Source organism: Scatophagus argus, chromosome 13, assembly GCF_020382885.2.
Source record: "Scatophagus argus isolate fScaArg1 chromosome 13, fScaArg1.pri, whole genome shotgun sequence".
Classification (NCBI taxonomy): Eukaryota; Metazoa; Chordata; class Actinopteri; family Scatophagidae; genus Scatophagus; species Scatophagus argus.
The window spans coordinates 10,681,617-10,911,141 of NC_058505.1; the positions used below are offsets into that span (position 1 = coordinate 10,681,617).

The 229,525-nt window shown below is 41.0% G+C and overlaps 8 protein-coding genes, 1 long non-coding RNA gene and 1 pseudogene across 30 annotated transcripts; 5 read left to right on the plus strand and 5 right to left on the minus strand.

The window, feature by feature from the left end:
• The first annotated feature begins 507 nt into the window (after positions 1 to 507).
• On the plus strand, positions 508 to 18,131 carry LOC124069811 (oxysterol-binding protein-related protein 1-like). Of its 5 annotated transcripts, none has more exons than XM_046409268.1 (28): positions 509 to 679; positions 1,005 to 1,180; positions 1,271 to 1,356; positions 1,434 to 1,508; positions 1,735 to 1,846; positions 1,929 to 2,014; positions 2,121 to 2,265; positions 2,463 to 2,530; positions 3,368 to 3,412; positions 3,708 to 3,781; positions 4,028 to 4,091; positions 4,471 to 4,572; positions 4,677 to 4,802; positions 4,932 to 5,010; positions 5,602 to 5,708; positions 10,930 to 11,098; positions 12,145 to 12,328; positions 14,277 to 14,352; positions 15,129 to 15,263; positions 15,394 to 15,491; positions 15,648 to 15,830; positions 15,910 to 16,017; positions 16,301 to 16,390; positions 16,602 to 16,728; positions 16,820 to 16,936; positions 17,131 to 17,254; positions 17,359 to 17,449; positions 17,856 to 18,131. In XM_046409268.1, the coding sequence occupies exons 2-28, from the start codon at positions 1,057 to 1,059 to the stop codon at positions 17,956 to 17,958; spliced, it is 2,898 nt and encodes a 965-aa protein (XP_046265224.1). In that variant the 5' UTR covers positions 509 to 679; positions 1,005 to 1,056; the 3' UTR covers positions 17,959 to 18,131. The 5 variants fall into 5 exon arrangements, with proteins under 5 accessions (XP_046265227.1, XP_046265224.1, XP_046265225.1 ...); XM_046409269.1 differs by having other exon boundaries at positions 5,629 to 5,708; XM_046409270.1 differs by lacking the exon at positions 1,005 to 1,180.
• Positions 18,132 to 19,593: 1,462 nt separating this feature from the next.
• Positions 19,594 to 27,837, minus strand: LOC124068927 (tetratricopeptide repeat protein 39C-like). Its single transcript, XM_046407510.1, has 15 exons — positions 27,632 to 27,837; positions 27,345 to 27,518; positions 26,100 to 26,148; positions 24,249 to 24,377; positions 24,034 to 24,148; positions 23,477 to 23,882; positions 22,910 to 23,078; positions 22,731 to 22,824; positions 22,544 to 22,651; positions 22,352 to 22,461; positions 22,135 to 22,258; positions 21,925 to 22,022; positions 21,627 to 21,731; positions 21,497 to 21,535; positions 19,594 to 20,426 (listed from the first exon to the last, which is right to left on the minus strand). Exons 2-15 carry the CDS (start codon positions 27,488 to 27,490, stop codon positions 20,337 to 20,339), a joined length of 1,782 nt encoding a protein of 593 aa, XP_046263466.1. The 5' UTR covers positions 27,491 to 27,518; positions 27,632 to 27,837; the 3' UTR covers positions 19,594 to 20,336.
• Positions 27,406 to 33,607, plus strand: LOC124068932. Its single transcript, XR_006844998.1, has 3 exons — positions 27,406 to 27,541; positions 29,879 to 30,113; positions 33,311 to 33,607. It is a non-coding gene; the product is annotated as an uncharacterized LOC124068932 (long non-coding RNA).
• Positions 28,660 to 79,685, minus strand: LOC124068926 (laminin subunit alpha-3-like). Of its 4 annotated transcripts, none has more exons than XM_046407506.1 (77): positions 78,922 to 79,685; positions 78,129 to 78,281; positions 69,189 to 69,306; positions 67,637 to 67,755; positions 67,389 to 67,559; positions 66,653 to 66,753; positions 65,619 to 65,734; positions 64,771 to 64,889; positions 64,241 to 64,331; positions 62,636 to 62,767; positions 60,993 to 61,043; positions 60,842 to 60,889; positions 59,583 to 59,717; positions 58,874 to 59,008; positions 58,321 to 58,455; positions 57,991 to 58,043; positions 57,420 to 57,519; positions 56,761 to 56,813; positions 56,502 to 56,607; positions 56,010 to 56,109; positions 55,755 to 55,911; positions 55,036 to 55,174; positions 54,665 to 54,807; positions 54,479 to 54,582; positions 54,141 to 54,303; positions 53,530 to 53,693; positions 53,290 to 53,398; positions 53,103 to 53,200; positions 51,818 to 52,016; positions 51,606 to 51,732; positions 51,169 to 51,317; positions 50,562 to 50,677; positions 50,076 to 50,287; positions 49,755 to 49,959; positions 49,409 to 49,553; positions 49,142 to 49,282; positions 48,689 to 48,850; positions 48,384 to 48,485; positions 48,207 to 48,290; positions 47,468 to 47,698; positions 44,672 to 44,785; positions 43,894 to 44,012; positions 43,718 to 43,798; positions 43,487 to 43,587; positions 43,318 to 43,371; positions 43,085 to 43,236; positions 42,410 to 42,520; positions 42,195 to 42,306; positions 41,815 to 41,982; positions 41,465 to 41,661; positions 41,075 to 41,191; positions 40,685 to 40,839; positions 40,375 to 40,516; positions 40,158 to 40,257; positions 39,957 to 40,073; positions 39,698 to 39,868; positions 39,432 to 39,583; positions 39,123 to 39,317; positions 38,887 to 39,035; positions 38,533 to 38,695; positions 38,318 to 38,445; positions 38,007 to 38,151; positions 37,801 to 37,893; positions 37,515 to 37,666; positions 37,283 to 37,400; positions 37,020 to 37,160; positions 36,763 to 36,893; positions 36,330 to 36,464; positions 36,054 to 36,174; positions 33,602 to 33,735; positions 33,249 to 33,429; positions 32,989 to 33,147; positions 32,738 to 32,903; positions 31,042 to 31,196; positions 30,659 to 30,752; positions 30,443 to 30,562; positions 28,660 to 30,082 (listed from the first exon to the last, which is right to left on the minus strand). In XM_046407506.1, the coding sequence occupies exons 1-77, from the start codon at positions 79,192 to 79,194 to the stop codon at positions 29,940 to 29,942; spliced, it is 10,245 nt and encodes a 3,414-aa protein (XP_046263462.1). In that variant the 5' UTR covers positions 79,195 to 79,685; the 3' UTR covers positions 28,660 to 29,939. The 4 variants fall into 4 exon arrangements, with proteins under 4 accessions (XP_046263462.1, XP_046263461.1, XP_046263464.1 ...); XM_046407505.1 differs by having other exon boundaries at positions 54,665 to 54,810; XM_046407508.1 differs by lacking the exons at positions 78,129 to 78,281; positions 78,922 to 79,685 and adding an exon at positions 72,765 to 73,890 and having other exon boundaries at positions 54,665 to 54,810.
• Positions 79,686 to 80,366: 681 nt separating this feature from the next.
• vps4b (vacuolar protein sorting 4 homolog B) lies at positions 80,367 to 89,145 on the plus strand. 2 transcript variants are annotated; one of them, XM_046407519.1, is made up of 13 exons: positions 80,367 to 80,521; positions 82,226 to 82,337; positions 82,768 to 82,868; positions 84,331 to 84,442; positions 84,768 to 84,918; positions 85,094 to 85,152; positions 85,512 to 85,631; positions 85,789 to 85,945; positions 86,045 to 86,193; positions 86,933 to 87,014; positions 87,104 to 87,323; positions 87,437 to 87,577; positions 87,674 to 89,145. In XM_046407519.1, exons 1-13 carry the CDS (start codon positions 80,501 to 80,503, stop codon positions 87,773 to 87,775), a joined length of 1,527 nt encoding a protein of 508 aa, XP_046263475.1. In that variant the 5' UTR covers positions 80,367 to 80,500; the 3' UTR covers positions 87,776 to 89,145. The 2 variants fall into 2 exon arrangements, with proteins under 2 accessions (XP_046263475.1, XP_046263476.1); XM_046407520.1 differs by lacking the exons at positions 80,367 to 80,521; positions 82,226 to 82,337; positions 82,768 to 82,868 and adding an exon at positions 83,185 to 83,420.
• Positions 89,146 to 89,285: 140 nt separating this feature from the next.
• On the plus strand, positions 89,286 to 95,728 carry kdsr (3-ketodihydrosphingosine reductase). The gene is made up of 10 exons (XM_046407521.1): positions 89,286 to 89,919; positions 90,718 to 90,807; positions 91,010 to 91,066; positions 91,191 to 91,256; positions 91,345 to 91,440; positions 92,067 to 92,258; positions 92,459 to 92,542; positions 92,637 to 92,720; positions 92,856 to 92,957; positions 93,045 to 95,728. Exons 1-10 carry the CDS (start codon positions 89,731 to 89,733, stop codon positions 93,162 to 93,164), a joined length of 1,080 nt encoding a protein of 359 aa, XP_046263477.1. The 5' UTR covers positions 89,286 to 89,730; the 3' UTR covers positions 93,165 to 95,728.
• A 538-nt stretch (positions 95,729 to 96,266) lies between these two features.
• On the plus strand, positions 96,267 to 120,037 carry bcl2b (BCL2 apoptosis regulator b). Its single transcript, XM_046407522.1, has 2 exons — positions 96,267 to 97,450; positions 117,321 to 120,037. Exons 1-2 carry the CDS (start codon positions 96,902 to 96,904, stop codon positions 117,456 to 117,458), a joined length of 687 nt encoding a protein of 228 aa, XP_046263478.1. The 5' UTR covers positions 96,267 to 96,901; the 3' UTR covers positions 117,459 to 120,037.
• Positions 120,038 to 122,469: 2,432 nt separating this feature from the next.
• Positions 122,470 to 145,900, minus strand: LOC124068928 (5'-AMP-activated protein kinase subunit gamma-2-like). 7 transcript variants are annotated; one of them, XM_046407512.1, is made up of 17 exons: positions 145,765 to 145,900; positions 145,554 to 145,644; positions 143,810 to 143,875; positions 141,774 to 142,029; positions 132,989 to 133,215; positions 130,561 to 130,612; positions 129,634 to 129,740; positions 128,568 to 128,649; positions 127,673 to 127,731; positions 127,523 to 127,568; positions 127,365 to 127,419; positions 127,131 to 127,257; positions 126,717 to 126,882; positions 126,583 to 126,620; positions 126,323 to 126,469; positions 126,146 to 126,239; positions 122,470 to 123,931 (listed from the first exon to the last, which is right to left on the minus strand). In XM_046407512.1, exons 2-17 carry the CDS (start codon positions 145,635 to 145,637, stop codon positions 123,900 to 123,902), a joined length of 1,638 nt encoding a protein of 545 aa, XP_046263468.1. In that variant the 5' UTR covers positions 145,638 to 145,644; positions 145,765 to 145,900; the 3' UTR covers positions 122,470 to 123,899. The 7 variants fall into 7 exon arrangements, with proteins under 7 accessions (XP_046263468.1, XP_046263467.1, XP_046263469.1 ...); XM_046407511.1 differs by having other exon boundaries at positions 145,787 to 145,806; XM_046407513.1 differs by lacking the exons at positions 141,774 to 142,029; positions 143,810 to 143,875; positions 145,554 to 145,644; positions 145,765 to 145,900 and adding an exon at positions 138,422 to 139,205.
• Positions 145,901 to 147,638: 1,738 nt separating this feature from the next.
• On the minus strand, positions 147,639 to 211,058 carry kmt2cb (lysine (K)-specific methyltransferase 2Cb). 8 transcript variants are annotated; one of them, XM_046409623.1, is made up of 62 exons: positions 210,128 to 211,058; positions 205,312 to 205,500; positions 199,547 to 199,635; positions 198,022 to 198,169; positions 196,921 to 197,127; positions 194,968 to 195,077; positions 194,706 to 194,815; positions 193,935 to 194,097; positions 193,614 to 193,785; positions 191,850 to 191,964; positions 189,622 to 189,797; positions 189,078 to 189,421; positions 185,885 to 185,962; positions 184,808 to 185,535; positions 183,152 to 183,274; positions 181,984 to 182,100; positions 180,995 to 181,099; positions 179,933 to 180,037; positions 179,661 to 179,842; positions 178,669 to 178,833; positions 178,441 to 178,547; positions 178,190 to 178,261; positions 177,847 to 178,059; positions 176,812 to 176,931; positions 176,382 to 176,507; positions 176,155 to 176,285; positions 174,467 to 174,659; positions 172,648 to 172,740; positions 172,320 to 172,367; positions 171,119 to 171,259; positions 170,969 to 171,001; positions 170,367 to 170,516; positions 170,135 to 170,276; positions 169,788 to 170,023; positions 169,550 to 169,623; positions 168,483 to 168,680; positions 166,293 to 168,254; positions 164,639 to 164,952; positions 162,945 to 164,512; positions 162,722 to 162,833; positions 162,424 to 162,490; positions 162,261 to 162,321; positions 161,896 to 162,128; positions 160,159 to 161,083; positions 159,440 to 160,056; positions 159,032 to 159,223; positions 157,578 to 157,742; positions 157,344 to 157,473; positions 157,025 to 157,172; positions 156,669 to 156,853; positions 156,431 to 156,567; positions 155,155 to 155,434; positions 154,456 to 154,595; positions 153,632 to 153,745; positions 152,393 to 153,509; positions 152,101 to 152,237; positions 151,839 to 151,981; positions 151,514 to 151,688; positions 151,290 to 151,406; positions 151,128 to 151,201; positions 149,773 to 149,881; positions 147,639 to 149,669 (listed from the first exon to the last, which is right to left on the minus strand). In XM_046409623.1, exons 2-62 carry the CDS (start codon positions 205,497 to 205,499, stop codon positions 149,577 to 149,579), a joined length of 14,817 nt encoding a protein of 4,938 aa, XP_046265579.1. In that variant the 5' UTR covers position 205,500; positions 210,128 to 211,058; the 3' UTR covers positions 147,639 to 149,576. The 8 variants fall into 8 exon arrangements, with proteins under 8 accessions (XP_046265579.1, XP_046265576.1, XP_046265578.1 ...); XM_046409620.1 differs by having other exon boundaries at positions 159,440 to 161,083; positions 185,885 to 185,959; XM_046409622.1 differs by having other exon boundaries at positions 159,440 to 161,083; positions 168,582 to 168,680; positions 210,128 to 211,057.
• Positions 157,927 to 158,025, minus strand: LOC124070108 (annotated as a pseudogene).
• Positions 211,059 to 229,525: the final 18,467 nt, after the last annotated feature.

Consider the following 229,525-nt stretch of genomic DNA (forward strand, 5'->3'; position numbering starts at 1 on the left):
GGACAGCCGACAGAGTAAAAATGTGACTGTGTCTTTAACATTTTCTCACTTTTGGGGAGTCTATACTCAAATATTGACTTGCGTAATGTGTTTAATTTTGCCACATGCAAGTCAATTCATTATGCATGATTAGCTGGCATTTTTTTAGCATTCATTTAGAATAACCCAAACCCTATCATTAAGTCACTTCAATTTGGTAACACATTGCTCCCTTGCCTGTGTGAAATGGTGCAAGAAATTAGCAGAAATTATCACGACATTGACTTAAAAATACATAGAAAAAAAGGTTACAATAATGATAATTCTTCATCCAAAAATGAAGAGTGCTAAAATACTATTACTACTACTACTACTACCATTATTATTATTATTATTATTATTATTATTATTATTATTATTATTATCATTATTATTATTATTGATGTTGTTGTTGTTATTGTTATTATCATCACCATTTCTTCATTTCAGGGGGGCCCTGAAATGGGCCCCTTTTATAGTTAGTCACGTCCCTGCATGCACCTGTTAAGCAGCTGCCTGGTCACATGATGGACACCAACGGCTGTCAGCTGATTGACGTGATCACATTTCGGCTCTGAAGTGTGTTGTGTTTCTAAACTCTTGCTCAACCGGCCCAAAGTCTGTGAAAGTTGGGCGAATAAGCGGTTGAAATTTCTTACCTGTGAGTCTGAGTTTTTTTTGTGATCTGTATGTGGCTAACGTTAGCTAGTGTGCTAATTAATGTAACGTTAACTGCTTAGCTAGTGTCCAAGTAAAGTAGCCACATATCCTCTTGAAATGCTAAGCTTTAAAGTCAGTTTCCCCTTCACGCTCAAGCTAAAAGAAAGTTAGTAGGACAGCTAAATAAACTGACAGACCGTCTAGACGAATGAAGAGTTACTAAATATGTAAATTTATTCCTAAAGACTTGTTTGTCTTATTCGCCTTTACTGATTGTGTTTGCCTCTGACAAATAATTAGCATTTTCTCCCTAATATCTTGGCCAGGGATTTGGTTGTTAATTGCCTTCATTACTGGGACAAAGGAAGTCAAGTGGTGATGGAGACAGACACACTTGAGGACCAGCTTCTCTTCTATGCCAAAGCGGGCAGTTGTTGTGATATTCAGAGGCTCCTTCAGTCGAGAATAGACCAAAGCAGCCCTCTCAATATCAATTGCAAATGTAAGCTGAAAGAAGATGCTATTACCAGGCTAGCATGACCTCAGGTGGCTAACGTAGGTGAGTAGTGTTTTTTTTTTTCTGTCGCTTTAGCTACCTCTAATGCCAGTACTGGATGGACACCCCTGCATCTGGCCTGTTACTTTGGACACAGGGAGGTTGTGGAAGAGTTACTCAAGGTAAGAGCCGATATTACTTTCTATATGAATTACATACATATCTGCAGCCAGTGACTTTTACTATTGCACATTTGCAGGCAGGGGCTGATGTAAATCTGCAGAACAACATGGGTGACACACCTCTGCACAAAGCAGCCTACACTGGGAGAAAGGTAAAGCAGTAAATGAAAAAATAAAATAAAATCTTGTCAACTCATATATCATAATAAGAAGTCCAGTTTGCATTTTAAATTTTCATATACCCTTTTTCTCAACCAACCTAAAGTCAGCCAGAATCACTGTCACCCACTCTTCCCGCAATCCCCCACTGAATCTTTGGAGTGATGAATGACAATGATCAGACTTGTCTTTTCTTTTTCTTTTCTTGGGACACTCAAGGAGATTGTTCTGTTGCTGCTGCGGTACGATGCCTGTTCCAACATAATCAATGGAACAGCTCAGATCCCTAAAGATGTAACAGAAGATGATGAAATTATTACAATGCTGGAGGGTATGAAATGATGGGAGTATTTTTTTTTTTCAATACTGTAGATCAGTTGCACTTGTTCTCAATTGGTATTTGGTTTGTGCAGCTGCAGAGAGACGAGAGACAAGGCGGCGGGAGGAGAAGCTACTGGAAGCAGCCAGAGAGGGGGACGTCTCCGTTCTGTCTAAGATGGTCAGCATCTGATTTTTCTGATTTTTATAGATCTGTAAAGGAGGTAAATGCTTTGTTTTGCTTGGTTAATTTGATTTCTGTCGTACAACTGTCTTCTGATCTTCAGCTCAGTGGAAAATGGGCTCCAGATATTCACTGCAGGGACTCGGTTGGGAATACGCCTTTACATTGTGCAGCCTACAGAGGGCAGAAGCAGTGCATTATAAAGCTGCTCAAGTCTGGAGCCAGCCCCACTATTAAAAACAGCAATGGTATATCACTTTAAACATCACCTCTCATTACTCTGATTAATGTATTATTAATGCAGTTATCTTTACAATGGTTATTTTAAAGTCCAACACAAATTGTTTTCAAAGCACACACATTTTTGTAAATACCACACTTTGTTCTGCTAGTTTATTCTCTGGGTATTGCATGATCATTTCTTGTATGGCTGGTTGTATTGCAGGCCAGACAGCATTAGACCTGGTCCGCAGTGATGAACTGAGACTGATCCTTGCAGCCTATCAGGACAAGGTAAGAGCAGATGAGTAGTTTTTAGTCAGCCTATTATGAGATTTTCCTCTTTCCATCTGTGCAAGCAATGTTAAAAATGGAGTGCACTGTGAGTCAACTTCACTCACATCCAACTTGAGCTAGCAACCCCAGACTACATATTAAATTTGGTATTTGATTCATGGCCCACTATGAATGATTTTTGTGTACTTCTAGCCTCACTTATTACCACCACTGGGCCAGAATCTAGCCAAGACAATTAAAATCTAATAAACAGATTTCTGTGAATTTTACTAAGCTCATTCCTGTTCCCCAGAGGCTTCCATTTCAGTGTTAAATAATGAACAAATAACTAAAGTTTTTGTAGCTAAAGTCAACACTGGGTATGCCTGGCACCTTAACCACAGATTAGATGTTAGCATTTTCTCTTTTAGGAGAGAAAGTGAACTTTGCTCTTCTACGCCTGACCTAAATATAAGTGTCCATAACTATTGTTATATGCTTCTTCTTTTCTCACATAGCTATACATTTTCACTCAAAGGTCTGGTGACCGTGGAAAATAAGCCTTGGCAGTCAGCACTCCTTGCTCTTGCTTGGATGTCTGATGAGCCTGGCACAGCTTCAGTGTAGATCATTGCAGAGTCATGGTGGAAATAAAAGTGGACAAAGCTCTAAGCTGTTAAGGAAATTGAAAAAAAAAAACATATATATGCATATATATATATATGTGTGTGTGTGTGTGTGTGTGTATGTAAAAAAATAATACTGAGCTTATTGTTTCTGGCCTCACCAAAAACTCCTCAAAGCTGTCAGGCTCTGTCTGTACACAAGTCTGAGAATTTTTTTGTTCCAACAAAGGATGTGAGGAGTGGAGTGCAGAAGATTGAAGGCCCTCTTTGGAAGGTACCCAGATGCTGAAGTGTATTTCTTTTTATATTTAATATGTCAGGCAATGTTTTTGTTCAGACTCCTTCACATTTGGTGATATAGACTTATTATTATAGACTGTTACTCACATACAGTATTATCATCCTTATTATTATTATTATTGCATACCAAAAGCTGCTTTAGGCCTCAGAGTTTTGTCTTAATGTGTTGTCTGTAAATTCTAAAATAGTATTGTGTTCTATTCATGCATTTATATGGTTTACTTTTGCTATGTGGTGTATTTGTTGTTGACTTCATGTTTCTCTGACAGAGTTCACGCTTTCTTGGATGGCGATCCCACTGGGTGGTAATTGAAGATGGAACTCTCTCCTGGTACCCCAGACAGTGAGATAACTTTATATGTATGCAGTTTTCTTAACCTAAAAAGTACAGTATGGATTGAATTCTGTAGCTGTTGTTGCCAGTATAGGTCACAGTGTTCTGTTGCTGCTCATCTTCCTTGATTCACTGCATGTAAAAAGCCACATTTAACCAGCTACTGTTAAAAATGGTACATCTGTACATGTGTACCAGGGTTCTGATGCCACGTCAAAATGTCTTTGTTTGCTTCTCATCTGCTTCTTTTGATAGGGCTGATGCACTGGCTGGTGTCAGAAAACAGGGCTGCACATCTCTAACACAATCCTACTGCATGGTAGGTAATAGAAGATCAAGGCTCATTACAATCATTTAGCCTTCATGACGACAAAGGGTGCTCAGTCCTTAAAGTCCCCCTCCAGTTAAAAATGTGTTTCTTCCTGTTCTTACAGTTGCAAGCTTGAGTTTTACAGTGTAGAATGATGATGATGAGTCTGACGGCATGAGGCTGTTTTCATGTTTGTTGCTCAGAATGAAGGTTTTCTCTGTGCTCATCAAACATCTGTTTTGTAGCCTATTTATAATGATTTGTGATATCACAGATAACTTAGATGCCAATCCTGGTCCAATAATCAGATTACCGTACATAAGTGTGCATGTGCACTGTTTGACATCAAGGGCAGCGAGCATGACTGTATTTCATTTTGTCGTTTTAGATCAAACCGTGGGATCATTGCTTCTTCATGCTCAGGTGCTTTGATGACACTGTCCATTACTTTAAGGTCCCGTCAAAGACAGATTCAATGGCAACAAGAAAAGTGAGATGAGGTTCACCTTCTCTGTGCTCTTGCTATACCCCCACCTTCTGACTTACCAGAAGGCTGGACAACATTATAAATATTACTGATATCTGTTCACTTAGAGATGGTTGGATGCCTTTGAGGCGCATTCATCCTATAGCACTCGCCAGTGCACCCAAAAAAACACTGTTGAAGATGGAGATGGTGATGGTGGCATTACACTGAGGAATTTTTCACATGCCCTTCAGGTAGAGTTATGTTCAGGCCTTTTTAATGAGATGTATTATTAGTTGACACTGGGATAGAAGTGATATTGAGGGAGGAGGATGTGAGTGAGTTCAATGTGTAAGTGTCTCTCTTGTCCTGTGCCCTTGCAGGCAGCCAGTGCTATCCAGCAGAAACTGGAGAGTGAAGTGTCAATATTTTTATCAATGCTGAAGAATGAGGAGAATTGCGGTAGGAGTCCTGAAATTGGTCACATATCCACATGGTTAAACCAGTGTCTTCCTTGACTTAATAAATCATTTTTTTATTGTAAAATACTGGGGTTCTTTACATCTGTAGACCTCTTAAAATTCTCATGTGAGAACGAAACATCATACATTATTTATACACAACAACATCGGTAATTTACTACACTAGTTAGAGCTGAAATAGATTCGTTGTTGGGGTTACATAAATGGAATTTATGGTACTGTTAGATTACTGCTAGACCATCCATTAATACAGGTGTGTGCCTTTTCTGTCACAAAAATGGATTGAAGAAGATAAAAAGTCTGTGCAGTATTCAAATATAGATTTAAATTCCCATCTTTCTGAACTCTACCTTGTCACAATTCAGATTGATTGACGCCAGTGGCCTAACCTGTTTTACCAGTTTAATTTACATTACAAATCTTTGGGATGATGTCTTTTGTTTACAATATGACTAATTTATGAATCATAAAAAATAGTCAACAGTTTCAGTAATATAAAAAATAAGCATTAGTTAGCCAAATCTATACATCTGCACTATATGTATGTGTGTGTGTTAATTGTTTTTTAAAGCACTGGCTGTCCCTCTTTTGCTGAAAGCCAAAGAGACCAGTGAGCTCTCCAGTGAAACCTGTGCTGCTCTCCATCTTTGCCTTGACATGCTCTCAAAACAAGAGGAGGTAGGTAGATGTCTTTATCCTAATCAAGCCTGTATCATACAACACAGTTGACTTTGGGATTTTGAATTTATTCACTTCAGTTGGATCCTGATCACTTTCTTTTTTGTCCCTGGGGGGCAATTACAGAGGTCCATAGCCACATGAGCAGTGACCCTGAACCAGAAAGCCCACACCATTATACCATTCTACCACTAATTAAAAGCAGCCAGGATCATAAAAGCTTAATCGTGCATTATCTAATATATTGTATAATATATTGTATTATTATAAAGTTTGTTATGGGTGTGAAACAGCATTGGCCTTGTGATGCAGGATGCTCTCTAATATTGTACTTAATATATTGGAAGCTAGTTTTCTTTTTACATCAGTTGCAGCCCACTGAGCACATATGAATTTTCCTCTCATTGACTCCGGTACCCTCACCCACGTGCTGTGCTCCTATAGGCTGAATAACTTAAATTGAGTGATTACAGAATCCAGAAGCCCCTCCTGCTTTACGTTCACTACCTCATACCAATCACATTTGAAGTTCGTGTGTGCGAGTGTGTGTCCCTGTCCACCTGTCCCGGTGGCTGCGCTGTGCCCTTGGGTGAGCAACAGGACCGTGTGGTAATCACTGGCATGTCTGTAGGAAGGACACAGGCAAGATCCGCTTTTATGCTTAGGTCTGCGTTCAGCTTGCAGATCAGAGTAGGTGCGTGCATGTGCACAATACACACACACTTACACACACAGGCTCCCTCGGACTTGGCTCCACACACTCCTGCTCTAGGGAAAGGCAGTGCATTGAGTGAGGGAACTGAAGCGCATGCATATTCACAGGCTCAGCTGGAGATACATGCATTCACGCTCACGCAGTGAAAATACACGCTTGCAGGCAGACTCACACATGCCAGAGCATCCGAGCACAGGAGGGAGAAGAGACAGTGACAGGACACTCATCCAGTATCTTCACAGGTACAAACCAAACACTCGTTCTCATCATTTTTTTATAACCTGCTAAAATACATGGCTGTGTTTGCAGTGCTCTGTCCCCTGATGACTTCTCATGATGTGTTTTGAAGTTTGGCATGGATTAGATTTAGTCTGATGTTTTCATTGTGTTGTAGGCATGGGACATCTGAAGCATTAGGCATAGGCACAAGGTGTTTATCAATATGCACAGGTCATCCCTATGGATTTGATCATCTGAATTTAGAGTGTAAAACTGAGCATGTTTGAAGTGCGACTGAAAGCTGCACTGTTCTCTGCATCTTTTTTAATGAGATCAATTTCGATACAACGAATTCTCTCAAAGTAAGAGCGTGAGGAAAGCTACTTTTTAAAGAAAAGGCTGTGAGTTCAACTGTTTCTACACAGTTTTCTTTCGATTCACTGCGGTATAGCACCTAATTTAAGATCTGAGATATGATACATTTTTCTGACACTTTGGTGTCTCATTACTAATCAGTTTTAAATTGGCACTATTGAAATACCACACTAAAATGCTGAGAGTGTCTGCTGATTGCTGGCTATATTGTGTTTTGTAATGTAGTAAAACTGTCAGCAAAGTGGGATTTAAGATTATATTAAGACCGAAATAAGGACTCTTGTGTACATGTGTGTATGTGTGGTTTTGTATAATAGGAAGATAACTGAATTAATTGCTCATCAGATACAACAGAGCTTTGCCTTGGAAGTCAGCTGGATATAATACTGCACAACAATGCCCAAATGCAGCATGTTTACACAACGATGTGTGCATTGCCAACCCACATTATCCGAGTGTGAATTGGCCACAGCTGCTGTCCTGTCAAATGCAATAACCTGGCATTTTTATCACAGGGAGGCTGAGAACTTTCACTGCGGTCTCATCACCCAAGAAGCATTGAAAGTGTCATGACAGTGAATACTGAATTAAATTTTAACCACCAGATAGTATAATAAGGGGAAAAAAATGACTGAACAAGCATGGTACATCTATTGGTCTCATGCTGAGCTTGTGCTACTACATGCACTAATTGGATTATATTTCCTACATTGCTGAGATTGGCTGTATTAAGCAGTATTAAGTCTAATCCCACGTTTGCACTGTCCCACCCCAGATGCCTCTTTTTGTGGCCAGATACACGCATTTGTTTGCCACAGTACTTAATATACAGTAGTCTCATGCTGCTGTAATTGTGTCTGGGTAGATGTGCTGTAGTTTTGCAGCAATTACAGTGTTGCCCTTCAGCCAGAGTGTATGTGCTGTGACCCATTTCAGCAGCTGCAGCACATCTGAAGCGTGCTAGTGAGATTGCCACATTTATACAGTACATGCAGGGCACAGTGTGATTGGTTGGTTACTACAGCATTTAAAGTGGAGGTATTTGTGCTCCTGATTTTGTTTTTCCGTAAAAACATTGTTAAACAAAAAAAGATTGAGCCCCAGATAGATACAGTCCTCGGCAGAAACTCTCTTGGGGGTTGTGACACACACAGATTTATAAGCCCAACGTTGGCAGCAGGCTTCCACACCTGTCAAGAAAACAAATGGAGGCTTACAGCATGAAACCACTTAGTGGTGACATGCAGATTAGCAGATCTGTCTGTCTGTATTCCTCTGAATGCAAGAGAATGGCAGCATAGTATCGTTTTTTTTCTCATTTTTTTGTCTACCGACTGTAAGAAAGCAGATTGCCCTTCAAACCCTTGGGGATTGGAAGGAGCACAAAGTACCGTTTGACCTTTATTTCAGCCTTCGCCACATGGGTAACTGACCTACTGACTGTCATCACACACATCACTTCAATAGGCATAGCTAAATGTTCTCGAAGGTCCCTGCTCTGACTTCCTTCCTTGTTGGGTCACACGAGATCTGTATAAGATGAAGTGTATATTCAGCCTTATCTTTTTGGATTCTGACCTTTTAGTCAAGGCTATGTTCATTTTGTACATTTTCTGTGCCAGTACTCCTGTCACATGAAATAATCTTAGCTTCTGGCCATCATAGAGTCATGCACATATAGTTGATATAGTTACAGTTAAAGAGTACCACGTAGAGCTACAGTAAATTTCCCTATGAGATTTGCGTCCACTTCAGCAGAGAAAACAAATTTCCGAACCAAGTAAAAGTGCTACCCTTTGGGATGTTGGCCAGGGAGAAGCTTCCCTCCCAGGCTTCAGCAGCAGCTACTGCACTCAGTCTCAGCAGGGCTTAAAATAGCGCTGTTTGTGCTCATTCGAGAGGATGCAGTGAGAGTGAAAGAGCTGGCTGGGATAGTTACACAATAAAAGTGTTTTGTCCCTGGATGGGCTCTTGAGCCAAGTGCCTGGGACAGACATGGCAAGCTCCTTTACTTTACATCATACATTTAAAAAAAGAAGTCTGCAAGAGCAATCTTTTTTTGGACACACATATGATATGTCAAGTGGGTCTTATTATTGAGTGTCCCAGTGTGTTTTTGCTATGGCTGATTGGAAGCATGTTGGAGGTCTTGTTTTGACAAATTGGCAGATAGTAACATTATAAATATTCTAGAACAGTGGCATGATGATGTGTGACCATTAGATTTATTGTAAATTGTCTTTCCTCAGCATTAAACTGTTAACCTAACCTCAGTTTATTTTCTCAGCCACATGTCTTTTTCTGTATTTTTATGGAATAAACAGAATGTATGTACTGTATTTCTATTTATACACAAAACTTGACAGGACAGAACGGAACATACAGTACAGCAAGTGTGATAACGGCAAGAGCATAAGTGTGAAATTTGTCCTTGACTGTAGGTGCAAGACAAACCTTGTGTCAAAGAAATTGTTGCAGTTTCATGTGTATGTACAGTATTCTGTCTGTTTTATAGTATACAAGGATATGGGTATATATATATAATGTGATGGTGGATAACTTTTGTGTCATTGTAGGTTTGTGGATATGTCAGATGTGTGTTTTTGTAGATACGAGGTGATGGGGTCATGATGAATACTTCAGTTCAGATCATCTTAACGTAGCTTGAAATGTTCTGATCGCAGTCAGGATCCGCATATTGCAGCCTTGACATTTGCTGATCAGAAAACAGGTCAATATGTCACCACGTTTTTTCACAACCTCGTCCATCACGCATGATTCATCGCCCTGGATGATCAGGCTTCAGAAATCTGATAAATTATTTCAGAATTCATAAGCATACTGTAAAACAATGTAATTAACGTAAAGTGATTGTTAAGTTTAATTTCTTTTATCATGAAAGTAAAATTTTGCATTGGGGAAAAGTTGATTTTTGTTTGTATATGCAGTCAGTTACAGTGCAGTTGGTTTAATCTCGATGGGGATCACAGGAACATTGGCCTCATGATGGTTAGAGCCACAAATCTGAAGGAGAAACTGGTCGGCCACAGAAAGACTTGGTAATAGGCATGAATTATAATCCTCCTCGAGCACATCAGCAGATGCAATCACAGGTGTTTCTGTGCACACAACTAATATTACTTCAGGCAGAGAAGAAGATGAGGATGAACTTCTCGTCTTTAATAGAACACATTGGCCCTGCTTTGCAGTCTCAGATTTACAGTGTGATTTACAAGCTCCCGTTTCTCTCACGATCTGCTGCCTTCCTCAAGGTGACTCCAGCAGGTTTTCCAAACTGAAGAGGCTAAGCTCCATTTTATGATCAGTGCATTTTCTTTACTTCTTAATGATTTTTATTTTTGTCTGTTTATAATACTTGGAAAATGCACTGATTTCATAAATGTATTTATAAAGTTTTCATTTTTAAATAAACAAGTATCTTATTATCTTATTTATATAATTTTGGGTAGCATAAGTGAATTTTTTTGTTTACTTGCCTGTCTTTTGTTTAGTTGTTAAAGGATGTACAGCAGCATTAGACAATAGGAAACACTGATCTGGTCTGTCTCACAGAGGCCTGGCTCAGGTTGCTCTGAAGGGACACTCAATCCTGGTCTACAGAGCTCTCTGAGACTGGGGTGTTTGGTTCCGACTGGACGAAACTCGATCTGTGGGCAGGTTTAGAACGATGACCTGCCTTTAAAGCCGCGAAGACACACACACACACACACTCTGGAAGCAAAAGAATTAAATAAATACTTTCATATCAATTAATCCCATCAGTCAAATAATCCCATCAATCAAAATTTACCACTAGTGCTGTCTTTATTTTATGCATTTTGAATCAAAATAAATGAGCATATTCTCTGAATTTACTTTACTCTGTGTGTGTGTGTGTGTGTGTGTTTGCAGGTGTGGAGTCTGAGGTTAGAGCAGGAGGTGGAGAAGAACAAAGCTCTGACAGAGGCTCTGCAGACATTGGCAACTGAGCACCACGAACTCAAGCAGTCCCTGTGTAAGAGCAGGAGGTCGTCTACCCTCAGTACTCTCACTGAAGATGACTTCTATGATGCTGTGTCAGGTCAGCAGCCCCTCTTTGTGCAGTTAGTGTAGTAACCAAGACAGTAACATCTTTCTGGGTTTAGACGAGTACAGTTTGTTCGTACAGTGTCTTAGCCAGGTTAGAAATTTTTACAAACATTTCAAGCATCTTCTCTATGAATTTTCTACTTTGACTAATGTCGCACTTCAAGTAATACAGAGCTGAATAGATAGATTGTACATGTGGTCCCTGTTTTGGTTTTGTTTTGCATGTGTGCAAGCACAGCAATGCACCAACAAAGGCAGGGAAGAGGAGGGGTGCTAGCTAAACAAGCAAACATGGAAATACAGCTTTTGTGTGTGTGTGTGTTTGTGTGTGCACACCACACGGATGTGGTGGCAGTTCATCGATAGATAAAAGAAATTATTTGACAGTGTTTACTGCACTGTAAGTTTTTTTTTTTTACCATATTGTCTGTGGAGAAATGGATTGTGCAAAGTTTGCTTCATTGTCCACCCAAAAGCCTCACCGTGGTGTTTATGTACAGCAGGCTTCCTTCTGTAATTTGTGCACTGTGGGCCAATCATTCTCAGGAATTATTGCATTATTCATAGATACTAGCAACTAGCTACTAGCAATAGACACTCTTCCTGTGAACTGCACATAAAAAACAAATCACATGTTTTTGTTTTGCATCTATTGTCACTTTGAACACAGCACACACGCAGCCATGACTTTTTTTATCAGTACATTATTTAGTTTACAAATGCATGTACATACAATAAGCATTCATAACTCAGATTGGGGGTGGGGGTGGGGGAAGTTGCATCCAGCAAGTACAAAGGCAAACAGCGTTGGAGGAAATGAAGCCTCTGCATGTCCTCTCATTGGAACACAATCCTCAGGTGGGGTTTGGCTGCCAGCAGGGAGGGGGAAGGTTGGAGAGGAACTCGAGCTCACTTGTGCTTATTTGCCGACAGTGTACTGTTCAGGCAGCGGTGTTTCTGAGCCGGGCATGTGTGTGTGAGTGTTGACCTGGCACATTTGGCATGACCTGGCATCTGCCCCCTGTCATCGTCCCACAGAGTCCGAGTCGGAGCTCTCTGTGAGCGGCTTCCTGTCTGTGGCCAGTCACTCCTGTGAAGAGGACGAGGGGAGAGACACCCCCCTTCTCCGCCAACCCAGCACAGTCAGGGGACCTACCGGAATGTCAGGGGAAGGTGACCATGGCAACCAACCAGGCCAGTACAATGGAGTCAAGAGGCACAGGTGGGACATGCTCCAGTTAGGATGCCGTGCTTGTTTACTGGCTTAAATGATGGGGAAGAAACGAACCGAAATGTAATGCTGAACTCTCTCCAGATAACATATTTGCTGTTTAACACAGGATTGTTGAAGATTGTGGGTAAAAGCAATTAGTAGAATCTAACTTTACACTGTGAGATGGTTAAATATCTTACATGTTGCTTTTTAGTTTGAGATGTGCAACCTGTCATCAGACACACAGTCAGGAAGACGATAGGGAATGTAATGTGATACCACCTTTCCACTCCGGTCTGTTTTTGTCATCAGGTGTTTTTGTTTGAGCACCCAATCCACAGAGAATAGCCTGTTTTGTTTTGCCTGACAGATCCAACTCTCCAAGCGAACAATCAGCGTAGCGCGTGGCATTTGTAGGTACAGGGTAGGGGTTGTGAAGATTTGACAATCTCTTTCATTTCTGTGGGTGCTGATTTTTTTTTTTTTTTCTTTTTTGCTTGGCCTCTCTTGCTTAATCCAACAAGTGATCCATGAATAATTTAGCATGTGCTGGCTCAGAGTAGGAGCTGGAAGAAAGGGTACTGGCTGGCTGGCTGGCTGGCTAGCTAGCTAACTAGCTGTGTGTGTGTGTGTGGTACATTAAAGATTTATGAGAAGCCTGTTTATTTGGAATTACTCCCGTCATTCAAAGATACATCTGTCCCTGGTTGCCTGTAGATATGTTGGTTGTTGTTAAACATTTCTCTTAATCTTTGCCTTTCAACACCAATACCAGAAATCCTCCAACAGTGTCCAAATAAGGTCTTTGACTGAAGACCACAAATATATAGCACAGTGTAGATGTATTTTTTCATGGATGTGAGTCTAAGGATTTGAGGAGTGATACAGCTGAACCACAGGCAGCATTGGATGTATGAAATGTATGCTTCAAATTGATTATGCACTTTCACATGTATGGGAAAATCCCACCTCACTTCCAGGTTGGCTTGTGTTTCAGTAGCCTCTGCCAAACAATATAGTTTTGTTTAAAATTCGATGATGATGATGATTGCTGAGCATCTCATCTAAATAAACAACAGATGTCAATTTTTAGACATTTAACATTGCAGAGGTAGAGGGCATTTACTTTCAGAAGTAGAAAACCGTTATCATGTGTCAGTTTTTGAAAAAGTCCAAGGAAAGAAATCCTCTATATAAAATCCATTTGGGGCTGAGGCTGATGGAACACAAACTAGTCCACAAGTGTAGTCTGCTTGCATCACTGCTCTGCTCATCCTACAGATGGAGTAAACCCCCCCCCTCCCTCCGCCCCCCTCTCTGTTTATTTAGCTGAAGTCATGGCTTTTATCTGTGCCTCAGCACTCAATTTTAAACAAGGACACCATCTGCCTCCAGCCAGCATACCTGTGAAACAATCCACACTACACTTTTCAGCAAGACTGCAAGATAAGTTCAGGCCAGCCCAGAGTAGTATTGTGCCAAGCTCCATATGCAAAAAGTCCAATTTAATGACTCTTATAACCTGTGATAAGAGATAACCAAAACATACACATGCAGTTGCACCTCCATTCATGGGTAGTGCATGAGACTTGACTGGACCAGAAAGCTCATTAGCTTACAGGTGTCAGATGACATTGTTTCCAAAGGGTGTGTCAAGCTATGTTGTTTGCTTTGCAGCTTTTAAATAGTACCAACTCTCCGCATGCAGTAGACATAATAATGGTGGTTTAACCAATACTTAAAGTATTTGATTTGTGCTCAGTTCCTTACTAGAGCAGCAAAATTTTGATTGATCAAAATCATTTTGAGTATGGAAGAGATCGCATCCTCAGGTGTCAATATCTGCCTGCTAGAAATTAAATCCACATCTAACATGGCTTAAAAATGATTCTTCGTTAATGTAAGTCTCTCCCAGAGTTGATGTCTTTCTTCCTCTCTTCATGCTGCTGTCCCACAGGACATGTCTCCCAGCTCCTATGTTCTCCAGGAATGACGTCAGCATCTGGAGTATCCTGAAAAAATGCATTGGCATGGTGAGGAGAGGCGCTTCTCCTCTAACAGATTTACTCCTAATTTGTTGTGCATTATTTTTTTGGGGAGGGGAGGGTTGGAGAAATTTGTCATTGACTTGAGAGATTCTTTTTAAGCAGACTAGATTAAAAATTTAAATAATTTGTCACATGTAATCATATAAGGAAACAATCAGAGTGAAATCAGTGCCTTAGAGTCCTAAGGGATCGCAGACTAGCCCAGATTCAGTATCTGTCTGGATTTAATTACATTTAATAATGTCTATTAATGTTTCACTCCCCAATTAAATGTGGCTAATGATCCATACACAATTCAGTGGACAGACCGATACAGATACACACAAACACAGCGTATGCATAAAGTGTGTTGAAGAGGCTTGCGGTTGTTTTTGCCCTATCTTTATTTTTGTTGCATTGTAAACCACTGCCTCACACTAAACCTTAGATATTGCAGTTGAATGTTAGAATAGGTTGAATATTGTCAGTCTGCAACATCACCATGACAATGAACTGAACAATTACACCTTAAATGTGTATATGAAGCCATATCTTATACACCCAAGGAAAATTTAAGTTTGAGACTTGTAATAATATTGCCATTAACTGTAGACACATGTGAAACTAAACTGATCCGTTGACCATATGTATGCTTTGGAAAAGTGCCATTCTGCTCAGATGATTTAAAATGAATTAGATTTGAGGGCTGCACCTGATGATATGGTAGCCTATACAACAGTCCGTGTCCTCACGATCTTTATCTTCTCCAACATCTTTTTCAGGAGTTGTCAAAGATTGCCATGCCTGTGATATTTAATGAGCCTCTGAGTTTCCTCCAGCGGTTAGCAGAATACATGGAGCACACCCATCTAATCCACCAGGCTAATGCCACAACAGACTCTATTGAAAGAATGAAGGTAACACAATGCACACGTTTTTAAAAATCAAACAAACACATGAAAAAACTAAACAGACTCAATAGTTAAATCATTATCAAATTTTGAAGTAGGTACCTGTGATTTGGTGTCATAAGTCAGTGCTCTGTAGTGTGTTGCAGCATTTGCTGTGTCAGCTGTAGCATCGCAGTGGGAGAGGACTGGGAAACCATTCAACCCACTACTGGGGGAGACCTATGAGCTCATCAGGTGAGACGCTGGACTTGTCAGTACCTTAAAAGCATGTGTTCCATGAGTACAGCTATACACAAACAGTCAGTGAGAATTTATGTATTGATTTTTTTTTGTTTGTTTTTTTTTTGTGGAATTTCCTGCAATGCCAAACATGTCCCTGTTCTCCATCAGAGAAGATTTGGGCTTCAGGTGGGTGTCAGAGCAAGTAAGCCATCACCCTCCAGTCAGTGCCTTTCAAGCTGAGGGCCTCAAGCATGATTTCGTCTTCCATGGCTCCATCTACCCCAAACTCAAGTTTTGGGGGAAGAGCATAGAAGCTGAGCCCAAGGGACTCATCACACTGGAGCTCCCCAAGTAGGTGCACAGTTTTGAAACTGTTTTGTAATTCTGATTTGATTCCTATTCATTTTATGTTGTTTCTTTGTCTCTGCAGATATAATGAAGCCTACACTTGGACAAACCCCACCTGTTGTGTCCACAATATCATTGTTGGTCAGCTTTGGATCGAGCAATACGGCAGCGTGGAAGTGGTCAATCACAAGTAATAGAAATCCCCTTCTCTTTGTGCTGTGATGTTTGTCTGCAGATGCCTTCTCGTCTGGTGCATTTGCATGCACAGAGGAGTGTGCGCATGAATATCTTTGTTTCTGCACTCCGCAGTGGAGTGCTGATCTACTTTCAGATTCAGCTTATTGATCATGGGAGCAGAACTGGGACAGTCGCTGTTAGAATAGAAGAGCAGGATAATTAATGTTTGAAAGCCTCAGCTGGCAGAAGGAGAATAGTGAAAGAGAATTGGTAAACAATCTGTCGTTCTGTGGCAGGACTGGAGAGAGATGCAGCATGACGTTCAAACCCTGTGGCCTCTTTGGAAAAGAGCTCCATAAAGTGGAGGGATACATCCTAGATAAAAGGTATCTTTTTCCTGTAATCATTAAAAATTTCACTGTCTAACTGATGTATAATGTTGCCCAAAAATAATGTAAATTTGTCCTCATCACTAAAACATTAATTATCTTGTTATATGTAAATAACACATTTTGTATCATATTCCTCACAGCATTAACGATGAGTGATCCTCTTTCTAAAGCTGTGTTTTATTAACATTTGTTTCCATGGTTGCAGCAAAAAGAAGCTCTGTGCAATCTATGGCAAGTGGACTGAATGTCTATACACAGTCGACTCGGCTACCTTTGATGCCCACAAAAAGACTGACAAAAAGAATTCAGATGAAAAAAAGGGGAACAAACAGGTAATCAGTTTTTACTGACTTCAGAGTCACCTGTGTTTTGTCTTCATTTGATTCAATTTAAATGTGTACATATGGATTTCTGTGGCCCCAGAGCAGTGTGGATGAGGAGCCAGAAGAGGTGCCTCTGCCTGATGCTGAGACGGTCCAGGTCATCCCAGGCAGCGAGCTCATCTGGAAGATAACGCCTCGGCCGGATAATTCAGCCAAGGTCTGACAAGGAAGGGAGAGGGTAAAAGGAGAGCAATTTGGAAATCTGATTAAGAAAGATTAGACATAATGGGTGGTTGTGAGGTATTTTGGTTATTTTGTTCCTGTGACCTCCTTAATCCCTCTTATGGCAGTTGAAATTTTGTTGCAATTTCATCATCTTTTTCTCTCTCGCTCTCTTTCTCTCTCTGGCAGTTCTACGCCTTCTCCACATTCGCCATGCATCTAAATGAGCTGGAGAAGAGCATGGAGGGTGTTATTCCCCCAACAGATAGCCGCCTCAGACCTGACATTCGTGCAATGGAGAATGGAGATACAGGTGTAGTGTATGACCTCAATTTGAGTCCCTGTTATGTCATGCCAGATTAAATACCATCTTCGGTAGTATTCAAGCTTCTCTATTCTCCATGCCCTCGTTTATAGATTTGGCGAGTGCAGAGAAGAAGAGACTTGAGGAAAAACAGAGAATGGCCCAGAAGAATCGCACCAAATCAACAGAAGAATGGAAAACAAGGTTAGTCACAGAGTAATACGATGTAATGCCATTGCCCCATTTCTGATTTGTTTTAGTAATTGCCTCCCTATTGTCTTGTGTTACCAACTATGCCATCCGCTTTTTAACACTTGAGAAGGAATGCTGCACTTGGCCCAAGGTTTGGTTCAAAACTTTGCTTTGTTGCCATTGTTGTTTTCTGGAGTGAAGTGTTGCACTACACTGCCCCCCTCAGGACAAAATGCATAATGCAGTTGCGTGTTACTGAATGCATTTGTCATTTGGCACTCAGAAGATTCTAGTGTTTTGTTGCAAGGAAAGACTACTGTAATATTATTATTATGTGTGTTGTGTGTATGTCTTTTATCTCTCTCTGCTATCCTCAAGAGTTCTAGTAATTTTAAATAAATCATCTCATTGTCTGTAGGTGGTTCCAGCAAGGACCCAACCCTCACAACAAAGTTCAGGACTGGCTCTACTTGAAAGGCTACTGGGACAGGAACTACTCTCACCTGCCTGACATCTATTAACAAGTATAAGTACACACAAATACCATACACTTGGAAAGCTACTTCTACCACATTTGTACTTAATCTGCTGTACTGGGGTCTGTGCTCCGCCCCCCTAGGACATGCAGTGGAAAAAAAAAACTGGCAGTGAAACACTGAATGAACCCAGTGACATATACTCATCAATAGATGTTTGATCGATGAAGCACAAAAAACGATTGCTTATTTATTGTGGTCCTTAACCACTTAAGTATGGTATAGGCATGTATTGAAAAAAATAGAATGTATTTTATTAAGTATTTATATATATAATATATATATGTGTGTGTGCACCATATAGACAAAAGTATTGGGACTCTTTATTACTGAATTTAGCATGGGGCTCTTTCTCAGATTTGGGTTAGGCCCCTTACCTCCAGTGAAAGGAAATCTGAATGCCTCAGCATATGAGGACATTTTGGACAATGCTATGCTTCCAACTTTGTGGGGGAGGCCCCTTTCTATTCCAGCATGACTGTGCCCCAGTACACAAAGACGTGGCTGGATGAGTTTGGTGTGGAAGAACTTGATTGGCCCACACAGAGCCTTGACCTCAACCCCATCCAACACCTTTGGGGTGAACTGGAACGGAGATCGTGAGCCAGGCCTTTTCATCCAACATCAGTGCCTGACCTCACAAATGCTCTAATGCATGAATGGGCCAAACATCCCACAGAAACACTGTGTGTGTATTTAGAATGCAGTGTCATTAAAGTCCCTGTTGGTGCAATGGTCAGCTGTCCCAATACTTTTTTTCTATATAGTGTATGTTAAATAGCTTGAGTCTGAAACAACAAACTTGTTTTTGTTGTTGGTAGTTGTCCATAATTCCTGCTGGTCATGAAAACATTTTGGTCATCATCTTCAGTGCATAACCAAGTGAATAGACTTTTATTTAACTCCTACCTGTGCATGCATACTTTAATGCAATGCAAAGTATTGAAATAGATAGTTTGGGGACACTTGCCTTTAATTTCATTTTCCTAGTACAATGAGTGGTTCAGATAATTGATGTTTAACCGGAAGCTTGTTTGAAATTGATTGCATTGATTGATTCCTCTGCAAAGATGATGATGACGGCAAGTAAAATGTTACCACATCCGACAAGAGTTGTGGCCACTTCCACAACAATAAGACTCAGCTTTTCACAGTAAAATAAAAGTTTAAAAATAAAAATCATTAAGCCCTGAACTATGTACTGTATAGAGACTAACAGCATTACACATAAATCTACTTGACTCTGTAGATACAGTAGCACTTTTTCCTAACTATTCTGAGGCAGGGACACTGGCTCTGCACTTTTGTGGGTGTGCGTGTGTGTAAAGGTCTTGCAGTAGTGTAATCAGTTATATTCTAGTGCTGTTGATCTAATGGAAGTGTAACCATTACAATAATGCATGTGCATCACTATAACTATGCAAGCCTTACCTCCATCACCATCAAGCACTGAATATTTTCTCATGTTGTGGATAACTGCTAGAAGTTTGTTTCTTTTTCTCTCATCACTCTTTTGGGTATCAAAACAGAGTTTCTACTGTTGCTAAATAAAAGCTTAATGTTTATTGAACTTTTCTGCAGTTTGATTTGACTGTAAGAAATCGTGTAAAGCAATACTTCATTTTACAATATTCATTTTATTATCCTAAACAATATAAAGGAGAACAAGTTTACAGTGAGAGCAGCACTGTGCGCATAGACCACCCAATGGTGGTAGATGTTGGCACATCTACGTGCAAGACATTTATGCTGATAAAAAATACTGTGCTTAAAAAAGACTATGCAACAAATAAAATAAATAGTCAGTTTAGTACTCATGCCAATGGATTAGCAAAGTCTCAACAGCACAAGTCAAAATCAGCAACCAACACAGAGATGGTAAAAATCTCAGCTTCTGAAAGTCATAGGCTGAGTCATTCATTAGAATTGCTTTGTCATTTAATGCTTGATATGTGCCATTTCTCTACTTAACCTGATTCTCTCCATACCAGAGGTGAAACTGTCCCTCTGTGGATGCAATATGATTGATGCTAAAATGAATCTTTAAGTTTCCATCTGATTTAACTGCCATCTAGAAATTGAAATTGAAATTAAGCATGTAAACAATAAAACCCAAATGTGCCGATTCTTTGTAAAATACAGTAACAAGTAGTTAATACCCCTCTTGTAACCGTTCTCACATAAAACATTTATAATATAGTTCACACATTTTAAAATGATACATTGGCTCAGAATATGAAAATTAAAAAAAAAAAAAATTAAACAAATAAAAGACTAACTTAACATTAGTGCCCAGACTGCAAAATGGTGTTGTGGCTGTCTTAAAGATATTCTTTCCAGTTTTTTGAGGTGCAGATAAAATGTCAAGGCTGGCCTTCAGCCCTCAAAGAGGCGAGAGCTGAATGAATACGAACGTGGAGCCTGTTCTCGAAGTCATAGCCGGCATAGTCCTCCTACATAAACCATGAAAAACAAAAAAAAAAAAGTAGTGAATAAAATAAAGTTTCACTTTGCACTCTGCTCTCTTCTAACAAGCTCTGCAGTCAGCACACTCGCTGCCCAGCTCCTCCTGTGCTCCTGTCAGACACTGCTGCATCCGCTCAGGCATGCAGAGCTGGCCTTACACCAGCATCGGGGAGCGTGAGATCCGTGCTCCATCAATGTCAGTTGTTCGTCCACTAACAAAGTCAGTGCTGCTGCATCAGATATCTAGCGTATTTCCAGGGCATTTAAAATGAGGTGGGTGAGGGTTCACCCGGTGCACTTCAGGAAATGCAGACAGGATTTTCTGTACTTGTGTAAGTACTTGTGTAATCTTTTGGAATCACCTTCACCACATCTGGAACAAGGTGTATCCAGGCAATTTTTGTTATTAAAAAGGTGTTCAGCCCAGTGCAGGTGAGGTGTGGGAGGTGTGGCCCACTTTGCTGTGTCATGACTTCTTGCTGAGGTCAGACAATGCAAGTACAGCTATATACTTACCCACATTAACAGGGTACAGAACATCTCAGGTTTCCTTAACGTGAGGCAGCAAACCGACTGGCCGACAGAAACCTGGCATAGCTTCAGCCTGCCACTCACTGTGAATGTTGCCTGTGCTTGTCCCTGCAAATAAGTGCTGCCTCTTGTTGAGATGGAGTGGGTTTTTTTGTTTTGTTTTTTCAGTGCCATCAACCCTCTGTACTCATTTCATAAGATCAAGGTGAGCCACTCCTTTATTGGGTGTGCTATCACCTGATCAGACAGTGAGTGTCTTGAACTGTGCACATCCTAAGAACTTCTACAAATAATAAGACAAAATTCAAATACTAATAATTCAAAATAAATTAAATAGATGTTTTGATCCAAGAGATTTTTGCCAGGATTTGTCAGGAGTAAAGCAATAACAAAGCCTGTTGGAGGAGAACTAGTCCTAGAACTTGCTACCAATAACTTAAAAGTTCATACAGTGAATCAGCAAAGCAGTATAAAGTACAAATCTTTAGAAACCACAAAAGCCATGCAATAAAGAAACCTACTGTACCTTGGCCTGAAGCATTAGCATTTTCCCCTTCCCTACAGACTGGAAAGAAAGAGAACAAAAATATTTAGACTGTGTGACTTCTCCACCGTCTCAGACAAGGGAGTCTTCTCTCTAGCACACCAAAACTTGCCTCTGGAGTGTTCAGCAGCACACAGCCAAGTTCATAGCAGGAGTAGGGCTGTACATAAGAGTTGCTCAGGCGACCCACCTCATCCCTCGCAGCCAGATGGAAATACTGCAAAAAAAAGTGGGGGGGGCAGTTATGACTCACTGTAAATCACTTAAAGGGTTTATCACCACAGTACTGATTTATGTGTGACGAGTATACTGTTTATCAGTCCTACAACCACAGTTGAGTGCAGTATAACCTGTGGTGCCTCATATTTTCATGCACTATACATTCTTTGGTTAATGAGACATGGCAGTACCTGAATGGCATCTTTGGTCTTATGAAGACATTTGTTAATGGCACCAAGAAGCAGGTTTTTCAGGCCTGCACATGAGGCATCGTCAATGCCCTGCAGGACTGAAAAAGAAAAGTAAGTTGAAGCTACACCCAATAACATGACAGCAAACCAGGCTGCAAAACAACACAAAAAGCTGCAGTTTGGCGATTTGAACATTTCAGAATGGAGTACCTTCTGTCATTGTCTGCAGCTTGGCGGTGGAGCAGTTGGGCAGCGCTTTCCACAGGTAAAGAATCTCAATCACAGACAGGATGCAAAGTTCTTTGGAAAGACTGGTGCTCCTTAGCTTTTCAGCCTGATAAAACGTATGCATATATGCATCACTGATTCTTCTTGTGTTGTGCATCAAAACATTTTGCCACAGAATATCAGCTGGTTACAAACTCACCCTCTTCATGGAGAACAACTCTATCTGATTATTCTTGCGTTTAAAGAGTCTCTGCACATCCTTGAACACTGACACGGCTCCTTCCAGGTCACCTGTGGCTCCTTGACACACTACACAACACAAAAACATATAGATTAGGAGCCAATATCAAACACAAGAAATAAGCTTAAACTTGATTTGTACTGTTACCACCTCCAGTTAAATAGGCATAATAGCACTGGGACCAGCGAGACTCAGTCTTCAGTCGCTCAAAAGCTCTGTAGGCTTCTCTGTAGCTCAGCTCAATCATGCTGCACCAACCTAAAATGTACAAGTTGAAAATTAGGATGCACACTAGCGCAGAACAAGGTGTTTTGAAATCTGAGAGGGAAAACAGTACCTATTTCATATAAGCACACGTGCTGAATCTCCCTCTGGTCAGAAGCCAGATCTAAGGCATCACGGAAGGACATCAAGGCACTGCTGATCTGACACTAGAAAGAGGAGCTTTATGTTGTGAGTTTCCCAAGACATGAGAATCGGCTACATAGATAAGGTTTGTTCTTAACATTTATTTACCTCAAGGCGTTGAACTCTGCCTTTGAAAAACATGAAGAGGGAGGAGTTTGGATAGACAGACTCCCGTTGTTGAAGAATGGATTTGGCTTCCACCAGGCCTGCCTGCGTGTCCGTTCCATCCAGAGCAAAGAACGGCTGCACTACTGTGTGGTACCACAAGAGGGCCAAGCTATAAGGGAAGCACAAAGACAGTTACAAAGATATCATCTGGTACAAAACTAGAACATTCTGTAAAATATGTTTAACCAATTGTTCTGTCCTGATTTCATATTTGTTAAATATTTAGTTTAATTCAATATAGGTGAAAAACTGATTAATCATTACAGAATGAGTTTTAGAGCAGCTATTTTTTTTATTTTTTTTACTCATAGCAACAGACAAGACGAGAAGACGAGACGAATCATGATTCATGGTAACTACCAACACAAGACTGCTCATCTCACAATATCTCTTCCTCTAGAAATTATGTTTCCATTACTCTCATGTTGCTTAAAGCTGCATTAGTGAGATTGTGTGTCAAATACTGCCAGAATACAGATGCACAAACGTACTCACTCACATACTCACGTAGCTAAGGGGGCCTTCATGTCCTTACTTTCACTGGCGTACGTGAGCGCTGACAAGCCTTGAGCGCGGTCGCCGGGGAAGCCCAGCAGGTTGACGATCTTCAGTAGATGCGGCGGCACCATAGAGATACAGAGGTGGAAGAGGCCGTAACCAAAGCTGACTGAACCTTTTAGCCGGTCCAGGGCCTCAGGGCTGACACCGTCCAGTCGCTGTGATGGGCTCAGCCCAGGCGAAGACGAGCGGCTGTGGTGGGACAGGTCGGAGGAGGAGGACTGAGATGGAGGCGGAACTGCTTGCTGTTCAGATGCTCTTCTTCTACTGCCCTCCTGCAGGTGTGTGATGTCGCTGTAACATTTGTTGTACATCTTCCAGGCTTTACGAAGGATCCAGCCTCCTTTGATGTACGCTGTCCGACAGATTGAAAATGAGGTCAATGAGACATGCTGTTCTTTACAATTACATCTGGTAATCAGATTACAGAACTGCAAAGTCCATATTTCACACCGATAAAAGTGCAGACTTGGTGGTTAACCTACAACTATTAAAGGTTGCCTTACATGACAGCTCTTGTTTGATGAAAGACAGCACTGCAAGGTAAACCTGGCAGTCTGCAATGATGATCTGTCTCTGGAGTCGGTCCACTGCAGCTACCCCCGACCTCTGAGAGTCCACCTGCCCACACAAACAACTCATGCTTAAAGACTGATGTGACTGTCGGCAGGCAAACAAACCTGAACAATATAAAATGCTCACTTGGACAGAATTTACTCACACTCCTCTTGATCTTGTTTTTAATGGTTTCAATGACACCAGCGTTTTCACTCTCACACAGTCTCTCTGTTGCTTTGAGGTCCTCAAAGGCCATCTGCATTTTCTCCTCTTCAAACGTCATCATGGCATTCTATAAGAAGGAAACCAAACAGATAATCACGCTATTTACATACAACTACTACAATACAAAATGCTGATGGTCCACATGTCTTGTCACAAGAGTTAAGAAGTAAAGAGTATAATCCTGGATTGGACCCTGAAGTTCAGAAAGCAGGAACACAAAACTGTACTAATCAGTCTTCTTACTTCTGAGATGAGTTCAGATCAAACAACATGAAGCTATCTGCAGGAAACCCAAAACCACACACACACACAAAAAGTTTCATTTAATCTTTAGGTCCTCATACACCTCTTTAAATTCAAGTTCAAGTTTACATTCTAATTTAATTAATCGAGTTATTACAGCTCTAAACTGATTATGATTAAGCATTGTGAAGGTCTAAATAAACTTTTTTTTTTAATGAGTGATTACAGAGGAAAACAATCATCCGTTAAGGTGCAGAATCCACAATACTTGCATTAATGTTTGTTTATGGTTTGCATGACTTTTCTCCAGTTTCTCTTTGTATGTACTGAGGCCTGAGGTATCTGTTAGCTTTGGCCAACTTAAACAGGTTATGTGTTATGTCTTGTTATGCATTTTAGGAGATCAGACAAGTGAGACTTTACTGCGTCCATCTGTTCACAGAGCAGTGCAGTATGGTACATAGAGAAACAAAATTGTGTTTATGTTGGTCCCTGGTGCAGAACAAAAAGAACAAATGATGCAACATTCAGTGGGAGTGAAGCAACATTCAGACTACACATGAGGTGCACACAGTAAGATACAAAAACTGAAAACAAGGTACAAATGTGTAGTACAATACAATACACAAGACATCTATAATGTAGGTTTCTAGCTAATTGATTTTCCAGTTAATGTTCCCATACAAATAAATGGGGAGGAAAATAATGAAAGTTCACAACAGAGTCTGGTTTAAGTTGCGTCCCTTGTGTGTACATCATTGTTCATTTGCTCCCTTAAGGGGGTTGAACTCACAAGTTCTATTAACTTTTCAAATGAATGGAACAACATTGAAGGTAGCAGCAAGTAAATGAGAGGTGATAAATAAAGATCTGTTAAATGACTATTAGATCACAACACCTACAGCGCGGAGTACGACAGATGGTGACAACCACTGGCAACGCGTATCAGTCAAGAGGACACGGCTAACTTGTTATTATAGTAACAGATAGTGTTTAATAAAGGAGGTGTATTTGTATTGAAATGAGTGTGTTTCATTGCTGTCAAAGATCATATGATACGATAAAAAAAAACCTCTGGGACAAGAGAGTCAATGGACCAGAAGTTAAGAGGGTTTGTCAACGCTTGCTTCCAAGGTTAAGAATGATTTGATCAGGCTCAACTGTCTTCTATTTTTAACATACACCTTACTCCCTGACCATGCTTTTAGTTGATGGCATCTTGCTCTTGGTTCCAGCTGAGTTTGAATCCATACTGTAGGTGGCTCTGGACAAAGCAATGTGTCGTAATGACACGAGTCCTCTGCTTTTAAGCTTGAAGAAACGAGACATTAAAGTTTGGCTTTGTGTCCAGCAGGGAAATTCCTTCAGTCTCACAAAGACAGAAAGAGTTTTTTAAAGTACACACCTGTAAAGTGTCTTGAGATAACTCGAATTGGCACTTTAAATAAAATTGAATTGAACTGAATTGAAAGTACAACTGACACTAATTTTGTCAACATCTGACTCACAAAGTCAAAGTAAAACTGCAGATTGCCTCTTGACTCACCAGAAAACTCACAAAGCTGGCCCCAAAACTCATCAAAGGACTGTGGTTCCTGAAACAGAAGATTAAGAAAAGACAGCATGTCAGTGAGTTCATGGGTGGAGTAACAAAAATGTGTTAAGCCTGTTTCATGCTTCAAACACACGGTTCACCTGAACAAGGTGAGGTGACTTGATTCAATATGAATGTGGTAAATTTTAGTGGATAAAAGATATCCATTCTGTGCCTCGGTGGTGATTCAAAGTATCACTTAACCCAAGTCACAAGCTCCTCCTAAGTTGCTGTGTATGTGCATTTCACTTCCCTCCATCTATTTTTTTGCTGAGGCAATGAAAGCAAGATGACACCCAGCGCTAAATGCAATTAGTGGAAGAGGTGACATTTAAGCATTCACCAGGGGTCAGGACACATGGAGGTTGCCCTTCTATGGCATCAACATTTAAGCTGGAAGCAAACCCTTCCTAGAGATAATCGGTCCTTATAATAACATCACAGCATGACTGAAGGATGCATATAAAATCCTCCAACCACCGAGTGGAATATGGTCAGTGTGTGTGGGTGGTTTAGACCAGCTGTTCTCAGCCTTTTGAGCCTGTGACCCATCACATTTCTTTTCCACCATTTTACATGAATAAGCTCTAAAAGGGGTAAACACTTAATGGTTAGCATTTGGACGCTCAGTTACGTGCAACTAAATGTAACTTGGATTTTCCAGAACAGGTGCGGCAACAGTCCAATACCTGACGTGATGTTTGTGATGTGAAGAGACTAGCAGGGCCAGGATGTGAAATAAAACAGAAACCTGTTCAAAGTAATTTGCATGACAGGAATGGTAACCTGTTTAAGCACTTTCTATATTTACAATTGTAGCAGCCTGGCACCACACAGAGGGGCGGTATAATTATGCTAACAAAGCCATTATACCGTTTGAGCATCACAAGTCACAATCCTGGCGTATATACTTGCTCAGGGTACTCAAGAAACATTCACCCAGCTTGTGATCAGATCATATGGTGCTGCACTGTACAAGCGTGACAGACATGTTGAGTTTTTCTTTCACAAACCCACGGACAGTGCTGAGGAAAAATGAGGTCTTCGTGACTTCTACTCATCCTGGTTGAGCACCGTAGTTTGGAGACATTAGCTACCCTTCTCACAACATTTAACAGACCCCTGTATAGAAGATTTAAGTGCAAAACAGACCCAGGAAGGAAGCTTATTGTGTCTGAAACAGACGCTCACACACACCTGTATGCCCTGAAGAGCTCGTCGCTCTCCTTGAACCCATTGTTGAGGAGCATATTGATTCCTTTTAATGCCAGCTCTGCGTCGTTGATACGGTCTGTCTTCTCCTCTTCTGCGCTTGCCGGTGCTGGTTCTGTCGGGTCCGCCATTGAGACACCCGACACCGGAGGCGAGGAACTGAAGGAGGGAGGGGATGTGCGGTATGTGCAGTTAGTTCACTTACAGGCAGAACAGTCTCAGCCAGTGGCGCAGTTTCTTTGGAGCAAATGTTGTCATACTGATAGTCTTACACGATGAGACTAATTAGCGAACAGGTTGAAGTAACTATGAGCTAACAACATCGGCGTGTGCGTAGGTCGTTTATCCAGCCGTGGTATCGCGTTCCGTATTCTGCCGCCTGACCGGTGGTTCGTATGTTCCTGCTCACAGACAGGAAATGTGACGGCTTTCCGTACTATCGGAAATGTCGATGTCCGATCGATTCAGGAAACAATCATCACTGAAATGGAGCTTTTTAAAACGGATTAAGCGTGAGTTAGAGCTGTCCGTTTGTTGTTCTCTTGCTTTGTATTGTAGGAAGTTAATATTGTTACGTCAAGTTTTTCTTGTCAGTTAAAATGTTAACATATCATTGGAAATGATAAAATCGTGACACAGTCTTTATGTCAGTGTCTCGGTAATTTCAGCCTTTAGACTTTCTAACCCTATCTAAATTACATAGCGGCACAATGTATATTGAGAGTTATTAAAATGAATATAAAAGAGCGAAGAATTTGGTGCAGCAACATTCTGTACGACTTGGCAACAAATGCGTTGCAACTTTCACTGATAACTTCACAGTGTCCGTGAAGGCAGCATGAGAGTGGGCGTGGTTGTTTCTTTGGGGTCCCAGAATGCCACAGAGCTGTGCAGAGCAAGATAAGAAAATAAACTGCAGTCAACCAAACTTGTGTTAAATGTTACTCATAGTAAGCAACCCTTAGAGATATTTTGCTTAATTAAATTGTCCTTGAATAGTGGCTAATAGAATTTAAAAAAGTACAAAAGTCATTTTTTTTTCTTTTCTTATATCTTAATTATTGTTTTTTTAATCAAAAAATATTCAAATTTAAATGTAGTTACTCTGAAAAACACACTGTGTCATTGTAGAAAATCCCTGTATTCCCCAAAACAGTAGTGCAGATATGACCTTAGTGTTCTTATTAATAACGTCAAAAATATTCAAATTATAAGATTGTTATAATTCCCAGAGCGGTGTGTAAACAAAGAGAAAAATCCAATTTAGGATCCAGTTTCTACCAAAATGAGAGCATGTGGAGACAGATGAACATGTCTTGTATTCCAACACAGCAGATGTGAATCACAGTTTCCTCACACCAATATTAAACATACTTCAAAAAAAATGCATATTATGTTTTTATAATCTTACAATCAAAAGTATACACAGTTGCTGAGTATAATTCAACAATTAATCCCAAATGTCTGAAAAAATACATGTCTTAACACATAGAATAAAGTGGGTTGTCACCATTATCACAAGGCCTACTTATGGCACTGAAAATTATTTATAAAGAGCATTAACTGAAGAGATTACAAAATGATTAACAAATCAGTGGTCACAAGACAGGAATGCATGTAAAAATATGTTCAATCATCATGCATATTTTTTGTCACATCACACGTTTCCAAAGATGTACGAAGCAGGTAAGTAAACACTTTCTGGGGAATTTAAATACATCAAATACATTTTGTTTTTTATTAGAATACTTTAAACTTTATAGTAATATGGGCGACATGGTCCCAAAAATGACTGACCAGACCTGTGAGACTTATGCTAATGGCATCTATACTGGTTTTAGGCAATGCTCCGCAAAATTCAGTACATGCTGTTTTCTGGTGTAACTGACATTATCAGCAACAAAGTACATCCTCGTGAATGAAAAAGGAATGCAAATTGGGAAATTGATACAGCAATACAAAAATGGATAAACAAACATGATATCATGGCCTATGTGAAGACCCCACATCTGTCAGCTCGGGTAAAATCCAGAGTTCTACATGCTGTCACATGGATGTGAATATAAAACAGCTGGGCAACCCCGAAAATGCCACTGAACTGAGCACCTTGGGTGTAAACGTTTATTTTCTTGTATCAACTTTTGAGTCCAACAAACAAACAAAAAAAGTCAACCAATAATGTCAATCTCCATTAAAGCGCCGACACGACGGCATTAGTTGTTTTCTTAAAGTGCTGCATCGCTCATACTGACCAGTCACGAGAATTATTCAGTAGCATTTGATTGTTGATCAACAAATCAGACTGTAAAACATCTGTTAGACTATGCATTTGTGAACTGGTGCCATGATACATGATTTTATCACAAAATAAATACAGAAATGTATAATCAAGCAGCAAATATTATGAACCTGTAAGCTGCTGCTCATATCTCTATTTTACACTCACCCACACACACACTAATGCACATTCATAATATACACATTCTTACGCGCAAACACATTCTCTGTCTTGCTAACAGATTGCACATGGTTGGCAGTGGATGTGGTCCCTACGATGATGATGCGGCGAGGTGCATTCGTTCAGCCTGGACACTCTCTGAGGTTGACTGGACCGAACACACCAGACAGCCTGTCAAAAGAAACCGGCTCGCTGTTGATCCTCATGTCCTGGATGCATCCCACAAAGGACGATGTGACGGGGAGCTCCTGTTGCACTGACATCTCTGCAGCAGGAAGGTGCATTGGGGTGGACTGGTTAGTAGTCGCATACACATTTATTTGATTTATCAGCTTAATGCATGTTTAAATATCATAAATTTACAGATTATCCAAATCCCTCTCATTTTGTAAATTCTCCAGAGGTTATTTATGTCAAGAGCACCATAGTTAACTTCAACGTCTACACCACAGTTGTTTGTTTGACTACAGCATACTGTATGACTACATGCAATATGACCTTTTCCTCATAGTATGACACCATATAATATGTTATTGTCCAGTGGTATTTTTGTATTTTTTTTATGCCTGAATATACTAAAAGCAGCTAAGTACATTAACTCTAAGATTAAGAGAATAATACTCACTAGCAATGCCACCCACATACAAGGAGTCTTTGGTCAAATTTTCGGTGGAAGAGGGTGGTCCAATCTTGTAATTGTCTATCGTGTCCACATGCAGTTGCACAACATTTTTCCTCTTGATTACTAGAAGACATATGGGCAGACAGCGATAATGCAAAAGACCATTTATATTAGTTTTCTAATAGGATATCTTTCATGAAGTGTCGGTGAGCTTTTTACCGGAGACTTTATGAAACATTCCATCACAGAGAGAAGCTTTTGGCTTCACCGACACCATAAATTCCCCTTTGCCGTTGTTCACTTTTGCCACTACCTGGAAATGGGAGCCAAACACAATGCTTTAAATCAATTTACAGGGAGCGTACTTTAAGCACAAACACCTTTTCAGGCTTGATTAAATTTAGGATCTTGTATTTGATGTTAAAGTTTCCAAAACTATAAAAATAGAATCCAACAGTCCAAAAGAAAGACAGACACTAAGAAACGTGTTTGTCCAATTCAGACACAGTATGCTCTTTATCGAGTCTTTATTTTCCAAAAACTAAAATTTTGGGTTAAGGAAAAACAGTTGATGTGGTCTCATTAACAGCGTCAAGCCTCACCTCTCCTCTGAGCATGTAGACACTGAGATAGTGTCCCATCGTCGGTCCATACTGGCTCCTGCTGGAACCACCCACATGTAGTAGGAGTCCAGTCGGACTGCGTGGGCGAATATTAAACAGTAGCTCAAAACTGGAGCCCACAACAAAGGAGTCATCTGAAACACAGACAGATATCACCAATCTGTCATCGCTGGCATTGTGATAGGTACACTATATAGGCAAAAATATTGGGACACACCTCTTTATTACTGAATTCAGGTGTGGTATGGGACTGTGTTATAGGGGTTGGGCTCAGCCCCTTACTTCCAGTGAAGGGACATCTTAATGCTTCAGCATACCAAGACATTTTGGACAATGCTATGCTTCCAGCTTTGTGGCAACAGTTTGGGGAAGGACCTTTTTATTCCAGCATGACTGTGCCCCAGTGCATAACGCAAAGCTCCATAAAGATATGGTTGGATGAGTTTGGTGTGGAAAATCTTGACTGTCCCGCACAGAGCCCTGACCTCAACTTCATCGAACACTTTTGGGATTTAGTGGAACAGAGACTGAGAGCCAGGCCTTTTGGTCCAGCATCAGTGCCTGACCTCACAAATACTCTACTGCATGAATGGGCAAAAAAATCACACAGAAACAACACTCCAAAATCTTGTGGAAAGCTTTCCCAGAAGAGTGGAAGCTGTTATAACTGCAAAACTGTCTGTGTATTTAGAATGCAATGTCATTAAAGTCCCTGGTGGTGTAATGGTCAGGTGGCCCAATACTTTTGTCTATATAGTGTATCAAACAAACAGACATGAACAGAACATACCAAGGAGATTCTTTCTTCAGGGTCTCAAAGTTTCTTTGAAGAAACTGTTATGTAACTAATTTCCTAGGAAGTGTCCTTGAAAGGACTATCTAATTTGTTACTAATTACTGACAAAAGGGAGACAGTGTTCCTTAATTAATTAGCTGCAATTAATATCTAGTGTGTAAGTTAGAAATTAATTAGCTACAATTAATATCTAGAGTGTGACTTAGAGAGTATTTGACTCTGCAGGTAAGATGAAGATGCCAAAATATTACATTTGTCATACTGAAAAATTTCACAAATACATGATAACATATGATATGATAATATGTACGATAAACATTTCAAACATACAGTACAAATACACTCATATGAGTTAAATCAATCTGTTTTTCCACTCATGAAGATTTTAGCAGTGTTGTCAAGGAAATTTCTGTGGATATTCATAACTGCCTATACCTAATTTTTCCCTTATCTTTTATAAATTTAGTTTTAAAACTCAAAGTTCAATGTTTTCCTTCAGTCATTCAAATAGAAATAATTAATATCCAATTTAATTATACGAGAACACGTAGTCCTTTTCAGAATACTTTGAGGGAAATTATTAAGAAATCGCTTGACGAGTGAAATAAGCCTGAATTACTGAATTTGCAACAATATTTCTATTTCTAATATTTCTAACACTTCAAATTCACATTCAGTCACACCTCTTCATTCTAGCATTTTTTGGATCTTTGTAAGCGCATCACCTTTTTATTTATTTGCATTTTTGTGCCACTGACTTCTTTAGGAGGAGATGAAAGGGCAGTTTAAGCTGCAATTAATACTGATCACCAACAGAAGCTGATAGAGGTCATTATAGTCATTAGAAATGCCTCTGCAGTATGATCACATTGTACTCACTGATAATGACATGTGCTCCGTTCCCTGAGAAATAAGCCCCTTTTTGTGTCTGTCCCTCGAAGCAGGGGCCAGCACCACGGTTTGTGGTCGGATTTAACATCAGTGCTCCATTCATTTTGAAATTGCGGATACAGCCAGACACACTTTGCTTTGGAAGGGCCTTTGACTGACAGAAAAACAAAATTTAAAAAAATATTTAAAACATGAATTGTTTGTGTGAAAGCTTTGTACATATATATGTGTATTTATACCTTCATCTCCTTGTGAAATGACTCTGGTGCACTGCCCAGGTACACAGGTGACAGAAAATGCTGCATGGATGTCAACTCAGCATTTGTCAGCTGACCATCCTGAGCTCGGATACCATCCACAACCAACCGAAATTTCTTCTTCTCCAAACTGAATATGACCTACAAGCAACATAGTCACCGTACACATAACACAATAAAAATAATTTAACTTTGTTCTGCAATGTGTGCTGAGTGAATACAATAAATATGAGTCCACTGACCGAGTGCCACTTTCCATCATTGTGTTTCTCTCTGTTGAAGATCTCCTTCTGTTTGCCAACAGACAGCCTGATCCTGCCTTTGGATATGTATAAAGCGAGGTGAGAGCGCCCTCCTCTGGTAGCAGCAAAGAACAGCAGGCCCTCAGCAGCTCGGGTCCTGACGTCCAGAGAAAAGTGGGGCCTGGGGAGGATCAAGAGGGACATCATCTGTTGTGTTGTGCTTGTGCCAGCTCTGACATAACTGTAGCATTATTCTAGAGATACTGGACCCAACTAAACACACTCTGAAATCGAGACATCTTACATTCATGTGTATTGTGAAATCGTGCAGTGAGGTAAGACAGGCAGCTCACCTGGGCTGCAGGACCTGCAGTGGAAGGCCGTAGCTCAGGCTGCTAACAGGGCCGCCCACGCGATAAGCATGTTGAACCAGGGCTGGTAAAGCACACTCTGATAGACTCTCATCTATCACCTGCGTCACAGCATCCTAAAAAGAAGCAACATCAACAGACACTCAGCACAAGGTACAAAGTTGGCACCCAGACAGCTGTTTGTTGCTTTGGGAAATCTTCAAAGGTGTTCCACTCTCTCAGTGAATAAAGATATGAGGGGCCAGCGATGTTTACTGTGACAACAATCATGGTCAACATATACTGTATACTACACTATAATTCTTCTATATACTATTTATTCAAGAATAAATTCTTGAATAAACAAAACCAAGGCTTCAGCTCACAATAATTTTCATCAGTTCATCTGCCAATTATCTTGTATATTTACTGACCAACTGTTTTGTTCTATATGTCAGAAAACAATGGAAAAACAAAATCCCAAAGTTAACTTTAGTAAATTTCATTATTTTTCTCACTCCAACAGTCCAAAACCCAAATATATTAAGTTCACTATCGCAGAAGACTGAGAATTGAATCGGTGGATGTTTAGATTTTTTGCTTTAAATATGACTTCAGTATTTAATCAAAATGTTTGCCGCTAAATTTTGTACTAAGCAATTACTGCTTACTGCATACCAAAAACTACAGTATATATCCAACAAAGAGAGTTAACTACAGCATGTAGTTGCTTTGATAGACAAGTATAACTAGTTATGATTTCATCACTATGTTATTATAATTATTGATTTATACTGGTCACATTGAGGTATGTTTGACTTCAGCTTAGAAATTCTAAATAGCCCTTGTTCAGTACAGCATGCAGGAAAGTCATTGCTTTTATGAGTGATTTCAGGTCAGCACACAATCTAGGGTAATTTGAGTGAACATTATAAAAGTGTAAATGGACTCAAAGACCTTTCAGAAATGGTTCCCTGATACTATAGAAAACACACATAATGGAGGAGGGTTGGCTTACACCGAAGAAATCGTATTACACGTAGATATTACACAACGCAACATGAGCAGCACATGAATCATGACAGCACTATTCCTTGTTGCAGTGTGCTGTAGTGTCCACCAATTACTGCACTTGTATGAACTCGAATGCAGCAGGTGATGATTCATTATTCAGGCAATCTATTATGTATCAGGCTGGTGGAGAACAGATTGTGGTTTTGGCCTCCTTTACTCAGATGATCCAAATCAAATACACTGGGTTTAGTCGTGATGGGCATGCAAGATTCATAGTCATTTGAAGAAATTATGTAATCATTCTTTTGAGAACATACAATTAAAATGTGTCTGAACATAGTAAACTCTACTTTTAGCTGTGAAATATCAGCATTTCACCTCAATTTCAATTGCTTGCAAACTTCTCACTGGCGACATGAGTCGTTATAGTGTTGCTCAGTGTTTCTCAATCTTTAAGTGGAAGAGATGGAAGTTTTGATAAATTTAGATTTGTTTAAGTCAAGATATGTTTATTTGTATAGCCCAGTAACACAAACAAAATGAGCTTTAATTTAAAATAAAGCAACACGTTTGAATTATATCACTTATATACCTCTATGTCCTTAAAGAATAAATCTATAAAAAGGATCCTGTTGTGTTTATTAGGTATTAACCATAATGATCACCAGTAGTTGTACATAATGAGGAATGTGAGTGTTTCCATTAGCTCAGACAATAGTGAGTTAGAGGACACGTGCTTGTGAATGACTGTTAGAAAGTGGTTCATTTCTGTGTTACATGAAAGAAAGAAAAGAGACATGAGATGATTTCAAGCTTGTTATTCACAAGTTTTTGTTTGTGATTAATGATTTTTAAAAATAGAATAGACAGAGATACAATACATTTAATAATTCTTGTGATTATTGCGAAGGTTCATGCAACTTTTTTATTTAAGTACACTGCAGATGAATGAGAGGGAACAGAGCATTGCTGTTGGATTTTCATGACAATATTAGATTCTTGTCAGCATCAGCAGGTCTTAGGACTCCTTCTTCTTCATCTCTAGAAATAAGGCAGCAAAATATCATGTGAACATTTTCAAAATAAGACAAACATTGTCTAATTACTATGTCTTCAGCAGCAGTATTACACAGTAATTTCACTGTATAAATGTGTGAATGCTCCAAAAGACAAAGGCAAGTATGACTTACTCCCAGTAAGTGGACTCAATCATGAACTCACCATGTTCATAATGTACATGCTAGTTTTGAGAGTTATACCTTAACAAACAAAATAATATCACTTTTTCACAATTCAAAGAAAAAGAAACAAAGTTTCAATTACATTGTCCAAATATCCACACCTCAAAACTCAAAAATGTATTTTTTTCATTTCAATCATTCTTCTAAATAACTTACTAATATGGATTACAGTATGCGTGACATGTAAGACAAACACTCACCTTCTTAGATATGCGGTCCAGCATCAGTTGAGCTGGACTGTCAGCAGTGCACACGTCCAGCAGGACGTCTCCAGAGGCCTGGAAGGTGCTGAAGTCCTCAGGCTTGTACAGATTGTCTGGCCTGTGAGCAGAAAAAAATAACAGATATAGCATTAACATCACACATTGAAGTGCATGAATGTTGGTGCACAACCACTGTGTGACTGTGTGCATAATAAAACCTTTACGGTAAGTAAAATTAAGCAGCTAGACAATGCAAAGTGAGGAAAGTCTTACCTTCTGGTGTAGAGGTTGGAAACGCAGCCTTTGAATTTCTCTTGTCCCAGGATCAAAGAGCCCCTTGTCTCAGAAATGGAAGTGCTGCCGCTCTGCTCCTGACCACTGTCTTCATCATCAATACGCAGCTCAATCCTGATTGGATAAATCATAATGTTTTTTTTTGTTGTTGTTGTTTTTGTACATTGCCGTTTGGATCCATGCAGTTATTGAGTATTTACCGGAGTTTGCTTAATTTTTGTTGTATTGTATTTGAAAAGTGTTTTAATTGCTGGGCATCATGTGTCAAAACGTGTGTGAAAATGTGTGTGTTTTCTTAATTCATGTGTATTGCAGACCATATTCACTAGTCACTATAGGCTAGACAATGTTAATTATTTATGGATGCTCAGATCATTATATGTCTATATGTAAACCATAGACTCTTTCATACCTTCCAGCTCTTCTGCTTACAGTCAAATAATGCCACTGGTCATCGTTATATTGTTTGTTTGATTTCCACTTCTTGTTGTTGAAACTGAGAATCACATAGCCATTTTCCAGCACAAGATTCATCCCATCAGCCTGCACAACAGAAAAAAATAAAAAGTTTTAAAATCTGGCCAAGTGTGGTCAGTGTGTTGTCTTGCACAAATCAAAAGTCACAAACATCAGATTAAGTAGATGTAAAATGGAAACGTAAGGACTGACCAGCTGTTTGTCCTGCAGAATGAGACCCTGATTCTCTGAGCTCTTAAATCCGAGGGAGAGAGTAACATCATCAGCCAAACTAAAGCCTGTGAGGCTATCTGACAGGGAGCTGCCCAGGCTGAACTCTGCTCTGCGAACAGACTGAAACAAGAAAATGGACATTATCCATCAGTTAATTAGTTGACACACATAAACCTATGTGTGGTTTGGGCAGTGATATAAATGTTGGTAACTGGTTTGAGATGCAGAGGTCAACGTCCTACCAAGGAATCCCTGGGACAACCTTTGTTGATGCCCACTTGCTCAGCAAGAGGTTTAAAGTTATTATTCAGCTTCAGATTCTTCATGCATCCTTTGAATGGCTGTATGGTGATGTTATGTCTATGGGGAGGAACAGAAACTACAGTTAATTTTGATAAAGTGGGGAAAAGCTGACCACCATTGGGACCACGTCAGAACACATAATAATTGTGGGATAAATTGATCAGCACATACCTCTCCCTCAAGTCTTGTGGGGCACCACCAACATAGTATTCTTTAAATGTGTCATGCCTGAACTCAGCTTCGGCTGAGAACTCTTTCTTGCCTACTCGAACTGTCATCATTTCCTTTCTGATAATGATGAGGAATTCTACCCAGTCACTTGCCTGAAGAAAGGACAGAGGAGTAATATGCTGTTGAATAAATTATGCTTAATGTACAAATGTTATCTGGTTGGGTAAAGGTGATTGTGAAGGAAGAGCCTGTGATTGATTAGAGAAAACAAAAAAAAGCTTCTTACTGGAAACACTTTCTCGTTATCTGTAGCTGGTTCAAACAAATTACTCCTTGCGAAAATTACACCCTTCTCCATTGTCACGAGGAAGTAGTTGTCCTATGTTGAAGAGGAAATAGAGTAAGCAAAATCATGCAAATACTACATACAATTCGGCTAAAATTGCATCAAAACATAAGGTTCACAAAGTGAGCATACGAACAACAACTTGCCTCCTCTCCTAAGTATAAGAGCAGACCGTTTTCTGAACGAGCATAGACCGTCATACCGATCAGGAGGACAAAACTCTTTTTATCTATAACCATTTTGCCATATCCAGTGCCTTCAAAGTAGTCAGAATCCATTGGGGGTACATATCTGGATACAGGGGAGGAAAAAGTCAGTGAATTATGTTTTAAAATTGGAGTATATTTATATATCGTAATGCCACAGGTCAACACATCATTACAGAACAGGCAAATAAAAACATGTTTATAATATCTAGAGTTTAGTTACTCTCAACACTAATTACACTGGGACCTACCTCTTGCATGGAGTCTGCAGATTGATGTTCTTTGAGTCTTGGAAATTGTAAAGACTGACGACTTTGTCATTAAAAGAGGAGAACTCAATGCAGCCCTGGTACATGGGGTATTTTAGAGAATCTGGCAGCTGAGGAGAAACAAAACAAAGAAAGGTTGCAATAAAATGCATCCTACGTAAAAATAATAATAATATGGCTGTTTTTGTGCTGCTTACAGTGAAGTTGTTAGGGTAACCTCCAACATAGAAGACAATATCATTGGGACTGAGGTCCAGGAGATCTTTATTCTCCGATCCTTGCTTGGTGCTCTCAATCGGCTGAGCAGGTGTGTTTGAGGTGATGTCTTTGGTGAGGACCATCTGTGCATCTTGATAAATTCTAGGTCAAACAAAGGAAAAAAAAAACCACACTTTAATCATGTTTACAACACTCACAGTCAGCACAAATAGTTGGTCTTTTTCAATTTAAAATGTAAACGAGGCTACATAGTAAGTCACAGTGGACACAAATGAAAAACATACAACCCTGACAACAGATGATTTCCAACAAAACTAAATCCGTCATATTACCTGCGTAGGTCCACTCTATCAAACTTGGCTGGCTCAGGCACAGATGTGGTGATGTAACCCGTTTTCATCTCGTACTCGACTCCGTTGAGTTTGTACACACCGTACAGCACGTTGTTCCTGAGAACCATGCCTATGTAGTTCTTAGAGGACTACAAGACATAATTTGTTAATACCTTGAGTACATTTAGTACAAACTAAATCTTTAAAGACATTCACGTGCGTTTAGGGCCACTTACATCTCTGTTACCGAGGTACAACACAAACATGTCTCCACTGTCTCTGGCCTGTCTGCGTCTGCGTCTTCCATCTCCTCTGCCTTCAGGTCTCTGCAGCGACAGAGACAGGGCCGTGTAGGCCTTCAGATCCTCCAGATTCTTCGGTGCACGTAGCTCCACGTGGCCATTACCTGTGAACTTCATTGGGATCGCAATCTGGAGAAAAGACAAGAAAAAGGGAAATTAAACCCATCAAAGTAAAATAGGGGATAAGTGGGTATGATCTTGGCTTGGTTACAGTATGGATGTATTTGCAGAGTAGAACCTCACCCTGTTAGCTGCATCCCGGGCTTGTTCAATCAGCTCTTTGATCTTCTTGATGTTCTCGGTTATGTTGTTGATGGGGGAGAACTGCGAGGTAAGGTTCTCCACCTCTGAGATCTTATCATTTAGAGATGGAATGGTTTTCAACAAGTTCTTCACTGCACATAGAGGATAAGAGGGAGAAAACAAATTTTAAATATCATTGTTTATTCTGTGCCACAGAGCTCAAAAGGAGAAAAGTATTGCCTAAAGACATTCGTTCAAAATCCCACCTGAGTTGTCCACGTCATCCAACACATTGCTCAGACTGGGATCCACGGGAGAAACACTGATCTTGTCAATTTCCTTTCTGATGGCATTCAGTTTGTCCATGGTGTCGCTGGCCGTGCTATTGGCTGCAGCTGCCTTCATCTTGGCTTCATCAATCATATTACTGATGTCATCTGATTCAAAAAATGAGGGGCAAATATGAACTCTGGCATGGACTCAAACACTGTTAAATATTCATGTATAAGCTTTGATTTGTTGTACCTCTTTTGATGCTGTTTAATTGGTTCTGTGCATCAAGTAGGTCTTTCTGAAGGGCTTTCTTCTTGTTGTCAGCGTTCTGCAGGCGCTTTCTCAGGTCAGCAAGGTCATCTGCAGCGTCTGTTAAAAAAAAAACAAAAAAACATCAGTGACTGCACCTTTGGTGTATTTTAGAAACCAAATTTTAATTGTAGGCTGAATTACCTTTAAGGTCTTTATCTGCATCCTTTGCATTCTGCAGCAGGTCATTACCAGTCTCTTTCAGGTCTTTTGCTCTCTCTGTCAACCTTTGGTTTTTGACATTCTAAAGGAAAATTAAAAAATTTGATTAAAGTCAAACAATATGTCCAACGGTTATGAAAATATTCAATCTGAGGAAGCGTGGACAGTCAACGTTTAAGCTATTGAGTCTGTGGCTTACATCCAGGGCTTTGTCTGCTGCATCTTTGGCCTCATTAGCTGCAACTTCAGCAGCATTGATTGCATCTGTGATGTTCTTGTAGGCATCAATGGCATCTTTGGCGTTGCGCACCTCAGTGCGTCCACTTGCATTTTTCACAGCACTGTAAGACACGACGGGGAGGGAAGAAAATTAACCAAAGACACATGGAGAATGAATACACAAAACATAAAAATGTTGGGATGCAAGAAAATCTTCAATGGCAGAAATGAGAACAATATTTTGCTTCATCAGAGTTTGTGGGTCTTTATTTTATGCACAAAAGACCTACTCTTCAAGTTCCTTCGCCAGTTTGTCAAGGGTCTTAGCATGGTTTTCTGCAGCCTCCACAATGTCCTCCTTGGCTGCTGCCTTGGAAATCTCATTCACCTTCTTGGTCAAGTCAGTTTTGGCCCCATCCAGCTGTGCTGCCAGCTGTTCATATTCCTACAGAGGAGAGGGACAGGAGAAAACAGGAAATGCCATTTACCTTACCTCAGGGCACAATGAGCAAAAAGCACTGATCATTATCTGTGTAGACAACATGTTAGGACCTAATGGCTTGCCGGTGTGGGATAAGAGATAAGGCCATTTATTACAGCATAGCTGTTGGTTCATACTGGAAAGCAGCAGTGAGTCATTTGAGATAACGAACATGCAGGAGGCATTTTGTCAAGCATACCGTTTTGCTGTCGGATAGCATTTTCACCAAATCCTCTGTTTTCTGCAGCTCATCTTCTGCCATGGCCATTTGATCCTTAACTGTCTTCTGCTCCTTTTTTAAGTCTTCAATGCGTTTCTGTAAGATGAACGAGTCAGTCAAGAGCACTGAACTGTGAAATGCCTGTAAAACTAACCGGCAGGGCATTTTTCACTTAGTTGACATAATACTTTACTATAACCTTAATGTATAACACCACTTTCATGCTATAAACCACCATATAGTATAATCTCCTCAGTCATCATAGCACATCCTTCTGTATGATCTTCATTGTTATTTTTTACTGACTAACCATTCACCATCAAGCTCGCATGTTTCATCATAGCTGTTTAACTGTTTGTTAGTCAGTACCAGCGCATCTCCCAGTGCCTGAGCGTTGAGTCCATTCTGAGCGTTGGCTTTTTTCACCAAGTCTGTCGCTTCCTTCAGAGCCTTGTCCAGGTCATCCAGCTTGTCCTCATAACTGTTCAAGAGCCCCCGAATTCTCTCAGCTGCAGCTTCATTGTCATCACACTGCTTACTTACATTAGCCTTGATGTAGTCTAGCACTAGAAAATAGAACATTTGAAAGGAAACACCATTGACCAGTCTGCAGTGATTTTCAACTATTCCTGCAGTCACAGTTAGTTATTAAGCGCTTGTGGAGGAGCTTACTCTCCACAAAGCAGGAATCTATTGAAAGTGTAGACTAAGTATCTCACGTTTCTTGGCCTCGTCTCTTTCTTTCTCTGCAGCAGTCTTCTGAGGGGTGAAGTTCCTGTTCTGCATCTCTCTCACCATGCGCTGAGCATCCTCTAGCATTTTAGCTAGGTTTTCATTGGGCACCGTGTCACCACTGGTGGTTGACTCCTTCAACTGGTCCAGTAGGGCTTCAGAGATCCAAAAAACACACACTCGGTGAATAGTCCTAATTTGGTTATATTGAAGACTGTTAATAGTTATAAAGACATACTGTACATGCTGATGAATTGGATAGAAATGCAGAACATGGAGGACAGTATGGCTTTAAAAAAAGTTGAAAAAAAGACACTAAAGGACAGAACAGATAGACATGTGGTGTTGAACTGAAGTTTTTCTTTACCTTGGATTTTCTTGAGGGTGGTTCGAATCTCTGAGTCCAGATCTTTAGCCCTCTTGTGGGTTTTTTCAACATCTGCCACTGCTTCGTCAGCATCAGCAGCCCTGTTATCTGCCTAAATAAAAAATACAAACCGACAAAGTACATTTACACACAACCACACTTAATATTGCGTTCTGCATATTATTATATTTTAATACGATGTTCTAGCACGTTACCTTGTCTTTGAGGGAGCTGATGTCATCTGAGAGGTTGAGCATGTCCTTTTCCAGCTGGTTGACCTTAGACGTTTGGGTGTTAATTGCGGAGCTGAATTTGTTGACAAGAATCTGTTAAAAGTACAATAGCACAAATATAAATGAAGATGCACAAAAGACAAATTCAGATGCTTAGGGTGGTGTACTAATAGAGGATGTTTTAAAATGGTGCAACAGGAATTATTCACTTGTGTCTCATGTATGGATGCACATTCAAATGAAGTGAATGTAAAAACTGAGGTTACAAGGGAATAAGTGAGGATGGGTTGGTGCGACTGGCATCCAAAGGCGTGGCCTCTTACTCAAGTCAACACACAGGCTGCAGGACACAATTCACTGAGCTTGCTTATCAGCAGGGATCTCAAATGTTTGAACAAACACACCCATCCTGTGCTATACGGTTTGTGTGCATGTGTGAGTGTGTAGATCTACTGTATGCAGGACAGACATGTGCAAAGTACAAGTTATAAAAAAAACTGGTCTCACTGCATTTGGTTGACTTTTGTGTCGACAGAAAATCTATGACTCTTTGAATTATCTTTAGGTGCTCGAGACTTGACTTGTCTTGTCTTGTCTTCACCCCTATGTGTAGTCTTCAGAGTTACAGTGCAGGCTTACAGTACATTTTCATGTTACCTTGGTATCCGACACGGCTTTCTCCAGCTTCTTCAGCCTGTCCTGAGAGGAGGCGCTGGCAGTGGCATTGTCCAGCTGAGCCTTGATCCTTTCCAGTTCTTCATCCAGCTTCTCCAGATCATGCATTAAAGTCACGGCACAATTATCACAATCTGGAATACAAGAGAGGATTGGATTAGCAATAATTACATCATTGTAATTATGGCATATCAAAGAGTCAGTTGTCAATTCACCTTGGCAGCTCTCATCAGTGTTTGTATCTCCAGGCTCCAGTGTGTTCTTGCAAACTAGAGAAACAATCAGTGAAATTTATGATTTGGGATTTATAGGAATTAAAAACAGTATGCCTAATTTGAACTAGTTAAATAGTGGATTAATGCACTGTCGAGTCCAGAATCTAACCTCCAGTCTTAGGATCACAGTTGTTACCATTGCCATTGCAATTACAGGGCTGACAACTTCCTCCTGGTATCAGCGGATCACCAAAGTAACCAGGAGCACAGCTACAGCAAAGAAATTAGACACAATGAATGGCAAAATAGAAATAAGCAGACAGCATTACAAAACACACAGTTTTTGTCCAGTATTTAAACATCATTACTTGGCCTGTTATACAGATCTGTCCACGCTCACCTCTCACACTTGTCTCCAGTGTAGCCTGCTCTGCATATACACTGGAAGTCTCCAAAGATCTCTCTGCAACCTACTGCAAAGCTGCACATCGATAAAGACATAATGATTTAATTCTCGAAATACACGTTTGAATTTAGTAACAGTACAGCTGTTTGCAGGTGTTTTTTGTCGCCTACTTGTTTGTTGGCACGCTGAACGGGCACGGGCAAGCTCTGCATGTCCTCTGTGCCGCATTTCCATAGTAGCCTTCTTTGCAGCGTTCGCATCGATCCCCAGCTGTGTTGTACCGACAGTTCTGAAAATGATACGATGTGTTCATTAAACCACTTGGAAGGTGGAGAATCAAGGAAGAGAAGTAGCAAATCACAAAACAGAGAAAGATTTTTTTAAAAAATTAAGCACTGTGTGTGCACTGCAGCTATTGTTTTATACACATGCTGTACCAACTCAGCCAGAGATAAAAGTCTTTTGCACTGAGGCAGGAATGCAAATATCTGGTGGGGGGGGGCTGCCAATCAGTCGAGAGTGTTTTCCCAGCCTGCTTTTGTCCACTTGGCTTTGAGCAGCAAGCCTGTGGATCCATGCATGCATTGCACACACAGGCCCAGTCCTGAGTGTCTTGCATGACAATAACACAAGAGACACGGCTGAGATTTTGAAACATGTGTGAGGTCTCATCATCCCATCAAGGAGAATGAAAAGTGAGGGGCCCCATAGCAGGAAATCAGGATGCCATATCAAACAATGCATCTGATGTGGGGATATAAAAAAAACACACACACAAAGCTATGGGCCCTGAAGGTGAAAAATCTAGCCTCTGACTAAACTGAGCCCCACACACTGCAGCCAGCAGGGCTGAGGTAATCACTCAGGTGTTAGGTGTATGTGTGTGTGGATATACCGCATACCTGTGATCATGTTGCTTTTAATAAGGGTTAAAGGTTAGTTTCTTACCAGGCACCTCCCTGTCCTCTCCTCACACTCATCAGCCAGACCGTTGCACTCGCAGGGCACACAGCGGCCCAGGTAAGGTCCACTGCCATCTCTGTAGTAGCCTGGAGAACATTTCTGAAAAAAAAAAACATGAATACAAAGACGTGATTACTCAACCTGAAATCACTGCTATAACTCATATACCCAAACGTACCACAATTTTACAAGATGAGACCGATATATTTCACGATATGAAAAGACACACAGATATTTTCTGTAAATGTTTTACAGATTAAATAACCTGACAGATCTCTTTTGATCTCTTTTTGTTAATACAGCGAATTTAACACCTAGAAAATGAGGTTGTTCATCATAATGATCGAAAAATCCTGGAAATTGGTAAACAGCAGTCCTGCTGCTTCACCCATGTGTAACTATAATAATTAACATTAAAAGCATAAATAAATCTCGCCTAAATCTGTCTTTTATCCTCTATCATCCAATTGCCCAACCTTAAATGATAACACACCAATTATCCCTGTAGTTTAGCAGATGGACTGAACTGTGAACACAGCATCTCTTTTATTTTGCCCAAACACAGCAGTGTTTTGAGAGATTCTGCCACCATTTACAGACAATGATTAAAAGCCAATCTTCCAGACAGCGCATCTGTTTGGTGTGTCACAAAGTGTGACAATTTGCACAGCACACGCTTGTGAACTTGCCCTGAATTCAGTGTCATTAACAATTAACAATGAAAAGCCAAAGCGCGCCCTTTGCTTTCAGAGATAACAGCCTTCAGGACAACGACAAGACACACCTGTGACTCTGAGAAGTGTAACCTACAGCTAAGGCAAAACAATATCCCTTCAACAGCAGATTTTTACCTGAATCTGAGAACTGGCACCACTGTCATTAACAGAAGGATAGTGAACTCTCTGTCCTCTGTCATGCACTGAGGGGTAGCGTAGCCCCTGGGTACCTTCGTCATTCACTGACGGATATTCTATCCTCTGAGTTCCCTGGTCATGAAGGGAAGGGTACTGTATCCTTTGAGTCCATCTGTCATGATGCCTGGTGTAGCGGGGTCGCTCCCCTTTCTCATAGGGCCTGTGGCCGGCGCAGCACAGTCCAATCAAAGTCCAACATAGCAGGGTCTGTAACAAAACCCCTGTGCGCCGCTGTCTATCCGCACTCATATCTGACATTCCTAACATTTAGTCTGTGTGAAATAACTCTCCACTCTCCACTGTCTCTGCCTCTTAAGCACACATACTCACACTCAGACGCACGCACATGAATAGGACACGCCCCGTCGCTCACCTGAGTCAGTCTCGCACATCAGCATGAGCGTTTTAGCGCACAAGTACACACATGCAAGTAAGTGAGACATTCAGACAGTGAAACGTGGGTGTGCACACAGGAAACCGCTTTTAGAATTTCTGAAAAGAGGAAAGGAAAATCACAGAATTGGAAATGCTGCTGTGTTTTCTTAAAGCTGGAGGGGGTGGTGATGAAGCCCCTAGTTGAAAAAGAGAGTAAAACATTCAAGAGTGTAACAATAGTCTGTAATAGTCGTGCGTGTGTGTGGTTTATCATGGTGCTTGTGCAAGCATATGTGACTGAGAGGAAAGTCAGACCAACTCAGACAACAAACTCACAGCTGAATCACGCTCCTCAAACACACAACAGACACAACTAGGTGTGTCAGCTGTTCTTACAGACACACACACACACACACACACACACATTCAGGCGAACGGACTTTAGGTTTATGAATAACAACGTGTTGCCAACAGCCACACCCCACGTGTCAAGGTGAGGTACCTTGTCATACTGCCTCTGGGCACACATAATGAAACATCCCTTGAAACACATATAATACACAGATAGTGTATCATCTAATGCAGCTGCACTCACCCAAGAAAAATATCCTAAAAGCTTTATTGATATGACTGCTGGTATGACTGCTTCTCTCTGTGAATAAATGAGCTCTGTTAGATGTAAAACAGCCTTATCAAAAAAAGCTTTTAGATATTTTTCTTGCCATTACTTCTTTTCTCTACAAATAAATGAGTTCTGTTACATGAAAAACTGCTTTAGAATTAATGGTTGCTCTAATGTTATTTTTAATTAGCTTTTCTGGGGAGTAAAAACACTGCAGACACGTGTATACAAATGTGCTTTGAAAAGCACAAACACACTCCAGTCCTGTCACCAGGATAAAAGGAATTCAACTAAATCTTTTCCTTAGCAACTACATCACGGTTGTTTGCACTGTGTTTCTGTGAGCTGTAGCCATGCCCGTGATTATAGCTGTAGAATCACTAATATTATGTCTGCGTGATTGTGCATCACATCCTAGCCTGGGGCTACACAACTTTGTAGCGCAGCTCTCTGGCTGGTATTTTCCAGTAAAATCCACTCGAGGCTCCTCCAGTGACTTTTTCTTCTAAGAACAGGGTGTGGTACTTGGTTCAGGCGTGTCAGGACACCCTAAAAATATGAGGAGGAGGTCCAGCTCCTTCACGATGACAAGGAAAGATGCCTTTTCAAACACCACCTTGCTCCACCCTGTTTGTTAGCTCCACCGCTTTTCAGACCTGACAAAATGATCCTAATTTCCCCACCCTGTCTCCATATTTTTCTACTGCATGTACACACCTATGTGGATTTTTTTCAAGCAGGCCAATAAAAAGTTTTTTTTTCTTTTTCAGGATTTCAATAACTCAGATTTAGTAAAGACTATTATTTGATAAAATCCAACATTTATCTTTATTTATTCAAGAAAATATAAAGACTGGCAGTACTCCTTACCTCACAGGAGTCTCCGGTGTGCTGAGGAGGACAGGAGCAATTTTCCACAGTGTTTGCAGGACCACCAGTTCCTGTGTCAGTTGCCACCTCCAGGCCCACCTCCCCTAAGCTGAGTCGCTGGCTCTGATTGAAGTACAAGGCTCGGATCCTCAGGCCAGCCAGACCGGCTAGGACCATCATCAATTCCTCTCTGGAGACAGGCCTGTTGGTGACAGCGTGGCGCCAGTTTCCCTGCATATAACAGATTTGTTATCTGGTGACTAAAGCCTAGAAATCAGTATAGAGATACTTCATACTTCATACTTCAAAAACCACATTTCATTAGCAACAAGAGAAGTACAGATGTTATGTACAATAGCAAGATATTTCAGCATCTTTGTCAGGAACAATTTCCACTTTTACCCAAAAAAACAAAATCTAATGAAAATAATGAAAGATTCGAGTGAAGTTTAAAAAAAAAAAATCACATTTACACTTGGAAGATGAACCCTTTCAGACAGTCAAATTTTTCCACTAGCCCCACTTTCAGGTCAAATTATACCTTACATAAATGAAACTTATGATCTAATATCGGTAGGTAAATTACCAAGGAATAAACTTTTTTTTTGGTACTTGTTAAGGCTTTAAGAATAGTTGGCTCACCCTCTTGTAACACTTTGTAACACTTGATTGATTTTAAATCACATCCTAGTATTACTTAAGACTGTAAGTCAAGTCGAGCATCTGGTGTGTACTTTACCTCCAAGAGCTGGACTCGGCCCTGATACAGCCTGTCTGGAAGTGGGACTTGAGGAGCCATGTGGATCAAAGTCATATCTTGACCCTAGGGGGAAATAATGAGATGGATAAATACACTTAGTTCTGCCACTGAAAATGAGAGACATCTAAGAGTGAAGAGACTCATAGCACCACGCACAGTCAGCACGACGTCGGGTCTTCGGTCTATGAGAGTCATCCCCTCACTGGGAATTCCAAATGATTTGGACTGATAAGTGAGGAAACCACCATAAGATGAAACCTAAGACAAAGGGAGAAAGCGAGTTTGCTGCATTCCCAGATCTCAACAGTTTTGTTATGGAAAAAACAGGGAACAAGGACAAAGCTATGAATATAATACTCAAGAAAATACTGAATGTTCTTATATTGTTGCCTTTAATTTATAACTTAACATTAGCAAGATTTATTGACAACAGCATTCTTGTTGTCATGATGTATCCTTACCCTGTCTCCAAGGTAGGATGGGGGTGCTACCCAGTGTAGAGTCTGAACTGTAGGAGGAAGCTCCTGAATGTCTGCCACAACCGTGTTACTGGCTGTATTGAGCACTGAGGCAACCTCCTCCTGGTCGGGGCTTTCCAAACGCCAGGCCTGCATCTCAACAAACTAATAACAGGGAGTATTTGGGGGTTAAAGTGAAAACTCCATCCATTCCCAGAAGATAAATTACTCATGGGCTTCTAACTTAAAACGCATAATATTATAAACAATTACTTTCACTTGAAAACAGAGGTGAGTGTATATTAAAGGATCTACCCAGATGGTCCCTTGAACAGCATGCTCAGCTTGCATCAAACAAATGATGTTATTCACTGTATAACTGCTAGAAAGCTTTGCAGGTCTAAAATTTCCAAAGGCATTCATAGACATGCAGGGGCACGAAACAGGAACACACACCTTTCCCCTGCGTTTGCTGGTGCTCTGACACCGGTCAGTCGCTCCGAAACAGAAGCAGTTGGTACAGCCATGAGGGCTAGAGGGGTCAAAATAGAAGGAACCTTCCCCGCAGGTATCGCACTTGATGCCAGCAACATTTCTCTGCAAACATGGCAGCAATAATAAAGACTCAAAATGAGGGAAGACCAAACAAATAAACAGAATAAATGAACAAATAAAGTAGAGATGTGGAGTTTTTAAATCAGCACTTTACTGAAATGAACTCACCTTGCACAGACACCTCCCTGTGTCTGGGTGGCACACGTCAGGTGTGACACCACCTCGGTTACAGTCACAAGGAATACAGTCAGGGAAGCGATAATAGCCTGCAGCACAGCGATCACACTGCCGGCCCCCGATCCTTGGCTTGCAACTTCAAGAAGATGCACAGTCACATTGTCTTTAGTAAAATGTTGAATGTGACTGTGATGACACAAACTAGTTTACGTATAGAACCCAAAGATTTTTGAGAATAAGAAAAAACAGTATACTGTGTAGCATACCGTTTAATTTACTAATTTCACTACGCTCCCTTAATAAGTGCAAAGCTTTGAAGGTAGCAGGCTGTCTTTACCTGCACTGCCCCGTGATGCGGTCACATTCAGGCCCTGCGGTGACTTTGATGCCATTTGGAGAGCATTCACAGTCCTCGCAGCCCAGCAAAGGGTGATAGCTGAAAGTCTGACTCTGACACACATCACAGGCTGGTCTGACTGTCTGAGGAGGGCAGATACAGCTTCCTGTCACCTCATCACATAGTCGGCGGCCACACTCACATGCTGCAGAAGGGAGAGAACGGGGATTTCATTTGGACAAATACATTTCAAACCAGACCACAGAGGCAGGGGAACTTTCACACGGTAACATGGACAGCAGTAAGAAACCATTCACTCACGTCTGCAGTAGGGGAAGCCGTAGTATCCTGTTGCACACTTTGTACACTGTCGACCAATGACGTGCTGCCTGCAGGGACATTGCCCTCCAACCGGATCACAAGACGACCCTGTGGAGCCGGACTTGTCACAGTTGCAAGGCAGAGCTCCATCATTATAGGCCATTGTAAGGGAGCGGGCAGAGTCTTTGCAGAACTGTGAAGAAGTTCTGGGGCTGAGGAGGCAGAGAAATAAAAGAAGTTCTATGAAATACAGATGTAGTACTCAACTGTCACAGCTAGAGTGCATGAGTTCCCAAAATTTCAACAGATTATTTTTATTGTTGGCAAACTGCTGCACTGGAGGTTAAATAAGAAAAAATAAATAGCAACTTTTCAGATTCATAGATCATAGATAGAAAAGAGAAGAAAACAACTGATCACATTCTTAAAGTGACATTTCAAACTGATTTAAGTCCAGCTTGTAGGACAGACACAGTGGATACCTACTCAGCATAGAAGCCTTCTCCTCTACACTGCTGTACAAAATCCGCAGATTTATCCAGCGGCTTCTCTTTCAGGAGATCTGGAGTGTAACTGCTATCAGGAACCAGCAAGATATAATCCTATACAAAAGACGAAAAATCATCAGTGATGGCTTGTTTGGTGCTTAAGACATATTTATTGGTACAATAGAGAGAGTGATAAAGAGATAAACCAAAGATTTAAAGTGTTTAAACAATATTTTCCTTCTTGATTTTATCTGAAGAAGGGAAAGTAAAGCAGGTGAACAACAGGCAGGCAAGTCCACCCACCCTGCCTTACAGAGGTTGGAAGCTTTGCTTTTATAAAGCTGTATAGGGCTGCCAGGTAGAAAACAGTCTCTTCATTGTTGTTGCTGGGGATATGGCATAACACTGAGGAAAGAGGACTTCAGCATGCCAAGTACTGAGCCTGAACAGCTCTGGTACAAAACAGACTCCTCAAACCTGCAGACTTCACACAGATCTTTATCTTACTACTTTCTTTTTTTCATATTCATATAATTTGATTCTCATTTAATTTATCGGGTAAACATAATTTGGACAACCTTTGACTTATCACATAAATCACTGACCAGAATAAATGTCTTCCTAGGTGGCACAATCACAGAGATGGTGGGCGGCTGCCAAGAATTTTGGTCAAAGTCAAGGGCAATGCGACCATCAGCGATCACAACCTCTCTGCAGCCTGAGACCGCAGGGCAGAAGGATGCATTTATTGAACCTGCAAGAGAAGTTAAAAAAGGAGTTGAGCAGAGAGAAACAATAGCATGGCGTGCAATAATCCATCCTCCTTTGAAAGCCATATAGGGAAGTGTGTCCAAAGCCTTTGATCATCTTGTCATGAGCTCAAGGACTTAATCTGCCATTAAGAAGGAATCACCCTTTCACTTACAAGGCTTTCCCAGTCACTGCTGGAGTTACCACGAATATCCCCAATGGAAGCCAGTAAACTCAATAATTCTATTTCCATAGGAGAGGAGTAAGCTAACCGCTTCCTATACACACTTACCCTTCAACTCACGCCACAGGTCAAGTCGGACCTCCACGGGGAAGGAGGTATGTTCAGGCTGGTGATAATGGATTACAGCCACATACCTGCCCATAAGGGGCACCCTGGGAGTGAAAGTGATCTCCGTCTGAAAAAAAAACAACAAAAAAATGTAGGGCAAGCTTTTGTCATACTATTCAACAACATTGACAACAGAGAAATGCAGTTTTTACTTGAGGGAATTTAAGCAGTATCCCATCACTCTGAGGTTCATGGACAGGGAACGCCCCAGTCTGTCGTCTCCTTCTCCAATCCTCACTTTCTCCCCGTCGGTGAGAAACAGCTGGTGCTGAAGACAGCTGTCCATCACGGGCAGCGGACAAAATCCAGGCTGCGGCTGGTTTGTCGAATTGCCTCAGAATGCAGTGCCGACTGGAAACATTAAAGAGCAACAAGATGTTGTTAGCTAAAGCGTGTTGATGGTGTTTGAGGTGTTTATAGCAGAACAATGTGAGCTGTAAGGAGAGAGGTCAGTGGCCAGTCAGAGGTCGTCACCAATGAAAAGACATTAATCTCCAATAATCCTTTTTAAGCCTTGAAATTCTTTGGTTATTGCACTCGCTCTTATCAATGTGCAGAATGACATCACACACTGAATATACACACACTTCTAAGGAAAGCTTTCGTGTTACAAGCTAACACTGCTCCTGGTTGTATAAAAAGCAACAGTGCTTTTACTGGGATTCTCCTAATCATGTCTTTGAATTGTTTTTTGGTGTGCTAATGAGCAGCTAAAATGTTTTCTGTTATACCTAAATTGTTGATTCATGGGTTATTCAAATACTTTACAAAGCACTGCTTTAGTGCACACAATATTAGAGATTTTCTTAAATAAATATTTTGACATGTTTATGCAACATTTTATTTCAAAATCTGTAAAAAAAAAAAAAAACACAAACAACACAATGGCAATGAGACTGAATAAATCAAAGTATACTGCTGAGGTAGAACTACGAAGAAAGAGGACTTAAGTTTTAATTAATTTTTTTCAAGCATGTTTATTTATACTTTGCTTTTCCCAATTAAAGAACTTTCTACTGCAATTCTGACTATTTCTTTGTTAACATAATTTTCCCTTTTGGGAGGGCTTTCTTCTACACGGTTCAGGGTGTAAATGACAGGACTGCATGCTGACACCCGTAAACACATGTCTAACTGTAAAATCTAAACTGGTCATTAGGTGCAGGGAGAAAGTAATTTAGCGTGACAGAGAGTGAAAGAGAGAGCTTGACCCAAAGTTCAGCCCCAGGTATATGACCTCGCCCTGCTGGAGGAATGTGTACAAACACACCTGGAAAAAAGCTGTGTGTCTCCATACTCCAGCACAACAATGCAACACAGAGAACTAGTCTTCTAAATTTCAGTTCAGGTTCACGGGTGTTAAAAAAATTCTTTCCACATTATTAAAATACAATGTTTAGTTTATTGAATTTATTGAATTTATTCAAAGTGACGTACCTGTCTTCAGTGTAGCGGCCATGAGTCGAGACGCAGAGCACCTTGGGGTTGACATACTCAATGGAGAAGTCTTCTGCAGGGACTGCGTACACTTTATACTACAGGGAGAAACAAATCTATTTCTATTTCTACCGCTGATGTCTAGATATTGAGTTACTATAAAGTTTTTTGGAAACATTTCCCTTACCAGCAGGAAGGATGTAGTGGAAGTTTGCAGAAGGACCTCCGTCTTGTGAGAAAGCTGCAACACTGATACGTGATTACTGTTGTCCACTGCAACGCTCCGGCACAAAAAGCTGCAAGGGTTAAGACACGCAGTAGCTGAGAAACATGCATATTCTACAGCTTTCTGACTACAAAGACACAAACCAACAAAGTACTAGTAAGAGCAATGTTTGAATGCTGAAGCAACAAATTCAAGCCTCACCTGTAGGCACAACTGTAAATGTTGGCCCTGGCTGAGGTCTGTCCACCTGACTGGCTACTGATGAGTATGTTGACATTCTGGACAGTGTCCACCTCACTGGCATATTCCAGGACAAGGGAATATGGGCCAGGGCGAGGCACACGTAGACTGAGTTGGAGCTGCGACTACAGGACACAGGTCATTCAAAATGGTTTTATTTCATTTTAATGTACTCAAATAATAAGACAAACAAATTAAGGGAGGTATAAAACACTAAAAGATTATGAAAATACTTTCAAGTGTTGACTCAACAGATTTATCATTAGTTAATTGAGCAGTAGTTACACAGTACTTGTGCCAGTAGCCTAATCACCTACTATCTCAAGGAAATTCAATCGAATGCAACTGGACTTAGTTATTTGTCTTTGAAGACGTTTCACCTCTTATCCAAGAGGCTTCATCAGTTCATGCTCGCTTGACTAGGCTGGGACTAGTCACCTACTTTAATTCTGGACTTTGAAACAACTGATCATGCTTTAAAGGTGATCACTACAATACTGAAACCAAATTCTGAATCCAACAACTCTATAATGTATGGAGGCAAGTACATAAGACCAGGCCTTCTACTATACCTGTCTGCCACTGAAAGCAGCCATCTCAGGGTGATTTGGGGTGAGACGCCGCACATGACCCTGCCTCCTCCTCCTCCCGCGCCCTCTGCGGCTGGACAGTTTTCCTTGCGAGCCCAGTGCAGAGCTGAAGCCATCCATGGGCACATGCTTGTACAACAGACAACTGAAAGAGATACACAAGCACACACAGAGTCAGTAAGAAGAGAGATAATTGCATGACAATCCTACTTCAGCTGACATGTGACATATTCCTAAAACATTGCTTAGCTTAGTGTTTAACATGTAAGGTGAATATGGACAGACCTTAAAAATACTGAACAGAAATTTTAAACATTTACTTTGTATCCCTGTTTGTAGTGGGTATGTATGTGCAGGGCTCAGTGATCTTTTCTTGCAGCAAAGGTGCCTCATAGTAATCCCGAGGTAGCAGCACTAAATAGTCCTGGAGAGTGAAAGTGGCAGTGAGTTCTTTAGAATACAGTACTAGCACATTTGATATTTTTAAAAAAGATTTATAAACTCACCAGCAAAACTCCCTCTGCCCTTATGTGAATTATCCACTTTCCAGGGGTCAATGTAAAGGGCTCAGCGAAGCCCTCTCCTGGGACAGTGAGGAAGGACGGGGAGGGGCTTTCAGGGAATATTACTTCCTTACTCTGATCTGACCCTGCTGAGCAGCAAAGCATAAATGTCTGTGATGTTACACTCACAGCCGACAGCACAGAAAACAAATGACACCAGTGGAACATCATCAGCATAGAGTAAAACACATCACACAGAGATGTCCTCAAGGAAAAGTTTTATTTATTTATTTCAATGATGGGTTAGATTTGATTATATGACATGAAATGTACATGAAGTGTGAGAGCTGATTCAGTGTCAGAGGCAGCCTTACCTGCAGCGCCTCTGTTATTGGTAGCCTTGATGCTACCTGTCACACTGGTGCTGCTTGGGTTAGTGAACCGCAGAACCACACGGAATAAGTGCTGCCTCCCATTGTTTGGGTCAACATGCACTGTTAGCCTGACCTCACTCTGCAGGGGGGAAAGTGACACACAGATGACTTAAATGCCACAGGTTTGATTAGACAATGTTAAGAATCATGTCAGGTGGACAGAGGACTTGAGCAAACAGAGAAGGTTAATCAACAGACAGCAAGCAAAGGTGAGGAAATGAAAACACAGCCAAAGGAAAGGCAAGCCCTTCACTTACAGTCACAGCAAGACTGAAAGCCAGCTTCATCCACCACCAAGATCCTTGCTCTCACTCGTTTTCTCCCCTTTTGTCTGGGGGTGGAGTAGCGCATTACAATATGGAAAGGGCCAGGAAAGCCAAGGGAAAGCGTTAAGGTCACCTCCGGCTGAAGAGAGATAGTGTTAGTTCTAAGTGGCACATTCCCACATCAGCTTGTTGTTTGTGGTTGTGTGCTTTAATTTTAAGCAGGATATCAGTGCAGAGCTTAAAGCAAAACAATCATGGTGGTATCAGAACAGATTGAAAAAGGAAGATATAAGATTACTGAGGTGGCAGATAGTCCCAAAAACAGACATTTCTGTAAGTAAGAAATTTGTTAAAATAATCACAACAGTGTATCCAATATATCAGGGTACTAACCTGTGCAGGAGACATTACAGCGTAACCTCTCCAGCTGAAATCTGGGAACTCTTGAGGGTTATAACCAAAGCGCACTGGTCTGGCATTTGGTGTGGTGCCATCCTCAACCTCAAACTTCAGTTGGTGTAGAGTGGGAAAATAGTAGCTTGGTGCTGGCCTAACAAGATACATAGATATTCAAATTAAAACTGTGTAGGCTAGTAGTCATAACAGTCTCGATTTGGAAAACCTTGGGAAAAGAGAAAAATATCTTACTCAGTGCATTTACGTCCAACTACATTCTTCCGACACTGACACTGCCCTGACATCTCATCGCACGCCATACCAAGAGCCCCACCAACGTCACATTGGCAACCTATCAGACAGAGCAGAAGTCATTATTTTTTGATTAAAGAGTGACTTAGTACCGGACTGAAAAGCCCTAGTTGACAGTTTGAAGTCTGCTGCAACTGTAACCACCCCCAGCATCACAGATGGAAGTTGTATCTGTAAAGGTGTACTGACCACACCCTGAATACCGCTGGAAGTTGGCAAAAACAAGACTTTCAGGTAAACCTTATTTAAATCTAAAGAGTCTTGAAGGTAAAAGCCTGCAAGTTTATTCATCAAATCATGCTCTTGCCATGAATGGATTAAATAGTAGTTTCCTCATATTCTCACATGATATAGTGACATACCATAATGAACGGTGTACAGAATATGTTGGTGATATCTAACATTACAGTTTAGTTAAAAAGGATGTCTTACCTTGACAACCAAAGTATTGCTTTTTTTGCAGCAGGAAGTATCCATCCTTACAGGTGTCACATGCATGTCCACATGCATTAGGCTTACAATGACACTGTCCACTTTTCTAGATAAAACAGATAATCAGGAGAATACAAGGCAAACAACATAACCTAAATGTTACAGAATTGTTGGCGAGCCATGCAGTCAAAGCCTGCACAATAACTGTCCAATATGAATCACATTTTGATTAACAGGTGTGTAATTATGAAATACTCACCTGTTCACACTCTCCAACACCACTCAGGGTCCCTCTCACATCACACTGACACTCTGGTATGAGAGGGAGAGACAGAGTGAGAGGGGAAAGGTTATGAAAATATAAAGGGGGATCTACAGTGAATAGGCTCTGATTACAGGATTTTGTCACTGTCGTGGGTGAAATGCAAAAGCACAAAACCCCTCAGTCTCCAGAGATCTCTCCATCAAACTAAAAGTCCAGGGGCTCTGTTTTTAATGTGCCACTGGGTATTCATTACTGCAAAGTCACAGCATGAAATCTCACAGGTTCCCTTGCAGCTCCACACTCAAAGCAGTTAAGAACATTCTGCCTTTATTTGTGTGTTATTGCTCAGTTTCCCACTGAGGGACAGGAAGGCAGATCTGGCCTTGCTGACAGCGGTATGTTGACATATCCTCTGAGTAAGAGGGGCCAAGACCCATATCAGTACCTCGACAGACTTGCTGGATTGCTACTAGTGATTTAATATAGTGGAGCAAAAATGGAGTCAGTGATTAGAACTAATGGTTCTGGAGAAAGAAAAATGAGACTGGGACAATTTTGGCAGAGAGGAATTTAACTAAGTACAGCTATTTCTTACATTTTTGACAAAGTCAAAGTCAGTGATTATTTTTCAGTTCTATTAAGAGTTCTCTTACCTGTACACCCACGAGGGTTCTCTGAAGCCAGATTCCAGTAGAGAGGTTTACACCTGTCACACAGCGTTCCCTCGACATTTGGTAGGCAGCGACAGGAGCCCTGAAACAATGGATAAGGAAAAACAATTGTTGAGACTAGTAGCTACTGCTGAAAGTCAGGTTATATTTATTTACAATCTGCATATTGTGCTACAGTGCCAGTTTTCTAAATGACTTGACATAGTGGTTTTTCCTTCTTTCAAACATAGCATATGCTCCAAAACAGTAGTGAAAATGACCTTCCAGAAACTCAGCGTTGTTTTTCTTCCTCTTCACTATGTAAGGAAGTCTCTTTTCCTTTATTTAATTGCATTTACATTTCAGGGGAAAAAAACACTTCCTTTCAAAATCTGCTGGAAGACGCTTAAGAAGCACAGCTGTGTTATCAGTTAGACCACTTTGACGTAATGCAAAAACACACCCAAAGCACTAATGCTGGATTTAGACTGTGACAACTTCTCTTATCAAGGCTAATAACAATATGACCAAGGTTGAGCTCTGATAGACAGATAGGTTATGGAGGGCGACATACTGTTTGAAGATCAGCGACCTCAGTTCCTGCTACGTTGCACACACCAATGGGGGCTAGAAGCACAAAATAAATACAAAACAAGCAAAAAACACTATTAAATCACTAAATTATACATACATGTATTGTTAGTTTTTATGTCTTTTTTTACTATCAAACATGACCCAAAGGGAGTGACAATCTTTATTTTAAGTGGGGCTGATAAGATAATTATGAACACATTAAACATTAATGATATTATTAATCATTTGATGATGGAACATTACCGGAGCCTATCGACACTAACTGCTGCTTCTGTTCAGCATCAAAATGACTGGTTTCTGATGCAGTTACCTGAGCACTGAGGGAACCTGAGTCCAGAGGCACATCGGTCGCACTGCTGGCCCACCACACCTGGAAGACACAGGCACTGACCCGACACTGGGTTGCATATGTTACCATAGGAGCCTTCCTGTGAACACTGGCAGGCTGGGGACAGGGAACAAAAACTTTGAATACAAGCCTGGAGCACTGTCATCATCATCATTGGGGTTAAGTGAATGTAATACGAAAATGGGTTAAATGGCTCCTGTTTTCTTTGCAGAATCATATTTCCTTCAGTGATTCCCAGCTGTCTATTCTTGGGAATATGATTCCCTAGAAGAGGTCCATATATATCTCATGCTCTAGCTCTCTGTGAAATGTTGTACACAAATCAGCGTACATGACAACAAAGAGCCTTACAGAATACTGTGGGAGAATGAGGATGTTTGCTCGGCAGAGTCATGAGAAGAGGCCACAGTAACCCAGTGAAGCCAGCAGCAACATTTTTTTGCCACCAGCACTCAGATCACATGCACCAATATGTAGCTACACCAGTGGACACAGAGTGATCAAGCCCACTCACCAGCACAGTCTGGGTATCCATAGTAGCCTGGTGCACATTCGTCACACTTCTGCCCCCCATAGTTAGGAAAGCAAACACACTGGCCACTCGGACTGCACACACTCTCAGCCACACCAGCGCCGTCACAAAGACACACTGGAGGATGAGACAGATCATGAGCTGCTGATCTCAGAAATTAGCATAGTTAGATTATTATTCCTCATTACTATCAACATAATGAATCATTATTCATCTTATCTGCATGGCATTGCAGGTTTCCTTACAGAGCCCTAATAGGTACAAAAAGTTTTGGTCTAGTAGATCACCTCAGCCGGCAGCCACAAAATGGGCTGCAATGGCTGCCACGAAATCCTTGGGGGCAAGTGTATCTCTCAAAATACATGCACTACAAGTGCTTGTTTTTGCCACTAGCAGGTTCAGATTGTTATTCTGAGTGTCTGACACGTTATGGGAAGGATCCCTGAAGAGACAGACCTTTAGTTAAAGAGATTCATTTAACCAGAGACAGCTGTAACATTGCTTTCTTAAAAACCACCAGAATCCACCTTGTTCAGTTCTACACAATAATTTCTAATGACCATCTCTTTCAAAATAAAATTTATGTTTCCTAATTATTCAGTCAGGTTACACTAGGGAGTTTTTTTTATATATATAGATATATATATTTGTCTATCAGGGGGGTGAATTCTCCGTGATGCTTGTTTCTCACCCTGGCAGTTTGGGAAAGAGTGGTATCCTGGTTGACAGCGATCGCATCGCTCCCCCTCCACACCCTGACGGCACAGGCAGCGTCCTGAAGAATCGCACACCCTGTACACTGTCCCTCTGTAGTCACATATACACGCTGTGCACAAACACATTAGACATGTTCATTCTAACAATAAAGGTATACCAATTAAATCCTAACTAATAGAAATTCAAATGAGTAACCCTGATGAACCCTGAAGCCTGCTAATAAATGAGTTTGAGTTCTTTCTTTGGTCCAACTGAACATTAAGAGATGACAAATACTTCCGCCAACTCAACTATTCTCATATTGTGGCACACAGTGGTACAGCGGCAGGTCTTGCCAAGCCTCGTCTGGTATTGCTATGTGAACAGACTTGGCACTAAGACAGTACAGAGAGACTGCTACTGTTTTCTTTGCACTGAAGAATCTCTAAAACATTAACATCAGCTTTTCAAAGGCTGCTGATGAAACTCCCTCTCAGTCAGCTCAAAGGATCAAAGACTGGGATAAGTTCAGGGAAAGTTATTGTTAGCCTAAATTCTTTAAAAAATTATAAGACAGAAGAAGTCAAGAACTAAAGGTCTTAACAGAAATGCCATAATGCTAATAATGGGATTCCAAGCTCTGAGGAAACCAGAAAAAGGAATTTAAAACAAGCCCATCACTAATAATAGACTGGTTAGTTCTCACTGAAATGTCCCAACTGACTTTTGCTGTCAGGAGAAGACAGAGACAAGTTGGACTTAAATCCCCTCTGACGCACATGGTAAGTGCATCAGCGCTCAACAATAGCAAGAGCTCGTCTGTCACTGAGCAGCAGATTCACTCATTTTAAATGAGACATTAAACTAAACCTTAACACACTGCAAGTTCTGCTTTCATGAAGACATCAAACATGATCTGACCTTGAGTCATGCCTACACACATTAAGCTATTTTTTTTTACCAACTTCACCTCTGCCATATTTAATTCTGCAGAAAACCGATTCAAACTCGGTGGTGCCTTATCCTCTAAAGCTTTTTAACAAGCTGGGCTCCATGCATGTAAATGGCACGCAGGTGACAACACAAAATCAAGAACTGACCTGTAAAAAATTCTTCAACAGGATATAGTATCAGCATGTTTTTTTTAGACACAGTAAATGCAAGTGAGGGAAGAAGCAAGAAAATCAGTTAACATAACATAACTGTGTAAATGACTCTTTAATTGCACAACACATCAGGTCTAATCTCACTCACGTTGACAGCTTGGAGAGCCGAAATAACCCACAGGGCAGGCATTGGGCCCTAAACAGAGAGGAAGAAAAAAAAAGGGTTGTTTTAATGTTTAGAAAAACCTCAAGCTAAATTGTGGTAAGAGACACTTCAAAATCTTGTTTACTGAACTTACCCACAATAGGTCCTGCAGGGGATTTGGTGGTCGTCTGGTAGACGGGATATGCTGATTGCAAAGGAAAGGCACAAAATTAAGATCTCCACTGAAGGGAAAATATGATCAAGTAAAACCTCTCAGCACTATCTACTGCTTTGAGGCATTGCTTTTGTTGTAAGACTTTAAAAAAAAAAAAAAATCAAAAAAATAAAATCAAAACAAACAGGCAGCAATTTAGTTTGAGGCAAACATTACTAAAGGACCAGCTTGACATTTTGGGAAATATGCCCATTTCTTTTCTTGTTGAGAGCTAGATGAGACAGTCAATATCTCTCTTATGTGTGTTCAGTAAACATGTAGCTGGAGCCAGCAGTAAATCCACCTGTAAAACCACAAGTTGTCATTTTTATGCTCCTGCTTTTCGAGTGGATTGAACAAACGAGAATTACCTAAGAATTAATTAAGTTAATTAGTGAGCCTTAGAGGTACTTGGAGAAAGCAAATGCGTATTTCGCAAAATATCAAACAATTCCTTCAACACTGTGAACCCTTTAAGTAAATAATAATAGCCTTCTCCCAGCAATAAACTAGACCAACTTCAATCTATTGTATTACAGACACAAGCTGTGCAAATTTCATATGGCAACACAAAACAGCCCACTAATGACTGTGTTAACATGTTTAGGCCAGTTTTCCAGTAACTTCAGTCAATAAATCTGTTGATCATAAAATGCCAAATCTGAATTTATGACTCCACAATTAATTTTGTGTTTATATGACATAAGAGACACCACACCTGAGGCAGATTACAGATTTGTTGCTTTTTCGTGTATGAGGACTGTATAAAAACTGAAAATGAAAGCTTAAGACGATACTGTAGGTCAATCAAAAGGATAAAGAGGATTAGGGAAAAAGATATTTCCATTTTTAGGACACTCTTCTGTGATCATTTATATGGACTACTTAGATATGTATTCAAACTCCTGGAAAACAGTGCTGTGCCAGCGCTGTAGCAAGTTCATGCAGAGACCCTAAAAAAAATTATGTCAGTCAGTCTTAACACAGAAAAAACACTAGGAAAAAAAAAACTATAAATGGTTGGAAAAGATGAAAGACTGGGTGGCTTAACTCTGCATGTTGGCAGACTCCCGAGTCTTCAGTCAGATCAGAATGAGATAATAAAGGGAAACTCTCTTTGTGTGTCTAATATCTGCATCTGTTCATTTAGACGGAGGTGTGGCAAGTGGAATGTGCATTAGAGCTTACGATAGCATGTGCTCACATCCTCCTGCATTAAAAGGCATAGTTTGAGTATGCAATAATGACAAGTCCATAAAGGTTTTTTTGCTTCCCTCAAGGGGAAAACTGACAAAGGCAAAAGGTTAAGAACAAAATAAACATGAAACTGACATCTATCATCAAAGAGTGCATTCAGTTTCACATGACTGCGTACACCATGACACACTGAGCTCCCAAACACAGACACATCATTTCATCAAATAATATTTTGATAATGAAAGTTTTCTGTTATCCATGATCCAGCAGGACAAGGGACATTCACAGTACTGTGTGTTTCCCAGCTGTCTATTTATTTATTTATCCATTTATCCACTAGGTAACCCTGTTATCCAGCATGTAATAAGAAATTAAACTCAACTTACGTATGCACTGAGGGTAGTAGTAGTACCCGTCAGCACAGCGATCACAGTTTTCTCCAGTAAATTGTGGCTTGCAGACACACTTTCCAGACCCCATTTCACATCCAGCTGTACTCCTTTCGTCACACCTGCAGGCTGGTGGGGTCACATTTTTTGAAATATAAATGCACACACTCCAACAAATGCATCACATTCTACTACTGTGGATGTGCGTGAACATAAATACACAGATAAATACATTAACACAGCACAGAATTATCAATTCTGTGACAAAAAGACATTTACTGTACATAGCAAATCAGTGCCAACAGAAAGCATTCAATCATACCTCATCTCAAGCAAATAATGATTACTGAACCTTTACTAACTCTGTTTTTGCCAAAACGAACAACTTTCTCTGCTAAGCAGACTTAATTGACTTTGTGGATTTAAGGTTTACTTTTCAAAGTGCTCAGGGCAACCACTTTAATTCCACTGCTTTCTAATGTCCAAACACAAGTGGCAGCTATTTATATGGCGAGGAAAAGCCAGGGACTGTTAAAGTAACGTAAACAAGACCAGAGCCCAGTTTAGCAATAATACAAGCGGTGGTGCCAGTGGTGCTTCTGCAGTGGTGCCATTTGTATCTCCCAAACAAGATGCTAATGCCTGTCTTTGACTGTAACACTGTTTTGGCTTCATTTATTCATCATACATACTGTAGGTCAAATAATTACACACTGGGACATTATTTAGTTCCCAAATGTATGTAGTGCTGTACTGGAAATTCCACAGATGGCAAGTGCAACCCAAACAAGGAACATTTTCACCATATGCTTTCATTGGACTAAATAAAGTAGCCACAGAAACTGATTTGAGCCTACGTCTGGGGGATATTTTACTCCAGTGTTCACAAAATAGCACAGATGCACTACATAGACAAAAGTATGCAGACACATCTCTTTATGGGGCTGCTTTTAAGGGCTTGGGCAAGGCCCCTTGCTTCCAGTGAACGGAAATCTTAATGCTTCAGCATATCAAGACATTTTGGACAATGCTATGCTTCCGACAGTTTGTTGAAGGCCCTTCTCTATTCCAACATGACTGTGCCCCAGTGCACAAAGCAAGGCCCATAAAGACATGGGATGAACTGCAATGGAGATTGTGAGTCAGGCCTTTTGGTCCAACATCAGTGCCTGACCTCACAAATGCTCTACTGCATGAATGGGCAAAAACTTCCCACAGAAACACTCCAAAATCTTGTGGGAAGCCTTCCAAGGAGAGTGGAAGCTGTTACAGCTGCAAAGTTGTATATGTATTTCGAATGCAATGTCATTAAAGTCTCTGTTGGCGTAATGTTTCCAAAAATGCCTCAAACATGTCTTTACATTTGTAGCATCAATGGACATTAAAACTGTAACATCTGTAACATCTGTGACTTCCGCCTTCAGATGTTTAGAGATAGAAAATAAAACAGATTGCAGCACTCACACATAAATAAGAAAATGGTAAATGGACTGCATTTATATCATGAAACATCCACTTTCACCCTAAAATAAATAAATAAACTAGTAGCAACAACAATCCAAAAATGGAAGAATTAAATTTGGAAAAGAAAATTCAACTGACGTATGCATCCAGTAGGAGACTCCGGAGGTACTCCAAAAGGTCTGTAGAAACCTTCAAGGCATCTCTCACAGTTCACTCCAGCAGTGTTGTGCTAAAGAAGGACATGGAAATAATGTGTGATTGATAACTCCTACATAATCAAACATGGAGAGCAGAAAGGTTCTATCAACAACTGTCAATAAATTACTCTGTAAAGCAGAATGTCTTGTTTCAAAAGCTTATTGATGCATGTGACAGGACACAGTGCTTTCATATTCTCCCTGAATCCCTCAGAGATATTATGTCAACAAAAATGACAAAAAAGACGCTGAAATGAAGTTTTTTGGAGTGGTAAAAGGAAAGTGAGTCAAATTCGTTTTTACAAGCTGCAGACTAAATGGTGCAGTATCTAATGATCTGCAGAGGACTCCATGAAGAGATATGCACAGGCAACATGGAATTTTTTTTCTCAGTTTTTTATACTCTCGTCTTCCCTGACAACCACACTCATTCACTCAGGAATCAGTTTAGACTTGACATGCATTTCATACCTGGCAGTTGATACACACTCCTCCTCCATCATATCTGCCAAAGGTGTCTAAACTTGCTCCCCTCCTTTCCACCTCTGGATCGTAATAACAGTCAAAGGCATGTGAGAAACACTGGCAAGCTGAGAAGGAAACCCCCGAGACAGAGACACAGAATTATTCTATATGCCTCAGCAAATTACCTTTGACTCCCTTGTCTGTATTTAAGCACCTTAAGCTACTCATTCTCCTAAACTGGGTTTTAAGTCTGGTTGTTAAGCATTAAGAGAAACTATAAAATCCAAACTAAACAGGCTGGCACATCCTCTTCCTGTATCCCACCCCTGTGTCTCTTTAATGTTTATGAATGGCTTGGCTCCATTTCCACTGTAATGACTGGATTGCAAGTTGTCTACATATATATCTCTGCTTTAGTGGCTTTTATAAGGTCATGTTCCATGAAGGGAAAATCTGTCAACAGTCCAAAACAATTAGGTTCCAGCTGATCCAGGCTCTGCTGGCTGACTGGGTGGCTCGTCGATACTCTGGCATGGGGGACTTTTAAGTAGGCTGGTGAAGACCTGGCTAGCCAGCTAGTGAGCTGGCTAAGAGGGTAAAAAGCAATTATCTTGGAGCTAGTTGTGCGCTGATCTGTTCATTACACATACCATATGAGGAATGTCCTCTCAACTGTTCACTGAGGCTCTCTGCAATACCATATCAGGGCATCCACAACAGGGTTTAAATATCAGAAGCAAGAGGACACTTCAGTCCACTCTGGGGAGTCGTAATTCAAGGAGCCAGCAGCGTGGGGAGCAGCACAGTGTGGTTTTGTTTACTCACTGAATGAAATATTGTACATGACCACTTACGCTGACATGCATTGGGGCTGTCAACAGTTGCGGCACGCCATGGCTGCTGGTTAAAGCCTGGGCAGCAGCGGTCACATGACTCACCGCAGGTGTTGTGTTGGCACTCACACTGGAGTCTACAAACAGTAAATGAGACACCTGGATTCAGTAAGTTATCAAATTCACATCTGAAGCATACTATCTCCAAAATTTCTTTCAACCCACATTCACTTATTTTCTACTCACCGAACAACACACTCATTAAGCTGTTATGGAAAACATATCAGAAAACAGCTGCCTATTTTTACAGCAGACACAAAGCAACATTAGCATTCATTTGGAGTCATGTTTCAAGCAAACTGATAAATGTGAGTCCAATATTTATTCTGCTTTTCGCCATTTGCTACCAGGAAAAACTTCCGGTAGAGCTGGAGAGAACTGCAGAGTTAGATGATAATTTACCGGGTGTTTGTCACTCCAAGCAGCACCTTTCACTTTCTGCATAGTCGTTTGATCAATTGTTAATATAAAAATATTGACTGGAGCAGCTTTAAATGTTTATGAATGCTTTGTTGTTCTGTTGTTCAGAATATAGAGGGCAACAGTGATTCAGAGCAGCACTTTATCACACATCTTTCTCTTTTACCATTCATGGCGTCATACACTGTAATCAGAGTTAGTCAAATAATCTCCTGCCCTTTACAACAGTGATGTCAAAGTACAAACACGAGATAACTTTTCCTTTGAAACAATTTAGTATCACTCAAATCTCTAGATATGGCAGCATCTCCATGGTCTTTTTCTTTTTGTTTTCAGCACTGAGTCATCTCAGTACATTGGCTATACACAGGAGGCCATTGTGGAAAAAGACTGTTCAGCTACGTTAATGAATAGACAAATGAAATGGAGTTAATGGTTGAAGGCATACATAAAAGTTAAATTTTGAAATGCGAAGGAACCAGCTATAATTAATGAGTGACGAAAAATGCTTCAAATGCACAGAGGTATTGTGTCAAATATTAACAGCATTGCTTAATATAAAGAGGATCACTTACCTGTTTGGATTGTCCTGGTTACGCCCCCCACCACACACCTGTGCATGCCCATGACAAACACAGCGTCCCCCGACGCTGATGTCTTTTATACTGTAGTAATACTGTGAACAAACAGATAACATTTAATCACCACTGCTATTCAAAGTAATGATGATTTTATCAGCAACTCTGCAACATCACACATGCCAGAGCAAAAATTTGGTTTGACTTGGCAGCAGCAGTGAGTCACAAGTACAAACTTAAATCACGATCCATGAGCTACAGTTAGTTTTATGGGCTGAATCGATGCATAAAAAAATAAGATAACAGGAACTGATATCTCTGATTTCTTCATACTTTAGAGTGTCAAATAAATTGAAATGAATGAGCTGTTATGGATAGTGATTACTGAAATTACGTTAACGAGACATTATGTCACTATTCAAACTTAAAATAAAAAACACATACTTCAGCCTCACTATTCTCATGATGGTTTTTATCAATGTATATTCTCCTTCAGCAAGTGCCATGTTAAGCACCTGCTGTCTGTGGGAGACAGACAGATGTGGCATTCGGCCTTTACAAGGATGAATAAGTGAGCAGGAGGGAGCAGGTCAGTGTGTTTGTGTCAGCAAAAAAAATAAAACAGAAGCCAGAGGGTGGGTGGTGCAGAGTTGTAAATTTGTCTTGCCCAAATGGGGAACAAGAGTCTGCCAGCATGACACCTCTGTGTGAGTTTGTACAGTATGTGCCTCACCCTGCGTGTGACGGTGGGATCTCTCTGGGCCTTGGAGATCAGGTGGCCCAGCAGGGTACTGGTCCGGAGGAAGTGCAGGCGGATGTTGGTGGCCTTCGTGAAGTCTCGCAGCACTGGCGAGTAGGTGAAGTTTCTGGAACCCGGTCGACCATTGACCAAAGACACTACAATCTGGACAACGAATATTTATTTCACAAAGATTCCTTTTGACACCTCACAAAATATAGCAACTTGACATGATGTTTTACCTCTCCGTTCTCCAAAGGGACTATCCGTGAGTATTCTGTGGTGCAAAGCTGGTCATCATCATTTATTATACGAGCATTGGGCTGCTTTCTGAACCTTTCGATACATTCGTGCTTTGAATCTGCCAAAAAAAAAGAGAGAGAAAATAAATAAACCCATTTAAATCTTTGATCCCATATTTCATACATTTCATACATCATCGTTTATCTAGATTTTAAACCCAATAATAAGTAAAATATGCAATGTGTGAAATTCATTGCATTAATACATGTGCTATTGCACTGTTGTTAACAGTACAAGTGATGCAAATTCTTGGAATAATAATATCCAATTACAAAACCATAGAAGTAAAGTCAATTATCATTATCAAGAATCAAGAATCAAGAGTCTTTATTGTCATTATGCAAGCATAACGAAATTTTGCGCAGATTCTCGGCTTTAAAGCACACTTAGCACACTCCGAAAATAAAAATTGCACACTTAAGAAAAATAGAAAAATACAAAATACAAAATACAAGTGAGGTAAATAAAGTGCACTTAGTTGGAATGGAGTCTGTTCTATGATGAACATGAACTTGGATCAAATAAAAATGATGGCAAAGAGAAACTCCGAGAATGTAAATGTGATGAGTCACAGCTCCGTCTCCTGGCAGCCTGTGTGCAAAGATGCCCTCTGGACATCATAATTGAGATTTGCCAGCTCAACAAGTCAAGAATGTGTGCTCAGGTATGTCTTCAGCTGATTTGGAAATGGTGTGACATTACAGGTCTTGTAATTAAATTTAATTTACTGCAATTCACCACTGGCTGGTTTCTACACCAAATTTACCCCAAGACATACAGATTTTAAGCCTCACATTTATCCTAGTATTCAGTCAGATTCAGTTAGAATCTTATTGTTTTGATTTTTGTTTTTAATACATGATAAACATACACACTTCCTGTCTTGAATTCTTAAAACGGGTGTGCTAGTGAACAGACCTTATTCCATTCTCACAACTACTTCTTATGCTGTACACACACACCTGCACAGAAATGACAGCTAATCTTTTTAGCTTACAACTGAGACAAAGGAAATCAGATATGGATAATCCTCCACATCTGTGTTTTTGCGATTTTAATGGGATTTTGTTAATGAGTGGTTGCTGCGTTTGTATTTTCACGCTGCACTCCTCAGTAATCACTTTCCAATCTCTTTCTGTTTATCCCAAGCACACCACTGCATCTGAAGAGAAAACCTGCTGCCAGGTGCAATAAACAAGAAGTCTAAAAGCTTCTGTCTTGATGAGCTAAATCATTACTGCGTTACACAGTTGACAATGAAGAACAGCAAACACTTCTCTACAAGAAAATGATTTACTGATTTACCAGACTTACTGGTATGTTATAGATGGAAGCGAATCTGAACAACTCCTCAACAGAGAGGAATTCAATCATAATGTTTCAACAGTGGAGTGATAATACAAGTAATAAGGCAGTGTGCAGTAAGTGCTGTTTTGTTTAGAATATAATAAAAGCTAAACCATTACAAAATGCAATCATGTGGGAACTTACGTGCAAAATACTGCCAGGGGGTGAAGGTTCTCCCGTTGTCTACAGAGCGCTCCAGCACCCAGAGGTCAGGACGAGGTGAATTAGCAAACTTGATGAGGATGTACGCCACATGAAAGAGCTAAAAAACAGAACACAAAGGGCAGGCAAAAAAGGCAGTCACTGCTCTGAACGGATTTTGGCATAATGTAGTAGTTTCCTGTGCTCTATTTGCTCTGTCAAGTAAGCCTCCACTCTTGGCCCGCAGTTCTAACAATACAATTATTTCCTTTCCATTGAAAGCCAGGGCACAACATCAGTTTAGTTGTTGCACATATGTAAGTGATTGCCACAAAACTAATGATTTTAATAAGGATTTAGCTATTGCACTAAATCAGGGGCAAGGCTCCCTGCTCCGAGCTTATACTCATGCAGCTTGACAAACAATTTGCCAACATTTGTCATCATGGAGTCAATAAACGTGGTGCAGGTGTAGCCAAGTTAGTGAAAAGACACCAGCTAAACCCACATGATCCACGTCTGTTCTATGAACTCTCTATCTCCACCTTTCATCAGAATATGCAGTCCATACAAGGGCAGAAAATGATACCAATATGTTTCTGCCAACACTGAGCTTTCTGTCAAGGCTCATGACGGTAAAAGCAGTATGTTTCCTTTGCAGTTCATCAACATCCTCATCAAGCTCTGAAAGCGGGTGACTTCAGCTTGATTGAACATTGCACAATGGAAAGGTAATTGGTGAAAATCAAAGCTCTCTTTGTTATGGTCTGGCATGGACTTGGTGTGGAATTGGAATTTAAACCCTGTGACACCAACCTGCATGTGACACATGCAGTGTCAACAAAAGGCCTCACCCCACTCCTGACCACCACGCCTCTGTCTTATTTTTATCAGGCTACAAAACAGTTTACCACCTTCCAGTTTCAGTGCTGGCATGAATCCTAAAGCAACATTTAACTTGTTTCAAAAACAATATTATGAGCATATTAGCTAAACTTAGGATGCCTAACCTAAGGGCTGCAGTTCTGAATGAAAACTGTATTTGAAATATTGCCTGCTATATAAATAAAAGACATTTCTATAGACGGTCTTCTCAATGAGAAGGATGAAGACAGGCCCGCACTCGTCTAGAATCCCTCAGCACCTTGATGAAAACCCCCACGGGCATTTGAAACAGTTTGCTATCTCTCCTTGCATGGGACAGGCTATGCTAACACTGATATCAAAGCAAAGTAAAACAGCAAAGGCTCTGCTGTGGAGTCATGGACTCTGTCAAGAAGGTTCCACTATTATCCTGATGCATTTCTCCCCACAACCCTAAAACATAATGCCCTCAAGTTCAAGTGCCTCTGAAGTTGATGGATTGTGAGAGAGGTCAGAGGTCAGTGGACTAACTGTCTGGTCTGTTAAAAATCCCAAATACCAAACAACAAAATCTTTAGGTTTCAAACAGTCTAAAGTAACTGTTTTGACTATCCTTTGATCACTGTTGCCATTGAACAGTCTGGAAGTTAAAAAAAAATAGCTTGGAACGCCTCTTTCTGGCCTCAACTTTGAATGGGGTGTGACTTGAAATTAATCAGAGAACGCTTCCACCCACGTGCAACAGGATGCTCAAAAAAAAGAAAAAGAAAAAAAAGAAAAATGACATACACCAACAAGACGTGGGTTGTCATCCTGATAAAAACAGAAGCAAGACATTTCCAGAGGAACTGCCTTCTACCAATATGTTGATTCTGTTGAGGACCAAGAGGAAGTTTAGTTCACACGGGCTGTGATGACGTTGAAGGAGGGCTGGGGGGAAGGGAGGTTGAAGGGTGAGATGAGGTAGGTGGGTGGGTGGAGGGTGGGTGGCTAGAGACGTGCTGGCTGGCATGCGGACCCATCTCAGATTCCAAACATAGCGCCACATTCCTTATCCCTCTTAATGCCCCCAAAGCAGAGCATGCCACTGCTTTCAGGAACCTGTCACTGACAGCAAAGCACAGCAGTGAAAATCTTCTCCAACACTTGTCATGAGTACAGATTAAGGTGGCAACTATAAGGGATTCTCCCTTTTCCTAAGAATAACAATGTCCTTTATCACCCTCAAAATATTCAGCTCTGGTTATGTTAAAGTCCAGACTAGAAACCTATTAACACCAAAATATGTGAGTTGGCTAGTGGCCAAATGTGAAAGATAACTACGTGAGGAGTCTGCATGTCATTTAAACAACATGTTTCAGTGTATATTGTGTTACGGTGACTACAAAAATGACAAAAGCATTCAATGCCATCCTTTCACACTGAACGGATATTTCAGTCAGTACAAAACACACACTGTGGTTCAAGCCCTCAAAACCTAAGTCTACTGGCATGGAACCAACACTGATACTAAGTAGTATTTCACTGCACATATTAAGTGAAACATAGGGGTCAATCTCATAAAACAAAAATAAGCTAAATTTCAGAAAGAGCTGAAATTGGTGATTAAACCGCCTCTTCTTATTTGCACTCACCCCTGTGGATTGTGTGCAAATTCTCTTATCTCTAGAGTAGCACAAACTTCACACATCCAGCTTACTTCTCAACAAGCCTGCAGTGATGCCATTCACTGATGCATCTGACTTGATGCCAGCAAATGAGTGATGGTCTAAAGAATCCAACAGAAACAGTTAGAAACAGAGACAGCATGATCTTGGACAACAGGCCCTGTCCTGGCACAGCTTTCCTTAACTTCAGGCCTGCCTCTCCAGCTGCGTCCTGCCAGTCTAAACACACTCTTGAAATATGCCCAGCACCTACATCTTGTTTGCAGAGAACATGAAATATTGTGATGGCATGCTAAGCACATCACAGGATTCAAGTGGTGTACGAAGACATGAAACAGATTGACAAGATTGTGTCAAATACACCTGGAATAACACTCGTGCAAAGCCATTCTCTGCTCCCCTCAGGCATCTGCAGCCTCAGGTTTTAGACAAGAGTGTCAAGCCAGGAGGTTTAGCGTAGGAGGCTGTGGGTGGGTGTCAAAAAGGTCAGGGGTTGAGCTGTGGCAGGTATGGACTGTTTGACACCTACCGTCTTTGCTTTCTTACACCACCTCAAACTCCTGCCCTTGAGTCCCCATAACAGTTTCATATATACACATACATAAAGTATCCAGGTCTCCTCTAACCATCTAATTAACACTGCAGTGACAGCCTCCCCAGTCCCTCATGACCAGACACTATTTTAACAGCATATTAACAATTTCTCCTTTCGACATACTTGTAGCAACATGGAAATGCATTTTGACAAAAATCACACACATTCTCAAATCTGTTCACCCTCGACATTTCATGCTCACTGTGTGTTTGTGTGTGCGTGTGTTATCATTTCTGGATTATTGACCCTTGACAGTTCATGTCAAGTCTGTGTATGTAACAGGTCAAGTGTGATAAACATACACCCCTAAGTGTGAGCTTGTGACAAGCACCGCTGACACAGAGGGCTGAACCCCGATGTCAAGAGTCAAAAGAGAGAGGCAGGCAGGCAGGCAGGAGTCCAAAACAAAAGTCTTTTAATAATTCAAAAACTCAAAAAAAAGAACACACTTACTGTGGCAACAGGATCATGAAAACTGTGGCAACAAAACATGGCATTACAAGACAAACCAAATCCCTGGCATGAAGACAACGCAAACGCAAGCAAAGGCAACGAACCGACAAACGCGACCTGGAAGACGAGGACTAAATAGACAAGACAATAAAACACAGGTGCAACACATTCGGGAGGAGCAAGCAATCAAGGGGAACTGAAGTAAAGTTACATGAAACAGAGACACATGAGGAAGTGACGCTTTCAAAATAAAACAGGACATGACAAAAACCTGGAACATAACACATGGAAACAAATACACATGACAAGACAAACATGAAACATGACGTGGAGCAAAACCAAAAACACAAGACACAACCAAAACTAAGATGGCGTGACAGAACTACAGCAGCGCCGCAGAATGTACACGGAGGTCCTGCCTTCTACCTTATCACCTGCCTGATTCAAGTTATAGAGCAGTGGGTGGGTAGACAGGTGGGTGTAGGATATCTAGGTTAGCAAATACCAACAAATACATTTTCGGCAAGTGCAGTCAAGACGCAGATACTAATATCCTAATTCCAAATTCCAACCAAAGGGCACCACATAGCCAAGAGGTCTAAATCTGCAGTGAGATCAGAATCCTGACAGAGCAAAGCCATCTGAGTGAGCTCCTGAGAGACTGATGTGAGATCAGAGGAATGCAATTCAAAGGAGAGGAAGCACAGCCTTCTGTTGAAGTAGATCATCCCTGCCAGACAGAGCAAACCGGAGCAGTTGTCCACCAGTTTGTAACAATGCAATGTACAACTGTTTGTCTGTGTGCAACAGGTGGGCAGGGGAAGGGCAGAGGGGTAGTCTGGTGTATTTTTCTCTGTCTCCATGACAGAATTAGTTATATGGTAACAAAGAAAGGTTGGCCAAAAGTCATGGGAGAACTGAAGAAAATGCACAGTATATTCAAGTTTCTACTTGTTAATGATCTTCACATTGTAAAAGCCCGAGGACACGCTGCTCAAGAATTTTCCGCGTGAAACACTTCATGTTAGCCTATTTAAAAAAATGTCATAATAACACCTATTATGTTATATCAAACAACACTTTGAACTCAAGATATAACAATTAGACAGCAATATTTAAATACAATGTATATGGAAAAAAATGTAATATTGCAATATCATACTCATGCAGTATTTCCTAACATCTCTGTCAGTGACCTTAACCGCAAGCATAGGGTTGTGCTACTATTCATTAAACAGCCCTATCAAAGGGGTATAGGAAAACTCCTGCTCTCCAACACATCCCATTGCATCAGTGCCTGCGTCAGTAAACCTGTGACCATTGTGTACGAAGCGATGACAAAGGCCTTGAAAAGGTGAAATGATCCCACATTTAACCTCCACAAGCTTTTCCACATCGGAGCTCCAGATTTAGGAGGAACTCCACTCCAACAGTCACCCACGATGCACTCGCCAAGCCATACTGCTATACCGCTAACAAGCGTGAGGTGGCTGTTGGAGGCGTAGTAAATATCTGCTGGGTTGGCTTGACACCTCAGGCAGCCTGGCTAAAGACAGCCACTTACATCACCTCCATTGTCACCACAGCAATAGGGACATGTCTAACAGCCAGTCTCGTCACTAGGGTTAAACTGAGCCAGCTGCACTGTGTGAACTAATCTTTATTGCCAAGCACATGCAACAAGATAAACTTTCTACTGTTTTTTTTTGTTTATTCTATGCATAATCAAAATACATGACATGTCAAGTACGGTTATGGCCTCTATTTGCTAACCTTTTCCTGCATGATTTGGTTTGATGCAACTATGCACAACTGATCTGTATATGCATGGAAGCATCATGCTTGACAATATCTCCACTTGGTAACGGGGCAGATGTCAAGAGGAAATGGAATGTTTTCAGTCTGAGACCTGTGAGTTTGTGTGTCTGTTTTCTGTTTAAGTACTTTCTCACCACTAAATTACACCACCTCTCCATTTCTACCCATTTATATGGTGAAAAGAGAGGACCAGGTCACTTTCAGAGAGGCTTAGAAAGAACCAAACTTTCGTGAGAGTCTGAGTGCACAGAAAGGATGTCATACAATACTGCCTGGAAGGATTCTAACACAAAAGGGGGCGACTGCTGCAAATAAAACATTCAGCTTCGGTGGGAGGTGGACCCCTGAAAGAGGGGATTAGGTTCCAGGGGAATGTCTCTAAAATTGAGTTCTTGGAAGCTTTGTCTCTTGATGATTGCAGAACTATGAGCAGTGCCAAAGCCACTGCGCTAACCTGAACCACATCACTCCCGTCTTCCAACTTTAGCATTCAAAGTCATTGTTTTTACACTTATTTACACCCCAGTGAGTAAATAACCTACAAATCACAGATGAAAAACAAGATCTGCAATCTGTCAGTTTAAAGCCATTAAACCACCAAACAAAGCTCCATCGCCGACACAATAAGCACCTGTCACCCACAGAAATAAGCCACAGCCTTAACATTAGCATAAAAATACCAGCCAGGCTTCTTGAACATCAATCCGACAACAGCACTTGATTTAAACCAGTAATGTCCAATGTTCATTCAGTTAAGGACACAAGCCAATCAAAAGCAGCTCAGTCTCATCAGATGGGAGACAGACATCAGTAAGCCCCGGTATGTTTGCCTCACATGGTATACTCTGGGCTCACTCGGGCAGATAAGCACATGTGGTCGGGGCTCCTAAAATACATTCCCCAGAAAAAAGGAGTGACTGGCGGTCTGAATTATGGTGTAAATGTTTACCAGAACAATGGCTTACCTACTGTGTTCTGTAAATAGTTTAACAAGAGCAATAGTTCCAGGAAAAGTAGCTAGTGTATTGGTGGGGACCAATGTAGAATAAATTTATAATGCAAAGGACAAGAAATTCTTTACTCATTTCTGACGTATGAGTGTGTTAGGCTGAACGGCCAAGAGACAAACATGTACACTGTTTCAGTAAAAATAATTCTGTGTTATCTGTGCTACCATAAATAACTACTCTGATCAAATTCACTCGATTGGCAACCAGTTGCCCAACACGTAAACATGCACTTCACGCCAAACACCATCTTTATCCATACAGAAGCCAACTGAAGATCACTGAGGTTATTTCCTGACTCGAGGTAGGATTTGTCGTGGGTCATGGGTCAAAAGCCAAGAAGCCACAAAAACAAGGAGCAGCTAATATGTTCACATTGGCCTGTCTGAGACACTTATCTCTTACGCAGAGGAGATTTCTGAGCTGGAGGCAATTTTGAGAGTGATCATGTTGTTAAAAGTACTCAGCATTTGGGTCGGTTAATGAAAGTAGCACCAAAATTAGAAGACAGATCACCTGAGTTAAAACAAAACTAAAAAGTGGATGCATCAGTTTGCTAACAAGCACTTAATGATTCACCATATTCACAAAAACACAAAGTTGTGTCTGATGGGAATGTCATTAGTTTCTAATCATAAACCAAAGTACTGGACAAATGAAACTTACAGATATTTCAAAGTTTCAAACATTACATTCCTAGAGCCATGCTGTTGCAAAAAGTTGAAAAGGTCTTGTTCATGATAATGCTCAAGATGGTATTTAACATCCAATTTTTGTGGAATTTGCCTGACAAAATACTCAGCTTCAGCCCAAGTAGCGTAGCTTTAAGCTTGGCAGGCCTTGCATCAAAAAACAAAACGGAAACAGCCTTGTCAGAAAAGCCTCTCTCTTTGAACCCCACTGTTCGAGCATAAACATCAACCGGGCCATTATCTGAAATATCTACTGAGAGCTATACAGAAAACAGCAGAGCAGCCACCTGCGTTGGTCTTGAAAGAAACCACAAAACCCATGCAGCTGGGTTTAGCCCACACATTTCATTGAACAAATCATTTATCCTGTGGATTTAAAAGCATCTACAAAGACTCACAAGGAACATTCACACAATTTGACAGCTCTGCAGAAGACATCTAAAGAAATCCTTCTTCCAAGCTCAAATCCTAAGCTATTTCAAATATATGTAGCGTTATTTTATTCATTTTCCGTGAGTCTTTTCTCACAGTTTAGACTTTTGCCCTCCCTTTAAAGAAGGCCTGCTTGTCAGTAAACAAGAATTTGCTGACTTGATACACTGGAGATTAGGAAGCTTCCAACTGATAAAGTTCTCATTAGTACAAATTGTAAATCTGCTCTCCACATGCCATATTTTTTCCCCTACAGTCAGTTTTTCTGCTACTTACACACAGACTTACTTTTCCTCACAGAATAGTTCAGAGATTTGTGTGCTAAAACAACTATGAGGCTTAAAATGTAACAGTGGCAGGTGAGCATTGTTTACACTTTTGGTGGTTGCATCAGATGCCACAAAAAGAAAAATGTGTGTGACAGGTGTGTGTGTGTGTGTTGTGGGAGGGCAGGGTCTTGTGCAGTTAGTAGTCACCATCAGAGATCTAGCTATACTTTTTTTTAGCACACTGTAATGCAACAATGCCACTTTCCCCGCTCCCAAATAAACTGAGCATTACCACGTATTAAAGTCAGACATCCCTAAAGGCCCTGCATGTGTCCATCCTCTTGTAAGTGTGGACTATATTTAGCCATGCAGGATCTTTGCTCAGCTCAGTCTGTCTAAAAAGAGAGATAGCAAAGCTAACACCCATTGTCTGATACAGTGCCCACTGGGTGCCAAAAATGCAGCATGTGTGGAGAGGGGCTCTTCTGTTGCTGTCCTTTTGAAGTCTATTCCAAAACTAGTCAAAACCCTCCTGACACAAGAAGTCCACCTGCACTCCTCCAATCTGATTTCACATCCTTCTGATCCCTAATCCCAAGACAGAATTCCTCTCTTTCCTCACAGTGGATAATTGAGCATGAGGTGCAATTTTATGGGCTGTGAGCCAAACTCCTGCCAGAGACAGAAGAGGGAGGGTGGGGCATGACAGCAGCATACTAACCGGCCAAAGGTGGCGTGAATACTGATTCCAGCACGTTATTCACATGATTACTGCTGCTTGAAGTGATGAAGCTCAAACTGCAAATATAATCACGCAAAACCGTTGAAATACTTTGTGAGGGAAACACTGTGAGCCAAACAACTTTCTTACCAGCATATGCAGAAAGCATAGCAGCGAAGAAGAATATACGGAGCCAAAATATTTCCAGTTTTGCACCAGTGAAGGTCCTCTCCCACGTTACACAAATGACCCAACATATATCACAGCAACACAGCAATGACCAAGACATGAAACAGTTTGCATCTCTTCCCTCTGCAACATCCAGGTGCTACATTTTACTGTCACCACACAGTAATCATCATTCAGACTGCAGGTAGAAGCAGGTAAACAGCTGTTCATAGCAGAGTAAGGTATGTTAATCTCACCTGCCCAAGGTCCAGGGTAACATTCACCTCGTTGTAGCCCGGTCCCCTGGAGAGAGGAGGGCTCTGCCACCACTGCTCAGTCCCATCGATGGCATTGGTCACTGGGTGGGCTTTGTTCGGGTCATTGGAGCTGCAGTAGTCACAGAACTGGCCCTAAATGGTGTCATATTGTTGGTATTCAGACACATACACACCCAAATAATTGCAACAAACTACATGTGGTTTTAATAATGGAGGCAAGCACTGGTAAATGCCTAACTAATTCAAGACAGTTTAAAAATATATAAATATTTATATGTGATATATAAAAATCACAACAGAGGTCATCTCATGAAACTTTTCCAGCAGGTCGGGACTATACGTTACTTTACAAAGACCAAACATTCCTCTATGAGCAAGCACTTCAAAATGCCCACGTAAAAGTGCTGCCCTAACTAATGCAGGGCCTTTCAGAAGAAATCCTGAGGGGACAAAACCGCATTTGAATGGGAATTTCCTTTTGAAAACTCAACTACAATGGTGTAAAACTATTTCTGGCAGTTGTACAACTCGACCGAGGCGAGCAGAGCTGTCAGAGCTTAGACACATATGAATGAAAGTTCATTCTCATACAAAATATAAAAAAACAGCTAAATATACTTTCTGTCAATGTTTATAGATCGAATAGAAAATGCTGTTCACTATATGTATCCGACTACGATGCAATGTCCTATTTCAGTGCCTGCATATTTGCTATGCACCTATTACGCACGGACCGAAAGCTTCAGTGAATCCACATCCAGCTTTTTCTTACCTGTATGTTCTGAGTGGGAACTCCGGAGGTCGGTCCTCCGACAAGTTTACAGAACAAATCGTGTCTCGGTGTCCCAGTCTCATCCTGACCGCAGGTTGCCGTGGCAGAGATACTAGACCCCTCAGCGAGGTTGAAATAGGGGGGATTCAAACTAAAACCTGTTATGCCGTTAAAACTTTCCTGACCATCTGCGTCCCTGAAACGTGTTACTGAAAAGGTAAAAAATACAGCGAGGAGATGAGCTCCTCTCATCCCTCTCGCCATGTTCCACATTAGAGATCCCAGTAGATGCTGAGAGCAACCCGCTGCGTGCGAGTCTTGTCATCTATAGATCTCCATAAAATGCGTCTATAATGGGCTGCGGGAGGTCGCCTGCGCGCGGGGCTCTTTCTGCGGGACGAGGCGTTCACGATAATGTCAGTGACGAAGCTTGAGGTTGATCGTCTGCTGTTGACGGCGTGCTCTCCTTTCTCCGCATGTTTCCAAACTAACAGCAGGAGCTTTCCGTGTTCCTGAGCAAACTGTGCGCCACACTGGAGCTATCAGGTGTCGATGAGTGTGAGCTCGACGTTAATCCACCGGCTGAGCCCAAAGGTCTCCTATCACAGTTTACACCGCGTTTACCAGCAGCACGTCGTCTGTCACTTTTGTTTTCTTTAAACTATAAAAAACCGTCCATCGTACGAGTTTAATACATGGCTTATACAAAGACCTAGAGCCCCGTTTGCGCTGACATAGTCCACTTTTTATTTGCGAAAATCGTGCGTGTATCATATAATTTTCCGATCATCAGCAAGGAACTGCATTGATTGAAACAACTGAAACTATTCTGCGATTTGAACTGGCTGACAATTAAGTGAAATTCAACACAAAGCGCAAAATGTATGTACAACCGGACAGTTAGATTTTGATTAGGAAATAAAATTGTCAGGCGACATATGGTGAATATGGGCGCTGGTTAGGAATAACCTAATATGTAATAGTTGTTTACGTTTTATGTGAGACTACAGCATTACCTCTTACAGCAGGAACAGAGGAGCCCCAAACTTGTTGAGCACCCCCTCCCATAAGTGGGATTAATACATAGATCATTTTACAGTGACCTTATGGCGCCCTCTAGTGGAGCGCACAGTCATTGCATGACAACATGGCGCAAGCGCACGCACCGACACCTGAAGTCCCAGGTGTTAAATGTCACTTGGCTCTGTGTGATAAGAGCTACCAGACTGTCGCCGCGTAAGACAGCTCTTCTGTCTTCTTTTATGCATCCTGTCTACTGCCTCAAAAATTCGCGTTACTGAAAGCTAATAATGACATAATTCAGTGTCCGTCTTTAAAACAATCGCTCGGAAACTTGCGCGACAACAATTAGCCGTGACTCACCGGCAGGAGGGCGTCCCGGCATCGTTTCCATTCCTGTGACTGGACAGGCTGCTTTCTTCACCCCGTGTCAGTGCTGAGGGAGCGATAGGCGAACAGGAACTTCTTGTGCAGTGACAAAAGCTTACGACTGGGTAAACGAAAGTGGCGTGGATCACTGGTCGATTCTATTGCGTTTGCTGTTCTCAGTGGACTCCGTATGGAGCCAACAAATCTGCAGGTAGGGTGAATTATATACAGGGCAAATGAGGCTGAATGCTTCTTGTTTTTGTGTGGAGAAGTGATTCAGATTGGAACAAGCACACCGAGTTGTCTGTTTCGTTTTTACAAACGCTTTCTACGGGTAGTGTGTTGCTATATTAAAATGGCTTATTGCGTTTTATTTAACGATGGCAGGACATGAAGTTCTTAGTTTGGATGCAGGATACTTTGTGCCAGTACAGCTAAACTCCATCAGTGACCTAAAATAGTTATTCACATGAAGTCGACGCATTCAGTGGCAGTCGGTGAAATGATTCATTCAGCTGATTAAACGTTTTAAGCAGAGAAAGTGACCAGCTCTGTTGTCTGTGGTCTAAGGGGTTTAGGCCCCTACATAATGTTTTATGTCCTAGATTGCAAATCTGATATGCAGAATTCACATATGCAGTATAAATAACGTTTGTTGATAGCAGGTGGTTAGTTGGGGTCTGACTTTCAGATCAGGTTCACAAAAACACTCTGCTAATCTTGGCTTTTTGTTTATTTATTTACATTTTAGGGTTAATCGCACAGGGGTGGATGTTAAGGAGAGTTTACTCTTACAAAATCACCATACACACTGTTCACTGGTTATATCTTTTATTCTGGTTGTTTTTATATTTATATTGTGTTGTTTTTATATTTATAGCATTAGTATTTAGGTTATTGGGCTTAGACCAGGACCAGGGAAGCTAATTTTGTTCCACCTCATGTTTCTACATGTGTGAAATGACAATAAAGCTCCTTGAATCCTTGAATATATGCATACAACAATTTAGCAATGATTTCGACTCTAAAACAATTTTGTCACATCAGAGAAAGATTTGAACTCTCAGTACGTTTACAATCATTTAGTCTATAAAAGTCAATAACTAATAACGTCCATGAGCACATATGTGGTAATAACACAGGTGTTATTAATGACAATATAAACAACTTCAGTCAGTTTTAGTAAATAAGTTCCTGGGCCATGGGATTCTATCAAATGCATATATTGTATGTTTATCATATTGTGTATTGTCACATATTGTCATGTATCATGTAGTATCAGAATCAGAATCAGAATCAGAATTCTTTATTTGTCACATGTGGATGTGCATCCACAGTGAAATGAAAAAACAACACTCCTTTTTACAACTGTGCAAAAATAATAAAAATATAATTTACATGAGATAAAAGATAAAAAGTTAAAAAATAGAATAGAATAGAATAGAATAAAAAATAAAAAATATAAAGATAGAGATCTACTTGAAAAATATTGATACTTTTTGAACAATCGTATTACACATGTAATTTTCCTGTTGTGACAAGTAAGATAGCACCTCTTGTTAATAAGGTCTATTACAAAACAGTACTAAAATGACCGGATTAACAGAAGTGGAATTAATTAATTTTATGTTGATCGACTACTCAATCAGTCAGTAAACATTTTAGCATGAGCTCCAGATAGTTTTTAGAAAATACAGGGAATAATGATTTTTTTTTATCATCTCACTGCCATTAGTATAACAACAACAACAACAACAACAACAACAACAACACTGTACTGCTATATTACTTTTGCTTTGGCTGAAGTACATTTATGCAATGTATATAGGACATTGGTATATAATATATATTCATTGAGTTTTGGGTTGCTCATGCAGTTAACTTTGTAGAAATACAAGGTCTCTTTCTCTTTCAGAAAGCTATTGCCATAGCACAGAAGGCTTCACAGGAAGACCAGGAAGGGAACTACGAGGAGGCCATTCGCTCCTACCAACATGCTGTGAAATACTTCCTGCACATTATAAAACGTGGGTCACCGTGGCTGTTGTGTGTCTGTTTTAAAGGTCTAGTGTGTAGGATTTAGTGGTATTTAGTGCTGTGGTTGGAAGTTGCAAACAACTGACTACTCTTACATACTCTGACATCTTACCCTTCCTTAAGGTGGGTGCTAAAAATGCAAAAGGCTCTCTCTAGAGCCACTGTTTGGTTTGTTCTTCTCCCTCTGTAGTTATAAAGGGCTCATTCTAAGGTAATGAAATAATTCTTAATGTCAAGTGATTATGCCTCAGTGAAAACATAATTATGAATATTATATTCCATTTCTGCAAAATCCTACATGCTGGACCCTTAAGTTGTGCCATCCTTATAACTTGTTATGCTGGATAGTTTATAACAATCCATGACAAAAATCACTATTATTTCAAAGCAGTATTAAATAGATGTTCTCCTTCCCATCAGGTGAACCCCAGGGTAAAGATGGAAATCAGAAGATCAGAGATAAATGTAAACTGTACCTGGACAGAGCGGAAGAACTACAGGAGTACCTAGTGAATAAAGAGGTTACTACAGAACTTAAATACACATCTATTTTACAAATATGGGTATTATTTTATGTAACTGGGGTGTCTCAAGTTCACAACATTGTGGATGTTTAAGTTTAAACTTAATTCTCATGCCTACTAGACAATACACTGTACATAAAGAAGTAAGGGGTGTGGGCTATGGGTTAACCACTGACCAAAACCACATATGAAGCTACTTGAAAACCAAATAAGTAACTAAAAAAGTCAATGGTCAGAAAATGGACAGAAAGCGAAAATACAGCCCCAGCCGATCCCAGTCGCCACTTGATGAACTGTGTCGAGGCTACGTCTTGACGTCATTGCATTCCGTGCACGAGAGTATCGACTTCTAATGCGGAAGTTCCCTCCTCGGTCGCGATCTAAGAAACGAAAACAAGCCTGATAAAACCTCGATTCTCCGAGTGAAAATCAGTTTGTAAGGCTGAATTCTAAAGCTGCGTGCTTAAAAGTTGTTTACTCACGGCGGTGTTACATTCGATTCTATTATTGAACTAGTGATCGGCCCGTATGGCTACCAACAATTTACAGGTAAGTTCTGGACCAACCCCAGTGATGGCTAAAATTGGTAACTATATGCGCTGATAGAGTTGTTCGGGTCAAGGACTGAACTGAAAAAATATACTAGTTGTTTACAAGTCTAACTTGTGTCTAGCCCGGTTTTGTTCGGTTTAATGTTTCCAACTCTAAAATATTGCGTTTGCCTTTGTAACGTTAGCTGCTAACGTTAATTAGCATGGTTAGCGAACTTTGCTAACCTACACACGAAATCGGCAGTTAACTTGTCATCGACGAAAACAACAGAAAGTTGTATTGTGCCTTGTATGTAAGATTGGGTTGGGATATTCCGTCGTCATAGTACAAACAGATGTGGCAGTTGCCATGTAAAATTGACTTGAACTTGTATTAAGGAAAACGGCAGCTGATGGTATTAACATTGTTAGCTAGCTGACTGGTGTTATTTGGCCTCTAAAAAGACATCCACGTCGAATTGAAAGCAAAGCTGCTACCGATTTATTTCGGACGGATTGTGTTACCAGTTAGAATTGTGTAATGGTTTCATGTTATAGTTACTGTAACCAAAAGGAAGTGAAATAAAGTGCATTCAAATTGATGTTTGAGGCATTCCTACCTCAGTGTGGCTTATGTCACCACATAGGACAGGTGTATTTTTCAGTCTGATCTTTACATAAAGTACGATTATGGTAAGTTAGGAAGGTTGCCTGCGACTGACGTCTTCACTTAAATATTTGTCACCTTTATCAAGTTAATTTTACAACTTTATGTTCTTGCGTTTTCCACTTTGTTTTGATTGGCTGATATGTATCGTGACGCTTACGTAAGCGAAAGATGTTGTGAACCTCACACAGTTGCCTTTTTCTTCATTCTAGTACTCACAACTGTCAGTCTAACTAAGATTGTTCTGTCTCTGTTATTTTAGAAAGCCATTGATCTTGCCAGTAAGGCAGCACAGGAGGATAAAGCTCAGAATTACGATGAGGCTCTCCGTCTGTACCAAGCTGCTGTTCAGTACTTCCTCCATGTGGTGAAATGTAAGGCATAAACCAGCATTTTGACGTTAGATGTACAGTGTTCACAACTATTTGCTGCAACAGGAACTATAAGCTGCTAATGATAATGAGCCTTATGTTTGGCTGTTGGTTGTGGCTTTATATCTTTCAAAATGGGATACAAGCTATTTGCTAAATTGTCATAGCAGTGATGAGGGCAGGGACACTGAAAAGAAGTAAGAATTATTTTTTGTGATTTAATTTCACTACACTAATGCTGAAGGAGGAGGGCAGTGTCTCTTTTGTGAACAAATACTGCAGTTTGAAATAATTGTTGTGTTCCGTTGTTGTTCTTGTTTTTTGACAGATGAAGCCCAGGGTGACAAAGCCAGACAGAGCATTCGGGCAAAATGTGCTGAATATCTGGACAGAGCGGAGAAGTTGAAGGAGTATCTAAAAAAGAAGGAGAAAGCTCCTCCCGCTAAGCCTGTCAAAGAGTCACAGTCTGATGACAAAGGGTACGTTTATGGGTGGGGCAGTGGCATGTATCTGCTCACGTGATGCCATTCAGACCTGGACAGGAAATCAGTGTTACTCTTGACACAAAGGATAATACAAAAGTTTATTTTTAACTTAACATACAGACAAAATTATATTTCTGTATTTTTTACAATTGTATGTTTGTGTTTCCAGGAATGAAAGTGATGAAGGTGATGATCCAGAGAAAAAGAAGTTCCAGAACCAACTCTCAGGTTTGTAATGTTCTTTTTGGGGATTATAATTATGTGTTCAGAAAGAAAGTAAATAATTTTTTTAGCACATCTAGATGACATACAAAGGCAATGCAAAGGTGTGAATAGACAAATGTGCACAGAAAATATTTCCGTGTGTTGTGGGGCTTTGCAGAGTTTTGTGTTTCTCAAAGTAACGCAAGGTGAAAAGTCTGTTTTCTGTGTGAACACCCCAAAAGGGGGCTTTATATTCATTCAGTGTGAACTGAATTGTGTTAATATTCACTGATTTCTTGTGAGCTTGTTATTTGCCGTCTGTCATAATTAAGGCGTTATTTAGACTCCACTGAGCTGGTGTGATTTCTCTTTTTTTACCCAAGGTGCAATTGTTATGGAGAAACCAAATATCAAATGGAATGATGTTGCTGGTTTAGAGGGCGCCAAGGAAGCACTGAAAGAAGCTGTCATTCTTCCAATCAAATTCCCCCACCTTTTCACAGGTATTAAATCTTATTGAATAGAGGGGCTGTTTTGTTACTTTGCTCTTGAGTGATAGAAGCAAACATCTATGTTGTATGGAACAGTTGTCCCAGGAAGCAGTTTAGGTTTTTTGGTGACATTAATATAGACTAAATTACTGTTTGGCTTGACCAACAGGAAAGAGAACTCCATGGAGAGGGATATTGCTCTTTGGGCCTCCAGGTACAGGAAAGTCCTATCTGGCTAAAGCTGTTGCCACAGAAGCAAACAACTCAACCTTCTTCTCCATCTCCTCATCCGACCTTGTCTCCAAATGGCTGGGAGAGAGTGAAAAGTAAAAAAATTTTCAGCTGTCCACAAAAGCATGAAAATATACTGCAGCCAGCGTTACACTGCTATTTAATTTCTTGAAAACCTCTGTTTTGCTTTGCAGGTTGGTAAAGAATCTTTTTACCCTCGCAAGGGAGCACAAGCCTTCTATCATCTTCATTGATGAGATTGACTCCCTGTGTGGCTCAAGAAGCGAGAATGAGAGTGAGGCTGCTCGCCGTATTAAGACAGAGTTCCTGGTTCAGATGCAGGGTAAGTTAGAGGAGCTAAAGCAATGTTTGTGATTGGTGAATTTAATTACGTATTCTGTCAGTATTGCACGCTCAAGGGTCCTCCACCCTTATAGTTTCAATATCAGAGATATAAGCAAAGTTTTTTCAGTGTTATTTAATATTTTGAATAAGTCTGTGAGATCTACAGGTCTTCAGAAAATGGATGCAGATGCACTAATTGAAGCATCCCTTGCAGTTTTAAGGCGCTTTCTGCATCATGGGTTTTTACTGGTGTCATTGTAGTTTCATAGCATGGGACAGACAAATGTACTGCCATAGAAACCCGAGCTGTGCACAAGACAAAATTATATCTGCAGTTGGTGGGTGATTAGAAGGCTGTTTTGGACAAGCTTAAAATATTTGAGTTGTTGTCTGCCAAAAGTTTAGGATTAATGTCTTGTCTGCTGCAGTGCTCTACACACAATAAAACTTTACAGCATGCTGATTCTAGTGACACTCATAAATAGATGTCACAGCATGTATATGTATTACGTGTTCAGCAGGTTTAGTCCTTATATGTGCATACTCGGTTTGCAATTAACAGAGATTCTCCAGTGAACTTGTTGAGCAGATGTGTCAGGATCAGCGCTGTTGCCTTGTAATGCAATGTAATGCATGATCCCAGATCAGAAAAAAGAAAGGACCATCATGTGCCTGAAAGCATACTGTGTATTTACCCTGATTTTTTTGTTTGTTTGTTTGTTTGTTTTGTTTTGCAGGTGTAGGGAATGACAACGAGGGAGTGCTGGTACTTGGAGCCACAAACATCCCATGGACCCTAGACTCAGCCATCAGGCGACGGTAATTGTGATATCTTGGAGTAGTTTTTGTTGTTAGTAACTTTGTTGTTGTTCACCTGTGTTCACTGTACACCAATAATGTTTTGTCAGATTCGAGAAGAGGATCTATATCCCGCTGCCTGAGGAGCACGCCCGCTCCTTCATGTTCAAGCTCCATCTGGGCTCAACACCCAACAGCCTCACCGACTCTGACTTTGTCACTCTGGGCAAGAAGACAGATGGATACTCGGGAGCAGATATCAGTATCATTGTCAGAGATGCGCTAATGCAGCCTGTTCGAAAGGTCCAGTCAGCAACCCACTTCAAACGGGTACTTTTATTTTTTTTTTTACATATTTGTCTCTGTTTTATACTTCAGATTAGCATGTTGTAGTTGACTAATTGTCACTTTTGTTCTTTTTCTTAAATTTTGATTTCAACAAGGTACGAGGTCCCTCAAGAACTGACCCCAATGCTGTTGTAGATGACCTCTTGACTCCTTGCTCACCTGGTGATCCCAATGCAATTGAAATGACATGGATGGAGGTCCCTGGGGAGAAACTATTGGAACCTGTAGTATGCATGGTACAGCTATAAAATAGTAAATGGTATTATAAATGTATATCAGAGCCCCCACTTTAATATCACTGTAACCTTGTTTTTATTTTCTTGCCTTTTCAGTCTGATATGATGAGGTCTCTGGCCAGCACGAAGCCAACAGTCAATGAACAAGATCTGGAAAAACTGAAAAAATTCACAGAGGATTTCGGACAGGAAGGCTAGGTGGGGTGATTGAGCCAAGCCAAACCAAAGCAAAGAAATTGTGATCGTCTTTCTTTACTGTCCTTGTTGTGTTTTTTCTCTCTGTTTCATCATAATCATTCATCAGGCCTTGAGCGCTAATTCATCAGAGATTAGTGCTCTGTTTTCTGATAACCACACACAGGTGGTTATCAGGTAGGAAGACTTGGTTGTATCCAATATTGTTGTCCAAAGAAGATTAAAGCCATGCAGCTGAGTTGAGAAAAGAATCAATACAAAATAGGGAATTGAGAGGGTTGTTTGACTTATGAACTAAAATTGCAGCAGAATATCCAAGCATCTTGAGGAAACTAATGACAGACACACAACAATACACAACAATTGTTGCAAAAGAGGCTATTGAAATCAAGACAGTTTATTTTAAGTCAGGACTAACAATTATGTTCTTACTTTCCCATCAGAATACATCTCATTAGACTAATAAATACCACATATATCTATTTTTATTAAGAAAAACAAGCATTGATTAGTGTATGCTACACTTTGTGGAATGTATACATCATGGGCTAAGGGAGTGGAGCAGGTTCATAGGATCTGTTGTATTGAAATGTCAGTTGCTTCATGGTGTTGGATCTTTGGAGTTTTGAGACAGAGATACTCGGGGTGACAGCTGCATTAGGCCCTGTGAAAATTTTGGATCGTTTATCCAGTTTCCTAACAAGTGCAAATTATATTTGTTAACTTGTTTGTCAATTGAATTAAACATAACTGATAGGGTGAATCACCAATAGTGCCAGACCAGCATTCTTTTACTTTTTTTCCAAGGACTCTGTTTCATCATTCAGCTTGTGAAAAACAAACCATGGCTTTTTTTTTGTGCAATCAACTGTACATATTCTCCATAGGCTTTGCTGATTATTCTTAATACAAACTGCAAAAAATAAGCCTTACTCTATTGCAAATTTTGATAAAACAAGACTGAGGTGTTGAAATGGGACACTGATGGCTCAGGTGGAGAGATCATCTTCTTGTATACTTTACTACATAGGAATGTGTCTCCAGGCATGAACTTTATGTAGCCATAAGTGGCAGTGTGCACCATGTGCCTTCTAGAGAAGTTTAAACGGTTCTTTTTTATTTGTTTATATCTAAATTGGTCATACTGCATATATCCAGTGCTTTGTCACTACAACTACTAAGTGTATCATACTTGCACATTTCACATAAGCCCTTTTGAGAGAATGTATACAACTGTGGGGAACATCTTATTTTACTGTAAATGTCTATACATATAGCCAACTCTCAAGCCTTTTCTGTGGGAAGAGGTCACCCAATGCGTAAGATTTTCTTTTTCATTACTATTATGTAAATAAAAGTTAAAGCTACGTCAAGAAAGGCTATTCACTTTTGTGTAACAAATTCACGACGTACTGTTCACAAAGATATACTTCACAGGTGCGGTACCGGTTCGTTAATAAAGATTACACAATTTAAAATAGGTAATGTTTTCTGTGTCCTACGAGTCTACGTACTTGTTGCCAGGCTGCGTTAGATGGGTGTGAAAGAGGTGTGTAGAAACGGATACGACGAATGAGGAAGTGAGGAGTGTTGCATTGTGGGAGTTGTTGTTAACGCTCAACCAAGACGCTTTGGGATTCCACAGAGCCGCCTTCGGCTTGAGAACTACAAGTACCAGGCATAACTGTAAGGTGTCCGTTTACAGTGCACAGTTCGATTTGTTTTGGTTTATGCAGGCTGCGCTTTGTCACGGGGAGCCAAAGTCCACCGCGGTACTTTAACTTGGTCTTGCCCATTACACATTTCTGAATCACTGACGAACCCTGGAACAGCTCCTCCTCCGAGGTCTGATACGCCACCCCCTTTTAGGGCCGCCGCCCGCCTTGTAGCTCTGTTATCGGACCCCTGAAGCTGACCTGCTAGTTAGCAAATAAGCTAACGATTGCCTAATTTCACCCATGTCCTCTGAAGAAGGATTGAGCTCAACGATCACAGATTGGCTTTTCATCAATTCCTGGTGGCTTCTTCTGCCATTCATAATGCTCCTTGTAGTCGCCGCCTTCATTGTGGTGTTTGTGTTGCTGTTATACATGATATCGCCTCTTATTAGTCCCAAACCTTTGAAACTCAACGGGGCCCACGTCGTGGTAAGTTCACCAGAGTGCTAACTACTTCGCTAGTAGGGCTGGTAACGGTAGCTAACGTCCACTCACGACTGTTGCTTCGTAGCTAGCTCTAGCTTTTAACTTAGAGTGTTCGCTCTAAAGTTACAGTATGTGACGTTATGCCTGTTAGCACTAACATTACAGCTAACAACCAGTCACAACTTTTTCTATGGACAATATTATTTTTTGAATGCTGGATCTGTAATGAGAGTCAGTTGTCAGGTATGAGGAGTGACACGCCCACATAAGGAATTAGCAGTTCATATTAACGTTAAACGTTACAGTTAACCTAAGTTAGCTAACGCCAACATCAGAACTTACCTAACGGCTAACGCTAGTGACAATTTCACAATACTGTGATAAAACATCATACACTTACATGCAGCTAATGTAGTCCACTTCGGCTATATAGTCTACATCCATGAAGGTTGTAGGCTAATTACTTTTTTTGTTTTGCTGGAAATTTCTCTCAGTACAACCAAATACATTCCACCAGAGTTATTAACTGCAGCCTCCAGACGGATTCACGGCTTTTATACAGGCAGGCCTGTTGTATTAGTGTTAGATTTGGTTACCTAATAAACTGTCAGGTGAACGCAGTATGGCTCCTTTCGTAATGCAGACGTGACAACAACAGAATTGGACATGTCCAGCTTTTTCAAGTTCCACAACATTTTGGAAACATAATTGATATTTCCAGTTTACCCACGCCACACCCTATGAGTTGTATTCCTACATTTGACCATTGGTTGATGTTATTATTACGCTTTGAATTTTCAGGTGACAGGAGGCTCAAGTGGGATTGGGAAATGCATTGCAATTGAGTGCTACAGACAAGGAGCATTCATCACTTTGGTGGCACGGGATGAGGTCAGCACAAACCGCATTCAACCAATTATTCCTTTGTGTCAAGCCTAGTTACAACCTGTTTGCTGTTATAGTCAACTCATTTGATGTCAAACAAAGTAAAACATATTCTACAGGTGAATTTGCTCCATGTTGAATATGGGATATGCGCTGTTCACGCACGTCTTTTTTTAAAAACACAGTAAACATGCACTTTCTCCTTTAGGCTAAATTGCTTCAAGCAAAGAAGGAGGTGGAGAAATTTGCCATCAATGACAAGCAGGTGTGGTTTTTCTATTTATTTCAATGTAAGATGTTTCAGATGTTGTTTTAAAACACCTGTTAGGATTGTGCGTATATATGGCAAAACATGCTGATAATGAAGGTCATGTATGATTTCCTTACAGGTGGTGCTCTGCATATCGGTGGATGTCTCCAGCGATTATAGCCAGGTGGAAAGTGTGATAAAACAGGTATTGTTACCCACTTAGCTACATTGGAACACCTCAGACTCCTTTATTAATTCAGCTGAAGGATTGAAGTTTGTTTTTTATTGTGTAGGCCCAAGAGAAGCTGGGACCTGTTGATATGTTGGTGAACTGTGCTGGAACATCCATTTCTGGAAAGTTTGAGGATGTGGAAGTGGACCGTTTTAAAGTAGGTACCTGAGAGTGCTGCCAAGACATGGCCATGGTCGTGATTATATGCAGAAGTCAATTAACTGCTATGAAAGGTACTAAACAGAAAAATAGTCACTGCACATATTTACAGCTGAGTGATTTTACCATTGTGAATTTACCATACTAAACATATTAACAAGTTCATATTAGTAAGCCCACAGGTGTCCATGTTTTAAGGGGAATAATGCTATAACCACACTGCTGAATGTTTATGTGATTTAGAATTGAGGCAATATTTATTATCTTTATTGACTGATTGATTTTTATATCCACAACAATGTGATGTAATGACTTTCTTTCCAAAAACGTATCTCCTTATTCTCAAGGAACTTGGTAAATTAATACCACAACATTCAGCTGTATGTGTTTTATACATTCTATTTACCAGAAAGGAGGTTTGATTGCTGTCTGGCTGTCTGAAAAGATTGCGAAGCAATTAAATCACAACATTATTTTATGTAAATTGTCGCCAGTAGCAATTACTATATTAAAGGAATTGTGTAGCAGTATCCAGGTCATATAATGTGTAGGTGCATTTTTGCAGTGCTACGCCGTGGTCAACCTCATTCTTATGTCAGTGAATTTCGTCCTCATTTCCAACAGAAACTGATGGAAGTGAACTACCTGGGCAGCGTTTACCCAACACGGGCCGTCATAACCACCATGAAGGAGCGAAGAATGGGCCGCATCATGTTTGTATCCTCCCAAGCAGGCCAGATTGGCCTGTTTGGATACACTGCCTACTCCCCATCCAAGTTTGCCCTGCGTGGCTTAGCAGAGTCTCTGCAGATGGAGGTGAGCTTTTGGCCTCTTAAGCTTGATTACCCATTGAGCAGAGATCTCCACTGCACACCAAGCAAACTTACTGCAATAAGTCCACATCATAATGCATCTAGCTGAAATAATTTAACTCATATCTGTTAAGTTTTTTTCATTACTTGGGGTTGGGGTTGCTGGCGTGAGTCTAAGTGAGTGTTGCTCCTCTTCAACTCCAGATAAAGCCATACAATATCTATGTGACTGTGGCCTACCCCCCTGACACTGACACTCCAGGATTGGCTGAGGAAAACAAGACAAAGGTAAACATCTCTTTAACACATTACATCGTAACATAATTTCATTTCCACCCCCCTTATTTAAAGCCTTGTCCTGGTTTGTTGTTTTGTCTACTAGCCTCTAGAGACCAAACTAATCTCTGAAACCTCTGGAATTTGCCAACCAGACCAAGTGGCCAAAATCATTGTTCGTGATGCAGTGGTAAGAAATACAGTTGAAGTGCCACTTAACCTACCATACACCTTGACCACTTTTAAACATCAAATGAATGATTTTAGAGGAAGATGGATAATCTGTTGTAAACTACCTTCCTTTTATTTCCCTTTGCTCTTGTAGCAGGGGAACTTCAACAGCTCTGTAGGACCTGATGGGTACATGCTGTCAGCCCTCACCTGTGGAATGTCACCTGTCACGTCCATCACAGAAGGGCTCCAGCAGGTAAAGCTGTGCACACGATCTTGTCACGTTGGCTTAAGCACAGTTGTGCAATGTACAAATTTTAACTTCACTTTATCTTGTGTGCAGATTGTTACCATGGGTTTATTTCGCACCATCGCCCTCTTCTACTTGGGGAGTTTTGACAGCATTGTGCGCCGTTGCATGATTCAGAGGGAGCAGTCGAAAGCAGCTGACAAGAGGGAGTAACAGCAGCCTTGCCTTCTTCATCCCAGTGCCCCTCTTCCCCCCCCCCCCCCCCCCCTCCCGTCCCATCCTGTCCTCCAGCCTGTACTAGCGCACAACCGTAGGTGGGGGGGAAAGGCCAAGCTTTGAGTGCATTTCTGAAATCAACTTAACAGATGGGATGAAAGAAAGTGGCAGATGTTTACTCTTTGCCTGTTCAGTGATGTAACACCTCCATAGACATCACAGTTGCTTTGATTTTTAACTCCGAGCATTCCAGTGACTTTTCAGTTTAATGTGTCCACCTGCTTCTTTTTGCAGGAGCCTTACTTTAAGGGAATGGGGGCAGACCAAACATCCCACAGCTGGGGTTGTTCTTTTTTTTTTTAAGTATGAAGGCTTTTCAGACCGCTGACATTATAGATAGCAGGCCTCCCTGCCTCCTCTTGCACAGTGTTTTTTTTTTTCTTTTTGATCACAGACAAGAAAAGCAAAAGATAGCCTGTCTGACCGGTTGTGCAAAATATAGTTTGAACTTACTTCCCACCAGGGGCTATAGTGAAAACCAGAATGGTAATGCTCTGTATTTGTCCATGTATTTCAAAACTAGATATACCTTTTAAGAATTTTACTTTTAAATCACTGAATAAGGCTCCCCCTCTCTGCCTTTTCATATCACAAGGCTCTGCAGGCAAAGCACCTTCCTGTTTGACTGAATAACTTTTGTGTATGAAACCAGTTGTAAGCCTCAGCATTTTGATTATGCTGTGGGATGTTTTGTTTTTTGTTCTGTGTGTGTGTGAATCAAGCCAAGATGTGATACAGCGCTATACTCTTTAGTGATATTGGAGAGAGAGAGAGAGCATGTGATGCTTTTGATTGTTACATTTTACCAATGCAAAAACATAATTTGCATAAAATAATAATACTGAAAAATATTAGACCCTGTATTGGGCCAAACATGTTTCGGTGAACTGTGTGCAACGGATGTGTGTGTGTGTGTGTGTCTGTGTTTGCTGTGACTGAGCCAACCCCCTGGGGAGAGAAAAGCCATTAGATTATATTGTCTCTGGGATAAAGACACCAAATTGTTTTCCCACCATCCCCATCATATTGAAAAAGGAAAGCAGGTACTATGAGTTGAAGCCATTTAGTCAAAACATTGTGGGGTGAAAAAAAAAAAAAGAAAAAGACACAGGTACAGGTAGTTTCACTTCTCACCTGTGAATTTGGTCATGTTGTATACACTATCTTTCATTAAATGTGTGGAAGGAAGCGTATCATTTTTACATGTAAGTCTATGTGTCAGAGCACAAATGCAGCCACCCCAGTCAGAATCCAAGTGGGTTCCACAGTCTGTTTGGGTGGTGGAAGTCAACGCAGGGAGAGACTTGCTGGCTCGAGTCATGTCCCTGTGGGTCTAGTGAGGGCGCTAGAGATTTGTTTTACATGCAGGCCAAAACAGAAGGACAGGCATGGAAGTGTGAACATTGACCCTCTGCTGTCATGCTGTCATGGACAGTTGGGACTTTGTAGCTCCATTAATATCAATTCCCTCCTGATTTCTGTCAAGTCTTGAAAACTCTTGTATGTATCCTGTTTTTCTATATGTTTTGCATATAGAGGGAGAAAATCACAGTGTTGACTTTTGCAAGTCTTCCTTTTTGGTCCACCACAAATGGGGAGAATGTACTTTAATACAAAGCATACAAATCAGAACATAGGAATATTATTTTTAAATACACCAATATTTGAATGCCAAAATGTGTTAAGACAATTTCTGTAGATGCAGTGCATTTATTTGAGATTTTCAGTGTTGCTGCTGTGTTGGTTTTAGAGTTAGATTATTAAACCTGTGAAGCAGTGTGGGGATCCATTCTAAGCCTTAAGATGCAACTACTGATGAAGCTAATGCTATACGAGTGGGCCTGTCCACAGGACAAATGTGGCTTAACCCACATGTTGTTTACTGGTTCATTTACTAAGTAATGATACTTTTAAGTGTGAAACGACAGCTGTTTTTTGTGTATTTTATCAATTACCGGTCTTTGTATGACAAAAAGAAGCCTTACGGAAATCCGAGATATGAAAGTGAGAATGGATGACTCGTGTTGGATGATGTTCTCATTTGATATTGGTTAAAGGCACACTGTCCTGCACTCAAAAGCTTTTTCATAATTGTGCTTTTATTGCCATCGAAAGTTCTCTTTTACCTTGAGGTAGCAACGCATAGTTGATAGAACATGTAGCCCATATTGAAACTGTTTTGTCATGTTTTGTTTAAACCTTTAAGCTATGCAAATGAAGCTTACAGTATCTTTGAACATACAGTCAAAACGTAAGTTCTGTAACAGTCACGCTAGTTTCCCTTATTTGGTGGTGTCATCAGCAAATGCTTAATATGAGATTTTAAGTATTGAACATGCACTCTTGTTTCATTCATCTTTCTTGCTTTTTTACTTTTTTTGCCAAAACACTTTCACCTTGTGTGCCATTGTAAGAAAATGTGAGAAGTGGAACATTCTTTGTCTGATTTTCTTACATGATTAACTAAATAAATACCTATGGAGGGAAAAACAACAACAAAATGGAACATTGTGGTTTTGGGGTATTTGCAGTATAAGATGTTTAGCATGCTATGTGACAGCCAGTTTCCTGCTGTTGTCTGCCACATTACATAACTGCAGGAGGGCTGTTGGAACTAAAATAGGCCTATTCTCTTTGAAGGAAGGAAATTTTAATCTTCTATGAGAGAATTTTCCAGAGCAGCATCTTCCAGATTTGCAGAATATGGGATTTCAGACTGTCTGTCCTGTCAGAGAATAAGAAGACAAGCAGGATAGATAGAAGAGACTATATAGGGAATCAAAGAACATCAATTTTGTACTCCAAAGTTGAATCTCCAACCACAAGGGGGTGGCTGAACCACATCAAAGCAACCCCCCTGCTGAAAGGGATGCTCCTGTGCTCCTTATGAATTAACCAGGGTCCTCTCAGAGCTCTCCATGCACAAGCAAGCAATGTGTAAAGTTTTCTGTATTTGAGTCATAAAATTGATTATTTAAACATGCAATCACGAGAATATGAGCTATTAACGATTTCTTCATGTGCACTTGGGAGTCTCCGAGCGCAGCCAAAGGAATTACTTTGCGTAGCTGACGTCAGAAAAATACCTCACCACCAGAGAGCGGCCAACTGGCGGTGAGCAGGGAGCTGCTGAAGAGGATATGAGGAGGCAATCGTGGAAGAGGACCAGTCCGACCTTGTCTGGCTCGCAGTCGCGCGCCTAGTTGTGCGTAAACGCTGTTTAAATAGTTGGCGGCGTTTGAAGCCCCTTCGGGCGCGGACAATTTTGGCCCTCATTCATGTTTTTATTCGCAGTATATCCACGTCTGGGTGATGTGCACAGGAATAGATGAGCACTACTCCAACCTCTTCCGCATACTGGATTTCTGCGTAAAGAGAAGGTCGCCGATGTCCCTACAAGGATTCGGGAAATGAAGACTGCTGCTGACATGGACTGAGTATTTTTTGACTTTTAAAACGCTTTTTTTGCGCAGTTTTGATCAAGGGGCTTTCTTGAACTCACGAAGCATTTGCTCCGTGCGTGGGATTGGGATCGCTGCACTGCTTAGCCTGTATTCAATTATAACCGAGTTTTGGATGAGCCCGTGCCGTGCATTGTACCGTGCACAAATTCGATCACCATGCATTTCATTTAGGACCACCTCTGTCTAAACAAGGTGCCAAATCAAGCAGGAATGGCGAACGAGTGTAATCGCAACATTGTGGAAAAGTATATCTGCCATAAACTCTCCAAACAGGGCTACGTGTGGGGATTTGACGATGTCCGGGATGAAGATGCTGCTAATAATGGGTCAATAGTCGCTTCTCCACCGACTTTGGTCCGCCGGTGCCGTGAGGCCAGCACCGGGCCTGACAGCGAGAGCATCCCCCACCTCTGCAAACGGCTTCCCCAGTCAGACCCGCACGCCGCCATCCACAGGGTCCTGCGCGAGGCTGGAGACGAACTTGAAAGACTGTATAAGCCGGACTTCACGGACATGTCGCGGCAGCTGTATCTCACCTCCACCACGGCGCAGAGGAGATTCGCCGAGGTGATAGACGAACTGTTCCGGGACGGGGTGAACTGGGGCCGGATTATCGCCTTCTTCGAGTTCGGGGGCACGGTGTGCGTGGAGTGCGTGTCGAAGGAAGAGATGACACCGCAGGTGGACAACATCGCGGAGTGGATGACGGAGTATTTAAATGGACCTCTGAACAGCTGGATACAAGATAACGGGGGATGGGTAGGTCTCGTTCCGTGTAGTTGAGTGGTTCGCAGTTTTGTGCTACGGGGACACAAAAGTCCTCCTGAGGTCTGGTTGAAGAGGTTTTAAACAGTAAATTCACCCAGTGTACACATGTGTAATTGAGATCAAAACGTGCATTCAGATATTATTTGACACAACGTAATACCGAAACCACAGCTGTAGTTGGTCACCAATTTAAAAAAAAAAATCTATTTCTCTAGATGCGCCCATTACGCACGACAGCGCCAGCGCTCGACATGGACGGCCTTCACTATTGAGCTGCTCTGATTGGATATTCATGGTGGCTGTTAAACGTACTTGACCAATCAGAAAGTCTGATCTGTCACACCTCCTGACGCTCTAAATAAGGGCCGCCCTGTCAACTGCAGAGCCAGTGGTGAGAGCTGTGCTGTCAAGAGAGGAGGTGGTTGTCTGTCCAGTGTGTTCCAAGATGGATTAAAGTATACAAAAACAGTATTCCACGACTCGCAGAGGAAAGAATTTGATCCCAGTTTCAGTGTTTACCTGTGTCTAAGGCTTTATGCGTGATGCATTGCTTATGATTGTAGCAGGAAGGACGAGGCCAGACACATGTCAGCAAGCAGACAACTATCGAATTAATGTGTTAAGGCCTCTGGGCACGGTTGGACAGGACTCAGGTATCAGGGCCATTCTTTGCCTCTAAATGTCACATAAATATAACGTGCTAATGAGGAGAGGCATCGACACACCCTCTGCCTTTACTTGCCTACACAGATGCTCATTCACAGAGAAATGAAAAGAGAAGTGAATCAGAAAAACTTATAATATCATGTCCACGTGCAGCCACTGGAGAGCACAGCAGTCGCCTCTTCTGGGCTCCTGAACATCTATTAAACCAGTCTGCCTTGAATTAGCCTCTAATTAGCAGAATTGCTCTTAATGAGAGCATAACATTTGTGTTGCTGGGTTATCTTAGCCAGAAGGTATCAGAATTGGTGTGTGTGTGTGTGTGGGTTATCATCAATGATTCATATTGAACATTTCATCTCAAAGGGAAGGAGCGTTTAACATTCCCCTTGAGTCTGCCTTGCCCCTGGAGGTGGCAGGTTGTGCCACATATCAAAGGGAGGCAACAGAGGGTTCCCTCCAGGAACACAGAACACTAAGCTGCAGCCACTGTGTCGAACACAGTCCTCTGTGCATCTAGGTGGAACTCTTTTGTCTGCTTTTTTTAAAACCTTTGCCTTGAAGCTGGCGCAGGCGGGGCTGCTCGAGGTCTCTGGAGCCTGTGCCCACTGTACAATAATATAGGTCATCATAGTCTGTGTTTTCCAGCTGGGCGGAGATGACTGCATCTCTGCTACTCTGTGTCCACTTTAGAGAGAGAGGGAGAGCAGTCTTTTAATCCAAAGGATTATTCAGGATTATTTGAAAGCATATGTTTCCAGTTTGGGTCATTTAGGTGGATTTCTGTTCTCAGCATTCATTGAAGGCACCATATTCAAATTATTTTTAGCTAAAAAACAAAGCAGGCCTTAAAACAATTTACAACAGAATTTGTCAACATCATGAGTTTATATTTTGAATGTTTTCAGCTTCAGCACAGACAGAAATTAGTCGAATATGTACCGGTGTTGATTTATATAATCATTTGAATGCCCTTCAGGTGGGGAATTTCCTGAGTGTCTTCCTGAGTTTGTGTTTCAGTTACCACCTGACATTTAATAACTGACGCTGCAGACACAGAGCTTTGTCTGTGCTCTAGTCTGTGTTTGTGAATTTCAACTTCTTCTTTTTTTTGGATGATTTGTTGGTTTTGAGATATAGAAAAGTTACTGCATCATCAAGCATGTGCCAAAAAAAAAAAGTACATTTTGGTCTAATTTAGTTGCAGCTCTTAGACCTAAACAGCCTCGCATTTACTGAAGAGACTGGGGTGTTTCTTTGGTTTAGAAAGAAAGTAAAAGCTTGTTGATTTTGCTCTGATTTCTTCCTGAATTATGCATCCACACCCCAAGTTGTTGAGATTTCTTATCAGGTAATTTCCACTTGAGTGGTGTCCTGCTCCAGGAATCAAACTCAGGTCTGGAAATACAGAATCTTATTGTTTGGGCTTTCCTTCATTTATTTTACTGGATTTAGTAAAACTAAGCTTAAATTAAGTCTAAATTTTAATTAAATTAATTATCCCAAATTAAAGTCTGGTATTAGCCAATTAAATACCCACCACACTAATTGTAGAAAGTTAACACCTCTAGTTGTTAAGCAAATTAAAAGAAAAACTGAGGCCATGACTGCAGTGTCTTCAGTGGAAGATACACTCCAACAATTGCTACCACTGTTGGGTACAATCTTGCAACCAATCTGTTCTAGTGTGAAGCTTTGGGTGTACTGTGATGATGCAGATGTGCTACATTTTTATGTCTAATCTGCTCATGGTTGACTGCTAAGGGTTTCATTTCAATTTGAAGTTATTTAAGGGTTACAAATGTTTCATTCATTTCATCCACTACCAGCCAGGTGGCTCTTAGAGGAATCATTTTATGTTTCAATCACTGCAGCCCTCTGATGAGCTTTTGGCTCACAAACTATAACAATGAAGACATTGAATAAACATGGCTATGTGTGTGTTTAGACAGGCTGTGTTTATAGTCACCCTGTCCATTGTGTTATTGTGTGCAAAAGGTGAAACTAATCAACCTATTACTGACATTTTGACATGCGAGATTGGTGTGGAAACTATGTTCTATCAGCCACCCTCTGTTTCCTGTTGTTTTTGAGACAAATTGAGTCCAAAACAGGAGTTCCCACTAATCGTTGTTGAGTCTCGGCATCATCGGTGAGTCAAATATACTTTTATTTAAACAAAACTATTTGCCCTTTAGAAATAACAAAGCAATTACTGTATTTGCAAAGCCCAGCTGAGGGGAGAAATGGCTTCTGTTCAACACTGATTGCTTTCCACACTCCAGGATGTAAAACACTGTCCTTTCATTGTCCCTGCACGCTGAGTTTTCTCCACCTGTATGAATTTATCCTTTGTGGTGGCAGAAATTGCAGTCATCAGGGGACTGTTGTATTTAGGCTACGGCCTCACCCACACGTGGTGCACCTGTGTTTATTTACACGCCCTCGCAGTAAATACCTAGTGATTGAACAAAGTTGCAGACAGTGTCCGACTTCTGAAATTATACACTTGACCTCAGAAATTTGACTGGCTGAGGGGGTGGCACGAACAGAAGTGCCAATATGTGCTGCGAGAGAAAAACAGCGGTTTCACAACTTTGGAAGGTCAACTGAGAACAGATTCGGAAAAGAAAATGCATTTCTTTGGCACAAACTGAAATATTTCAACAACTACTGGAAGGATTACATGGCATTTTGTACAGACATTCATGGTCCCCAGAGAAGTAATCTCCTTACTTTACCTGTAACGCCACCATGAGGTCAAGACTACATTCCAGCATTCCCATTAGCCTCAGCCGTACTTTGTGTTTACTTCTAATTAGCAAATCTTGGCATGGTAACAAGTTGTACTAAGATGGCGAATATGGTCGACATACCTGCTAAACCTCAGCATGTTAGCACTGTCACGGCGAACACGTGATCATTAGTGTTTAGCTCCATGCTGCCTTGCAGAGCCACTAGCATGACCGTAGATGTGTTGTCTTTTCATGTGGTAGACAAAAGGAAGGAGTTGAATCTCATGAAAACCTTTTTTGGAGTCTCGCACAGCAAGATCATGTTTCTGAGGTGTGCTGCTAACCAGGTGGCCTTTTTCTGTGTGTGTTACAGTGGTGTGTGCGTGTGTGTGCGTGTGTGTGCGTGTGGAGAAAACAATCTAAGAGGGTTTGGGCTGGGTCCATCCTGTGGGGGATTCCCTGAGCACAATCTGCTCGCCGACGGGTGGGACCTGCGTGTTGCTACGTTTTTGCGGGCATCTGGCTGCGCCCTTCTCCTCCCTTGTTGAGGCTGAGTGGATTTGGGACAGCAAGGAAGTCATTAATCTTCATATAGGTGACATGTCTGCAGTGTAGAAGGTGGGGAGGGGGGAACCCAAACAAACCCCTCACCGAGGAGGCACATGCAACCACTCACAAGAAATCCTGATGGGATCTCACTTACATCCAATTTGTGTCTCCTGGATGTAAATTCAGTCTGTCAAACACAAGGCAATATTAACTGTGGCAACGTTCAGGGTGTGTTCATGGCTTTCCCGTGACTTTGAAGTGTTCGGTGAAAAGAAAGCTTTTTTAGAAGCCATGCTTTTACGGTGTAATGAGCGCTATAAGTTATGATTGATCCATCTTTTCCAGGCCAGACGTCTTCTCTTTTCTCTCCGCGTGTTATCACAGTCAGTTGTTTCCTTTTATTTTTTTGTCTGTTCATTTGTAGTTGATTATTAGTCTGGACTCACAAAATTAGTGTGCAGAACAAACTCCTCTCTCTTGTTTGCAGCAATCAGACAGGAATAAATGATTACTCATGCAAATAGCATTTTGGGTTTTTCCCTTCCACCCATCATTTCAGAACAGAGAAGAAACAAAAACATCATCTCACTGCTTTCAGCAACGGTGTTGTCTCTTGATATGAACTCTCAGCTCTGTAATGGAGACTGCACACCACAAAAGAGCTCAGTGGGGCGAGTGAGAAGCAGCCAAGTTTTTCCCCTGTACTGTACCCCTTTTACTGCACAGGCCTCGGTCGCTCGCCATCTGCCACTGTGTTTACACCCATCAGCTCAGCAACTGTAATCTCTGAAACATTTCCTACAGATGCAGGCAGCTCTGCTGTGGGCTGTAACTCTCTGAATCAGTCTGACATGAATGCTTTCTTTCAGAAGCAAGCCTGGAGAGATCTCTAGCCTCTCTGGCTATCAGGAGCTCTGAGAATTTGAAAGACTTTTGTTCCAATCACTCTGTGCTGCATGTGGAAAAACTCTGGAAAGCAGATTTAATAACCCTTCACAGTTCAGGTGGTGTAGTTTGAGTGACTATAAAGAGACTGCTTTGGTCAGTTTTTATGTCTGAATCGTTCCTTAAATGAAAATACTGATTGATTGTTAGGCTTGCTTCCATGACAGTGTTTACAAAAGAAGAATTGTAGATTTTAGACATTTATTGTGGCTATTTCCGCCAAAATGACAGCTGCATTTTTTCACAAGCCAAGTCCTGGTTTGCATTATCAGCCTTTCACTACATAGAACAGCAAACATAAGGTTTTGTTGCCACTGGAAACAGTCACATGAATAATTAAGCTCCTCATTCAAAATTTGAAGTACGATTGTTTCATTTCTGTGAAAAGACTCAAGTCAGTCCTCCAACTGCAAACATGCTTTCAGTCTTAATTATAGAATAGGCTGGCATCATGAAGACGGAGCAACAAAGTCAAACTCTCCCAAACAAAGAATTTTTGTCACACTGTTGACTGAAACTTAAGGTCAGACATTCAGTTTGACATTCTTTTCGACTTGACATGACACCCATTGCTTTTGTGTCATGTTTAGACCATTCCTAACCATTCCACACATGCCGAGCATTTCAAGAGCACGTTGGAAATATGCACCTTTGTTGTGACTGGGAGGCAACAACACTGCACAAATATAATGTTCTGTGGAGCTCTGCGAGTGCTGCGTTTATTTCCGCGACCTCACCTCTTCCCACAGACCCTCCACCCCGTCCTGTGTGCTTATTTCTGGGCCTCCTCAGGAGAACCACAGGACTGTCTGTTGAGGGAAAAAAATATGTCTGGAAATAAATAATAGAAACGACCTGGGTGTTTCTTTCCTGAGTGGCCGGTGAGGGGTGTGGGTTATTTTGTTGTTGGACGATCATGTCAGCTGAGCGTGCTCCATGCAGGAACTGCTGTAGGCTGTTTGTGTGCTGACATGTGTGTGATTTTTGCTGGTTTATTTTGTCTCAGCATGTAGGCCTCTGGGGCCACGTGAGCCTACAGACTGGTGTTTGTGAATTCAGCCATATGATTGCGCTTCCTCTCCTTATTTTCAGCTCAAGTCAGTAAGTCAGTAATCACCTCAACCTGCTGTTTTCCCGTTTCATGAGGGACACGTGCCTGAGCTGTTTAAAAGCAGTACTATCCCAGTCAGAACACACACTGATGAATAATATATGGAGCAGATAAACTTGGACACTAAATGGATGTCCCTCAAGGCTGTCTGCGCTGCAGTTGAAAAATTAACTCTTCTTTTTCCTGCCTTTTTCCTCATCCTCTATCTCCCTCTGACTGTCTCCTACGCCACCACTATAGACACACGTGCATTTACAAACATCCACATGCCCAATCCCTTCAAGGACGGCACGCTCATACCCTGAGATCTGGCTTTTAGTGTCAGGTAACATTCCAGATTCCTGAAAAATGCAGGGACACGTGAGAGGCCTCTAAATATAGACGCGTTGCCTTCGCTGCTCCCGTGTGGTCCTTTAATTGTCATGTTACACACAAGTCCCTGCTCTGTTTGCTTCTGTGCTGCCGTCGCGTTCACATCACAACCCCACCGCCAATTTGCATGAAAAAAATGTCCTAATGAACCATTTGAGACGGCAGATAAAAAGAGTTTTCCACCTTTCCTGTCATGGTGGGGGCTGGATAATGAGAAACCTACTGAGACACTAGTTGACTTTGCCACCAGGCACACCCTTGCAAGCTGCGCAGCATATCAATATAGGGCAAGGTTAAACGGTTCCTCCCATTGTCTAGCTATTGTAGATATTTTTGGGACAAACTCCCAAAAGGGTTTTAAAAGAGATTTGATATTCTCAATTAATTTCCAGAGAACAATAGCCACTGCTGTTTAAAATGCTGCAGGGAGTGTCTCCTAAATGACTTTCTTGTTCACAAAGAGAAAGCCTGTTGCACATATAGGATAACCTAAATACATATGTCAGCTTTCAGAGTTTTTAAATGACATTTTATGACTTTTATGCTTGCATTACATTTTTATTCACCTCTATACATGTTATCAACCTGTTGTGTTTTTGCTGTTTATACCTCTGTTTATACTGTACTCCTGTTTCTGGCAACCTAACAAGTTTAAGCTCAAAATTCCTTTCACTTTTGGTTCTGAGTTGAGCTCCACCAATGTTGGGGGAATATTTGTTTCTTTATTCGCTAAATTCTGCGCTACATTCACCAGTCACTAACTTTGACAGCTGGGCAGGTAACATGCAGAGGATTTTTGAGAGCGCTGAGGGCGAACCAAAGCAAAGCTATGGCCCTAAAACAATGAACTGAAAAATTCTAAAATGCCACACAGAACTGAGAGAAATTCTTTGTTCAGTTTTCTTGAGAGAAACCTTTGATCAGTTGTCAGTATAAAAATATACACTACTGCAGCTTTAAACCCTCACAAAAAAGTGAAACTGTCTGCATGGCTGCATCCCAACAGAGCAAATGGGAAAATATGTGTTGATGATTGGGTGAGCTGACCCTTTAAAGCACCAGTGTGTAGCATCTAGTGTGTGAAGACATCAAGCAATGAGGTTGCAGATTGCAATCAAGTGAATGAGAACCTACAGGCCTGCTCCAGAGCCAGTGTTTAGTTTGTCCATCCTGGGCTACTGTAGAAACAGGTAAGTACAACATGGCAGACTCCACTCCCCCTGTAGATTTATCAGGCTCATTCTGAGGTAACAAAAACACAGGAATTTTTAGTTTAGGTGATTATACACATTTGAAAACATAACTATGATCATTAGGTTCCATTTTGCACCTCCACACAGGACTTTTAAGGATTATAGAGTTCATATACACACAGAGGCAAGCAAACACAGAAGCGGATGTACTGGTGCAAATCAGTTATTTGCTGTTCACAAAATGGCTGTGTACACACTCACACATCTGCATACACACATACACTGTAGCACATCAGCATGTACACACAGAAGCGGATGTGGTTGTGTGAATCAATAATGCTGTGTTGTCACAGGGTGACATGTGAGCCATGGCAGGGAGCAGATGGCCCCGGGGTGCCTGGCTTCCTGTTAGCTGTACCATTCAGCCTCCACACACACACACACACACACACACACACACACCCCACTACCATTTCCCCTGGGATTTCCTGGTGTAACTAGCCACAGCACTGGCCATTAACAAACAGCAGGGCATATTGGCTCTTCTCTGAAATGTTTAGTACATGCTCTCCCTCAAAAAAATAAATAAATAAACAACAACAGCTAGATAATGGTAAATAGATTTATCTGCTTGTCCATGGAGGTCTGGGGTAAATAATTCTCTGGACCCCCTCCCCAATATGATTTTTTTTTTGCCAGCAGAGCAAATAGCCCTCAGGAAATCTGATCTGTTTCAGTGGGTGCTGAGTGATGTCAGCCATTGCTCAGATATCACTTTGACTATGTTGTATTGATTGAGCATTTCCGATGGCTTGTGTTGGTATCTCTGAGCAAAGACTCAATTAACACAGCGAACCCGAACGTTTCAGGTTGTATACGAAGGTGATTTATCAAAATTCATGCTGTAGGCAAGAGTGCCTCTGTGGAAAGACCTTGGCAAGACATTTTAACACTTTTATGCTGACGGCTTTCAACTTGTGTGTGTGTGTTTGTGTGTGTGTATACAACTGGGAGCTCTCAGTCATGGTGAGACAGCACCACCCTGTTGGCAGTCACCTTTGATGGCGACTGATAAGGTTTGAAGTGCAGAGAAAATGATACGCCCCTGATGTTTGGAAGATAAAAGCTTTGCCGGGGGAACACTGCGGCTGCTGCTGCTGCTGCTGCCACGCATTGTTTCAGGGCAGTGATCAGCGCTCGTTGAAACTCCTCGCCATCCTGAACTCTTGATGGCCGCCCAAACCTACAACTGGATTCTGTCAGCATGCTGCAGTGCACAGACATTTTGTCGCTGTCACAGATAACCCCTGCTGTTTTCAGGGGACTACTACAGTATGCTGCCTCTGACAGGGATCTCTTGCTGGCAGGGGCATACCCAGTACTGCCATGGCGTTATATTACATCAATTTCACTGGGTTGACTCTGAAAGTATGCTGCCTTTAATTGGTTGTTGGGCTGTCATTACAGCTTCAAATAATGACAGATACTTCAAAGAAAACAGGCTGAGCTGAAAACAGGAGGACTGACAGTGATTCCTTTTCTTCTTAGGTATTTTGTCTGGCATTTTTGTGGTTTTTTTGACAATACATTTATGGTGTTTTGCCTGTGTATGCTCCAAGGTTGCAATCATCTTGCGACTTATGTCAGAGCACATTTTTTATGGTGCCTGAATTCAGTTATGTCAGGCGCCATTTTGTTTTATAGAGGAGTCTTAACTATGTAGCATGTCTAGACAACTCTCATGTCGACACATTTTACCACTAGAGGTTTAATAACTCGGCAAATTGACCTATAAAGTGCTTCATTTATCTTTCACATTTTGTGGTGAAAAAAATTAACTAAAAAAAAGAAGAAAGAGTCTAATAAATGCGCATTTTCTCTCATTTAATCAACAGAATTTCACTATACCGTTGAAATAAAAGATCTTTGATTGTGACTTTGCCAAATTATCAACTGGCTTTGCCAACTCATTTTCTGATCCCACCCACTCTATCACAACAAGCACGCACACCCCTTGACCTTCAATGTTTCTAGATTTGAATTAATGTGAACCCACATTCTGGCACCCCAGGGAGGAGAGGGGGTTCAAAAATATTCCTGGATGAAATGACTGGACTTCACAAGGTGTCTTTGATCAGCAGGTGAGGCTAACAGGGTTTAGAAGGAGGATAGATGGAAAGGCCAGCAAGTAGAGGAGCCCTGTAAAGTCACAGATAGGTAGTCCTTCTTACTGCCTCATAGGCTGGACCCAGGTGGAAGCTGCTGGGGTAATTGCTGGAAAAATGTATGGATGCTTGGAAAAGTACAGTCAGGCCACTAGGGTTGAAAGACCAAAGCAAAATGGAGCTCACAAAGTCAATGGCTTTGATTTCACTGGAGTTCATGTTGTTGGTTAGAGAGTTGGAGAAGTAGGAGTAGATTAGCTCACCCCATAGAAATTTATAGACCAAACTTGGATAAAGCCGCCTGTTAAAGTCATCTGACTCAACAATCATCTGATTCTCAGCTGATCCATCTGCTGACTTAGGGAGCAGAGGAATTTGTTCATGAAGACATCCACATGGGCATTACATAGCACAATGTGAACATAAAAAAAACTCACAGCTCAGTATACAGTATGTCTGCATTTTCTGTATGATTTAAAGTATGAGACGATATGTTGCAATATTCACTGCTCTGCAGTATCAAGGCCACTCAGCTTACAACAGGCAGTTGCTCAATACCTCTAATGACATTTTCCATGGGTTATTCCTGAGAGAAAATGCAAAAAGACAAAAAAATCCCTCTATTATGAAACTGACATGTGCCTTATTAGCTTTCCACACATTTTCAGACCAGACCTTCAGTGTCACAATAGGCAACTTATTCTCATTCATCAGGTAGACTGTGTTTGTTCCCTTTGGTATCTGCATACAGACAAGGAAGGTCACACAGCCCCGAGTGAGTCAACCTGCTCCAGATAGTTTGAACAATTGGCTGTTTTTAAAGCATTCTGCTCAGCATAGCTGTCTCCAAGGTCTCTGTGAGTCCCATTGAACTCAGGCCAAAGAAAGGGTAAAGGACCAGAAATAGAAGTGGTGTCCACTCTGGATTTTTGCAGCTTGATTAGGCTCTAATTAGATTCATCTCTATCTGCCAAAGGATTTAAACATAGTTATTATATTACATAACGCATGTGTGCAGTGTAGCTGTGTTCCTTGCAGTCGACTTGGTTATCTCAAGGTTCATTCCTTCTCATATCAGGCCTCTCGGGCACACACAGTGCAGTTGTTTGTTTCCACACATCAATGCATTCCTCTCATTCCACTCCCCCTGGATGAAAATCAGCTGGTTGCCTGAGAGAGGTCATTGAACTTTCCCCCAGTATTCACAGTCTGAGAATGGAAAAGGGAGAGGAAAAAAAAAAGTTTCCTCAGCCAGGAGACCACCGGAGTTCTTACTGGGATTGCGTATAATACAGCTGACAAGGAAACCCGATATAGCCTGTGGATATACAGTATGCACAAAGTTCTCATCTGGAAGTTAAATTGCATAAGAATAAATATTACTTCACCCCACGGAAAATGACCTCATGCTCCATGCAAGATAGAGAAGTTTAGTCACAAATTTCACAATTTCAGCCCTCATTCCTCATTCGAGGAACCTGCTTCCCTTTCCACATTGAGTTGTGACTTCCAACAGAGTGTATTTTCTTTATCCTCTGACGTCAATATGACAGCAGTAGACCGAGATGGAGAAGTATTCAGATCTTCCATTATAACAGTGTAAGAACACTCCTTTAAAAGCGGAGGTCAAACCCCTGCTTGAACCGAGTGATTTTTTTCCAGACTTTGAGCAGTTATTGAAATTATTATCTGACAATTGGCAAATGTCTCTCTGGTGTTACAGCTAACAATTCATAGGTGGTCAAAGGTGTTCCTGAGAAGCTGCACCTCAAACAGGCTACTGTTTTCTCTGACATTATCGGACATCTGAGATCCTCAATCTGCTGTGCCCTGCCCCAGACTGTGGCCTCTCTCATTTACATGGGTACACGGAGAATGCAGCTGAACCTGAAACCTGGCCTGCATGTGCTCCCATCACATAAACCCCTGCAATATCTTGTTGCCAAAACTGACAAGCTTTCATTTAGCAGCCAACTTTACAAGACGTCTCCTGGATGAAAGTGGAGACTATGGGAGGCACCTTGCGTCTCGCTTTGATGCTCAAATACTTTCTACCTCGCTGGCATGTTTAATTTTCTATTAGATGAGATTACACTCGATTTGTTTGGCACTACTTTCCTAAATTACAGAGGTAACTTGGAATTTAATCAAAGGAAAAATCACAACATTGCTGCTTTTTGTGATCATAAAACATGCCCTTTTGTTACAGTCTGCTTGTTCTTAGGCTTGGAGGAAGGATTTAGGAGTCGGTTAATGGCTCAAAACAAATACAAATCTCTTAGTTACAGTGTCTAGCCAACTGTAGCTCTCTGCTCCCCCACCCTTTCTCCATGGTATTAGTATGACTACACGTTTGGCTTGCCTTTAGTCTTTCCCTAGTTACCCACACAGTCTGTGATTTAACCATACTTGGCTCTACCACAGAGAAGCCATAGTCTCAAACCAGACAGTGATTTCATCCCCGCAGCAACTAGCACAGGAAGTGACTTAACACCAACTGAACTGTCAAGCACTTTTACAAAGACTTCCAGAGCCACAGCTTCTGTGAAAAGCCTTCTTTTTGAACATCGGGATTGTGTCATTCTGTTACATCAGGGCTTGAAACAAAAACACCTTGACACAAGAACAGACAAAAAAAAAAAAAAAAGCTGAATGCGCCTTTTGAAGAAAATCAATGACTTCAAGTTCAGAACGATCAGCCACAACATGCGCTGTATGCTGCAGATGGTGTTCCCACACGTCTCATTCACTACACCGTATACAGTAGTCGGTTTTGGCTCAGATCAGTCAGACTATTTTCAGCTCCACTGCATCTGAGATGGTGGTTGTGTGGTCTCAAGGACTTAAAGGGTCAGTGGATATCACTTTTAAGGCTGGAAGCGGCGTGCTGCCCCTGTCACAGGAAATGAGCCGCTCCCATGGGCTCTGTTTGTCACAGGAGAAGCAACAGGCCACCTGGGAATCTGCTGGTTCCCACGGTCTCTATCAACAGTTTCTATCTCAGCCAATCAGGCACAGAAGCTCACCTATGGCGGGGCTCCCACGCTCCCTTGTTTTGCCAGAGGTGCTCTGGTTCCTGTCCACAGCAATCCAAAGCTGATTTAAAGCTGATAGAGCAATTTGAAATGTGAAAGTTTTACCTTGGTGTGTAATCATTAATCCAAACTGCAGAGTGAATGAGAAACACAGCATTTGTTCGCTTCTGCGTGTTTCAAATGCCACAGATACAACTCCCACTTTACCAAGTGGCTTTTTTATGGTGCCTAAGTGCCCCTGCATTCCTGAGTGCGAAATCTGAACAAAACAACCCAAGAGTTTCACACAATTATCTCACAAAAAGCACCGCAGTATTTTGGCTTTCACATGTTTGCATGGGTCTTCTGAAGCCACAAACATGTCACTGGAACAGTCGATGTACTATGCAAGACGTTCTTGGAGCGAACACAGAGCTATTAGACACCCAAATGGCAGACATCCTGTCTTTACTGGAAAGCCACTCAAGCCAGGTTTAATGCACTCCAAACACACCAGCCTCCACGAGTGTGGATGATGACTCAGCAGCCCTTTTACATTCTCTCCTCCTGCTCTTGCGCGTCATCAGTGGCCTTTTTATATGTGCCGAGAAGCGGTGATGAGAGTTGTTTTATTAGACTGGGCAGCGCTGAACCAAGAGCTCACATGAAGCCTGTTGATATTTATAGCAGCGCAGCACTCTTGCAGCTTTTGTGCGGGTCGAGTATCGTCACTTCCTCCATTGCTGAGGAACGGAAGGGTTCAGTGCAGATATCCTCAGACCAGACAGACATCCCCTTTCAGCTGCATTGTATCTATTTGAGGAAGCCATTGTGCTAAGTTTTGGCAGCAGTTTGAAGGATTTTGTATCAATTGTTAAGGTTGAAAGAGGTTTCAAGGTCAAAATCACAGGATGGGATTCTTTTAAAGAATGAAAGAGACATTGACTGAGCCGCAGAGGTTGTCTGATTTATTGTGAGAGAAAAGGATTGTCTCTCCGTGGCTCTCCCTTTGCTTTGATGTCTCTTCTGCATGCACAAGTGGCTGATTGTAAATGATACACTCTCAGCTGCAGTAAGGTGTGTAGAGGTGGCAATAAACCAGGAGCTTGTGACAGGAGAGCAAACACAGTCTGTGTCCATGCACAGGTCCTCACCTTCAAGGAAAACAGAGCGAGCTGAAAACAAGAGAACCTTGAGTCTGCAAGGTCATCCACTTCTTCATTTCATCTTGGATCACAGCTGCTCAGTACAAATCGATGGGCTTAACAAGAATAAAAGGCCTGCAAGGACTGTAAAGCTGCTCAGTCAAGTAAATTGATCTCAAGTGTTTATTTATTCAATATCTGTTTGTATCCCACCCCCCCACCCAAAAAAATGCTGCTGGACAAATTGGATACTTTAACACTCTAGTGGTTGTCCTCCTCCTCCTCCTCCTCCTGATGCTCCTATCCTGCATTCTTGCTGGGATGAAAACCAAGCGAAGTGTTATTCATCTCCAAAGAAGCCAAAGTCTCATGTGTAAAGTTACAGTACCCATTTATCTGGCGGTTCAGACAATAAGAAATGGAGACAATAAAAGAAAGCAGAGTGTCATGAGGAGTGTGGGTGATTTACTGGCGATCACGTTTCATGTTCCAGTAGAGCAGGCTCACTCCCACGGGAGTTTGCTGTTTTGTAAACACACGAATGGTGCTACTGCTGACGCAAATTTGAATATTTATGAGCCTTTAGGGTAGCATCCGACGTCAAATCTGTTTCTCACTTTACAATTGAATCCAATGAAATGGCACTGCCAAGTATGAAACCTGAGTCTTCAGTGACGCCCTGAGTGAAAGCAAATTAAAAAGGTTTCCCATTTCTTGTGATTTAAGTCCGGACTTAATTTCTGTTCCATTTTAATCAGACAGACTGACATTACTTGATAGTTACCATCTTGTCTGGCCATTTAAAAAGCTGTTAATTCCACGAGTGAATTTATTGGAATATTTAAAAGGCCTGATATTTTTTATAGGCGCTGATGTCCTTATAAGAGCTGAAATCTGTCTTTCAGTGAGAGTTTAACATTTCCCAAGCAGTTTTATAGCTCTCTGTACTAACTTAAAAACAATTTATGAAATTAATTATCAGAGATGGGAAAAGGACTGCATTTTATTATCATAATCTTGATTGACTGACAAATGCAAATAGCCTAACCATTCCCATTGCATGTTGATCCTGAAATTACTTTCATCCCACCAACAGTCAAACATCCAAAGATATGCCATTAAAGAAGATATAAAACACAGAAAGGCAGGAAATTCTCATCTTTGAGAATATTTGGCATGTTTTTGGAACCGTGCTTAAACTGGTGTCCGGCTTGGAGTTGGTACTGACAATTGATTCCCTTGTCTGTATGGATTTTGTTACCATTAGACTGAGCCCAGTGAGCCATTTCCTTCACGCTGTTTCAAGTCTTTGTGCTAAGCTAAGCTAACCAGCTGCTGGTAATATCTTTGTATTTAGCATGCAGACATGAGAGTGGTAGGTTATCAGTCTTCTTATCTAACTCTCTGCTATAACATGAAGGAGCACATCTCACAAAACTACCACTTAGTGTATATCTTAAAACTGTTGTAAAATGAGTTGCTGTTAATCAACTTATTAATAACAAAAAGAAATGTTTGAGCTCTAGGTCTATTTTAAACCAAGGCAACTCAAGCATATAAACAAGCATTACTGTTTTGTTAGTCTGAGCCAGTAAAAGTTTTAGCATTTATTGGGTGTATTTTCCAAATTTGCTTTCCACCCAGTTTGTCATCACTTGGCTGTGAGGTTTTTGTTTCCAAGTATTGCAGTATTGTCACAGCGTAGTGAAGGGCTCAGTGCCCTCAGCTCCAAGCTGTTTGGCGGTGCTGACACAGGGGGATTCACCGGGTAATGAGTATAGCAACAAACTCCTCCGTCATCTCATTTTTGCCAGACAAGTCGATGGATGACACTCCAGAGACTTTATCGAACCTGACCTTGCTGCCAGACGAGAGCTTGCTGTCCTGTCACCTATTGTGTCTGGAGAGGTTTTTTCATTTGTGTACGCACATTTGAAAGAGATCAATTGCAGAGGACATTAATGCCTTCCTTGCATTTTCCTTATCCCCCCCATTACTCCCCCTTGGCTCCTGAAATAAGAGTTTTGTTTGACTTTAATTAGCTGCAAAGAAATCTGCAAGAAGCTCGTTAAAAAAATCAAAGAGGGGCAGCAGCAGCAGCAGCGTATGCATTATTATAAGTACGTTACTATGTGAAAGCTTGTGAAATAAACAGAGCGTGGGGAGAGGCTGAGGCTTCAGAGGTGAATATAGCAGCGAAGCCACAACAGGCACTTTAATTACAAGTTGAACTTTAACCCACATCCCTTTCTCTCAGCCTCAGTCTGTCCGCAATTACCCACAGAAATGTCCCAAAACAGAGATGACTGCCTAATCATTTTTCTGTTTTGGCAAAGTGCTGCTTGGGGTTTTAAGTGAACTAGCCATGCGCACAAGATGACTCATTATCTTCCACACAAGTTGAGGGATCATTCCCAAAAGCAAAGGGGATACCCAAAGGAACTGGCAAATGTTTGGTATTTCCTGTTGCCCTGAAGACAGCATAAGGCCATCCGAGGAAGACAACAGTGAAAAATCTCTTTGTGTCCATGAGAAAAGACTCTGAGCAAAACCCAGAGGTCTATATCACATGAAAAACAAATCAGAGGTCGAGGACAGTCTCTCTCCCGCTGGTGGGAAAAGCAAATCATGTGTGAAGCTTCCAGCCTGGGTAACCATGGCACTCGGGTCTGCAAGTTGCCACCCCATGGCTGAGTAAGGGATCCTCTCAAGTCCTCAGTGTTCAGTCTGACTTCTTCACTCTCTATGTGTCTCTCCTAGGGATTCATAGTGTGCAACAACAAACGAAGGAAAGGGAGTGTGTAAAGCTGGCAAGGCATTTCCCCACTGAATTCTTGGCTTCTGTATGGTAGCTTTGACCTTTAAGGGGCCGTTGATCCAAGCAACGAATACTGTAGAGAACTGCAGCCTGGACTTTATTTCCCAAATGCACACCTGCTGTCTATGGCAGATGGTTTGCTGCAGGGCAATGAGAGGAGGTTTTGAGGATTATAAAGTCTTTTTGTTGATGTGACGAATGCAGATGTTTTGTTGTCCTTTCCTGTCCCTGTCGACCTTCCGTGCCGTCCTTTACCGGATGCTTATTACTACTTCCCTCAAAGACTCATAATGACAGTCAATACAAAAGGAGAAAGAGGGGAGAGAGCATAGAGGAAAGGAAAAATAGAAAGTAGTAAGGTTTGTTTTTCACACCACTCACATGGTTGTGTCAGCACTGCTTGCTAACATGTGGGTGAAAGGTTCCTGGAGCTGAAGTGGAGCATGCCTCAGTCTCATGATATCCACCTGACACCCTCCCTCCCTCCCTCCCTCCTCTATCTCCGCTTCCCAACTCTCCCATGGGTCAGGCTAGAGTTATTACCGTCTATGTCCTTGTGGGATTCTTTTAAACATCCATCACCGCTCTTATGAACCTCTTACTGTAATTGTCCCGCTTTTGTTTCAGACTTAAATAGATGATAATCTATGGCACATGTCTGGGACATATCAAGGACTTGCATCATGAGTTTGCCATTTTGTCAAGCCTTGCTAGCGGTCAGTCTTGTGCACTTTCTGGTAGACGTGGTGGCTGGTTTGTGTTGTTGCCTCAGCCAAGTGCTACTACATGGCTTTAGAGGTGGTGATGTTGGTGATGTTGAAATATCTGGAAAAACTCGCAATGAATTTTTTTTCAGACATTCATAGTCCCCAGAGGATAAATCTCAAGGACTCTGGTGATCCCAGACTTTTCCATTACCACCACTCATACTGTGAAATATTTCAACATAAACTTTGATCTTGTAAACTTTGGTCTAATAAACTTTGGTCTAGTAAACTTTCTCCTCTCATGCCACCATGAGATTAATATGTGTGTTTTTATTAGTTTTATTATTACTATTGGATGAATTGCCATGCAGTTTTGTTCAGATACTCATATCCCCCTCAGTATGAAATGGTCATCTACCAAAACTGTTGGCATCCCCATTAGGCTCAGCTGTGCTTTGTGTTTAGTGCATGCAAACTTGTGAAACTAGGGCAGTGAAATTCTGGCAAAAATTCTACCTGCCAAAGATTAGCATGTTAGCATGCTGACATTAGCATTCAGCTCCAAGCTGACGAGTTCAGCCTCACAGAGCTGCTAGCGTGGTTGTAGATTCTTAGTCTTGTCTTAGCCTAATTAAAAATACTCAGCTGCCACAAAGGAAATGCCATGTGGTTAAAGATGATTTAAAAAACACAGTGTGTTTTGACACCGGAGGGCCTGAAGTGGGAAGAAACTGCTGATCCTTCCTCCTCTGTTACACTGACTGGCCCCCAGCCTCAGGAATGCAACAGGACGGAAAGGGAGGAGAGGGAAACAGGAAATACTTTTGTCTCCCTGCAGCACTTTAGAATGGATGTCTCCTTTTTTTAGTCCTGTGTGGGCTTTTTGTTTGATAAAAGGGAACTGTAGGCCTATATTAAAATGTGACACTTGTGAAAAAGAATTTATGACCCAGTTTTGCTTCTACAATATCAAGGTCGAATAAAACATGTGTGATCCAGTTAGAATTACAAAAAAACATAATTACTGTAGGTAAACTGAGTTAAATCAAGACAGATTAAAATAGAATGATAATAGATTCCTGTGGGAACTGACACAATACTGTTGTAGTGAATTAAATTGAACAATTCACCATTGTTCCCAGATGGGTCAAGTTGCAACTAAAAACAGAGGCATCAAAGGAGCTCAGATGTACAGCTAATAACATGGTTAGCTTTGTAAGAAGAGTTGATATCAGATAGGAGACTGCTTATATATCCTCTCTTAAACGTCTCTCAAGTATTCTAATATTCTAGTTGAGTTCAAGATAATCTACTTGTGTGTGTGTGTGTGTGGGAGAATGAGGAGCTTAGCACCATGACTTCCTGTCCAGCTGTTCCTGCTGTCACTGCCTGTGAGCAGATGTCTGTATTTCCTCATCTAAAGACACTCAGCCGTGGTATTTTCTCCACAGATCTTACACACACTCACACATTCTCAATTTGTAACAGACTGCTTTGAAAACTCCTGACAGCAGCAGGAAGCAGAACCTCGTCTCAGTAACATTCATATATTAATGCTTGAGTGCTGTAGCCCTCATTCACATGCTAAAAAGAAAAAAAAATCAACAAAATGTGTTGGTTGCAAATGGCCTCTTTTTGGTGATTCCCCTGATTGTTTAGTTGTTCCTGGATGTGTTGTGTCTCCACATGAAGGATGTCTGAGGTTGTGCATAGGAGGGTGTGACAGATGGAAAATATTAATGGATCTGCTTACAGATGGGGTGTAATAACACTCTATTTCCACCCATGCTTAGTGGTGGTGATCAAGGGATTTACATCTTTAAGGGTCAGTTCACCCAATTTCCAAATCATATTTTGTCACTTACCTCTAGAGGTATCTAGCCGTGCAGATCTGCCCCCGACTCTGTAATATAATGGCGGCATCCAGTGCGGCACTCCACTGGAGGTGATGGAGTTTCACCTGTAGTTGTACTGTATTTCTTCAAAAACTATCCCATTAAAAGCCAAAACAGAAATGATATGATTAATCTATCACACATGGCTGTGTACTCTGAAATAATATTTTTCCTCTGCATCATAGAATGACTTTGTTCCTTCATTACAGCGAAGACAGGCACTGTACTTTATTTTGAATCAGTCCCAAAAATGCAGTCTCTCCAGAGCACCAAGTGTGTATTAATCCGCAACAGAAAGTAGTTCCCAACAAGTGCACTGTTTACTCATGTTTAAATAATGTTTGTTAAATCCCATAGTGCCCAGAAGTTTCAGGACAATGCTGAGCTAATTATACATTTGTTACCCATTTTTAACGATTTGCATCTTCATTAAGAACAAATAAGATACTAGCCTTATTGTGTGGAGTGTTTTCTTGATCTCATCCATTGGGTCATACTTCTTGACTGTCCAGCTAACTGTCTGTCTTTCTCTTTCTGTCTCTCTCCCAGGATGCTTTTGTGGAGCTGTATGACAGACGGAGGGACTCCATCTTCGCTTGCTCATGGCCCTCCATTAAGACGGTCTTTGGTGTGGCTGCGCTAGGGGCGGCTAGCCTCACCATCGGAGCATACCTTGCACAGAAGTGAACGAGCTCTCCTTTTATTTCTCATCCTCCACCTCCTTGTCCTCTTCGTGCCTCTTCTTTTTTCTTTTTAAAGATGCCCCTGACCCCTCAGAGACAACCTTCAGACTCTTCCAAATCTGACTCTCTTCAAGGCGACTCCCTCTTTCTCGACCCTCCGTGTCAAAACAGAAACAAATCAAAACAATTGAAGAAACCAGACGAGCGGCCCACTAGGAGCAAAGGACGTCTTGAAAAGAGGCAGCTTAGATGTAATCACACTAATCTGAGCACAACTGAGGAGAAAGGAGGATTTTTGTTGTTCTGCCTGCTTCTGTACTAGTTGTAGCATGAATGTTGAGTGTTAGTGTAGATGTTGCATGTGTCAGAGCTCATGAGGGACCTCTATTTGGAGGCCTTGAGGATGCGGCGTGCAGGGACAATGATGCCCCACACCGGAGAGGAAGCGGCCGCAGCCCCACCCCTGCTTGTTAGAGTGAAGAACCCCGTTTGAACCGTGGACTCCTGCAAAACCCCAACACCACCACCACCACCACCACCACCCCGCAGCCGTCCTTCAAAGGGCTTCCTCCACAGAACAGCTGCTCAGAATGTATAATGGAAACAGCTTGCTACAACCAGCGAGTTGTGTCTTCTGCTTTCACTCCTCAGACAGCTCCAGTGAACTCTGAACACACTGCACCATTATACTGTCCCTGGCCTTTAACAAGTGAAGAAAGCGCCAGTGGAAGACTGAGGTCTGCTGATCTCTCTTGCGGAGTTTTTGAGAGCCCCTTGATTGCAATTTGGTATGTTAGTTTTAATTTTTGCAGCGCACCAACCCCCAAACTGTGTAATTTAATCACAGAAAATGACAATGGAATTTTTTCAAGGACTGAAAAACATGCTGAACAAGTGTGTTGTTGCATAAAAATGTCATATGTTGGAGGAATATACTGAGAAAAATAAGCACAGCACAAAAGAGTGAGTGAGAAGTAAAATAAACATTGCATTCTGCATCTTAAGAAGGGAGCAGGCCCCTGCAAGATAAATGGACAAGTTTTTTTTAAGGGTGCATTCTCCAGGCAAAGCAACGTGAAAGAAGACTGCTTCTCTGTTTTAAAAAAAGAAGTACTTCCCTTTAAAGAGCATCTTCAGATGAGCACCAAGCAACTCTTAACAGCTATCAGTCCTTTTCTGTTTTCTACCTCTGTTGCAGCTTTCTTACTCTTAAATCGGTGTCTTTGTGGTCAGATTGTCTGGGCCCGTCAACTTGCGTCTTCCAGCTGCTGAGGCCCCACAGTGACTTGCTAGAGCTAGAATCCACTCTGACAAAAAAACGCTTGTTGACGTGGACTAAGAAAACGTTGCCTGGCCACAGATGACTAAATGGAATACCACAGCAGCAGGGTTTCAGTTGAGGACTAGAGCCAGTGTGTCCCGAGTGCTGGAACCTGAGATGTCCCTTCTCTCCGGTCTGCAAATGCATTCAGCCATTGATTTGTTCCTTTCAGCCTGTTTTATTGATGTTTGTCTTGTGTTGCAGTCTGATAGAAAATTTTGGAAATGCTCCCAGGCTCCAAAATATCTTATTGTACACAATACTTAGCAAGTTGATTATGGAAAAGTGATTTTTCTTTAATTTTCTGTCATTAAAAAAAATCTTCAACTTCTTTGTTGCATGGATGAAAGATACTGTCTTCACACAACAGCTATTCACTGTGTGTTACCATATTTATAATATGGAAGATAGCAAATAACATCAAAGGAGTTGCATTTTCTATTTATTGAGAGGTACCAGATCACAGATTTTTTTAACAGTACTTTGATAATAGGGGATAATTTTTTTCTTTTCACCTTTTTTCTATTCTATGGAATCACACTGTAACTACATTTTTTTTTCCTGGCTGCTATTATAACAAGAAAAATGTTTAAAAAGTGAATTTCTGTGTTGTATTAATATTGGCTTAAGGCTGCTATACTGTCGAATTAACTTTTACTTACAGCTTAAACTGCCACAGATTTACAGTATAGTTCTAGAGAGCTGGAAACCAAAGTTAACTTGTATTAATCTTTAATTTAAAAAAAAAAGTAGCTTAATGAGAATATATGTTGCTTCTCTGAGTCTATTCAGTGAGGTTTTCTGATCTCTCTGTGGAGGGCTTGTCTAGTGTTACTGTGCTATATCAGCTTAACTTTTGTCAATTTTGTGCTCCCATGATAACTCAGTGCTTATCTGTAAAAGGTCGACCTGCCAGACTTAAACCTTGTCTTGGTTATCGCTATAAACCACCCCATTCTCACTACAGCTGATGGAGTGTGTGATATTCCTGTCTATGTAAGAGACAAACAGGCTGCAATTTATGAACAGGAATAGAAACAGTTTAACAGCAATATACTGTAATTTTTGTTTTGTATTCTCTGTGCATATATGAATGTAGGCACTATGGTTGCTGTACTGTTATATGTCCCTAATCACAAACCTGTAGCACTTAAAAAAAGTGACTTGTGTTTCTGTTGTTTACTGCTATATCCACAATAAGCTAGCGGGATCATATTGTTCCTAATAAACCAGATTTCTCACGCAGCTGCAGTCTAAGTTCATGTTGCGTCTGCTTTCTTTTTTTTTTTTTATTATTATTATTGATTCTCAGCTTCATCCCTGAGCTTGGCAGCGAGACAGAAAGAGAATAAGAGATGTTTAGATGGAGTGCAGTGTATCAACAGGGCTCTTTCGATTATCTGTTATCTTTCCACGAGCTTTACATATAAGCCTGGCTGCGTCAATGTGACACGGTCTCCTTGTGAAGGACTGTGCGTGAGCAGCAGCCGCACCCCATCAGACATCAAAGCTGTCCCCAAACACTGCACTTGTCAGCCTCCCTCCTCTGCTCCATACGCTGCTAAACATGAGTGCAAAAACCCAAATGCCCTGCGGCCAGGTTTTTTTTCCTTTTTTTTTTTTTACTCCCCCCCTGCCTATGTTCTGATCACACTTGTCTTCAAAGGCTAAGGCACTCTTGCTGCTCAGTGGAATTTGTGAAAAGCATGATGCAGTAAAACTAATGTTGAAAGAGTTGAGTGGGTGCGAGAAAATGAGGGGAGTGAAAGAAAGTGGTGGTGGTGGTGGTGGTGGTGTGTGTGTAGACTAGATATATCCCTGAGGAGACCAACAGCGGAGGGAAGTTCATTTGGGCTGGAGCCCCACGCAATCCCTCCTCTTCTCTCCCACTCGCCATGCATATAAAATGCATGACACGCTCTGAAGAGGAATTTTAAATCAAGCTCTAGACTATCAAAAGAGAGTCCAGTGTGGCTGTGGATGGTGAATGCGTGTGTGTGTGTGTGTGTAAAGAAAGAGCGAGAGATGGGCAGTGCGAAGAGGAGGGGGAGGATAGTGTAGCCCTCCTGCCTCTTCTGCTTTAGGGCTACAAGGTGTAGAGGAGGCTTTCGCAGCGCTGGGTATCACAGGGGAGATTGGGAGATCAAAGCAGATTGTCTGGAGTAAGTCTGGTCCAGTTTCAGCCCTCATTTGGAAGTCCATCAGATCCACTCATGGTACCTTTGCTGCATTAAAAAACTTCCTGCTGAAATCTAGCAATTTCCTTAAGAGAGAGAGGGAGAAAGAGGAAAACACTGCCTAGAAATCATCCATCTCATATTGGAATGTAAATATTCAGTGAGAAATTGGTTGTTACTTATTACACCAGGATGGGACTGGTGAACAACTGAAGAAACTGATTTCAGTTGGAGTCTACTGCTGCCTGAACTGTGTGCTACAGTGTCACCTTGTGGCTGCACCACAAACACTCTGGAGGGGTTTTAAAAAACGCCCGGAAACCAAGTTAGTGCATGTAAATTTCTATGTCACTGACAGGAAATAACAGCTGGTTTAATTAGGCCGATCACCTTCAAATACAGAGGATGAACCATTGGCTGCTGTAGCGTTCAGCTGTAATAAAAACCAGTCTTTTCCTGGCACATTCTGGCACATGGTTGCCTACCCCTGCACTAAAATATCCTCAGGGCAGCACGCCATGAAGAGAAACAAGCTCCAGGGCCTCAACAGCTTACAGCCTTGGTGATGACTGTTCAGCTGTTTGTGGTTCGTGATAGTCCTCTGAGAAATATCTGATGAAAAAAGTGCGAGACAAGCATCGTAAATCTCACAGAGTATGGCAATCACCATGAAAGAAGACATGTTAAGCATGCTTTGAAACTGCCAAGTACAAATCAGCAAACCCATACCGACTGATTGGTCAAAGTAGACAGGTAGAAAGTGAGGGAGAACTCTTTAATGTCTAATACAAATTGAGAGTAAACTGGAGGCAGCACTGTTTTCGAATGGTTTGCTGAGCTGCTTTTTTTCAGGGTTTTGGCAGAACGCAAATAAAATGCAAAACTGGGCAACTATTGCAACACTTTTACTTCCTGTAGTCCATCATGAAAATAGCTGCATGTGTTAAAGGGTCATTTCGCCAACAACAAGCCGAAGATCAATGTCTAAATTCTGAATATTTTTGTGGTTTAAAAAGCTTTAAAAAGCTGCTTTAATTTAAGAAATGGACAAGGCTGCAACCATTACCTTTGGTTTTGGTTAATCTGCCAATTACTTTGACAATAATTATTTGGTCATTAAAATGGCTGCTTTTTTGTATATTTAAAGCAGCAAACACGTAAGTGCTTAAATACCCTGTAATGTGGCAGAGAGAGGATAAAAATGAATTAGCGAGTAGAGATTTCAAAATGCTCAAAAGTAAATAATAAATGTTCAAAACATCAAGCGTCGGCCATTCTAAGTTGCAGTGCAAACGTCACGTCGTCTGAGCCTACTAAAAGAACGGATCACTAAGTTATGTATGAAATCACATGCCATGAATCCTGCACACCCACCGCGTTTTCTCTGCATCAAACAACTCCCTGAAAGCATGTACGAGACCCCCTGATAGGATGGGAACCACTTAGCTAGTGGACCAGTAAAAAAAATCAGGTATAAAGGCAGTATACATCATTAAATAAAAACTCAAGAACACAGCTTTGAAGTACATTCAGTGTCCATTTATTTTTCTGTAGCCAGAAAAATAGAAAAAGTAAAACAAAGAACATTCATACCGCTGAAGTGTAGTTTCTCATGCTTGCACATTTACAGTACATGTCGATCTGATACAAAGTCTCTTTGAACGGGACATATTGCCACAAATATATTTACAAAAATAACATTAAAACTGCAGTCTTTAAACATGTTGACACATTCATAAAAATAAAGCTTTATGTGACATGTTTCCCAAAAACGATCCTATTTACAGTCAAAGATGGAGATGAGTCCTGTCGAGCTACAGCTGAGACAACCGAGTTGGATTTGCATGTTTATGAGTATCAGATTATCTGAGGTGTTGAAACAACTGAAAACAAATGCAAAAAAAAAAAACAAAACAAAAAAAAAGGAAGAAGAGTTTTTAAACATCTAAAAATCCTTTGCTTACTGATGTAAGATGATTGCGAAATACTGCATCATACTTCTTGGCTAATACAATCCTCATTCATGTACAGTTGTAACTGCCTCTGACCGCTGCATGTTTATGCTAAAATGGTCTTATTCTATTTAGGATTTTCTGTTTAGAATTAAATCTTTTACCAGAAACACTTCTGACAACATTTAAAAATCACAGAAAATGAAAGCAAATAAAACGAAAATCTTTGTCGAATTAGAAGAAGAAGGTAGAATTTTCCAACCACCGTACTTCAATATTACACATTCATGTCAATAAAACTCCAAATAACTCCACTCACTTAAAGGGCAAAAATACTCTCAGTTTTAACAGGTAAGGGCAGGGCAAACAAAAGGCACAAATAAAGATTTGGCATCAATCCCTCCATGTTGGCTCTGACAAACAGACATAAAGTGGCCACACTGTGGGTGAAGTGTAGTTCTGCTACCAGTGAATTGCATCTGTGAATGTTCACCTTCCTACACCAAATGCTGAGAAGAAAAGGACTTTTCCTCGAGGTGATGACATTTAGTATCCATGTCAAAATGCAACTAAAAAAATCAACTCATGGCAGCAGCATGACCATAACTACACAACCAAAAACACCAAAGCCCTAATTCATCCGATGTTCCCACCTCCCGCCCGGCTGGTGGCCACAATGCCTCTCTGTGTGTATGAGCGTGTGTGTGTGTTTGTATGTGTGTGGAAATACAAAACACCGTGTATGTGTTTAACTGATCAGTGTTCAAACGAAAAGAAAAAAAAAATTCTAATAAATTCAGAGAATCAATCCTCAGTGCAGGGACTCCACTTCATTCAGCTGTCTAGCTCTTTGGTTTCTAAGCCTCTATAGTGCATCAGCTTCAGGCGTCTCAGGGACGTTCAGACCGACGCTGCTCAGCCTCGCGCTCCCTAACTCAACCTTCAAACTTATTCCCTCACGTCGCGGTTCTACGTCAGCTGATCCTTTCCTCCTCTCACTCAGGCAGGTTCTCCTCCTTACAGGCGTCTGCAGAGAAAAAAAGAAGAAGAAAGAAGAGCAAAGGTGAGAACATGACAGGAGAGCCACGCACAAATAAACACACCATCGCATAGACGGGAATAATGCTATTCAACCCAAATCTTGTTTAAATGTTTTCATCCACTTTCATGCACAAAATCTGTATGATGCAGACATCTGTTATTTAGTTTTCAATTGTATCAGTACAGAAGAACTTCACATTCAAAGTACAAATAACTACTGGCAAAATGCAGATACTTCTATTAACAGCCAAACAAAATGCAGCAGAATTAATAACTCATAAAGCCTCTGAATGAGAAATATTAGTTTACACTGAAACCTAACATTTGTGATTCAAACCACTGTGGATCGCTTTGTTGGAAGTTTTGCTTTTCCTCAGTGGAGGCGGCTGCCATTAATGTTTACATCCCGTCCTGTAACATGGATGAGTCTATTGTCCATGAGTAAGTAACATATGGATTGATATGGTTTAGTTCAGCAGAAAGGAGGTGTGTGTGCTCCTCAGACCACACACACACACACACCACAACATAGATGGATGAACAGCACCCTAAGTAAAAGGGGAACTATGCAGTCAAGTGCAAATTTACATCTTCATTGGTCATCCTGGTGCCCCTGAAATTTAGCAGGTCTAATTAAAAGAAAAATGCTGCAGGGCTCGTTCCACCAGCCTCCTGTGTCCCCGGTGTTACGATGCCTATCTGCAGCATTTCCTCCTGTAACGCTTTGCCATGACGGGCTGTGACAGAAGAGGAACAGGAAGTGAGACAGCACCTGGATGCAGGCAGATTAACCGTGACCAGATTATCGTGGTTAATAAAAATGCATAGTAATGAGGACACAGCTGTTTTATACACAAGAACGCAGACCTACCAAAATGAATTTAACCTGCACTGGACCCATCCATAAGAGTCAGCAGTCACTCTGTTTGTAAGCGTTAGTAGAGATTATAAGGAAGTTTAGAATTTATTGGTTATAAAGATCAGTACTTTCAATTGTTGCTATTTCTTATTGAGAGTGCTGGCATTTATTAGAAGAAAAACATTTATCTGCACCTTTATTCCTGTTTACAATCACCAGCATTTATGAGGACTGACGAAGACTCACTTTTAATGTTTTATTGGGTGCACCTAAATTACTTTAGTCCGGAGCCTGGCGTGTGTTAAAGAATTTCCCTTCGGGGATAAATAAAGGAATTCTGATACCGATAAATACACCACACGATCACCACCTAACATGCTTGGTGTGAACATGCCTCTAACTTGGATGTAAATAAAAATGTTACCCCCTTTTGTGCTTCATGTCAAGGCAACAAAGGTGTTAGCCATCTTGACTACCCTCAAACTGCAAAGCAACTATGATCACTTCACACACACATACAATCTACAAAACTGCAGCTACCCGACAGTATATCACTATATAGACAAAAATACTGGGACACTTGACCATTACACCGACAGGGACTTTAAAGACACTGTATTCTAAATACACAGACAGCTTTGCAGCTATAACAGCTTCCACTCTTCTAGGAGGGCTTTCAATACTTTGCTCATTTATGCAGTAGAGCATTTGTGAGGTCAGACACTGATGTTGGACCAAAAGGCCTGGCTCATAATCTCTCTTCCAATTCATCCCAAAGGTGTCTAATGGGGTTGATGTCAGGGCTTTGTGTGGGCCAGTCAAGTTCTTCCACACCACACTCATCCAGCCATGTCTTTACGGAGCTTTGCTTTGTGCACTGGGGCACAGTCATGCTGGAATAGAAATGGGCCTTCGACAAACTGTTGCCACATAGTTGGAAGCATAGCATTGTCCAAAATGTCTTGCTATGCTGAAACATTAAGATTTCACTGGAAGTAAAGAGCCCAACCCAACCCCTGAAAAATCGCTTCATAAAGAGGTCTGTCTGGATACTTTTGTCTATATAGTGTATATTTCAATGCACTGGTGAGGAGAGACATGGCAGTTGTTTTCTGAAGATGGCACAGAAGTCCACACGACACCTCTGCACACAGCGGCATCCAGCAGGACAGACAGGATGTCAGGCACCACGCCACCTTACAGCCAGCTACAGCTGACAACAAGCCGCGAGTAAAACAGGTACTTTTCCTACCCGGGACAGGGTTAGAAGTCAGGGTGGGGAGAGAGCTCAGGGTCCAGGACAGAAGGGGAGTGGAGGCTAGCGATTCTGAGCATCTATACCTGCGGGGCTGAGCACCAGAGCCTGGAGGATGTCTGACAGGGAGACAATTCCTTCGATGCTAGAGCGCTCATCAACCACCACCAACCGATGCACCTGGCGGAAAACACACAAAAACACATTAACAGAAGAACCTCATCAAAATGTACATGAAAGTTTTTGTGTTTTCAAAATCTCACTTCAGCTTTGACTATTCTGTCCACAATGGTCTCCATTGTTTCCATCTTGTGGCACTTCATGACTCCTTCAAAGTACTGAGAGCGATGTTTCAGAGCCTGTGTCACTGTAATGTCCAAGTTGTTGTACGTCTTCTCAGCAGCCAGGTTCTGTACGCAAACATGGAAATGTATACTCATATGTAAAGATAATAAATTGCAGAGCAGCTTGTCCTATAATACTTGTTTTTTTGTCTCTCCAAAAAACAGATATTTGTACTCACAATCACATCAAACTTGGAGTAAATATCCACGACTTTGCCTGTAAGAGAACACAAACATCTCCAATAAGTAACTAAGTTCATATGCTCTTATCATTATTATTCTCCTTAGTCAGCAGTGAAGTTTGTGATCTTACCAGACTCATCCACCACAGGCAGGGCAGACACTCGTCTCTCCACAAAGATGTTGAGTGCTTTGATGATGGGTGTGTCCGGGTGGATAAAAGCAATGTCACGGTACGTACCAATGCCCAGCTCCCCGAGAGTCTGCTTCATGAAAGCTGGCTTTGGCATTTCACACATCTGAAGAACACAAATACACACACACACACACACACACACCAAGGCAGGGATGTGTTCAGTGTGATCAGTCTCCACCCAATTCATTTATGTCACATTTTATTAATGTCCACATTGATCCACAAGGGGGCAGCAGACAAGTGAAAGTGGGACAAGTTCTCAGCTTAATCATACTCCTCCATCATACAGATTAAACTGCTAAACAAGCTAAACACTCTCTCACAGACTGATGATGAATGCGTTGGACTCACAAAAAGCTGGAGGAACTTGAGGATCCTCTTGTGTGTGAGAATATAAAGTGCATTTCCCGTGACAGGGTCGATGACAGGCAGGCGGTGAATTTTGTTTTTGATGAGGGTGTACACTGCATCAAACAGGCTGCAACACGACAGGCAAGATGATCAATAACAAGAACCGTGATAAAATATGCTTACACACCCAAAACGTGTACACAAAGGATTCATTATTTGTAGTCAGAAACGTACCTTGCATCAGGCGATATGTTGACCAGAGGTTTGAATGTAGCTGGAAGGTAAACCTCTGAAGAAATAAATAAAATATTTTATATTGTGCCTATTAAACACTACTAAAATCTTACATTATGCATTCTACAGAAACATGACAGTAACAGCGTGATGCTAACCTCGCCACGTCTCCAGCTTATGTTCTTCTAACTCGTATATTTGCACCTGAAATACAACAAGAAGAGACGCAGGTTTAAAAACAAAAACAGAAATCCTCCTCCTGAAAGAAGCAGAATCTAACGCAGACGCTGCCTGTTGAGTGGACTTACCATCGGTGACTTATAGTATCTGTGCAGTATTATGATGAAATCCGTGATTGTCAGCATTCCTGCAAGGAAATTAAGCATTAAAACACATGGGAATCTATGCACAACACAAACAGCAGGGTGCGCCCCACCCCCCCACCGCTCATCTTCACATTCATTATTTATCACAGTAATAGACTCACACAGCAAAAAACAAAACAAAACAACAACAACAACAAAAACAGCACTGCTTGGCTTTTGACACTGCCCTGCTAACAGGATGATGCGAAATATTATCGTCATGTTCATCTCTCGGAGCAGTGGTCAGTACAGGTTAATGGTTTATGACAGCTCTAATGAATTCTGCTCAATACAGCATCATGCTCCACCAGCCATGACCAGCACAGAGCTTCTCTGCGTTCATTTAGCAGTGGTGCACCTCCGTAAGAAGAAATGATGAACTGAAAATATGAAGAAGGCAGGCTGCAGTCTCATTAAGGTACTGAAGTGAAATCTATAGAGCAAGTAAGAAGAATAAAGGCATCTAAACATATTTTCTTTTGCAATTATTACATCTTACTGCAAAGCTCTGTCTTTTCTTTGAAGACAGAGTTTGACTGGAAGCTTGGCCATTATATATGTATGCAGAAACTAATATGTGTAGAAACTTTTTCCCCTCTTATTTATTTGAAACACCTGCAAGTATTTATGGTTTAGCAACTTTTTCGGTAAAACAGCAACAAATATCAGAAACAAAGCTAAAAAAAAACAAACTGTAGATAAAGAAAACAGTCTATATGAAAACTACCAATGACAGCTACAGGCTATTTCCTACACATTATTACCACAAGTATTTTACTATGTAATAAGAGAAGACATAAAAAAGGCCATGAGGACATAATGTTTTGGGGGTTCTTACCCACAAAGCTTTGCTTCTCTGTGTCCCATAGCGGAGCAGCTCGCACACCGTTGGCTACCAAGGCAAAGAACGCCTTCTTAACCTGTCAAGCATCAGATGAAATGAAAAACTCAAAATAAGATCATACGAAATGATTCCACACAACACCTAACAACAATATGTGATTATCTTTATAATCTATCAATGAAAAATTCAGTCAGGAAGAATTTTCAAATCAAAATCAAGTTTATTGTCATTATTTTTACTTGTTTATTTGTTCTCTACACTATTAGGTATTAGGCCATGGTCCAGGGCAGTGATGGGAGAATTAACCTAACATACATGTTTGCGATGGCACACGCCAACACGGAGAGAGCTTGGAAACTCCTCACTGAAAGGCTCTGCCCCGACTGGGAATCAAATCCAGAACCTCCTTGCTGTGAGGTCTTGGTGCTAAAAATCAATTTAGTTGTTCAATCATGCAAAGATGGAAAAAATTCACTGGTCCAAGCTTCTTAAACGGAAGACGTGCCACTTACATGTGTTCGTAGTTTTAAATGGAATATCTTTACACTTTGGACTGCTGGTTGGAAAAAAACAAGATGTTTCAAGATTTCACCTCGGACTCTCTGCACTTGTGACAGGAGCATTTTGACCATCTTCTTGTTATTTCAAAAAACTAAGCAAGTAGGTGAAACACATTCTACAACATGATGTTTAATTGTAAATAATCTCTGGTTGGAGTCCTTGTAATCCGCTCATGATTTTTCACCTTCTCCTGTGTAGAAAAGCCACTTGCGTTAAGCACAACCCTCTGTGTTGGTTTCAGTATCTCAGTTTCTTTTAGATAAGAATTCTTAACTCTGAGCTTCAGGGGATTTTGTGGTTGAAGATCTACACATCAAAGAGCTCAGACCTCCTCAGGATTACTGTTTAACAGCTTTATGACATTTTCAACAACCTCACAGAAACTACTCTCATACTTATTTTATTGAACATTAACTTATTTTAGAGACAAACAACCTCAATAACATAGAAAGGTTTGTCTGTAGGCAGAAAGAAGCTTTTATTTTGTCACAGTACTAACTTGGAGCGCCGTGTCGAACACAACCAGCTTGGAGCTTGTGGGGACGATGTCATAGCACTTGTGGGATTTCATAAAGCGCATGTAAATATCACTCTCGGGTTCAGCAGCTGGAAGAAGAAGAAGAAAAAGAAACAAAAACAGGAAAATAGTTTTAGAGGAAGGAGAAATCTCACAGGGAATATATAATGAGAGGCTGGAAACAAAACACACTCTCAGAGCCTAAACAACCATTAGCACCACTTACAGCCACTTTACTGTTCCATCTTACAGATGATAATTAAGCTACAACAAGCACAGATACAGTGGAAAAACACCAAGAGTACAAGTACTGTAGAAAGTTGATGATTACGGATTACACAGTTTTCTTTGTGTTGTGGTGAAACAGAGAGGACTGATCTGTTAATTTACTGACAAAATGAAGGTGACATTTAATTATTTCCATAGAGCTCAATGTTGGTCGGACAAGTAAAGACACATGTCTGCTGTCTGGGCACAGTATTTGTCCTAACTTTATCCTGATACTTTCTCATGATGACTTATGATGACTTCTTGTCTTTTGCAAAGACAATAAGACATCATAACTTGCAGAAACAGGCCAGCTGAGCATCTCTTTTAAATGCAGGCAGTCTGTCATCATTTTATTTCAACAAAATAAAATACTCTTTAAATAATAAATGACTGAGACGTTTTATTTTGAGGGCAGACAGTAAAGTTAGCCGCCTGTAAAGGGAATACCTAAAATTTCTGACACAGTTCAGAGAGAAAGAATCGCTGGATCTCCGTGGAGAGGAGCGAAAACACGTTTAACTCCGCCATCTGAAGCACAACTGTCCTTTGGGCTCGAAACAACTGGATATCCTGATGTTATGCAGCCACCTTTAAATTACATTAGCATATCGAAAGCTGTTGAAGGTAATAAACTCTTACCGTCATCATCGAGTTCAAGTTTCTCCAGCATGCCTTCGAATAAACCGTAGACCTGTGTGAGGGGAAAAACGCAGAAGTTTGCCGTGAAGATGCGCCAGCGAACCCGCACAACAAACACACGGCAGCGCAGGACAAAACTTTGTCGTGAACTGTGAGTGAAGCGACTTTCCCCCAGCGACCCCAGCAGACTGTGAGCACACGGAGTGAGGTGCGCAAAACACCAAAACAACCACACGTACACACACTCACACACACAAAAACGTCGTGCGCCACCGGCGTTTTACCAGTTACATCCAGGTCCGCTAAATATACACAGGTAACGTGACGAAAACCGGGAGCCTAGGAGCTGCAACTTCACTGGCACATTATTATTAGACTTCACACACCCCTTTTAAAATCGGAGTGGAACAGTCCTGATCCATTTGCTGCAGTGGTGGGGGGGCGACGACGACGAATAGCCGACACGCTGCCCAGACAGCCAGCACAGAGGCGTGTGAGAGCTAATCCCACTACAATAAATCGCCTGAATTCATTGTTATAAGGTGGAAAACCACACACTCACCACGCAGAAAGTCTCTCTCACACGAAGCGTGGAGAAAAAGCAGGAAGCTCCACGCGCTGTGGACACACCCCTCCATGCGGAGCAACCTGGTTGCTTCACCATATTAGGAAATCCCTTACGTTGCTAAGCAGCAAGAAGCTGGGGATGCCTTGTCACATCCTCAGAGTTTATTTTCTTCAGACAAAACGAGTGCTACAAAAACAACTCTTATAAACCCTGGCAGTGGCAGCGGCAGGAAGAAAATGAAATGCAAATTGTGCTATTTGCATCTCTCACCCAACACTGGCGCGTTCACAGCATGAAATGTGCTGTGTCATGCTGAGAAATCTGCATACTCAAAGCGTGCTTGTTGATACATGATTTCCCTTGATCCCCAATTTGCAAGTATATCCACAACAAGCCAGTGCTGCAGTATGACAAAGGCTGCATACCTGCTCTGCGATACTAAACAGTCCCCAGTGTCGCCCTGCAATGGTGACACAGCGCTTCTCTTGCCAAAAACTACTCCTGCACTTTCATAAATCTTTGCCCTGCGACATCACAGCAGGCACGCAGCCTGCTTGGGGTATTACAGCAAACTCCAGGGAAGCAGACATACACAATCCCATTAAATTAATTGCGTCTGAAATTGGATTTGGCAAAAAAATAAATAAATAAATAAATAAAAGAAAGTTAACTACAGCATCAGAGGATTATTTTGTGAGCCTCCCTTATCTCGAAGGGAGATGAGGGTTGGCACAAAAGGGCTGCCAGGCCAGTCATCACTCTTCAACACAGTCAAGAGTCCTCAGGTGTTAATATCAACAGTATACAACAGCGGTGATGAAATATTGATTTATCCTCTCAGGCTAGAATCCACAATCACTCACAGCAGACAGGTCGAGGCAGACTGACTGATAATTATTCATAAATGGGCACAAGAACTACTTCCTCACTCACTGTGGGAAATCTGGTATCACACCCTGACTCAGATTGTGGTCAATGCTAAAACGAATCCAAGATGAAAGCCCTGGTGATAAAACCTCGAGTTACTTCTCTGCTTCTGCTGTTTTCACAGCAACTGTGCCGCAGCTTAAACCATCACCCGAAGCTGTTTGAGTTATTGCCTCAGTGCAGAGACAACATTTAAACCCTCTGTTCTGCTGCTCTTGCTCTGAGCAAATCGTGCAAACACGGCGCTGTTGAAGCTGCTCGAGTATGAGAGCTTGAATTAAAGAGATTTGCATCATCCATGCTCTCTGTTCACCATTGTCCATGTAAACCCTTATGACGCTGAGCAAAGCAGCACATGACTCACGGACAGAAGGCCACTGTTACACAGCTACAAAGGAAAAAGTTACTTGTTTCAAGTGGTTTCAACATCTTGTGACCCGTGCAGTATTCATAAGCATTTTCAGAAAATATGAATTAGCATTACTGATACTGAATTAGTGCAATGACACAGCATTTTACAAGCAGCCACATTCAGTCATACGTCTGAGCAAAGGCAATAGATATTTCACCTGTTTTAGGAATTTGCATGCATATGTTTTTCCTGAGCTCCCAGGACAGTTCAGTGATTACCTGTGAACTCACACCATTCACTCCTAAAGCTATAAACAGGAGAGGTGACCTAGTTTTGTATCTGTGATTGTGATGTGAAATCTCTCTGCTCCACAAACACTAAACGGTGAACTGACTTTGTGGATCCATTAGGGACAGCCTGCACACCAAATTTATGTTTATATCTACCCAACTGAGTCATAGCCACATTTGTTTATTGTTCACAAGCCGTGACTGAACTCTTTCAAAGAAAACAAATAATGTTCTTTTTTTAAACTTTAGATGGCTTCTTAAAATGTCTAAAATGTTTGCAGCGTGACTCACTTGATGTGAGGTAGAGTAAGATGGCACAGGGCTTGAGGAAGGGATCGGGGGTTTAGCAGAGGGAAGGCTGAGGCGCTGTCCCGTGTCCGGAGGCGTGGAGAGCGAGCGGGATCTGGAGCTTGCCTCCAGGCGTTCAGGGGAGGGCCTGCTTGGCTGGGCCTCCTGAGTGAATACGGGTTGGCTGGACGACTGGGTTGGGGTAGTGGGTGGTGTGGAGAGTCCTGAGGCTGCAGAGAGATAAAACAAACAAAAAAAAGGTCCACAACAGATACGACAAACTGTATCTCATTTCTTTCCATGCCAATCCATACTGCGTTCTGAGGGAGGCAGTGCGGATTGACGTCGTTGATAGACTTACTGTAGTTGGCAAGGCTGAGGTGCTATAACCGTGACCGCTGCAGATACCATCAATGCTATCACATGCTGTAAGGGAGAAGGAATGCATATCTGATCCATCAGGGACTGACAGAGTCGAGATACACAGAGATAAAGCCTCAGTCCAGTCGCTGACAGACAGTGATGTGCTACCACTATCACAAAGACAGCTACAAAGCTATGTTCTATTAACTTAAATAATAATCAGCATGGGGTGGCACGGTGGTGCAGTGGTTAGCACTGTCGCCTCATAGCAAGAGGGTTCCAGTTTCGAATCCCGGTCTGAGCCCTTCTATGTGGAGTTTGCATGTTCTTCCTGTGCCTGCGTGGGTTTTCTCCCACGATCCCGAAAACATGCACATTAGGTTAATTGGCTACTCTAAATTACCCCTAGGTGTGAGTGTGAGAGTGTGTGGTTGTTTGTCTTTGTGTGTTGGCCCTGCGACTGACTGGCAACCAGTCCAGGGTGAACCCCGCCTCTCGCCCGTAGTCAGCTGGGATAGGCTCTAGCTCCCGCCCGCGACCCTGACGGATAAGCGGTATAGAAAATGGATGGATGGATAATGAGAATGCGTTAGCTTTAACAGACACCTTCAACAAACTTAATACACAAAGCAACTTAAAGACGTAAAGAGTTGTTCTCTGTTCCCGCTGTGGGAACAGAGAACAGACCAGCTTCTGTTAGGTCCTCATTAAGATTTTATTGTGACAACTGGCTGCATGTCTTTACACTCAAGTGTGGATAATAAAGAAGTTGTTTTAACTATGCGATTACATCAACATCTTTAAAAATGTGTTAACTAATTGATTATATTCAACTGTCAATTCAAGGCTATAATTATTCTCATGGCACATTCCTTTCTAACACTGCAGTGAACTGACAGCTGATCACATCTACGTCAGTTAAACGCACGCATGGTTTCTGCCACTAGGGGTCTGTCAGTGAAGTAGAGTGGGTTCATGGGAGCTCTGGCCTTCCATGTTTAAGTCGTCACCACTGATGAAAATCTGTTTGATGTGAATCTGAACTTTTATTCACTCACTCTGAGTTTAGCAGGCGACCAAATAAAACGTGCACAATAACTTCGAATAAAAACACAGATATATAGTATATTATAGCTTTAACGAAAAATCCCTTCAAGCTCAACCCATAAATGCTGATACTGCTTTTGTTTTATTTTAGTTTACTTATTTCACACCTATTTTATCTTACTTTTGCTCCTATTAAATTAAGTACTGGATCTAGCATTACTCAAACACTTTATATCTACAACTCGATTGTTTTGCTCTTACTGATATTTCTGAACAATCTCTGGCGTCTTGTCTAACAATGCAGGTTTTCTTTTTCCTGCTCCTGGCACCCCTCCACAATAAATGGGCCGATGACAACATAAGCAGCCGTATTATTCACAACTCCAGTGTAAGAGTCAGCTGCCTGTGACACAGCTCGTCCTGCAGCAGTGTCCAGTGAAAGGTCACATGACAGCCCCTCACATGCTCTTTCACATCAGACATCGCGATCTTACGCAGGGTGACATGCGACACTCACGCTTTCCCGGCTCCACCCTGCTGACATATTTCTGAGGCCAGACAAAGAGCGACATGGGTGACGTGGGCCCAATGGTTCACATCACAAGGACTCCACCATGAGACTTTCAGGTGTCTTTTATCATGCCCACATATCCAACACTGGTGTGACAGTAAAGCCAAGAGAATGTAAATGTCACACAAGAGCACAACCTCTGCATGAAAATACTGAGTTGGGCTGGAGAAGCAGCTTGTGATCAGAGGATCACCGGTTTGATTCCCCCCAACAGACGGGCAAGAAAAATTTTAGTGTGGTGGAGTGATTAACGCGAAAAACGCTCCTCCCTCCATTAGCGGGCTGATGTGCAGTTGAGCAAGGCACTTAACCCCCAATTTGCTCACCGGGCGCTTGACGCTGCCCACTGCTCCTGTGTGTGTTTCGCTGCATGTAATTTGTCATGTGTGTTCAACTAAGGATGGGTTAAATACAGAAGACAAATTCAGTGTGTGTATGTAAAAATATAAATGCTGTCAATAAAGCAATCCTCTTCTCTAGGGTTAACCACCGCATTTGACTCAGTCAAACAGTTAAACAATTGATAAGTAAACATATGACTGAGAAATAAAGTAAATAGGATCATCATTCAAAGGTTAACAAGTCCATACAGTCCATATTGAGGATTAAGGATTCATTTCAACTAATTTGCTGTGACAAACTTTTCGGTGATATAAATATCTTCAAAAAGACAACAAGAAAATCCAGTGGGGAGACATCGTTCACGAACAAAGCTCTGTGTGTTGAGTGAACGTTTTTCTTCAGTCTGTCCAAGCACACTCCACACTATCTCTTGACATTTAGTTGGCATGCACCAGCCCTCTTTGGTGTACCCTGCTTCCGCTGTGTAGCTTTCTTATTTTAGCCCCGCTGTTGTGGCACATTCCACAGGAGCAGATAACAGCGCGGCTGGGAGCTCTCTCCACAGCCTGGCTAATAGGGGGCAGCGAGACACCACCCGGGAAACAGGAAATGGATGCAAGCAGTCCAGTCCATTGAACTTCACACACACACACACACACAAAGTAGAGCTAAAAGCAGCATTGAATATATATAAATATATATATATATTTTTAAACCTATAGTTGCTTTACTGGTCGTTATCCATACAGGAAACGAGTACAGAAGTCATTCATATCTTCAAATTCTTTGATATACCCCCCCCTCCCAAGACTATTTATGATTTTACTGTGCTGTGCTACCGAAATTTACTGCAGGCTGTGTTAACATAACACCCATAAAAACAGATCCTCTCAGTCGTTGTGGCCCCTGGGAAGTCGACAGGGTGTTTTCAGTCATGTGGGGCTACAGGGACTCTGGGAGCAGCTTGAGCCTCCCTGACTGATGTCAGAGCAGGAGTGAGCCCGCCAGAGGCCCAGCGGATGTTCTGTTACAGCCTTTTCTGGCCATCATTATAACACAATGGGCCTCATGGTCCAATATCTGTCCTTAGATCTTAGTTGATCCCCGGGTATGCTTTCTAGCACTGATGGGATGTTTTCCAGCTGTGGGAGGTCACTGTCCAGTGGAATATCAAACTGGACCCTTGACAGAAAAACTTGTCCCATGAGGGCTCCCTCTGCCCAGCATGAGACCGTTGATTTTTGGTGTCCGTTTTCAGATCAAACCATTTCTTACTTCTGCACACCCAGCATTAATTGCAATGACAATCTCTTTCCATACTTTGCAACTTTCTGTATCAGTGACCTCACTGCTCACACTTGAAAATAAGATTTTTTTTTTTATTCTAAGGCAATTTAAGATAACATTTCCTGTCACTGCACTCAACTTTGGGGTTTATTGGGCCTTTTCCATTCTAATAATTGCAAAGGTACTGGCACGCGGATACAATGTTTTTGACTTTTCCACATTTAACATCAAAATCCAGTTCAACAACATACTCTGGTGGGTAAGGACAGACATGGCTGTCAGCTTACGTTTCATGAGTCCCATGTTAATTCATTTCCTCTTATTGCTTGGTGCAAGGGCAAATATAAAAGAAAAACAAGAAAACATTCGTGAATTAGACCCAATGATTCACAGCTATCAATAGTTATGTTTGCTCTGGTCAGAACTGATGTGTGGATTGTGAAGCAACAGGTGATATGACAATCAGCGAGCCCAGCTAGCAACAAGGGTTTCAAAGTTATTTGCTAGGTACACAATGATGCAGGCTCTCTGTAACAATGGGCGACTGCTCACACAGACGTCCTCCACTTGGGAAATAATGAACAGTCATGCAGGTGTCAGCTTGTTTTAGAAGCATACAGTGAACAATGTAAGTGATAGAGTTGCACTTCCATAGTGTAGAGAGGCTCTGGATCAAAGTATGTGTGTTTTAGGGTGAGGTGTCAACACATCGTATACTGCCTTTACCATGGCAGCTGAGCTCTATATCTTACATGGCCACATATGGATGTACATCATTATGACATGACTCTGCTCCTCTCATCTGCTCCACCAAGGTCTGACTGGCTCTAAATCAGGAGCTGTGAAGTCGGTGATAAAGTGCCACTTGAACGGCACACGGTGCGCTGCAGTGCTTCACCCCAAAGGCATTATGAGCTAACACTTTACGATAACTGCATTAAGTCTGCATGGTGGTCTGCAGGTCCTGCTTGGCATTCATCTTTTCTGCCACAGCTCATGGCCTGCTCCCTATTAAGAAAACCTGGGGGAACATTATATACGGAGATACTGTCCCCACATGTGGAAAAGTCAAAAACATTCAACTTGGCATGTTCTCACTGTCTGTACTAAAGCTGATATGCTTCCTGTTGATTTAAATAAAGTTTTCAAAATGGCGCAGCTATTGTCAAGTGACTCCCTTAGGATATGGGACAGAAATGACTTTGAACTGACACTGTTTCAGATTCAGTCACTATAAATTACTTAAACATAATGGTGGGATAACTACAAAACAAACAACACATCCCCTCTGTTGTAGAGAACACCTCTTTAACAGTTAGATTACTAGAGACATATCAGTCAAGCATCCAGCAGTATGTGCAGTAATTTAAGCAAAGTGGTAGCTAACCTCTTGTACGAGGTCAGCCTCTCACAGATAGCTTTACCACTTTGGTCTGTGTCCTGTCACTTTGTACAGATGCACTGCATACATTTGTGAAACCAAACACCAGCCATGTAACCAGCACCTAAACTGTATGGAGCACCTAAGGTCACAACGAACAGCATTCAGCACCTATAGATAGGTTAAGAACAGAGTTATACCAAATGAAAAATGAGATGCTCTCTTTTAATAACTTTTTGTTAGAAGAACAATTCAAGAGTATTTATGCAGGATTACTGGAGTTCAAAATGGATTATTCAGAAACTTTCAGCATATAAAATGGTGTACTCAAGAGGGACTGCGTTCACAAGATGGCAAGTATAGATTACAGGGGTTACTGGACGACACTGCAGGAAAATGTTAGGGTAAAGGAGTAAAGGAGCAGGTGAAGAGCACAGCACATTACCAGCCAGACATGACACCTCGGACTGATGCCTCCCTCCTAGCCCATCTTGCTCCTTCCGTTTCTTGCTCCTCCTCAGGCTGCCAAACCTCTTCATGGAATACAGCAGGTTGTGGGCTCACAACTAAATTTGACCATGACCATCTGCATCACTACAGCAGAGATGTCTCAAAATTGTCCCAAGTGAGAGTTACTCCATTTGTGAGATGAAAAAAGTCGTACAGAAAAGTTGAAAAGTAAATCCTACTGACGTAAGTCCACAGATCTGGAAAACTGTCACTCTTTCAAAGTGTTAAGCCTGTCTTTAAGAGATGGTCCTTTATATTGAAGGAGAAAACTGATCACCAAGGTTATATATTGCTGGTCTGCTTGCTTCTTCTGAAAGAGAAACACTAATTTTTGCTACTCCATGAAGTTGAATTCTACTTTTCTTGAAGCCAGCAGTGCTACTTACAAATGGAAAATGAAAACTGTAGCAAGGCTAAGTCTGTAGATCCAGGGGGAAAAAAAATCCTCCAGGTCCACAAAGCACAGAGTCAGCAGCGTACACTTTTCTATGTCAGCTCATACACAGTATGAAAGTGGTAAATTTCACACAGCTTCAGCCGAGAAATGTCCCTCTCGCAAGTGATGCAAATAACAACTAGGACCAGAGCGCCTTTTCCCCCCCTCTGCGCTGGTGTCAGTGCTGTAAATTGTCAGGTGCAGCTGTGGGTGGTGTCTCTCTTTAACGTAGCACGCATGTCAGCAGCCTGTAAAAGGAGGCCAGTCTATGAAGGATACACCCACGATTGGCTGAGGCTGCATTTCTCCCCGCCCCCCGCTTTCACTGCCCCCTCTCCCTGTTCCCAAGGAGTAAGTACAGGCACATCTGTCTCACTCGTCTCCACACAATGTAACGTACGCTCACAATCACACGGCAGTTCCTGAGATAAAAACTTTCATTTCTAAATCCTCTGAATTTGCACTTTAAATGGGATCACATATACACACATGGAGGTTTGAGCTGGGAATCCTACAGCTCCATCATTTGTACAGTTAGTTGTCTGTCACCTTTTTGGGGGCTGACCTTTAAGACTGCTAAGGCCAGCCCCCCCACCCCCGCCCCGTCAGATGACAGCAGGGGGACATCCCATGTTCTGTCAGCTGATCAGAAAGTCTCCATTCAATACCACCAGCTTCCCCTACCCCGAGCAGATGACCCACTCAGTATTTGTTGCTCACATTAGCTACAGCATGTCCAGTACAGATCTCAATTAACATGTTATGCAAGTGTTCCACCCTGCTCAGTGGGTCAATGGCCAATGTGAGAGAGGTTTTGAGACATCAGTGACTTCAAATATCCCGTGACGTTGGCTGTGATAAAGTTTTCATTATCCCAGTGAAATGAGTTTTCTTCAGTTTGTATTGATGGTTGCTAAGTTTCAGATCTATGAGGATTTTAAACGCTCTTCATATACACATATGAGGGTCTGTGGTGTATTTTGTTAAGCTCCACCGTAGCTTAGCTTCCCCACTCAAAACAAAATCATTTCGCCCTTGTAAGGCCTGTGTTTTGTGAATTTGGAAAGCCAAAACTGTCCGTTCCTTTATTTACTGACAACATACAGCACACTATAGCAACAGAGAGAGTGAGGAAAAAAAACTCTGCATGGTTGTATGAGGAGCTCCTGAGACTCTGGTCACTTCCAGATAAGGGTATGAAAGCGCTACAGTTGCCTTCAGCAGTGAGAGAATGACAATGTCCAGGCGATGGGAAGACACATATTTAGACCAGATGGGACTGCAGAGACATTCTGACCATATTTGTTTCGAATATGGATATATATGCACAACACCTAATAAATATTGTGCAAAATATATATACAAAAAGATATTCAGAAACACACAAAATTCTGAGTATCTCTAGTACCTCTACTGCATAAAGTACTGACAGTAATGTAGGAGTTAGAAAACTGTCAGCTTATACAACACTAGCTGGAGAACTAAGTCAAGACAAGACTATGTCTTCAGCACACCCTTGTGGTGAAAGTATGGTGCCTACAAAAACATCCCAATAATAAAAATAGACATGGTGTTCCCACTCATTCTCTGTAGGATATTCATTTCTAAGCATACTTTGCTGACATTATCCTGAGCCCCTCATCATTTAAAGCCACATCATTAGTGCAAAAGGGAACCAAGAGGATATAATGTCTCAAACCACATCAGACAGCAGAAATGCCAAGCAGCTGGCATGGTAAGACTGTAGCAGTTGATGTGTTTTTGGTGTGCTTTAGTTTGGTTACGATCAGTAACAATCTCCAAAGGAAACGGACCATGCTGACTCTTGAGGTCTGGCTCGAACAGAACTATTCCACCAGCCACTGCCAAAATGACCCTCCGTGAGGAAACAGAAGAATGGGTGCATATATGAGCCAAAAGCACATGACTCATCGTTGTGCCGTTTGATGCTGCTTCCAGCGGGGCTGTTTCCGTGTAAAACAGGCTGGTTTTTGTTATGCAACAAATTAACCACCAAAATACGTGGAGACTTGAGATCTGAAAATCTTCCCAGGTCTGTTCTTTATGAAACAAGGCCTTGTTCTGACTAGTGTGCCTCATTTCACTATGTGCACACCAGCATTACCATTATGTCATAATGGCAAATGAGTTTTAATTTTGACATAGAGACTGCACAATGTTGAGATGCCAAACCTGTAACTTAATCAGATAAAATGACTTTGAAATGCACTGCTCAGTGGCAGGCATTTGGAGCTAAAAAAAAAAACCCCAAACAACCAAGTCATTCATTTCCTTTTCTAAAAGAAAGTTGATGACATCAGTAAGAGGATGACGATAACGAGAGAACATGTATCTTCAGTCCAATGATGGCGCCTCTGTCTGACGTGGTTCGCATTGTCTTGAAGGACAGTACAGAACAAAACAGTCTGTTCTTTTCTTCCACAACAACATCTAGGGTTCTACTGCCATGTGTATAACTGAGAAAATGCTGTTAGACATGCTTTCTATCGCTTTTGTCACAAGCAAAAATCTGAACTCATGAACTCAATCAGACAGACGCAGGTTGCTGTATGTGGCTTCTCCTCGTACATAGAACAGGAAACCCACATAATCCTTAAGATAACATAGTTTCATTGTGTCTTACTTCCTTTAAGACTGCCTTGCACCGACATCTGCTCTTGCACAAAACAACAGCAGTATCGATCTGCATTATCTCCAGGTGACATACCATATTTCACAATGTTCCTGGGTTGTACTTGAACTGCTACAACATTCTTGTAGTGACTTGACCTGCTGTTGTTTCAACAGTCACTCTTTCAGTGTCACGTGCCATGTTAGCTTGTCCACTCACCTCTCCTGGTCCTGCTGAAGATTTTGATGCTTGCAGGTGAGGAGTTGGATGAGGAGCGGAAGATACCAGTGAAGCTCAGGCGACGGGGGGACTTGGGTGAGGAGTTCTGATGGGAGGGATAAGGGAAGATGGTTTTGGGTGAGCCAGAACTGGTCTTTACTTGCACTGGAGCAGACTGAGGACATGGGGGCAGAAATGCTGGGCTCTTCGCAGGCACTCCTTTAATGGGGCTGGCTGAACGAACGCGGCGCTCTCCCTGAAAGATGATAAGGAGGCAGTTTTTTACACTTGTGTAAATGTGTGCTTCATGTTCAGCGTATACCCCACAGTGAGAGGTTGCAGAGCTGTGCTGTGAAAAACTGCACATAACAAGATCTAAACCAACAGGCCATGCTGACTGACAAATGTAGAGAGGAGATTTATTGTGAAATGACAGCTGGTGAGTGGACTGTTTGTGGGAGCTTGCTATTTTGGTTGTTTCTTCTTTTCCACCTATGAAGTGCCGTTTTATTTAGTTAGCCAAACACTTGATGGTATCTCATAAAAAGGAATATGAGAATGTTATCTGAAAAGTGCAATAAAACAAATGTTCCCTCGTGATTCAGCTGCTAAACAAGCAAAGGCAAAAGAAGTTAGCGAAACACCAGCAACATAAGACAACACTCTGTTCAAGCAGCAACATCTCATTTCGTCTGCACACACAACAAACAATATTCACAATGTTTAGCATTTGGAACAATTTCATAAAATACTGCACAAATCTAAGCAATACCGTCATGCCATGCAGGGCATCATGTTTAACCCCCTATACAAGTCAGAGAAAGCACCATCAGTTTCAATCAGACAGCCAGTTCTTTTCTTACGTAAACAACAGCGGCAAAATTCTTCATTTTGACTTTCTGTGTTTATGAGTCTGTCTTTGCGAGGTCAATATCATGTAAACAGACTGAGAAATCCCTCTCTTTCACTGTGCAGATACCAAAACAAAACATGAGAGACGGCAGCCAATCTAGCTGGAGACAGCGAGAGCCTCCTCCCACCACTGACTGCTGCCTGCTCTGGATGTGCCAACAGCAAATCCTTTAACCATTTGTGGGCTCCGATGCAACGAAGCATTAAGGAACTCAGTGATCTCCAGCTCGGAGGCTGTATTTACAGCAAACAATAATATGTAACAAGAGTGTTTTGGTATCATTGTTGGTTGACAAAAGCCTGCATAATAACAAGTCTCAGCGCAGCAGATAAGCTGCATGATGACATGAAGCCCAAGAAGAACCACTGCTGCTCTATGGGAAAGAAAACGCACCAGGAATAAAACTAGAGGCACAGAATTTCTAAAAATTCCAATCGATAAAGGAAGGTTTGTTTTGTCTGCTCTCTTTAACAAGGCTCCAGCGTGGTATTTGCTTAAGGTTTTCCCTCCTCCATGCCTCCACATTTCTGTTTAAACCAATCCTGTGACAAATCTGAGGGAGTGAAAGCACACGCCCATCCTTTCTGTTTGCCAACAACTCTCACACTGTCATTGTGCAAGAGCTTGTTAAGGCAAGTGAACAGCCATCAGGGTTCTGACTGGATATAAATCAGCTCTTTCAACACACAAGAGAATGCAGGTCTTTTTTTTTTTATCAGTGCAGAAGAAACATTCCTAACACAAAAAATGAAGTATGTATTCTGGTGGATGTGAAGTTAACGACCAATGATCACCCCTATTCAAATCAATTAGAGCAGACATTAGGAAGAGGCAGCTTTCTTTTAGAAAAATCAATTTCCTGTATGTGATCCTGCTATGCCTGGACACAGTGGGCGTAATGTTACTGTAAGCAAGTGAGGGTTGGCAGAATGGGAGAGACAGCCTTTTGGAATATTTTGCTCTCTCAAAATCCACGTCTAAATAGGTTCAAAGCCAAACAAACAAGAGCCAAAGAGACAAGATAAATTATGAGCTGGATAAGACAGGCTTAAGAAAACAAACAGTTGGTGAGAAAATGAAAAATCAAGACACAAAAATCATTAAATGAAAATAATTACTGTACCGTCTGAGCGCCACTTTTGGATGAGCCACTCGTATCCACAGGCAGGGACGTAAACGCACCAAAGTCCTGCGCATAAAAGACATTCGAGTGTCAAGGAAGAAGTTCACCTTGCAGTAAACACAGCACATAAACAAAATGACAAGTCATAACAAGTAACAAAAGAATGTCAGCTTAGCCACTACGAGTTGCTTTAGCCATTTTTCAAACAAAATGGACACTGTTGTTCTTCATCACTGTGGGCAAAATTGTTTTGTTTTGTTTTGGGGTTTTGTTTTCGATCATTCAAAAAGAAGAAAAACACGTTTCACCACCAAGGAAACCTTGACAAGAAAATGGTCACAGAACACGCTCCTTCTCCAAATCAAGGGTTGGGTTTTACATTCCATTTTAGGGAGAGATGATGCTATGTACATTGCAGCAAAACATTACAATGGTCATCTAATTACAGACATACACATATCAGGTGAGCAGAGAAACCTGTTTGGATATCTTTTAAGTGTCAGTGCTTCCTCCTTGCTGAAATTGGGGAAGTTCATGAGGTGGTGGATCGCTTCGACATACAGTGGTAGAAAGTGTTGTATTTGCAAGCTCACTTCCTGTTGGGGAAGTGATTTTTCCAGTCTACATAGCTGCACATGAATACACCATGAAAATTCAAATGACATTCTTTATGTCTCAGCTGTATTTTTACGTCATTTCCCAGGATATACATATATATATATTAAAATAACACAAATGACTGACTATTTCACAAAAGCTCAAACAGGAAACACAAACTCTATCCAACCCACTGACAAATAAAATCTTGCAATAGGTGGATCGGATGGAAGCCACCCAAAGCATACATGCCTATGAGCTACAGTAATATGGCTGTTATCCAAGCTACATGACAAAACAGTTGTCACCAAAGGCTGCTCACTCTATCCTAAGCTTTTAAAATATACAGTAGTGTCATTCAGTCCACTAGGCTCTGCAGGGCTGGATAGCAAAACAAAACACAATACCAGACATTAATTGCGCAGATGATGATGATGAAGCAGGCTACTGAAGTGAAGTTAAATAAACAAAGGCCCTCAGTGTAGTGACCATAATGAATCATCACTTCCAGGTTTGGAGCAGGTTGGCTCTGCTGAAATGTTCCCCTTGCTTTACATGTCTTGTTTTTCCTTCATTTTACTTAAATGCATCTAATACTGTGACTGCTGGGTTGGACAAAAACAAGACATGTGAGGACCTCATGGTCGACTTTGGGAAGTGATCAATCGCCTGATACGACTATAAGAGAAAATTACCTGTAGAATAACAGACAGTGAAATGATATTTACAGCCCTGCATCAACGTTAGATGTTAAATAAGGGGAGTTGGCCACAATGACATCACATTAACTGCTGGATGTACTCACGTTTAAGGAAGCCCAATATAGATTTACAACACTGCAAACAGCATACTGTTTGTAGCTACCGTTATATCCGTTTAACATTGGCTTACAAAGACAAATTAGATGAATTCTGTGGCGGATATCATTCTGACGAACCGAGAAGTCGTGGTAAATACATAGCTGTCACACATGCACGCTCGTGTACGTCGTGTTTAGGCGGAGATGCAACCAACATGGCTATTAACGGCTAAAAGTTCAACTGCTGATTTCCTGGGTTCAGCAAGAAGCCCAGTTGTTGTTGTTATTTTTTTTTTCTTACGCCAGTCACAGTAAGAAGCCAAATTAGTTGATACTTCACCGACTCACTGGCATGTTAATCCGCAGACTTCTCCTCTTCTTTGGCATTTTCTTTGAGCTCCCTTTACTGGACTCCATCACCTTGCTTCCCATTTTTTTTCTTCAAATGAGCAAAAAAACAGGAAAAAAAGGAAGAAAGTGCGCTTGTTAACTGCTGTATCGCGACTGCAGACCATCAACAACAGCCTCCACCTTCACTCCAGCTGCCCAGTCAACTTACTACGACAACACTGAGGCGCTACCTCATCCACCAGGAAGTAGGCTTGGCCGTGGAAACAGGCAGGGCACGGACGTCCAAATTAGCTCTCAACGCAGACTGTTTACAGGTGTTATGTCGCAGTCTGCACCGCGGACAAATGTGTGTCTCCCTGTCGTGTTTTGGACTCGAGAGAAAGCGACATCACCTCGTCGTCTTTTGTTTTTTTTTTTCTTTTTATCACATAACCCAACAATCTACCTTCAGTTTCTTTAAAACGACAGGTGATGATATCCACAAAATAATGTGCTCTATAAGTAAGGAGTGGCTGTAAATTTACGGTGTTTGCCTCTTCTTGCGAAACGCAGGGCAAACAGCCATGAAAACACGTTTTTCAAAGGGAAGCTAATTTCGACACAACACCGGACAGTGTTACAGGTACACGCAGATGCTTCACCAACAGATGTCAGTATGACTCAGATTTCAATTGGTGTAATGGACAAGAAGGAAATACGATTTAGACTGGCGATAAACAAACTGGCACAATAATAATATTATAAATAATACTTATCTGATAATTAATGCTTTTTTTAACCTCAAGTTATAAAGGGAAATAAGTAAGATGGTCAACATGAACCAACAAAAACACAATAATTAAGTATTTATGAAAAAAACAAACAAACAAACAAACAAAACTTGCACTTTCTAAAATGGGGCATATATGAGACTGAAATCTCCATATTATTAGCTGGATTAACTTCATGCAATCTAAACATTCTGAGCAATATATATATATATATATATATATATCTTGGATAAAGTGTGTGGAAACATGATTGAAAACTAAGTTATTTAAGTTTTTTCTTTATTTGGCAAAATCAAAGGTCACATCAACATCTTTACAGTAGTTGAGTGTCCTGAGGCTGTCTAATTTAAACAATGGGCAAAAAATACTTGATTCAAACATTTTTAGGGAGCTAAGGGCAATCATTTTTGTAACAAAGACGAGTTCATTTAAATCATAGAATTCATGTCATATGCACCGTGGATATCATCAATGAAATAAAAATAATTATGTTGTGTTGAAGGGCGACAATATCAGAAGACCCACAACAAAAACTTGAGGAACTCCACATTAGAAGTGGAGCAGGTGGAAGTACTTGAGTTATTCTTTTTGAAACCCACTCCAGGAGCTGCAGTGGCTGAAATAAGCACAGACATTTTCCATCTTACCGTAACAGTGTCAGATGTATCTGGAGGCAGCAGCAGTGTTTTTGGTCACACAAACCTGCAATGAAACTCCCCATGGATAGATGATTTCTTGGTTGCTTGATAAATATCCAGACCCAACTAAAGAGCAGATTAAATTGAGTTACATTATACTAAAATTTGTCTTTGTACCTTGGACCTTGGTGTCGGACCATTCACGAAGTCTCTGAAGATGAATCTGAAGGGTTACAAGATGAAGATCGAAGAGATATGAAAGAAAAAAGAAATCTTATTCCAAAATATATATTCTGTAATTGTGAAATACTTTGTACTTTCACCTCAGCGGACCTCTGACATCCTTGAAATGAAACAACGTGAAAAGGGAAAATGGTTTAATTGATCACAACTTGTGCTCACACTAAGGCTTAAGTCTGCGATTACGGATATCTTAACTCAGATTGAGACAGCTTCTTTAAAGGGGGGCAGGGCTGCGAAAAAATCTGTCTGACATTCAATTTATTGTTTTAAGCTAAAATTGATTGTTTCCAGCTCAAGCATCATCTCAATTTGTCAGTTTGAGCTAAGGAAAATTGTAATTTTTACCATCTTCAGACATTTCATGGACTCAAGGATTAATTAAAAAACAAAACAAAACGAAACCCACTGTGAAATACACAGACCATTTTTTGCAAATAATAGTTATACTCTTCTAGTCACCTTGAGCTTTGATTGCCATTTTCAAAGATCTGTGGATTATACAAGTTTATTTTACCACCAATGCCAAGGAAATTAAATATTTATTGTGGCTTCATTTCTTCATATTTATGGATGTGTAATGACTGATTCAAAATTCACAACTGGCTAACATGTAAAATAGTTTATTTTTGTAAATGTTTCTAAATTCAATTCCACAAACCTCATACTCTGTACACTTCAAAAGGCATTTTCCAAAAAAAAGAAAGTAAGAAAGGAAAAGAAAAAAAGAAAAAAAAACCTGACTACACGACCAAGAAAATGTAGCACAAACACACTGGCAGGATGATGTAATATACAAGAGAAGAAAAATATCCAAGAAACAATTTTGTTACAACCATTCATTGAGAAAATATATACAATTGAGTCTTCGGAAAGTTAAAAAAATACATGCCATATACATTACAAGTTCTAAGACTGTCTCCAAAATTTTACAGTCAACTTGAAATTGTGCACGCAAAAACTCTTACGTTTTCTAAGCATGTGACTTGTGAAGTGTCAGTATAAGAAATATTTCTGATTAAGGAGAATGCCATCTCTGTCCAAAAAGGTAGAACAACCTACGGTTCCAAATAAGAGTTCTCCATACGATTCTTTCTGTCACACACTGGTGCATCTAACTCACAATATCATTAGATATTTGCACCTTATTTTAAAAGCAATGTAAAAACAAACAAACAAACAAACAAAAAAAAAAACAGGCAAATACATGTCGGTGTTCCTATTTGTGTTAAAAAGTTAAAAAGTTTTTTTTTGGGTTTCAAAATCTAATTCACAGTTCTTTAAAATAAAACCTGATTAACAGCAAACAGATCACACTGATCTCTTACTATTTGAAGAGTCTTTTTTTAAATTCTGTAACTGATAACTCGTTACGTTAGTCAACAAAAATATTTCTTTTTTTGAGTGGTCAAAGTATGTGTAAGTCACAAAACACTACGCTACAATACCTTACTTTTAATACAACAAAAATACTTTGTGAATTATTGTGGTTATTTTACAAATTCTGTACAGCATAATCATAATATATACTCTCAAAACTGAAATAACGTCCATCTTAAATAAATTTCAACAACAAACAGAACAAAAACAATTTAAAAACACCCAAACATCAAGAAGGTTAAGGTAGTATTTGGTCGGTTATTCCTATAGTTTTCTTTATGTACATTTATACAAAAGTAACAGCATGTCTTCCTCAATCTTCAAAAACAATAGCAATCTAGCCTTCTTAAACTCAATCTCATCATTTTGAGAATAAAATTCACTCACTCAGTAATAAATACAAAAACCTCTCGAATTCCACACAAATCACATGACGGAGACCTATGATAAAACTGACTCATGGAATCAAGTATTTTAAAAGTTTTCGTGTATGTGTGTGTGTATGTGTGTGGGTGTGTACGTTTTTTTTGTGTATTTTCTATTTTTTAGTGCAAGTTGATATTCCCTTCGCAGTATTCGTTGCTGTACATTCCTCATTCAGTGATGTCTACATTTAGTCATACGGTATACATTAACAGTATGAAACAAAAAGGGCCTGCCCTTGGTAAGCAATAAGGCCGCACCCTGCACAGTGCTTTCTCATTTGCTGGTGGAATCCGCACCATGTGCACCAAACACACAGATACATACAGACAGAGGCATCTCATACCACAGAGCCTCCAACATATGGCACAAATCACATCCTGCTACTGTGTTCCCTTCCTCCACCTTGATGAAACAACATGTAAATTAATTCATCTCTCCAAGGGTTCAGGTCTTCTGCTCACTGACAAAATGACCTTAATATGAAGCCTTTTTCCTCTGTGCAGAGATCACAGCATCCACACATTATAGCAAGGAATGCGTTTAGATTTGTCATTTTCTTGTTTTCCTCAGTTAATCCACTTCCTGCATTCGGGAGCTCCACAATGGCAAGCAATTTTGTGCTGACCCTCCACGGTGTCAAACTGGTAGTCGAAACACAGCTGGAAAACAGGGAGGGATACATCAGCATCACATTATACAGCACCCCACTTATATTCAGACAACTGCACAAGAAAGAAGTCTAATCTAAGAAAAGATATCCACCTCCTCTCCTTTTTCGATTCTGCGAATGCAGCTGATGATGATTTTGTAGCCCCTTTCAAATGTGACCACCTCAGCAACACAGTTAGGGGCACAAGAGTGGTTGATATATCTGAAAAATAAAACAAAAATGAAGACTGATTTATTTTACATCACACAATATTCTACAAATACCTTTAAAGCAAATTGCTGTATGTTCCATTTTACATTTAAAAATATTGTAACTAATGAAAATAATTGGTCTGATTTAGAACTGAATTTCAAAAAATGTTATCTAATTTTCTATACAGATCTACAGATTTATTAAAAGGCTGTTTAAATTTCGATTTTAAAAAGGCTTCAGAATGACACACATTTACAAATTAAGCACATAAGAGGACGCCATTTCAAAATGACTTGGTCCAAGAACAGCACCGCATTATGAGGCAGTGTTGGCTTAGCAGAATGAATGGCCACCATCTTGGAAAACAGTATGTAGTTAATTAAAGTTAATAATGGAGAACAGCACTGTGTCACATTCTAAGCTACAGAACCATAAAAGACTTTATACCACAGACATCAATTGTAAAAGTATTATGACAATTTGAACCCTTAAGTCCAGTATATACATAGAATACTATAAGGTCACTATAAGGTCATAAAGTCAACAGCTGTATCAATATATCACTTCACTAAATTCATGTGTGCAAAGTAAAAGACTAACGCAGGAGCGCCACATTGGCGAGAAATGTGTGATGAGAAGATGGGAAGGAAGTGAAGCAACAACGATTTTGTACAAGTCAGCAGCTTTCACAGAAATAATGAAGAAAAAAACATTTATTTTTGGGCAACAATTTTGCCACTACATACAATAAAAACTTGGTCATTTCTCATCCTATTAAAAAAGAAAAAGAAATAAAAAGACTGACGCAGCTAGCAGCGACAAAAAAAACAAAAACAAAAAACATTTGCAATATAAAGCAAGCCAACACCAACATAACCACAGACGAGCCACCCACACACGTGGTCTGTGCAGGGTCATGGTCTGTTGTGCTGTGCTTGAAAACTGTAACAATTGCAAGACGCCTGCAGGCAAACAGTGCGTTCAGCATTCAAGACTGTATTTTCCCCAGCTGACTATATATAACGACATTGCTCGGGGGCTGCTAGAATCTGCAAGATTTGCATGCGGAATTTGATTTTCCCAAAGATTCAGATACACAGACACACTTAAAAACTTCATAATTAAGATTCAGAATGCACTGTTAAAATCCAGATCTAATTAAGAATAATAATAAAAAAAACCCAAATAAAAATAAATACTCCAAATTTTATTTCTATTTACTCAATGTCAAATAATCAACGGAAACTCGTAGTACCTTGCCAGCCCTCCAGTCTGAGAGGCATCAACAACATGTTCACTGTCGATGCGGAACATGAACACTGCTCGGTTCTGTCAGGGAGAGATGAGAATTTACTTGCCATTTGTTTTTACACAAAAAGGAATTTCAGATCAAAAAGCACTAGAAACAGATGTTTACCTGAGACCTGTAAGTCTTCTCCTTCCTGATGGCAACCTCATTTCGGAGGATTGTTCCATTGTACTCAATCACCATTGTTTGTTTTTCAATGTCTCTAGCAGCAAACAAGCCCAGGCCCTGTAATACAATACACCAGTATTGTCATTGTTTCCACAGGAAACAAATCCCAAGAGCATCAGCCTTACTCTGTCAAAACTGAGAAATAAATCAAATAATTATGTTACCTGGATGCGGGAACGGGCCAGGTAGACATTGGCTCTCCACTCACTCTTCATCCACCGGTACTGAGAAGACCTGGGGTGCACTACTGGTGGCTTGTTATGGGGAGCACCACCTTCTCCTTGGGCTACATTCTGGTTTGACCTGGCGCTGCTGCTGGATACAGCCTGTGGTTGAGGCCTTTACGTTGAGAGGGGGAAGAAACAAAAACAATATATATAATATATATAACGATATAAACACTCTAAATTTATAAAACTTGTAACTTGTTTAGCTCTGAGACAACATATGCCCACAAAGACAATTAATGCCAGCTTTACTCAAAGTTACCTTATCACCACTGACGTGTAGGGAGAGCTGGTTCTTGGCTGTGCACGGGCACTGCCAGCTGGATTGAACATGAGTGGCAACTCCACAAGAGGGTTGCGTCCATAACGGAATGAGTACCTGTCACAAGCCTCCACTCCTGGCAGCTGGAATAAATTTGTAAAAAGTGGGTCGTATCATGCAGCCACAACAGAACGCGAGCTATATATTTGGTTAAATTTCGTATTCTTTGATCAGAGTAAAACCACAAAAAGTAGCTACAAACCGATTCAGTGATCTTGACGACAGCAGGGACCGTCAGCCCAAACAAGTCCTCTCCTTTCAGGTAAATTGGGAAGAGCTTTAGAGTGCCTGATTCAGCTCTCTTCTCAGCAACAGGACCCAGAACCTTATCCCACACTCCTGATTACAGTGAAATGAGCACAGATGTTTTTTAAAAACTGAACTTTGAAGAAGACATAACAACATTTCTCCTAAGAATCCATTAGAGAGAATTGAGAATTTCCCCTCGGTGTGACTAATGAAGGCTCATCTTATCTTATAACTGAACAACAAACCTTTAGCAGAGGTGCCAGTCAGGACAAGGTCTTCATAGCCCTGTTCGATGACTCTGATGGCAAACTCTGGCAGTCCCTCCCGGTCCTCAACAGAACACACATAGCGGCAACGGCGGTTGCCATGACGCATGCTCCAGTAAATGCGGCAAGCCTCATAGCCAACTGGAAAGATGGCTGTTGAGGAATGGAAGGTTGACATTTGTACAGGGGTGAGCTGGCCCATTGCATGGGACACCAGGCTGCCTACTCTAAATGTATAGCCTAACTCGGGCTGCCGCACAGCAGTGGCAATCTGACGCACTTCGTCTCTTTGGACGTAGACACGACGGAAGACAGCAAAGCTACGCAGCTCATGCTCCAGCGCTTGTCCAGCTGTTCCCCGGGGCCTGTGGGCATGACAAAGCATGGTCTTGTCCTTGAAGAAGGTGCACTGAGCTTGCAGCGCACAAGTGAAATGGTAGACATTAGTACAGCGTAGGCGGTGGCAGCCACTGGTGGCTCCTGTTTGCTGGCAGTAGGCGCAGCGAACCGTTTGGCCACGTCGCAGTGCGAGTTCCACGTTGATGAGGGCGCCAGCCTGTGTTTCATACACCTCAGTGGACCACAGGGCACAGTTCAGATGAACCCATACATCGAGATCCAGATTAAGAAGCCTAGCTGGGCCGTCAGTGAGCCCATCTCCAAACTGGTGGCAGAAACAGCACCGCCTCTGGTCTCGGAGAGAAGCAGGAGGGCGCAGAGAGGCCCCGAGTTTGTTCAGGAGCTCATCAATCTTATCCTCATCTGGGAGTTGGGAATTCCCTCTTGGAACCACCACCTGGACAGTCCACTTCCTCCAGCGGAGTCCCTTCTGTCTCTTTCCCTGGTGCCAGCCATCATGGGACCTTGGCCGGGCCTTCAGTTTCACTGTCACTTTGATGGCATCAGATTTGATCTCTGTCTTGGATGTCTCGCCTGCTGTGGGGAAGGGGATAGGAGGAGTAGAGGGGGGAGACTGCTTGGGCTGAAGCTGGGCCAGGCAATGAACATCCAGTGACGACATGTTGTTACTGTACTGGTGCAGGGTTTTAGAAAGACTCTCTGTTTGCTCGGAGGCAGGGAGAAGGGACACAGAGTCCTGAAAAGATGAGATAATAACCGTGATGTTCAAGCAAAAAAACAAGAGAGTATTATATTATTATATTAACTAGATGTTATTTAAACACACAGTGGTGTTCTGCATGTTACAGCAGTACAGACCTTAGTTTCTGTGGTTGATCTGGACTGCAGGGGTGATGAGGAGCAGTAGAGAAGAAAACAGCTGTGGCTGCAGAAGACCAGGTGTTCTTCAGATTTCAAACGGCTGTCAGATCCCTAATAAGAAATCACTAGTTTTAACAGGCTGAATACAAGGAATGAGGTGTTAAATCAAAGATTGATCTGGTTAGACTTAAATGATGTTAAAATTATTCCAATATTTAAAAAAACAAAATACTATCAAGACTGAAGTCATGGGGTATTGCTCGTCTGCCCTATAAAGCCAAATTGCATTAACTACAATCTGAACTTTTAAATGTCTGTTTTATCTTGGGACTAACTGCCTCAGTTCACTCTCTCTCTGTCTTAGCGAGAAAAAAGACATTACAATTGTAGTAAAACTGCAGCATATTTGCCACAGTTTAGCCCACTAATTGATCCGAAATGGACTTCACACCAGAAGGCAGGATTTACAAAATTACAGGATATATGCAGTGATAATGTGGTGCTGTGTGTGTGTGTGTGTGTGTGTGTGTGCAAATGTGTATGGCCTTCAGGCTGAAAGTAGATAATATATCCTCTGAAGTAAATTTGGGCATCCAGTTACTACTCCTATAGCCGCCCACTGGGAAATCAATGAAAAATGGTCCAAAGTTGTTTGGCACAGGGGACATGAGCTGTTATCTCTATATTTAAAGCATGCTGTCCTTTATTAGCCTCAGAATCACACTTTCAACATTAAGGAGTTCCAGCTGAAGGGTTGCCTACCTACACAACATTATCACCCTGCTGTCATTTATAGTATTTAAGCCCAATCAATTAGGTACCTTCATGTGGGTAGGGAGATCTTTGATAGATTTCTGCACTCCATTACCAAGAACCACCACCTTACAGTGGCAGCACCACTGAGGTTTACATCCAGGGCTGGCAGGGGTCTTGTTGTCGGGTCCTCGAGCTAGGGCTGCACCTGCAGTCAAAGAAAATATGTCCATTTCAAAATGCAGTTTGATATTAGACAAAGAAATTAGACAAGTTGACAAATATTGGCTTGGAAAATAAAACATCATGGCTGTTTAAGTGTCCACCACTTCCTTAACCAAATGTTTCTGTGTTATCAAAACTCAATAGGCCTGTTCACGGTTTGACAGCAATAAGCAGGAGTTTGTACACCTCAGTGTTCTAAAGCAAAATTGTTTGCTCTGTTTTATTAGCGTATTGCCTGAGAGAATCCCTGAAGTCGATAAGGATGTCTGTCAGCACCTGGGTTATATGCTGCTCTGAGCCCCAGACTAATAATGATATGCAAGACGAAACTGCAGTTTATAAATACTGTCAAGAAAGATAATTGCTCCTGTGGACTTTAAAGGATAAACAACTGCATATTGTGATTGCGTTGCTGTTTGAGCTTTTACACAGGAAGTCATTATGTTTAGCTTAAATCAGACATGACATTTCAATTACAGGCTGTATTACAGTACTTGGGAGAATTGGTGGTGCTCTTGTTTAATTTTGTTTTATTCCCTCACCTGGGCTGTTAGGATGGAAACGGAAATTATGTGCCTGCTGCTGTTGCATCATTGCCTGTACTCCACTGGGTCTTATCTGCCCTGGCCGTCCATGAAGACCTCCATTGTCTCCCTGTCCGTGGAAGAGCATGGCAGGCCGAGACTCCATGCCATGGGGACCCATCCTCTGACCACTGAGTACAGATAAGGGCCCCCTGTCAGGGGTGCTGCTGACCTCATAGCTACTGGGGATCTTCACACACAGTAGGTCTGAAATGGCTGCCACTACACCTGTGATGTTCTGAGGAAAAAAACAAAAACATGTTAGTTGATTAACTCCTTCATCAAAAATGTATGGATTTTTAGCATCTCATCTAAGCATTTTCTAAAATGCTCTGTTTGTATATTTGGTGTTTTTCTCATGCAGATTTCTAAGATAAATAAAATATTTATTTAAATATTTTGAACAAATGCCAGGCTTCTATTGGATATCCAAATTACACTTAGGAGACAAACGTTTTGGGACAGCTAACCACTACACCTGCAGGAACTTTAATTATATAACATTTTAAATACATATACATAAATATGGAGTTGGTGGGAAGGGTATCCACAAGATTTTGAAGGGCTCTAACATCACCATAAGTCTCATGTCCACTCCATGTCATGGTTCGACTCACGTTTGTTCCCAGGTACTTTCCTCAGTTTTGTTTTAAGTGAATATACAGTAGTATCCACTCAACGTAGGTGGGATTCTTAGCTGAGGTTAGCTCAAGTTGTAGCAGTGGAAATGAGGCATTGGAGCGTTAGCCACTAATTGAAATATTTATTTTGAAGAGGAAAAGTGGACACACGATAAAAATGTTGTGTTTGTTTTTAACTAGTAAAAATTGATGCAAAATGACCTCTAATGTCTCCGCAATAATAACTGTTACAAAAACAGAATCAAAAAAAATCTAATTTTCAAGCTTAGTGGCCTGTATTTCTGCTTCAGTGGAATTTTTCTGAACTTAAACTGGCCTTGCAGTAACAGAAAATGCCTTTTAAAATTGATTTAAAAGTAATTTTGTTTGGCATGTGAAACTGAATTGGCCAGTCAATAAATAAGCCAAAATATGTAAGCCATGTATGTAAGAATTATTAAGATGTGGTTCCATCCCTCACTGACCGACAGATTTGGCTCATTTTTTCCCCCCCGTGTTACAAGTTAATAATACTTTAAAAAAAAACAAAAAAAAAAACAAAACACACCCTTAACTTTACAGTGTTTTCACTGAAGTTCAGCATAAAGCCCTACCTCTGCTGCAGCTGGTCTCAGTGTGATAGCTACAGACACCAGCCCTTGTTTGGAATCAATGGACATGGGGCCAAAGGGAGAGCCGAACATCATCGCAGAAGGCTCTGTTTTGATATCCTGCAGTTTGATTTCTGACCCTAAAGAATGAAAAGGAAGCACATTCATGAACATTTGCTGGAGTCTTACATTTACATTGCATGAATAAAAACATGACTATGTTGATGAATTGCATCTTTACCTTTCCCATCAGGGGCAGGAAGCATGGGGAGGACAGGAGACAAACAGGGGGACAGTGGCTCTTCCTTCACCAGAGACAAGTCTGGGTAACGACTGATCTCCATGCCAACCACGCTCTCAGGAGATGAAGATGGAACAAAACTGTCAGGTGTGTCCCTGTCCTTGCAAGGCTCCTGTCCCCTATTGCTGTTACCATTCCATGAGGAGAAAGAGAGCTCAGTTAAGACTGTGCAGCTCAGTGGTTATTGTAACATGGTCACACAAGTAATCAACACAAACAAATGTTACGACAGCTGTTAATCATGGGGTAGTCCTCTAAAAGACAAATGGGAAGAATTACTGTTGTTTATCCATTACCTGAGCTCCTCCTGGTTGTTGTGAGGAGGGGTAGGGAGGGAGGCTGGAACATCTACAGTTTTGGGTCCCTGTGCGATGGCCCGGGCTAGTAGATCTTCCTCAGTCCTAAATGGAACGTGTAGCGGCTTTGGGACCAAGCCTTTAGACACTGTATGCAACAGGAGCACATAGTAAACATAAATGTACAGACTATTCTTGCTTGTAATGATGGAAGCACTCTGTTTCTGATGTCTGTCCTTTTTCTGAACTTCTTTCAAGATTTTGTGTGAGATTGTGAGAAGAAAATGTGACATTATGGTACCTTCTCATGAATGCTTACCCATAGCGGCAGCTTTGCTGGCCAGCTCTTCTGTCGTGGCAAATCCATTGATCATTTTCTGTCGGTTAACAGGTGGTGGGGTAGGAGGAAGAGATGCAGGTGGTGTTGGTGGATTGCTCAGGTTATTCTGCTGTAGGAATGAGAACCATTACAATGTCAGCACATCACGCCGCAGGCCCATGTGCCACACATCACTCTGGTTATTCACTTTCAACTAAGTTAAGCTGTTCTCACCTTGTAGGCCAGTTGGGAATAATAGTCAGAGACTCCATCGAGTGAGGCGCTGCCAAATGTACCAGACAGGAGGTTCTCACCATTGAGCTGGCCACTGCCATAGGGAGCGAAATGGGCGAAGTTAACCCCAATCAATGGCTCCATGAGGGGCAGCAGGGAGAGCTGCTGTGTCAGAAAAAAAACAGGACAAGGGAAGGCACAGAAGTAAAATCAGAACACGTATGTAAGTGCAACAGATGTTTAAGAGATGACAACATGCAGAAAATCACCAAATAAAATCATAAGAAAAATTCTAAAAACAAAACAAAAATCAGAATCAGAATCAGAATTCCTTTATTTATCCCTGGAGGGAAATTCTTGAGCTGTCCCCTTATAGAGGACGTATCAGATATTAAACTGATAAGAACAGATACTACACTTGATCCTAGCCAAAAGGCCGAGAAGCGATCAAAAAACAACAAAATACACCATGCAATTACGGCATTTGGTATTTATAGCTTACCAAGCCTTTTAATCTTAGATTAATGATAACTTGTAACATCATTTTTGTTACTGTTCAGAATATGACATTATTGCCTTTTTGAATGCAGGGTGTTTTGTTAATTGCTCTCAGTCAAGTTATTTATTTAAAAATATTAGATAAAAAAGAAAATAATTAACATTTTATTTAAAATATAAACTGGGTGGCATTCATAGAGGAATCCCATTCATTAACAAAAACACAACTGAAAAAAACAAAATTTAATTTAAGCAATTTAAGCATTCACATTAGTTGTATGTTTGGTATGTAAGGTTAAGTCATCATAACATAGTTCTTTTACCTCCTGTAAAATACCCAGAAAAAGTAACCTCAGATAACTAGTCCCGCCTCAATTGCTGTCTCTGAGAATGTGGCCTCAAATTTAGACTAAACAGTAAAATAACTAAGTCTAGTGTGTGGTCCAATTATCTACCTCAGCATAAAATTGTTAACTGTGCAATATGGAGGCTCACCATAATTTATGTCCAAATTCAAGTTGTACTGGTGAGAAACTAGCATTCTACAATACATTCCGTTCTTCTGTAAAGATGAGACGGTATTGAAAGTACATTTCTAATGAGTGAGTCAGCTCCAGAAAGTTGAAGCCTCAATCAATGCAGGACTTGCAGTATAATCATGAATCCCCTTTCACTCTCCAGAATAATTACAGTTTCTAATGCCTCTGTGTGCACCTGTCATTTACCAAGTACTTAATTACAGTAATACGCTTATGGTATGTGAAAAAAAGTGAAAACCGTTTTCTATGCTAGCAGTGATTTATACTGTTAAATCTGAATAAAGCATTCAGATATCAAGCTATAATCTTTTCATCCATTCATTCATCTTTACATCCTTTGTTCCTTAAGTCGTGAAGTGCTGAAGCTCCAACCAATTTTATAAGGTGCAGATTATGAATTGATAAAATCAGTCTTACCTGTTTTATTTGGGTCATTACACTGTCAGGGCCAGAGTGCATCAGTTGCCTCTCGTCCCCTTCCTTCTTCCTCTTCTTGTAGCGAGAGGCAGGTTTGTCACCTCCTTTTGTTGCCCTCTTATTCCTGCCTTTCTTCTTCTCCTGTTCAGGGAGCAGAGGTCCCGGGAAATCTGGGGTGCCATCTGAGTATGCCTGAAAATGAGAATAAGATGTTGCATAAAAAGGCACTTCAATTTACTTGAGCAGCAATACTGTTCCACATTAAATGTTTTCAAACTCATACCCATGACTTATTTAAAAAATAACAGCTGTTATTCATACCAATTTTAATCATTTAGGCCATCTATGACTCATTATGCTGATCAGCCCCCACAGCACTCTAACTGTATGGCTAACAATAAGACTGACCCCATTGCTGTCCATGGAGCTTTGCCTCAGCAGGGATTTGCAGTCTGCTGGATCCTCCTCTTCTGAGCGCAGGCCCTCCTCTGACCTCTGTTGAGACAATCCTGGTGGAGGTGTACTCTTGGTCTTCAGAAGGTGTTTCAGTAGCTCATTGCCAGCCTCCCCTTTGTTTGGACTTTGGCCCGCAGTGAAGGGAGACACACTTCCTTTACTGCCCTCTTCCTTTACAGAGCTCATTTCTGAGCCTATGTGCCCTTCTCGTGGGCCATGACACTCACTGACATCAGTTTGCTCCAGCTTTATGTTGTTAAGGATCCCATCGTGTTCCTGAGCTTGGGTTCTTGTAGTGTCTGATGAGAGACCAGGTTGTCCAGACTGACCTGCAGAAAGCTGCCGCTCCAGCTCTGAGTGACTGGGGGTGGAAGATCCTAGCAAAGGGGATCTTGACAAGTCCTGATCTCCAAAGAGATGGGTGTTTCTGGTTGGAGTTGAGGAGGTGTCTGATACACAAGGTGTAAGCGGGGCTGTAAGGTCTGAGTGTGGAGTTGAAGGTGTCTTGACTGAGTCTGCATCATCATCTTTCTTCTTTTTGCGGTTCCTCTTCTTTTTCCCTTTCTCGTCTGGAATGATGTTAGAGTAAAGTTGGATTAAAGACTGGCCTGAGCCCGGAAAGTTAGATGGTAGAGGTGTTGCTGAGTCGCCTCCGAATGGTGGACCCTCACCTGGCATCTGAAGCATCATTCCTGGTCCACTGAAATGACGGGGTCTGGACTGACCCTGAGGAAAGTTAGGTGCTTGCAGAGCAAGATTATCAGGCCCAAAACCAGGCCCCACATCACGGGACATCATTCCATTGCCCATCATAGCCCTCCTTTCTCCTTGCATGAATGTCCCAGGTGGCGAGCCCATACCAGGTTGCATGCCTTGTTGCTGTGGGAACATTGGTCCAAGTTGTTGCTGTTGCTGCACAGGAGGCCTCTGAGGTTGCATGAAGTCCTGTGGAAGCTCTGCGGTAAAAAATGGCATCTGAGCGAGTGGAGCCATGTTCCCATCTGGCCCCATCATCCCTTGCTGCTCCATTTCCATTCGATGTTTCAGGGCTCTCTGTCGCTCAACTTCCTGCATTAGCTGCACCCGCTGTCTCTCCTGCTGCTCCCGAAGCCTCTCCCTCCTTTCCCGCTCCTGGAAGCCTTCACTGAATGGGTTGTTGTCATCAAATTTCACACCACCAGCTTGCATGGGTTTTAGTCCACCTGGTGGAACTGGTGTTGCCTGTGGATCCACAATTTGTGAGTGTTGCGGTATGTTACCCAATGGCATCTGATGAGGTTGGCCTGGATTTCCTACAGGTACCTGGGGGGGCATTATAGGAGGCATTCCCGGTCCACTCATAGGCATGGGAGCACTGGAATGCCAGCCAGACTGTGGGTTGGGCATGCACGAATGTGCATTTGGTTGGCCTGGATGACGTGGCATCTGCATCATGGGGTTCATAGGAGGTTGGACCATTGGTGGTCCACTGGGCGCCATGCCAGCAGGGGCTGACATTGGGTGCATCCCAGGCATTATAGGGGTCATATTGTTTTGTTGCTGTTTCACTCTGTACTCCTCTATAAGTTCTGCATGCTCTTTCTGCTGCTTGCGAATCTGAAACAAAACATGAGAAATATTTAAAAAAAAAAATGTAACTGGGGATCTTTGAAAATGTCAAGTATTGCATGCACACTATTTTATCACATTTACCAGGTAAGCTTACAAAAAGATGGGTCTATCAAATATGAAATTCATTATTTTACTTTCAAATGCTGACTGAAAGAATTGAAGAAACAAAACTTTAACAAAATCTTTTAACTTTAATGCTGGGGTTAGACAGTGCAAACCAAGAGCATTTTATGGAGTCAAAACTGGTTGATGGGCGTAGTGTAATCAAATTCATGTGTTTTGATCTCTTCAAAGTGTATGGAAAGTTTGTCATTTCTGCTTTGGAAAAAAATGGTAAGATTATACCTTTCAATGCACACCCTGTACTTCTATTATTGGTTAGATCAATAAACTGAATTAATTAATTTTAAAGACTAATTAGGTATGCTATGAAGGTAAAAGACAGCATCTCTGCTGCCAACAAAAAGAAGAGTCTATTAACAATAAAAGTAAATTCATTCAAAAACAATAAAAGTCTCTTTGGTTAATCGATTGTGGTTAAAAAATTAAAAGTAATAACACTAATACAAATAAATTAAATAATAATACTAATTGGGTAGCCCCCCATTTTTTGCCATGTGTGGGAACTACTTGTGGTGGAGGACCAGATTTGGCCAAAGGACAGTTATTTTCCAATCCCCTTTTAAACATTACACTCTTCTCATTGGGCTAATGAAAGGACAATACTTAGGACAGCCATTGTGCAGACGAGGGAGAGAAAGAATTAAGTGGTGGAGCTTGACAGGCCGAACATTTACCTGCTCCAGTTGTTTCTGCACTACACCCTGCTGCTCTGTGACATGTTTGAGCTGCTCAGCATCCTCCTCGGGGAACTCTCTCCCTGCCTTCTTAGCTGTTCTCTGTTTGGCAGACAAGGCTTTCTTAGACTTCCTGTGAGCACCAATCTTCTCTTCCAGAAACTTTTGCTGCATTTGAAGTAGTTGCTGAGTCTCCTGGAGCCATTCCTCGTACTGAGCCCTCTGAGCATTGTCTGAAAGAAGAAAAAGGCTCTTTTGTTAGCTATCTTGACAGCATAAAAAACAAACATCGTAACATTTCTAGGCCTGACAGACCAAATCAAACCAAGAAGTTGAAAATACATATACATTTTCTGAGAACTTACTGACAAATCCAGGTCCAAAGTTAGGGGGATTTGGTCTTGCTACTTGTGTCAATTTGCCATCCTGAAAGCAAGGTTGACAATTATGTAATTACATATTTGCAAGTAATATTTTTTTCTTTATATAGTTTCAAATAACATCTAAGCAGATTGATGTTTCAATTACCTGTCCAACAACTTGTGGAGGAAGTGGTGTGCTTTCAGGGCAAGATGGTACAGGGCCAGAAGGAAATCTGCAATACAGCAATACCACAAACATGCGATGTTTAGTTCGGTCTGTCACAGTAGCAATTCATCAATCCTTCAAACATTTGCACAATATCCTAGTGGCTGGGTTATTAGGTTGTTATTACCATTGCTTTAAAACAAAAACTAATAAATATACTCCTGTTATCCTGTTATGTATTACATTTTTTACTTGAGATAGAAAACATACTCAAGTGATAACAGAGTGAACTTTTTACCTGTTCATGACCATTGGGGCCATTCCCATGTTGTTCTGAACCATGACTTTGTTGATACCTTTCAGGGCAACCATTTTTGCTTTCATGATGGGGTCAGTGATGGCATCAAAATCTGTAAATGACAAATTATGTGCTTTCAGCTATAATCACTTTGAAGAAAAGACTGATAATCTCAAACAATAACCTATACAGACTACTAGAAGTTGTGGCTTGAATAATTTACCAATATTGGGGAAGAAGGATTCGCTGGACCGCTGTCTTATCATGGCTTGCATCTGCCTCTGCTGCTGTTGCTCCTGCCTCTCCTGGTCTAGGAGGTCCTGCAATAGGAGTGGCTGCTCCTCTAGTAGAAGAGGACGTTGCTGGCTGTGCTGACCCATTGCCTGGTTCAAAGCTGCTTGTTGGGCCTGGCTCAAATTGCTTGGGTCCACTCCAGAGGCTAGCTCCACCTGGTGGTCTGTGCCAAAGCCAGTCATAGAAGCTTCTCCAGCAGTGGTGGCGTCGGATATTGCTTGAGTTATTGTAAGTCCAGAGGTATGTTGTGTGTCAGTGACTTGGTTCTGCTGGGGCATGAGGTTACCTCCTTGATTGACAGATTCAACTATTGGATTTAATGACTGCTCTTCAGGCTGCTGCTTAATGAGTAAACTAGACAAGACTGGGGTGGAGTCAGGGAGCACTCCCTGCGGGTTTGGGGTTAAGGTGTTTCCAGCAGCTTGCTGGTCTACAACTTCAGGGGGTTTCTGACAGTCCTTGACCTCTGTTTTAATTTCCCGCCCAGGTGCCAAAGAAGTAGAGTGCTGGCTCACAGGGGCTTCCAGCTTGACCTCAGCTGAAGACTGCTCACCTGAGGCCTCTGATTTTGCTGGTACAGATGCTGAACTTGATGGATTTTTGTTAATGTCTGCAGTGTCAGCATGATCATCTATAGGATCACTGAGATCTAGTTCCTCATTAAACATGTCTTTCTTAATGTCATCTAGGTCAGGGTCTGTATAAGCAATGATGTCAAATTTCCCAGATGTAAGAAAGTCATCAAGGTGTAGGTCATTTGTTTCTAGATCCAGGTCTTTTCCATCGTCAGGATCCAAATTTAGGTTTTCCAAATCAGCATCCACCAAGTCTTTCACCTCCACATCCTCAAGATCTTTGACTGCTGATTCTTCAGCATCCAGCTTCTCCTCCACAGCTTCACTGCTGGCTACTGAGACTGTCTCAGTCTGCCCAGCAGGGGGTGCAGTCAGAATCACAGATGCTGCCATGTTCTGGGTCATACTTGAAGCAGGCTGGCTCATGGATCTCATTAAAGGAGACTGCTTGACTTCGTTGTTTTCTGACATTTGGGTTTGCTGATGAAGATTGTCCATGCTAGCAGACAGCTGTGCATGGCCAGTCTGGCTGGCCATAGGGTCTACCATCCTGAGCCCCTGATTTAAAGTGAACCTGGAATCAGATCCTCCTGGAAATCCTGGTGGCCTGTGACCCTGCAAGTTCGGATCAATGTTGCTTCCTTGCATGGCACCAGGGGGAAATGGCATACGTGGTCTGTTCTCTGATGCTCTGTGTCGTAGCTCAATGAAGGGCTGGCCCATTATGTTGTGCTGTTGCACTGGCATACCACGTGGTGGGAAATGTTGGGGCAGCCCCATGGAGTTGCCTCCCATACCCTTTGCCATTTCAGCAGACATGGACCGTCTTATTTGAGGAGGGACATCCTGCATTGGGTGTTGGCCCCGAGGAAAGAACTCCTGGGGACCATGAGGTCCTAGCACCCCAGGTGGAAATGCAAACCTAAAATAGGATAAAACATATATAAACAGAGAGGAAGGAAATTTGTACATTTATGTAGTGCTGTGCTACGATCTACAGAATACCTGAAACAAAAAGATCTGATAAAAATATTATCACAGCACCAACCTTGGTCCCTGATGTCTCAAATTAGGATCTCCAGGATGTGGTCCCCGGGGTATTTGTCCCTCATTAGGGAAAGGGGCACGCTGATCACCTGGAAAAGGTCCAGGAAACCTCATTGGCCCTCTCATGGGTCCTGGTCCTGGATAAGGTGGAGGAGGCCGGTTGAACATTTCCCCCTGTTGCCCAGGTGCCTCTTGGGGCCAGGGTCGCGGTGTTCCTGGAGTGATGTTGCTAGCAGCCTCCTGTGGGCCCCTCTCCTGACGAATAGCACTTCTCTGTTGTTGCTGTTTGATGATAAGTTCTCTAATTCGTTGTCGCTAAAAACACACACATACAGAAATTTAAGCTTTATTCGACACAATGTCAATGCATAGCTTACAATACTACTTATGTTAATTCTTTAATTGTAGCTATTCAGAGAGATTGTCAGTTCATTTTGGTCTACTTAAACCCCACAGCTAATGTGTAACAGTACATAACAGCCATTGCTTACTTTCAATTCTGCAAATGCACACAAAGCTTTCACTTCCTCTACTTTACATGTTCTGATGTAATAGCTAACAAAACATACAACAGCATTTAGTATATGATCATTAGGTAAGTAAATTGTACATGTAAACTGTCCTGTATATTTACATATATATGTACATATACTGACAAAAATATAAAATTTCGATTTATTTAAGTCCAATTGGAATCAGATTTACTCATACTTTTTGCAGCCAGAAATAATGTTAACATGTTCTATACGGGCAGAGACAAAATAAAATAACCCTGCACTGTAGCTAACAAGTCACAGGTGTTGTTAGCTATTCTGCTGAAGAATAAGGACCACATCAGCATCTAAATGGACTGAAGGTAACTTAGCACACCGTTATGTTTGCTGCAGCTGGTCAGCTAATTAAATATCTATCATATAAACTGTTGTTAGCAGAGAACTTTTCTCCAGCGAATGTTTGCTTAGTCGCTCATTCAACAAACTAAAGTGTAAAACAAGATTGGTTATTAGATTCATATTTTTAAGTTATATAAGAAGAGGAAATTAGCAGGAAAGCTAATGTAGTTGTCACTGAAAGAAGACTGCTGTTTAGCTGTGACTCAGTTTGACGGTCTGCCTCTGACAGAAAGGTGAGGTTAATGTTTTGTGCAAAGATCAGGCTGTGTATATGGAAACAAGTTCTCTATATGGACAGAAGTGCTCCTACCCCTTCAATTTTTTAGCTTATTTTGTAATTTTGTTTAATTCTTGTTTGAGGAATCGGGTTCAAGCTAATAAATGAACAAAAACTTGTTTTATATACTGTGTACAGTTTATTTCTATTTTCTTTCCTATTGTGTTTCTGCCGGTCCATGTTTCATATTAATACTATTGCTACATTTTACGGTCTTTAGTTGGGAAAAAATTAATGGACATGTAACATTGTCTATTTAATTGTGGAAAATAAGTTTGACCTGCCATTGATAGCTGTGGAATCAACATTTCAGGTGTGCTCACTTAAAATTAACTGACTGCTTTTGGTTCTTGCCATGACAAGAGATGTCTTTCTAGATCTCAATAACTGACTTGGTGAGTAAACTATTAGAATAACTAATGAAATTTGAAAATCCTTTAAAACATTAGAACATATATTATAACATACATCACATATCCATGTACCTGTCTGAGTCTTTCCTCACTCTCAGCAAGAGAAACACCCTGAGCCTCAGAGGCAGCACCAGGTATTTGTGGATTGCTGGAAAGCTGTCCAGGGTCATGAGGGACAGCCCCATTGTTGACCACACCTGACGGATCTTTCATTTCCACTTTCTCTGTTGACTGTGGACGAGGCGTCATGGGGCCTTGTTCAAATGGGTCATGGCCAGGTGTTTGACTGGGTCTTCTTGAGGGTGACTGAGTAAATCCATCTTCTGAAACACTAATGTGTTTTGGTGTTTGTGAGCCTGGGTGAGGGAAGTTTTCTTGAAGTCTGCCTTGAGGTGGGGAGAAAGGATCCTGGCTTCCCATTGGTCCCAGTCTTGGCCCCTGTCTGCTGAGCCCATCAGGAGGCCTTGGGTTCCCTGGTGACTGGGCATAGGGGTCATTAAGCATTGATCTGGCTGCCCCAGGCTGGGAAAATATGTCGCTACTACCTGGCCTTGACGTCCCAGGTGTACTAGTAAATGGTTCCATTGGCACCCTCTGGGTACCTGGTGACTTGGAAAACCTCTCTCCCACAGAGGGCCGTGGGGTACCTGGTGGTTGAGCATATGGGTCCACTGAGTGGGAGGGTGACATCCTCTGTCCGGGGTGCGGCTGATGAGAGAACTGGTTCATGCCACTGGGGCGGGGAGTAGAAGGAGCCTGAGAGTAAGGGTCTGAGGCTGGATTAGGGTTTGAAGACTGACCATAGTTGTCATGTGGCCGTGGGGTTCCAGGAGCTCGGGCATACGGCTCAAAAAATGGCCGAGGCTGAGCACTGGGTTCACTGATTGATCGCTGGTTACCTGGAGACTGAGAGGGTTGTGCAAAGGGGTCATATGTGAAGTGGTCAGGCCTTGGGGTGGAAGGTGCATGAGCATAAGGATTTCTAGACATTTGATTCATTGGTCCGGGTTGAGCAAATGAGTGCCCCTGAGGGTGATGCTGGCCCATTCTAGGAGGACTGGTAAAGTTATCATTCCCAGATGGTCTTGGGGTATGTGGAGGCTGCGCATAAGGGTCATTCTGGTGATTCTGGGAGAACCTGTCAGTAGGATGTTGACTTGGTCGGCTGAAGGAGTCCTGAGTCTGAGGAGGGGGCATTGGCGTTTTGAACAGAGGGACTGAGCCAGACTCATTACTTCCAGGAATTGGTGCTAATAAAGGCCTTGAGTAAGGATCAGACAAGATCATCCTGTTCTGGGCCATGCGCTGATAGGCCTCATTTCTTATCATGGGCCTTGAGTATGGGTCTCTGCCTGGAGAACCCATTGGGGGCCTTCCTTGAGAAGCCTGACTGGCTCTAGGGGGACCAATGGGCTTCAGGAAAGGGTCTATTTCTCCAGTAGGCCTTGGGGTGTCCGGAGGTTTGGCATAAGGGTCACTGCTTGTGGATGTTGGTGAGCCAAAAGATTCATGAGCAGGAGATGGTCTTCCCCTGTCCTGCTGTTCCATCAAGGAGGTGGGGGATTTACCAGATTCCACAGCTATTCTGCGACATGTATTTGGCCCGTGAACTGGTGGTCTTGGGGTCCCAACCATCTTGGCATATGGGTCCCATGGAGAAGAGGGTCTGGATCCAGAGGAACCAGGTGAGAATACCTGAGGGGACTGGGGTTGAGAGGAAGGGCCAGATGGAGGGGGAGGAGGAGGTCGTAAGAAGACATCCTCCGGAGGACATGAAGTGGGTGTGCCTGGTAGCTGAGGCTTTGCAAAACCCTCTTTAGAGTTGAGTTGTTGCATGGGGGACATACTGCCATTGCTGGGCTGGGAGGCTGGGCTCTGGTTACCGCTGTTATTGCCATCTCCCTCTGACTGGCTGTTGCCCTGTTGTTGCTGTTGTTGTTGTTGCTGCTGCTGCTGAAGTTGTTCATTTTTAACTTGTTCCAGTTTCTGTGTGGCTTCAATTTTGGCTTGCTGTTTGCTTTTCTGCCTCATTTGCTGTTGAAAGGGCACAATGAAAAGAGGGATTAGACATCAAACAGGATGCAGCAAATATCGTTCTCATGCCAAAAATGAACTGGACCTACTAACCACCAATGTCATCAGGGTTAATGTGGAGGATAGTGTAGTTGTTTAGGGAGCTTTATTAAACCACCACTTCTTAGCTGTCTTAATACAAAGTGGCCCTGTCGCTGCATTCGCTGACTTCATTGCATACACTCTTACCTGTCTAAACTTCCACTCTTGTTCATGCTCTGACTCTTTTGGTTTCAAAGGGTCTTTAAACAGCAGTTCTGTGTCTAGTGGTATGTTGGGATCAAACACCTCAGGGGGCTGTTGCTGATGATGGTGCCTCTTCACCGTCTCATTCGACATCTGGACTTTGTTGATGCGCAGGGCTGCTCGGTTATCTCTTGCCTTTTGCTAAACAGCAAGTAAATCACAATTGCAAATAAATATTTCAGACAAAATTACTTAATAAACACAATACCGCAGGAAAAAAAAAGAGTTCATCTATGCATGTGCTTTTCTGCAGTTAGTATGATGTTGGAGAAATTTCACTCACACCATTACAAAAACTGCTCTGTGTGTGTGTGTGTGTAAAATATTAAATTCTCTTTCACAGCATTTGTTTCAACATCTTTACAAATACATCTCACAATATATGTTGGCGTAAGTACTAGCAGGTAAGCTCATTTTACAAGGTGACATCCCTGAAAAAACTACCAGACTCTTGATGAAAGAGAGCAGCACAGGATAGAGGACATCCTGTTACTGTAAATAAGGTATCTATAGTTGAACAAAACATTTAAACGGGATATCATATAAGTTAGCTATGAAAGACAATCACCATCATGTAACCAGTGGCAAAAAATCCTTAAAATAACCAATGGATCTTATTTCTGGGGCTAAGCGGCACACAGGACAGCCTGAATGTAATTTCTACCATAGACCATGTGCTATAGATGATTTATATATGGACAGAGGTCTTTTAAACAAACCCCTGTCAGATAAAATTAAACTTCAAATGAACTTAATTACTGACAACATAGTGAGATCTAACACTGAGAAGGGCTTGCCATGTTAATTAGTTAATCCGTGAAAGGCCAGATTTAAAATTGCATTGAGGAGTGGCCAGATTCGATAAAGATGTGTGCTTACTGCATACTAACATGTCAGTGCAACCAGTAGTTACAGTTTGATATTTGTCATGGTTTAAACTTTGAGATCGATAAAAAAAAAAAAAAACAAAGAAAGAAAAGAAAAAAAGGCAACAGTATGAGTGATCTTACCACATATGGGGCCCTGTCTTGAGAACTAGCTTTCCTCCAAAGTTTTGCAATTTGCTTAACTCTTGTACACCAGTCTGTTCAGAGAATAAGAGGAGATATCACGCTAACAGTCACTGAACATACAAACTAGTTTTGTACTATGTGACTGAAACAATGCAATGGACACACCCAAACATGGGAATTACAGGAGGACAAAAAGAAGTAAATATATGTTAAGGCTTTATAGCTATATACAAACCTGGGTATTCTTCTTTGAGGTTGGGGAAATTGACATTGGTATATAAGACAGGTGCTACAGTTGCTAGCTCTCCAAGAGTCTCCTCCTTTTCCCATTTAAGTGTACTCCTTTGGGCATTTGACATGGCTTCAGTCTCCCCTTCAGGCAGAGATCCAGGGGGTGTAGGGCCAGGGCCATGGGCAGGGGAGGGCCATGGACCAACTGCCTCTCTAGGCATCTGATTGAATTTTCTATCCCTGTAAAAGAAAACAACTCATCTTTAAACACAATATTTTGGGTTTGCAGAGAAGAAAGAAAAATCAATATTGGAATATTCAATAGTCCAAAGGACAGACACAGAGCATTACCTTGGATTGTCAGTGAAAGGCATACGGTTAAGGGGAGGGAAATTGTCTGGGATGCAAGGCCCTGCTCCTGGATTTGTAGGGAAGCGTTGGTTTGGTCCCATCATACCATTGATCATTGGCATTCTTGGAAACATGTGATTTCCTACAGGCATGATTTAAAAGGTGAACTGGATGCACAGATTTTCAAAAACAAATGCTATCTCTGACAACGACAACATACTTAATGATGTACCTGCATTGGGGTGAGGCATACTAGTGCCAGGTGTGGCAGGGAGGGGCCCTGGGCCCTGAGGGTGAGGCACCTGTGGTGGTGGAGGTGGTTGGCTCGTGCTGGGGCTAAGGACTGCAGTGAAGAGATCCTCCACATCTTTGCCCTCCAGCTCTGTAACAGAATGTAACAGTACATTGTTGGGTATGTACATGAAACCCATTAATGCAGCAGTGAAGGTTAGTAAAGTTAATGAACTGCAGTTAATTTCTCTCATATGCTGAAGAAATGCTGATGCCAAACACCATTCACACTGTTAAATGGTCTCCAAACAATGATCCATTACAAAATATTGACAAAAAAAATAATTTGACTGAATTAACAAAAAATTTATAGAAGAAAATAACACCCACATATATTAATAAATCTGTTGAATTTTTATTGAAAGATAAGTGGATAATTAATTCATTTGCCCTTGCCAGCTTTATAATTTTTCATTGACATGTAAAACATTAATAAACACAACACTGAACCATGGTCCCAGTGCTGTACAATCGCTGTATTGAATGTCACATTAATAAGTACAGGACAAGGTTAGTTTTGCAAAGAAGGATGAAATTACAAACCTGGAATTTTGTAAAGTTTGCTGAGTATTGATTCTGAAATGAAAGAATTACAGAAAACAGATCACTAGTCATCCTGCATTAAGTTTTAAAAAAGCACAATACAGTAAAAAACAACTAAGTGTGTATGAATGTCTGATCTCTCACACTGACCATCAGTGACCATCTTGTCAAGCTCTGGGCTAAGAATGCCGTCCAGGGGTTCCTCTGGGAGGGTTCGAGGAGTCCTACGGCCAGTCTGAGAATGGGGTGCAACTGGGGAACTGTCTGTCAGGGGCCCAATGTCCAGACCAGCTGTGGAAACACACACAGACATACAAAAACAAATCATGACACACATACACACAAAACTTAACAACCAACCAAAAAAATAAAATAATAATAACAAAAATAATCCCACCCAAGAACATGATCATAAATATAGACTTGGAGGAAAGAATATGTTTATTATCGTAACAGCCTGTGGAATGCAATCAAAACTCAATGGTATATGATTACAGCTCCTCAGGGTTCCTGTGTTGTTTAAAAGAAATGTTTTTGAACTGTGAAGAGACAGACAGGTCATACGAATTCTCAGTAAAGGTACACAAACATTTGAATATTCGGTTAGGAAAAAAAAACACTTACATTGGTCCTCATTGTACTGAACACCTACTCATTTCAAAACCAAATCAAATAATCTTGGTTACTATACCGCTAGCAGTTTAAAAGCACAACTATACCACAACTGGTCAAACTTGTCACTGCAAACAACTATTTTCCTTCTCGTCTATACTTTCAATTTCTTCCATAATCTGTTCAACACAAAACTTTTTATCAACATAAGGATGGTTGCAACCATTAGTTTGAACAAAATTATATCAGTCCATTAGTTTTTACAAAGAACAAAAGACATGTACTACAGTGCTTTTTGTTACACTTTTGTGATTTAGCCTTCATGGTCTTCAGGAAAGTGGAAAGACATACCAAGGCCTCTTGCTCTCTAAAATGTTTGGCTCTAGACTGCTAATTTGAATGCTCGGATAACCTTGTCTATTTTTTTTTTTACTATCCTGAACACATTTCTGATTGGGTGGCCATGACTTTGTTCTCTTTTTTTTAAATCTATAAATGTCACCACTGTCGAAGGCAATAGGAAGCTCACAAACAGACTGACACACCATAGACATTTGAGTGAACACTCCGCACTGGGTTAGGTAAGCGCTAAGCGGTAAATGAGCGTTAAAACAATCTGAAATGCTTGAGAAAAGCTAAGTGTGAAGCAAGTTCTATACATGCACATTCAAACAGACACACACTGCAAAAGAGGAAGAACGCATTAAAGCAAGGGATTAGTAGGCCATAGCACCCTTACCAAAAGGAGGAGGTGAGCTGTCAACCTGGAAGGGGCAAAAATCAAGACCTACAAGAACCCAAAACCAGATAAAATGAGTGAAAAAATAGTGAAGACAGAACAAGCACAACACGCTTCAGACAATGCAAACAAAAGATAAAACCAAAGATGAACAAAAAAATCTTGTTAAAGAATGTGACATTAAGAAAAATCATTACGTGGTGAAAGCAAAATAAACTTGCTATCTGAGGAAATTTCTGAACCGCGATGAAAAGATTTTGTAGACGCACGGCTCGGTGACCATTAATAAATTCTTGCCCTGTGACTGCCTGTGAGATGTATGACGCACCAGAGTCACTGCTTGGCTTTCCGAGCATTCCCAAGATGTCTGCATCAGTGTTCAGAACATCAGATAGATCAACTAATGGTTCCTCAGACGTCTCTGTAGATGGAGAAGAAAAGGAAAAACAAAAAAAGAAAGAAAACCAAACCGTCACAAATCATAACTGATGGTGATGTTGAACGGACATGAAAATATGATATGGAACTATGTGTTTGGATACCACATATAGAATTTGGTATTGAGTAAACAAGAGAGGAAACTGTATGTAAACAAATTGGAAATGTTTAAGATGGATGACTGGGTATCTTAAACATGGATTCATCCATGTTATGCTTATTCCTATCTTTGATTTTGGCCTGAAGCAAAATGATCCTCTCCAAAGCACAGCCAAATTAGTTTTATATACAGTTGTTTTCCATTAAGAATGTTTTATGCTCTTTATTAAACATAAATTCTAAAAAGAAATTTTACTTCTTCAAACTGTTAAAACTGATGACTGATATCTGGTTGTAGTATCAGTCATGACACCTGACAAAACAAAACAAAACAAAAAAACCTACTTTTGGATATGATTTGGTAGATCTCAAACACAAATCTACTCCGGTTTAGCAAACAACAATTTGAAATAACAAAACTAGCTTATTATTTCTCTACTACTGTTCAAAACAAAAATTCAAAAATGTTCACCAAAAGCTAAAGCTCAAGAGTCCCCATGCAGATTTTAAATTAGCTTCTTTGAGTGCTGTGTACACTGGTCTTTGCTAGTAAAATAGTTTAAGCCGTGCTGCCCTCCAATATACATTCAGGTGCGCCGAGGGTTTTTTGTAAACTGAGGAGCTAAAATATATATTTTTAAGAGATTTATTTGAGCGGGTTTAACAAGTGCAGGCATCTTAGCAATAATCACCCCAGTTATAATGGTATTATGCTTCTTCTTTACTGGCAGTGACTGTGCTCCATTCGGCTATGTGCTGCACAGTATCCAGTGCCAGTGCGGGAAATTTGCTTTAGTGCAGATGGCATTTGTGTGGCTGAAACTGTGCTTCTTGCCCTGATAGCATTACGTATACAATTAACAGGTAACAATCAATGTTCTGTTATAATACTTGCATAATAAACTTGTCAATCCATTGCTAGGGTGTATGAAATTTTCATTTATGGCAAACTTCTAATCCAGCACAATACCTTTTCCATTTGGAAGCAGCCTTGAAAAACCACTGTTACTATTCTGTTTTGAGATGCAGCCTTTTTTCTGTTTCACTCAGTTCATCACAGGGGGCATGTGTGATTTCAGCAAGTAAGCCATACAGAACGAGGGGGCAGGCGAGACAGAGCAAGTTAGCAGACAGAGCAGAAACTGAAACTTCACTTTATTTGGTGCTTATGGAGTTGAATTCTGTGTAATTCCATAGTGTAGGTGTAACATGAATGGAGCTGGAGCTGCAGCTGCACAAGTGAGTTTGTGAGCACCAGTGACCAGAGATTAACTTTTGAGACTTTGACTTTTATCTTACGTGAATGGATGAAATGCAATTTGAAAATGTGGTCAGAAGACCTTTGTCATACCCGTTTATTCCTGTATGGAAAGGCTTAATACTCTCATTGGGCAGAGACAAGGGAGAGATATAAACGGAATAAAAGTCATCATTATACGTCAAAACGAAAATAAAAGATACTCCTTTCCCTTGCATTATTTCTTTTCTAGCAATTTAGCTCTTTAAGCCATTTACAGTTGTTTGTCACACCATTATACTTATACAAAACCTTGCTTTGAATCACTGAATTACTACACCCCTTGTTGTGGAGAACTGAAGTGTATACGTACGTCCTGCTGTTGGTCTGGTGGAAAGGGACGTTGTGGAGGCACTGAGCAGAGGGTCTGATGAAGGGTCTAGGAAGCTGGCGGTGGGGTGCTTCCTCTCTACTTGGCTTTGCCCTTCTTCTAGCAAGCCTGATTCAGCCCCCTGCTGCCTGCTCTGCTTACTTTTGTCCAGTAGGGCCTTTCCAAAGAATGCCTCCTGAACATGACAACACAAAGCACTGTGTCAATTCTGTGTTCACACACTCCTTCAAGAACTGTCAGCTTACCTTTCTTAACATCATTCTAGGGAAACACTTCACCGCGTCACATAGTGATTATTCACTGCACACAGGCAAGGCCCAAGAGAACTGACCAAAGCGAAGGAGAGAAGCTCTGAAACAGTCATGCTGCTGCTGGCCTCACTTTTGTCAGCACCTTCCTCCCCCAACCACTTATACCCACAAGTCATCTGTTATCCTCAACAACATGCAACGGCAGCTCCCTGCTGCACAGAGACATTAAAAGCCCAATGTGTTGCTATTTAAATAATTAATGAAATGTGCTTCGGTGTGTTGGACCTTTAGGTTAGACTGAACATCCCCTTACTGTGGTGGGATAAAGCGCACCACTGACAGCTGCCGGTGGCTTAATGCACATCACATATCTATGTTTTGACCAACAAAAGTTGACACTGAGATGGTGGCTGGAGAGTTTGGGCTTTGAAGTCACCTCCAGTTAAGCTTTTGTATGTCAATTCACGACCCAAACAGAAGCCTTTAAAAGAGCACGATCAGAGACTAGTATCCTGTACAGTTAGTTCCTCTAGGCTGTTCCCCTTTCAAAAGCGCTCACAGAAGGGGCACCATGCACCAAAGTTCTGTAAGTGGTTTTGAGGCAATGTACTTTAGTTTCCCAACCTTCCCAAGGGTGAGATAAAACACATTTTATGAAGATATGGGATGACAAGACCAGACAAGCTGTGCACATGAATGGGCAACTTGCAAAACAATAAAACAAAAATAGATTTGCAATCGCCGTTTAAACTAATGCAATATTTCTCTTTAGCAACAAATATGCCTTTAAGAATATGCAATTTTTTAAAAATATGGTACCTGTGTTGACAAAACTAACTTTAACTGTATTTACTGTACATATTCATTCAGTAAAGCCTTGTTCAAACTGCCAGCCCATATCCAATTTTGGCACATCCAGACTGATTCTGGACAGTGAAAACATATGAAATTGCAAACCGAATCCAAACCAAATATGGAGGTGGTCTGAAATGCAATTCAAATGATTTTGGATCTCTACAAATGCATATTAGTCTGTGCATGGTGCTCAAGTCTGATCCCAAATATTTTTCTTGTGTCACCTGCAATGCAACACACAATGCTGTCATATGGAAGAGCACCAGATCACCCAAAACTGACAATACAGAAGAGATCATGAACACCCTGAAATAAATGTTCTACTCCGTGATTTAAGAACACATTTGTTTGGAAAGTGATGATAGATCTCCTTCCATCCATCCCACAAACATATGTAATTACTGATCTCCTTCGTAATTATTACAGCAAAGCTGCAGTGATGACTGTACACAAAATCTGATCTGAGAACTTGCAAAAGAAAAGAAAACATCTTAAAGATCTCACACAAATCAGATTTTTCTGTGGTCTCAACAAAGTCTTAAAGTGTCATCAAAAGTGACAGACCTGCAAGTAGGTGGGAAAAGCTTCCTCCAGTTTTGTTTTCTTCTTTCGGTAGCGCTTCTTTATTTTTTCTGGAACCTCTGGTCCAGGGGGCATCTCATCCACAGGGGTATCAGGCTGAGCCTCTGTCCACCCTAGAGCAAAGAAAAAATATATATACATAAATACAAACAGATCAGACAACATTCTACTGTAATACAGATTTGTGTATACATTACTGGAGTACAAACCCTCATCCTTTCCAGTGGGAATCTCTGACACAGAGCCAGAGGAATTCTTTCGGCAGAGGGATCGTTTGGCTTTGCCTGGACCTTGACCGGGACGGTTCCTCTGGCGGACCATGAAGCCACCAATGCCTTGAAAGGAGTAGGGATTAACTGATTAGCAATAGGCCAATACATCTACTTAGAAAGGATAAATAAAATAAAATATTCCATTATAATCATGGAGGTGATAGGATTTGAGACATACTAAGTTAAAGTGTATGGTTCTTTTAATTGACCAGTGCATAGAGAATAAAAGCTCAGATAAAAAAAGGATAGAGGCCTTTGTACATCAGAGGCCCTGAGATGGCAGTGCTTTGCTACAGCTACATTGTCGGGCATGTACTGCACCATTTTACGCTTCAGAGGAGCTGTCTCCTTCAATCAGGTGCCCTACCCGGCCGGTACGGTTTTCTCTTCCTCTTCTTGCCGCCGTCCGCCCCTTTGGAGTCGTCTTCTGCTGGCTCTCGCTCCAGGCTCGAGTCAGACTTTGCCTCACAATCCAAGAGCTCCGCCTCTGCAATAGGGAGAGAGCATTGATGATGAGTGACAGCCCTGCGGCAGAGAACACCCTAGCCAGGCCCCTCAGCACAGCACCAGGGTCATTTTTATGTGAACTCCATCCAGTGGCAGGACATTAGCCTGATTGAAATTAAGTTCACCAGATCCATTACTAAGGACCTTCATTTCCCTCTGGAAATGAAGGTCCTTTTCTTTTTCATACACTTAGTGGAAGAAATCTGATACAATATTGGTAAAAGACAAATTAATTTTATTACTTAGTAATTAGGTATCTTCCAATGCTGATCATCTGGATCATACTGGGGCTGATCATAGTACTATTGATTTTGGATTGATCGGTAATGATTAAATGAAGTATAGTCCAGTTCTTTTATTATTTACTGAAATGCACAGTGGAGCTTAAAAAACATGAATATAACATTGTGTTGTAGTCATAAAGCAAAGCAAAATAAACAACAGCTACCAGTTTCAACTAATAACATTCACAATGATGGAAAACGACAGCAGACCTACTGTAGTGAGCAAATTCACATTTAACTTTTTAGTCCATGTGGTAGATAAAGAAGTTTTCCAAATCTTTCCAAACCTTCCTACCACAATGCTTCCAGACTGAGACTTCAGCTAGCACAGAAATTAAACTAAAGTATAATGGACAATATGCACAAAATTCTTCGGGACTATTAAAGAGAATCTGCAAGCTACAGGTTGTTAATGCAATGTCAAACATATCAGAATTGGATATGTAATTTAAAATGTGAATTGCAGCTGTGTGATATTAAAAACAAGTCAAACTGGGAGAAACACATACACACAAAAAGCCAACACAGATAGTCCAAGTCACCCATTGTGCTTAAGGCCTCTAATGAGCAGTCTGAGATGAAAGAAGAAGCTTGTGTGAGGAAACAAGTACCTCTGTTGTCCTCCATGTCTTCATCACGAGAGTGCTCTGAGAGGGGGTCTACAGGAGCCTGAAGCACTGCCACACTATTCTGATTAATGATCTTCAGCTTCAGCTTGGGTTTGGGTTTCCTGCGCCGTGACGCTGTAGCAGACAAACTCTGGAGCTGGCAAAGCCCGGACTCTGTCAAGCAAACTCCATCCTGGGTGTAAGTCCTTGACAGATCTGACAGGACCAAAAACAATCATGTCTATGAGCATGTACTGTATAAACTCAAGTCATATTATTATCTTGTAAGAAGAAAACTTTTTATTCTCTTATTTATAGTCTGTCAATTTTGAAGCAATGAACTTACCCATTTCTTTAGACTTTGTGACAATCTGCGTCATAACCACAGGGTCAGTGGAGTCTCTGGCCTTGGTCACAACTGCAGCAGCACAAGACACAAAAAAATTTAATTCAAACAGCAGAAACATGGGAGCAAAAGTCACAGTTAAGTCTATGTACTCAGCAGTAGACAGCACACACACACAGCAGACACATAAAAATAAGAACAAGGAAGAAAATAAACATTTAGAAAAATGTGTTCCATCACTGTGATCTCACCTTTTGTGGACTTGAAAGCTCGGCACATTGTGCAGTCGAAACTACTCTCTGCAGCTTTTTCTACATCTTCTTCTGAATGAAGTCCCTGACAAGATGCATGGAACCATCTATGAAAAAAAAAAGAGAAGGTTTGGATATGTGCCATTTATGTTTAATAAAAAAAAATATATAAAAATTAGCAGGGAGAAATTCCCCTGAGCTGGCATGTTTTGTAGAAACACTGCACACCTGTCACACTGCCGGCACTGCAGAATAGTGGTGCCTTCACTGTAGTCCACCAAGCAGATTGGGCATGTTGCAAGGCTGGCGCAGGGGGCACACAGGGTGTAATTATTCTGCCATTCACACCTTAGGCCGGGAGTGGTGGCACCACACTGGGTACAGGACACACACCTGCAGGACACATGGAAGACAGAGGTCATTGTACCCAGGTTTCTTCAAAGAGGATAATGCAGATTAACTGTGCTGCAAAAATCCTGTCTACTTACTTCACCGTCCACTAGGGATGTTTCTAACAACTAATTTCCCTGACATTTAAAACAACATACAACTAGAAAAAAACTACTGGCTTTTTGTCTACAAGAAGACTGTCAAAAAATATACTGTGTTTATTATAAGGGCCATCTAAGATCATTAATCACATTTTTAAGTAACTTAACGTTATCATGGATGCTAATGTTTCACAAAGCAACGTTTGATGAGAAAGACATGACATTTCTGTGCAAATCATGTCAACACACAATTGAAATGTGTACCATAGCAGCTGAGATTAAACTTAAAGCTCCATAGACACAATACTAACCGGCATGTTTGCCACAGCGCTGCTTAGCACTGTCTAGCAGAATAATGGAGTCTGCTGTCCATTTTTTGTGTTTGATGGAGTATTTATTGCTCAATGTCTTAAAAGCGACAGTCCATAACCACTGCCCAGAAATAACCATACAGGCAAACATTTCACCAACGCAATGTTTGCCTAGCATAGCACGCACACACACACAAAAAAGAAAAATCTATCTATGCTCCTCAATTCGGCAACCTCAAATATGCACCAAGTATGTCACCCAAAGCACAAAGGTGACACCTATTGGACCAATGTGGTGCCCTGCATGCAGCTCTAGAAATTGCTCCTAATTTTCAATTACATTTTGGCTAATTGTCCGATTTGTTTCATCAGTTCCAACTGAATTCTTCTGGGGTGGGATTATCATAAAGTTACTCACCATTTGCACTTCCAGCTGTCTTTGGGCACATTCTGCAGTGGAGGGTCCAGGCAGTAGGTGTGATAGCTGATGTCACAGTCATCACACAGCAGCAAGCGACCAGGATCTGTGGCCTGGCCGCAGGCCTCGCACACTGTACACTCCAGGCATCGCCAGCCTTTACTCAGCACCACCTTAGTGATCTGTGAATGTTAATAATAAGACATTTATTTGTAGGGCTTTGTATGACAGAATGGTATTTTTGCTATGTACAAACTCGGCAGTAAATGTACCTTTATGCCAACACAGAATGGATGGTAGCACTGGCCACACTGAGCACAGGCCAAAAGACGGCCCTCTGCACCAAGGCCAAAACTCCCACACACCACACACATGTCCTAAAAGAAAACACAATCTCATGAGTTGCTCCATTTCTCGTTCAAAACATTTTATTCATCCCAAAAGGGCAATTCAGTTTGCCAGCCTTCCATTTCACTAAGGCAGTTCAGCTCCAACACTGAAATTCTAACGGTAGAGTTAAAACAGTCCTATTTTCCCAGTTAATATCATTTTATTTTTTTTATGCTGAAAAACAAAACAAAGACACCAGTCATCTGGTGTCAATTTCAGTGAGTCAGGAAGGGAAAAAATTCTCCACTGCTGAACTTCAAATCATCACCACCCAATCACATGGGTATATGCAATATATGTTTTTGTATATTCATTCAATGCCACTGGCGCTGTAAGTAGCTGACATTATATACGTGGTTACATGCCATCCTGAATATCGGAGAAAGGAAAATGCTAGGTCAGTAAGAATAATGCTGTCCTCTAGCCTCTGTTGGGTGAGACTTTCAAATCCTCTTTCAAACTCACATCCACAGCTGAGTGCTACACAGAACAGTCTTGAATACTGACCAGTTTCACTTGAGCCAGTCGGGGATTGCTGCCTTGATAACAACAACCTCAGCTGCATTGTTGAACTCCCTGACCATTTTTATGAATAGTTATTCTCTAATAATACAGGATTTTAGTTACTGGTGTCTCTAAAGTCTTGATGAATATGCAGCATTGGCCAACAGTCACGTATTTGTTCCAGAATTAAATTCAGCATAGAAACATTACTTTGAAGGCAGAAAGTAGAAAACAATAAAATTTCAATATGATACTGTGTTACATAACAAGTGCACTGGCTGCAGGCGGTTGGCATTATCTCCACAAGAATTAATGATCTCCAGTGGGAGAGGTCTTTAAGCACAGATTTAATTTCAGGCCATCTAAGTAAATGAAAAAAATCACAGATGAGGACTGAAAATTAAACACATTAGCACTACTCTTAAGAATTAAATAAAGACCTGTTTAAGCGTGAAACTGTCATTGCTGGAAAATATGACCACAGTGTTGTGCATGGCATTCTCTTCCTCCTCCTTGACTTGGTATGGTGTTTCTATTGTGGTGACCTGCATATCAGAACAAAACAAAACAAACATACAATAATACATAAGCATCATCATCATCATCATTAGAGCTGCACCTATAGCAATTTTTGTGGCTGATTATGATTTTCTGGCCAATACAAATTTTTGCCGATTCCAATTTTCTTTCTAAGAACTATAATTGACAGCATACACGACACCAAAAAAAAAAACATAAACTTTGGAATTTTCTCTAAAATAAAGTAACTAGAAAGAGCTACAAATAAAAATTAACTGAAAATGAGCACATACGTACTGCTCTCTTTCTTAAAGGAGCCACGCCACTCTGGTAACACTCTATTCTCCACTATGGAGAACAGCTGATCAAACAGGGTCATGGATTTCATAATTTTCCTCATAACTGCTTTGGTCTTTTCATCGCTCATACCAAGGAAAGACGGGAGAGGCTGCTGGCTTGTGACTGGCACTGAGCTTTAGCTAGCTTTAGCTTCAGCCATTTTTCCTCTGCTTAAGTCTTCTTCACTCACAATGAAGAACTTGTTTGGCTGCAAGTTACTGCCTGCACCACTGTGTGTGTGAAAACCAGCCAATTCTGGTCCATCGACGGTCAATCGGTGCATCTCTAAACATTATTTACTATAAAGACTTAGTCACTGGATAGTTAATATCAGCTATTTTTTTACATCATCTGGGTCATTATTTGGAGGTATTGAAGAAACGGTCGTAACGAAATATGCAGTCTGTACCTTACCATTTACCAACAGGACTAGTAAACAGTTCACTCTGTCATTTACATTAAAGCTGCTCACAATACATAAGCCACGTCTTCAGCCAGAGGGAAACAAACACTGCTTTGCATACAGTGCAATGTTTGCAAGTGATGTCAAGATCCAGCTGACAGCACATACCCCAGGATTGATGCTCGGACTTGCTCCATTCTTGCCTCTGGCCCTTCCACGTCCAGTTCTACCAGACAGACCAGCCCCTCTGGGTCTCCTCCTCCCTGGGAAACCTGAACCTCGACCCTGTGTAGGCAAGACAAAAATCAGAAAAAGTGCAGTCTAGGACCTAAGGTGTGAATATAGATACAACATTGGGGAAAACAGGGCCACTTCCCATCTTTTGCTGCAAATGTTTGTTTCTCTCTTGAATCGTTCCAATAGTAGTTTGTTCAGTGGACAAAGACTTAAAAAGTGGGCAAAATGAAATCTAATGTTTAGAAATGTGTAAGATCTGAATGCAAATGGTCAAAAGGAAGAAGAGTGAGATGTACACTACAGTTTCTGCCAGACAGATAGGAAGTGAGAGAGAAAGTTCTCTGAGCTGTTGTTCTAGCAGTTGCAAGTTCCACTACACCCTTAGCACAGTTCCAATGGGAGTCCTGCGCCTAATCAAGAGTGTCAAACTTAAGTGAAAATGAACCTTCCAGCACTTGCCCCAAAATCCCTTCCCATTTACCCCAAAATTGACACTGATCCCAAACCAAGGCCTCTCCTCATCCACTGTGCCTCCTGACAGACACAGAGTATGATGGTGTTTAACCTGGACTGGACCCCTGTGGCAGCACACAAATTAACCCTGACCCAGCTTTACTAAGAGTAATGTCTGTCCCCATGGCAACCAACTGCCTTGGACTTTTCACGAAATCAAACTCAAAGAAGAGAAAAAAGATACTGATGCACATTTAAATGACACACAAAAGAAAGGAGCACGACAGAGCTTTGATGACAAACAAGAAATGGGACAAATTCACTGGTTAAAACTGTTAAAATATTTGTGTGGACTGGAATGTCTTATTAAACAATACCCTTGATCTCTAAATTCAACAGCATAGCCAACAAAGCCCACTGTCAATATTGCTATTTCTTTCAATTGCACTTCGTAATTGTTAGCACAGTCACTGGTCTTTCAAAACTCCCCTTCTCACTCTGAGGTGGTGGTAATTGTTATTGTAGGCTATGATATACATCACAGTGACATTCAGAAACACTCAGGGAGTGCACGTCACTAGGGTAAACAGAGGGCTAACAGAGGGCAGCTGCTGCCCTGCTGTCTCTGGTGAGCCACAGTATTTACCACTCTGATGCTCCAGCCGGGGCTGCCAGAGGACTGCCTGGTCTTTGGGACGTCCCACCCCTCGGGCTGGTCTGGTGACCAGGACAAGGGGGAGCTCACACTGCTATGGGGGCTCCATGCACCCTAAGGTAAGGGAGGGCAGGTGAGAGAGTGAGAGAGAGGGAGGGAGGAGGGCGACAAAATGCAGCAACTTAAAAACAAAGCCAGCGAAGAAATAAAACATACCAAGAAAGATGTTAGGGAAATGTGGTGAGCTTTTAATGCTGCCATATAGGAACTACTCAATACACATCTGTCTAGACAGAGTTACAGTATTAGAAAGCATCTGAAGTGCAAAATATGAACAAGTCATTCTGTTACATTCTAAGTCAAAGCCAGTCTTTCAAGTTTTCATGCATATTAGCTTAAGAGGAATGTTTCTAATAGAGTGTTTGTCAAGGCAAAATGGGAGAGCACAACTGTGTTAGTTACTTATCACAGAGCATAATTTGCCAGGGCATCACGGCAGGAAAGAAGCCCTGCAACCTCTCACCATGACAACAGTTTATGTTTGGCGTGTTGACAAAACAAGGGGAATTGCGTCAGCACGACAGGACATGAATGCATCAGATAAAGCATGCAGGACTTCAGAGTGGGCAAAATTAAAAATTTTTGGAATAGATTTCCCTAGGTCTTATGTAACAAATTAGTTTGAGCGGTACAATGTTTATTTAAAAGATGAGATATATTTGAGGGGGGCGCAATTTGCAAACTAAATTAGTCTACCCTCATCAACATCATTCATAATATATTATAGCCATGGGTGTAATTCAATTTCTACTATTATTTGTCTCAGAGAGACTACATTCAGTCTCTCTATTATAAATCATGTTTTAACAATGCTGGAACACTAAGAGTAGTTTAAAAGTTTTTTTTAAATCACTTAGTTCACTAATGCAAATACCAACAGGAAGGATGGATTAATAGCTACATTTAAGTATCAGAGCACAACTTCCCCGCTATTACCCCATCCCATTAAGTTATTTTGTGAGACCAGTCTTGGGAGTCTTGTCAATTCAACCCACCTCTTTTAAATGGACTAAGAACTTTATTACATATTATGGTAACCCACTGGAGTAACGGTGCAATATGGATATAACTAGGACATAATCATGGCTATGTCTGCTGTAATTTGTGACTTGAAGAATGCTCATCCTCAATGGGACAATAAGGTGGAGCATGTTTGTAATGTGGACATGACATGAGGAGAGTGACTGGTATGAAAATGTCACTGAGCTGGAACAAAATACATAGTCATTAAAAAAAAAAAAAAATCCTACTAAACAATTAATATTTCAATTAAGTTTTGCATGAACATTGTGACTAATTGGTCATGTGGTGCACAAATGTGAAGAGGGCACAGGGAGTGCCTTCTTCACGTTTGTGAAGAGGGGACTCACCCAACAGAGGATAGACTTACATCCTGATCTTTGTAAAGCGCTTCAACTGACCTAATCTAACCAACTTAATCCTTGGTATGAGTACCAATTACTAGCCTACACTGCAGCAGTTTATTACTTGGGCTGGGATGATGAATAAGGCAGAAAGAGCCAGACAGTGCAACAAAGCAAAAAAAACAAAACAAAACACAAAAATACATGATATTGACATTCCTACCTGCTTCACTCGTGGTCTCCCAGGTGAAAACTTCCTCTTGGTGATTGCTGGCTTTCCCATTCCAATCTTAGGAGTAAGTGGTATAAGTGTGGTGGTAGGTATTATACTGCTGTGGTCACCTGTCGAAGGTAGGATCTGAGTCTGGGGTGGTTCTCTGATAGATATCCCTCGGCCCATAGACGAGGAGTGTGAAGGAGAGGAAACCATTTCAGCCAACTTTTCTACAGATGTCTTCAGCGGTTTCTCCTCTGAGGACAGGCTGGGAAGTGACAGATTAGGCTTGCTCTCTGGTGTAGTGTACATCTCCTCTGATGCACTAGAGGCTGAGGGCTTAGCAATGTCTGCCAGGTTCCTGTGAAAAATTCCCTCGCTCCTCTCCTTGAGATGTTCTTTTGGAGCAGTTTCCAGGAAAGAAGCCCTGACTACATCCATACTCAAAGGCTGGGGTAGTGAGATCTCCATTGGTTGGTCCATGAAAGGTACTGATGCAGTACTTGGTTCTTTGGTGGTAGTGATGATGGCCTTAAAATCCTTTGTGCTAGGGTTGGCTGTGCCCTCTTCAGGGCAGGCCTCTGTCTTTGCTGGTTTGATTTGTAATGTGGTATCCTGTGTCTGTAGTGACTCCATTGAGAGCTTGGCTGGAAAAGACTCAGACTCCTGGCTTGGAGTCGCTGAAAACACAGGACTCTCTGCAGATGTATGCTGGGCTTTTGCTGCTGGTTTTGTTTCTGAAGGAGGAAATACACAGTGGTCAGAGGAACATATATGGACATATGACATTCACAACAATAGCAGATGAAAAAAGACAGAGGTTGAAGCCAGCACAAGTTATGTTATGCCAATACTTTCTAAATATCACTAACGAAATGTTGATGTTAGTGAGGCAAATGACGCGATCCATTTCATGGGGAGACTCCATATCGAACCACGACCTCAAACAACATTTACACAGCATTTTAAAAGGGTGAATAAACTGTGAGAAAAACCGAAACAGCCATCACTGTTGCATCAATGCAAATCAATAGGAGGTTCCACAACACAGATTAAGCACCCAATAAATAGGTTGCGTGTACAAACCTGGTTTGAATTCTGTTGGGGTTTTGTTGACAGAAGGCTCGGTAACCTGCATCTCAACGTCTGCTCCTGCTGAGACTACTAAAAGAGAGAAGATTTATTCTCAGTGAGATTCTATACAATAAAATATTTGTTCATTAATAGAGAGAACTGAGATCTGGAGACACTAAGAATATATTACAACAAAACGGCGAGTGAGTAAAATAAAGTGGGCCATAGGGAAATGTTAAGCTTGGATGCCCAGCAGTCAAACTGACTGAGAGAAAGGAGTTTCTGCCTGCATCAATTCTACCCATCCGTTGTTTCAAATCCAATGGTAGAACAAAGACTATACTATGGTGTGAATCTGCAAGTGGTGGAGACTCTTTCCTGTTGTAAAACCGTGGATTATTTTGGTTTTGTTTTTGTTTTTAATGAAAAAGTAAACAGAGTTGATAACGCTTCATAATCTCTAATTTAAAACATAAAGCCTTGTGTTGAAGATCACCAATTATCTCTTGAGCCAATAAATGAAAAAACAAAATTTTATATGGTTCTATATTTGCATTAAAAAAAACATAAGGTTTTTCATTAGATACAGGTGTACCATTAATTTCACTGCTCCGATTTAATGGACCGTTACATTAGCCTTGAAAAGGATGTAACAGAAGTGTTAATGACATGGGGTGAATTTTGAATAAAAAGCAGTCCAAATGCATAAAAAAGATCTTTACTTTAGGTTACATTTTAGCAGTAATCTAGGGTATATTACCCTCTCTTACCACTTGGTCCTTTGGTTGTCTCCTCTGCTCTCTCTCCATTTGGTTTTTTATTAAAGAGTAAAGTCTGGTATGAATAGAACTAGTCATTCCTGGCTATCAGGCATCCACGCATCGAGCCAATATTCTGCCAGACAGCCGTACAGATAGCCTAGTCTTAATGAGGGGCCCACCATCTCAATCCACAAGTTCCCATGTCACACTGATCCTGACACACACATGCACCTGCTAAGCATCTCTGCCAGGGAAGGGAGTAACCATGACAACCAACATCCCAGGGTCTGTGTGCTCTGGGCTCATGACTGTGCAGCTTGCAGGTGCTCATCCGGTGCTGATGCCAGAAAGTCAATTAGGAGATGGCCCTCCGACCATTTCAAGCCTTCAACTATTGACCAAGCTGAACACACATTCTCATTCATATTAACAACTTGCTTCCTACATCTCCTACAGCGAAAAGATGATGGTAGAGATAAATACATGACTTTGATTAATGCAACAGAGGAGCAAAGCCAGGTCTAACTTGCAGTCACAGGATGGATCTAACAGCATCTCACTTGAGTCACGGTAAGCCTGCTGTTAAACCCTGAGTGGTGGAGAATCCTGGCAGGTGATAAACAGCTCTGGTTAATGACTTTAATTAGCTTATACGTGTGGGTGGTTGGCAGCATAGTCGTGATCTCACATAACAAAACCAAAACTAAAATAAAAAAAAAAAAAAATCAGCAAATATCCAAGTAAATTTCTACACATGATAAAAATAAATGTCCTCCTCATATTGTGTGCAGCATCAACAACACTGCAAAAAATAAACCAAACTTTTAACTCTTTGTCTAATTCAAGAAGCTTACATCTTTGGTACTGTCTCTCACGTCTTGAAAAAAAATGTTTGGCTCAATCTTATTTCGAGGTGCTCAACATAACCCTCCTAAAGCTCCTGTTAAATCAAGACAGATCACAAGTGCACTCGTCTTTAAAACCACAGTGGGAGAAGCATGGCTTGCCAGTTAAAGCCAATGATGAAGTGGTGCATGACCACAGGAAAAAGCTAGTAAAATGAGAGCACATGTGTATGGTGAACAGAGTAAGGAAACTGTGTGAGCATTCATGAATGAGCCAGCATAGCTCCAAGGCAGGTTTGCAGACAGGGGAGCCAATATCATCACCATCACACTACTCCTATCTAGCCTCTCCTGCCAGTAGAGTCTGCTGTCTAGACAGAGTGGGCAGAGGAGATACCAACACCATCCTCAGCTCACCGTTAATTTCCTTGATACTCAACTCCACTGCAGGCAGAATTCACATGGACCAGAGTGGGGATGCAACACTGAGCTTAATACAAGCAGATACCAGCATCATGTAACTCACAGTGTTGCACCTCAGTGACTCACAGAGGCCTCATGACAAGCAGAACAGACAGCTGTTGGGAAGGAAGGGGTTTATTAGGAAGATCAAGCTTCTTCTAAAAAACGACACCCAGCTATAAAAGCTAATATGCTTTTATAAAGTCAAAGTTGATGTAGAGTTCAAGTCAGGGGTGGACAGTATGTAAATTAGAAAGTTTTGAGCCCTGACTTATAGATTTATAGTATGTATCCCACTGAAGCCCCTATTCAACTGACATTATGTATTTGTCCATTGTCACAGGCCTGTCGCAGGCAAGGCATACACACAAAGATATGACAGACATCACACATGGCCACAATGCCTCAGCAACCTCTTTCTCCATTATTTTAACAAGTCTGGCTGCAAGTCAAATTTAAAGTTGATTTATAGTAAATGTGAGCAGCCAACTGAAGCAACCATCTCTTCACAACAGACTATATCGTGAATTTTTAAAATAAACAGAATGCTCTTAAGCAACAGTCTCACGCGCACAGATGGGCAGCCAATACTACCTCTCCCAGAGTCAGGAGGAAGAAACAAATTATTTTTCAAAACACAGTAACAAAGACAATGGAGTCACTTTAATCTGTCAATAGTATTACACCATCTGGTTATTGGAAAGTCTAAATAAAAGAAGTGCTTCTCTCTGGTCTTAGTCCAAGCAACTCCCAGTCCTTTCATCCACAACAACTGTGATTTTCAAAACTTCATCTGTGCTGACAGTACAGCCCACTTTTCATGTTGCAAGGCCAAAACTTTCAGCTGCCTCTGCGTTATTTGAGGCTGAATGAATGAACCTTGCTGTACAAAGACTCTCTCATACAATTTCAACTGCATAATCTGGCGCTTGTGTGTGTGATTTTGTATAATCAAAAGAAATATACTCCATGGCCCTACCTTGCAATAACAATCTGATTAATATGCTGAAAAAAAAAAGACGAAAACAGGAGGGGGGACATGGGCATAGAGGAAAATATAGACTTCACGATAGCGCAAGAAAAGAGATCAGAGCAGTTTTCTTCTCGTGTATCCGCCTTTTTGGAACAAAAACCTACCAGGCTTCTGGGCTGACGTGGCCAGCTTCTGCTCCTGGACGGTACTCTGGACAGGCTCTGGATCTGAGTGCAATGGAACAGCAAGTAATTCTGGTTTGGGGTCATTGTGCATTTCAGGAGGCAGCTGAGTGCCAGGTTCTAGGTCTGTGTGCTTTTTAGCCAGCTGTAGGCCAGGCTCAGAGTCTGTGTGCATGGAGGCTGACTGAGGGCTGAGCACTGGGCCAGTGTCCATATCCTCTGGCTGCTCTGCAGCAGGAGACCTGCAGTTGGAACAAACATACTCCTCTCTGGGGTGGATTTCTGCTTGGCCTGAGTTCTGACGCTCGCACTCCAGGTGTAGCCATCTGAAAGGAGTGCACAGGAATTTTAAGGGATTGTTCGACAGGGATTTCTGTGAGATCCTAAAATGTGACATATTTATTACTGTGGTTTTCCTAATGTTTTTTAAGTGTTACCAAGGAATATCAAGACCCAAAACAAAACAGAAGAGCATTAGATCTGAAGTATTTGCATTATAAAGAAATAAACAACAAATGTTCCTTACCGTTTACAAATGTGACAGAAGAGCAAGTCTTTGTGATGCTCAGGGTCCAGGGTACAGGCACACATAGGACAGCACAAAGTAGGGTCCTGGTTTTGGACGCAGTTCTCACACAGCAGGCTGGTGTGGTGCCATTGCTTGCTGGTTCGTGTTCCGCATTGGATGCACACTCTGCAGTTCTGAGGAGCAAAGGATATCTTACTAACAAGACATTAAAAACCATTAAGGCCCAATGCAGCAGAATACAGTATTTCTGCTATGCAGATTTGGCAGAGTCATGGAATGGGAAACAAGCCTGAAACCTGCCCAGGCACAAAGCAAATGTTTCTATTTTCAAGACCAGCAAAATCTTTAAGGCAGAGCTAGGGAATCTGACTAAAAAACATAACATCAGTATTTTCAGGCCTTAAAGACATGAATACAAGGTAACAGTCAAGCACTAGGATTGTTTATAGTAACCAGTTTTGAATAAAGTACAGTACAAACATTCTATTACTGAATATTATTAGGACAAACAAATTTGAAACATGAAACAGATTTTAAGATTTTATGATCTACATGACTGACTGCAACATGCTATCAAATGGTATTACAAAGGGCTGACACTTGAAATCAAAGTAGTTGATAATAGCTGCTAATAATGCAAACCTGGAGCACATGCGTGAACTTTTTGTTTTCCTGTTTCATCTTTAACACTTTTAGGGTTATTTTTTAAAAAAGACCAGTATCACCTTCATAAAACTTATTCCATTTGCTATCTTTTGTCAGCTCCACTGAAAAGTTCCACTTTTCAAAAACCACTGGAACTGTTTCATTGAGCTCAGAGTTTTAAGCAACAGATGGCAGCCAGAATTTTTGATGAATTATCCACATTGACAGCGTAAGACCACAAACAGAGCAGTTTGGGTTAAAAAAAATTGGTCATTTGGCACTTACAAGGCAGCATGCAGCATGCCTCGTAAGTACTGTTGTTCATTTTTAATGGTGTTTGGACTTCAGTATTTTGTTCATGCTGGGAATAAGAGAGGCTGTCCTAAATTTGTAAAGACCTTCATGGCACAAATGTACAGACACTTTTCACACACACAAAACATAAGACACAATAAAACTTTAAGAAGAAAAGGAAAGGAAATCTCTAGTGAGGGCTATATTTGCTAAACCATATTTTGTTAACTTAGCTTATTAACATAACTTAACATAATCAAATAGTCAATATAGTTTTAATGCAGGGTTACTGTAGGCTAAATATACTCTAAGCAGCTGTATTATTAATGCAAAGGAGAAGGAGGAGGATCTAGGAGCAAAAAGTCAATTGACAAGATTGTTTAAAAAAAAAAAAATCACGCAGTAATGGCCATTGCCAATGTTTCTATTTTCCACAAGACATGGTCCTTAAGCTTGTTCAAAGTATAAATCACACTTACTTTCTCTTGGTAATACAGTGACTTTGGAGTTTAGTAGACTGGCCAGCCACTGAGCCTGAATGAGCTTGGGGCTCAAAGATTGTAGACAACAATAAGAGGAACGTGAACATTGAAACTGGAACAACTTTTTTTCTCACTGATCTCTGCTTCAGAAAGATGACTGCACTCAGAACAAAACTGAGCAAGTGGAAACAGGGGCTGGTGGTGGCCGCCCAGGAGAAGTAAGAGGCAAGGATGTGTGTGGGTTGTCTTCCTTCTGTGCTGAGTCAGACAGAGAAGTCAACTATGTAGACCTTTCATCACCTGCTGGCTCTACTGCCACGGCCTCCTCCGACCAGTGCCTCAAATTGCATGGTGTGTTAACACCGCCTGCCTGAGTAACAAGCACATCACTTATGCAGCTGGAGAGCAAAGGGCGAGGCGCACTGAGGGATACGTGTGATAAATATGCACATGCATGTACACACATATCTCACGACACTGAAGCTGAACTGAAGCCTTTCAAAAGATCAGCCGGTGTGAGTCATTTCATAACTACAGGAAGTGCAAATACAAACCACCAAAAAGTCATATTGTGGTGGGTGGCAGACATGTTTGAATATATTTTTCCATTGAATATTACCATCCACACACAGTAGGAATTTTGTGTTTCAATTTGCTGCAAAATTACTTCCGGTGGAAACAATCTGGACATCATGTGCTAAAGGTTGGCTCTCCAACGAACAAACAGCTTTCGCAAATTTTTAAGATACCAGCCAGAATAACCCTTATTTTAGCAAGCCAAGCACTATATGTGGTCTTTCCTACCTTACATCTCCATCCATTGGTGGGAAGAGAGTCCATAGCAGGTTGCAGACAAAAGGTATGGTAGCCTTTGTCACACATGTCACACACCAGCATTTTAGTGTCCTCCCCTGGGTTCCTACAAAGTGAGAGACAGAGGGTTGCATGAATGGTATTTTCTGTACAATATTCACAGAGATAATCATAGTCACGGCGCTTCTCTTTTTGGAATGGTCATGTTTAGAAGGCTTTGTGAATAAAATACCTTTAATATAATGTTTTAGTTCTGAGCGGAGCACTTGCCTCTCTTTGATATTCCCAGCTGTATTCCAAGGTCTGCTTTGAGACTTTCACCTTTTGTTTGAACTGATCTATTGTTTCATCAGGTTGATACCATTATCATATTGATGAAGGGATGATGAGGGGAATTATGTCAAAATAGGGTTGTATGTAGCCAAATTTCCTTAGGTGTGCAACTCTGGTGTGTGCTATGAATTTACATAAAACCCAGCATGTGACATGTTACTGCAGGGTTGTGCAGAGGTGTAGGCATGTTTATTAGAACTCAACTGTGGTGAAATTAAAATGGAGGAAGAAATATTTGCGTATGTTTTAGTGCGTCTTGACAACATCTAAATAAAATACTATTAAATACAATAGTCTGACTGTCCAATGCTGACTAATTACCTATTATTGATAACCACATGGACAAGATGAGACTTGCAGCAATATGTAGGCGGGAACATGTAATAAGTTGCCCTAATATGTTGCACCCAATGCCAGAGCACTTATCTGGGAAGAACAGTCCTTATTATAAATTTAATTAGTAAGATTTCATTTTTCTGTCAGTACTTTGTTTACCTGTAACAATTCATTTTGGTTTAATATAGCTAATAGTGTAAAAATGCCATGGTCGGTAAAGGTGGTGATGGCAGCTTGTTTACATAATTAATATAGGGATAACTGATCGTGGTGCATCAAAATGGTAAATGCAGTACTTACCATTCCCATGGCTTTTACACAAACAAAGTAATGCTTGTTCCTGCAGAAATATTAGTGTGCTAAAATATTAGCAGAGCTGATATACAGTAGCTTGGGGCATGTAGCTGTGCGTCACAGTGTGTGGGGGTGCTACATCTCTAATTGTAGGGCTGACAATGAGTAAGGCTGAAGAATTGGTTGGGGGAAAAAAAAAAAAAAGAAAGATTGACTGTAAACAAACTGGCCTTTTCCTGGCCAACACCAGATGTATTTCCACTATTTTTCACTTTTATAAATACAGGTAAAAATTTAAGATTGGTATAAAATCCACAATAAAATCTATGCTATGCACAGGTAGTGAAAAAAGGATTTGTTGATTTGTCGAATCAACCAAAAGGAATCGGGAAATTGTCTCAACTGCCCTTCAATCCATTAGAGTCTGTGACAATATATCACGAACCCCTACTCATCTTGAAAAATACTATGCTATGCAGTAATAACATAGTACTAGAGTTCCTATGTAAATACAGAGCTGAAAGCTCAATGGAAAGTGTTCACCTAAGGCAAACGGGCCTAGTTGCTAGCAGAGCTCCTATGCTGTTTAAATAAGGTCAGAAGTTACAGCTGAGCTTCAGGGTACAACATCCAGTTAGCTCATCACAAACCACAGAGGTAAACAAACCAGCACTAAGCACCATGCCTGGTGGGTATAAAAGAAAATACGTAATAAGTAAAGTGAAAGAAAAGCTAGAGGACAAAAGCATTCAGTCTGTGATAAATTACTGAGGTGAGTAGAAGGTGACTCACTTGCATGTCTGGCAGATTTTGCATTCAGGGCACTGCCAACCTGCCCTCCTCAGAGGGGTCACGGCCATGTCCAAGCATATCCCATGGTAATGCTGACCACAACTGGTGCAGAAGAGCTGGTCCAGTAGGTCCCCTGGGCTATCACATAGCGCGCAATTTACATCATCTACGACTATAGGAAGGAAAATTGAACAGTGAGTCAAGTCAGTTAACTCAGAGAGAAAACCACATGTCAGAGAGCAGGGTTGATAAAATGTCAAATTCTCACTTAATTTTACTGCAGTAGCATGTACACAGGGAAACCAATTCTACTCAACTTACATTTGTGAATGGCCAGATCAGTGTGTTCTGGGCAGAGGAGCGAGAGACTCTTGATATCCTGAAAGGTCCCAGCTGCCCCCGCACAGGGGTAATGGTAAAGTTTAGCACATCCTTCAGCACAGCACTTAATGGATGCTCCAAGGCGCTTACAGTATGCACAGTGCTGCAGAAAGAGACAGATCAATAAATATGTGCAAAATGTCTTTATTCACAACTAAAATGAATACATTCCATGAACAGTCGAAGAAACAACAAACTCTAAAATATATCCATAGCATTAGCTGACTTATTAGCTGGTTATATAAATACAGTACTTGTCTTTAATGTCTCAAAGCAACCAATTTCTCTGCTTTAGATCAAGACCCCTGTTTAAACCTGTTGTATTCCCCTGATTATAAAATTCATTACAGAACCTCACCCATTCCCTATTTCTCTCAGTTCTGTGAGTGTGCACTAATAGCCACTCTGGAGATCAAGTGGAAGACTTGCTGATGGGCTTCACAACCAATGGGCTGCAAACGCAATCGGATAGCTGTGAGCTCTGCAACTGCTAACACTGGGAGCTAAGCCGCCATGAGAGCTCTGCCCCGTTGAGTGGCGTGACCTTTTCCATTTCACAGCTGAGAGATCCATGCTGCCGGGCCGACCTTTACCAGCCAGTCTGATCCATCAGCTTTGCCATGCCTCACTGAAGCAGTCCCTCCCTGCTGCCCCAACACATTAAGATAATGTTAACACCTATTAGTCCTTGGATGCTCCCCCCTGACTCACCTTTGTGCTCCCTGAGTCAATGGCTCTGTCCACATTAAGCAGAGATTGTCCCTCGCCCTCACAAACACCTTCGGACCACAAGGCACAACTCTGATGTGCCCAGCATTGCCCTTAAATTTCAAGACATAAAGGATGTGCTAATTAGAATCACATAAACATCTGTGATTAAAGACGGTGGACTCATGAATAGGTTTTAAGTCCATTTTAGGTTCAAACAATGTCTGATAAAAGGGAGTAAAAATATTTAGTTTACTGATCTTACCTGACTCAAAGAGAGACTGGACATTGAGATCGTGTGGAAGGCCAACATGAGAAAGCTCATCCCAAAATCGACTGGCTGGGTCTGGTTCTTCCTCGCAGTTTTCAGACCCACTGGAACAATGGAAGAGGTTTGCAAAGAAAGCAGGTCAGAACAGTTTCTTGTTTTTTAAAGAAGACAGCTAAAAGATATGCAGTGCAGAAGGACAGGCTGAATCAATTTAGGAATTATTCAGGAGTAGAGACATAAGGATAAAGGATGATATGCAGTTTTTACAAAAGCAGAGATGAAGACAGAGAGAATGAGCTGGAGGAAAAATGTTAGAGAGCAAATAAAAAGCGGTGGGGGAGGGGGGAGGAGGGAAGAGGAGGAGGAGGAAGAGGGCCATCTTGTTTGGTGTGTGCACAAGAGGCTGGCTGTTCGGTCTCATAAAATCTGTTGAAAAGGATGCGTTTCTCCGAGTCCCTGGCTTGAACTAGTGATCTGCATAGCATGCGGAAAATGTGAAGAGGGAGCATTAGCATTTAAAAAGGACCTAAGTTCCAGTAAACAAACCAACAGCCAAAATCAAGAAACTGGTTTCTAGAAGCACAATAGCACACTCGTGACAAACAGCATCAACAGCTTATTGTTTATGGCCCAATTTTTCAATCACCAATTATGAAATTATCTCATCCCACCTTATTTGCGCAATTTTCCCCTCTGTCCACCACTTCAGCTTCTCTGAAAGATCTATAATATCTTCCCCTACGCCTCTGTGTGGCACAACCGAGGACTGGCGTCAATGACCAATCACATGGCAAAAACTCAACAGCTACTTGTTGGCTTGGCATGGTGCCACAGCCATGCTTCCCACTGCCCATTACGTCACTGGGAGCCCAGAGAGAAGCCCAACTGGTCCCAAAGGACCAAAACAAACTAGGCAGCTGTCCAGAAGCGTCCGGGGAGGGTCCTTTGTTGGCATAGTGTGCAAATATGGGAGTGCTTGCACACGCATGCGTGTGCCACCTGGTGTGGCATCTCTGGGTATGGGGGGACTCAGGCAAAGTGATGGACCCAAATGGAGAATGACAGTTTCTGGTCAAATATTATCGGCCATGGAGACAGATGATGCTGTGCATCACCACCCTAAAGCATTTGTCTTTCATTACCTGGGAGTGAAACTCTATTATCCCTTTTTCTTTTTTTTTTACAAAATTCAAACTGCACCTGAGTTTACAAAAAGCAAAGCTAATTTTCACCTTGAACTTGCCTGAGCTTGACTGCAAGATCACTTGTATTTATCAATGCAGACAGCCGGAATACCTTACTGTACATTTGATGTAAAGCAAGCAGCCAGCAGAAATAAGTAATGTGTTCTGTCTGTCTATCGTCTCCTCCACACCATTTCAGAATCTCTCCAGTAACATGAAGTGCCCAGTGACTCTCTAATCCACAGTTTTAGGGTAACATGCAACTTTTTCACTCCATTTATATTTTCAAGTTGCATGAATGTGCTTTGCATTGACTTTGTATAAATTCATGCTGTGTAAAAATTTTACTTTTTGTCTGGTGTGAACGCAGTGTAATTATTTTCATGTGACATTGTGAATGGAGAGTTTTAATATGTCAGACTAGATTTTTCTGGAGAAGAAAGGGAAAGGTAAACCAGATAATGGAAACTCTGATGAGAACACAAGCTTCTAACTGAGAAAGACACTTGTAACCCCCCCCCGGGATAATCCAATGAGTGACAATACTGTCCAAGAACAAACCATTTTGAAGATTTCAACAAAAGACCAAAGTAAAAATTTTGGTAAAAACTTTACCACAAGACTTCCCCCATCATCGCCTGGATTCCAGACAACAGTGTGTCTATTAACTCACAACTGGAACTTATCACAACCTACTTTACTTTCCTTATCAACACTGACAAACAAACAATTTGTAATAATAGGGTCAAGCAGGCCTACTTACTTTGCCTTTTTCCTCTGTCCTGAGGTGGTCTCGCCGGCCATTTTTGGCTGAGTGGTCTTATCACCATCACTACTCTCACTCGTTGAGCCTCCTCCATCCTTGCGGGTGAAGAGTGCTTCAAACTGAGGCGTGGTGCTGAATAATAGCAGATCCCCCTGACCCAGCAGGCTACGGCTACCACAGTAACAGAAGGCACAGAGACGTTCGCTGAAACAAAGAAAATGGGCGTAAGGGGTTTAATTATATATACCTACTGTGACTTAATACAGTGCCACACATGTCACCATGAATTAAGGCCTACTTCTTCAGGAAATGGGACAGTCTGAGGTGGCAAAATACACATAAACATACAGTGGCTAAATTTGCGAGGAAGGCACAGACACATTCATGTATAGACCATTTGTGAAATTCATAATATATATATGTAAGTACTGTATAAGAAGCATGCCAGACCATTTCTCACAGGCACCTCAACCTGTAACCACAAGTGAAGTTTACAGATTTGTTAAAAGTTCGTGAATTTGACATCACAATTTTTGATACAGTGCCTTTATGATAGTCATTAGTGCTGTACAGCTTTTAACTACATTTATTTAATTTAGCATGATTTTCTCAGCAAGATGTTGAAAACAAAAACCATGACATATCAAGAATAAATGTGCAATGGAAGTGTTTCAGATTCCATGTGACAAGTGTCTTGATAGAAAAGCTAGAAAGTTGAGAAATGATAGGGGCAGTAAATATTTATCACATTTTTAAGGAATGAGATGGCCTTGTTAATAGGATCCCAGGAGATGCTGATGATCTGCCCTCCATCACTAACATCAATAGCAGGGACAGGCCAGGAGATTGATTATAACCTTTAACAGAGTGGCACCTGGGAGGAGAGCGCTGCCTTCACCAGCTCATTATTCCATTACAATTCATCCATGCATGTGTACACAGCAAGACAAACAGCATGTCACATTGCTGGACACAAACACACAGTTGCATGCTACTGCTTGTACACATACATGTTTGTTTAATCACTTTCTTAGAGAAAGCACATGGATCTTTGTTTCTTAAACCATTATGGTTCTGGGAAAGTTTAGTATATCTAACCTGCTTTTGACTTCTCTACTCGCTGGGACAGATGGTCCTGCTGAATTCTCAGCTGGAGGGCTCTGAGCCAGAGGTGAAGAGGGCTTGTCCTCCTCTGGCACCTCAGTAGTCACCACTTCCACAGTTTCCACTGGCTGGATTGGCGTTTCTGACGGCAACAAAAAATAAAATGATCCATAGGTAAGTTCAGTAAGAAACATGTAGGCAACTGTATGTAAATATCTCCAGAACAGTTGTGAGAATTGCATCCCATTCAATGTTGGCTTCTATCATGTTATATGCTCTTAAATCAGCTGTAAAATCAGCATGCAGCATCTCTGACAGATACAAGTTGTCATAGGTCAGGTTGATTACATTCCATTCAGTTTCCTCCGGGTCAAAAACACATTCTTTATTAGTGAGATGGATGGTAAAATATGGGCACCGTATGCTCAAGCACTGATTACAGTAAAGCCACTGGGGACATCAAGCTCTTGTACAGAATAGCAATAACAATGGATGCAGAAAAATGGATGTCAAAATGTCTCATGGTGGGGCTGAAGGGCTCAATTCACTCTGCTAATCATACAAAATAACTCCCAAACATCTCTCTCACTGAGACTTTGGGAATTTTTATTAACATTTCACTTAGATGTAATTAGGCTAATACTGCAATGATTCAGAGTCATCTGATGGAATTACACAAGGACAAATTCAAGCTCATTACCTCCTAATAACTGAACGCACCTGTAGAAGACTTCTTATGGTCTTGGGATAGTAGTGACATGCAGCTATTCTTTATCACCTTGGTTTTATTTACTAAATATGTAACAGTAACCTTGTTATTCACGATGCTACAAATAGTAAGAATGTATTTAAGTATGTTGTGATATTTTCTTTAATAGATACAGGGTAGTTTCAAAATACAAAACTTTGGGCATGCATAACAGAACAAAAAAAGCTTACTGATGGAATGCTCTAAAACTCCTAACATTTGTCTGCTGTTTATGTAGTAATAACCTGAAATAATAAAAGCAGAGCTAGCTGCTTTCATAATTTCTCTCCCCAATATCTTTACCACAGCAACAGGGCAGCACTGAGATGTAGGAGAATGGGAGGCATGGTCACATGATGTGATGTACACACATAAAAAAGCACATAAATGGGTCTTGAGAGACTGATGGGATTTTAAAAAGCTTTTAGAGGGCATTAGCCTTCGGCTCTTTCCCACTGCACCTCAATGCCAATCTCGGAGCAGGAGGAAAGATGGAAGCAGTAAGGGGAGAAAAAACCCACACACACACACACTGCAGCTTCACAGCTCAAGCTAAACCCTTTCAATTACAGCCCTGAAGTAGAAACATGGGGTGCCATGAAAAGCTCTCATCCATCCATCTCCAGGAGAGGGAGACTCCTCTACCTTTACTGAAATGCCCCTTTGAAGCACTCTATGAGGCTGCCTGGATGAGCAAGTTCAAGTCTTGTATCACTCCCAACATAACCAGTGCATACATAATGGATCAACAAGGGTATTGCATAGTCTCACCTGTGTCCTGAGGGCCTATGGACTCCGTTATCTCAGTCCCATCCATGCTGTCCTCCTCATCCAAAACAACCCTTCCTCTGGTGCGACCCCTAGAGTGTGGAAGACACACATACAAATAAACAGAGGCAGTGAAAAAGAATAAGACAAGAAAAAAGGGCCTGGGTTTGCCTGCGGGGGGTAGGGTGGCGGTGCGGTCATGAATTAGTTAAATATAGTCACAGCTGTCACTGATTTTAATGGAGGCACTCAAGCCGCCAGGCAAGGTGGAAGGGTGGTAGTAGGGGGTGTGCTAAACATACTGCTAATATGTGAAATTTAAAGGTGGTGGCAGGCCAATCTAAATATCTCTGAGGATTCAGGTTAGGAATTAAATTAAGAGGCAGAGGAATTAATGTATCATGATCCCCAGCTAAATTACTATGACTATGTACCTAAATCAACACTTAGTCTTTCGCATGCATGAAAACTGAAATATGTGTGTTCAAGTTGGAACCAACACCTCCGTCATTTATAGCCCCCTGAGGGATGACAATTCATTAGAGTCTCACTCAACATGAATGATGAATTTCAAATCAGACTACAGACATTACTTATTATATAATAATAGTTCTGTAATTAAAGCAAATTTCTAATCATACATGAGTCATGTTCGGTATCTTGAACAGACATATCCCCTTCAGGGCTGTTTGCACAACCACAAGAGGTTGTGATGTATCTCACAACCCAACAAACTGGGCATTGTTCATTGAAGCTTTGTTGATGATGTAAATAAACTAACTATAAAGCAAGGAATCTCTGCCTGCCTCCCTATACGTCTGTCCTCAAATATGTTGTGAAGTGTTCATCCAGTCACACATTCTATATTAGTAAATTCTGAAACACAGCACTCTGTACACGAGCAGAGGTGAGGGTTCAAGGCTCAAGATACACAAACAAGCAACACAAAAGACAAATGGTCAGAGAAATAAGTAAATCAGATTAAAAATAATTTCACATGGTGTCAGCAATCCCCCCATTTACTTTGGAGGAGACAGTTTGTAAATCGTTTGAATTATTATCCTTGTTCCACAATGATGCAAAAATACATCTGAATGTGAAGGTCCAGTGCTTATGGCGCAGTGACATGGAAATTTGATGAGGATAAAATGACTGAATAAAATATTGAAATATTGATGAACTATATTCAGGCTGCTCTGGACAAATTAATTGTTATATTGAATCACTTTTTTAAAATTATTCCAAAATTAATAGCACAAATGAAACAATTATGTATGCAACTGTAAGCAAAAACACAAAAACGGACGGGGCTACTTTATTTTGATATCAGCACATTTGATTATCATGGTGCTTCAAAGGAAGTCCATGGATGCTACAACAATCCTACTGTTTTAATGATTACTCCAAATGGAAAAGAATAACTGTGGATGATACATACTAATATGAATCTCCAAACACATGAACAAGCTTTCCAAAAATGGAAAAAAAACACAGCTACAATCTCTCATTAGTATATGCAATCAACAACTAGTTAGTTGATAGCAAGCTAATGTAGCCAGTTTGCATGAGCAACTTGTTGCAAGCTTGTGAGCAAGCTTGTTGAAAATAAGGCTTGTTTTGTCTCAAAAAGTGAAAATCAAAAGCATCACAGCTACATTATTAATGTGGTGATGGTTATCTTTTTCAGAAAAGCAGTTTGTAAAAAGTCAACGCACTACTTAATTTTCCACTAACTAATGCACAGCACCGTCAAGAAATAAAAGCAGAGACTGAGAGTCCAGTCAGAACTTCAAATCTTGTTTACTTATTGTTTAATCAATTCATCAGTTCCTGATGAAAATTAAAAATCTGTCCATTCTACGCTATTTTACTGTAGCCTTGGTACAGCCTTGGTTGTGTTTAGATAACATTTCTCTTTCATTTGAGAATATTGAAGGATTTTGTAGAAAAACATGTTTTACCTTTTAAAACGGTATCTAAAAGAATCATTTAGGTCACATTACCAAAATGCAAGTATTGTCTCAACAAAAGTATCTAAACACTAACAATGCCAAAAACAAGCTGCCCAGATCTGGTCCAAAATGTCCCGCCATTGCAGTTACATACAGCCACTCCTCTATAGGAAACAACGCAAAATATTACATAATACCATCAAGGAAAGCTTCAAGCACAGTTACTACTTTAATGCTGAGGAACTCAGGTGTCAAACATATCATACAGTAGAAAACAGGAGTGCAACATGCAGGTATATTTTGCAGGAGAACATAGTATTATAGTATCATAGTATAAGTATTGGATGAGAACTCCATATTGGCAAATATTCATTATCAAAAGGACTTGGATTGAGATCCAAGGGAAAAAAATTGATTGGGATATCCCTTCTCCTGTGTCTACCTCCTGCTGAGTGACCCAAAAATATCTCATGCTTTTTAAGACTTTCTCTCTGGAGTGTCATGATAACTGTAAGCTTAACATTTCATCATGCCATCTCTTCCCAGTCATCATCATTTTAAAGACATCAACAAAATTTTAAGAAATAAAATTAGTCATTATAAAGAAAGAAAAGCCCTTCCCGTATCTTACTGATGTGCCTTGTCAGCATATCAAGACAACCATATGCCTGAGTGCCAACTCATACAGATGTGCACACACACACACCAGCACATGCCCATCTTTTACATATAGCATGAACAGATCTGTCAGTGTCAGCAACCTCCAAAGGGAGCTCTGGTAAACTAATCTAGGAAGCGCCATGTGGAGGGCATAAGTGTCATGGATACAAATTAAATAGCAACATCAATTGTTAGCATGCTAAGTGGGGAGAGCAAACACAGGCCAGATGAGAGCAGCATGTCTCAGGGGTACTCAGGAGAATACAGGGGGCTGGAAGTGAGGGTGGAGATGCAGGGATGGGAAGGGGGGGGGGGGTAATTTTCAGTGCCACTGGAGAGAAAAATCACAAATGGCTGGATGCCAAATCAACCTCTCCCTCTAAATGACTTCCATGTCAAGATAAGGAACAACCCTAAAACCACGAGAATGACAGAAAAGGCCTCTAGCAAACCTTGGCTAAAACATAATTACCTATAAGCTGAAGTCAAACATAAATATCTTAATGAGGTAGAAACATTTAAAGAGAGCTCTTTTTGATGTTATTGTGAGGGTAACTGGAAACAGTAATTGCTCAGCTAAAGATGAACTGTCTTGCTGTTTTGGATCTACTTAAACAACTGTCATAATGCATATTTTAGAGTATTACCAAGAGGAAGAAAAAGAAGAAGAGTTTTCTCTTTTTTTAAGTACTTTGTACAGTTTACTACAGCTCATCTGTACAGGTACGTAAAATCAGGTAAGACTGATATTCTATACATTTTCTGAACTATACTTCACTAGATCAGTACAGAACAGGAGGTCAAAGTCATGTAAAGCTATAGATAGCGATGCACCAGGAGAGCCAACTAAATGAGCTTACAGCAGCAGCAGCAACAGAGCAACAAACCATTTATATCTATCAGTTATACATTGCACAGTTTGGAGCACACCGTTTGCATTGCAAGCCTTCCTTTCCTTCAATACAACCACTTATGCCCCCTACAGCAAATAACATTTAAGTAGATTTTGATTCCAGAAAGCAAATCAGAAGAAGAAATTAGCTGTATGTGTCATTTTCATATATGACCGCAATCCGTTGTATACACACAAAGTAGGGGGTGGTGGTGACTGGTGGTGGACTGCTACACAACATTCAGCTGTAATTATATAGCTACACTAAATGCATCAAATTTCTACATCGAGTCAGCCAGTTATTTCACTGAAAAATGCCCAGGACTAACATTCAAACCCATACCCTGCACAACTTATCCCCCCCACAGTCCCACCACAGGGAGATGGAGAGAAAAAAAGAAAAGGTGAAAATAATGCTGTGGTAAGTAGTCCCAGCTAGCAGGATGCTGCCTGAAAAACCCGACATGGATCATACATTACAGAAATGGATTCACAAGCAGATGGAGACGGTGCATCTAGTAAATTCCAGCAACCAGGTCCACAAGAGTGATTTCTAACACATTCTCCTTTGTCACAAGCAAACTGAATTTTCATATTTAACACTGGCATTTTTAATATTTATTGGTTAATATTATGGTTATTTCCATTAGAAGGCAGAAGCTAGGTGGTTCAAACACAAAATCATGCTATAAGGATAATTCTGGCCCTGTGCATTTTTTGCACTCTCAAGTGTACATGATCATCTTAACATCCTGAGAGTTGGTGTACTTAACTTTATAAACTGCAAACTAAATGGTAGTTTCAAACCATGAGGAACATGCGCCTATGTTTTATGATCACTAGGAAGATTAAAAGCTGGTGTGTATTGAAATGGCTGAAAAGAGGAACAACGTGAGGTCCACACTCTTTGAACATTAATTCACTGTAGAGGTTTTAGCAGCAAATCTAATTCACTGGCCATCACAAAAATATAAATAACTCTGAGAGCAGCAGAAGAAAAACACATTTCTGTTGCTGTTGCGGATGGTTCATTCTGACCAGTTCATCAACATGAAGCATTTCAAGTCTGTTCCAGGTCAACCGTCCACTGTGGCATTAACACGTCTTCTGGATGGTTTAAACGATCCATTGGGAGCTGGGTATTAAGATTGATTGAGAGTATAGACTAGAGAGAGAGAGTTAAGAACCTTGAGGGCATTATATTACAGAACAGCTCTAAGCTGCATTAAATGTTGCTATGGAAGTCACAAAGAAGCCAGGCACCTTGTACAATGCATCGCAAGACAATTCTGCACAGGCATTGAGGAAATCAAACAGCTCTAGAACCGCAAACCACAATAAAAACCACAATATGACAAGGATTTCTAATCAACCAATGGGACATTATCAAAAAATCTACTTGTTAAATGGTTAAAACATGACTGGTTTTCAACAACAAACTGCAATGCCCAAAGTAGGTGAAAATGGTTGGCAATCTGGCCAAAACATAATATTAACATCTGTTAAGCAGAAATGCAATTTTTTTCTCTCCATTTTGACACACACTCAAGACAATATCCAGATTTGAAATAACATATGTATTTGTTCATTTGGACCATTAAAACATTTTATAAAGGCAGTTCTTTTTTGGTGCAAGCTCCTTGGATGCCAGCTGTAATTCATGTTGTTGTTTACAAATTGTTTACAACACAACACCAAAGTAAGACCCCTGTGAAGTAATGTGTCAAATCCACATAGTGATCTAGTTGGCTACGTGACTTTACTACCATGCTCACGTAACAGAGACTAAACTGTCCAACATTATCCAGATTTTGTGATATGGTTTTGGGGTTTCATCATAACCACATGATAATTAGATTTAAAAAAATCTGTACATGAGCAAAAACACAGGTGCTCTAATTTACCACTAGCATATGGGTGGTATCCGTTTCTTATATTTCTCTGGGGTATGTACCAGGTTCAGTATTATTTCACATGAAAGCATGATTGATTTTTATGAGGAAATAACTTTCTGTGCCATTTGAAAAGGATTGTTTTCATGACTCTGTACATAAATAGGCCAACTCAATGGCTCAGATACACCAATGCTTACTACCAAACAAAATGGAAACCCCTTAATGTGGGGACAAAGTGCAACTGACCTCACCACAGGACCATGTCTTGCAAAACAAATTTTAAATAAAAATCTTGATATTTTCAGAAGCAGCACAACCAAGATGCATCTAATTCAAGGATCTGTGGCATGAAAATACAAAAAATCCTACTTCTTCCTGTTCTTTGACATAGTTGAGGGTGGCGCCTGGGGTAGGATGGCAGCAGCATCTTTGCGTGGCCTGCCACGTGGTCGTTTGTCTGCATGGGCAGGACTTCCTGTGGATGTGGCCCCTACACTGCTGGAGGGCGGTGAGGGTCCCTGGTCAGAGGGTTCCACAGTCTTATCCTCTGATGACATTCTGCAAAAAAAATGTTTAGAAAGATGAGATAATGATAGGCGTTACATAGTAAGTGGGTTCTGATTTTCACATCTATTGTCTTCATACTGTTTACAGGATTTCAAAGAGGATAGGAAAACAATGTCATGGGAAAATTCAAACCCTTAATGGTGAAAGAAAAATGGCTTGCAGCTTAGTTCAGTGAGATCTCCATGTTTTAAGCATTTTTGAGTTAGCTCTTTCTGAGATTTATACAACGCTTACACAGATAGCGGAGGTTCCCCTTACAAGCACATACACACATGACACAGCCCAGCCAAAAGCTTATGTACGACAACTACTTCACTGGTAAACAATTGTGATATTCACAAAACCCTAGGCATCCTCTAAGCAGTAAAAGACACCTAGCTCTGATCTGATTCTAATATTCAATGGGATTTAAGCATCTTGGACGCTGTTTACATGCCCAGGGTGTATTAACTTACCATCCCATAGTCCTTGCATGTCTTACAGAAACACACTCTCCATCTAAAGCTGAAAAATATCCAACTAAGAGCAGAGAAATTGTCATATACTCAACTTCTAGCCAATCGGAGAAGATTGGCAACAATTTCCACTTCGTACTCACAGCATTCAGTAATCATTCCACATCCAGCCACTCCAGGTTTTCTATTTGCTTCAACACACCCACTGAAAGAAAACCCACTACAAACCGCTCAATGGTAAATATGGTGAATGCTGCCCTTTAGTTGCATGTGAAGAGAAATGAGGTGGCATGAGTGCACTGGAGAAACAATGGCACACAGCAAAGGTTTGCTTTAGGTTGCACAAACCAATGTTGGGTGAAATGTTATAAGACGATTTGTTAATTACCAATGACTGCTCTATATTTTTTACAAATTTTTTTTTACAAATTTCCCTTTGCTATCACTGAGTGAATAAGATCATAGGCAAAATTTTGTGAAAACAGTGACCACGACTGCTTTTTGGGAATATTGCATTTTCAGGATTACCTTGACTTTTAAAAGGTAATTTGGTTCACTCAATTAGTCAAAATGAACATTTATTTTATACATAAACTGTTCCAACAGAATTTCCACAAATCATATTAGATTACATAGTGTGTTATGGGTCCGTACAGATCAATATGGCTTAGTGGAAAATAGGAGTAGCTACTGTAGTTCCTGACAAGTTTTGAAACCAGTCTGAATGACTGAACATTTTCACCCTGCAAACTGTAAGGTGAAAATAGTATGGTAAATGCTATTTACATCCAAAATAAGGCTCAAAAGCTCAAAATCCTAAAAAATTAAGCCAGAGAAACATTTATACAAACTGCATGTGAACACAGTTTGTTAATTAGACGTACAGTACTTTTAGTCTGGAGTGAGAGGAAAAAACTCCAGCTTTAAGAAACACAACTCTACCCTGGGCACCTCTCACATACTTTAGTCCAATCAGATGTCTAAGTCAAGGACAACCTTTTATTCCACTACGCCTTTTGGGAAAAAGAAAAATTGAGAGGTTTGTTTTTGTCTGCCCCCACTGTTTCGTCAATGTTATTATTACATAATTAATCCTATACAACTTTAACAAGTTATTCTGTGCTGAAGTGTTAGTGTTGACCAAAAGTTGGTTCTTATGGTCAAAAGAAACAACAGAATTACACCCCACACTAAAAAATATAGTGTAAAATTACATTTTTAGCACAGATGCTACAGATTGTGAGGAAACACATGGTTTTCTTTTTCACTATGGATTTCATTCTGTATAACTTTGGAACATGTCTTCAAAAGGCCATCTTGCTTTTTGACTCTACGGTACTGATGCTGCATTCACAATGTCAGCAGTATGGGCAGAAAAGAAAAAACACCACTTATCCGGACTGGGGAGTGTTAATGCATTATTTCGAATGGATAACCCTAATGTTAACCTTGTGGTCGTAGTGGATTAAACAACTTAAAAAGCCACTTTTACTTAGTAACAATCCCATTGTGAAAATGTGAAACTGCAAGTAAAACCAAAGATAGGTGCAAAGAAATGAATGCTTTTTTTTTTTTTTTAACAAAACACATTCCTTCTTTGGATGTTTTGATGATGGTGTTCAGCTTAGCTGGCATGGGATAACTGAAGAGGGCACAGGGTGTGCTTCATATAATTTTCAAGCACAAACCACTCATGCTCTATGAAAGTGCCTGGATTTGTTGTTTCTCCACTAAGCTAACTAGCCTTATTCATGTTTTCCTTATAAGTTGTTACCTGCCTGTATGTTTTCTGTTCATTGCACAAGATGCTTTGAAATATGTGTTTGCCTGTACATGTGAGTTGTGGATATCAAGGCTCTCTCAAAAATCCAGCGCAGAAAGACTTTTACAGCCCTACAGCCAAGTGATGCAGCACAGCAACTGTTTTGTTCATCGCTGAGAGCTTATTTCAGTGAAATTAACTAAAGAAAGATACTGATTTTTTGATTTGTTTCACCTGAGAACCCTGTAAAAAAGGTTAATTTTACAGTGCTGTAGCTAAATATATCTTGTTTAAACAATGACGAATGATTGCAAGTGCTGCTGCATTTCTACATGGCCACTGCATACAAAAGTGTTAACAAGTGGTTGACGAAAACCTTTAGCACTTAGCAAACTACTGACCACATTTTTCTTAGCAGAGGGGGCTTGAAAATTAAGATAAATACTATCAAACCATATGCAGTAAAACTTCTTAACGGGGAAAACTTGATTCATATTAGTCCACGACTAAACCGGACCAAATAAGATTTTATGCTGAATTATCACTTGTGACCAGGCACCAATGCAGAATGAGAGATGCAACAATATTGATAAACCCCGGTATCTAGATCAAAAATATATCAAGCTAGCAAACTATTTCCAAACACAGCCACAAGTAATAATTACTGATGGTTCTTCCTCAAAAAGATAAATACAAAAAAATCTGCACATCTGACTGTTGCTAGCTTGTTTTTCTGTACCACAACGCAATTACATCAGACTACATTATGACTAATCTGTAGAATGAGTCATGAGAAGTTTGCTAGTTTTCTCTTTCAGGAAAGCAGTTTAAAAACTGCTGAGCCTTGTTTGATGGGCCTGTTTTACCTCATAACATAGTTTCATTGGCTATGTACTATATTGTAGATCTGTACAATGTAATGTCAATGTTGTTTGGCCCCATGTTTCAAAGAATTTGCTTTGAATATTTGTTCTATATAATCACTGCTGTTTGTGGTTAGTTATGTGCTGTAGTTTGTAAGAACACTGGCATGAAATTATTTCTAGAAATGAATGTGTTTCTAGAAAATTAAGACATTTTGAATCAGCAAGCTATCAGAGATTTCAATTTGAACTATCAGATATTGTGGAGCTCAACATCATTATCTTTCACAGCTGATTATAGTGATAATACTGTTCTTCGCTTACGTCTATACTGGCCTCCAACAGCCTCCAGGCTCTGAACAGATGGTGGTCCAATAACACCAAACTCCACAAGACACATTAGTCATTACAATGGTCAAACTGTCAGTACAATTATACAGAAACTATTAATCTTATCTGAAATGCTTCACTATAAAACAGGGACTTACACTGTTCCCCAAAATATTTTGAGCAGTGATGCAACAGAAATTAGTTGGATAAGGTTCATGTTATAACCAGCTTTACAAACAGGTAAGTCCCACTTGAATGGTGGCGAGAATAATGTAGATCGTCGGGGCATATGAGGTTAGGATACAGTGACTACTAAATAGTCACGACCACCACAGGCACAATTCGAGGCATGCTAACGTTAGCTTTTGTTAACTCGAGCTTGGGCACAAAGCAGTTGCATACAGCTAACGATAGCTAGCCTGTTGTGTTGAACTCTGTGGCCCACAGACAAAAATAACATTAACATCGTTTAAACGTGACAGAAAAAACAAAAAGAACTAAAACCATCGCTCACATTTAACTGACAACAAGCAAATTGGATTAGGCTTTGAGAAACATTAGCCAGTAAGACAACTTTGAAAGGGGTTCACATAGCAAACAGGTTTCCTATGGTTAGTTAGCCAACTCGTCCTACTAGCTCGTAACTACAGCCAAAACTACACAAGAACACCAAATATTAATGGTTCGTTTTTTTGTTGACCCACGGCTAAAGTTAAACATAATAGTCCAGGGATGATGGCAAACATAGAAGGTAACCTTAACTACGCGATCAGTTAGCTAACTTCCAACTGGATCGATGTTGAGCATTTCTGCCCAACACACACAAAGGCTCGGTCTATTCAATGAAACGGAACTGTTCTGGGGAACTACAATGCTATACAAAAGTGAAAACGATACCGTATACAATGACGTAAGCTTTTATTTCTGGTTTTCGTTACAAAATAACGTTAGTTGTGTGTGAATGCTGATCGCATATATTGTATTAACATTTGAACTAAAACGTTACCCATCCATTTCTGGTGATATAGCACCTATGAACCGTTCTATTAAATGTTCCGTTCCGTTGAATAGTCTGAGTCATGAAAGCCAAGGCGGCGACAAACCCCCAACATCAGACTGAAGGTGGATAAGGTTGGCTCAGTTTTACTTCGCAAAATAAAAACCAGACAAGTCCAGCTTGTATGAAAAACAATTTCTCTGTGGCTTACCTTCCGACCCTATGAATAGCGAATTATCCTCTTCATGTCCAAAATACTGGGGGATGAAACGTCGCACTTTTATCACCCAGCTAGCTAGCAAGCTAATTGAGCTAGCTAGCCTTTCTCCAATGAAGCAACACCACAATTCTCAAAAATGCATAACGCATATCATTATATTCCAACGTTGCAATGTTATTCCCAACTTTGCCCATTTGATGGAAAAGCAGCTGATGTAAATCCAACAGAAAACCGCTTCACTGCCTCACGCATTTGGGGGGATCACTTTCCTTTCTCCAATGACAGCTGTCGTCGCACGAGTTCGGCTTATATAGCTAGTTGATGTTAGCCACCCAAGTCTACGGCCAACAATTTTACCATTAACGTATAAACAAATCAAAGCCAAAGTCCAAGAGGCTGCAAAAGTCAACACTCCGAAAACGAAACTTTAAATGTAAATCCTCAGCAAATGTACAACGACGCGCAACGCAAATGCTGAGTGCCGACCGCTTGGTTGGCAACTGGTTCTATTTTCTTCAGCATCGACAAGCTGCGGGACCAAGCGGCCAGTTAAGAGACTCTGGCAGCCAGCCTGCCACGCAGTAACAAACGCCTCCAAAGACAGGTAAAAACACACATTAGCTTGCCAAAAATTACATTCCGTCTGCCACAGTGGCCGAAATGCGATATTACTGTGAAATATCACTAAATTAAGTTGAAGATGACGCTTCGGCGTACTCTGTAACGGTGGCCATATCTAATGATAAGTGGCACCGAAGCACAACCCTCTAGGCTGCTCAAAAACTAGATCCAACTCCTCCTCTAACAACTACGGCACATTAATCTCTCCAAATCCACGTGGCCCGTCGAGAAAGAGATGTTTCCCGAGTGTGCCAACTGTTTATGTTTATCGATAACAGGACAAGATAAAAAATACCATGCAAACCATTTGACAATTTCTTCAAAATACTCTCTGACCCTGCGGATGGATATGGGCATTTGGTAAATAAAATAATGGATAGGGAGGGCTCTAAAAGATGGAGAACTGGATTACAGTCGGGTCGGAAGGGGATTATCAACTGTTGGTGCTCCAGCTCATGCAAATCTTATCCAGCAGCAGCGGCAGCAGCAGCTGTAGTGACTCCCAACAGTCATCAGCCTTCTCAAGAGCAAGGGTGGATTAACTTAAATACGCAAGTGCGGTGGTGGTTCAAGGATTGTCCTGACAGCATCCGTTTAGACTGACAACAACCAAATAAATCTGCACAGCTAGCTCCTAACAACATCCAATTTCCTGCTCAGTTTCCTTTCTTTCTCACACAAACGTACGTACACCGATGTAGGCACTGCATTGGGTGTTTGGTAACGGTAGTCTACGAACTGGCAGGCACACTGTACATGCAGGGGTTAAATCTCGGGGAAAAAAAGCCCCCAGGGGTCGGCTTCCAGCAGCTACACATAATATGTAGTAGAGCCGTTGGGTGTTAGGTGCATTTAGCTTTTTTTGAGCGCTTTAAGTGACCACTTCCCGAGTTTCTCCAGTGAAACCCCAAGAAAATTAACTGGAAATAAACACAGCTCTATCCCTCTCAATGGTAAACCTTGGCATCTTTCCTAGACCATGAGCGCCCCCTGCTGGCTAAGACAACAGAAGACACAAAGTGTGTGTATTTGTATTATTAGTTTATTATTATTGTTTTAATTAATGTTGATACTTTGGAGGCAGTGCAAACAAAACACGCACAAATATACAGATGAGTGACTAAATAAAGAGGAAAAACTGAAGAAATTAATGCAGATACATCTTGATAGGACACTGTGTCATTTTTTTCCCCACCAATTTGTCACTCACCTGTGGCTTTACTGGGCGGTGAAGAGAATATGCAGTAGTTACTGTTAAGTTAGTTAGGTAGTAAAGTTAAAAAAAAAACTATATGTGAAGATATCTTCACATATAGTTTTTAAGTTCAGCAATAATGTCAGTGAAGCTCGACTTCTTACATACATCATACACAAAGTATATACGGCCGCAACACTACAACCACTTGCCTGATATTTTGTAGGTCCCCCTTGTGCTGCCCAAACAGCCCTGAACTATCAGGGAAAGGGACACAGGACCTCTGGGGACATTTGTTGGTCAATGGCATCAGAATGTTGGATCCCTTGGGTCCACTGCGCATTGAGGGTGAGACCCCCAGGTGGGAGGTTTCCACACAGAACATTGCATTGTAAACAGATGATTAATGTTATTCACTTCACCTGTCAGTGGTTCTAAAGTTGTGGCTGATCAGTGCATATGTGTATATGCACAATGCAATTATGGATGCAGGATTTTCACATACAAGGTTGGCTTCTTGCTGTGTGACCCAGTGTTAGCATTCTTAATTTCATTGGCAATTTCAGCTATTTTGCTTCAAGCATCCATGAATTACACACAGAGACTGTTTACTGGAGTTGGATTTGGATTGTTATTCATCACAGAATTAATCATCAGCCTTGTTGTGGAAAGAATGTTGATAGTAACTACTAGACATCATAACTGCACCAAAGTTGCCCATTGTGATCAAGTAAGCATACTATTGTGCATTAATTATCATGGTGGCCTGATGTCAGTGAAGTGTGAGACACCATACGTACAGGTGTCACTTTCTAAATTGTGACCTTTGATCTGAGGTGTATGTTTACACCACTAACCACCATTGACCTAATTACCTTTAACTACATGAAGCCGCTGCAGTGTTGTGCCTGCGATACTGTTGTAGACACACATATTTCTTTCACTTTTTCTTAAGAATGGCGATCAGCAGTTTTCACAGAATACATTTTGACTTGTCATAGTAAGAAAAGCACAGGTGTTACTGATAACATTAATGATGGCTCCGTTCTGTTCAGGTGTCAGATAATTGATGACAGTGTGACAGTGAGCCAGCATGAACAATAGCAGAAATCTGAAAGGGAAGTAGTTAAATAAAATTGTGCTTTGCTCCTGTGGCATATCGAAATATAAATTCTCTAAAGTTGTCCTTGGCAGCACTGTAGGAATAAGGATTTATTAATTAACATTACTTAATGCAATACTAACTAATGGTTAACTAATGCTTCCAGTAAATCTTTACAAAGAGGGTTATGAGATTAACAGACAGTTACCATTAAGTATTACTTATACAGTATAATCTGCACAATAATTTTAAGTTAAGAAATGTCTGCATAAGGTTAAAAAAAACAAGCAAAGACCATCACTGATATGAGCCTTTAAGTCAAGTTGGAGGATGGACACGTAAGTGGACAATCAATGAGTAAACATTAAATAAACATTTATAAAACAGGTTTCGCTCAATGCAATGCATGAAATGTGAACTTAGTGAGAGATATATCTTAATTTAAATTTTCATCAACCATATACTGTTATTAGTTAGTACCTTAGTTGCCATGTAAAGCTTTAATAAATGTTAGTTGATGACTACAGTGTTTGTCAACAGTTACTTAATGATTATTATTTATTACGTAATGTCAATAGCATCTTTATAAAGTATCAAACAATGTAATGTACGTAATGTAAGACTTAACAGCATTTGATTTAATTCATAAAACTAACATGTTGAAACTCAGACTAAATAGAGGATTCTTATGGAAATAAACACACATAAATGAACAGTTTCATTTCACATGTCATCACTATGAGGAAAAGTTGGATCAGTTATAGAGTTTCAGTAACTCTGTAACAATAAAGTAATCCCCTTACCTACCTGCCTTTGATATATGGTTGTATATAGACCTGTTTTTCATCAATTTGCTTGTACACGAGAGTTCTGTCTTTATATTTATGTATGTCTGTTCAGCTTTCTGGTCAGCTGTATGTCCTTCTTCCTGTAAACTGTTCTCTGTGCACAGCAGATACACTGAGAGCAAATATATACCTTATAAAGGTAAATTCCTTGTATTTGTACACATAATTGACCAGTGAGGATGATTTGGGTTGTTAAGAAGAACAATGCTGGTATATTACAGACAGAGGGCAGCATGGCACTGTTTCATACCGCACTGGAATTGTAATCAGATCACATTGCCCATTACAGCTGTCTGTTTCTTTGCTTATCCAGCATTCCTCTTTTCTATCTCTTTTGCCATTGTTCACCTAATCGTTCAAGTGATGAACATTTTGTGGTTTGTGTTGTTTTTTCACATTTGAGAGACATCCTGCCCAAGAGTAACATAGTCTCTGCTGTGGGAGGTTTCACTATTAGAAGCTAGACGAGTGTTCTTGTTAAGAAATCTCACCATTATAAAAGAATAGATATAGAATGTTTTTACACAGCTGATGTAATGTGCTACTGCACCAAAACTCAGTAATTTCTGTATTTGATGAATGTTGTTCAGGAATCTACTGAAAAGTAAACCCACCTGAACACCTTTTACTTGCGTACACATTTCTGTGTGAGACTCTTCCTCATGTCTTCATACTCATCTAAATCTCTCCATGGTGTAAATAATGTATAATGTTATATAATTTTATAATGTCGGTTTGTATAATAATTAGCAGACGAATGTGTTTTAATACAATAAGTCATTTCAGCAAAATAAAACACAATTACATGCTGAGTGGATAAATGCTCAAGGAGCTCTTTTCTGGTTGTTGAGTTTAATTGATGCCCTTTGGCTATCAGCATTAAGGACTAATTTTCAAGAGAATAGTAAAACACTATGACTGAGAGATAAAATAGGCTTTTTGGAGGCTAATGACCTACACTTTACTAGCCATGCGAGCCATCATATGGGTGTTAAGCCTCGATATGCAGTGGATCTGCAGTTATTCTTACAAAATAATTGCCTTCCATTTATGTTGGAGGCTGTTTTCCTTATGGTAATTTGAGTTCATGCCATAGAAAGAGTTTACTGATTGTTATATGCAAACTCTGACATTAATACCAGGTGCATTGCTAGAGCAAGGAACAGCATAAAGAAAAATCACATATATTAGAAATATGGGACAAAAGACACTGTCACTGAAAGCTGATGTAAATCATGTCATCAGACTCAAAGTTGTCTGAAGAAAAATCAGATCATTATTTTTGCTCCTGCAACAAGAATAAAACCGAGGATAGCATCCGAGTTTCAGGTTGACAACGACCTTGCACTTCCCTGCACATCTTTGGCAGGAGGCTTTCACATACAAAGCACTGATGCTGCTTAAGGAAGGGCAAAAGGCAGCTGCATACACAGTTGCAGAATAACGGGACAGACAGCTGCCAGGTGAGCAGATGGACCTTGTTATTAATATAATAAAGACAAGAAACATGAAACCAGATGCTAGCTGGGCTCTTTGTCTGCTGAAGAGCAGGTATTATAGAATTCAGCTCATACTAATTCACTGCACAGCCAGATAATTATTTTCCATGGTTACATCAAACTTTCAGTATGTTATAGAAAAGAATTGGCTCACTGTGAATGCTGAAAGCCACAGAGAGTACACAAACTTCAAAAGGCTCCAGGACAGGGAATCTGTTTTAATCTTTTATTTCAAAGAGATAAAATGTTTAAATATTTCAGGGACAAATTTGCATCATAATTCCTTCTGACAACTGGGAGTTTAAACTCGGTATGGAATGACTGTTACTTACCTTTAAATAGAGATAGTTTTTCATCACAGCCTAATTAAAGAACAAAAATGAAAACTTCTAAGAACAAAACAGGCAAAAGGCTTTGCTTGGTGGGGGTACAGTGAACAGACAAAACTGGAAAAGTGGATATGAGCGAGAGAGAGTGAGAGAATCTCTCTCTTCTTCTGGTCATATCTCAGAAATCAAGTCTTTGGTCTTGACAAGCTCTGAATAAAGTGGAAAGAGTTTTGTTGTTTTTTTTTTAGATTTTAAGTTTCAGTGAAATTAGACAGTGTAACAAATGCTTAGATGTTATCAAAGTGTACAGACAGTTTTAATCTCTATAAAAGACTCAAAATCAGTCTATTAATTATCAGCCAACCGATGAAGAGAAACATTGTGGACCTAAAATATATTGATGATAACTACTGTGACATTACAACAACAAAACAATGATGTTGTGTTATTACACATATTATGTAAGCAGTCCAGAGCATACATGAGGCCTTGCAGATCTTTTGTTTATCAGTTCATCTGGATGCCTTTTCACTATTCTTTGTGTGTGTGTGTGTTCCTTCACAGTCCTTTGGACCCATGAAGGGAAACTGATTGCTCTGCAGAATTATTTTTGTACTGATAGGAGAATGAATCTCTATTTTGCAGAAAAAAATGAAATTGAGGCAGAGGAGGGATTTGCTATTCTTCTGACTTTTGCACAAGCTTTAATGTATAAAGGCCTCTGAGTGCAGTCCCTACTTGATGAACAATTCTATTGCCCATGGCTGGAGGAGCTAATTAGAATCTATTTATAATCATAGGGGAATATATCCAAAGAGCTAAGAGAATGAGGAGGATGAGGAGAGAAGGAGTTGGAGGGTGTCATAAAATCAGTTGGCATGCTATGATATCTGAAACCAAGGAACCAGACAAAACTAAATTAACAGGGTTTCACAGACAAGACAGAATTACCTTCTCTTCTTCAGGGTGAAGAGGAAAAGGAGTGGAGCAGCAGTTTACCACTCGTTCTCCGGGAACACAGGGTCATAAACGGTGATGTGATGAAGAGGAATCACTTGATCCTAAAGTTACTTTCTTTCAGAAAGTTCTCGCCAGCACTTTCAGTAGTAAAGTTTTGTGTAAAGCTCTCAGGGATCAGTACAGAGACCCTCCTTCAGGAAGAAAGAAAGTAAACAAGCAAAATGTGTTAACCTTGGGGTCAAACTATCACAACTCGTTTGTCAAAATGTTATTGCAACACTGTTGCTAATTAAACAAGACTGCAACTCAAGTTCTTTGGCTAACCTTCATTTGAACTCAGCTGTTGCACCATCAAAGATTTCAACCAGGAGCAGGCTGTGCTTCACTATTTTGTGCAAAAAACATGACCATGCTGTCAGTTCTCTGTAGCCAGCCACTTATGTTTTTGCAATGATATGACCCGGAGCAGATGCAAAGCAGTGAGTTCAGTGTGGACCACCCATCGTCCACTTACATGGAGGTATGAATAATAATGCATCTGACTGGTCTTGTGAATGACTAAAGCATCCAGTCACATGCACATCTACAAAAGCATGAGCACACAGGTCGATACACTGTTTTTGTTGCTATCATATGAGTGCTTTGTGTAACGTTAGCTCAGATGAAAAACACATTAGTCCTTTTTTCAGCCAGTGTTTATTTAAAAGCAAGGATACAAAAATAGTACAATCTGAAATAGCTTCTGATCCACTCATAACAATCTGATTTGCTCCACATTGAGCAATCATTGATTGATGAGACAAGATGAAAACATCTGACCAGCATATAAAATGTTACATTTTTATTCATTATACATGGGCCCTTCACTATTTCTCTCTGTCACATCACCTCCACGTTGTCATCTATTCTCTCCCTCACTCAAACCATTCCTTTATCCCATATTATGTTCCACTGAGGAAAGACTCAGCCCCTCTCCACTTTCTCTTGTGCAAGAGCAAAGAGCTACTAGACAGTGGCCTCTCTTACAGGCACACCCAAGAGGCCTTATTAAAGCCAAGGTTAAATCCCACTCTGCTCTGTCTTACACTCCATACTAGTATCCACTCTGAGCTCTCTAATATCCTGGGTTCCCTGCTGCACCCTAACTCCTCAGAGACACCCACAGCACTGCACAGGATGGTACAGTGAGAGGTGAGATGCACCTCTGCATTTGCTCTGAATACCCTGAGGAAAGAAGAACAACAGTTCATCTGAAGCTTGTCTAGCTCCAGTCTGGGGTTATTTCACCTCATTATATGTTATTAAAAGTTGTTTTTCCATTTTATGCACCTATTTCCAATAGAAAGAGGTAAACAGTATTGCTGCAATCCCACGCAAGCCCTCTGTGTTGTCACCTTTCCTGCAGTGATTTGCTCACTCATGAAAAAACGCAATAGAAAGCCTTCCACGTGAGATGCTTTCGTTGTAGCATTAGCTCCTGTATCTCTGAAAATTTCATTTTGTTGTATGGCACCATAAAGCAGCCCCTTTGCCGCATAAATCAGTTGCCTGACTCAGATCATGCCTCATGGAATCTCTCAAGCTTGCTGCAGCAATAGAGGAGATGAATTCATCGGGCTCAAGTTCCCATATAAACCCAGGAGAAAGGGTAGTGTGCCGTGAGACACCAGAACTGATGCCGTCCTCAAGCTGTATCGGGGAGTGAAGTGAATGTGACAGAGAAGATTGAGGTGGGCTTTGTTTAGAGCCCTGCTGACATACAGGGCTCTCAGTCACTGCTGGGGGGGGATAATGGGTGAGGGTGTGGCTCCATCTCCAGTTACTTACCAAGAATTCACTTTCAAGTCTTCTTTATGCTCAGGATTTTTATGCATCAGCACTTAAAAACATATAATCACAATTTTCTGTGTCATAAAACTGTTAAAATTTTCCAATTCTAATCATTTCAAGCTACAGTAGAGTTTACACTTGTTCAGCTCAGTTGTTGCCTCTGTTTGGTTTCATGTGGCCACACTTGAAGTATTATTGGCATATGATAAATTTAAATTGGAGGTGGTTAGCCCAGGTTAGCATAAAGACTGGAAGCTAGTTGACATTCCAAAGCATCTTTTTACTTTAATGCAGCTCATAACCTGTTGGTTTTACATTCTGTTCAGGTACAGATTATAAAAATTAGATAAAATGAACTTTGGCCAGACTAGCTGGGTTCCTCCTGCCTCCAGTTTTTGTGCTATGTTGCTCAAATTACCTCCTGGCTTTGACTCTGTAGTGAATGTATTGGCATTAAAATGTTGAACTATTCTGAAAACAGAAGCATGGTAGACCTATTCTTCTGGAGCTGATCAGTACAGATCAATAAGAACATATTTGACGTGAACTGTGATTTTGCCATTCTTGGAGTCATTCTTTGTTGTATTTTCTCGTTGGGTTTTAATAAGTAAATTCTGATTCCAAAATGAGACACTGACACACAAAAATCTAGACAAATCATAAAGCGGTCCATACATGTTTAATTAATATTTTGACAAATTTACCAACTGAATGTGCATGAATGATGAACCTCAATACTCAGTGACCGTTGATGTGTGTAAATCCTAACAATGTCCTCTGTTGTACTGTGACTGTCTGAGTCACTGCAGGTTTGTAATGACAAAATAAATGACAAAAATTCACAGGTCCATGTGCTCACTACTTCATATGTTATTTTATTCTTTCCTTCTTTCTTTGAATGTGTGAAGGGCATTTATTTTATTTTACATTTCCCCAGCTGGCAACAATGCCCAAAACTACAGGTTATTTGATTATGATTATTACAAGTTCTAAATGCATCCCTACCTGTACAAATCTAAAATAATTTCACCTAATTTAGCATATTACTGTATGACAGCCACCTGAGAAATTTAATGAACAGTACTGAAAGGCATCAAAGGAAAATGGGACATATTTGTGTTTACAGTATCTGTTTTTCATCACAATGAGAGTCTAAATGCATTGCATATTTGCTGCACGGTTGCTTGTCGACGCGAGTAGAATAAGGCTATAACATTACAACGCAGATCACACTTCCTCCAATATCAGTGTGACAGAGAGTGTCACATCAACCTTCAATTTACTTGCTCTATTTTTTTTTCTCTCTCTGCCAAGAAATATGAATCCTGGTAATAAGGGAGAAAGCTATGACAGTTTGATACTGTCATATTGTGATACTGAATACCAGACATAAAATACAGCTACTAATGCTTTGTCTTATCAAGCTGTCGCATTGTTTGTTTGCATTGCAATGAGCAATGATGAACCGTGGTTAGGGATGTGATTTACTGGCAATCATAGTCCTACTCTAGACTGGACACAGTGGTCATAACGAATAACTAAATTAGAAGAGGAGAGAGAAAAGAAAATATGTTTTAAATATGAGAGCTGAGTCTGTGCTGTGTACTTACAGACAATTCAGTATTAGCAAATATTAGTATGCATGCAGGATATAAGTGAGAGGTCAGAAGTGCAGCATGATAATGTATGTGAGGCCATCCTTTTCTGTTTTCTGATTTAGATCATGTGTAGAAAACATGGAAATGTTATTGGTCAATATTTTGTGGTAAGGAGAACAGTCAGAGAGGAACATTTCAGTGTTAACCCACCCATCTGCTTATGGAAGCTATCCTAGCACACACTGGGTGTGAGATGGGGTATATCCTGGGCAGGCTGCCAGTCTACCACAGGGCTAACACAGACCCCAGCTGAGCCAATTAAGTTCTGTGGTGCTCCAAGCCTCTGCTGAGAGCTGCAGCCACAGTCTTAAAGAAGACCTTTTACATTTGAATAATCTGCATTTGTCCACACAGCGTTTGTTACTTTCTTTAATTTGATGAACTGGTTTTCCTTTTGTGTCTGTGGAAGGATTTAATATTGTGATGAACTCTGTGAATGTTCCAAGTAGTAAAATATCAGACCCTAGCTGATTAACAAATTGCATTCAGCCAAGGTACACTATGAAGTCAATAAAACTGTTCATATTGCAGACAGATAAATGAAGGCAGTAATAAAAATGATGAAAGCAGAGATTTATGTGTTATCAGACATAGTACAGTACAGTTCAGTGTGTAACAACACCTTGGAGGTCAGGGTTGGGGGGGGGGGGGGGGTGTTGTGGTAAGCAGAGGTAATCCAGATTTGTATTCATTGCAGACAACATGACTCTTGGGATGACAATGTCTGTTTTTCTGCCTGTTGGCCAGCAGTTTGGTCCAGACTGAGATATCTTAACAACTATTGGATGGACTGCTTTTATGGTCAGACATTATTAGTCTCCAGATGACTTAAATGATCGTCAAATTCATTAGGGCCACGCTGACATTTTTGGTTTTAAGTGAAATGAAATTTAGTACACCCATGTCCCTCTCAGGACGAACTGTATTAGTTTTGGTGATACCTTAACTTTTTTGTCGAGTGCTATCACCAGATCATATTTTTTATTCGTTCAGTACTTTGCTTCATGATCAAATACCTGCTAAAGACATTTCATTCAGCCCCAACTGTGCTAATTAGCAAATGTTTGCATGCGTATAATCACCAAAAATTATTAACATTAACCCTGCTCAAAGTTGGCATGCTAGCAATGGCTTTTTGAGCATGTTGGCATGCTAACATTAGCATTTAGCTCAAACCACTGCTGTGCCTTGAAGTACATCGATCAGCCGCATTATTAAAACTGCTCGCTTGATATTTTGTAATTCCAAAATAAAATAGCTCTGACCTGTCACGAGGAAGGAACAATTTGATCTGCAATGTATAGGTGAGTGGTGTGTGTCAAAGAACATCCACATGATTGCCGGAACCCAAGGTTTTCCCATATAATATTGCATTATAAACAGATGATTAACATTTATCGCTTCACTTTAATGTTGTGGTTTATCAGTATATAGCCTTCAGAGTCTTTTTAAACACAACAGTAAGTAGTTGACAGTTTTTCTGTCAGTGAAAAAACTGTGGTTGCACACTGACTTTAAGCCATTCCACACTGACTCCTGTCCTTCCTGCAGGCTGTTAAGATGTTTCTGTTTGGGATGTAGAAAAGTAAAAAAAAGGCAGATATTTCAAGGGGATTTCATAAAATTTTGATGCTGTTGCTCATTTTGGTTACAGATGTCCCTGATCCTGTTTGACTGTAGGTCAGAGCTCACAACCTTTCACTGACAAGCTGACAGCTGTTGACCGTCATGAGTGTTAGTTTAAGTTTCCGTCAGCCTTCATCATGTCAACTTTACCTCTTGGTTACAGTCTGACGTAAGGGTGGATTATTTCCAAAGGGAATAAGGCCACTTTTCAAACTAGGCCAGTTGAACCGATAGATTCATCTGTCCTAAATCTCTCAGTTTGGCAACAGAGTAAGGAGTAGATCTGTCAATAATTAAGTGTGTACTCACAGGAAATAAAGTTTCCTGGTAATATTTTTTTTAGGTTACTCAACTCATCACATCGCTCCTGTTACTGTAACCTAAAATCAGCTGCCATTAAATTCATTGAGGGTCAAAAATACATTTAGTGGGTTTGGTGAATTCTCAGCCAAATATTCTGCAACTTTCCGATATGTCACTGTTGTTTTAGTGTCTGCTGTTTGTGGTACACAAAACCACAAAGCTGCTTTTCAAAGTTTGTCAGGAGGAAGGAGGTGCTGAGGTCAGCAGGTCAAGTCAGAAAGGAACAGATGCTGTTTTACTGTTCCTGCCAGCTGTACGAAATATAAATTATAGATCAGTGTCTCTCTATGTGGCTATGTGGAAAATTAAAAGCTACCCGCATTCTTGAAGGTAACTGGAATTATCAAAGAGACTAATTAGGATAATATACAAACTGTTAAAATGAGATCACTTTTGCACAGCTCTTCCAAAAAAACACGAGTCAGACATTCATGTTATCATGTATTTCAGAACTTTGACAGTTCAGTGAAAGATGCAGTGAACCAACATGAAATGGGTGAAAACTATCCCAAATTCAGCTGCTGGGCTGAATGTGAGCCTGCTGAATAAGTCATGGCGTCCAGGCCCATTAGGGAATTGACAGAATTCTCCTTGCTGGCTACTAACGGATCACTTCAAAGTTTGATGAGGGAGGCAATGAGAATGCAGGCGTCACACACCTGACAAAGGTTTTTCTAGGTGCTATAAATTAAGTTATCAGATTGCAAGTAAAAAAAAAAGTACGATGACTGTTTTCTGTTCAGTTTTTAAAGACTTATTTATCCCTTTGTATGAAATGACATAGGCAAAGTTAGAAAAAAATGAAGACAGTTTGGTACTTGTGTGGGCAGCTGTAATACATCCACAGGAAGAGTGGAAGAGACAGGGCTTCTCAGACTCTCCTGCCAAGGTTCTGCATGTTGTCTGGAAGCAGCAAGAAAAGGAAGAAAAAAAAGTCCTCTAGTTTGGCAGATCACAGGCTCTTTGAAATGTTAAATATAATCTCAATCATTAAACAGTAAAGGTCTTCTCTAATCCTCAAACAGTGGTTATCAGGAAAAAAATAGTCCCTCAACAGTCTGTGGCTCAGGCGTTTGTAAAAACCCAAGTAAGCTGATTTGGGTGAAGCATATTTGTTCAGCCAGCTATAAATGTATGTTTGAGCAGTAAACAGTATAGTGGTTCCAAACCTTTATGGTCTCCTGACCCCTTAAATTGTACTACTAGACTACTCAGAGTAATTATTTTGTAAATAGTATTTTGTTTTATAATGTTTTGTATACTTGTTATCCATGGTATCTGTCTGTGGTGTTTTTATGTACTGTTATTTGAGAATAATGATGGAGTGGAGAAAAAATAATTGTAGCCAAGAAATAAATAAAAAACATAAACACCTGAGAATATAAGCATAACTTTATGTAGCAGGAAGTACTCTATATGGACAAAAGTATCGGGACACCTGACCGTTTCACCAACAGGGCCTTTAATGGCATTGTATTCTGCGTACATTGACACATTTGCAGCTATAACCGCTTCCACTCTTCTGGGAAAGGTTTCCGCAAGATTCTGGAGTGTTGCTGAGCATTTGTGAGGTCAGGCACTGCTTCTGTCCCAAAAGGCCTGGCTTGCAGACCTGTTCATCCCAAAGGTGTCTGATGGGGTTGAGGTCAGGGCTCTGTGTGGACCAGTGAAGTTGTTCCACACCATCCATGTTTTTATGGACCTTGCTTGGTGCACTGGGACACAGTCATGCTGGAATAGAAAAGTGTTCCCCAAAGTGTTGGAAGCATAGCATTGTCCAAAATGTCTTGGTTTGCTGAAGCATTAAGATTTCCCTTTGCTGGAAGTAAAGAGCCCAGCCCAACCACTAAAAACCGCTAAATCCCAATACTTTTGTCTATATAGCGTATATTGTTTCAAATTCTCCTAGTAAACACTTAGGAACTATTGCATTAGAGCACCCCTTCAGACTTGATGGCTTACAAAAAAATTTTGAATTGATTGTGACTGTGAGTAAGTGTGATGTATTATCACAGGAATCAAAGCTGCTGATGTTTTTAACTATCTGAATGAACAGTCTTATAGAACAGCAACTGTTTTTTTGCTGTGAAATATTTACACATGCAGGTTTGTTTTACAAACCCAAGGGATCATGAATCATAAACCACAAATCACCACCGTCTCACAGCCAAAGACGCAGCAGTGCTGACTGTGGCTGGATATGCTGAAGTACAGTACAGTGTCTCCCCTCCATTCATGGTGATGAATGGTCCCCCACTCTTTGTCAAAACAACAAAGCAAGCAGAGACAAAAGCCTTTGATGATGAGTAATTGTTTGCGAGCTGGAATATGTAGACCTTTGTGTGTGCAGAGTATTTCTGTCAGTGTGAGATATTTGACTCACTTTTCCCTTTATAATCCCTCTTCATAAAGTGCATAAGGCTTAATGTGCTGCCAATGTGATGTATGAAGATGAGTGTCTCCAGAATTATGGGACGGAACAACAGCGGTTGTTTCCATTCAGCGTGAATCCGATTGGAGTGTAGATAGAACATCTTGACCTTTTGACGTCCATAATTGAAAGCATTTCAGAGGCATTGTAGCAATGGAAAATTACTGGGAATGCAGCTCGGACGAGAAAATGGAGGGATTTATCCATGCTGCATCTACCTAGCATGACAACCACTTACTCAGAGTGCATGCCCGTAATGATGTTTGCTTAGCTCTTCTGAACAAAACACAATGTTGTGAGCCCACTCAAATCTGTCTAAATCAAATATCTTGTGGGCTTATTTTGTGTTCTATCTGTCTCCTCTCATCCTTGTCCCGACAAATTCTATAATGAAATATGACAGTTTGCACATAGATTGTGAAGGTTATTGAATTGTTGGCTCATTTTGAAGATTAATCTGGGTCAACATGTTCCTTGTGGCGTTATGAAAGAGCATAGCCACTAACGCCGTGATTTAGTATCCCTCTGCTACAGCCACAACACTGAACCTGGGTTGGGAATTCCTCACAAAGATGTGAGATTGTCATGTTGCACACCATGTGATGAATGTTCCTGCAAGGCACCCATGAAAGCACTGACAAAATCACATAAACAAATATGATTGTGCCTCACAACAAACAGCTATACTGTGCGCTATTCAGTGCCACTAATATCCCCCAGTGACAGCGATTCCACATTACAAATTTGCACATTCTCATGTGTGAGTTGTTTCTGTGAGCTTTCCTTACTCTAAACTGTTTCTATTGCAAACAAGAAGACATTTTAAAACAGACAGTCGCACTTTGTCTCTCTCAGCAGCTCTTGCTATGCTGAGAATGCCGCTCAGTTTGGGTCAAGGGTAATTAATGTATGGATGTCGGTGGAGTAGTTAACAGGAGCTGCGAAGACCTGTGTGGCTGAAAGGCTATCCGACAGGAAGTTGCTCTTGCCCACAACCTGAGATAAAGCAGAGGGAAGTCTGAGACCTGGCCCTGAAAACTGATGCAGTGCAGGGGGGCGGGGGTGGTGGTGGTGGTAGTGTGTGTGGGGCGGGGGGGTGTCTTTGAGTGCGTTGAGTTTTAGACCTCAGGTGTGAGGGACAACAGTGAAAAGTGGGGCTAATACTTACTTCTTCTACATACTGGTTGAAGATTACAACTTGCCTGAAGGCTTATGGTTAGAATTGGGGTTGTGGGCTCAGGAATGCATTGTGTTAATGACTAATTTTTGTTACCGATTAAAGGAATAGTTATGAATTAACCAAACAAGATGTAACTTGTTAATTGGTGAGCTGTAGAGGTGCTGGATTTATTTCATGGTTTTAGACGGAGCTAGCTGTTTCCCTCAGTTTCAAGTCTTCATGTTTATCTAACATACCAGAATACCGGCTGTAGCTTCGTACTGAACTAACTGAATAGAGTGGAATCAATTATCTCATCTAACTTTTTGCAAGAAAGCAAATGAGCATGAAAGTTAAATGTGACAATATTCTCTGTGTCTCTTATTGTCACCAAATCCCATGAAATCAGCAAGAAACTGATCCCACCAACACGTATTGTGTTTGTAATGTTTCACCGCCACACTGGATGTCTCTTCATGACAATGAATATGTATTTGACTCAATCCCAATTAACACCACCTCGATGCTGTAAATACTCACAAGCACACTAAAATTTTGTTCCCAAATAGTCCCCAACAAATGCACAATTCACTCTTGTTTGAGTGTCTTTTGCTTTAACATATAGCACCCAGCTGCCTTTATTGTATGGTAAAGCTATATATTTGGGAATCTTTTTATAGCCAAAATTGAACTTGCGGCTTGTGATGCTTAGCTGGTTTTTGCTGACATGAGACATTTTTTGACAGCTTAGAATATTACATTTAGAATATCGCCAGCCTTGTCACTTAATCTATTTGACATATGTTCTTTTTATTGTTTTGTTTCTTTCAAACAAAGCATCTTTAAACTCAAACAGTTCAAACAGCTCTTTTGGATTTGTAGTTTCTCTTCCTCTCTGCTACCAATAAGTTTCTGGAAAGTGTCTCACCCCCTGGTTCAGTAATTCTAGGCAAAGTGGAAATGAATGTCGAGGGTTCGGGTTTTGCTGCTGCTGCTGTCTGTATTCAATCCTATGTCACATCAACCTCATGTCAGCCCTTCAGCAACCCACACATCATTATGTGGAGGAGGTTTTCAAGCTAAGATTGCTGCTCCCCCTGGTCATTCTGGTCATTATCACTACAGGACTTGGTTTTCCACATGCCACCAGAGTTCCCCAAAATGTGCACTTCCAACCCCTGAGATCCTCAGGTCCATTAAATCAGCAGCGCTTAGAACAGAGATTTATTTATCACTCCACAGCCCATGCGGTCACTTTTGTGATATTCTAATGTGGAAAAGGAAAGGCCAACTGGGAGAAAAATTGGATTTCCAGCGAGAAGTCTATGATTTATTTTATGTCTAGACCGCTGTTTCAGAGGTGATGATGGAATAAATAAGTCATATGCAAATCTTTGAAGCCCATTTTGAAATAAACTCAATTTAGCAGAGAGTTCGGGTTCTTGCCATGTCAGTATTAAAACTGTAGGAACTTTGGATGTTTCCTCCAAAGACCAAAAATCCAATATTTTATGGGCATATTTAGCTTCATTTAAATAAAGCACTTATAGACCACAAGGACTGAAACTAGATCTGATGCAGTGCAGAATTCACAGCAGTCTCACATAACATCTGACAGGAAACACTTTATTGACAGCAGGATCTTGGGAACACTGATACTTTGTAATGGTCAGCCGATTTCTTGCTGTAAAGATGTAATTCAGTACAGATAATCACTCAGCTGACATGATGGCACAGGGAACAGAGGGCGCAGTTCTAATTATCTTCACCATTATCTCAACAGTTCTTCCCTTTACTTTTTTGCCATTTTTCAGAAGTATTAAATAAATAATAACGAACCAATACAGAAAAGGTTCAATTTGTGATTTTAACAAGCTCCTAATTACCCTGCAGAGAAAGAGTCATTCAGTTTTGGATTATCTTTTGCAGATGAAGTGATACCAAACTTTTTGAGAAGGTCCACAGACGGCAGCTATCTTCTGTGATTCATTCGTACTGTAGGTTGTCTGTCTGTTGTGATAAAAGCTGAAAAACTGGCTCGTAAACACAGACAAAAAAAGAATGAGGCATCAGGGAAGCATTTTTGTTATGCAGATTTACCTCATTCATCCTCCCCCCATTCTCTTTCATCTGGCTGATTTCCAATTTATTTGGGCTCAGCAAAACTCAGTTCCTGGTCTAAAACCTCGACTCCACTCGAGCATTCTCACAATAGTATAACAACTGTAATTGGTCTCCTGTGGCTTTAGAGCCCCTTGCTTGTTCTTCCATTAACACCATCACAGAGCTGCCTGGCTGCTGTCCATGGTGCTGATCTGTAAATGATGGCTCCGTGATGGAGGATGCCTCCATGCTGCTCAGCCCTCTGTCTCTCTCTCTCTCACACACACACACACATACACACACATCTTATGGATGATTGCTTTTCTGTCCCAAAACCATCAAGAAATGTCCTTTATGAAATTATAAATAACAAGAATGACAGCAGCAAACGTTGCTATTAAATTAGAAGTGATTAAAATAAAAATAATTATTTTAACGTAAAATATGAGTTGAAATGAATTTGCCAATTGGGACTTGGACTTTAATGGAGTCTTCACACTATAAATGGCCAACATAGGGCACAAATTGTGGCTGACTTTGTTGTTTCTTCTTTATTATCTGCCTTAGAGGGGAGGCGATATGAATGCGTTTTGTGTTGCCTTGATACAATTTCGCCAACGCAGCCCAATAGGGAATTGTCATACTTAAACTGCGTGTCTTTGGGTATTATATACTACATTTCTAGTGTTCAATTATTTATGGTTCCAAGCCAGTGCAATGCGGAAAAGAAAATAACAGCAAGAAAGAAAGTTGGGGGTTGCAACACAGACTTTATTCTCCTCTCAACGCTTCCTCAGAGGGTAGCATCAAGGTTGTCTTCACTGGCCTTTACTGGAGTGTAATCGTTCTTGTACCTCGGTGTCATTTCTGATTTGTGATCCTAACAGTCACATAAGTCTGCGGGAGAAAAGGGGGAGGACAGCAGTGGAAAAGCAGTCCTTCCCCGGGAGGTACACAAATATCCTGAACTAAGTATCAATCATTTTTGTTCTTTTTAACAAAAGAAAAGTCTGTCCTTTGTTCCCCCTAATTAGTTGCAGCCTAAGTTAGAGCAAACTCCCCAGCACAGGATCATTAGTATTTGCAGAGTCCACCGCCATTTGCCCCCTGTGGTTTCACTAAACTCACACTTTACTCTCCGTAATGAACCCGTTTGCATCCCTACCTAATTAGGCCTATATGGAGAAATATTAATCACAGAGGGACCAGACTCAGAGGGTGACATAGGCCCACTTTCGCCTTTGATCATCACACACCACTAAAAGCGTTTAATTGCTGGTTCCCTGAAACAGCGGTGGAAGGCAAAAGACACACAGGGTTACACGCTGTTGTCCAGCTCATAACGGGATCAGAGACACAAGTTCGTGAACGAGATGTGAAAGTAGAGCCAGATGTCAAAGACCTTCACATAAACAGAAGCTACAGAGGACTGAATTGATTCTGTTTGCCCCTGCGAGCCACAAAAGGCGCTTTTTAACTGGTCACATCCCGTCCTCAATACGTTCTGACACACTAAACGGAGCGTGAACGTTACAAAAAAAAGGGCCAATACAGACTGAGTGTATTAAAACTGCACTGGATACTTTAAGGATCGCTGTGGCTCCTCACTCCTGGAAACGGACACGCATAGACCATCTTTTCCTCCCCCCATTTTTTTTTCTTTGT

What these genes read in the sequence shown, in the direction of transcription:
- LOC124069811 (XM_046409268.1), top strand. Translation starts at nt 1,057, where the DNA reads ATGGAGACAGACACACTTGAGGACCAGCTTCTCTTCTATGCCAAAGCG. An exon ending in ATTTTTCACATGCCCTTCAG is followed by an intron (nt 4,803 to 4,931) that starts GTAGAGTTATGT and finishes GTGCCCTTGCAG; the next exon opens with GCAGCCAGTGCTATCCAGCA. An exon ending in AAAAAAAGGGGAACAAACAG is followed by an intron (nt 16,729 to 16,819) that starts GTAATCAGTTTT and finishes CTGTGGCCCCAG; the next exon opens with AGCAGTGTGGATGAGGAGCC.
- LOC124068927 (XM_046407510.1), bottom strand. Translation starts at nt 27,490, where the DNA reads ATGGCGGACCCGACAGAACCAGCACCGGCAAGCGCAGAAGAGGAGAAG. An exon ending in CGTGTGCTTATATGAAATAG is followed by an intron (nt 22,652 to 22,730) that starts GTACTGTTTTCC and finishes TGTACATTTTAG; the next exon opens with GTTGGTGCAGCATGATTGAG. An exon ending in AGTTGTTCTCCATGAAGAGG is followed by an intron (nt 22,259 to 22,351) that starts GTGAGTTTGTAA and finishes ACGTTTTATCAG; the next exon opens with GCTGAAAAGCTAAGGAGCAC.
- LOC124068926 (XM_046407505.1), bottom strand. Translation starts at nt 79,194, where the DNA reads ATGTGGAACATGGCGAGAGGGATGAGAGGAGCTCATCTCCTCGCTGTA. An exon ending in GCCGAGTCCAGCTCTTGGAG is followed by an intron (nt 47,699 to 48,206) that starts GTAAAGTACACA and finishes TGTTATATGCAG; the next exon opens with GGAAACTGGCGCCACGCTGT. An exon ending in ACACCGGAGACTCCTGTGAG is followed by an intron (nt 44,786 to 47,467) that starts GTAAGGAGTACT and finishes TTTTTTTTTCAG; the next exon opens with AAATGTTCTCCAGGCTACTA.
- vps4b (XM_046407519.1), top strand. Translation starts at nt 80,501, where the DNA reads ATGGAGCCAACAAATCTGCAG. An exon ending in GTTCCAGAACCAACTCTCAG is followed by an intron (nt 85,153 to 85,511) that starts GTTTGTAATGTT and finishes TTTTTACCCAAG; the next exon opens with GTGCAATTGTTATGGAGAAA. An exon ending in GACTCAGCCATCAGGCGACG is followed by an intron (nt 87,015 to 87,103) that starts GTAATTGTGATA and finishes ATGTTTTGTCAG; the next exon opens with ATTCGAGAAGAGGATCTATA.
- kdsr (XM_046407521.1), top strand. Translation starts at nt 89,731, where the DNA reads ATGTCCTCTGAAGAAGGATTGAGCTCAACGATCACAGATTGGCTTTTC. An exon ending in CTTTGGTGGCACGGGATGAG is followed by an intron (nt 90,808 to 91,009) that starts GTCAGCACAAAC and finishes TTTCTCCTTTAG; the next exon opens with GCTAAATTGCTTCAAGCAAA. An exon ending in TGGAAGTGGACCGTTTTAAA is followed by an intron (nt 91,441 to 92,066) that starts GTAGGTACCTGA and finishes CATTTCCAACAG; the next exon opens with AAACTGATGGAAGTGAACTA.
- bcl2b (XM_046407522.1), top strand. Translation starts at nt 96,902, where the DNA reads ATGGCGAACGAGTGTAATCGCAACATTGTGGAAAAGTATATCTGCCAT. An exon ending in TACAAGATAACGGGGGATGG is followed by an intron (nt 97,451 to 117,320) that starts GTAGGTCTCGTT and finishes TCTCTCTCCCAG; the next exon opens with GATGCTTTTGTGGAGCTGTA.
- LOC124068928 (XM_046407511.1), bottom strand. An exon ending in AGAGAAGCAAAGCTTTGTGG is followed by an intron (nt 127,732 to 128,567) that starts GTAAGAACCCCC and finishes ATTTCCTTGCAG; the next exon opens with GAATGCTGACAATCACGGAT. An exon ending in TCAAGTTCCTCCAGCTTTTT is followed by an intron (nt 126,883 to 127,130) that starts GTGAGTCCAACG and finishes TGTGTTCTTCAG; the next exon opens with ATGTGTGAAATGCCAAAGCC.
- kmt2cb (XM_046409616.1), bottom strand. Translation starts at nt 205,499, where the DNA reads ATGTCATCAGAGGATAAGACTGTGGAACCCTCTGACCAGGGACCCTCA. An exon ending in CCAGTCTCTCTTTGAGTCAG is followed by an intron (nt 194,816 to 194,967) that starts GTAAGATCAGTA and finishes TTGAAATTTAAG; the next exon opens with GGCAATGCTGGGCACATCAG. An exon ending in CACGTCAGCCCAGAAGCCTG is followed by an intron (nt 185,963 to 189,077) that starts GTAGGTTTTTGT and finishes TCTCTCTTTTAG; the next exon opens with TAGTCTCAGCAGGAGCAGAC.